Here is a 288358-nt window from a genome sequence, read left to right as displayed (position 1 = left end):
CCCTTTCCAAGAAGTAGTCAGGTCCCTTCACTTCCTTCCTGGTGTCATGAACGAATGGCTCCTTACTTCAATCTGCAGGCTTTACCTTCATACCAGCTGAGCACGATGCCCTTTACATGTTGTGGGATCTCCGTCTGAAATTAAATTCATGCTTTGGGGGTGCATGTCTGAGTTATTGCAACCCCTTCTCTGGTAAACTGAGCCCTGGTTACACTTTGGGCTCAGTCTCTCTGCGTGCCAGTTTTTGAAAGTAGGAATTTCCTCTCTTCCCTGTTCCAGGAATCAGGCCCTGAGCAGATTGCTGTCTTTCAACTGCTCTGCTCTAAGCTTTGGCAAATAACCCTGGGCTGAGGAGCACAGACTGAGGAGTCACCTTGAGACTGTAAATGTGTTCGAGGGGATGCTGCTTAATTAGGGCACTGTTTTGATCTTGCCTGCACCTTTTTTTAGCCACCACTCATGATCTAATGTTAATCATTTAGATAAGGATAGTCTGCAACACAGACTCACTAAGGTTATATGATATGCAGCTAAGTAATACATATTAAAGCTCAAACTTTGTGCTAAGGAGCTAATGATGAAGTTATCTACGTCAGGGACACCTTGACCTGCTAACCTGAACAGAGACAGCTTCCCTTTTACTGTGGGCAGATGCAGAGGGCTGTGCATATGTGACAGTGACTAATAGTATTAAAGCAGTGTTTTGCCCAGAGATCTCTGTTTTCCCTTCATCTCCCCCAGCACAATCGTGGTCATTATCCACTGCTCTATTAGTCAAATGCCTTCTGGATATCAAATTCAAAATATACAGAATGTATGTAAAACATCAGTGTCCTGACAAAATGTAGCAGAGACTGACCTCTTTAATCTCTTCTATACAGAGAAATCAACATGTTTGAAAATCAAAGGTAAGAAGGAAGTGGTGCCTATCACAACCACTGAAGGCCTTTTGTCATGAGAACTATTGTCTTCCCTTCTTTACCCATGATAATTTCATGTTCACTGCTCTCCCACTTTCATCCTTCACTGGCATAATTTTCTTTGAAACCAGTTGATCTTGCTGTTACCCTGTTTTCTTTTTTTTTCCTTTAAAAAAATATTTTATTTTATTTTATTTTATTTTATTTTTTTTATTTTTATTTTTATTTGTCTTATACACACAGTCTTCTAGTACAGGGAAACTTACTTCTCCTTTATGTTCAGGAGACAATCCTTGAATAAGAAAGGATTAAAAAGCTTGACCTTCCATTTCTCTAGCTCCCAGGATTTTAATCTGTTTATATTCATGGTGTCTCCAGCACAACACATCTGCTATGGATTCGTAGACTTTGCTCATCTCGGTCTTTGCTTTGTAATCTGTATTTTGAGAAGTAGCATTTTGCCACTATCAAGAAACTATGCTTAAGTAGGGAAATATTACTTATTTTGAACTTCAACAGTATGAGATACTCATCACTAAACCATTTAGGAGCAAATTAGTTTACCTTAAGTCTTAGAAAAAAAGAAAGACATTCTTCATATTTTTTTGAAGTAGCGCATTCTGCAATTCAGTTAACTGCACCAAAATAGCAGAGTAATAACATTAAATTACACTGGGATACCCTAAACACCCAGCACATTTGTTTAATCAAAAGTAAATGTTGTATCTACAGAAAATTTTTAACAATGTGTTATGGCTACAGCACGTCTTATAATATGTTATTAAACACAATAAAGAAAGTAATATAAAAACATCTGTTCTGTGGAACAATGGTATTTTAATGCAAATATCTTTCTATATTACCAGGCTGCTACAGAAAATTTAAAAAAACTATACTAAATATGACTGAATTATCTCGTGTTTTATCTCCTTATTTTCAAATTTGGCTTGGGCATCTTTCAGTTTTCAACTACTGACTGCTCAGCATGGTATTTAAGTTACCCAAAGACATATTATATAATTTATTTATATAATTGGTTCCAGCAATATGCTGAGTGTTGTTTGAAGCCCAGTGATAAAAACAGCTCTCGCCGCAAATTATTTACAGTCTAGAGAGAGAAGCATGGTCCACTTCCCTCACAGTTTAAATGCTCAGGACACAAACATCCTTTTAAAATGTTAAGGATGGCAATAGTTTCCAGAAATTTCCCTCAATAGCAGCAAGCTGACTGTGCACCTTTTGCTCAAAGTCTCTGTTGTGGTTGGCAGTGTTACATGGGGTTACCTTGCACTCTGGCACCTTCAGGCACCCTCAGCCTGTTGCTGATGGGCTCCAGATCTGGACAAAAGTGATTTTGGTTGTGATTCACCTTGTCCCCAGTTCTCACACTTTGGAGTATTTGCTGGAGTTTGCCAGCTCAGGAACAAGACAAGGGACTTCCACTGCTCCTTACACCAATGAGGAAAAACCTGTGTAAATCATAAAGGGAAGGCATGCTTCCTGCCTCAGAAAAGGAGTCTCCTGTTAAGCACTGTGAATCATATTAAATGCAGTAACATGATGGTTGTTAATTAAACCATCATATAAAAAGGGCTTGCTTTTGCAATTTACTTGCATCAGGCATTTCTAAAATATATGCTGTCCCACCCAGATTTTTCATGAGCTGCCATCTCAGGACATGTCTCTATTCCCAGCTGTGCAGGGGAGATAGCATTTGTCATGCAGAGAATCAGGAGCAGATGAGACTGAGCTGATTCCTGCAAGGCAGTTTAAACAGGTTACAGCACCTCACACTGCACCATGAGCAAGCCTAACCACAAGCAGAGCTTTGCACAAAGCAGAGCTTCAGGATTGCTACTGCTTTATTTTTACATGAATCAAGTATCAGCCTGCACTCACCAACTCTCTCTCTCTCTCCAAACTATGTTTAATTTATTGAATCATTTCATTTATCGCAATCACCAGGGCGCTTTAAAGCTTGAAATGTATTATGTCACTAAGAAATGCATTCTCAGAGTGGGTGAACTGTCCTGCCATTACTGTCATTACTATGATCATTAAATAGAAGCTGTTCAGAGTTTTAATTGTTCCCCCAATCATTGCATCATATCTTGTTTGTGTTACAGCAAAATGTTTTACAGGCTGGTCACAGTTCCAAAAAGTGACAGAAACTAATCACTTGCTGTCTCATTATGGTCTGGGGATGCTGACTCTAAGGAAAACAAACCCCAAATCATCTCTCCATCAGCACACGTGGCTGCTGAGCTGTACAGCTCCGATTCCCCATATGCTGGTAGGAGAGGTGGGCTTGGCACCCCTGGCATTCCTCAGAAAAGACATGCATATAACAGCCATACACAAAAGATAAACAAACACACAATCCCAGCATTGGCTGTTGTCCTCTGCCCACCAGGGAGTAGAGGTGCAACAGATAGAGGAGCCAGGGAGAGGGCTGGTTTTCTTGAGGACACTGCCCAAGAGCTGAAGATGAGACCATATTGTTTTCAGATGGTAGCTTTCCGGGGAGAGTCGGCATGGGTTTTATCTGGCCAACTGCCTCAAAATGAGTCGCTCTAAATCAGTCCCCTGGAATCCAGGCAATGTAAACCTTTCCTGTCCCCAGCACATGCCAGCATTCACAGCTGCTGAGATGTGGGCATAGTCCTGCATCCCAAAAATAAATCATGACCATAGCCGATATACCCAGCCCTGCGCCCAAGGCTGCAACTGTCTTAGAGGCCAGCTGTGCAAAATGCGAGGCACTTGGGCGATTAGGAAGTGCTGGCTATAGAAGGGAACACCACAAAACGCTTTTCATAACTTGTGAGAAACCAGGGAGACAATAGACACAAAGCTAAGACAGGGCAAGGGGCTGAGGTGAACAGAATGAACAGGTTTTGGAGGGCAGAAAGCACTGATGCACCGAGCTATCTCCAAGCCATTGCCTGTGTCTTCTCTGGGTGGCTTTGATGGGACTATGGTGAAGTACACCATCCAGAGGCTCTGACCCATGGGGTCAGGTGGACTGAGAATTTTTGTGTGGTAATCTTTTAGTTCTTGTGAGAGCCAAGAGAAGAATAGGAAAGTGGCAACATGCTGAAGCCAGGCAAAATGCCAGATAATGTAAAATGCCCACTGGAGGGTCCCATCACCTCTAATATGTGGGCTTTGATTGCTGAGTCACTGGATCTTTGGAAAAACTAAGAGCTGATAAATAGTGATTTCAAACTGACACCACTCAAACTAAGAACTGCTTTGTAACTTGAATATTTCAACTGCAGGAAAAAGCAATCATGCCCAAGGCTCAGTATTCACCCCTTTCTGTCCTTTGATCCCAAGAGATGAGATGATTTCCAGACTCCCATTTTATACTTGTAAGGGCTGAGTCTGCTCAGCACCTTGCAGAGGCAGATCCTGGAGCTATTTATGAGGAGCATTTGCATGTGGTGATGATTTTAACCATTAGCTGAAAGAACACTGCAGTCTGCCGAAGTCCCAAATGCATCAGCTAAAAGTGGTAGTAAAAGGAGATTATTTGCTGCTATTGACTGTGTTTAAATACTCAGTTCTCCAACAGAAAAGAATTCTGAAAAAAATAAAGCTTATAAAAAATGTTATCTCCTACAAGAATAGCCTAGACACCTTTTGTGAAAGACAAATGGTTTAATTATAAACCAATGCTGCTCAGAGTACATTCTTCTGTCATCGCTACTGTGATTTTTGGAGCTGCAGTTTGTGGTTATTCTTTTTAATTTTCATTTTGGGTGGAAGACAGCTCTGTTTTGAGAGGAAACAGGAAAGAAATGAGGCCAGGATATTTAAGAGAAGACATCACTGCAACTTCCCCCTTTCTATCAGTCATGACATAATTAAGTAATAGCTCCACTACACTCAGCTTTCACCTTTCAGAGCTGGGAGAGTCACACAGACAAGACCACAGGAAACTCTATCTCCCTATAAAGTAAAGAAAATGACAGGACAGGCTTTAAAATGCTGACACAGGCAGTAACTTGCTGCTCATAAAAAAATAAAAAAAAAAGACATGGTCAAAATATATTGGATAGAGAACATCGAAGGGGTGATTGGTGAGGTTATGAACTACCTGAAATCTAAAGGCTGTGTCTGATGATGTGCCCCCTCTCACATGTGTCCTTTCGTCTGACTTTTCACAGGCCCATTATTGAACCACGTAAAGTATGTAGTTGGTTTTTGCCCCCCACACCTAGCCTGTATAATAGGCAATCAGTAAAAACTTTCTGAGAAGATAACCCAAAACTTCTACGAGAAGATAAACTTCTGAGAATATAAACCAAAATTGCATTTTCAAATGTCATAAGAACAATTAAGCATAACTGAAGACTCTGAGAGAATTTCTTCTCACTGCATGCATTTGATCCCATAGTCAGTTTAAAGCATGACTTCTAACTGCAGAAGTAAAGTTTAAAATATTTTCAAATGAGAAGCCACACATCCTAGTATTCTATGTACCAAAGGGCTGTGTCACTTAAGATGTGATGTGCAGAGTTACTTACATATTTGGAAATCAAATTTAGATCAGGAAAAATGGAGCCATTCAACGTAACAGCAGCAGGTGCTGAGACCTTCTCCACTGATGCTGCCATCCTCAAAAATTCCTTAAAATAACAAGAAAATTACCCTGAGAAGGGAAATTTTGGCAGAGCCATTGCCATTTTACTATCCCCTGATAAAGGGACTGTTTGGTGCTCAGCCATGTTGCCTGTATTAGTGTGACTAGGTCAGTCTCCACATCCCTAGTTTGTCTATTTCTTCAGGCCCCATTTTGGATAGAGCCAGGTAAACTTGCTGAAGTCTGGCTACTCATTTGGTTTTTCATTGGAATGTTAAGAGTCTTGGACTTATCACAACCATCATCCTAACAGGAACATAGGGACCAATTTGGTGAAAGAAAGGCTGACCACAAAAAAAGGTTGTCTTCTTGCACCCCTGGGTTTGCTTGGGGGTCACACAGCTTCTCCGGGCTCCTGCTGACCTTATAAACTGGGCTTGTAATGAGGTTTCTCCGTGAGGGACTTATTCACTGAAACACCTTAGTACCTGAGGGAAACAAGTCAGGCTGTACAGCTCTGTCTGACATGGAGACAGAAGAAAGAGGGTCCCATCATACGTGCATGACACACTGTCTGGGCTGAAACACACAGCAGGAAGCTGTGCTGTGAGTCTTATGTTCGCATGTGACATGGAATTATATCACCATAAACTGTGATGGCTTTGTTTTTATAGTTTTTAGTTTTATAGTTCTGACTTGTATTCAGGACAACAAGTCATTGGGTTTCTCTGCATTTGTATATCATAGATGTTCAGCTCCAAAATCTCCAAAGGTTATTAATTTTCTCTTAGACCATCTGCAAAATCCTAGAACAAATGCAAAAGCCTTTGGGTTAAAACCTAAAATGAAAGCTCATATTCTGCAAGAGGCAGAACAAAGAAGACCCTGATCATGGGGTTGAATTTCTAGCACAGATGCTCATTTTGGCTTCATTTCAGGAGGCTTTGAGTACACCATGCAATTAGACAAACTCTTACCCAACATATCCCAGCACCAGAGCTCTACTGAGTTGTGTCAGATGCAGATGATGCTCTGACCCTGCAGTGCAGCAGCCTCCTTCATAGTGAACAAAACTGCACACAACTTTTTTGTTCCTCCCAATGTAGTTTAGCAAAGTTAAAGTTTGAAGTGGTCAAGAGTAAATAACACTATTTCATTTTTGCTTGAGATGTGGTAGCCGCTCTTTGCTTATTTGCTAAGCAGCTGAAGTCCTAAAGGAGAGTTTCTGAGACATGAAAGATGGGAGCTGATCACAGCAAACTGGATTGGCAGGCAGCTTGGGAGATCTTTTCTTTTCCTAAACTGGGATGGCACTGGAGAATAGGAGAATACAGTAGACATCCTATTTCCTTTAGCAATAATCTCCTTCCTACGTAGGGGCAAAACTATTCAGCCCTTCGGCATTCTTAGTTTATCCAGTCGGGAAACATATTATTGCCTCATAAAATGGGACACCTGTCTTATTTTCCGTTAAATATTAACAGCAGCACCATAGAAATGAACTGCAATAGTGTTTTTATAGTAATGTTCTGGGTAAACTTATTAAGGTGTACTGTGGATGTCAACAAACAGAAAGAAAGTAGGAAAACATAAAATATACGAAAAATTGTAGACTGATGTGATTTAGACACCACAGCATCCTTTTGGCACAGGTAACAGCACTGAATGCTTCTCCATCCTTCAGTACTGCGCTATAGAAGTGATAATGCTTATCTCTTCTGAAGTATCTTTGTCATCAGTAGATGGCAAAGCCTTTGCCTAGGACTGCAAAGGGCCTTTGCAGGTGCTTCTGTAGCAGAGGAAGCCCAGGTAAGACCTTCTGGACCATTTGCATGAGCTGCAAGACAAGCACTGCAGAAATAGGGCTGTGGCACCCTGACGCTGCTCGCTGGCACCCTCTCTTATCCACTTAGCAGTGCTTGCTATATAAGGGACAGCCTGCCACGGCTATCAGAGACTTATATCCCACAAAATCTCCTTAGCTCTGCTGCCTGCCTCCTGACCTTTGTGGGCAGAGTACACCAAACCAGGGCTCTGAGAACCTTGCTCAAAAAAGTCACGTACTGCACTCTTCCCTGCTTCAGCCCAGGCAGGAAGCGGCAGTACAGAAATGCCACACCGAAGGCTATTCCTGCTGCTTTCCAAGCCTTACTTTCCCGTTCCTGTTCCCTGTGGACAAGTCTCCTGAAGCCTCCGGGTTGTGCTGGGAGTCTCCAGGCTTTCTCAGGGGCTTTCCAGTTGGTCCTGGGTTTAGCTGAGCTGGGAAATCTGCAAGAATAGCTTTTGTCCTGCCGCTGCTCTATTCCTGTTTCCCAGCCTTGCTGAAACAAAAGCGGCACAGGGAACATTTTCGGTGTTGCAGATGAATAAGATTTTCCTGGAACAAATAAAAAGGTCAAATTTGATTCCCATCACAACTCCTGCGCATTTCTAGCTCATGGGCCCTCTCTGAGACTCAGCCACTTTATGTTCTAAAGCCAACCATTGCCTTTTCACCCAGCTTTAGTTATTTGTACCGCAATTTATTTAAAACACTCAACCAAATAAATGGTTTATCCTACTTTTGTGGACTCAAATCAGTAAATAATGCTGTAGACATGAAAGACAGAAAACCAATGAAGACTCAGTTTTGATGTTTCTTCATGTTTTTCAAAATTCCCAAAAGCAAAGTTTTCAAATTAAACCATCCTTAATGTGCTCTCTTCTCACCGGTGGTATCCAAATGGTATGGCCTGGAACACAGTAAAGATTGAGGTAGGAAACTGAGACTTTAACTGAAATTTGTAAGGTCATAAGCCAGAAAAAAAATTGCAAATTAGCCTAATAATTTGCAATAGAATCTTACATTCATACATTCTTTCTTCATTATTTCTAAAAAAAAACCAAAAAACCCAACCAAAAAAACCCCCCAAAAATAAAGAAAGAAAAGCTGCTACTTTTATAAATAATTCAGAAATGTCTTTATTTGATATAAGTTCTATTTGTCATGTGAATTACTCTCTCATAAATTCAGTCTTTCATCATACTATGCATCTACTATAGAGGCCTTGAGTGGACAAAGGAAAATTGTGGTGGGTAAGTTCTGAAAAGACAAAAGCTGCCTGCAGCAAGTTTTCCATACATTCTAACAATCTTTAAAGGGAAGGAATATGAGAAAGAATATGTGCCTTTCCAGTCTCTAATTTTTGCCTTGATAGAGTTGATACCTGTGTATAGTGCCAGACTAAGAAGCTTGTGGGAACAGAAGGAAAAGAGGGACTTCCACTGTTGGAAAAACAAGTTTTGTAGAGATTTAGAGGGGGAAGTTAACAAGACTTGGTGTTTGAAGCTGACCAGGGGCTTGTTTGACTCAGTTCCAGGACTGACTCTCAGGGACTTTTATGATTACAGGGACCTGATAAACACTGTTTTGGACTATCCCAGGAGCCCGTTGAACGATGAGAAGATTTACAGATGTATGTGTGAATAAACAACATTTCAGCTGCTTGTAGGGCATCAGCTTTTGTTATTTGAGCTGTTTGTAGTGTCACAGTATTTGTTCCTTTACAATATTTATCCAGTCTGAAATCACTGGAAGTGGTTAGTTTACTGGCTTTTGTTTCCTTATTTTTTTTTTCCTAATTGCTGTTCAACGTTTTCCTGTTAAACATTTTCAGCCATCTAGTCCAAGTGCTACAATTATGCAGTATAGCACAGTATGATAAAGCCAGTAAATAACCAGAGCAAACAACTTGGAAAATAACTAGAGGCAGACACACCACTTACCCAAACCAGGCAGCAATTTTTTTCAACAAATGATATCTACAGGCAAAAGTAGGAAAGATTTCATGACTGGTGAGCAGTCCAGAGAAAAGACAGAATGTCACAGAAATTTATGCAATGCTGGCTTCAATGATCTTCAATGATACTTTTCCTCCAATATATGTTATTTATACACTATTTATTGAATTTGGCCTTAAAGTAGAACAAGAACCCATCAAGTACATCCTTTACCTTATAGAATTTATATTCTGGTACTAAAAAGTAATATTAATGAATCCAACAGTGTTTTAGACCATAAAGTTCAATTCTGAATTGATGAGGAGCATGTATCAATGTTATTTTATGCTTGAATAGACAAATTTTCTTTCCACACAAGACCAGTGTTACATTTAATGCCACAAAGAACACACACACTCGTCAAAAATTAACTTTAATTTCTGTAAAAGCTGTTACTTGGAAAATTATTTATACAGAGGTAGGAAGACAAAAAGGGAGACTATGGAGCTGAGTTCTGTGTAACGGCTCTGAGACAGAAAAATGTAAACAAATAAAAAAATAGAAGCAATAATACAGTTCAGTTGTGTCTAATGGCAGATAATGTTGGTGATAAGTACTGTAATATGTTCTGCCTTCTTATCTGGAAAGACCACAAATAATGACTAACTACTGATAAAAATAACAATTCCCTTTGCAGACTCGCTTTTTCCCCACAACTCTATGTGGACTCTGTGAACAAGAGCCCTGTGATGATGATGACTTCTGAGTAACTTATGTGTTGTCTTGGAATAAATTTTTAATTTATGACTGTGTTGATTACCCCAGCTGAAGGGGGAAAAGCTTGAAGCTCCCAAACCCCCACCTCTTCTGCTTTTTCATCCTCCGATGTTTTATTTTCCCAGCAGTCCAGCTGTACTCTCCTCATACTGTGTGTATTGTTGGGATTATCTTCAGCCATGTGAACTATAAACATGGCTCACTGCAGCCCAGCTAATAGAGTGGCAAAGGGCCAAGAAGGAAAATCATCCTCTTCATCTGAGAGGCATCTGGAAAATAGACCCAGAAAGGGTCTTTTCCTCAGCCTGCTGGAAGCTCTCTGACACCACAAGGACAAAGAAAAGCCCACAAAATAACAGAGCAGTTGTTTCTAGCTGGTGGAATACTCCCAGGTAATCATCATGACCACAGGGATTTTGGTTCTGGTTAGATTTTTTTTTTAAACTTATGAGGGAAAGACTTGTCCCCATTTCCCACCAGAGGTAGGGATGTTGTCCAACATTTTCAGAGATGAAAAAGCAGAACTCAAGGCATTCACTTTCCAATCACTATGAATTTGGGGAACACAATTCATCTGTGTCTCAGGGCCATCACATGTAAACATGGAAAGTAAACCTGCACACTGATTTGTAATGTGTCCTTGTAGTTATAATGTCTGGTGTCGTGCTTACTGCTGCAGAGAAACATTTTATTTTACTGAAGTCTACCTGGAATAAGGATAACAACAGTAAAGGTTTGAAATCACTTAACATGCCTGGTGGAAAATTAATTCTCTTTAAAATTATTGTGTAGTAGGGGACAAAGTGGAAATTAAGAACATAGCTCTCTGTATCCATGTCTGTGGTGATACTGATATAACAAGGCGTACCAGGGCTAGTCCCTAATTAAAAAAGAATAGTTGTCTGATTAATGGGCAGCACCAGATGGCATCAAAGGAGTTGCCTTTTTTAGCTTTACTTAGCCATTCTTCAAAAATGCTTATTTCAGGCTGTGATGAAATTTTCTTCCATAGGGTAGCACCTAAAAATTTATGTTCTCTCTGCAAATTTCTCAAATGCCTGGGAAGCAGCATTCAGAATAGAGCAGCTTATCAACCTTATGGGGAGCTGCTGTTAATGCTCAAGCCATATTTTCACTTCCTTACACCAAATGCACTTTCCAGTTTGGGGAAGGAGAAAGGACCTAATCTCCAGCCCTGGCTACTGATGCAGCCATGCTGATGCTGGAGTCAGCAGAGCATGCATGGAAGTCCTATCTCCAGCAACCCTCAGCACGTATTTAAACTTTAGATTAAAGGTCAAACTTTGCTTCTGCCTTTTTCTTGACTTGGAAAGCCAATGTCCTCAGGCAGGTAAGCTATTTTGTAGTATGTCATCGGTTAGTGGAAAGCAGCTGTACTGCTTAGCATAATTAACAAGGAGGTCAGACAGTAATGCTTTGTATACAGTAGTGTTATAAGCAGCAGTAAGGCAAGTAATTACCCATAAAACCAGTATCTTGTAAAAAGAGGAGGGAAAATCCCCCTCCCCTGAAAAAAACCCAGGAGCACAGTACTTCCTTTTAGTTATCACTAAAAACATTCCCCCTTCAGGTTCTTCAAGGCCAGAAAATCATTTACCAAAAATATTCGGGAAGTAATCTGCAGCAATAGTCAATACTGTTTATTGAAAATTTGCAACTGACTTTTGCAAATATACATGAAAAATATGTAAAAGGAAGGCAGCTGCACACTATGCTGTATTTACTACCCCTCCTGATGAATCCAAAGGTAAAGATATTACAAGCTGATATTCCCAATAGTTTCCTGTAAGTTCCATTGCAGACAACTTTTGTTCAGGTCTTTGGCTGCAAAATAATGTATTTCTACGGGCAGGTGGAAAAAAAGCCACTTGTATATGCTCATCCATGATAAAATATTTCCTTCCCAAGCAAGCCTCAAGCAGGAGGCACATTTTCAGAAATACTGAACAGGCTGAGTCATTCATCAGGAAACAGAGAGTGCTGGAGAAAATGGCAAGGTGAATGGCATCCTACTTTAAGCTAAGATTTTACTGTTTAGAATAGAATAGAGCAGACTATTTGGAAAGGATCTACAGCACCCATCCTGTCCAGTTGCCTGACCAGTTCAGGGCAGACCAAGTTAAAGCTCTTTGTTAAGGGCACTGTCCAAATGATTCTAAACACTGACGGGCTTTGGGCATCGACCACCTCTCTAGGAAGCTTGTCTCAGTGTTTGATCATGCTCTCAGTAAAGAAATGTTTCCTGATGTCCACACTGAACATTCCCTGGTGCAGTTTTGTGCTGTTGTCTCATTAGGATTTGATCTTTTTTGATAGAAATGCAGACTGGCTTCTGAAGAACCCAAAGGTGGTAAAATTGAGGATTTGTGAGCAGCAATCTGATTCATCCCACTGAAGAGACAAGATTCAGGTCCCATGAAAGGCCTCTGGCTCTGCCCTGAGTGTCTTCTCTTTTTACAACTTTTTTACCAAATATGATAACACGAAGTGTTTCCTACATGTTCCTTTACTTAAGAAAGCTCTTTCAGTCTTTGCTATAAACATGAAATCTGGAGACTGTGCTGCCAGACTTTCTCAGGCTGACTAGTAACCTGCTTGTGCACAAAGGTATTCAGCAAAGGATGCCAGGATCACAACATATATTAGGTATACAGCATGCATTCAAACCTTCAGTATGGGGCATTGCTCTGTGCCAACACTGTGAACCAATGCCAGACAGCATCTTACTCCATTTGCAAGTATCATTAATTTTGGTGAGGATGTCCCTAGTGCAATATGGATCAGTGCAGCTCATCAGAAAAGATCTGGTCCTGTATAAAAATTTTAGGGCCCTCTATGAGAAGGCATATTAATATATTAATTCCTCTGCAATCTGCTATTTTATACATTTTGTTTGAGCTTATCAGGTGGTACTGTTTGAACATGTACCATGCTGTCTAAAAGTAAGGAATCTAGTCCAGTCTAGTCTGTTGGGGACGTCACCCATGCTCGCTGACTATGGAGGCAATTTAGGCAATCATTTTGAATTAGACACCTAATGTTTGGATGGCCAGAACTGGTGTGTGTGTGTGTGTGTGTGTGTGTGTGTGTATATATATATGTATATGTGTTTGTGTGTGTGTGTGTGTGTGTGTGTGTGTAATATATATGGTGTTTTATGTACATATATGTTCAATATTATATATGTATTACCAAATTTGTATTACATAAATCTTATATACATATTTCTCTGTAGCATATTTCTGCAAATACAATATACCTGGCAAAACTTATAACAGAAATTAAATGGTGTTCCACAATTTTTTCCTGATTCTTCTTTTAAGCTGCAGAAAGTTTTCTGGCAACTATAATTAAAAAAAATAAATAAAATTAAGGTTAACTAGTGCCCACTGGCTTTACAAAGGGCTGCAGAGAGGTTAAGCATATGTTTTCCAGGCAGGGTGGTCACTGTCTCCCACTCTCCAGTGTGGGGAAGGTGACATTTTGTCTTTAACATCTGTTACACAGAATTCTGCTCACCATGGCTGGGACATCAGCTCAAAAGGAAAGAGTGTCTGGAAGTAAACACTCTTGTCGTGATGTGCTCTGTGATTATTTTACCTCAGAAGCACTTTCACATCATGGTTATTTTGGCACGTCAGTGACTGCCTTGGGGGCTGTAGAATCAAGCTGGAGCTTGGGTTGTAGGGTATTTTTGCTATTGAAGCCTGGAATATTGGGCAAAATCCTCAGGCACGTTTTTCTGAGCTGAAGAGACATGTTAATATTTCAGCCTAAGACACAAAGTTAATAATATCCTAATGGCTGGCTCTTGGACTCCCTCCTAGCAGAGACAAATGCTACCCACACATTCCTGTGCCCGATACACAGACAGTCATAACTTGGTGATTAGCGTGCTTCCAAGGTCTGCTGAGATTAATCACAGAAAAACACTGCATTGCTTTATATAGACTAATAACTTGAAGCAAGTTAGGAATGCAAAAAAAGCTGTAGGAAGGGATGTTTCTAATGAAAAGCTCTCTGTCAAAGATAACAGCGAGGAGCACGAGTGACGGATAGCACCAGCAAAGTATGCAGCATAGGAGAACCAGGGAGGAATCTGAAGCCCAAACAGTCAAAGATATAAAGGCAGTTTATAAATTCTCAGCTGATTCTGCCATCTCTGAGATGTGACTAATATGGAGACAATGACAATATGTGGATGTCTCAGGGAGAAATAAAATGGTGCTGGGAAGGGAACCAGTAATTTCTAAACTGAAAAACAGTAGTGTGTGTTTTGGGTTTTTGTTTTTTGTTTTTTTTTTTTAATTAAGCATCATTATCATAGGGACACTGTGGATTTTAAGAAGTTAATACTCTCCTGGGAATGGTAAAAATTGGTGTTATATGTGAGCAGCATCCCTACAAAAAACACAATTGCCACATAAGAGAAAAGGAAAAATCGGGGCATTCATTTTTCCCTTGCAGGATATCTGAATTCATTAAAAGGATAGTTAACTGTCCTTAAGTGTAGAATAAAACAGGGTTGCATTTTGGCCTGTCTGCAATAATGTAAGGGTAACAAAAAAAGGGAAATAAAAGTGTTAATTTTATACAGAGGTTGCATATTTTGCATGCATCTCTACTGACTCGTGGTGTTTTCTATTAGGTTTTCCCTTCTCAGAAACAAGGACATATAAAATATTGCCTGTGGATTTATTCTGGTTGCTGCTTCTTTGATTGTAAAGCTGAAATAATGTACCCTCCAAACCCACTAATATTTCTATTGTGACCAGACTTGTCCAGAGTTTTACAATCCTAATTAGTTTCACAGTTGTCTTGTTGTTTTCCTGTACTCCCCCTCTGTCTGCTCATCACCATCTGCTGTTGTCCACGGTAAGATCTTAAAGGAAGTACCATCTCTTTGTTCTGCCTCTATACAGCACTTCATAGAAATAGCTCATTATGGGAATCCAGGGCTGAAATTCCTAAACACCATGGCAATAAATGTAGTGGACAGAAAGAATAATGAGTCTCAGAAACAGTAGAGAAATGCCCAACTCCTGGCTTTTGGGTAGTATCTCCTGCTTTTTGACTCTGTCTTTTGTTCCTGTGCCATTTCTGCTCAGCCCATTACAGGAATTGCTAGAAGGAGTTAGATGAGCACACAGAGCTTGGTCACAATGCAGCCATCATTTGGGAAAAAAGGGCAATGATGGATGTGGGAAAGGGAAAAGTGAACATCAGAACAAATCCTCTTTCAAACTCACACAAGGGCAAATGGGGATACATCACCTTTGTCAGTACCTGGACTTCTGACTGTCTGCTTGAGGTTTTTTGTTTTGTTTTTATAGTTAGAAACATTTAAATGAAGACACATTAAGAGCCAGTCTGTCCCAATAGGGAATAGATGTGGATACGGTCAGTGACAGCGTATCAAAATGCAGCATTAGCTCTAAGGATCAGCTCTCCTCATTCTTCAGCAGCTCTTTCTCTGTCCAAGAGCAGTCAGTAGCTGGGCATAATACTCAGTGGATGCTTCCTACTTACTGCACTTCTATTTCTCACAAGATCTTTATGTTTGTTATTCATATGTAGTAAGAACGTGAGATCTGTTTCATTCAGTAACTGAAAGAACTGATGACATAGGAGCAACAAAACACAAATATAATTTCATCTGGTAAGTTATGGGTTCTGAGAACTGGGACTTCTGCAACTGAGCTCTATTATAAATTCTTGGGGTTTAGGGGTCAGGGGGTTGCTTAGATTTGTGATGGAGGATATGGAAAATCTGAAAGAAATGGATACTTTTCACTATTCTTAATAGAAAAGGCTAAACATTGCGAGACAGGTTAGTTCAAAGGCCTTGCTTGGATTGAATGTGAAATGTGATCAAATTGCCTTCAAAATCTGAGGTTTGTGGCTATTAGAAATACAGCAGTTTGGGAGGCAGAGTATCGAACCTCAGTGAATGGGGTTTGGCACTTGAACAAGTCAACATAAAATGATGAAACTAAATATTCAGGAGGACTGGTCTTTTGGAATTCCTGAAGAGACATTAATTTTCATAGCTGTTCATCTTACATTGTGGTCTGTGGTATTCAGTTGCTCATAAAAATCTTCTAAGTAAAATTTCATTTTCAAATAAGGCTGAACTTGTTATTTGTGAACGTTTATTAATACTTCATCAATTGTTACAAAGTTCATCAAGTCGGTATGTTACTTATTTACCCCAGTTCATGCCCAGTTTCAGCATTCTCTCATAAATTGCTTATACCACACAGCACATTCATTCACAGGACCATCGTGTCAAGCCTGTAACATTCTTTTAACCCTACAAAAATTAATAAATGCATCATTAGTATAAAATATAACCATGCTGGATATTTATTTTGTAATGTTTAAGATATCAACTTTTTAAATGAATGTCCAAATCTGTGCTATTGTTCTAAAATTATATGACCAATTACATAAGCCACAGCCCTGTTCTAAAGAAGTGGATATCTCTGCAACACATGTGGTCTGTCTCAGCATAGGAAATTGCTGGGTGATGAGCAAATGCTAAGGTCATACTATTTAGTTGTTTAAGGTGACTTTAAAAGACTGAAATGACTATTTAAAAGATGACAGTGTTCCCAGGGAAGCCCCTAGCAGGGGTAACACAGCAACCCATTGTGCAGGGCAGCAATTAGGAGTGCCAGTGCTGACTGGAATCCTGGGATTCATTGTTCTTCCCGATTTTCAGGTCATTCCACCCAATGGGCAGATGCTGGGGAAGTCATAATAGAGATTACTAGTTTGGTTATGCCACCTCAACAGAGGACCATTGGTTTGTGTGGGATTTTCACTTGTCTGGACTCTGCCAGAGGAAATAACTGCTTTTGAGTGGAAAAGCTAACTACAATGGACACAAGTATTTGGTGTTGTGTTTGGGGAGATAATTGCCAGTGTGCCTCTGGCACCTTTGGGGAGCCATCCGGGCTCACATTCCTTTCCCTCCTAACACCCTGTGATCACTGGGGTAAAGACCATCATTACCTGTTCCCTGCACAAGTGTTCCCAGGATGTACCAGCAGTTACACCTAAAGCCTGTGGACACTTGAAAAACTTCAACGCAGCAGTAAATGGCCCAGAAAATGCTTGCAAGCAGTTTGGTAAGCCAGCTTCAGGCACATTCCTGGGAGCTGAACGCCTTCTGCAGCCCCCTGTCTGTGCTGGCCATTCTCAAAGGTCAGCATGGGGCTCTCAGCAGGGCATGAGAAAGGAGGAATTGGAAGTGAAAGGCCTCCAAGTTCTGCCACGGAGAGACTGGCTGGTAAAACTGATCATTCTCATGAAGAAGTGCCCCAGTGCAAGAGAGGTCAGCGTATCCTATTGAAACACTCCTCAGGGAGCAAGTTTTGTTGAGCAGTATCAGCATGGTCAGATCATCTTCCTCCACCTGGGATGTTTCTCTCTTCCCCTTCCTTCTGTCTTGGACCAGACCAAATGGAGGCACCTGTGTGTTCTCCTTTCCTTCCCTTGTCTCATTTTTTCTCCCTATTTCAGCTGCCATAAGGTTTTCCTGGCAGCAGCACAATGACCATTGCTGATGGGGTCGGTGCTTGGTGCATTTATGCTGGGGAGCACACTGAGGGCTGCCTTAGTGTGGTGCTTCTGTCTGGAAAACATCTTCTTTCTTCCAGTCCATTAACAGGTCTCAGAGGTCTCTTTCTTTAGTGTTGATGCAGCCTTGATGGCTTCAGGCTCCTCACTGGGTAAGGCAGCCTGGATAGCAGTGTCTGCCCCCACTGCCGAGGGGAGCTCCTGTAGATGATGGGAATGAAGCAGGCACATGGCATGGAAGCAGCGTTCAGGAGCTTAGTGACCTGAACCAAACCCAGGAGTAGTGGCACACAGCTAACCTGACTGGGTCCCCAGTGTGGAGAAGGCACATGAGAGTCCTTAAAGGGATGAACAAGCTGAGGAGCACTGATAAGGAGATTCCTGTGACTCTGTCTTGGGCAATACAAAGACTGCAGCTGAAAGACTGGGGATTTACAATAGAAAAAGGGCACCAGAAAGTTGGAAAAGGTCAAAAAGGGGCAGAAAAAAAGGCTGGGAATTTACTGGCATTTACTTGCCATATAGTAAATGACATAAGGATGCTGATCTAACTATTCAACAGTGAATGTGAGTAATTTTTGGCACAATTTACTGAAGAATATGGTGAAATTTAAATCACCTGAAGCCTTTAAATCAAACTAGCTATCAAAAATACAAGACCTGAAAAAAGACTTGAAACCACTAAACAATAAAATTATTACCCTCTGTTTTGGGTAATCCAAAGATATTCATAACTGGCATCTCAGAACCTAAACATGCTCTACATCTTCATTATGAACAACATATCATTCTGAGCTAAACTAGTACCTGCGAGTTGAGCAAATTCCTTATGCTTGTAAGAAAACATCTCTAATTTCAAGCCAAAACTCTTTTTTTGTGCCCATGTTTTTTTTCACTTGCAATACAATAGGTCATGAGGAGGCAGGAAAATTTGTGATCATGATCTTATATGGGTGTATAACTGTGCAGTGGTAAAGTATTTACTTGTAGCAGATGGAATGAATATGGGAGAACATCTAATGTGGTAATTGACGCTAAAACCTAAGGCATTAATTAAATGTGTGTTCTACTTAAGAAGTCAAATAAATGATGAGCAACAATTAAAAATGATGTCTTTATAATTATTCCAATTCCTATTTATGAAAGTGGAGTGTGACTGCATATTAAAATATGATTGAAGGTTTGATGACTCCCTATTCTTTCACAGTTAAAACGTTTGCAATTATTTCTCCCTCAGATTAGAGCAATGCATAGTGATGTAAAGTCAAACAGCGTAGGCTTGATTCTCTAGTCACTTAACACAGGTTTTATATTGGCATATGGTGACTCCCTTAAGCAGAGCACTCCTCAGTTAGGGTGATTTGAATGGACAATTAAGCTCAGCATGCTAAATACTGCAAATTCAATATGAACATCTGGGGATGCATTTAAGGATCAATGATTCATTTTTTAAAATAATATTTGGTTAGGTTTGGGAAGTCTGCTGCAGCTGTAAGCATGGAGATTTCTCCTTCCAGATGAAGCAGTGGGAAAAATCCCTTTCCTTCACAGGGCAAAAGATTAGCCTATTCATAGAAGTCAGGGTCCTTTCCCTCAATCTGTGTGTGTCTAATGTATCTCTTTGAAAACACTTAATTAGTATAGCAGATTCAAACTTTGCTAAAGGCTGCATACCACTGTCTTTGGATTACATTTACTAGAAGTCATAATTGGTTGCAGTACCAAGAGATGTTCTGAATGCAATTCTCCTACACTTCCACAATGACCCTCTAAGATTACACACAGTGGAAAATTCCCTTCTCTCACCAAGTTTTGAAACTCTTCACAATTGTAGCCAGATTTTTTTTTCTTCCCTATTATGTAACCATTAGTAGCCCTCATTTTCATTTATTCTTAAGAAGTTGTACTGCAAATATTTTTATTCAGGAACAGAAGTTTGATTTCATGTTACACCCAATAATTACAATGTAGAAAAGATGAGTCTTTCCTTTATCTGAATTTTATTTATTTCTACTGTGCATATTATTTTGCCTTTCTTTCACCCTCTGTAATTGTTGTGGAAATGCTGTGGAACCAGCGGTTCATATCTTTGAGAAGGCAGTAAGCTCAAGGCTACCTGGCAATGCTGTTGATTATTTTTACTGCAGTTCTGAAAAGAAAGAAAACAAAACGTGTGTGTATGTGTATACATATCTACAGGTTTGTTTACACACACACTAAAGATAAATATTCATTGACGCTTTAAACCCAATGCCAAGCTTGAGAAGCTGGATTTTGTACTGGAGTCTTTCCTAGCACCCAAGGCAAAGGAATGTACCCTTGGCTGCAGAGCAGCAGCATCCTTGCAGCCTTTGCACTTGCTTTTCACCGGGGTGGAGAGGATAGTGGCCAAAAGCCTGTTTCATGTGTCTGCTTTTCTTCCTCTGGTACTATTGCCAAGCCTCTCTTTTCAGTCTCCATGGCTCGCTTCTCCTATTTATATTTGCTCAACATTTTGCAATAAAAATGCTACCATCTCCCACCTTGAGCCTCTTCCCATTCTGGTAGGCACCCCTGTCTGCTCCCAAGTACTGCTACAAAGCACCCTCCCTGACTGCTCCAAGTCTTTCACCCTGCACTGCTCTCCTTACTCTTTCCAGCTGCTATACAAACATTTCTACATTTTCATTTTGAGTTTCTGTCTGGAAAACATCTTCTTTCTTGCAGTCCATTAGCAGGTCTCAGACATCTCTTGTGCTGATTCCTCCAGTCACCTGGTGCATTGCAATACATTAGCTTTCCTGTTTACCTTGTTCAATTAGCTTTTATTCTGCTCTGATTTGGATTTTAGCCACCCATAATTTCTGAGTATTTAGAATTAGATATATTTTGTAAGCCATTTGAAAAACAAGGATATCAAGCTTCCAGATGGCATAAAATACTGGTTTCTGAATTTAGTACTTCTCAAGATAGAACCTGTTAAAATCATGCCTGACTGGAAAGGTGGAAAAAAAGCAAGAGGGCAGTCCAAATATTATGCTTCTGGGTTTTGTTTTTCCTGTTTTGTTTTCCTTCCAAGAAGGCCTGTTACAGGTGAAAATTATATGGAAATGGGCAGAGAAGGGCAGGGCCATCAGTTCCAGTATGCATAGGATGCATCTAAAAGGTGGCCAAGATGTGCATGAAAAACTAAGCAGAGGCTCCGAGACTTCTTGCTCCTCTTCATGTTAAACAAGATGAAACAAGATGGTGGAAGTGCTGACACTGTAATTAGCCACACTAGTTTTATTCATGCCATAATATAAATTCACCATTATAATCCTATTAGAGATAAACAGCTGTATAATTTAGGATTTTTTTAAGTTCAACATATGTTAATGCAGTGAATTATGCCTTAGTCACAAAATAAGGTGATTTTTAAGATCGGCTCTCCACAGCCCATTCAACCCTTAAAAAAACCTTTACTTTTTACTAATGCCACTACATTTTGATCTTTCTTTGCTTCTAGATTCTTTCTTACTTTATAAAGCTACTGCTCATCACCTTATCTCCCCTGCAAAGCTCCCCAGACCTTTAATCTGTTTAATCCATGTGTCATGGACTTTCTCCTTTCCTAATAGGTAGAATGCAAATATTCTCACTGGCAATCTTCCTTTCTCTGGGAATATTAGTTCACCATTGCAGCTTTCTCCTGGTGTGAAGGCTTTCCAAGTACTGCTCCCTAAAACCTCTTTGCCCCAAAGCAGGAGCCTTGGTATTGTGCCTGGATTTCCTTCAGCAGAACACAACTAATGAAACTATATGTGAAAGAAAAATCCTATCTGGAAGTTCCTACCTAGGGAGGGGAAAAGTATTTGTATCACATATGGCCAACATCCAGAGAAAGTCAGGGCATGCTAAGTATCAAAGAGAGTAAAACTGCAGGATTTTGGACACCACAGAGAGCAAACACCAGAAGTCCATCCCTTGGCTGACCACAATGCGACTGTGCGTGGACAAGAGAAAGCCACTGACTGGCAATCCCGTTGAGCAGATGTCCTACAAGAGAAAGTCTTTTATCTTGTCACCTGCTGCGTCAAAATCTCCTCTGACAGCCCAGCACTGAATAACCACAGGAAGAATCTCAATTACATTAATGCCCATGCTTCCTTCACAGTTATGCCTGCCCAGGAACTGTGATATACCAGGCTACATGTCAGTCACTTCCCAAAAGCCCCATAATATTGTGCATGAGCCATCCAACCCCAGGAGCACGTGCTGCATCACAGCTGGCAAAACAAGGTGTACACACAGCAGTCTTTTATTCAGTGATCCTATTTTACAATGTTGACAGAGGAATCTCTCCATGTTCATTTGCCAGTCTGCTGTCAGTATTGTGGTATTTATATTACAGATGTATTTACATAATATTTATGTATTGGTACTGCTTTCACTAACCAGCTTTCCCACCGGCAGTTGGCTGTGAGATTTAAATGATACTGTTGTGCTCTTTGGGGCAACAGGTACATATGGTTTTGGTGGATGTAAAGGCCAGGTAGTAAGGTAGGCATGTGGTAGTTATGCCTGTTTATATATGCAGACATTCTAGGCTAAGGGAATCTTAAGAAGTTTAAAAATGCATAAAGCCTGATGGGAAGTCAGAGGATCGCTGACATTGAGTAGAGAATTATCCCTTCCAAAAGTTAGACGTGCTGACAAATTACTGCTCTAAACTAATAGCAGTGTGGAAGACCTCTCTGCTAACACTATCAGATAAATACATCTACAATCTCTGCTTCCCACATTTGACACCTCTTAAGGGCTTGCCTACACAATGAAGTTGTTCTTACATGGATTTTAAAAAATGTCATTTGGTTTATAAGTGATTTAGTTTAACCTAGTTTAAATAGATTCTTTTGAAAAACATGTGTTCATATAAAACATTGGATGTATGCAAGAATAAAAGATCTGCAGAAACAAACACCATTCAGGTTTTGACTTGGATAGAAATTGGATTTTTGTACGATTTCCGATCTTGGACTCAGATGAAGGTCTGTGCTTTGTTTTGGGTTTTTTTAAATAAATAAAAATGTAACTAGGCATTCTAAGTTAATGTTAAATTTAAAAATTAGATATATATGTGTATATATATAGATGGGGTTTTATACACTCATATCTATGGATATATTTTACTTCTGTTGACACAGCTAATGCTTTTATTAGATGTCTTTATCTGCTTAGAGACACTTTCACTGAATAAAATGAAGTGCTATCTGAGACACTCATGTAATCCTAGTATTTCTAGACTGAAGTGCTTTCCTCTGTGAGATACAGAATGTTTAACAATTCCTTATCATTGATATGGTTGTAACTGATGTGAAAAACCCTTTCTCTGTTGTCCATCCAATGTTCTAACACCAAAGTTAAATAAGAATTGGCACAAGTGGGATTTCTCCTGTTCTGTGATGTAGAAAGAATAGCCAGTCATGGTTTGTATAAATTACTACACAGTCACAGTTATATACAATACAGTTTCCTAATGAGGCCAATTCCCTAGGCAACAGCCCAAATCTGTAAATGTCTAAGCACAGAAATACAGCCAGCAGGATGTCTAATTCAGTTGAACTCAATGGAGATGATTTGGTACTCATAATCACCTCACCTCCATGAGCTATGTGCCTGTTTTAAGCAACATATTGAGAAAGAAAAAACTGTTCAAATACTCCTTGTTAAGGGAAGTTTTCTAAAACCTCCTCATTTGCCCTGGATATTTTGCTGCCCATGTTTTGAAATATTGTTTCTTTCCTGAAATTCAAAATCATCTTCAAGAAAAGCAACTAAGAAATTAAACTGAAGAAGCCCTAAGTATGCTTAAAACAATGCCTTGTGGTTTGAGTAACCAAAGTCTGCTTTTGACCATTTTATGTTCCTGAAATAAAAAGAAGATTCAGTCTTTCAGCTCACGTGTCACAAGCTGATTTACTTTTCCTTTGGCTTATCTCTCCATTATTCCACCTTTTCTCTCCCACATCTCTATTCATCTGTGTGCGAAGCAGTGTGAAAATACTCACAAGTCTGACACACACCATCCGTTGGACCTGATAACTGCCAGGGTAGATCAGTACTGCATTATAGTGAAACCTCTGTGAAACAGGCCCAGGAGAGAAGGAAAATAGACTTTGAAGCTATTCCTGTACCACTGCCTCCCAGCCATGATGAGTGCTGCTCAGCCCGTCCCTGTCCAGGAACTGGTGCCATAGCAGCATTGCAAGGGCAATAAAAGGAGCAATCAATTTTTACTCCTCCTAAAGGACAATGCAAAGCATACATGCCTCAAACCCGAGCTTTAAAGTAGGCAGTGTGAAGGTTTTACTAGGTCATAAATGTGTGATTCATTACAACCTGTCTTACGTGATAGGACAGAGCTCACGGATGTGTTGGTTGCACTTTCATTCCCAGTGAACCTGCAGCACCATGTAACATTAAACTGCTAGACACAAAAATGAAAAGAAGCTAGAGGAACGTACGGGTACATTGCTCCCTATCTGTCAGAAAACTGCCTAGGGAAATGAGGTCAGCTATCTACTCAGAAATCATGCTTGAACACGAGGGAGCCTAGGTTTGTTTCTCTAAATTGCAGGGGATTTGGCCTTCCTTACCGCACAAGCGAAGGAAAATTCCTTATGCAACTCCATCAGTGTAGGGTCAGCAGCTTTAAAAAGCGCAAGGATACATGAAGCATAGGGACTTGCTATTTGTGCTAAATAATAAAGTTTCTTTTAAGTGTATGCAGGGTTTAGTTGTGTACTGGTAAATGAAAGACTAAAATACTAACCTGTTTGGTTTTGCCTGAACTATCCTTCTATTGCCTCTCATTTAGCTTTGACTATCCTACTGCCAAGACCATGGTCCTGTGGAGACACATTATCTGATACAAATGTGTGTTTTCAGGAATAAAAAGAAATTACTCTTCTTTAATTGTATAAAGGGACTGGTAAGGATTTCCTCTCATAGCACGATCTTGAATCTCAAATGGTGAACATTTTCTTTGCTGCTCAAGTAGATTTGAACTGCCACTTAGTAGGGGAGGAAATTCTCCTAGATCTGACTAGTGTCTCTGCTGTACTGTCAGTTTGCACATGAACTCCTTTTAGCTAATCATGAGCAAGGGATAAAAATAAATAGCTATCGAAAGAAAGCCTCTACAATTATGTCTCTTCGGAACCAGAATATCCTGGACCTGCTCTTTCCTATGCAACATGTGAAAAAAAAACCCTGTAATTTGCTCCCCTTTCTAACTCCTCTAAAGGTAGAAAGGAACAAAATCTGTTCTTTTATATAAAATTTAATAGAGGAGGTTAGGGAGGGTTCTCCATCAGATACAAATGGAAGAGGCTTTTAAGGGAAAGCCCTTCCACCTTAAAGGCCTCTAGTAGGAAGATCCTAAAAATTGCAACAGAATCTAGATGACTAACTACTGAGGTTGTTTGAGGACTTAGGCACAACACAAATATGTAAAGACTGCAAGGTCTAAGAACTAATCATCATACAAGGAAGAAACAGTTTTTGTTTTCGCTGTTTAGCTTTTATGGGTCGCCTGCCACTGAACTGTGAACAAGTCTGGGAAAGCCGGGACTTTTCCATCTCTCATATTTAAAGTCATGGTGTCCAACTCTGGATTTGGGTGGAGAATGAAGCCTTTCATTGTGGGGCAACCCACTGATGGCTGGAAGACATTAGAGTTGTTGACATCTGTAAAGTATTTCAGAAATTATGAGGATATATAGTGATGAGCAACACAGAGGCCACATCAGACCAGAGCTTCATGGTCACCCAGGAGTTGCGTAATTGAGGAAGAAATGTGGATTCTTTCCAGAAGATGTCAAATCAAGTCCATCTGTACCGAGGCAGGACTGAAAAATGTGCATTGTATTCAAGCAGCAATTCAAGCAAAAGCTCAGTCAGAATTTCCCTTTTACAGCTCTGTCTGATGTGTAGCTCTGCCTTTACTCTGATAGGCTCCTTTACACTTCTGTAGCACATATTTCTCCTTGTTATCTTTAACAAGGACAGATTTAAATCCACATATTAAATTCCGCTTTCCTTCTGCTAATTCTTTTACTGTTGCATTTGCATTCCTCCCTCATTTTTCTTTGCTGCTTTTCCTAGGGAGGTGGGAGAGCTAATTAATTAATACCTTATTATTGGGAGGTAGGAACACGTAGCTGAAAAGCAAGCCCCTTACAAGTGCTTAGCTGTGGTGTTGTAGGGACTGGGTGGGAAATGCCTCCTCATCAGAAGTCTGGGACTGCATAGGTTTTGGGCAATGATGGTTTCATCCTGGTGTCCTGCTGTTTCATCCACTATAGGAATTCCCCACTGGATGACTGGTTCCTCACAGTTGAACACAGAGTGATTCTCTCTTGTGGGTTTTCAGGAGCCTGTGATGTTTTCAAGCCTAAGGGAATGCTTTTTGCATGCTGAGCTGCTACCCTTTATATTGTATTTTGATTATGTCTCACTACTTTCCTACCCCTGCCCCTTCCACCAAAGTGGTGATTGCAAAGCTGCCATTGTAGCTTGCCTGGTGGCTTGCATCCATGTGAATCAGGTGTAAACTCAAAGTTAGCAGGGCTGCAATAAATTTAACTATGCCTGATGAACCCATTGATTAGCCTGGATAACCAAGACAAAGGAAAGCAGTGAAGGAGACTGAAAGAGCTTACAGGAACCAGTGTTGGAAAGGTGTCAATTGGGATGTCAGGTTTTGATTGTAGAGCTAATTATGATTTCTGTGTTACTACAGCAAATAGTTTCCACCTCTCCCACCATCAGTCTTTTATTTTTGTTAGAGGTTTTTCTTTGCCATGGATCCACTTTCTCACATGAAAGACATCAACTAGAAATTAAATTCCCTTTTCTCTTCAATGAGAAGAGATGGAAATGTGACCAGCTACAACTCATTCATTTCTGGGGAAAAGGGGATTGCAATCAGATTTTCCTCTCTTTCTAAATTTTTTTTCTTTTACACACTGTCATGCAGGACTTGCACAAACCAAGAGAACTGACTAGCTAAAGAGTAAAGACATGAAAACTTAAAATATCAAGAGAATTGTCAAACATATTGAGTAAATGGGGAGGAGCAGAAATTTTCTTCTAATCTCTTTCAGCTATTGTAAACACATCTCACTTGCAGCAGCACATCTTATCAACAGATGTTGGTTGTTCTTGTCTTTAATTGCCGCTGTCACTTTAGCTTCTAGTAGTTCCTGCTGCTACAACTCTGTTGTACAAAAGGACACTTCTCCTCCAACCTCTTTTTGCTCTGCTATCCCTCCCTGTCTCTGGGTGGATGTGTGTGGGTTGGATGTGGGTGCACTTTCTTTGCAGCTTCACTTTCCTGTTGCCATGCTTGTAGTGCAGTGTTGGTGTGTGGAGGTTGGTGGTGTAATCCCTCCATCCCCAGTGTGTACCACTGACTCAAGGGACAAAAACTGCTGTCTCCCACCTGGTCTCAATCCTGGGAGGCTGCAGGAAAACTGTGTGGCGGGTGCTGGTTAAAGAAAGCTCTTCACGTGCTCAGACAGGATACCCTTTTTATCCTGCATAAAAAGTGGCAAAGTATTCTTCTACACATAATCCTCTCAATTCCTATCTATTTGCTGCTGTTCTTTTCCTACCCCCACCACTGCTTTTCTTTCTCCCATGGGACTGGCAGAATCTCAGAGGAAATAAGTAAAGCTTTCCTAATATAGAAGCTCATCTTCTCTGACAACACTTCTCATTCTGTTAATGGAGTCCTGGAAATGTTTCAGTTCTCTCCCTACACTAATACTTTATTCTTTTCCTCTGATAGCTGTCCAAGCACCAGTGTCATCAGTTTCCCTAGCTTTATTAGCTCATTTTGCAAAGGAATGCTCAGGCAGTCTAACAAAATAATAACAAAAAATTGGCTGGAGAGTTTTATGGCTATGTACTCTCTTTAAAAAAAATAAATAGGCATCTGGAGACATCTTTCTGAGATCATTTCTTTACAGGGGTTTTACACTTCACAAATATATGTGCTCTACATAAAAATATCAATGGAAGATAACACAGGTTGCTTAGTAGATTTACATATGTTCTGTCCCCCTTCCTCTCTTACCCTGATATATCTCTGGCCTAGGGTTCTTCCTCCAATCTCTCCACCTATGATATCTGTGCTCAATATTTGCAAATCCACTCGTAAAATTTTATATAACAAAAGCACGAAGTGCCTGCAAATCCTCTGCGTAGAAGGGAGTGCTTTTTCTGTGCCTCCCTCCCCCACAGTTACACTAGTTCTGGGGAGAAGCAAGGGAAGCGCAGAGCAGCAGACATGGAAACACTCTTATTTCTCAATGAGAGTAGGGTTTTCCACCAGGGACAAGGTGTGGCTTAGTACCAGGGCAGGTGGATTTGCTGTGCCCAATGCTGGTTTTGCAAGCTGCAGCAGGGGGGGGGGGAGCTCAGGTACCCTCTTGTCCCCTCAAAGTCCCAACTTGAAGATGGGGGGTGAGGGGGCCAGGGTGAGCAAAGAGCTTTGCTTCCTCAAAATAGAAACTGTGGGGAGCAAGGATGTGCTAAGCACGAATGTGTGTCAGGGTGGGAAGCTGGTGGGGAGTCAGTGGGAGGAGGAAGAGTTCTTCAGAGTGGTGGCATCTGAGGAGACTATGGCTGAATGCAGAAGTATGGGCAGCCCAGAGAGGAGAAATGCCTGCAGTAGCCCTGGGAGAGAACCATTTGTACAGAGAGTATGAAGCAGGCTCAGTAAGCACGTGCTTAAAATACTCCACCTGCATTTTGGAGACATTCATTTGCACCAACTACCTTCCTTGTGCTTCACCTAGCTGTCCAGGGTGTGCTTTCTTGCCTACCCTTTTCCAGACACAACACGTGCAGAAATAAGAAGTGCCTGAGATAAGCACCGCACAAGACATGGACAACTGCTGGCAGGTAGTGCCCTCTCTAAATGGCTTCTCCCAAATGCACAGGAGGGGGGATAGGAGAGAGAGGAGTTGCCTGGCATGGGCTTCCATTTCACACAACCTGTCCTGGGGAAGACTAATGGGTGCCCCACTCAGAGAGTGCCCCAGACCAACACATACGCAGGTTGCAATATCAGGTCTGTCTGGTACCCTTTCCATTTGTGACCCATGAGGATGCCAGCAGGGCAGCTGTCCACCCAAAACTAAAAGTGAGGGCAAGAAGAAGAAACTGGATGCCTGCTAGAACAACCTGGTTGCATGAAGTGTAGTTTGGGAAATGAAGTGGTCTTGATAAAGGCTGGCTATGCTGGCATCAGAATTTGGAGTGTGGATTTGGTGATAGCTATGTGCACAAAGTGTAGAGACAGGAAAAACCTGAGCCAAAAAAGTGTGTTCTCCAGCAGGAACACAGAATTAAGGTGCTACTTTTATGCTGCATTTTTATTAGTGGTATCTCAAAAATATCACTTTCAGCATGCCTTTTTCACTTCTCCCACAGAAGCATGAAAATTAACATCAGCTAACAAAATTTTCTATTGCTCTGGAGGAAATGTTGTTGAGCAAAGTTTATATATTACTTTTCTCATTTGCTTTTTCTTTCTTTCTTTTTTTTTTTTTTTTGCTTTATCAAAGTCCAATCATAATGAAAAGCCTGATAATTTTGCTTTTAAAAAAATATGCATTATTTAATTCTTTTTCTCCCTCCCAGAATTTAGGACACACACAGACACACTTCAACAAGCAAAACACAAGACCCTTCATGCAGAGTCATTTCCCATTGAATTTCACACTGGCCATGATATGCCAGCTCAGATAGAATATACAAGTGAAAGCCACATGGTCTGGCACAGAGCTCTCAGGCACAGGCAGCAAGTTTGCCCCCTGGATGGCTGGAGAACATCTACACCAATTGGATTCTGCCATGTGCAAGAGCATAGCTGTGCTGCTGATGGGGGTGAGGTGAGGTGAGGTGAGGTCACGTTTGGGGCTTGCAATTCATCATTCCTTACCCATCCTTCATTCCAAGGGGAAGGTGTTTGAGCTCATGTCTCCTTTTGGCTGCTGCTGTGCCACCTGGAGTGGTCAGAAAGGGCCTTTTCCTACCATCTTTCACCTTATCTCCCCCTGTCAGCACAACTCCTTCCAAACCAAGTGGGCTAAGGGGATATCACTACTGCACATCCAAGAACTCACACTTCACAGTGCGTAGGAGGAGAAATCATAGTCAAGTCCTAAGCTTCTTCAGCCCTTTTTCTGCATACCAAAATCCCAGGGCATCACACCTACCTGTCTTTACCTACTCCATGGCTGCACAGCAGTGACAACTAGGTTTTTTCCCTCAGGCTGAAGTGTTACCACTTACAGGTAGCTTATGCAATCCTGTACGTGAGTTAACTCTACCCAAAACAGGAACCTTAGCGGGGTGAAGGTCAATTCCTGTGAAAATATCCTATGCTGCTGCTTGGACTATCGTTCAAATTACTCAAGGTCAGGTTTTATTTAATCATGCTTTCTTCCATGATTTCTTCCCTCCAATATTAAAATTAAAAAAAGAAATTAGGTAACTAAGCATATGTAGCTTGTTTTCTTGGATTGTTTCTCAGCTTTTTTCCTAAATTGTCACTGCCCCTTTGGACTTCAGAAGTGGGATAGCTGCCAGGTTTCCACAGAGATGCAAACAAATTCTATGCAATAAAATATCATCTCTACATAATTTAAGCCCCAAATGTACATGGTGACAGTTTTATGTTTGAGTAATATGAAAATCCGAGATATTGGATGTGAGTATAATTTAAGATCGAGAGCTGCAAATATTTCTGTGCCCTGGAATCCAGTTAAAATGCACCATTGCACATGCCGTGTTTCAGTGGTGAAGTATTACTTGCCTCTGATTGCTGCAGGGTAAGAACTTTATTTTCCTAACCCATGATTTAGTGCTTTCCACCCCCTGTAAAGTGTAACTAACAATGCCCTCTATGTGAGCTCTGGTAGCTGAGGAGACAAGGGGGAGATGGCTGCAGCAGCAAAAGCAAATGGGGGGAAAAAGAAGGGCAAAAAAAAGGAACATCAGCAATGGGTTAAAAAATATTCACAACATGCCTTCTTAAGGAACTGAAAGCTGAATATTGGGCCAAAACCCCAATTAGATGGTGGCAGTGGAACTCCACTGGTTTTGAAGGAGCTGAGCCAGTCTGAGCCAGTCTGAATCAGCTGAGAAGCTGGTCTGCAGTTTCGCATTGAGTGCCCAAAGTGGTTGGAGCAGGGGAGGTTTGAAACTGTACTCCTCACGTAGCACAGAGGGGCCTGCAGGAATAATGTTTGCTTTGGCATGGAGGTGGGTTACTGCAGACCCAGCAGGTCCTGCAGTGAAAGGCTCCTTTCTGCTCTGAGTGATGGTAACTTCCATAAAGACAGCAAATTCATCCAGAGAGATGCCTTAACCCACATTCGTCTTTAATTCATAAGTCCTTGTGCAGTGCAGACCTCGAGGTGAATCTGTGTGGATGCTCTTGCTCTTGTTTTCATCCCTGGATGTCTTCTGTTTCTCTGCATGGCACAGATCTCATGGTGTTTTCCCTGGATACATATTCCAGACTCCCTCTTTAGGTACAGCAACCGTCAGTCTGTCAGGACCTGATAAACTCTGATGCTTTTGAAATGCGTCTTTCTACAGCTCTGGGTCTCAGTTAGAGAAAAGGAGCTGCTGCATTTCCTCCATCTTCCCTTTGCCATATAGAAAGCCCCTAAGAGGAATTGCTTGCTAACATTTTCCCATTTCTGGCATGATTTCTGAAATTTGCTCTCTTCTTCCTTCCTATCCTCTTTTTTCCTAGGATGCTTGCTCTGGCTCTGTATCGTTAGAAAGATTATCTTCTCACAGCATGTGAAATTAAGAAGTAGCTGTGAGGACAAAGTGGAGATAGATAAGAGGTTCCTCTCATCATAAGCAACCTGGTGCAAAATGTTTCAAGCAGTCCAGGAAAGCCTGAATGAGGCAGGGATGCAACAGAGCTTTCACCCCATGAAGACCACCTTCTTTCCAAAAGATGAGGAACAAAGCAGAAGACAGGTGGACAGGGAATAGTGCCTGATTTCTTTTATGATATAGTAATCAGAGGATATCAAAAAAGAACAGCAGGCAACAGGTTTAAAATAGACAGAGATATGAAATTATGCAACTTATAATAAGTAGTCCTTCAGTTCAATCACAGGATTTTGTGAAGACTTAAAAATTTAATGGGTACAAAACCTGATTGGCAAATACATTATATTTAAAGAAGATAACTCTCATGCAGGGAATCCCTGAGGCACAAAACATGAAGAAGAGAGAACTACTGAAGGAAACACCACTTTGTGTTTGATCTGCTGCTACACTCTCCCACGAGCATCCATGTATTTGCCATCCTGCCAGGAAGGGCACCAGGCTGGTGGCCTTGGTCTGACCCAGTTCCACAACTGCCATGTTCTCAGGCCCAGCTGGTCAGGTGTTGAGTGCCACCAGACCTGCAGCAGTGCTCTCTTGGAGAACTTTGAAAATAATGGGCTAGTTCAACTTTCTATCAGGACTAAATACTACCAAGGAACTGTTAATTTCAGATACTCTGTCAAGGAATTCTGAGAGCATTTTCCTTCCATGTAGAGGAAGATAAATGCCCATGATAGATACTGACTGCACTTATCTATAAAAATTCATCTATCTGATGCATATCTAATCCTCGTTTCTACCTGAGTCAATGGTAAGATGGATATCCCACCAGTCCCAGAGAGATATGTCAGTCATTCTTTCCTCACATACTCTGGACTCACAATATGCTCATATTCTTTACCCAACTGCAGCCATGGAAAATCAACTCAGGTGAGAAAAAGAAGGAATTTTTGAAAACCAGTACTGAATGTGTTTTGTGTGGCAAAATTCCAGAGGCAGCCTTTTCCCCTTACCAATTCAGAAGGGTGGTGTTGGTATGGACAAAGGACAGAGACCTGCTGTGTTCAGGAATGGATGCCAACCCCTGAATGACAGCACTGTTTACTCCCGATGCCACATTATCTTCCAACATTATTACAACAGACACCTGAAATCCTGACCCAGAACATGTGTCTGTTGTCTTGTGGGGTCATCTGCAATACCATGGGTTTGTTGCAAGCTGGTAAATGGTAGTCCTATATCAGCCTCTATATTTGGTGGTGTGCTCTATGTGGCAAGATGCTGGACTCTCAGACAGAAATGCTTTATCACAAAAGGAGGTGCTTTATTAGGATAAGCTGTTATGTCACAGGATACCACACTGCAATACTGACATTTTGCTGTTGAGGTTCCTCAGGATCTTAGGCATGTAATATTTACCATTTGAAAGCCATGTTAGTAACGTCCATTTTTCCACGGCTGGAAAAATCTCCACAGTTCTGCCTTCCAAGTATCTAGGATTTATTTTTAAGAAATGCTGAGCAGATTCTGCAGCTTACTAATCACAGTTTCTTCTAAATTATAGAATCTGTGTCACAATGTCAAGTCTTCTTGTCAGGAATTATTGGAAACATCTCCCTGCTATCTATCTGGAATAAACGTCTTATGTTCTGAGTGCCCTGATGTCAGCTAATGAGTATATTAATATTGAGCATGGGAATTTACTAATTCCCTGCTGAATGACGACTTATGGCCTGAGAGCATTTAGCAGTGGAACAGATCAATCATCACAGCAAACTGATTATAAGCATTTCTAGGAAAATATAGCAGCATATGCAAATTCTACATTCTGTCACCCTTCCTCACATGAAACCTTACCTCAGCAAACACTTTCCAGAGCTACTCCAGGAGCAGGGGTTCCTCAGTGAAACAGCAGTAGTGTATTTACAAAAAGGGGACTGATGGTGTGTTTCTTCTGCTCCCTAAATTCTCTTGCTTCAGCTGCCTGAACTGGATACATAACACAAAACAGGAGACATATCAGTCCTGGTTCAAAATTGTGTGATAAATGAAGATGTTGCTTTAGGATTTCTGGGGGACCTGCCTGAGAGTTCCTGCAGCAAATGAGGGCAAGGAAAGAAAACTATTTTCTTTCAATGGATTATATGTGATTGATTTAAGTGGGATGTTCAGAGATTCAGAGTACTTACAAATTCACATGATTTCATGAAGAAACACCAGGCTTCTAAGAAAAATATACGCCTGAATTAATGTGCTTAATTAGTGAGTCTCAGTTCAGTGTTGAGGTCTGTTTAGCTTAACTACGTATTTCCTCCTCTCATCCTTCTTTTTTTTTTTCTGTTTATTACTGTTTGTCACACATCCTTTCAAGATGGTGATGCCAGGTTCTAGGACTTTACACACCTTGATGTCAACATCTATACAGCTGGCTAACCCGGTATGGTGGCCATTGCTCCATCAGATCTGATATTAAACCTGCAGAAATAATCTGACCAGACCAATCTTGCTACATATTTAATTTCTCCACTATAAATTATATACCTAGCTGTCACAGTAATTTCCAGACACTTCGTAACTACAATTAGCCCTGTTAGCTTTGATGTGGTATATAAAAGAATTGGGGCCTACCTCTGAGAATGAAGTACTTAAGAAAAGAGATGAAGGTGTTTTGGGGATAAACTCTCAAATATCAGGAAGATGTCCTGATGTACAGTTTGTTATGCAAAATAAATTACCCCATTCTGGGATTTCAGTAATTCTTCTGATCTTGCTAAGTGTGATGTGTGAGACTGCCACTTGCTTAAATTCTTCTGTAACAAATTCAGTATTTGGTTGGTTGTTTTTATTTTCATTCGAGTTTTCATCGTCTGTACCTTTTGGAAAAAGAAGAGCAGGAATGTAGTTTCAGCATGAGGATTCTTAGATTGGGTGACTAGACGGGTCTAAAGGTGAAAAGGCTTTGAATACTTACCTTCTTTTTGAGTAAAATCTATGCAATCTCTTCTAGTTTGGCCAATTACAGATCTAACCTCCTTTCAACTTACATTAACAGGAGTTTTATCTGCTACTTCAGTTGCAGAACCCTCTACTGCAGTAAAAATCAGTGTAACCAAGTTCATATCAGAGTTCTCATTTCAAGCTGATTTTAAAATCTTTTATTTTTAATAGTATCTCCAACATCATGATGTGATATACCGAAGAGCTGACTCCCTGCAGGTAACAAGAGTTTCAAGGAATTTTTTTTCGAAGGGAGAAATGAGACATGACTTGAAGAGTAACTGTCAAAAAAAATTAGAATTTAACACTGGGATGAAGGTAGATTTAATTAAGAGACATGAGGGAAGATGAAGGAGTGAGAAAAGGGAGAGGACATCTGTGTATATTGTGAAATAAAAAAACATGTTTATAGGCCAACACTGCTGTGAGAGATGGAGGATAATGAAGAAGTCAGCATTACCTTAATCGTCCTGGTCTTTTTTTAAATAAATCATCATTTCATATGGCAAGTCTCACTTTCTTCATACTCATTTCCATCATACAGATTTAAGTAACAAATTGTTTGGCTTCTCAGAAAGAAATGTGCCAAAATGCATGCTAAATCCATAAGTAAAACTATGAGACACCAGTCTTCTGCTTACTTCAATCTCAATATCCTTTATTTTTTAAATTTTAACCTTGCTGTAGTTGCCTGCATGGTATTGGTTTCTGGAAGAGCCTGAAGTTGTGACATCACAAGATGTCCTAAGCTAAATTTTGTTTTCCTCAGGTGTGTTTTATTTCTCTCAGAATTGCAGCCATCTAAAGGTAATATTGCCAAAATTTTTAAAAGACAAGCAGAAAGCATGTATACTAGCTTAACATCTTTTAGCTATCTTACCCTTTGAGCTTTTCTCTCCACCTGAGTTTTCATCCTTTGTCTTTTTCATTTCTTTCAGAATCTGTGAAAACCCAAAGATGGACAGCAGAAAAGTGCCTGTGGTAGTTCTGTGGCATCTGTTCCCTTTGATCGCCTCGTGGCTGGTCAAGCATCACAACTACTCACAGTGCACCACACATCTGTTCTTCTCACGCTTCCTGTCCCGCTGTACTGTTCTTCCCAATGGCAAACTGCCTTTTCTTCCATGAACCACCTCCTCCACCTTTTCATCTCATTCTGGCTCCATTCCTTTCTTTCTGATGTAGTTTTGCGGCTTGACAAGGCGCATGCTATTTCCCCTAGAAACACAAATTGATGGGTATGGTCTACCACGTGTTTACATTGACTTTAGAGATTTTTTGGATGTAATCCTCTCCCTGAAAAATATGGACTGTAAAGCAATATGTTATTTCTTCCTTGTTGGTTCTAGAGTGTTCCATGTAATACTGCAAACTCAGTCCTCGCCTTGCACACAGCGTTCAGAAAGTTGCTGAATGTTGCTTCTGTGCTGTACATTTATTGACTGAAACATTTGAGTTGTTGCTTTTCACACTGGTAATTTTAGAGCGCAGATGCCTAGCATGTTTACTCACATACCAAGGCTCACATTTAATGAGCAAAATGTCAAGTATATTGTTATCCACCATAAAAACTGTGAAAAATATCCTTGCCATCTGCAGCGTGCCTTCTGCTTCAGCCTGAAAGACTTTTACAAGCAACTACATGAAATTAGCATTAAAGTCAATATTTATAAATGGAACCACCTCTAAAGGGCCGGATCCTCTCCTCTCCTCTCCCACACCCCCTGTTCCTCTGGGATCTACTGAGCTGGGGAGGCAGGGTGCAGGAAGGGAGCCGAGTTGCGCCTGGCTCCTGGTTGCAGTCAGCCAGAATAAATCTCCCTGCACTGAGGAAGAAGCAGAAAGAGAAGAGTGGTTTTAAATGGCATTGACAGCATCCAAGGGCCAGATCCTGTGCTGGTGTCAGCTGGTGTAACGTCACTGTCCTTGCTGAAGTGACGCAGTGAGCATAAATCAGTGCAGTTCAGGTGACAGACACAGCACCATGTTTGATCTGTGCTACCTGAGAATGGAGTCCATAATAACACTCATGGAATAGATGGTGAATAGCAAAGCTGAAACTGGGATTTGATAGGCTGCCATCAAAAAAGATAGCCTCTTCCAAGAAAATGTTTTCTATTTCTCCACCAAATGTGGACAAAAATTGGCCATTTGTTCTGGCTTCTTATGGTGCTGAGGACAATGAGGATCTTGTCTGTTGCTAAAGTCTCTAGCTTGTACTGCAAGAATAATAAAATGAACAATTACTAATAATGGATAACTGCTCCTGGGCCTTCTCCAGGCAGTTTATATTAACTTTTAATTTTGCTCTTGAAAAATCTCCAATCCAACCATGATTAGTGTGTTGCAGAACTGAGACCTAAGCACAAAATGCTGCTGTCCACTGCTGTTATCCCAAAATCCATAAGCAGCTGAAATTCAGATAATCCATAAGAAGATGAACAAAAGCCAGAACATGCTCCCTCAGAAGGATGATCAAGATAACTATTGCCATTTGTTCCAGCTGTTCTGCCAAGTCACCCACATACCATCGGCTCCACCAAGCTCATATGAACCACAACCTAGCACAGACATCATGAAAAGTGGTCACTCCCACAACTGGAGGCGAACGACACAGAGAAAGGTAGCATCATCGCGTAATCCACACCACCTTGCCTTTTTCCTTATACACATGTTCAACAAGAGGATCAGGAAGAAAATTGCTGTGGTGATTAGCAAGCCCAGTATAAATATTTATCCAGAAAATTCCAGATCAAATATATTTTAAAATTTTTATTTATGGTTGTTTAGATGTAAACATATTTTCTTAATTGGACTTTAAGAAGGGCCCTTACATGTTCCCGTAGAGCATGGAACTAATATAATCATTGCTTGGGCAATTAGGCCACTCACTAAGCCACAAATCTTATCTTTCACACTGGTGAGTCATAAATAAGGACTGAGTCACAAATAGACCAGACAGACAAATGGTGTCAGGAAGGAAATAAGATTGCCTGTGAATATATTTAGGCTGGAAATTAGAATATGGCTGCACACTACCTGAGGAATGCAATTCTGATATAGTTTTCTACTTAGGAGGAACTGAGCTGAGAGAAGTTACTTAAATTACTTTATCATTTAGCTTCATAAGCTCATGAAAGGGATTGTACGCCAAGTAGGGGAATTTCTAAATACTGAATTTGATGATAGAAGTCCTCAAGTATTCATCTTTGCCTGCCATGACTACCTGCAATTAGAGGGTTAGTGGCCTGCTTACCCAAGCTATCCCAGCCAGTCCTGTTGTTATCAGTAGTCCTTAGGACTCACACACAGCAGGGGCAGATTGGACAGACACAGCTATGGCAGTGTCACCATACAGTCAGGGCTCTGTGCAGTGCAGACTCCAGTGTTCACACTGTCAGCATGAAGCTGTGATGCTGTGGCTGCTGCAAAACCCTCCTGTTAGAGTGAGAACACCCTGACTTCCTAAAATTATATTCAAGGGCAAGTTTAATTACAGGGTATTCTGTGATGGGGTGCACCTAGTAAAATGAAGATCAACTAATATCTCTGTAGGCTAATGAAATGTTTTTCAATATTTGACCAGTGCAATGACTTTCTGTCATGCAACCAGAGTTCCTGGGAACTGTTGTAATACAAATAGTGGGATTTATGATGCTGTCTTACCTTTACTGGCTTCTCCTCCAGCTCAAGGTGAAAGAGAGACTGGGATTTTTGCTACTCATGGAAGACAATTTACTTGCTTCCTTTGTGTGAGTAACACTGAATATGCTGATGCAGCAAATAAAATAGGCTGGAAGGATGTCTGTATGTGAATGCTATCTGCTAAATGGAGAGTCCCATGTCTGTCCCAACACGGATTTAACTGTGCCTTTCAGTTCCACATCAGTTCTGTTCTGCACCAGCAGACTTGTCCTTAAATGTGATCCTTGCCCTGCTGTGACACACTATGGCTCAAAAATATTGTTCTTTTTAATCACTCTCAAGACCATGGATATATGGGATCATAACGTATTGGCCACATCAGTTCTTTTTACCATTTACATCTAGGGCACAGTCTTCTTCCTTTCTGCATCCCCTTTGGTCTCTGTCCTATCATATGATACAGGCACTGGTGTTTCCCAGAGATATTCATGCTCAGTTAGGCAGCAGGAATTCATATAACATGATGTTCAAATTATATAGCCATGAAGGATTCTCATGTGATCCTGGGCACCTGCATTTTGCTGTAATGAGGGCCATGTTCCCCAGTGCACCCGAATGAAAGGACCCTTCCACTGCAGAGACAAGGGCTATATGACCACAAGGTTTGGTTCTGGTATTTTACAGAATCACAGAACCAATTAAGTTGCAAAAGACCTTTGAGATCATTGAGTCCAACCTATGACCTAACACCACCTTGTCAACTAGACCATGGCACTGAGTGCCACATCCAGTCTTTCCTTAAATACATCCAGGAACAGTGACTCCACCACCCTCTCTGGGCATTTCCTTCCAATGTCTAATCACCCTTTCTGTGAAGAAATTCCTCTTAATGTTCAACTCAAACCTTTCTTGCTTTCTGAAAATTTACCATCTGGCAGTGTTTCACTGTCCTGGAGAAATACAAGAAAATTCCTTGCTCTTTCTTAAATTTGGTCTGTCCACTCATAACAGTAGAAAGGTGTCCTACCTCATTACCTCAATATAAGGGAAGATAAGTAGACAAAAAATACAACGACATCAACATATCTCACTTCAGTTTCCTAGAAACAAAGAACAATTAAAATAATAGTGTGTAAGCAATCAAAAGAAAAAGTGACTTTTAACTATAGAGCATGTGCTGCAGAGTTTAGAGATGAAGAAATCAAGTCTAGCTACGACTTGCACTTTGACCTCACCAGGACCAGAACTGGATCCAACTTTATAATGCAGTCTGCTTTCTTGAAAAGAAGCCTGGCAGGGTAGGAGTGTCAGCACTGAAATACACACAGAGTAATATATTAATTAAATTAAATAAAGCAAAACACCTTTTTATGAAAGTAGTTTGCTCTTTGCAAAACTAATTTTCTGAACCGCTAGTAGAAAAATGGAATTTGACTCTTCGGAAACTTGTATTTTTTGTCTCCTCTCTAGTTTGCCACTGCTTCAGCTTTCTTTCCTTTGCTAACTTGCATGGAGAAGATCATCATAAAGTATTTCTGTTATGAAATGAAAGAGTCCACTTTTGAAAATCCATGAGAAATCACCTTTCTGTAAGCATGAAATAAAATCCTTATGAGGAGAATGCCCACTTCAAATCATGCCAAAGTTTCACATCTACCTGAGTGCTACTGTGAAATTTGCAAACCATGCCACGTGTTCGACATAACATGCACCTGAAGATAATCTTTGGCTGATACATGTTTTTCTAGCTCCACTTCTATAGAGAGGTTAGACTCAATAAATATCTGCTGTTGGGGATATGCACTGTAATTTACAGTAAATTTGTTTGCTGTATGCCCAATGTTGTTCATGCTTGAGGGTTTTGTTTTTGACCTCACTGTGTATTAGAATAAGGTCTGAGAAGTATGCAAGCTTTCTCCCACCTTCAAATTAACTTCTTTTTACTGTCCCCCAACATTTGGGCTGAAATTTTTCATGTTTCAATATCATGGCTGTATTGGTTACTGTATGAGTGTAAGAAGCTGGAAAATCTTCCTGCTTCTTCCATTTAAAAAATGTCTCTTTCATTACCCAGGTTTTCTCAACCCTGACTAGGGAAACATACTGATGCCTATTTATGGAGAGTTTCACCATCTCAGCAGGTTCCCTGGATCCAGCTGTGCTGCAGGGTATAATGCCTAGCAGGTATTTGCATTCAGAAGTTCAGTTCCACTTCAAACAAGTGCTTAACTTGTCCAAGAGGTGCCTTTTGTGGGCAAGCTGTTTCAGGAGTAGCTGGATACTCCCCTTGGGCTCACAGGGAGAGCCTACAAAGCACAGCCAAGGGCTGAGCCACTCTGGGTTCTGGTCCTGCTATGTACTTTCCTGTGGGGTTTGGGAAAGTCTCTTTTTGCCAATGGCTTTGTCTCTATCTCTGATTAATATCCCTTAATTTCATGTGCTTGATGATTGGGTGCCACACTTGTGGCAGAGTGCTGGGATTTTAGAGAAGCTGTTTTTTCTTCAGATGGAGAATGAGATCTCTTGGAAAACTGTGGGCATGGGAATGCTGTAAACCTGACATCCATCAGTTTCTTCATGTGCTAAAGCAGAGAAATCCTACTCACTTTGCTACTAGGGCACTATAAAATTACATTCCTTGCTGTTTGTAAAAGGCATCAGGTTTCTTAGATCAATACTGCTAACGAAGTACAAAGTAATAGTACTTCTCAAGGAGGAAGAGGATTGCCTTTTGAGCTGCCATCTGCTCCTGGCCTGACTCCAATTGCTTTCTAGTGAGTAATATGAAGGCAATTTTTTAGAATCAATTTTGTATCACATTTTCACAATGTGACATATGTAGCTCTAGGTCTTAAAGAGGGAGGAACAATCAACCAGTAGTCTGCCTCCCACTGTAGAAGCAAATGATCTAAATTAGAGCAGAGTAATTAGACAGATTCATTGATTTGCTGTAAATCTCCTAGCTCTATCGTCACGCCATTGTGGCTCACACAATGAAGTTTGTTTGGTTGTTTCTTAATATGGCATTTTCTACATTATCTCATCCCTGAGGCATGGCTGAAATAAAGGTCTGTTCAAATGCTTCCCAAACAATAACTAGGATAAGAGAATCACCAGACCTTTGGGGGGAGGAGGCAGAATGTACAAAGCAATCAATGTAAAACCAGAAATGTCTAAGATCTGCCGTCTTAGAACAAGAGCTGTGTGGAACAGAACACATGCCCTTGAGGTTGGCACATGATCACAGAGGAGCCATATACCTGCTTTAAGGGGGCATCACTGGAGCCCCAGCCCTGCTGAGGCCTTTTAGCCATGCAGCAGCCTGTCTAAATCTTCACAGAGCAGTTAGTGCATGTTAAAAAGGCTCTTGGTCAAGGAGAAAGAACTGATCTTACCTCGTAGGTGTAACTGTTCTGAAAGTCTTTCCTGCAAAGATATTCTCTGTTCATTTTCACCAAACTTTTTGAGGTCTAATCAGCATATGGAATTAGACAGATGTGCACTTTTACAAGACTAAATTTAGAAAGATAGAATAAACCATAGCTAAATCTTAGACTATCAGTGACAAGCCTGCCTGTCCCAGACTTCCAACTAGAGGTGGTGACAGCTTCCTGAGAAGCACCAGTGGATTTCCTTTCAGCTGCTCTAGTAGCTACTGCGAGGCTCCCTGAGACTTTGCACTGCCTGTACAACTGCAGGGCTGCTGAAGATGAATGTCTGAGCTACTGTGTTGTAGCACATCTTTGTTTTCCTATTTCATGTCTGCTAAAGCATCAGAGGAAAACAATCATGGGCAATTTGACCTTAGTAACTTTAATTACAGTTTTTGATAGCGAAATGAAAAACCCTCAAAAATTTTCTTCTCAAGAAAGTTACAAATTGCACTAGGAATATATGCAGATTATTTGCATACATCTAACAATCATGGAAGAGATGTTTTTCTATAAAGAACAGCCATCACAGTTTTGAGAGGAGAGGAATCATGGAACCATCAAGGTTGGGATTACCTTCAAGAGAACTTCATTTTGTCAGGATAGCAACCACAGGACAGCCATTTCTGTTTGAATGATTGCTCACTTATCAAAGGATGTATATCACTTTTTTGTATGTAATACAATTTGTCCTCTAAGTTTTTCTCTATAATAAAGATACCCTAAATGCCTACTTCTGGCTGGACAGTATGAAGTGCAAGTCCCATCAGGATTTGCATAGGAGGCCTTTGCTTGACAGATGTATTCTCAGATTCAGCCTTGTACAGGCAGTGGGAAAAATTGACAGATCTGGCCATTTTCCTTACAATTAGGTAAGATGACCCATACTGGGTAGAAAAGCATAGTTAAAGAACTCTTCTTTTCTTGAAGTGAGATTCTCTTTCAAAGAAATCAACTCTTTCCCCAGGTTGGATAATATTCTGTCATGACATTCTTTCAGACTGTGCTATTAAAAAAAAATCCCTTAAATCATTAACTAAGAGCAGAAAGAGTTAAAACAGTAACAGACAAAACAGTACATAGTAAACCTTCCTTACATGGGAGAGTGAAAGTCAGCTCTCTCCTGTCCTAGCATGGTGTGCTGACTGCTAAGCTTCAGGGTCTCATGATCTCTCCTTGGCTAACAAAATATTTTTTCCAAACAAAAGGAAATAATTTAAACCAGAGAAGGACTTCTTACTCCTTTAGTATAGTTGAACAAATAGACAGGACTTGTAGAAAATATACTTTTAAATCACTGCAGGCACAACTTCTATTTAAACACAAGTTCTCAATGTTCTGTTTAAGCAGCCAACCCACTGCTTGCTATGGATGTAGCAAGGGAATCTCCTCGTGACAGCCAATTTCTGAGAAAGTTTTGGCTTAATTAGCTAAGAAGAGTTTGTGAGAAATTAAAACATTATGACAAGGGATTAATTTAGATGATAATGCAGTGTACATTGGTTTAGTTTGGCAATTTTTTTTTGGTAATTCTTGCACCAGGAAAGTAAAATATAACTTCCTTTACAAATGGTAGTTTAAATTCAAAAAGTCTAGTTCCAACTTGAACTGGCTATTAGACATATGCATTTTGCTTATTTAAAGTCACAGGATGGGAATGCTCTCAACACTCCACATCACCTGCTGTGGAGAATGGCTTGAGACATGAACTGGCTGCTACAGAGTGGTGGTGCCTGTGGCACATGGGGACAACCTGCCTGAGACACACCTTAGCTCTGCATCCACACCCTGCAAGCCAACCAAAGGCACACTGACTCCTTGCAAGGCTGTGCTGTGCAGAGGTGCACTTCAGCTCAGATGGTGCTGGGGTCTGCACACAGCTTAGCACACTGACTGAGGGAAGGTCTGGTTTGGGTGCAATACAGCTGGATCGCTGTGCCTCTTTTCTCAGCTTGGTAAAACCTACCTTCATGTAATCTATTTTTGTTTACACCATTTAAATATTTCTGGTTTGCAGATGGCACTAGCCTGACGATCCTGCTTCAGCTGTTGTGAAAATATGCTCTGAAAGCTACAGCCTGCAGGCAAGTTATGGCATTGAAGATTTTCTCTTTGTCTTTATTATTATTTTAATTGCCCCTCCCTCAGGAACCAAGAAAATACTTGAGACAAAGTCAGTCACACTAAGCTCCCTAAGAGTTTTGCCACTGACTGCAGTGTAGCTGGATTTCATTCTGAGTCACAATTCTTGTTGCCTTCGCTCTTATCTGTGGCAGAGCTGTGAATGAGCACTACATTTTTAATAAATCCTGATTTCTCATGTCATAAATGAGAATATAAAGTATAGTTCTTACTGAATCTCCTCCTATTGCAGTATAATTTTGAATTTTTCTTCTAGCGTTATTTGGCATCCTAGTTGAAAATTTGTTATTCATCAGGAAAGCAGCTGACTTTGATTTGGGGAAAGTAAACACTTTTGAGGTGTCATTTCACTTAACACCTTTGATGTCCAAAAGTACCCATTTTCTTCATCACTTCATTGGAACTGAGAATACAGTAACTTATAATTCTTAGTGTTGAATCAGTCTATGTGTTAATTGTAGAGCTAGCGGTGGGAACAGATGTGTTTTTGTAGAAGGGTGGGCTGAATGTATTCATCTTTCTAATGTAGTTTCTGTTTAAATGATCAGTATCACTTAAAATTCCCCTCTCCTCTACACCACCTTGTGTAACTGCTCTATTTTGTACAGTCCAGGAAGAGCACATCTCTCTCACTGGAGCTTAGGACTCCATCTCAAATTACAAAATGTCCCTGACTATTCAGCCTTTTGACAAAGCTGTAAATAGCGATATAACTTACCTAGCAACAAAAAGTAGATCTCCACAATGTGGTCTATGAACAGAGTGAGTTGATTCAGTTATGGTCAGGCCATAGCTTTTCTTTTTCTGTCGCTAGTGTTCTAGAGATAGACTACAGAAAAGTCTTTTCTATACTGAACTGATATTAAGAAAACCTCTTCATAACAACAGGGCAGAAGATGAAGTCTCAAAACTTCTAAAACTAATGTACTTAATGAAGTTCTTGTCGAATCAGGTAAAAACCAGAACTGAGTGAATATTTGGTAGAAAACATGTAAAGTTTTGAAATTCTCAGTCTTTTCGGTCTTCTGGTGAACACTGAAATTCAGTTTGTATCCTTTAGCTCATACAGCTATATTTAGTGAGTGTTTTTACAAACTTGTTTAGTTTTTTCCTTAGTGCTTTCATTTCTCCTTTCAGCTTACAATCTCCACCATACATTAAGTGACAAAATAAATACAATGGAAAAGAAGGATGTAGGCAGAAAAGAAGGAGAATGTTTCCCCCCCACACACCCGTACCTTCTTGATGTTAAAAAGGCTTGTTTTTTTCTGGATAGCTTTTAAAAATATTTTAAGCATTTGTTTCATATATAGTAAAAGCAACAGACATAATTTTGTGTTGGTTTTGTTCCAGATTAAGCTTTATTAAAATTCTACTGTGTTAGAAGACTTCCTGTCTTATTTAAGGTGAAAAGCTTTGTCCATGACAAAAGAAAGTTATTATCATTTCAAAGGTTGGTCAGCACTTTTGCCCATATACCTACTAGGCAATAATGACCATGTTGACCCTTTTTTGATCACTGAATTCTTTTATCAGTGCATTCTACTAGTTAAAGATCATGCTTAATGCTGACTTTCATATAATGCTTTCATGAATGTTCCTTTGAGAGTGAAAGCAATGGCCAGATTCTGATCTCTCCTCTTCAGATCTTCCGCTATTGGATTTTCATTTCCTAAATCAATGTAATAGAAAAGAAAATTATGCCTGTTCTCAGTATATATATGAAATACAATAATGTTTCTAAAGAAAACTTCGTATCTACTAGACAGTTTTCATTAGTCTATTTAATAAAACTTTAAAATGACCTTTTTCTCTCTTGGAACGAACAGAATTGTAGAGCTTAGTGTCCTTTGGCTAAGTTCCAAAATGAAAAGTCACCCTGCAGATTTCAAGTCTTTGTGGAAAGCAAACCAAGTTCACAGTACTTGAACTCCAACAGCCATTTATTATTATGTGTTGAGTTTTAAATATAGGGCTAAATAGACACAGAATGCCTATATTCTGCTTATATTTTGGACCTGGTTTTGAACCTTTAACACATGAGAAACTTACATTATTGCAAATTTCCTGAGGAGAACAAATGGCAAAAAGAGCATTTTCCAGGCTTTATGGATATCTTGAGGAAGTGTATTGGAGAACAAACTGATATCCTAATCCCAGTTGTACCCCAGGCTCTGAGCTTGGAAGCTGTGGGGCAGCAAGACCCTCTTCAGCTAGGAGGGGACTGACTGCATGTCCTGTTCTCTTCTCCCCCAGTGGCCTGGATTCCCTCAACCACAGCCAGGGAGTCTCATTAGTTCTTCCATCTTCTTCTTCCATCAGAGGTCAGGAGGAATTTGTCTTCTCTAACCCAAACCTTAACCACTGCAAAGAACAAGAAAACAGGGAGCTGGGACAAACTTCTCCTGGGCACAAAGTCCTGAAGGCACCAAGGCTTTTGCACTAATATTTGCTTTTACTTTTTAGACTGTCCTTGAGCAGGAATAATGTTTACATAGTCAGAGTACATTATTGCCAATACTATTTCTTGTGTGCTTTTTCTTGCAGAAAATGACAATCTTCTTTTCTTAAAGAAAATATCAGCATTTCAGGCTGTTATTTTCATGATACAGCATCATGTGGGGTGTTGCCAGAGATTTGTTAGTTAAGACAAAAGATAAGTGTGTCCTTCACTGCCACTGAAAAGATGCATTGCTACTTCTCCACTTAACCATTTTAGCGGTGCTATTTTGGATAAACAATCTTATGACAGTACAGTTTTGTCTTGAATGATACAGCTGTAGTCTAGGAAACTAAATGTATCTTTCCTAGTGTTTTTATTTGTCAGATGAATATTTTCAATACTCAAGTGTATCTATTTTTTTAACCCACCACAAAATGAAAAATATTATACTAATAGGACTTGAGCAGTCGCCTATTTTTGTATGTATTAGGAAGAAATTTAAGTACAGACACATGCTTAATAATAATTCAATTGAACATTTTATCATTGTCAAAGGCATCTTTAGAGGAATCCATCAACTCTTCTGATTTCCATACAAGTCAATTTGCTGTCTTCAAAATGTAACATTAATGGCACTCAGTGTACACACTGTAATCCTTTAAAATAATGTACATGGCAAACGGATATGTTCTCATGCATTAATAATTTAAAAGTTAATTTTAGTTACTTACTCAATATGATTAACTGATGGATCAGCAGTCTTATATATGAGAAACAGTGAGCACACTCAAAGGAAGAGCATGCTGGAAGGCAGCCAGGTGGCTGTCTGCGTGATGCTTCACAAATACCTGAGCTTTATCATACCTTCAGTTTCCCTTCAGTGTTGGATGCAGAGCATCATGGTCATAAAGGTGGTCTCTGGTTTTGAGACGAAGCATGCAAAGTGCCTTAGAGGTTGTGAGGTAGCAGGAAGTAGTCTTCTTTTGGGGAAGAAGGGGATGTTTTGGAAGGTGGGAATCCCTGCAATGCAATCCTGCTGGTGGCTGGCTGGCTCTGCAGCACCAGACCAGTTATATAACTTCTCTCCTTTCACTTCTCGCTTTTTGAGGACACACTGCAACACAGGGCTGTAAATTGATATTCTGGGGTGGAAATACTACAGATGACAAAGTATAACTGTTGCATTGCGCAGCTAAGGAATGTGCCGGGGGCAAACAGCATTAAACAGTGTGTAGAAGAGGCATGTGTTGAAGTCCTTGGCCGTGCCCGCAGCAGCAGGTTCTGCGAAAGCAGCGAGAACCGGACACGTACTGCACAAACCCTGGTGAAATCATACAGGTACATGTACAGCTGCAAAAAAGATGGAGATTCTCTCTTCACAGGGAGACACAGGGAGCAGGCAAGTGGCAACAGGTACAAGTGGCATGAGGAGAGGTTGGTTTTGATTCACTGTAAAAAAAGAAATTTTTTACAGTTAGAACAGTCACCCACTGGAAAATCTTCCCCATGGATGGGGTGGAGTCCCCACAACTGGAGGGTTTCAAGATGGCATCAAACAGGGTGACAGTCTCATCCCTTTACCATGAAAAGTTGAACCAGGTGATCTTTCGAGTTCCCTTCCAGTCTGGGCTGGATCTACATGTGCAGAAAGTATCTCACGTAAGCATGTGGGGCTGTGATGCCAGCCATGCTAGTCCTGCCACCTGGGATCTAGCAGGGAGCAGATACCTCCTTACCATTGGAGTAATCTCAGCCAGGAACCTGATACCACCTGCATTCACCTTTTCACTAAATAGCACCCTGGACAGGAGACAGCTTCTCCTTCGGTGAGGCACCAGCACTGTGAGGCTGGACCCACAAAACGCAAGGTGTCAGGGTGAATGATGGCTCACAGGAATTCAGGACAGCCCAGAGGTGGGAAGAGATGGCTCAACGGGGTCTGAGAAGTGACAGCCCACAGAGCAAGCTCCCTATGGACTGTGTTAGGATAGGGTAGGACAGGACAGCACAGGACAGGACAGGACAGCGCAGGACAGCACAGGAGAGCAGCAGAGGTGCTGACAGACTGAAGGGCAATCTCAGCACTGCATGAAGTGCAGATGGCCGAGGGAAGCTCGGTGCCGAGGAGAGGCCAGGCGCTGGTGGCATGAGTAGGGGTAGCAGGCAGAGTGACACGTGTCTCCAAGAGGCTGAGGTGACATACACAAGGAAACTGGAGTGATTATTTGAGGACTTGAACAGGGAGAGCAAGTGGTGAGAATAGAGCAAGACCAAAGCAGGGCTGGAAACACGGGGAGCGGAGGGGCGGGCTGATAAGAAAACTATTCCTTTAAACACAGTAAAGAAGAGCCACGGAGGAAGAAAGAGCAAGAGCAAAGAAGGTATCAAGTTACATTTCAAAATATATTCAGCTCGAGTGCTCAGCCACAATACTCCTATTAGTGCACATGCATCTGTCTTAGGAGGAAAAGCCCAGAGATTTCTCCCACTTCTCCTTGGGCTCAATTTCCTTCTATAGGGCTGACCACTTTCTTATGAGAGGTGTTTTTGCTTCTAGTGAAGTGAATACTTCTCTCCTCACAGAGTGTGGCGGCTCTTGCTGGAAGTCTATACGCTTTAAAACAGTAGCTCGGAGGGAAGCGTGCAGCTTCGCTTCCCTCAAAAGAGCTTTTCCACAGTCCGAGTTATTTGCAAGCTACCTGCAAATAGGATGGCTCGGAGCTACCGTGATGAAATGCCAGAGGTCCCAGTGCCCAGAAGTTCGCATCAGCAGTCTGTAGGAGTGCTCGTGGCAGCCTGGGGATGGATCCCGGGAGCGCAGGGCGCTTCGCAGCACGAAGGAGCTCTGAACAGCCCGCCGTACCGCTGGCACACGCCGGGAGCCTGCTCCGCGCTGTCTGGAGCGCAGGAAGGGGAGCTGGGGCACTTTCCCTGCCCAGTTTTGCGGGCAAAAATGTGAAAACAGGACAGATAAGGTTAAAGAAAAAGTCCAAGCACAAATGCCTCGCGTGTGCAGACGCTCTGTTAGTTTTGTTTTAAAGAAAAAACCAGCCCTTCCCAAGAAAAGCACGCACCGGTGCTACCTGCGGGTGAGCTTTTGTTAGAGGGCAGGAGACCCAGCACGGCCCCGCTCGTACCGGGACGCGGGAGGGCAGTCGGGGCGCCGCCGCCACACGGCCCGCGGCCGCCGGGACTCCCGGCCGCCCCCTGCCCTCGGCGGGGCGCGGGCCGGGGCTGCGGCTGCGTGCGGCGGGGGCGGGAGCGGGGCGGAGCGGGGCGGAGCCCGCCGGGAGTCAGCTGGGCGCGAGGGGAGAGCGCGGCGGCGGCGGGCGCCGTTAGCACCGGAGCCGGCGGCGGCAGCGCGGACAGACAGGCAGAAGTTTTCTCCGCAGATCCCTCCCGCAGCCCGGGGACGCCTTGCGGAGGCGCGAACGTCCTCGTTCGCGTTGGGTGTGTTTTGCCTTTTTTTTGCCTTTATTTTTCTTTTTCTTTTTTTTTTTTTTGACTTGTTTAATTGCTTTCTTTTCTAAAAATTCGTTCGATTTTTAATTTTTTTTTTTCAATTTTAATTTTTTCTTTTGTTATTGTTGGTTTTGAGGCGCGTGGCTCCGAGAGCTCGCTCTCCCCCGCCCGCGCCCCACTCCACGCCGCCGCCCGGAGGATCCCCCTCCCCGCCCGCGCTCCCGTCCCCGCCAGCGCCGCGCACGACCCTTCCCCCGACCCCCCGCGCCCGCCCCAAACTTGGCGGGTGCGCGGCGCCCGGCGGGGACGGTGCCGGCCGGCCGCCCGCCCAGCAGGTAAGGGGCCGGGGGGCGGCGCGGGGCGCGCAGGGGGGCGGCGGCCGCTGCCCCCGGGGAGCCGCGGCGGGGGGAGGCCGGGCCGGGGTGGGTGAGGGCTCGCCGGCTCCTCGGTGGCGGAGGCCGGTGGGAGGAGGAGGAGGAGAGCAAACTTCCTTTTCCTGGGACCGCCGGCGAGCCCCCCCCCCAGTGCCCGCGGGGAGCGCCCCCCGCGCACCGCCCGGCGCGGAGCCCCCGGGGTCGGACGGGGGGCGGCCGCGGGGCTCGGGGGATCGGCCCTTTCCCCCGGCTCGGGGCTTCCTTGCCGCGTTTTGTTCGCTCGCCTGCTGCGCGCCTCGCCCCGGCGGTGCCGGGAGCCGGGCTTTCCCGTCGCCCCGCGCCGGAGGAGAGCGAAGACCTGCCCCGCCAACTGCCGGTGGTGCCGCTGCCGCCGAAACTCCCCGGTATTCCCCCCGCTCCGCGCAGGGCTTGCGGGAGAGCTGGCGGATGGGCAGTTCACAGAAATGCCACCCCGGAGTGCTGCCACCTTCCTGCTCATCCGCGGCGGGGATGTGCGGCGGCAGGCGGGCGGCCGTGTGCCCGCGGGAGAGCGGCCCTGCCGAGCCCCGCCGTGCCGAGAGCCCGTGCAGAGCCCGGGAGAGCTTCCCGAGGGGCAGTGCGGGGCTCCTCCTGCCCCAGCTCCCCGCCGCGGAGAGCCGCGCACGCATGGCTCTCATTGTATAACTGTGGCACGGCGAGCCGCGGCTGAAACTGTGGCATCTTTATAAGAACAGTTTGCAGTTAATTGGTTTGGCAGATGAACTCCTGCACAATCCTCTTGCCCGCTTCTGTTGCTTAAGTGCCAGCGCCCCCTCCCACCCCTTTCCCCCTTTTCCCCGCTTTCCTTTGAAGCGTCGCATAACTCTGTACTGCCAGCAGGATGGAAAGTGCTGATTCAGCAGCCAGGAGCCCCACTCCATCTGAAGTGGTGGTCTGCCTGAAATGTTCCCATTTGTTGAAATGGGAACATGTGTTGCTGGTATGTCAAAGAGGCATTGATCAGGTTTTCTAAAACAGACCCAAAGAATATGGTTTGCGTTTCCCTTCACTAAGGCAGAATGAATTTGGGTTCAGGGCAAAGCAGGAAGGGTCAGGATAGGAGAGATGTGGGCATCTGCCACCTTCAGTTACGCTTCTAAGGGGCAGTTGAAATTGTTTTGCCTCATAAAGGTGCTTACGTGTTTTAATGGAGATACTGTGGGATGTGTAGCAAGGATGCATTAACGCTCCAGCTCCATGTATTCCTGCATTTTGAGGCTAGTAGTTGTACTTAGAGCTCTCAGAAAGGTATGGAGAAGGGCAACAAGGCTAATCCTAGGATTAAAAGGAGTGAGTTATGAGGACAGGTTAAAAAAAACAAATGCATGGAGATTAGAAAATGTGCTTGGAAAAGGGGAAATGTGCTTGAAACTTTAAATGAGAGCTCTGGCTGTGCATCATGATCGTTTTGGGGCTGAGGCACAGTGCAGGAGGTAAGAAGGATGCTCTTCCCTTGCCGTTAGTCTTCCTGCAGGGCTTAACCGCCCAGTGCAGCATAAGGAGAGCTGTTCCAGAGCCGTATTCCTCTGCCTACCTTTGTACAGGTGTACATTAACATCAAGGCTGTTGGGGGTTTATTTCTCCAACACCAGACTCTTTGTAAAATTCAGCAGAGTGTAGAGTAAAACAGCAGAGCCTGAAGAGTACTCTTTGGTAGCCTTACTGTGAACAGTAAACTGACAGAGCAGCAGACCCTGACGCTTGCTCCAGTGATCATTTTACCCTGTTACAGTCTGATTTATTTGCTTCACTTGGACTTCTTCACTTGGTTATTTGTTCTTAAAGTAGGTCTTGTTTGCCCTGGCTACATATTAAAGAACTTGTGGTACTTCTATGGTTTTCCTTGGTTTTGTTAGTCAAACTATCCCTTCTCCTAGCACTGTGTGAGTTGGCTTTCATCCTCACATGCAGCCACACCTGGATTTCAGTAGCATATTCCTGTGTTTTTTACTGCATAGTCCAAAAGCACTGCCTAAATGCAAAATGGATCTCTGCATCTCAGTGCTGCTGAAGTGTAGAGTGTGCACTCTGTGACTAAAACAAGTGTTTGCAGCCCTCTGTCTTGCAAGTGCTTAAATGACTCCAGCAAGAATTGTCACGAAGGTTTTTCAGAAGCCTTTGGTCATGTTCTCATCTGTGCTTAGGATGTAAATGGGCAAGAAGTATCTGGATCTTTCTGGCAAAGATATCCTTCCAATGCAGGGAGTTCCCAGCTGGCAGAGGAGAAGCATAGCTGGGTCATGCACTGCTTCTGCCAGCAGCACCAGAGTGTTGTGCTGGGAATTTGTTTTCTGACAGCCCCAAACTAGCAGATGTCCCTCTAGACTACAAGGCACTGTCAGCTTCCCTGGGCCCATATAGTGGTGGCAGCAGGCAAGGTGAGGGGTTCCCACGTAGTGTCACTGTGGGTGGGGTCCTGCTGTCTCTCCCTTTGGCTGTGCCTCTTTACGTGTGGTTATGGAGGTGACAGTGCTAAATGCGGACAGGTTTCTAGGTATAACTTTCACTTAGACCAGCTCAGCTCTGCCTTGGGAAGCATGTGTGTGTGTTTGTGTGGAATGCACTCAGGTGCTTCTTTAGACCACTGAAATGTGGGGTGGGGGAATAGATGGAGGGGTACCTTTTGATGTCCAGTGGTACGCATGCTAGGATGCACAATTAAAAATTTCACTGGTTGCAGCAAACACTGTGGTGCAACCTCTTGCTATTTTCTGCTGGCCTTTTTATTCTAAACCTCTGAGTGAACTTTATTAATGGGGTCAAGGGAAAAGCTTTTCTTCACTTTAAGCCAACATTTCTGTCCAAACTAAAGCTAAGGAAGCCTGCTTTTCTTCAGATTTATCTCAGCTATGGGAGTATTGATGCCAGTTCACAGTGCAGTGTTTCTTAAGTGTGCCCACCTGGCCCAGTGTTTTCACAAACAAGGAAGATAACTCTTGAGACCTCTGCCTCTGTCAGGCTTGCATGCAGCTTGCCAACTGGCTTGGCTGCAGTGTGATTGCATAAGCCTCCTTCTGTAGGAAAGCAGGCTAAGAAGTTAGGATTGTTTTTCTTGGAAACTGGACCTGCTCCTGGCCATGTCCAAAATATACCAGTTGCAACTCTTCACCCAGGGAAATCTAGGAATGGAGATCCTTTACCAAAAAGTTGAAAACCCACAATCTTTTTTAGGAATTACAAGGAATGAGGTTGCCAAGGAATCCCTTTATTAGCATTGAGCTTTATTTACAGGTTTGCTATCCTTGCACTGCCTGCTGGTCAGGAGAGCACGTTGCAGTCTAAACTTGGATGTTGCAAAGTAGTCTTGATTCCCATCACTTCTCCCAAACCAGTGGTTGTTGTGAAACATATTATGATGAAGTAGACAGATGTCACCTCGCTGACTTCTCTTTCTTTATATGTATTGAACTGTGCACTTCTGAACTAGTCCCGTGCCAGGTCTTTCCTATTCTCATGCCATCTGTTGAATTGGACAGCAGTTCTCCCTTTAGCTCAATATGGCTCCTCTGTCACATTGTCAATGTGGAGACCACTATCCTAGAAAGCCAGATTCCACTGTGAGTGCAGCATTAAAGAAGACTGTTGATCAGTATGAGGCATCCTCTCTACAAATAGTCTCTTAATGTCTTCAGTGATGAAACAACCAGAATAGCCTGGCTTTATAAATTTGGTTAGATATATTCGACCTTCCCATTCCTTATATGCTTTATTCCCCTGGATACCATCTCTTCAGCATGTACCTGATACAGAGAGACAGACAGACACTACATTTTTCGTACAGGTACATTCATTTGAAAATGGTGGTGTTCATGGTTTCCAGCAGCTTTTGGACTTCAAGTGTACATAGGAGCACTGAATATTGGCGGATTCATGATGTGACTCACCATCAGGGCCAAGGTATCCTGAAACTCTTTTTACTAAAGAGATGTTCACATTTACACAAGTGTGCATCCATTGACTGAAAATTTCCTTTCCTCTTTGCCTTCCTTCATAAATTGTAGATGGATCAGTTCATGCAGGGCAGATGGACGTGGCTATCAGGACTGAAGGCATTGCAAGTTCATCCCCTGCTTTAGAGTAGTGCCCTTGTGATCAGTTCTGTCTTTCCTGGTCTCTGTAACAGAAAAGACCAGAGATTTCTGTTTAATGGTGAGGAGTCACTCACAAAATAGGAGATTTTGAACATTGGGTGAGTCGCTTTCCTTTAGAAGGTGGCAGCAGCATAATGGCTGCTGCTTGGGTTTTTACAGGCAAACAACCTGTGGTGGCATTGGCCAGAGACTCAGGTGTGGATTGAACAGAAATATAGTCAGGATAATAACGGGGGTGAGTTCTTCAAAGCCCAACACCAATGCTCATTTACAAGTCAAGAGAGCTTTTAATGAAACCTGCTAATTGCATCCCAATTAGTTAACCCATGGGGAATGCAGATTACCACTCCCGAATGGCTACAGCAAAAGCTGTCGTGAAGATCAGTTGTTTTAAAGCAGATGATCTTTTTAGCAGAGCTGGAGACCTTCTCCAGTATCATGGATAATGTAACATGTAACTAACGCTGTAAATAAGTGTGAGGGACCTCCTTCTCCCTCAATCCTTTCAGAAACCTTGGTAAGTTATTATATCCCTGGGTATCAAATAATAACTTCGGAGAGAGTAAAACTGTAGAGGAAAATGTGTAGTTCTCTGACGTATGATATGAAGTGAAATTACAGGTTATATCAAGCTTGTAGATTGCCAAACTAGATCTGGCATAATCTAGGCTCATGGCATGAAAATCTATTTCACTGATACTGAGAGAGGTGAATTGTGTCTCTTTTGGAGCTCTTTTCAGCTTTTAAGACTGCTGTCTTTGAGATTATGCTGTTTTAGGTATGATGGGATAAGGCTTATTTGCTAGAATAGTTTGACCTCTTCTTGGAGAAAGGATCAGCAGTGAGAAATTCCCCCTTTACCACATGATGATGGAACAGACTCTGTTGATTTTTCCCTTAAGTGAGATTTGGGGAGAGGGTGGGGGGGTTGCAAGTCTTAATTAGTCTGTGCAATGTATTTCTGAAAAGAGCTTTGGGAGGATGATGATAGTCATGGTCATTGGATGCAGAGGTGATGAGTGCCCTAGACAAACTTAGTGGGAGCACCATGACCATCTCTGCATTCTCTCCTTGTGGGCAGATGCTGCAGAATATTTGAGAGAGAAACGCAGTGTCCTATTTCTGTTGTATTCTTTTGTTGGACCAGGAGAAGACTGCAAGAGGTTTTCCCATCATCTTACCCTCCTGCTGTTGAGCTGTCATGCTTAGGCCAACAGCAACAAGTTGAGCAGCTATGCTGATCTTAATGCCCAACAATTGCATCAATGGTTCAATATTAACCATTGGACAGCTTTGTTGCTCTAGCTGTAACATTCAAACAATGTATTTCTTAGGGAGTCTGTTTCAGCTTTTTTGGAGGCCAAACCCAAGGACCATGGGGACGTTCCAAAAAAGACAGTTTTGCACAGACAGGGCATGATGAATGAGGTAATTATAAACACATGTTTGGTTAAACCACTAGCAAACCAACCTCTCATTCTTACCAGCCTCCATCAATGCCAGCTTCTACTAGCTCACAACAGGACAAAAATAGGAAATGACTTTCCTGGCAGACAAACCATAGAGGAAATACCATGCCATCCTGTTGGAATAAACCTATAGCCCAGTGGGAAGGAGCTCTCCTGCTGAGCAGCAGTGGTGATTTCTACATTTGTTCACACAGTAAACATCAGAGCGCAGTCCTTGCACTCCCTTCACGCTCTTGCTGCAGAATTTGTGTCAGCAGAGAAATCTGAGAAACTGAGTGTCCGCATTCAAGCTGAGCCTGTGGTTGCTGAAGACAGCTAAGTAAGGGTGGATAATACTCCATGAGGCCAGTATCATTCTTCCATTATGCATCCCTGGTGAGAAAATCAATAAGCAGGGAGAATCTGTAAGTCTGTAGACTCCTTTCATGGTGGAGATTAGCACTTGATGAACACTTAGAAACTTCTTTCAGTGCCCAGCATCTAAATTCTGCCTTTTTGATGACTTGATTGAGTGGCTGCAGCTCTGTCCACACTCATGTTGTTGATTTGTAGAATAGACTAAGTTTTCAGAAGTTACTTTTATACTTTGCTTACATTTTTTTCGAGGTCATCTTCAGGTGTTAATTTAAATTTTGAAACTGTGAGGAAGGGAATCCATAAAATGTCACACGGATATCTTTCACTTCTGATGTTGCTGTTAGTGAATAATCTGTCGTTCTGTGATTCTGATTTGACACTTCAATGTATTTTTGGTCAGGGAGTTGCAACTGGGCTCTGTGTCTGTGCATGCTACATATATTTGTAGATGTCAAAACTAACTGGCAGCAAGGATTTGAATCCTTTACTAGAGAAAAAACTGCTAGAAAAATTTTCCCAGATACTGATTTTGATGGAGGATGGTAGGACAAGATAGTTGCATATTAGAAAGGATTAGAGCAGAAGTTTTCAAAGCTGAAACAAAAATGGGGAGGTGATTTTTTTTTTTTTTTCCTTCCCTACTTTCTTCTTTCCTTCTTTTCTGTCATGTTCCTCTTTGCCAAACTACTAGGTATGGATTCATATAGGAGAATGTTCTCCTTAAATGGGAATTGAGAGAGGGGGTGAGAAGGACTGGGGGAAGGTAAAATCTGTAGGTTGGTCTTGCTTAGTGTACTGTTAAAGCTCTGAGCATCCTTGGAAAGGAATGAGGAGCTTTTATTATATCAAAGCACAAGTGTGGAATTAAACTTCAAGGAGTTGGAAAAGCTAAAAATTCAGAAGGCTTTGGCACAAGACAAAAATATCACAAGCTTTCTTAAAAGGCCTGCTTTCCCTTCTGGCTCAAATGTATTAAAGTCCATTTAGGAGAATGTTAAGGGAGAAATATGTATTTCAAGGCCATCAGTTCTTGCTGAATTAATGTCTTGTGGGCGATCATTCTTCATTCTAATAGCTGCTTGTGCTGACATCACCCGAGATGTCAGGGGATTATGTCAGAATTCAAGCCTTGATATTGTGCAGAACAATGGCTCAAGTGCTTTCTCAGTGGGTCAAGTTGCTTTTGTTTATCCTGTCCATCTCTAACTGTGATGTTCCAGTTACTGTACACTGTCACAGCAAGAGATGTAGTAAACAGTTTCCAAGAGAAACATATCTGTGCACTGTTATTGTGAGGACAAAGTACTTGCCTCTGCATCTTATGCTAGAGGCAGATTTGCCATCATCTAGATGCAGAATGCGTGTATTTTTAACACTCAATGAAAAAGCTCACCAGCTGTAACATTGTAATCTTTTGTTTTGTTCTGTTATTTGTTGTATTGTTTTGTTTGTCATTCTAGGAATTCTGAAGTCCCAAAAGTTGAGGCCAAAAGTGGGTGGGTTTGGTGGTAGAGAACTTTTTTCCCCTCGTCTGTTGGTTGGTTTGTTGTTTTTTGGTTTGCTTTTTTCCCTCCCTGGCTGTTGGGCACCTAGCTTTAGTTTTTAAATAATGATTATAATGAAGGCCCTTGTGGTTTAACCTGTCAGGCATCTAAACACCACACAGTTGTTCACTCACTTTCCCCCACATCAGTGGGATGGGGAAGAGAATTGGAAAGAAGGCAAAACTCGTGGGTTGAGATAAAGACAATGTAGTAGAACAGAAAAGGAAGTTAAAGTAATAACAACTAAAAAAGAATGTACAAACAAGTGATGAACAGTGTAATTGCTCACCACCTGCTGATTGATGCCCACCGAGTCCCCAAGCAGCAGGCCACTGCCCTCCAGCCAAATCTGCCCACTTGTTTTGTTCTGCATGATGCCATATTATGTGGAATATTTGGCCAATGTGGGTCAGCTGTCCTGGCTGTATCCCTTCCCAGCCTGTTGTTCACCCCAAACCTCCTCACTGGTGAGGTGAGAAAGCGAAGAGCTGTTGACTTGGTGTGAACTTTACTCAACTGCAACTACAACATTAGTGTGTTATCAATATTTTCATCCTGAATCTGAAACACAGCGCTGTACCAGCTTCTAGAAAGAAAATAACCCTACCCCAGCTGAAACCAGGCTAGCCCTGTGAGGGGAAAGCAATCAAAATAGCCCTTTATGATGCTTTGGAAATTACTGAAATGGAATGTCACAGTCTATAAATTATTTTCATGAACTGATTCTTTTGATATACTTTACCGGTAGGCTATTATGACGTTACATGTAGTTATCACATTTAGCTATTTAAAGGTTTTCGAAGAGGCATTTGGTTTATTTTCCAAAAGGCTTCGGAAGAATTGAGCAGCAAGACTATGAGATGAGCTATAGGAGTGGAAAGCAAATGCTGCTTGAGTTGCTGACATCTCTAATGTGTACTCAGACTTATTTCACATTTGGCATGCATTTTGTGTTCTAGAGCTGATGCTAACGAAGGTCAGGAAAAATCTCTGTGGAGTTCCTTGCTACCAAAGGTGGATTACACTGGTAACACCTGGGAAGTTGGAGGAGCATTGCAAAAGCTATTGCAGCTGATGCAGTTTAGGTGTGTGCTAATGCTTGTAACACCTAATTGAGGTGTTGGATAACTTTCCTCCCCAGTGTCCTTCGCAAAACAGTATTGATACAGCCTTCAGTAGGAGAATGGCATTGCAAGATGTCTTGCTAGTCTTAGCCATAACTCATTTTGGTAAATGTATGATTTGTCTTGGTTTACTTGCAAATGGTTCAACTCTTCTTCCCAGGAGCAGGCAAAGTTCTCACAGGTGTTTGGAGAATGGATGATTTTGAAAATTTCAGTGAAAGAGTCCTGTGCTCTAACAGCCTGACTTTGTTTTGCTTGTATGCATCTCTGAGAACTTCTTGGGTCCTTCATGTCCAACAGTCTAGCTCTTCCGAAGCAAGATTTGTTCCACAGGGGCCTCATTTAAAATTCATGTGAGCTAAGGTGGCACATACCTGTAGGTGATGTGAAGTTGCCTCTCAGGTCAGTTTGACAGTGCTTGGTAGGGTTTCAGGGAGACAGCACATGTGGAGCCGTGAGAGAGGCAAGTCACTTTTACCTCTTTGAGTGTTGAAATACGAATTTTTTTTGTATGTGTGTGAAAGATCTACAATATGAAGAGGTGAAGAAACTTTTCCCCTGGAAGAGAAGCATTTCTCAAGGGATGTGGGCAATGTTAAGAGCTCACTGCAACCAAAACATGATGATGTTTTTGTTGGAATGTTTGGGTGTCTTACCTTGGGCACTTTGGTGGTTCACTATGTGTGTGCATGGCTGACTCTAACTGGGTAGGAAAGCTATGCTGGGTACTTGTGTTTTCTGGGATTGGTTTTCTTCTGGGTTAAAGGGTAGGATCAGTTCTTGGAAGCATGTGGTGAGGCAGCTGAGGTGAGGTGCTCTTCCAGGGAAGGGAAGAGAAATGAGAAAAAGAAGAATAGGTCCCATCTCTTTTCAATGGCAGCAAACTTCTGGGCCAGCTTGGCAACCCAACAATTTTTTTTTTTTTCATCATGAATTTTAGCAAATCTTATGGAGCTACACAAGCAAGCAAGCTAAAGACTAGACCTGGCTTTGTAGAGGGTCTCCAGAGCCTGCCTGTATTTGCAAGGTTCACCTGTTGAAGGGAGTTTTCTTGCAATGTGTGGGAGTTAACCTTGTGTTCAATCTCTTTGCTGCCCTGGAATGTGGATCAAAGCAATGTTGTCTTTATTAATGGTTTTTTTTTTTATTTTAATTTTACTTCTTTTTTAATAAAATGGACCTGTGTTGCTGGGTTGTTTTCTTAAAATGAGTATGAAATGGGTCAGTGCTAGGTGGGGTTTTTTGTTGAGCAACTCAGCCGTAACAAAAATGTTACTATTGCTCTTGTACATTTAAAGAAGATAAAAATAGCACCTTCACAGTTTCAGAAGATTATGTAAGGTATGTGTAGCTGTATCTTATTATATGATCGTCATAAAACAGAGCAACTGAGGAAGTAGCTGGTAATAAATCCATCATTATTCATATTATGAAAAATAGCGAGCATAATAGCTGTTCAAACACCACAGATTTGGTTGACTTGCTCTGAAATGCAGTGGTGAAACATACTTGTTTCAGACCAGTTACCAGCTGAAATGTTTTTATTCCTGGAATGTCTCATCTGTTCTCAGTCTCGGAATCCCAGAACTGCCTGTGAGTTTCAGCCGTTCTGCTCTGAACAAGAAGGGTTTTTGTAGCCAAAGTCAAATAAAAGCATTTGAGGTGACTGCTCTGGTGTCTGCTAGGAAATGATCTTGATGGCTGTGGGGCAGATCTTGCTCATGAACTCCAGTGACTCTTGGGGGGCTGCCTTAGAGCTGCAGTTTTTCAGCTGTGCTAAGGCTGGTCTGCTTTAGCCTGAAAAAAAACCCAACCAACCAAGAACCCTGCAGACTGAAAACCAAAATAAGTTCTTCAGTAATTTTGGTTTTTATTCTTTTCTGTGGTAAATGTGGAATGATTTTGGGGGCAAGGTGACATGTCATGGGTTTAATTCATTTTACCAAACAGAGTTTGGGAAGACCTGGAGTTTGGCATCTTGGGTTCAGGATTGCACAGCAGTGACTGGGGTTTTTCTTCAGAAACATTTCTGAATAGTTTTTCCCATAATTTTAGCACAAAAATGATTCAGTTTTGACTAGCTCAGTCTTTCTGGCTGGATACTAACTTCATTATATGTGCACTCTTGGATGGATGGAGGAAGAGATCTTTTCTCAGCCTTTATTACAGGACTTGCCCCCATCTAGAACCAGTTTCTGTCTTTTGCAAGGTCATTTGGAGAGTGACAAAATGTGTATCAAATGTTCTCCCCATACCCTGTGTGTTACTTTGAGCACTCTCTATCAGCTGCTGAATGAAGTTCAGGTTTTATAACAAATGCTACTCATGTAGTACTTCAGTTGCTTTGCCTAGCTGTGTTAGGTTTTGGGGCTGTTGAGGTGAAGGAAGTGATGAATGAGCAGCAGTTTTATGGGCACACTAATGTGGTTGCATACAAATAGCAAGTTTCTTCCTCATCTCAGAGTATCTGGCCAACTTGTAGTCTTGCCTTCAGCCATGTCATATATGTACTGACTTTGGCAGTGGTTCAGAGAAGATTCATCCAGCCAGAGAACCATTCATGGGACGAGTACTTTTTGAAATTAATTATTTTATTTATTTTTCTAAAAAGTGTGTGGGAACTGAAGCCTTCTTCCTGTGCGCAGCTGCGGCTTGTCTAAAGTCAATGTTTGACTACAGATCAAGCAGTGTGGCCAGAGTGAATTTTTGCCTAAACTTGTGTTAGAGCCATAAATTGTTGCATTGTGTGGGCAATGATGCTTTCATCCAGTACCTGGTCTTAGTCACCTCTTCCTGCCAATATCCTCTAATTCTGCAGTTATAACTCTGTGAAACCAAGCAAGGAAGTTTGTGCTTTGTGTGAGGAGCTTGTGAACTCTTTAAATCCTGGCTTACTGTCTGGAAAGCCTGGAGGTTCCCAAAGTGGAATGTATAAGTGTACACTAGATATATTACTCTATTATACAGCCCCTTTATGGTGTCTGAGAGAGCTGTATCTCCTCTGCAGTTCAATGCATGCTGAATCCAGCACTTCTTTGGTATCCCTGGGACCCTTGGGATGAAGCCTTTCAGCAGTGTGGTGTATGCAGGGCTGGTTTGTGTTGCAATTCTGAGTGGGGCTGGGGGGGGGCTGCTGGGCTTGGAAGCTTGTCAGGGCTGTGGCTGTGTGTGGAGCTGCAGGTTAAATCTTCCCATAGTCTTCTAGGATCCTTTTAAAAGTAGTGCTGTAACGGGGGTAACTCAGGATACCTGACACCTTACCCATGTCAAATAAGGTCCCTAGAAAACCGAGGGACTGAAAGGTTTTATTAAAAGTGATTTTCACCCGATGCTGTTTCTGAAATCCAATTGCAGTTTAAAATTAACCAAATATTCTAGGTAGCTTAAATGAATTTTAATGACTACCATTTTTATTAGAAGACTTTATTTACAACTTTGTTGCTTTAAGTGCAGCCTGGATTGCAAATGTGTTATTTTATCAATGGAGTTGATTTTGTAACGTGGCAGTAATCTTCCTAGAGATTTGCGTGGTCAATGAAGAAGTAACAGGATTTGTATAAACCAAAGCAGAGCAATCTGAAGTAGCTGTATCCTAAAACTGACCTAACCTATAAAGCTTTGAATTCTCATGTCATCTTCCACTGGGAAACACTGCAAAGTCTCCTGCCCTTTTGCATCCTGTAAGAAAGAAGTGAGCCATCCCACTATTATGGAGGAAAAACGGAATACAGACCTAAATAAAGATCTAAAATTTATCTAAGAATGTAAATGAAGGTCAACTAAAAATGGTTGGATTTTGTTTCATGGTGATACATACCGAAAAAGAAATATTAGAAACCATTTTGGTCTGGTTTTGAGCATTTGATTAGCAGTTTCTGAGTGATCTCTCTGCTCATATGTGTGTTTTGCAGTATTGGGAGGGGAGAGGGAAAGCTGCTTTGAAGGAGAGAGTTTAGGAGCCATGCTGAGAACCTAGGGGAGAAGGCACAAAGAAGGGTAGTATTGATACAGCTCAACTTTTTCATCCACTTGATCTTTTGGAGTTTTTTTCCTTCTTGGAAAGAAAGGAGGGCACCCACTTCTCAGCAATGTGAGAGGAGAAGGAATCAAATTGAATACCATAGTCATGTGTGTATTTCTAGTGTGATGTAGAGAAAAGGCAAAGTAGGCTGCACCCTCACCTCTGGTGAAAATGAGGTGATGGATGGGGGAATGTCTTGACTCAGCATGGCTAAATCGTGGCTCCAAAAATGTTTACTGATATGATTACCTTTTTGGAGTGATGCTAATCTTTTCCTGGAGCTGCTGTGAGGCATCTGTATGAGAAAAGCCTGCAGTTTTTGGTGGTTGTGTTTTGCCTGTGTGATGGTTGTATCACTCTGTGTTTGCTCCCACGTCCTAGCTCGTGGAAGTTAAATTCTCTCAGAGATGATGGCTTCTCCAAAGGTGGAGGAAGTGTTAGGAAAAAAATGGGGAGAGAAGGAGTATTTATACCACAGTGCATAGTAAACATCTCACTTGTGATACAGGTAGCTAAGTCGTGTCTAAAACTTGCCCTGACTTCCATGCTGGGCTATACCACAAGTGTTACTTTTGAGTGGATGTTTATGTGCCATGTCCTGTGGCCTGGTGGCCATTTGGACAGCCAGGGATTCCAGGGATAACCACATGGTGAGGCACCTAAGTGAAAATGCTTCTGCTGAATGCAAACAGTGGCAGAGTTCAACTCCATGAAATGGCAATATGTTCTCACCTTTCTCGACTTCAAGTGTCTACACCTATTGATTTTGTTTTTTAAAACCATTTTATTTTCACTTCTTCAATTTTCCAGCCCTGTCACTCTTTAGGAGTGACTAGTGCTCTGCCTTTGTGGAGTATCAGCCTCATGCTCCAAGATCCAGTATCTGCAGTTGTAAATATGCAAAGTGGAGAGCAGAGGGTCATTCCTGATAGGGAGGGATGGGCACTGCCAGTAATCCTGTAAATCCACAGCGGGTCCCTCCCATGCACAGAAACCTGATCTTAGCTCCTACATCTTTCTGTGCTGTGATATTTACATATAATTCCTAGTTCTTAAAACAAGAGGGAGTTGGATCTAGTCAGATTTGAGGAAAACTGCATGAGCTAGCCTTATGAATATTTATCTCTGCATCAGCATCTTACTCAGGGATACTCAAGAAAAGATGACAAATTACTGTCTTTTTGACGTGCACAATATAAAGCAAATGCAATTTCAAAGCCTCCCTTAAGCCTCTGTGGCATTCTTAAATATCTTCCAGTTGCATGGTTAAAGGGTGAAATAAGGCTTGTACCCAAGAGTGCTGGATTTGGGAGATTTGTGAAATGCCTATCCCCAGCTACTTCCATTGATGCAAGTGATGGAGGTCAAACTGTGGTGTGTGAGGAGGGGGCTGGATGGAGAAAATTGGCTGAATAAGATGACAGTGCTTGCAGTTATGTCTAATCAGAGTTCATTTCCTGTAGATATTCCCAGAGGTTTTGCATAGTGAGAACAAATGCAGATGCAGTTTGGAATACATTGGTGCTCACAGTCCATGAGCTAAAAAAAAACTGAAGGGATTGAGGTTTTGTGGGTTACCCCTGCCCCCCCAAACTTCCAGAGATGCTTGCTGCTGAGTAAGTGCTAGTGCCAAGCTGCAGAATGATAGGATTGCACCTTGCAGTACTGACTCCAGTTAGTTGTGCTGGGGTATCCATGTATGGATTACTATCTTCCACCCTATTCTGGAATAAGAAATTTCTCTATTCCTTGTATCCTTCAAAAACCTGACAGGCAGTGAAACCAGAAAATTTTGATCTACAGCTTGTAATTTGAGACTGAGCATTAAAAATGCTCAAGACATTACAGTCAAAGTAGTGTTTCTGCTATTTATCCTCCAGAATGAGACTAGAGAGCAAAATTAATAGGGCTGAGGGTATTGTCCACGTCTCTCTGTTGTCAGGTTCTGGTTTGTTTGTAGCATTAGGGTATAGCTGGATCCATGTATCAACAGAGGCAAGTGCCTGTGTTAGACTTCTTAAAAAGTTATTTTAACACCTAAGGTTTTGAATTTTTTTTTTTTTTTTTTTAGGACATTTCAGCCCTGACGTTTAAAGTCGGTATGCAGCTTGTTGGTATTCTCATTTTGGGTACAGTGCTTTGAAGAAAGGGAGAAGACAATGCATCTGTTAAGCTTATTTTTCTTGTAGCACAGTGCTAGATCTGGGGAGGGGGCTTTGCACAGGTCAGCTAGTCACTGAAAAGCTGGAGTCTAGTTGTGTTTCTGACAGCAACTTGGTGGCACTGGTTGGGGAAAAACTGCTTATTCTTCACATAGTCTTGGCTGTTGACTCACTGTTTCTTTTTCCCCTTTAGCAATTTTGACTTGGTGCTTCTCTTTTATCTTTTCCCTATGCCCTCACTCCACCCAGTACAGTAAAGTTTTCCTAAATCTTTGCTTTTTAAACCTTTCTGTTTTTTCTGAAAGTTGTGGGCATGGAGAACATATTATTCCCTCTTTCTTTGCAATAGGCTTTCATAGATTTGAAAGATTTCATCATGACCCTTACTTTTGCTTCTTTTGGCTGAGCTCCAGTTAATTCTGTTTTTTCTTTTTTCTTCCCAGATGTCATGTTTTTCTAATTCTGTGATGTTCCTATTGCTTTTGCTTGGATTCTTTCCAGTTGATCTTTTCTGAAATTTGCTGAAGATTGGGTACAGCTTCGTGCTGGAAGCTTTATCAGCCACAAGTAGAACAGAGCTGTTGCTTCATGATTCTCACATATGTTCCTCTGTACATTTCTCTATGGTATTTGCCTCTTTCTCAACAAAGAATTTTCCAGTTTCTAAAACTTGCTTTGAATTAAGTCTTCCAGCAAGCTGACAGCTTTAAGTTAGCAACTTCCCCAAGTTGAATGAGTGTCATTTTCTCCTTCATTATCTAGACTGTTAGTGTTAGAATAGTGTGGGACCAGGGCAGATCTCTGCAGAGGTTATTCAGAATGTCAGGCTATTTTATGAGTATTTCAATTTTTTTTGACATTCCAATCAGATGTAAGTCAGTGCAGTTGGTCAGTCAATTTCAAATCTACCATAAGATGACTGTTTGCATTGATAGCAGTATGACAAAGTTTTCTTTACTTTTTGGAAAAAAAATGCAGTTTGATTCTTTTTGACATGGTTTTGCTAATGTCAAGATGCAGATTCAGTGTCTACTGCTTCTGTGTTCCTAAAATACATTATTCTGATATAGTAGAATGTTGAGTTGGTTTGACTTGGCTTATACATGAACAACCAGTTTTTGTTGAGTTCAATCTTTTATTTTCTTCTTGATGCTAGCAGATGGGTTTAATGGCAAATGTGTGAATTGAGGAACAAGTATAATTCTTAAAGTTTTTCTTTCTACTCCTTTTCTCTCCCACTTCCATAGGAAATCACTGTTTGCCATTCTCCAGCCTCTACTACCTTGTCAATCCACTATGAACTTTATAAAATAACTGCCAATGATTCGAAGCTTTAAAAAAATCTCTTTTTTTTTTTTTTAGTTTCTGTTTTGGGCTTGTTACCAGTAGCTTTTTTGAGAAAGTGATGAGTTGACTGACCTTTCCCTTAATCATTATTTTATTGCTGTGGAATTACAGAATGAGTTTTTGATGTCTCTTGTTTCACTTTCACTTATTTTGGTATTGCAATAATTGTCTGCAGGCTATTGCTCTTTTAGTGGAGTGCAGATGGATGGACTTTGCTTGACCTAGTGAGGCAGACAGACTAACTGTGGCTTTTTGTCATGTATGGGCAGCAGCAAAACTTAAATATCTTGGGTCTGAGGATTAGCTAAAAACTGGAAATAAGAGAGAACAAACACTCAGTGGCAGAAGGCTCTCTTCAAATACAAAGCAAGTTCTTTCATCCAGAATCGATGTACTGAAAAGGGAAAATACCAGAAGGCTGAATTTTTGCCTCAGCTTTTTTGTCAGACTTGGGTTTGAGAACAACATTTAGTTGGTGCCCCTGATCAGCTCGACCATAATTCAGCAGCCATGAAAGGTTTCGTATATGTTGCTTTTGCTATTGTCTGAGATCAGAATAATTAAAAATAAAGTACTGAAATATACTGCTCAACCCAAAATGACTAGATAATGACATGATAAACTAGAGGCTTAGTCTTGTGTCACCACCAGATCTAGAAGCATGTTGGATAAGGGGATGTTGACAGAGTGGAGAGAGTGAACAATGCTAATGCTGTTCACAAAATAAGAACCCTTCTGAAAAGGAACGTACAGTTTCAAGAACAGATGGTCTAGTGGTAATAGAGACTAACAAATTTTTGTTGGCTGGCAGCCGTCTTTCAGGTTAGGATTTTGTCTTTGAAGCTCTTTCATAGAGTTGACTTCCTTGCTGCAAAGTACTTGGTAAAAGGACAGAGTAAATTCCTCCTGGGAACTTGTTCTTCCTGGTCTAAGAAAAACGAGATTACAGTGGAAGCACTAGGTAAGGGACAGTCAGCTCACAGTGACAGGTAGGCTTTGTTGGAGCAGTCTGTGGGTATTTTGGATTTTGTTCTGCTCCCTGCACTCCAGAATTAGCATGCTGCAGGACGGTTGTCACCCCTGTGATGGAAGGTGGGAAGACTGACTTGGAAACATGCACAAGTCTTGCTTTGATCATCTCATTTCTTCTGCAGAAGAAGCATATTGTTTGTGAGACAGAGCTTACATAATCCTCCTTCTGTGGTGTGTGTAAACATATATAACACAAGCCTTTTGTTTCTTGACTAGTTTAAATTTTAATCCATAGCGTGCAGTGTGGAAGGGGACACAAGAGGGGTGAGTTAAAGTGTATTTTGGATGTATCCTCTCCTCCAGTGCCCCAGAACTCGTGTGGACTCAAAACAAGCAAAATGGAGATGAAATAATCCCATTCTTATCTTTTATCTGTGCCCTAAAAACAAACTGACTGTCTCTAACTAATCAGTGGTATTGCAACCCTCAGTCTTTCCTTGCCGGGCTGATTCTCTTGTTGCACAGTAGCTGGGAGAGAGGCTTTAAATGCAGAATTAGCATATGAGCCTGGGCCGTTTTTGGCTGCCTGTTAGTGTTTCACGTCTTTAAAGTCGCCCACTAAAGACAAGGCAGGAGAACAAACGTCGGCCTGGGTATGTGGCATGTGTGTTCTTGTTTAATATCGGAATTTCTGGTATGGCCAGGGATGCATGCCAGCTTTGGCAGCACAGGGCACAGTTCAGATACTTAAGTACTGTACTAAAAATAACAGGACTATTTTAGACTGGGACCCAATTAGGGAGAGAATAACTTGTTGCTCTGCAATCAGTAATCTGAAGTAGCAGGCAGGCTGCAATGCACACGTAAACTCGCCTGTTTTGCTTGCGGAGTTGCCAGTTTTGACACTGCTTCCTCACTGTTTTCCTTAGATGCTTTTCCAGAGGTTTGAAAAAACAACCACCAGAAATACCCCTCCTCTTACGGCAGGCTTTATGTGCTTTAGTTCACATTTTGATATTGCAGTGTTTAATAGCATTACAGCTCCTAATCCTCCAGTGCTGGCTTGGGAAATTCCTAGAAGGCAGGGAGTGGGAGGTGAGGAGCGGTGCTCTCCCTGACAGTGAGTGAGCTCTGCTCTGCCCCACAGCAGGGCGGCGAGGGTGGATCGGGGCACTCAAGGAGCAGAGGGGCTCTTTGAAGACAGGTGGTTTTTCCCTGGTTTGCCTCCTGGGGATGGAGGAGAAGGGAGTATGGCTCCTGAAATTTGCTGCTGCTTGCTTTTCTATGTCAAGAAGTACAGCGAAAATAACTTGAACATTTAACCTCCTGAAACAAAGCGTTACTTTACACTTCAGTAGTTTCTCTCTGATAGTTTTATTTTTGATGATGCTGCTGGCTGCCACCTTGTATTAGATTGCTTGGATTTCAGTGAAGCAAGTTAGAGGAATCTGAATTTCTCAGGGCACAGTATGTGGGGGGTGATGGTGAATGGGCAATGGATGCTTCAGCATCCAGATCCTCTGGTCTTGGAGGGCTTTCAAGTGGTTGGCTGCATCTGATCACAGTTTTCTGCCGCTGATCAGAGTGGGGTTGTGGATGAGGGAATGCTTTCTGGAGCCTTACGCAAATGCTGCGTTGGATAGACTTGAGCTGATGCTCGAGATGAAAGCGAAATGCACCTAAAATTTCTATTTTTGTAGACGTCTTTCTAGCATGCTATTTTGAGAACATGAAAAAGCCGGAATCTTTTTGGTGTTGTGACTCTCATGCTGTTTTGAAAGTAGCTCTTCATTTTTTTTTTTTTCAAAATAAAAAGCTGATAAGAGGTGTTCAAGGTTTTGTTCAGCTGTGGTCTCTTAGCAGCTTTCAGTACGCTGTTTGCCTTATGTTGTGATTTTGGGGAGGCTTAATCAGGTTTCCCTAATCATGCAGGATGCTTCATGTTCTTTAAAACCTTACATTTCAATTTGCTCTTGTCCTGGCCTGAAAAGCAAAGGATATAATAGATGTCCATTATGAAAACAGCACCTTTTGTATTCAGTGCTAAAATGTATCACATCGTGGATGTATAATACTCCCAGGGAAATAGTGCGAGAGGCACCTTGGCCAAGTGGATCACGTTGTATGTTGTGGAGAGCCAGCATTTAGGCATGTGCTTGTCAACTTGTGGGCTACATGTATTCTACCTTCTGCACACTGCAGCAGCCTGCAGGACTTGCTGTTAAAAGTAAATGTTACATGGAGGATGCCTAGCAACTGTAGTTTTTAGGTCTGTGCCAAATTGTTAAAGGTGCAAATCTGTTAGATTGGTGCAGTGTTTTCTGGAGGATGCAATGTGGCAGTGCTGAGGTGGTGCTTTGGCACCGTGGTGATGTGGCTGTTCCTCCAGCTCTCCTTCACCATCCCCATTAGGTTAATGATTAGTGCCCACAATTCTCAGCCAGGAATATTAATTAAAAAAGAAAAAAATGTTGACTTGAATTGCAGTTGCTTAGGTAGAAAGCCTGCAAGGAGTTTCTAGATCCATCTGCTTCACAGTGAGCAGTGCTGCAGTTATCTGGAGTGTGCACATCTATTGCTATCATCACTATCTCTTATGAGCTTTCTCCAGCACTTGCCTAAATTTTTATTATTGTTTTAACGCATTCATAAGTCCAGTCAACCCATGGAAAAGATTTTCATATTTTCTATTGATTTCAGGTTTTCTGAATTTTTCTTTTGAGAGGGAATGCTTATTCTCTGGGCAGTTTTACCATGTCCTCTCTAACTGACTCAATGTCTGCCTTCTTTTCCCTCAGCTATCTCTTTTCTGTGCCAAATGATCCAGGACTTCTAGTTTCTGCTTTAGGAATTCCTCTTCTCTGTACTCTTTCTAATTCTGTTTTACCCTTTCAATGTCATAACAGCCCACAGTTTTAGAGAAGTGGGTGTGCCCTGGGTTTAATGACTTGTCATGATTCTGCTTTGCTTGTAGCAGTTCCTTGATTCTTAATACTGTATTTCTTTTTGAGGCACTGTCTTTTTTTTTTTTTTTTTTTCTCCCCTCCCTCTTTCCTCCAAGATGATACTTCAAGACTCTAGACTCAGTGGTGCACACAGGCAGGGTTGTTCTTCTAGCACATTGGCTTGAGTTTGTGGAGGTTAAATCAGAGTTGCCCTTTTGGCTACCCATTTGCCTGTGATTATGAGATTGTTCTGCATGAAGCTCCAGCTCTGACTGGACACATCCTACTGCTGGCAAACTCAGTGTCACCTCCCTGCTCATCACATTTCATAGACCTTTAGGATATGTTGAAAGGAGTGACCACCATGGTCTTTCTGATGACTCCTTGTATGGGTAAAAAGCTCCATGTTTTCCTACCTTTAACTGTTATCCTTTGGCTGGATGTTAAGGGGGGAACCACTCCTGCAAGCTACAGCAGCTTGGGTCCTTTTAAGAGCTCCTGGGGATAATGTCCACATGTCTCGTTCATACAGCATTATAAACTTTGGGTAGATTTGAGTCATAACTTCTGTAAAAGCTGTACTGACTTGCTCATGCCATCTCATTGATTATTCATGTGTGTTATCTAGTTTTAGCTAGTTCTTTCAGAAAAGTCACTTCCTAATTTTTAAGTTCCCTAGATTTACCTTTAACACGTTTCTAGAAGTTCATGTAACTTAGCATCTTTCACGCTATGTCCAGATTCCTTTAGATACGACAGGGTATGTACAGCAATTAAAAGCTTGGTAGTTTGATATTTTCCTTTAGAAATCTTGACTGAATTCTTTCTATTGTGCAATTTATAACAATCTTTTCATGCTGCTCCTAAAATGTGTGAGCAGTTATATGGTATACATAATGCCTGGTTGGCTCATTTGTTTTGACTTTTTTAGTGAACAAACATAATATCTCTTCAGGAACTAAAACCAAAACAGTCCTTACCCTTTCTTTCTGTCAAGAATCCTTAAAGATGTTTGCAGTTAAGGTGAGTTTTGGTGTGAGAGGTGGGGGAAAGACTTGATTTCCTGTATTTTACAGCAGAGCTGGTATCTGATGCCATTCTAGTCTGCTCTTTGGGTTAAGTCTTGTGCCCCAAGTTCACTCTGGGCATTTGTTTGAAGGTAACCATAAACATGAAATTAATCTTCACTATCCTGACTTCTGGGGCTCCCGCCTTAGGTTATAGGGCATGCCTGTTACAGCATCAGTACATCCCGTGTTTCATTTCTGAACTTGTGTCCCTCCTCTGCGTTGCCTGGTCTCAAATGACTGGGACACCAAGTTAACATCTTCGAGTACACTTGGCAGAACAAAGTCAGAGGAATGTACTTCTAGGTTAGAAAACTTCAGTCTCCAAGTTCTGCAGCAAAAAAAGATGGATATGAAATTTCCACACCTCAGTAAGAAGTCAGGCAGGCCCCCTTCTAGCAAAGGAAAAAGACTTGGGAAGCCCTCAGGTAACTTTTGCAATGTTTCTAGCACATAATTAAATGCTGCTTTCTTGTCCAGTCTGAGAACTTGTTTATGAAACCTAATATTGCCCTGTGAAACTCAACACTTTGCTTCTTAATACTACAGCTTCAGTGATGCTCAATGAGGTGGATAGGGTGCTTTGTATATCAGCTGTTTCAGGCGTCATGAAGGCTAAATACAGCACTTCCTTAGCTGGCACTTGGAAGTTTCACCCATTCCTTGGGAGGGGGAAGAAATGTCAGTGTCAAGGCTCAACCCTGTAGCAGATGCATCCTTCAGAAAAATAGATGAAACAGCTGAGTCATTCGTTCATTCTTTTTCTTCCACGCTGCCGGCCAATCCCAATACCCTTGTATTTCACACAGGAGGGAGAAGGCAGACAATACTGTCTTTTATTATTCATACCCTGCAGCTCACTATCTTCTTCACAAAATATGGGTGGCGTCTGTCTGTCTCCACTTCATGGGAAAGATTAACAACAATTAAGGTCAGCAATTAAGGTTGTGAAAACCTTTGAATAACTGCAACATCTGTTCTTATACTAGAATAAATAAAATAAAGCTGGAGCTGTAATTGCCAACAGAGTACTTGCTCATATCTGTTTTGTAATTGTGGGCTTGTGAAATTCGTGTTGTTAACTGGTCCCTTTCTGGCCAGCAACACTGGCCAGCAGTTGGTGTGAACTTGCACAGTTTAGCCAAGAGCCACACGCTGAAATTGAGGGTGCAGGATGAGCAGTGGGAATTGTAAAGTGTAAAGTGTGGGGCACTGTGGCGGTGGGGATCAGGTGCTTCCTGAGATGGCTGTGGGATGTCGTCAGCCCCTCACCCTTGACAGAGCAGCCGATCCCCTGAACTCCCCAGTCCATTTCAACATCAACTAAAACTTTCCTAAACTGCTCTTGACTCTGACTGGTTTTACTTTGAGACAGAACAGGGTTGTTGAAGGGCAGGTTACCATTTCTCAGCTGACTGTTGTTTTTTTCCATAAGCTTGAATTTGATGGCAAGAGGGCACCTGAGTGTCCTGAGATGGACATTTCTAGAATTAGTTATTTCCAGTGCTACCTCAATGCCTTACTTGTATCAGGAAAAAAAAATTACAAATTTAAGAAAGAGAATGTCCTGAACTTCAGTTAAGACTGTTCACTCAGGTAAGGCTGTTTTGGTATAAAAGAATGTTCCTTGAATGGAACATGGAATGTCTGATGAGTGGAACAGAACATCCCATTTGGAAGGTACCTACAATGATCATTCAGTCCAACTGTCTGACCACTTCAGGGCTGACCAAAGGTCAAAGCATGTTGGTTAAGGGTGTTGTCCAAGTGCCTCTTAAATACTGACAGGCTTGGGACACTGACCAGCTCTGTAGGAAGCCAGTTCCAGTGCTTGACTACCCTCTTGGTAAAGGAAGTGTTTGTGTATCTAGTTTGAACCTCCCCTGACTCAGCTGTGAGCCATTCCCACACATCCTGTCACTGGATATCAGGGAGAGGGTTTCTGGTAATGAATGACACATTTACCTAATTTCGTCTGAATTTACCGGGTGATTTCTTAAGTTGTCTCTGGAGCAAATGGTCAGCAGTGTTATACTTTCCATCCAGAGAATGAAAACTTCAGTGCTGCTCAAGTGCCAGGAGCTGGAGCTTAGTCCCTCTTGGCACATGTCGCCTCCACAGAAGGAACTGTTTGTGTTCTGACTTGGTGCAAAAGTAGAGATATTCTGTGCTTTCTAGTTGTCTTTTTTGGTGTGTTTAAAAGTGGATCTCATTAGGCATTTAAACCTTGAAAGGTTTAACCTGCCTAAGACAGAGATATGTATTAAGACTTGGGGATCTATCATCAAAGTCTGGTAGAAAACCAACCACGTCTTTCTGTCCCTTAGACTATGGGAGCAATTCAGATGCTTGTTTTCTGGTGTGCTCAATATTTCTCCCTCCTCATGCACTGGTAGTGATTTTTTCTAATCCTGCATTTCTTTAGTTGAGCTGCAAGATATTTTCTGACAGAGTGCTGCTACTTACTGTCATGGGAAGAATGATACCTGTGTCATTCCTGCTCCTTCTAGTGTCACTGATACTGACAGGAGTGCTGCATTAGGCAATGCATTGTTGCATTTCTGCAGGAGCAGAGTATGAGGGTGTGCCTGTAGCTTGAGAGACAGCACTAGGCAGTTCTGCTGCTGGGAGCTTCTCTGGAACAGTGGCTATCATTGCCTGCCACAGAGAGAAGAGCACTTCTCTATGGAGCAGCCTTCTCAAACCTGACTCTTTAAAGGCATCCAGTTTCAATGAACTTCTTCTTCTGACTTGTGTTTCAGAGAGAAACTTTTTGGTGTTGTATAATGAGGAGGTTGTCAGTTAAATGGGAGAGTCCTCATGAATATTTTGCTGCTCATTTTAGGCTGTTGACTTACGTGAGTTATTGGACTGGAAAAGATGTGTGGGCAAAGACGTTGAAGGAAATAAATGTGATAGTTTCCAAGCCACAGTGTAATAGTCTAAGACCAATAATGCCATCAAGAGAGGATATCAGGCACTGGTGGCAAATTCTGTGGTACTGCTGTCCATTTGAAGGAGATGGGGAATATTACAAGCTAGTGATTGCTGACATCTGTAAGCATCAGAGCATTAGGTGAAGGGAATATTCTCCCTGTTCCAATGACAGAAAGTAGCTTGAAAGCCTGTGGGAGGTATTTGTGTAAAACAGGCAGTTGTGTGAAGCCATCTCTTCATGCAGAGCTGGGTTTTAATAAAATAGAACCACTAATTAGCAAGGCTGAAATGAAAATCAAGACTTTTCTGATGCATCTGTCAGATTGATTGTATTAGTGATGAGTGAATGCTTTTATAGATCAAAATACAAAGTATTTTTAATTGTTAAAAACATTTTTAATTGTTATTTCATCAATTAACAGCAGCAATTAGAAATTCAAATTTCTGATATTCACAGAGGCTTTTGCAAGAGAGCTCATCTGCTCCTTTGATAAATGTTTTGTTTTATTACACTGCAGTGTATTTTGAGAGGGGGAGAACTTGGTGGAAGAGCAAAGTGTGAACAAAATCTCTGCCTCAAACAGCAAAAGAAATTCAGGGAAGAGAACTGAGATTTTTTATTTTTTATTTCTCATGAGATTGACTGAGTTCTGCCATGTCATCTTGCATTCTCTGCTGCTGTTAAAGAATCTTTTCATCTGTTTATAGAGTTCATATGCACATGCAAGCATAGCTGTGTAATATACGTATATAATGTATGTGTTATACACACTGAATGAAATTGAACCGTAAAAGTTGCTGGGAGGAGCGAAAGCTTTGTCAGGGTTGAGTTCTGCAGTACAGAGACCAAAAGTCTGGGGATAGTGCATGACTGGTCTGGCATAATTGTCAGTCTTGTCCAGAGGTTCTGAGAGTTTGAAGTTTAGGTGCTGTACCCTGGGGAGTGTTTCCTTTGGCTGGTTTTGTGTCTCCAGATCATGGATGGCTATCTCTGAACCAGTTTTCTAAATTCCTGTTGTTGTCAATGGAAAGAACGAGGTGCTCCAGTGGTGTGCTTCATTGAATTGTGTAGGTTGTAAGTGGCTTCTTGAGCTCATCTCACCCAAGCCCCAGCTCCTCTGACATCCAGATAGCTGCTGTGGAATGAGATGGACTGCACATAAGGACAGCCTGTTTCTCCTCCCTGACTGATGTGGCAGTGCAGGTGTACATTTCTCCTGTACACGTAGCACCACCACCACCTAGGCTATGTGACTGTCTCCATGTCCTGTGATAGTGTTGCGGTCAGCCTGGATGTTGATTTGCTTCTGTGGGCAATGTACTCCAGGCCTATAAAATGATGCTGGGTGTGGGAATACTTACGTGCTGCCTTCTCACTCCTTCCCACTGCTGCCAGTACCAGTTGGACAGCCTTGGAGGTGTGAGAATGCAGATGGGACCTGTGTGAGGTTCCAGGCTTTAGCATACAGTGGTGTTGTGGGTTAAAGTACATTGGTACGCAGGGAAGGCACTTTGGCTACATCTGGAACCTACGTCCTTGGAGAACAAATGTTCCCCTTCGGCAGCTCCACAGTCTGAAGGTTAACTAGGGATGTTCCTTGTTTGACGTGTCTCTAGTTAACCTTCAGTGCTGGGGATATTCAACATTTCATACGTCTGTGAAACAGCCTCATAAGGCCTGAAACAACAGATTTCCTGTATGGAACCCTGAAAATACAGGGAAGTAGCTCTTAATGTAGGTGGCTTGGCAAAATATTCTAGTCAAGTTATTTGGCCTGCTACCCAGCCTTCGATATGTAATCTTTCGGTACTGCCAAAATACCATTCTAATTAAGTTGACATAGTCTAGAAGCCTGGGTGGTATTACTTCAGTTTTCTCCCTTGTGCTTTCCAACACTGTGTTTTGAAAGGGTTGGTGGAAGCTGTGACACTTGCAACCTCACCATAGTCTTCATTAAACTGGGATATTGGTCACCTTGTGACCTTCAGAATCAAAGGAAGGAATATTCTCTTTCTTCCTCTCTGCAGGTACAAGTTAATAGCAATAAATAAGCGTTCACTAATGCACATGAAACATGTGATCAGTTGGCCAGATTTCAGCTTTTCGTTGAACATTAGCCCTTCTACAAAATATTAACCTATTCTGTAGGTTTATTTTCTGTTTTGTTTACACTTACTTAAAAAAGCTATGCCCTGTTTGTCCCAGGGTGGTATTATATTTGCAAGTAGGTCAGCATACTCGCTTTTGAGATGTCAGCTTGAAACTGTTTTTCAAGGGCTAAAAAACATACGAGGGTAAGAAAGACTTTTGCATTGCCGATATCCTTTATTTATTTATTTACTTATTCATGGAAATTCTTAGCCTGCATTCAAGAATAGCGCACCAGTAACATTTTCGTTGTGTTCTGAAAGTCGGCACTGATTGCCTGCTGCTAGCCGTAAGCCACCCGTGGATTTGAAGCTTGTGTGTTGCATAATGCCAGCAAATGCATTTGAGATTACAAAATGGTCCCTTTGCTCTAAGAAGAGATTGCTGTGATTTGTTAGTGAGGCAGCGTTCAAGTACACATGGGGTATCTGTGACATCGGTATCTGAAAACCACAAGCAGTGTTTTTGCAGTTGAGCATGCTCTGGCACTGCTGGTGCTTCTTTGCATGGGAGTGAATGAGTGCGATCTCCAAACTGGGTACAGTTTTTTATGTTCCAGTCAATCAAGGATGTATATGTTCCTTTAATTGCTCTGTGTTACCCCTTGTGCTTCGTGCACTCCTTTATCACAGCCCTCCTGTGTAGATGGGATTTTCTGTTCATCTCAAGAGCAGCACAGTATTTGTTGGAGTTGCCTCCTTGCGCTCTTTGCAACCAGAAGCACAGTTGGTCATTGCCTGCTTGCCTGGGGTTGATGTAGTCCAGGGCTCTCCTGGCTGTGTTATCACTTACAAGCCATTCTGTGGTAACCCTTACCCTGCTGTGCATGAGAGGTAAAACGGGTTTGCTTGTTTATTTTCACTACTTGCTACTGTTACTATGGTGTCTTTGTCAGAATTGTTTCAATAGTTGAATTCTTTGAATAAAGCATGTTTGGGAATAGTTGCAACAAAAATATTTGGTGGGTGAATTAATGTACTGTTGATGCTGGGAAATACATCTCTGCTCACAGAAGGTGATTTTTTTTTTTTTCAGATGCTAAGCAGAAAGTCTTTCTTTTGGGTGTTCTAACCATACAAACAAGGTATACTGAGAGTAAGCAGCTCACTTAAGTGTACCTCTTGTGGTATCTCAAAAAGATACCATCTTAGTGAGCAGCTTACAGTTTGAATTGAAATGTCTAAACTTGCCTTCTAGCTTCAGCCATTTATATGGGATGAGACAATGTAAATAAACCAGTGATTATTCGTGCACATAAATCATAGATAACTGTAAAAGACTCTGTCAATTGATTTTCTTCAAAAACATGAACCTTGATGTCTAAATAAAAGCTTCTGATAATCCTAGTTAATAACTCTGCCAAAAAAATTTTGTACCAAGAGAACAGCAAGTGATACATGTACACCTACTGTGTTAACTATCAGTATTAAACCCTTTAAACTTTTCATTAAAGTAAAAACCTTAATATCTGATGTAATTGGTCCATGAAAACAAAGTTTTAAATCTAGGAAAAGTATTTTAGCCCACCTGAAAACCCTAGAGAGCAGAAGAGACCCTAAGGAGGGATGTGAACAGCATTGATAGATATCTGACTGTAGCTTTCTGTGCACAAGTGTGAGTGTTGGTTTTGAAGTTAGCCTTGTGGTCAGCCCTCTGTAGCCAGTATGGTGTAACAAAAACTAGCAAGTTCATTGAGAGGCTATGGAGCCCCCTGCATAAAGATCCAAGTAAAGTAAAGTAGGCTGTGAATAATTGTAATGATTGATAAACAGATCATTTGGAAAATTGTGCTTAAAATGCTTGCAAAACTGATCAGTAGGTCATGTGATAGGAGATTGCCTTTTGTTCTTTGTTTCTCTTATTTTTTATATATCTGTCTTTTGCATCAGCCAGGAGGGGAAGAAAGGCTTCTGCATGCTTTGGATGATTCTCTTCCAAAATGAAGGAGTCTTGTAGAAAAATAAGGGAACAGAAGCTGGGAACAGGGCATCTTGCTGCAGACTGCTACTCTATGCATTTAAAAGTCTCTCTGACAAACCTTTGTATATATATTTCTACTATTTTCTCTCCTAACTTTTGTGAGAAGGCTGTAGAAGTAACAGCTGAAGAGTGCATGCTACCATCTTGTCACCTTAGTAAAGGCAGTTGATTCTGATAGATATTTCCAGTGGATGTTTATGGATAGCCATATAGATTAGGCTGTGGTTTGAAGCAGAATCTGTAATGATCTGACTTTCTTAAAAAAAAAAAAAGCACTGTACAGAGGCTGATGAACTTGCTCTAATTGTTTAGAAAAATGCCATGTGTGTAATTTAGTCTCTGGGTTGGGGGATCTAGAGCCCTCAGCTTTCAAATCCCACTGCTGAGCAGGGAGAAGGACCGTTCAGACCAGTTGCAGGTTGGAAGCATAAAGGCTCGTTAGTGTGTTGAATGCAAAAAGCAATGTTTTGGTTAAGTATGCAACAGAAACAGACTTCAATTGAGTTGGTACCGCAAGTAAGTGCCTTTGAGAAAAACTTTATATTTTATTTGGAGATGTATCCAAATGTTTAACGTCTGTGAGATGCCTGGAAAGCAGTAATTCTCACGGATGTGCAGTAGGAAAGGTTTGCCAGCTCCTAATGGCAGTAAACAAAGAAAATGAAAGTTCACAGGTTGCCTTGGCCAGTGTAATAGTTTGCTGCTGCTGGACAGGGGTGATCTTGTTCCCTTCCCCTCTTGCTCATGGTCTCCTGCCGTTCACATTGTGCCAGCTGAGCTGCCTGTCAGATCTAAGTTCATTGCATTTGCTTCCTTAGCAGAGCACTAACCCAGCAAAACAAATGCATTAATTAACACAAGCTGAACTCATTAAGGACCATACATGACACAAAAGGGGGAGAAGGAGGGAGTGCCACAAAGCTGCTGGGAGGAAGTGGAGGAAGAAAGCAGAGCAAGGGCTGATGAAGAGAGTGGGATGTCTGTCCTGTTCTTGGCAGTAACAAGTTATTAAATCATCTTGACTGTTGTGTAACTTCACTCTAAATCTTCAGGTTGGATAATAAAAGCTTAAAATAACACAAGGAAATAATTATTTAGATGGCTTCCCAAAATTATAAAAATTTGGATTCTGTTTTATGAGAAATGTGACTAGATTGGGGTGGGGAGGGGAGGCAAGACAGTGACAACAGAGAGAACAGAGAGTATTTTTTCAGCTCTCTGGAGGCAAAGGTTGTAGTGAGGAACTCTATAGACAAACTTAAGATTCTGCTAGTTATGACGTTGTCAGATGGAGTTCACCTTGGGCTGCCTCACTGTGCATGTCATGTTCCCAGTCATGTATCCAAGGTCCTCCCCTACCTCTGCATATGGCTTGCTGATGGGTTTGTCTGCTCTATACAACACAGATTTTATTTCAGTTTCTGTCTAATTAACATTTCATGTAGACTTGGGTACAAGTCTCCGGTTGCCAAAGTTCCTGCTTCAAAGATACAGATCTATTAGGAGAGAGAAGATGATTTTCAGTGATCAAGGAAGACAGTGAAACTGCAGAGTTTTGTAAATATTTCCAAAGTTCATTATAGGTTTGCGGTTTGTTTTTTGGTTTTTTGATTTTGTTTGGGAGTTTTTGGTTTGGATTTTGTTGGTTGGTTGGTTGGTTTTTTGTTGGTGGTGTTGGGTTAAATACTGGGTTTTTTCCCAGGACTTTGGTGTCAGTGAAGCTATTCTGTCAGGACGTGAACATGAATTCACAGGCTATGAGTCTTGAGCCTGTTCAAAATTTTAGGCAGATTCAGGAAACCAAAAAATGCTGAACTGCGTATATTTTATTTAATTTTATTTGGCAAGGCTGGAAGTGGGATGGCATCAGCTCTTCTGTGCTTCTTCTGAAGTATGTATCTGTTTTGGCTTTCAAAAGCCTGAATTGCCGTTGCCAAGATTCTTCACTTTCTGGCAAAAGTACAATGGCAAATGGCTTCCTTTACAAGGTGTAATATTTAGACTAACAGCTTTGCAATTAAGAATGGCAAAAGAGAATTATATTCCCTTTTTTTATAAGACCAGATTTTTTAGTATGGTTTCGTGGGAGTGTTTGGACGTAACTGAAGTGCTTTTGATTGATGATTTATATTTTGAACAGTGCTTTTCATTTTAGTGAGCAACACTCACTTGAGATTTTAGCTAGAACAATGCTTTGTTTTCAAAGATGTTCAAAGTATTCCTCTAGTTAGGCAGTTGCTCTCTATCGTAGACTTGCAAATGCCTTTTGGGTACGTATGTGTAACAAAATGGGTGTGAAGATACCAACTTGTGCAAGGGAAATGAGGAGAAGCTGGGAGGGCTGCAGGTATTCTTAAATATTACCTGCTGCTAATCTCAGTAGGCCATCAGGGTGTAGACGATCATGTCATTAAGTCTTCTGTGGCTGGACAGTAATTCTGTTCTGGAGTGTTTGGGGAGGTGTTTTGGAGGGAAAAAAAAAACTTGTTTGAAGGGAAACTGGCCAAATATTTTTTGGCATGGCCAGACTGGAGACTTTGGGTGTGAGAAGGGATGTTAAGAGCTGGGGAGAGAAGCAAGCATGTGTTTGAACTGAGTAAATTGAGAAAGTGGTCGGTGAAACATTTGAGGTGATGAATCCAGTCTTGCTGACCAAGTGATCCCTTGGGGAGGGTGAAGGGCATTCTCAGTGTTGCAAACTGACTCTCTCCACCTGAAGCTATCACCAAAAGAGGGGAAGATGCTTCATAAATCCTTATGTGTACTGATTGGTGAAGCTATGATGAAATCGGATGGCAAACTTGGATGCTGACACAAGGGCGTTTTAGTCTCCTGGGTCCAGCAAGCTAAGGAATCTGATGGCACTTTCTTTTCAACCCTCATAGTCATTCAGGCTTTGTTTTTGTGAGAAGTTGTGTGGGTCTTGCCTGCAAAAGCACATCTGGGTCCCGCAGTTTCAGTGCAGCTGGGGACATTGCTAGCTGTCATGTCTTTCAACTACAGAAAAATCACTGGCAGGCCTCATGCTGCTTGTATCCAACTTTATTTCCATTGTAACTATGGCAATAGGAGTAGACTGGTAAGGAAGTGTCAGGGTCTGGGTACTCATGCCTGTGTTGCAGAGGATTGCTCCCTGTATCCATATAACTGCTTCATCTTGTAAACTTGTTTCAGTAATAGAGATACATCGATAGATATCTATGTCCGTGTCTGCAGAAGAAAACCGAACACTTTCCTAGATGATGTGAAGTAATGGGGAGTCTGGAGCTAGGACAACAACCAGTTGAAGTCTTGGAGATTGCTCCTGTGTGAACCAAAAAGAGAGGGTCTTTTTCGCGCTGGGTCTTCAAGATGTTAAATTTTAAGTCCAGTAGACTTAACTCAGACAGTCCTGAAGCTAACTTAAGGGAGAATATTGTATTGATTCAGTTTTAAGACTGAATTTCTTAGGAAAATCCAGGTTTGGTCTGCTAGACTTCATTCTGTATTGTGGGGAGAAATGGAATAGTGGTACTTAGTGTATGAGAGAATAAAAGATGCATAAAGGAGAAGGAAAGATTTTTAACTTGTATGTAAAACCTGAGATTTTAGATAAGGTCTTCAGGTCAAAATTAAGTCTATGTTGAAGCTTTTTCCCCCTTCCCTCTTTCATGATAGTTCAGTTATAGAATGCAGAACATTATAGAAGAATAATGATGAAATACTTAAAAGGGTGTAGCATTCAACAAATTTGTTAAGTTACTTTTCGTAAAAGAGCATAAATCCAGTTCTCAAGAGCTCTGGAGCTTGTCTTGCAACTCTGCCAGGTTAAAATCCCTTTTTTTTCCCTCCTCCTCCTCCTGTTCCTAACTAATCTGCAAGCAATTGCTTTTGAAAAATTATTTTTCTCTTGAATTTAAAGACTTTGACAGATGGCACATGTGGAACCTGGAAAACTTCCTGAATTGGCAGAGTGACCATACCCCTGCCATTTTCCTACCACAGTATCTGTAGGTGCGTAGGCTGTGTCTGCGTCCAGAGTGCTGGGCGAGATACCATTTCCTCTGCTGGGAATGTGCAGGGAACAAGCGATAAATCAGAAAAACATACCTGGTGATGGGCTTAATTTGCAGTTAATAGACAACTTAATCTGCTGGTTGGCTGAGTAATTTGATTGTGAATTAAACAACCCGTTCAAAACAGCGACAATCTCCAGGGTGTATACCTGCAGTGCTTTCCATGCAAGAATAATACCAATCTTCTAGATGGTGTAAGTTCATTTAACACTTTTGAGAGATTGAGACATCAAAGCTATGCCTCACAACAGTCCCTTCTTTATTCTAGAGAATGTCATACCAAAAATTAGACTCATGACCTTTGAAACTTGGTTTATCGCGACTGTCCTTCTTTCAGGGCCTCTGTCCAAGGCAGAGATCTGGAGCCAATAAAAGCACATGAAATTGCTGGGTTCTGAATGTGCACAGGCCGTCTCGCTCGATGTTGCATGACAGTTGTTCTCACCACTGAATGTCCTGAATTTTGTAACAGTGATCGACTGCATAGCTTGTTTTCTATTTACAATCCTTTGGAATTTCCCTCCCCCATCTAAGGCATTTTAGAAAAAGGGCAGTAACTTGGCACTTTAATACCTCTTTGCGATTTGTGCTGTGCAAATTGTGTGCAAAGAACATGCATTTCAGTATGCAGCTATAGTCTCAGAAGAGATTAAAGACAACACGGCACAGGAAAAATTGGTTTGTTTTTTCTTTTTAAGTCCTCATGTTTATCTGCTGAACACGTGAATTGGTGCAGAGTTCTGTTCCTATGAAATTTATTACTTGTTGATTTGGTACAAAGGACCTTAGGTCTTAAAGGTGAGCAAAGGCTTTTTGTATTTCTAGGGTAGGACTAGTTTGATAAACTGTTTTTAGACAAAAGAGATGAGATCTTAAATCAGTGTTAATGTGGGATTGACTAGGAATGATATCATCTAGATATTATTGCTTTCCTCTGTTTCTGCAGTGTTAACAAATGAATACTCAAGAATGTAGCAGCAAAGCAAATGGTTCTTGATAAATTATGTAGCCTTGACTCCAGCTATTGTTTGAGGTAATTTATGATCTTCCATTGGTGTAATGGGGCTGTGGCATAAACTGCAGCATGCCCTAGAGTAGACAAATTGGTCTGGTATTGTTTAGGAACATATTTAATGTATCTTGCCATAAGTGAATTGGAGTCTTTTGCTGTAGACCACTAGTTTATATGTTTAAAGACTAGCAATAATGCAAGTTGAGAAACGTGCCTACAGAGTTAAATGTTTGATGTGGCCTTCCCACCACCTTGAATCCTGTAAGGTTTTGGGTTTAATTTTTTTTTTCCATAGTATTTACTTACCTAGAATAAACAACTTGATTTCTGCGTATTTAGTTAAATAGATTTTCAGGTTTGCTGTTGCCAAAAGCAGTTTCCTCCAGAGGTAATTGGCTGTATGAATTGACCATGGAAAACTGTAGAAGCCCAGTTACTACTTACTGGAAAGAAGTTCCCAGGAGTTTGCCAGCCTTACTGATAGAGGAGGAGGTTACCATACCTCAGCAGAACTTATCCTGGAACTATGTAAAATAAAGCTTCCTTGATGAGTGCATGGTTTGTGGACCATAGGCTGCGAGTCCTCTGGGAACAGTTTTTTCAAGATGTTTTTTACCCTTGGCCCTGACTTAACTGTCCCATAAATCTTGCTGGCAGCTTTGGTGACAGTTCATGCTTACCAGAGAGCAGTGGGTAGCCTGTTTAAAACTCGGGCTTTTGTTTTGAATGTGTAATTGATAATTAACAGTCAACAAGACAGGAGCTTGCTTATGGTAGAAGTAAAAGTTCTGGCTGTGTTCAGTCACCCTTTTTTCATCTACTTGGAGGTGGCATTGCCTGTCTTACACTGAAGGGATGTCTCCACCACTGGTTGGAAGAAATGCTGGACCAGCAATCAGTGCTTTATATATTTATTCATTTACTTTGGTTTATTTTTTTGTTTCCTTTGTTACAAGGCAGCAGTTATAATAACTTTCTTGACATTGTCTTGCGTTCTTATTTTTAGTTCTTTAGCCATATGTACCTCTAAATGTCTGCAGATTTCTTTTCAAGCTCTGATCACAAAGTGATGCTTTAAAGAAACACGATTCACCTTGCAAAGTTGCTGCTAATAATCACTCAGAAGAGCAAGTGCAAGACTTGAATGAATTTGTGTGTGACACTCTGTTTGATACATTGTGGGAGAATAAAACCACAAGAGAAAAGGCAGGCAGGAAAGGGTAAAGGTTAGAAGTTGTGTAACCAGGCATTGAAAGCTAATGCTGCATAATGATCTTGGTGATCTTATGGGTCTTTTCCAACTTAAATGATTCTGTGATAAGTGACTGTCATCTTAATCTTAATTAACTCAGATTTCAGTGTTTTCTTTCCACAACTGAAAACAACCTCAGCTGGTGAGAGCCAGTTTTCAAATGGCTAGGGTTTTACTGTGAAGAGAAGCTTTCATTTTTGCCTGAACACTGGAAATAAATGAGGAACCACACGGCCTGAGAATAGTTATGTTGTCTTATAAATGAAATATCAAACTGAACTTGTTTTCTAGGCTACAGGCAGCGAATGTGCACATTTTCTACTTCAAGTTGATGCAAATCCTCATCACCTCATCTTGATCTTCTTGGTCTTCCTCCTCCAACTGTTTTCAATAATAAGTTGATGAAATGTCTTCAGTATGGTTTCTGACAGTTTGTTTGTACTCTGCAGGTCCTGGGAAGCAGTAGATGTAATTTGAAGAAAATTTGAAGGAACAAATGGCTTTAGCTGGCTGCCCAGACTCCTTTTTGCATCTTCCTTATCGGATAGTAAGTTGTGAAACTACATGTTCCTGTCAGTTTGTAGCATCATATTGCTGTATGCTGGTGATTGATTGTGCATTCAGACTTTTCATCAAACTGCTAATAGCTGTCTGGCAATTCTCTGGGTTTTGCTAACATTTGGAAACAGAGCCTCTGTTACCATCCTGTATTCTAGATGTGCTGCTAAAAAAAATTGGGTCATTAATATATACAGATTAAGATTTGGTATTTGTCTTTAAAATAGCCATTTCCTATTTGGGAGAAGGCACTTGTTTCCAAAGAAAAGGTGACAAGCTATAATACCAGTGAAATGCCTTGCACCAAAATATATCAGTGCTTGCTGAATGCTATATTTGTTGGAACAAAGGCTGAGATTTTTACACTTGGTTAGATCCTATGCTTTTTGAGTCATTGTGCTGTATCTAAGCAGCCAATATGGCATATTACAAAGAGTATATTTTAAAAAACCCTCAGCTAAATTCAAAGGTACTTGGCAAAAATGCATGTAAAAGTTCTTTTTTCTCAGGGCAGTTTTAGTTGGCATAATGCTTGCTTTGTATTTTTTATGAAACTTCAAATTGCTAGTTTGGATATGATCTTTTCTTTGCACTTTTTATCTTCTATTTTCATAATATGATTACCACCCTGAGGATACAGTTATGATTTTGGACCTTGCAGATACACAAATAATTAAACAGTGTCATGTGACATTAAAACCTTTTCCCTTTGTCCCAAGAGAAACATTGCTAGTAGTGATTACTACAGTCATGCTACTCATTTGGAAGAAAAGCAAAAAACCAAACAAAAATAACAGCAAATTTTCCAAAACATCTCTTTAGGATTTTTACATGTTTTGTAATATGTCAACTTACAATTTTTTTCCCCCTAACAGGAAACCTCAAATTAGTTAAAAGTCTAATGTTAGTATGCGCTGAGTTGTCAGCTGAATGTACCTGAATGCTTTTCCCGATAACAGGAAAAACATAGCAGTTCTTTTATAGCTTCTTTTGCAGCTATAAAAATAGACTGGACTTTGAGAAATTGGATGTCCTGAAAATCTGTTACTATACTTGGATCTATGATTTTAAAAGAATATGTGAATAGATGTGCCTGGACTTCATAATTTTGATGCACTGTGAAATTATGCTTCCAATTCATTTAGAGCATCATCTGAGTCATGATGCAAAGCTGAGGGGAAGGAGAGCTATGTAAGAGAATCCTGACATTCTAGGCAGTCATTTTTGAGCTGCAAGTTCTTTAACTGAGTGTCAATCTTTCCTGTGAAAATAGTGACTTTCGCAGTTCATAGGAAGTAAGAGTGTGAATTTTCAGTGGTACTTCCCTTGCTCTGACCAACCTTGGAGATAATCTGCTTTAGTCTGGGGCAGTCAGCCGACTGGAAGTGTCAGAGCAACATGGGGTGACTTAAGATGGTGGGAAAGTGACTCAGTTATTTTTGGTCAAAGCTTACTGTGTATTAACTATCCTAAGTGCTTATAACCAGTTTGAAGACTAGCTGTGGAAGCCCATTCACAACTACTGTGCCTTCTGTCAGAACTGAAGTTTGCATTAAAAAAACCCTGAACATCTGTTTTTCCACCCCTACTAAATCTGACTTAGGAGCTTTCATCAACTTGTCTTTCAGATTTGGCTGCAGTGAAAGCATTTTGTTGGTAAAGGGCTGAAAGAAGGTTAAACTAAATATGCTCTAGATTAGAGTGTAAAGAAGTATTCTATTTTTTCAGCACATTTTCTTACTTAATGTGAATGAAAGGCTATGAAGGACGCTGCTCCAGAGATCCCAGGGATGGGACCTTAATGCTATAAATTCAGTAGTAGAATAAATTGACACATTGGAGTTTGGTATTATATTCAAGGCAAGAAGAATGAGAAGCTGGAGTAGTGAGTATGCACTACAGAATATCCTGTAGGATGTCTTGCTGCCAATCCACCTTTTCTCCATTTTTTATGTTTTTGGAGAGATGGGCAAGGTATAGATCTCTCACTTTCTTGCTGGGCTCTTTGTTTGCAAGGTTTGCTGCTTTCAGAAGCTTTCAGGTCTTGTTTAAGAGCCTTTTTCTTTTTCTTTTAACTTTCTCAGGAGTTAGCACATGAACCAGTCACACTGAGTGCATTCTCCTAGAAACAATCTCTAGCTCTGTTAAAAAAAAAAAAATCAATACTATCTTTCAGTGGCTTTCAGGAGTCCTTTCCAAATTCTTGAACTCTTCAATAAAAATCCGGCAGTGAGAATTGGCAGTGTTTGTCTTCTGTTCCTGGAAATTCAGAACATAGTCCCAGAATTTCTCAGAAAAAATGGGATGATTTACTGTGTTTCCGTTCTTTTGCAATCTGTAGTCACAACAGTTTTTATATGCAGTGACTTGAACTCCTGGGGAATATTTAGTTCTTTAACCCTTTGCATTTATTGTACAAGTGTCAGTGACATAAATAACAAAAAGACAGGGTTTTTCCCTCAGTTTATGAAGCTAAAACTTTGAGCATGAGGGAATGTTCTGTTCATCTTCCACTTTCTGCCTTCTGTTTGTTTTCTCATGACCAAGATGCAGGTATGACTTCAGTAATAATTAATATAGTTTGGTTTTAGTGAGCTGAATTCTTATATGAGAAAGGACTTGTAACTTAGTATAAAATGGACTTCAAGCACTTGGCCATAAAGTAGAGAGAAAATGGAAATTGCTTTCTCTCATGTGTACAGAGCTGTGGATTTCAGGATTGCTAATAATCCTCTTGATCAGATAAGAGTGCAGAATATTGCACATCATACTTGAGAAGCTTTGTGCACTTCAAGAGTAGGAATTAAGTACCTAAGAGAATTAATCAGAGGCTAGCTACTGTAATGAAAGCCTCTTTCAATGATGTCAGGTTTGTGGATGTGAAGGTGATGTGCTGCCAATACTACATTTACAATAGTGACATTCCTCTGCCTTTAGCTGGAGCACCAGTTAGGCAGAGGTTCCCCAGGTTTTAGTATGGCAGCTTTGATCCTTATTTTCAATTAAATGATATAGTAAGTTATATATGACTTTGGAGATCATCTGATCCAAGTCCATAGCATATTGAGGTTATACTTGTTTTCCTAGAGTGCTTCATCTTGGTGAGTGTGGTTTTTTAGGAAATTCGTCTTTTTTTTTTTTTTTTTTTCTAGGGGTGACTTGCTTAGGTTGGGCAGTTTGAGAAGAGAGGGTTTCTGTCTTAGTGAAAGGGGAGAAAAAGACCATTTTGTTTTGATTAAATCTCTAATTTAATTAGAGAATTACCTTGATGGATGCAATAATCCTCACCCTTGTGACATCCCATGCCTTCTTGTATGACTCAATCTTATCTCTGCCACTTTGGAATTGAAAAATTTGAAACACTATTATTTAGTGTCAATATAGGTATACATGCTGCTGTCCGTGTTTGTGTGCACAAAATGTCTTTTGTCCTGAAAAAACCTGCATGAAAAACATTCAAGTGCAGAATTTGTCTCCAAGTGGGCTTGGAAAGGGCTGTTGAAACCCATGTTTTGGCCCTCATTGTCTGCCTGACACTGTTTGAAAATCTTCATTAGCCTGGCTGTTAACAATTTTTTATTGATTCTTTGGAGATGTTTCTTGCCAGCTGTGGTAAGAAAGATGGCAGGCCAAAATGGTTCTGGTCACTCCCCTCCTCAGCTGGGCATGGGGGAGAAAATATAATAAAAGGCTTATGGGATGAGATAAAAGCAGGGAGAAATCACTCACTGGGTACCATGAGAGGCAAAACACACTCGATTGGGGAAATTAATTTAATTTACTACCAATCAAATCAGAGTTGGATAATGAGAAATAAAGCTAAATCTTAAAAGCAACTTCCCTCCACCCTGTCCTTCCCAGGTTCAACTTCACTCCGGATTTGTTCTCCCTCCTCCCCTGCAGTGATGCAGGGGGATGGGGAATGGGGATTGCAGTCAGTTCATCACACGTTGTCTCTGACAATCCTTCCTCCTCAGGGAGAGGGCTCCTCACACTCTTCCCTTTCTCCAGCACGGGGCCCTTCCCAGGGGGACAGATCTCCATGAACTTCTCCAGTGTGGGTCCTTCCCACGTGAGCATAGCTCCTTTCCATGGGGGTGCAGTGCTTTGGGAACAGGCTGCTGTGCGTTGCTAGGGTCACAAGGCAGAAACAGGGCAGGAAAACCTGCTCCAGTGTGAGCTCTTCTCTCTGTGGCTGCACGGGCCCTGCCAGGAGCCTGCTCCAGCATGGGCTTCCCGCAGTCTCACAGCCTCCTTTGTGCATCCACCTGCTCTGGCACAGGGCCCTGGATGGGCTGCAGGTGGATCTCTGCTCCCCTGTGGATCTCCAGGGGCTGCAGGGGCACAGCAGCCTCACCATGGGCTGCACCAGGGGCTGCAGGGGAATCTCAGCTCCGGTGCCTGGAGCACCTCCTGCCCCTCCTCCTTCACTGACCCTGCCTTCTGCAGACCTGTTTTTCTCACATATTCCCACTCTTCTCTCCATCTGCTGTTTGTCGTTGTGGTTGAGGAATGGTACTCCCCGATTTGGTTCTCCCACCTAGCCCTCTCCAAGAGACTCTCCAAACCACACTATCTGCTGGATCATCCCTGGATTGTCCCCTCCCAGCACCACTCCTTTTGGTGGCCAGAGAGGAGAACTGGAGGCACAAAAGGCAAAGATAAGAACAGCTTAAGATAAGAACAATTTACTGGAAACAGCCATGAGATAAGGAAAGGAGCAATAACAGCCACAATATTGACAATAAAAGTATTTCTTAGAGAGTGATTTCAATTGCAGAATGCTCACTGAATGTGACCAGTGCCAGATGTGCTTATCAGGAAGGAATCTCTTCTCCTCAGAATCCCCCTTTTTCTACCTCTGGCACTGAAGTGAGGTGGTATAGAACAACCTGCCTAGCCTAGCCATGCCGCTGTCCAGCTAATTCAAAAATTAACCATCTTGCTCAGAACCAGGGCACAATTAAAAAGGGGGGTTTTCTCTTACAGAAGCCACCCCTGTCCTCTCCTCCCAATACCAAAGCCCTTCTCACACAAACCCAATACATGATTTTCAAGATTCAAAATAAACGGTGGCTTAATTTACTTCTATTAGGCTTACATGTACAAGGATTCTGATTGCATAAAATTAGTCCCAGAATTTGGGGTTTTCATGCTAAGAGGACAATACAGAAGGATGAGAGTGCATGAGCAGGCTTTCAAAGTGCTTGGGCATAACTGAGTGAAAAAACACCAGATGCATTATTGCATTGCATCATTCTTCTACATATTGCATAAAGAAAAGCTGAAATGTTGCTACTGCCAATGCAGAAAATCATCAGATTTGTGAAATATGGTGTCAGTCAACAGATCTCTTATTGACGATACTCTTGTTTTAACAGTTTACATGTATGTGGCATAGAGGGTTGATGGACTGGAGCAGACATAAAGTACAAAGCAGCACGAACATTAGTGAATGTTTTTACAAGACATGTTGCCTCCAATATGAAGTTATGAAATCTGTCTCCCTGAGTGCAGGCTGCAAATGTTTTTTACTGATAGAGTTGATGCTGCTTGTTAGTTTTCATTGAAGACCAACTGAAGCTAGATTTCTAGCCTTTATTTTTCTTGGAAAGAAAACTCTTCAAAAAATTGTCCCCAAACCAGTTGTTTTCATTAACATTGAAATGAAAGTGTGGTGCTTACCTCTTAAAGAAGCCATTAGAAGTGTACTTGCCACCACTGTGGTGTATCATCAGAGTATTTTATATGAAGCAAAATAACATTAAAGAAATTTGTATCTTGCACTGTGCTTGTATACAATTGATTATGGTTTCCTGTCTTACAAGAAATACTCGCCAATTTTTTTTTTTTTTGCTGTACCAGTTTACCTTTCTACATTTCCAATTCAAAGTGTGCACCTTACTGTTTGCACTTCTGCTTTTGCATGCTAATTTACAGAAGTTGTTTGGCAAAACATGAAGTCATTTTTTGAAGGTGAATGCAGGTGAGAAATTTCAAGTGGCTCAGTCCAGATTTGTCAATTATATGAACTTTTTCAATCCATTGAAAAAAGAAGATGCAAAGCACTCTACTGGTCAATCATACCATTTGCTACTTGCATTAGTACTAACACTGGTCAGGAAACAGCATAGATGTTGCAAATCAAGTGAGGAAATTAAGTTTAGTTTTGCACCTTCCTGTTAATGATTTCATTCTTAAAAACTAGACTGAACCTGTCATTAAATGCAAGCAGTCTCTTGATTTAGCACTAGTTTTCATACATGTTTAAGCCTACAGTTTGCTACTTTTATACTTGAGAGGAAATTGAGGGGGGATCTTAGGAATATATATATATATAAATATCCAGAACATTGCAGAGAGAGTGGAGCCAGGCTCTTTTCCCTGCTGACAAGTGGCAGTGGACACAATCTGAAACACAGGAGTTTCCCTTCAAGTGTTGGACAACACTCTCTTACTGTGAGGGTGACTGAGCACTGGGAGAGGTTGCCCAGGAGCGGTGGTGAATCTCCATCCTTGGAGATAGCCCAAAGCCATCCAGGCATGGTCTCAGGCACCTCGCTGTCAGTGGCCCTGCCTGAGCAGGGAATTGGACAAGGTGGCATCCAGAGGTCTCTTCCAGCCCCAGTGATTTAGTGATACTGTGAAAATCAAAAGCAGTAGGTTTCTTGAGGTTCTGACTTTGAGATGACACTTTGAGACTGAAAAAATACTCATGTTGATAAGAACAGACTAGTTTCTGGTGTTCTCTCACAAAACTTCATGAGAACATTCTGAAGCAATGGTGACAATCAGTTTAGCAGACTACAGCACCAAACAAAATCCCGTGTATTTTTTTATGGGCTGGATCTTTTCCAAATGAGTAAATATTTAACAAGCTGTTTACCAACTGGTTATTTTGGAGAATTAGCAGTTTGAGTCTTCTTGTGTTAGTAACAGCTCTAATTTAACAGAAGAGAGTTGATATACCAGTCCTAAGACAGCTTCACACTTCAAATGCCTGCATAAATATAAGAGGATACAAACCTGAAATACAAAGGAATGAAAGCTTTTTTTTTTTTTTAATTGCCTTTGTCATAGCCAACTGGAATTACGTTAGTGATAGTTTGGGTGGAAGGGGTGCTTTTAAGGAACCTTCCTCCTACAGCTGTTTTGTGCTCTACATATGAGTAAATAGTAACCAGTGGTGAAGTTTATTTTGTTTTTTTAAGAGGGAGATAATATTGTTGTGTATTTGGAGCTGTCACTTTTCAAGAAAGCACTGTGGTTTGGATAATTCTTAGTGTTGTTGTCCATGCCAGTTGGCTCAGAGAGGTCTTTTCTATCCTTGGAAAAGACCAATGATATAATGTTGCCTTATATTTAAGTATTTCCAAGAAATATATCTAGATACAGACCTTGTGTAAAGTTGTGCCCAGGACATTCTCTTGCCTTACATAGTCTAAAGAGAATCTGTTTGATCAAAGAAAGGACAATATTTCATAAGCACTTACTTATGTGATTTTTTTTTTTTAAGTTAAAAAGGAGGGAGGAAAAAACTCCTCCAAATTACCACCCCAGATCTTGTGATTCTACATGAAGATGTTTGTGTGATCAACTCTTGAAAGAATTTTCCTGTTTCTAAAAAGAAATTGTGGGTGCAGTTTCCAAACTTTATTGTTTATGTGATGCCTCATGGCAGAAATCTTTCTGTTTCTACACTTGCAGACTTTCTTTTCTAAATGCAGCAGTTGAGTCCTGAGCTGAAGCTGCTGATTCAAAGAAGAATGGAGAGCCTGAACTCACCATTGCCTTGGTGTGGTGAAGGTGCCATTTACTTTGTAAAGCTAGGGATAAATACATCTGGTCCACCTAGCACTAGCTATGACTGAAAACAGTCTTTACCTGCTCCTTTTGCATCCCCTAAGAATTTTTCTTTCAGTTCCTAATACAATGTAATCTGAAATAGTCTTTAAAAAAAGTTATACTAAGGTTCCCACAAAACCCTGCTGCTTTTTGAGGTGTATCTTTCATTCCTAGTGTTACAGGTACGTTCCTCTTGGAGAGGTGGGATGGAAAGTGCTACATAGAGCAAGGACTCATTCTTGTATGGTTGACTTTGCTTTTCCAGGATGGAATTTTACTAAATTGATCAGCTTTCAGGAATCTTTCATGAATAAAGGGCCAGATTATTGGTATTAATGGCCTTTTATGCTAGATAGTATTGATATTTTAATCCGAGGCATTAAGATACAGTGTTTTTATTTCTGGTTTTGAAAGAACAGTGAGCAATCAAAGGTAGAACACAAATGCCCAGCAAAGCTCTCAGGCTGCACTGCTATTTTAAGATAGTTTTGGCCTGCATACTGGTACCACCAGTGTGCATATTTGAAATTCTAGCCTCTACAATGAAAAGACAAGCCCTCGGAAACAGCCAGTGGTTTTGGAGCATGCTGGTCCTTTGCAAGCTGAATGTTAAACAATGACTTAAGACTCTACTACACACTGTCTGTAGCTCTTGATGTCTTACACACTGGCTTCATTTTTTGACATAATTTTGGCAAGTGGGGGAACCTGGCAATCCTTCATGCTAGAGGCCTTAGCTCTAATAAAGTGCTTTAGTTATTAGCGCAAGTAAATAGTTGTCCATTTGTGCTTCATTAATGCATATTAGTCATACAGTAAATACTGTCATGCTGGCAAGTTCCCCAGAATAGTGAATACTTCTGCACAGTTCAGGAGGGGGCTTCTGACAAAGTGGTGTTGGCACCTTTCTTGGAGAAGTTCTTGAAGCTATTAGTGTAGGAGAGTGGCAGGCTGTTATTTCAGCTCATATGAGTTTTGTAGAATTGATACTTCACTGGAGGCAAAGAGGTATTTTTGATGAATTTTATGCTGTTGCAATAGGTTCTTCTCAAGTTTGCGGTTGACTTTTCTACAGCCTTCAGCTATATTGAGGCAGGTTGCTTTGGCTGTGGGGAGTAAGAATGAGGTGCCTGCTCTCCTAATGAAAATTGATGTTCCAAAAATCCCATGATTGCCCAATATTGTAAAATTTTGACTATATATTTAAAAAAAACTAGTATGTGCAGCTAGATGAAGAAATCAGAAGGCAGCACGAAGATCCATGATCTAAGTGTTTTGGTTTCTTGAGAGATAAGACCCTTAGTCTTGCAAACTAAAATTGCAACCTGAAATGTCAAGTATGACTTGTTCTTTGAAACAGCCAGCATAGATTTACCAGTTGCTTTTTTTTGTCCTTTGACGTCCTGGCAGTGGCTCCCAGGAGGAATTGTTCCATACTCTTGCCAACTTATCAGGGCTGACCAGGTTCTGGTTCTTCATATTGTCATCCTCACCTGTTCTGAAGAGGCATGTGCTTTCTGCCTCTGCACTCACCAGGATCATCCTCTGATCAGTGACTTACTCTTCTGAAGATAAGAGGGAATAGCCTTCCAGTGGTAATTGGCTAGCTTCCTTAGCACCTTCTAACACATCCTATCTGCTCCTAGTTAACTTGTTTGATCCATAACTTTCCTTTGCTAGGCAGTTCTAGACTAATGGTTCAGTCCTCCAGATGCTGACACTGTGCTCAAAGAGGTGGGAGACATGAGGATGAACTTTACTAGAAAAAAATGAGGCAAAAAAATCACTGGTCTTTTTTGTCCTTAGCTGCTGGATTCTGTGCACAACTGAGAGCTAACTAGACTAATATTAGCCGTCCTTTAGTCCTTCCTTGCCTATATAACAATTCCTTGTATTTTCTTGGCATCCTTTGCTTGTTCCAGCTCTCTTGCATGTGCACAATCTCCATATTCTTTCTATGTCACCTCTTCCTGCTTCAGCCTTCTTTGCTCAGCCATTTGAGCTGAGGCGAGAGTTGCCTGTCCATTCAGCTGGCTTTCTGCCATTCCCCTGTGACTTTCTGCATGTCACAATGGACCATTTTTGAGGTTTAAGGAGGCTGCAAGATCAGATTGTTGCCCTGGGTACCTTGGTTCTTCAGAGAAGTCTGCCGTGGGAACCCTGCCCGCAGATCCTTGAACAGGCCAAAAATCTGCTTTCCCACAGCCCAGGACTGTAATTCTGCTGGTAGTCTTGCTCTCTTTGCTTACTCATTACTGTCATCTCTGCATCATCTCCACTGCCATCAACCTCTTCCTCCCCAGCTGGTTCTTCTTTGTCCACTAGTTGGCTTTGCCAGCTTGTTGGTCAAGCAGGAAAATGGTTCCCCAGTTGGCTCACTGAAGGTGATGTGAAGTTATCTTCAACCCACTCCAGAAACATTAGTAGTGTCCAGTGCTGGCTGCAGCTGGAATGGCACTGTTTGCTTGTGAGTGGGTCAGAAATGTGATTTAGCTGATTTGTGTCCTGTTTTTCCCTATCCCATTCACCTGGCTGCAAAAATGGATTCATTTGGTTTGAGCAAGACAGATATTCTGAACATCATTCTTCTTAAAGATGGTGGGTGCCTCTTTTGGGAGGAAGTATTGAGGTGGAAAATGAAAGACTTGGCAGTGTGGCAGAAGCAAAGGAGAGCCTAGGGGTGCTAGCCAGTAGTTCAGGTGTTTCCTGTCCCAGCACTGTCCTTTGTGGCTTCCCAGCTAGGCTGTTGGTACTCAGTCTCCTGTCATGGCACTATCCTGCCTTCTCTGATGTTTACTCTCTCACAAGGCTACATCCAAGTGCCTGTCTCCTGTGCTGCCTTCTCTGAGACCTACTACCAGCCATATCTCTGCAGGACTGTCCTTGGGGCGCTGTAGGGAAACTCCCCCTTGCTGAGTGATTTATGAGCTTCCACCCTCAGATCTGACTCATGCTGCTATCCTTTGGTCATGACTGCCTCTGGCTCCAAGGCATTTGGTGGGGAGGCACTAGGAGAGTCCTGGCCAGATATTCCCCTTTCCTCTTCAATGTGGGCCTGTTGTAGAAGAGATGCTATCCGTGTGCCTGGAGAGCAAGGATTCAGTTCAGGTTGGGCAGCAAGGGCTGGCAAAACCCTTCAAATGCATGAGCTCTTCTCTGGATTGTGAAGAGTTCATGCCTAGCCTGGCAAGGCTAACATCTCCCTTTCCTGCCTGTGGGTTTTCTATCTCTTCCATCTCTCTGGCAGAGCCCTGACTTCCTGGATTTCCTTGAGTGGTTATGTTCAGGCTGATGGAGAGTAGTGCCTGGGGGAGCTTGGGAGATGTTCTGTCTCTCATGGAAGGAGATCACGGGCTCTTTCTGGAAGATGTCTTGGCAATGATGATGTCAGGAGACAGTTACCTGTGTTTGTGGCTAGTCCACTTCCATGGGCTTTCTTTCCTAATCACCCTCTGTGGGCTCTGGGTCTCCTGCCACCTGGTTGAGTGAAGGCCTTTTATCCTGAATAATCCTGTGTGCTTCTACGCTGTTCCCCCTCTGCCTATCCTTCTTCTTAAAGCTCTTTCTTGGGCTCGTTCATCTTGGCCACACCACCATGACCTCTTGTCATGAGCTCTTGCAAAGATTTCTGCAGAAGGTAACTCCAGGATCATATGTAACATACATACATAAATAACCCATTTAATAAAGTAACTTAACGTGTTTACTCATCCACACATGCGCACTCAAGTTAGGTGATTTTTTTTTTTTCCTTTTCAAATTCAGGACAGACTCAAGGAATTTTTCAACCCAAATATATATGCCAGTATTCAAGGTAGTCACCTTAAGTGTTTTGTAGCTGGAAGCATTTGTAGAGGCTGTTTTCTAAGGTGAATATGAATTAAGGGCCTGTTTCTCTACTTCTGACTATGTAGAAGTTATAAGGCAGTGTGTTGCAAATTTGATGGAAAAAATCCCTTCCTATGTGTTTGCTGGTGAAATTTTTGCATGAGATACATTCTTCTTTTGCCATGATGTGAGCAAAAGGGCTAACTGAAGTGTGCTAAAGATGTTCTGAAAAAGGCATCTCTTGCAATCTTGTTTTTTCTGGAGTCCTTTATGTCCTCAGAATTATGACAAGCTGTTGGCTGTTAAACATGAACTGCCTGTATAGTTAAGTCACAAACCATAACAGGATGAGAGCAAGTTGGAAAAATAGTTTTTTGACAGTGTGTCTTTTAGAGTATGACTTGCCCTGAAGATTAAAATAAACCTAAACCCACAAGACCAGAAACTTCTCATCCATCAGCTGTCCCAGAAGCATCTTTTGAAACAGGGATATTGACACAATAACATGTGTTGTTATGATGTAAGATTGCACACATGATGTCAGTATTATGGTGTGCTAATGAGCTTCTAGTTAATCTGTCACAGTTAATTTTCTTCTTTTAGCTAAATAAGTAGCCTTCTGTTTGTCTGTACCCAGAAGGTGGCCCATTCCTCTCACCCACAGCTTGCTTCTGAAGCCTAGTTCAAAGCTTTTCCTCTTCTCCTCATCCTGCAATTCCCTTTTTTTTTTATCTCTGACTTGACTTTAATCTCAGCAGGAATCTTTTCCACTACCTTTATTTCATAGACCTGCATTTTTAGGTTAGAAAGAATAGCTCAGAACTAGAGGAAGCAGTACAATAAATACTGGTTGTGCAGTACAAGGTACCACCCTGAATTAATCGCCATTCAGCTGAAGAGTGGTAGCTCATCACGTGCAAGCTGCCAGCCCCTTGAACTGAAAGGAAAACAAGTTACTTCCCCTCCCTAGTCTTCAGCAGTGGTTTCACAAAAAAGAAAAGCCACTTCAATACCAACTGAAGAGTATCCCATTGCATCCCATCTTCTCCTGGAGCAAACTGTAGAAATCCATTTGCAGAAATGTTCTTCTGGTTGATAGCTGTAGTGTTTCAGTGTTCCTAAAGCCAGCATGATCAAACATTGCACACCTGGATTTATTACAGCTGTGGAGTTTCTTGAACTTTTCTTCTGGCTGACCAGCTTTGAAGTCTCTGTTCAAATCTCTCCTTGTTTGGAGACCCTTTACCTGGGCAGGTTTTGTTTTGAGGTGGTTTGCTTGCTTTGTTTCGTCTGCTGCCTTGGCAATGTTTGGCACACCAGACCTTCCTCTAGTAGCATACTGGTAGTTAAGAAACCCTTTTGATCTAGACTTTAATGTAGCCTCAGAGGCTTTGTGTGGAGTTAAAGCAGCTGCTGCTAACAATGTTGAAGCACCTCAGTGTATGTTGTGATGTGCTGTGGATAACTTCCTTGGATGTGTCCAGTAGGCGTTAAAAGAAGTGGGGAGGAGCTGTATAAAATAACTGGTCACTTGACATACATACACTGTGAACAACTTTAAAACAGAGCAAAGCAAAAAGAAAACCTTCCAAACATGAAGAGGTGATTGACATTCTTGCTTTTAGTGTGCCAGCTTCTGCAAAAACTGAAGATTTATGCTTTGTATTGTGTTTTCCTGTGATAGTGTGCAATTTTACACATAATTTGTTACTATTTAAATGCAAATTGCTGAACTTTTGTAAATTTTCTTCCTTCAGAGAATGTTAAGTCAATAAAGATTTTCTGATAAAGTCATCATCTTAATGGACCAGGATAACTGGTAGAGCTACTTGCAATGAACTCCCTTTCCTCAGAGAGAGGAAAACATGGCAGCTGCTACCTTGAGATGGATAGATACAAATATATATTCTTATTAATACTGCAACAAGTGTAACAATTAATCATATTTCATATGGTACCTAAATTTTTGAAAATTAGACAGAGATAGGTAAACTATGCAGAATGCTAAGAGAAATTGTCAGGCTACCTTTGAGGTGCTTGGATTTTACTATAGTCAAACCTGGTTACCTCTTTTTCTAAGGACAATGAAGGTGAAGAAAACCTGAATAATTTAGGTTTGAAGAGACCTTTAAGATCATTGAGTCGAACCTTTAACTGATCACCACCATGTCAACTAGACCATGGCATTAAGTGCCATATTCAGTCATTTCTCAAACACTGTTCCAGCTGTTCCAGCAGTTATGAGTTGACAATTTCTATGTAGGTATTTCTGTAATGCAGACTACAGCATCATTTGTATTTGTAATTTTGTCCAACCATTGTATGCTAACACGTGGGGGTAGCAACTTTATGGAGTCTAATAGAGCATTACTGTGAAAACTTTTTTTTTTTTACAGGAAAGCTGTTTTGAACATCACTGTGAAAGGTGCAGTTATGTATGTGACTTTCTTAAAGCTGCACAGGTTAAATGAGATTCATACCTGATTAAGGAAAGAAATGCAGACATTTAGGCATCTTGTTCTGTTGGTAATGATGTGGCATTTGGTTTATTTTTTTTTCTGATTCTGAAGGCTTACGAAGTAACCCATTACTGCAATGTAAGCAGTACAAAAGAACTTTTTTTTTTTTAAAGTACCATATATTACAGACTGTTTCTTTTGCTCCAGCATTTTTTTGCATGAATTACATTACTGATTTGCTCTGAGTGTAACCCTGATATTTGGTTAGGGGAGAGCCCAGCAGTCTGTTCCAATACAAAATCTCATTCTAGGTTATTAATCATTAATAAATATTGTGCGTTAAACAGGTGTCTGTGATTTCTGTCAGGTTTAAGCAGGATATAGAGTGGTCAACTGAAGTGTATAAATATTTACTCCATATCTAAGATTCAGAAATGTCTTTTTTTGGGTAAGGCTTGCTGTTTGGAGCTGTGTAAAGAGTTAGTTCTGTATCTAATTGAGAGCAAGTCAGCTGAACTACAAACGCCCTTGTCTGAACTGTGCAATGTGTTCTGGGGCAGATGGCACCATGTAACAGGCAATACAGAATGGTTCTTTATCTGAGCAGAACACTCTGTGGTCCAGGTAATTAGGATCACAGGTTTGATCAGACGGGAAAGGCAGTTCTAGACCTAGTTAACTATGTACCTAGTGCCAAGGATCACTATTGGGAAGGAGGGGAGGGATACCAAGCACACCCTAAATGTCAGCAATTGAGCAAATTGGCTAGAAAATAGAGTGATGAGGTCCATGTTGCTAATAGTTGAAACAAGGAAGGATGGCAAAGCAGTCTTGTATGAGTTTGTTCAACATGGCACTTAAAATTGGTCAGATTTTCAGTTTGAAGACTTGAAGAGCAATTTCGTTAGCAGGTGAGAGTTACTTTGCACGCTTATGTCAGGTAAATGGACAGTTTAATGGTCTGTGTGGGCACAGTGGTTCCTGCCCCACAGGAGGTTTATAATTTTTTCGCTTCTGTTGAGGGTTGTGAAGAGCCATCTTCACTTGTTGGCCTATTCAGATTCTCAGTTTGAACATCACAAAGACTGAAGGAGGGCAGCACTATTGCCTGTAAGAGAGCAGACCCACATTCAGATGGTATAAATTCCTTTGTTTCATGCTGCTTCCATTACTTAGAGTTTCATCTGTCTTGATGTCTAGGGCTTCCTAGCTGTAAGCTTACATACACTTAAATGCAATGTAGGTTTTCTGGCTGTGGTTGCCACTTCCCAAAACATAGACATTTGAATATTGATATATTAATAATTAAAATACTAATATAATTCCTGAAGAGAATGCATTTGTATGGAAATAGTGGTTCCTTCAACCCAGGTGGTGTCTTCCCTTCTCTCCTCCCTTCCCTGGCCTGAGACACACAAATATGTTGCTGCTGTGCCAGACCCAGAGTCCACCAGCTCATCCTTCCAAGCACTGAGCCTTCCAAGGTTAATTCAGGGCATCATTAGCCTGTTCTGGGACACACTGTCCAAGGCATTTTGCGGAACATCTCCTGTCCACGTGGTAGAGGGATGCTGTCAAAACCTGACTCCCAAAGCCAGCATTCTTGGAAGCAGCTGGCCAGCAGTGCTGCCATAACCAAAGTGTAGTAGATTTGATGCCAAGTAGAACAGATGAGCTACCTTGTATTTCACAGGTCTGAGCATGGGGAGGCCAGTGTGTTGGAAAGGATCAAATGTCCTGTACCTTCTGTCTCACAGCTTCCCCCAAAAGGATATATGGAGATTTTTTTTTTAAATACAATCTAAAAGGAAATAATTTTGAAGATGCTTTCTCAGATTGGACAGGTGTGTTAGCAAGTGTGTGACATGCTGAAATTTTCCATTGCACCAGGGTACAAATATTCATTCCCATTATGTTTCTTTTTGTCTTTCTGATGAAGAAGGAATATAGTCTGACCACGCACTTCAGAAACTTGGACAAAACATGAAAAGTGACCCTGGTAAAGATTTTTGAGTAGGCTAAAGGCTTTATGAACACCACATTGTTGCGGGTTGCATTACTCCCTTAGATTGTGTGAGCACCATCCATTATAGTAGTTAACACGTATGAACTTGTGCTTTTGGCTCAATTTAAGTAGTGTAGTCTGTTAAGTGTCAGTTCTTCGGTACAAGATCTTACTGAAAAGCCTCTTTAAAAAGAAGAGTAATATGACATACTGCTTTAGTTTATACTTTCTCGTGGTGGCAAAACTCAATTTCTAAATTTAATTCGAATTGATAAGTACAGTTCTCCCTCACAAAACCCAGATTTTTTCGGGGATTTTATTGGTTGAGTCAGTATTGACCAAAACCAAAGAGCTTAGAAGATGCAGCAAAGGATGTAGCTTTGAACATGTAGCTTTGTCAGTAGCAGTCCCTTGCCAGTGAGAGTGACTTGCTTTGGAGGTAAGGCTGACTTACATTTAAGTACAAGCTAAAGATACATTATCAGGTTCTGTGGGCACCAGCAAAAGAAACAAAATCTCCATGTAAGCATGCGATTTTTCTATTGTGAGGAATTTCCTAGTATAAACTTAATTTATTCAGTGGTGTTTTGTTAGAAATGAAAAGAAACCTAGTTTGTGAAAAAAAAAAAAAAGTAGTAAAAAGATTGTTTATCAGTAAGTAAATGCTTTATTTTTGTAAGTACTTCATCAGTGAAGACTCCTCTAAGGAGTTACTGCTTTCACTGAGAACTTTGTGCAATTGTTTCTTTTCTGTATTTCAATACTTTATTTTAGCTGTAAACTATGTAAACTGTCTCTAACAGCCGCAGTGGTTTTAGTCTCATTAAAAATAGAACAAAGCTTTTAGCATTTCTAAGCCTGTCAGTTGGATTCCTTCCTTGCTAGCTGATTAAAAGACAGCAACCATGATGTATTGAATGTTCTTCTACCATAGTAAATGGCAGCCTGGTCCAAAGAGTGCACACTGTGGAATATACTATCCAATTTCTCTGTGGAGAGTACAGGGAGACAGCTCAATTTTTGCAGAAGTGGTTAGTTCCTACTAAAGAGGACTGCATGTAGTGAGAGAGTTCTTGCCACATTTTGGGTTCAGGAGTGCTGAAAACCCTGTTAATGCCAGTTTTGCAAAGATCAGCCTGGAGAAGCTGAATCTGTAATGCTAGCTTGTATGCATGCTGCAAAATTACATTGCTGGAGCTGTCAGCTAACATGGTATGCTCACTCCTGCCTTACTGGGGAAAAGCCTTTTAGGGGTAAACTGCTGCCAGATACTGTTGGAGGTTGCTAGTTGTGGTCCAGCTCTTGCCAGACTACATTAATTAATTATTTAATTAATTTCCTGCATGCCAAAGAGACACTTGGAGTGGGGGCAGGGTTGACAGCAAGAAGCTGGCTGGTAGGTGACAGTGGATTTTGGTTTGCCCTGACAGCAGTTGCAATGCAGGTAGTGATAAGTCACACAACTAGACTCCTAAAAATAAATCTGAAGCACCTTCAGAAAAATAACTTTCTGGCTCAGCTATAGCAGTGGCTTCTGTAACTGTGTCGGGCCATAACTTTTAGGAAGAAGCACTGCACTGAATCGGGGCATGCACACTATGGGGTTTCAGTGCTGACAACAGGGTCCAACCCCCCAATTTTTTTCAGACATGAAGGATTTCTGATCGGTGGATTTCTAAAGCCCAGGGGGGGTCGGGAGAGAAGTTCCTCCAAGGTCAGACTGACAAGCCTTTCTGCCTTCCCCTGTATCATGGGATGTAATATAATTCCTGTGATTCATTTAACAAATTCTCTGCCACTGCAGAGACATGGACCACGGACGCAGGTCTGTCTTCTCTGTCAGCCTCATTTTCCTTCTCTCTTTGCTCGTTCCTGGTCTGTTGTAGCTGTCGTGTGTGTTGCGTGGTGGGCTGGTAAGTCTGCTGAGGGTTGTAGGAATGTGTGGATCACAATAGGTCTGTGTGCCCTGCCAGGTTATCGCATGTTTTCGGTGATTTGTGGCACTGAGGATCGGAGGTGCTGTGGTGTGTCAGGAGGAATGTGCTGCTGCCTTTGCTACTCCTGTAATCCCGAGCTGGCTTGTTTGTTTTTGGTCTCTAGGGTTATTACTCCCAGTCTTGACAGCCAGTACTGTAAAATCAGGATTCCTGCAGTTAGTGGCTTTGCTACTTCAGGAGAGAGAGCCCAACTTTTGACAAAGCTAAGTGGCTTTATTTTAAGCCCATGTTTGTACAAGCTCTCTTAGCAATGGGAATGCTAAAATTCTAGGTTCACAGTTACTCTGTTGACTTACTGAGCCTTTCACTTGGCTCTTACCTAGTCAAATGACTATAGTTAAGAGGCAGGAAACCAGGTTACAGGTCTTTAATTATGTAACATGTGGGTTGTCTGAGAATGCGCTTTAAAGTTTTTTTTTGCCTAGTGTGCAAAGCCTGTGTTTTCTTTATTTGTATGACATGTTAAGCACTCTGGCAGAAAACAGTAAAACATACATGCTGTGTTTGAGTAAACTTGAAATCATTTGCAAAGTAGTGACTTTGGACAAACCCAAGAGCCTTGCACTACTCTCAGGACTCTTACTTGGGACACATTTCCTCAAACTCCAGAGAAGCTTGCTGAAAAACATTGTACCAAACAGCTGTCTGGCAGGGGATTGTGCTGCTGTATTTTTAAGTGAGGGTCACATGAATTACTAATTGATTTGAACTGTGGAGTTTGGATTAGAACTTGAGCATTGGTCTGGATCTATCAGTTGGATTTATTCTTGTAGTAGCCTGTGTGTTTGCCTTCACAGGGCTAAGAGTAAAATTGAGCGAGCAGAAACTCTGGATGGCTGTGGAATACCAGTGAGCTATAGAAAAGTTTACTTAGATGAATAGCTGGCTACTGGGCACTTAGCATAATTGAGCCTATTATCCTCCTTGCACATTTGATGCTTCAAGTAAACCAAAGCTGCAAAATCATGGTATAAAGAATCAGCGTGGCTTAAAAAGCAGTGCAGGAAGTTACTTTACATAAATGCAAACAGTCTTTTGTTTGGAAAGTGAGGAATCTTATGAAGCAGTCCTCAGAAGAAATGCTGTCTAATCTGTTCATTGCCTAAGGAAACTCCAGGGGCATGTTAAGAATGACGGTACTGGGTCAGATAAAGAAATGTTTGTCTATCTCTGTGTCCTTTGTCTAAGAGCAACAAGTTGTAGATACAAAGAGAGAGTGTAATTTCTCTAAATATCCCCTTTCTGCTCCTGAAGCCTGGAGCTGTGTCCAGTTTTTCACAGTCCTTGGTGTTCACCTCTTCAGTGAATTTTTATAATTGCTTTTTTTTCTGGGAACCACTTACACTTGAGTACTCTGCAATAGCTTCCTTGGTCTGTGCTAACATAAGGTACTTCAAAGCTGTGGTGGTTCAAATAATGACTTCACTAATCTTCTCTTTACGCTCAGCTAGTTTTAAGACCTGTACCTTGGTGTGATGAAGGAGCACCTCCAGGTTGGCAGGGAGCTCCTGTTTGCCAGGAGTGCCCTCTGCAAACTGAGGCATATCTGCCTTGATAGTCTCCTAAATTGCGGTGAGACCCGTCAGCACGTCTGACTTTGTTTTCTGTTGTGCTGGACGGTGTACAAACATCAGAAGTATGTCATGATCTTAATTTGTTGCTGTGGGGCTGCTGGCATGAGTATGCGTGACTCTTGCTCAATTGAACCTTTTGTTCAGGGGCATGGCAGTGTGGGTTTGCAGACAGCTACAGTAAATCCAAAACCAGGGACTGTCGTCTTGGTGGTCTGGACATCCTCAGTCTGGCCATGCTCCCAGGAGCTTCCGAGAAGCTGTGCTGCCACTTGTAGCCTTTCTTCATCTCGTAAACTTCCAGCGACTGCTGAAATTAGAAGAGGCTGAAGCCTTCAGTAACAGGGGATTTCCAGGCCTCTCCAGAAAGCTACTCTGTGTCTGATAATGCTAGACCCCTTTCTTTGCAAAGAATGAGGGAGAAGGGAAGTATAAATGATACTGCATTATTTGTACTTTCAAATCTGCCTTCTCCCTTCTCTAAGCCCTATTTATGTGTAAGATTACCCTGAATGACTGACTGGATAACCTTTGCTGAAAAAACTAGGATGTGAGAAGCAGCAGTAGAGTAGTAGCAACACACTGGTCTGTCTAATAATGCTGTCTCATACTGATAAATACTCTCCTGAGCTAAACTGCAGGTGGGAACAGTGGCACTTGGAGCCAAGGAGGTGATTAAAGAGCATGTGTGCAGACAGCAGAGCTGCTGTAGTATATGTCTGGCTGATTCTCTGATTAAAAGATGTGATTTAATGTTTTCTTAGATAACTGAAATGCTTATCACGCTAGCACAAACAGCAGCAAACATTGTATGTCATAGTTGAAGGAGTGCAAGTTGAAAGGCTTGGTTATAGATTGAAAAATAAATCTAGATTGTCCTGGTTACTGATACGTAGAGATAACACTGTCTATGAGTGGACTTTGGCTCTTAAGGCGATGCAAGCACGTCGCATTTTGTGTCGTGCTACATAGGTTTGCAAAAGGACACTGTAATCTGACCTGTAATGATGGTGTGTTTGGCTTTATGAAATGCTAATGCTTTAAAGGACCCTGCTTCGGGTCCTTCTAGCACTCTTGCTAGTCACTGGATTAAATCATCCTTGGTTGCAGATGCTGACTGACAGAGAAAACAGCACATGCAAACGAGTCAGCGAGGGCTAATGCTCAGCTAGCTTCTAAAAATACTACAATAGCTGGATGGTACAGTAAGTTAAGTAACGTGCTTTAATTTCATATTGAGAGCATTTATTGGAAGAGGAGGGAGAGCTGGGGATTAAAGCATGAAGCAAACAAATGACTTTACTTGGAGGCTACTTTCAGCTGCAGCAGGGGGATGGTGACAGACCAAAGCAGGTGCCCACCTTGCTGAGGGCCACGGCCTCAGCCCCGAGCTGGGGCCCAACAGCAAGGCTGCTGGCACGGAGCAATTATATAACTTTATTTCCTGCCCCCCTCCCCTTTATTCTTTCACCCTTGTTCCAGTGTGTGATCTGCAGTGCAGCTGGCCGAGCGCCAGCGTTTGTGTGCGCACAACGGACACAAACAGATTCCGGAGGGTCGTGTGAAACTACCCTGGCGCTTTAAACCTCACCGCCCTTACCTTTTCCCCTCCACTGCCTGCATTGCTCCAACAGGTGTGGCTTTGTTTATGCACGGCCTGTCGCTTTGCTTTAGCACCTGGGTTTTGCTGGCCCGCAGTGTCCGGAGGAAACCTTTGCCTCCCTGCTTTGCTCAAGCTGCAGGAGAACTCTCTGGATCTTGTGGGGAGGCATTTGCACCGAGCCAAACAGGCAGGGGCATCAGCTTTATAAGGGCAGCATCAGCAGTCATTAGTCACTATAATCTCTGCTTCTGAAAGCTTTGATCTGCCTTACCATGGCTTTGGCCTTACTTTGTGAGTAAGGCCTGTGGTTCTCAGCATCTTCTGGTACAGATGTAAGGTGATTCCAGAGAGGGTGTATCCTATTCCTGTAATTTTTTTGGCAATTGCTAGTTAAAAAAAAAAGAAAAGTCTGGTTTAATTGAAGAGTTATGGGCCTGGAGCCAGGTGAAAGCCTGAAATAAGGTCTCTTAGTTAAGTGTGTGTTACTGCTGTGGGAAACCCAAATGTAAAATGATGCATCTCGGCCCCATTTCACCTTTGTTCACCTTTGATTCATGAATCTTGCCTTCCAGAAGGGACTTTTATATGTTGGGGTAACTGAAAACACATTTAGGTGTGTGACAGTTGGCTTATAACTAGTTTTCTTGTTCCAGCTTTTATTTCTCTTGGGATGCCCTATTGCTCTTCCCAGGCAAGAAGGCAGTATGTCACTGCATCCATGCCTTAGACATTGGGACTTCTTCCTGGGAAGTGGAGCTAATGCTGTTCAACTGCATCTGTGGTCTTTTAGTTACCCCATAAAAATTGGTCTTGTTGAATTGCATGGAGGGAGACACACAAAGAAGAGCTCTGTGCTAGGCAGGGATGTTCTGCTGAGTTCTTCATGCCTGCAATGCTTACCTCTTAGCCTTTGTACTGAGAGCAGTCAGCTTCAGCTTTGACTGAAACTTTTCCTAGATAAGCATCTCCTTCCCACTGTTGCCCTTGGCACCTTGGAAAAATTACAGCTGAACTTTCTGGGGAGCAGACTCATAATTTTGTATGTCCTTTCTGCAGTTGCTTTCTTGTACTGTTAGCCCTAAATTTTTTGCCTGAAATATAAAATGGAGATGATGTGGGCCAGACCAGTGATGTCTATGTGGTGTTCTAGAGAAAATGAGATAAATTCAATGAGAATGACTATTGCTCCAGAAGCATTAGTAATGTTAGAATGCAATGCCCTGTGGTTGCAAGGGACTTGATGAAAACAGGAGCTCGTGAGTTGCTTGTTCCTAGTAAGTGTTAGCTCCAGTGAAAGAGCTAACAAACACTGCTGTGTTTCAAGAAAGTAAGGACAAAGACAGTTGTGCTGACACAAGGTCTGATGTGGTTTGGGGGTTTTTTGATTCCTGAGAAGCAATAACAAAAGCTCAAGCAAGAGATGTGGTGTGTGAAACAACAACCGGTGTTGTGAAAATCAGTGCAAAGAATGTAAAGAGCTGTAAGGGGAGATAGCCAATATGGAGGCAGTAGTCTGAGTGGTCCCAGTTGTATCTGGCATAGATAGATGAATGCCATTTGTATCTTATCATACTGTGTTTACTCATATAAACCTTCCTTAGTCATACCACTGTTGTCAGTTTCTGTCTTATAAATGCCTGTGGGCTCCTGAACTGATCCCTGATGGTGATGACACTTGAGAGCAGTGCTTGAGTACTTGAATCAAAGCTCAAGCATTTGCTGAGACAGTCTCTCTGATGAAGAGGTAATTTATTTCCTATACTGTAGAGCTATACCTATATACAGTTCTGGTCCCTAAACACTACCTATAGTCTGTAAATGCTGGACTGAGGGCTCACGGTTGCGTGTAGTTGTATTGCTGCTCACTGTGTGCATGTTATTGCTCTGCCTTAATTACAATGTCATTTGCTGTGAAGGTGGTTCCTATGTTTTGACATAAAAGCAGGTCATGCCATTGTGTATTTATCCCACACTTTGGGCACAGTGGGATCATGTATATAGTCACGTATATCACTGCAGCAGTTTATGCTTGGTAATGTATCAATGCAGTCAACTTTATGCACTTTCCATACCCACCCTTAGCTGGTATATGCAAAGATATGCCAGTTTTGTATGTATCTACTCTAAATCTTCTTCTCATACTTCTAAAATGTGACTTATCTTGCTTTTCCTATTTTCCTGTTTATAATTCAATTTTCCTGCTTTCTCCTAGTTGTCTTCTTTGGCACGATCTGTGAGAAACTGTGGTATTTTAGACTTAGCCAAATTCAGTTTGTGTTAAAACTTCATGAAACTTGATCTTGTGAGAGTTCCAGTATGAAAAAAACAACAGGTTGGCATCCAGAGCCATGGATGTTTATCTAAACTGAACTTCTGATTTCTCTTGAGGTTTAGTAGTTCACTACTGAATCTGTTTCAGTCCAGTTAATTAGTTACAAAGCCCTAAGCTACAGACTTGGAATTAAAGAAAACAAAGCCCCAAGCCTCCTCATAATTTGATGCAAGAAGAAACTTTTGTTAAACTAGGAAGTGCATTTACATCACTGTTTCTCAGTTTGAAACGCAAACTGGTGTGCAGATGAGCCAACAGGCACAGTCATTGATTCTGGATCCCTGCCACACGTATTAATGTGACAGCCTAGTGTCCTCCTGTGATCTGCTCCCCCACCTTCTCTGACATTGGTTTCTCCTTTCAGAGGCATGGCAGGGTTTTTTTGTTTTGTACTGGTGGTTTGACTCTGTGTAATGTAGTTTGCAGGGAGTACAGAATGCCTGGTTTTGATAAGATATTCTGCTCTTCCATTTTTAGGACAATGTAGATCAGACTTCAGCTCATGGTCGGCGGGATCTGGTGGAACCGGGTTTCCAAGAACCATCTAACCGTATCTCCCTGAACCACCAAGGTAAGGAAGAGTGCATGGGAATGCAGGCATGGTTTTGCCTCCATGTTGCCAGTTCTCCTTCTTATTGGGGGAAAAAAAGAAATGTTGTGGATGGTTGGAGAAGGAAAGCTGAAGAAATCTGTTTCTGTCACACCTGTCCTTTTCCCAGTGAGTGAAGATGATGAAGAACTTGTATGCATCTCAACCCTTGTAGCCCAAGATGGGATTACTAGCCTGGGTGGCAGGGATTTTCTCCTGTTTCAGGTAGTGGGGAGGAGGGAAGTATTGACATTGAATTCAGTATTTGTAATATTAAGGTTGCATTTAAAAAAAAATCTTTGACTGCTATAAGAAGGGTTCTGGCTTAATGTCTGCAGTAGGAGAAGGAAAAAAAAAAAAAAGCATGTTTGCTTACTTTCCATGACAGAAATCAGCTCATTTGGGAAACGATAGCCCTAAACTGGAGTGGTTGTTATGCTGGTGTAATAGTTAAGCTTCTGCTATTCAACAGGACCATTCATAAAAAGCTAAAACAAATCTTAAAACTCTGTCTTCTCTGAGTTCTGTCTGTTCAGAGACCTAAAAGACAACAGTTACTATTCTTACAGAGACTGTTCAGCTCAGCTTTATTTTGTTAGGTTTGAAATTATTGATAATAGTGTTCTCTTAAGCAGTGAACCCTCTTACCCTCAGGGTTTCTGATGGTTTAATTTGAAACTAAGTCCTTGAAGGTCATCTTCAAATGTGGTTTCATCAGTGCAACAACTAATAGTAATGCAGGCAGAACAAGACTATTGAAACAAAAAAGATTACAAGCACATTAAACTTAAAATATTTGCCAAACATGACATGCTTAACTTGTCCTTTAGAAATCCAGCTTTTTTAATTTTTCCAGGGCAACAAGACTCGAGTTTCATGACTTGTAGATTATCAAGACAATTAAAGTTTCACAAACAAGTCCCAGAGTGTAATGAGGATTGTATTTTAACTTGTTCTCCTTTCCATGCTTCAAGTTTTCTGGTGTTTTTAAGGCTTTGCTTTCAATTGAAAAGAGAAGGCAACAGGTTGAAATGTAATCCAGTCTAAAACTTGCAGTAGCAGAGGAAGTGTGTTGTGGCATGTTTGCATGCATAGAACACAGTTTATAAATTCAGTATTTCAATTGTTTTGGAATTAATAATGTTTGTTATGTTATTTTCACCTATCTCAGGATGTGTAAATAGAGGAACAGATCTATACACGTGACTTCTGAAGCTATTTGTAAATATCCCCCTTTATCAAGGGATATTTTAGGAGAGGAGGAACACACCCTGTGTGGTCTGAGTTCATGTGTTACGGTGCATGTGGCTGCTGCTTTTGAAGTCTGAACATTTATAGATGAAATAGGTAATACTGTGTTTTGATGGCAAAATACCAGCTTTGCAGCCTGACGTTTTCCCACTTCCTTTTCAGATCCTTCTTTCCCTCTATCAGTATTGTTGTACTGCAAAGGATCCATACAGTGTCACCTGATATGTGGCTCTCTCTCAGCCACTTCTAGACAAATATCTGTATGAGGTGGTCCAAATTAATTTAGGAAACAGCTGTCTTTAAAGAAAATAGTTTGCATAGGGGGTTTGCATAGGCAATTCAATGCCTGGTTCTCAAGCAGGACTCAGTTAATGTTTTTCCCCAATACTTTTTGAAGTAAAAATCACTTATGCATCCACAATTTGTTTAGGATTTTTCTTCTATGTCACCTGAATGACAGCAATCTAATCCAGTATTTCTAAAATCTTTCTCATTTTGTTGCTCAAGTAAATACATAGTATTAATCTTGACACTGTTATGTTAGTGATATGGATTAAGAACTGAAACCTAAATGCAAAAAGGTGGCCTTTAATGCTGAGCTGGGCTGTAGGATTTCTGTCTTTTTGCAGTGTTGGCGGGAAGCAAGGTACCTTACAGGCTTGTTACCTTCTGCTTTGGTACCCCCTTGGAAATGGAAGTGGCCATAAGCCTGATGTTACATCATGTCTTGAGTTTGTTTGTTCTGTCCAAGTAGGAGTATCTGCACTCTTTTCATAGCATATGAAATAAATGTTCGTGTCCAAGAACTTGAAAGTACAAGTATTTTTAGAGCTGGCATATATTCTAGAATTCCAGATTAACGAGTAGTACATAGAAACATACAACACAAAGAGCTTCAGCTCAGGGAGTTGTGCCACGGTCTGAACTAGCTCCCATACAGTCATATTAGTCACGTAATAAATAGGAAGATTAGATTATTAACATGAAACGGATTTTTACATTCTGTGGCCACTGTTTGCTTTTCTTACTGTCACACTAAACTTTGTTATCCATTACTTTCTACTGAAGCCTTGCTGGCACTGACACTGGTTTAAAACTTAAAGGAGTAAACCTGTATCCAAAAGCAACTTGCAGAACCACTGCAAATTAATCTGTTAGGTGGTATGCCTTGATTGCGTTGATAATAAAGATATTTGCAACAAACTATGGCAAGTTTTGCTTCCAGTTATATGCAACATTACTTGCTGACTTAAGCATGTACCTATTAGGAGACATAAAGCTTTCTGTGATTGGCATGAGCAGAAATTGTGGACAGATTAGAATTGGCTAAAATAATTCCTGTGTTAGGTGTTCTCTGCCTTTTTCTCTTTAGCGTATTGTGTGTTAAACGCTGCAGCTGAACTTTGAGCAGCCGTAGTTGTTACGTTGTTTTATGTGTGCACTTGCAATTCACACCTGACCACATTGCTCAGTGAGCGCAGCAGGTTTGCCAGTTTCTGTTGAACATTAACTTGTGGTCCTTTGCTTTTCACTGGGAGAGCTTTTGGTACAAGCACCTGCAATTCTGAACCACGACTGCTTTCCACAGCCTATAAAAATGGTGATTAGCTTCTTCCCAGGCATCTGAATCCCTTTAACACAATCTGGAAAAAGAGCATTCAAGTGGAGACTGAGATAGCTGTGCCAACTGTCCTGGCGTGAATAAGCCCTTTCTTGTGAAGGGTATTTCAAGTACCTGTTTCCTGCTGAATCACTGTTTTTACACAAGCAGATGCTTTATAACTCTTCAGCTTCTTCTCTCAAAAGAGTATCTTGTAAAGATTGGGGAGCAGACAATACTTCTGCAAAGTGAGGAAGCTTTAGAATAGGAAGGCTTCATGTGAAACTGATGTGCAAAATTGAGTGCAGATGGAATAGTATTTTTTCCTAGAAACACTTTAATAACTGCTTAGATGTGGACATGCTAATAAACTTGCTTACTTTAACAGTAAGTATTTTTGTATCTTAAGCCATTATTTAGTACTCGCTTTTCAATGATTCTGCTAATTGGGCAAGTTTTGTAGAGGTTCTAAATGCAAAGAGTGTGAACTGTGATGTCTTTCTTATATTCCCCATAAGCTACTTCAAAAATTAAATGTAATAGGAAAGAACAACCTGTCTTGCTGAACAATACTAGTATCCACTAATGTAAAGGAACAGATATGCTTCAGATACCTATTAAAAGTTATAAGAAGTTAAGAACAGCCAGCCAGGATTTGGCATTTAATAACCAGCAAGTCTAAGTATTAGTGGAACAGTCCTTCCAGAAGCTGTAGTAAAATCTGTAGGCTTGGAGAAGAAAAATCTGTCTAAACTGTGTGGCCTTTTCTGAAAAGGTAGGAGGTGAAGAAACAAGGAAAATGGTTATTTACCATCTTAAAAAACACCAAGAGAAAGAGGAAGTGAGAGCATGCTCAGGAGGGGACAGTTACTGTTATTTGTCAAAGTTTTCCCTTCTCACTTTGCAGAACACTCAGCAGTCACAAATGTTTAAAATTTTGCAATGACAAGTTTTCTGCAGTGTGTAGCCTACAGTATTTGTATTCTGTCCAGTAGAGCAGCAGAGAGAGGCAGAGCTGGGAACCATAGTAGTGATTTTAATTCCAGCCCTTGCATTCACACAAGGATGCCATTTAGAGGCCTTCCATAGAGTTGATAGGTGCCAGCATTCGTTCTCCCTTGTCCCTTCCCAAAGGATTCTGCTGGTTCTTCTCTCTCCCCCAAGTATCCTAGCAGTGCAGCCTCTTTTCCTCTTGGCTGCTGTGTGATGCTGGCAAATTTAACCTTGAATGTGTCTCAGTAGCAACCACAAAGCTATCACATAGATTTCCCTGTGCTACTGTGGAAGAGCTTTGCTATATGAATTATGATGGCAAAATACACTATGCTACAGAAAACTGTAAGTCCAACTGAATTTGTTGACTCTTGGACTTCAGGGGGTTTAAGCTGCCTGCCATGCCACTGCTGTTTCTCTTCTTGCTCCGTACTTCTGGGATTTTCTTTGTTGATGCATGTTTTGGAGCTCATTTTTTCTGTTTGTTTTTCTAGCAAGCAGCAAATACTGCCAACTCCCGTCCCAGATGTGAAGTTTATGGGCAATACTTTTTATTGGTACTTGACATGTACTTTTTGGGATTGCGTAGCTACTTGTTATTCAGAATTTTAAAGCCAGGCATAAATAAGGTACATTCTGTCACCTTGCCTTTTAGTAGAAGTATTAGACATGTGGTTCTGGCACTTTCTGTATGTTTGTACTTGTGGGATGATTGTCAGTTTCTGTACAGATGTTTTGCTATAGGTCTGTGATGAAAGATTTATCTTCCTTTTATTAGTGCATTCACATGAAGTCTTCCTTTCCTGAGGCACTCTCAGCGCTTGTTGGACTTGATGCTTTTTGTCACTGCAGTTTGCAGGCAGAGCTGAGCTGAGCCTTATGGTATCTCTGGCTGTACACCCACATGGCTCCAGCAGCAGAAAGGAAATGGTGATCAGAGTTGTTTTAGCCAACAGCTGTCCTTTGTCAGCAGCCTTTGGTCTTTCTTGGTTGGTCATGGTAGGAAGCCTTGCCGTAGTGAGACGATGAGTATGCTTTGGTTGTAGATGGGTTTGGCATTAGATTCCCTGCCTGTATGTACAGACCACATGGCTCCCAGGGAAACTGGAGGGATCCAGGGCATCTGCCAACTTTCATTGTAATGCAGCCAACTCTTGAGGTGGATGCTGTCCTGTACCTCGCTGGCTACTCACTAATATATTAAGTTTTATAGAGACAGTAAATGTCAGCATGGTGGAAGCTACCCCTCTAGCACACTGCCTGGGTCGAAAAAATATAAGCCCATGTAAATGCAGGCAGACTTTTGAATGAGCATGGGTATAGGTGAAATATTACGATGCCTAAGATGTAGGCATTGTAACAGAGAAACAGTACTGTGTAGCACTGTTTTTCTCTACCACTGTTGTTATAACTTGCTTTTAATGTATTTTCTTTTGTATTTGCCTCAGGATAGGCATGGGAGGTTGAGGCATTGTTGTTATTCATTCTGTAGTTAAGGAGGAGTGTGTTTAGTAACAGTCAGTGCTGCTTCCGAAATGCTTCAGTTGTGGGATCTGACTGGGATGAGTTGGTTATCTGGTGTATCAGAACTAACTCATGTTTTTTGCAGAATCCAGCTGGTACTGAATTGAAAGTGTAGAATGAAAAACAAACATTGTTTGTATTTCAGAGACAATACTGCCAGACATTCATGAATTCTTGTGCTTTGTGTAAATGTTGTTGTCATTGTCCAGCCTTAGGAAAAAAACACCATTAGTGCCAAAATGATTTACACTGACTAATCTTACGCAGAGAGCGGAGGCCCTGCTTCCTGCCTAGCTCATTACAGTACCTTTGTCTTCTTTTGGAGAATGCTTCCATTTATGTTTGGTGATGAATCTTGTTAGCACAGCTACTAGGAGGGCACCCGTAATAGCTGTGTAGAAGTTTAACTTCCCTCATTAGATTAGTTTCCAAACCCTTGGGCTGACAGAACTCTGAAAAAAAAAATGAAAAGACAGAGTAGATTGGTGTTTAGTACAGATTGTTTCAGAGATTTGCAGCGAGCTACAGAAGACAGATGTACTGAACTCATTGAGTTTAGCTGGAAGACTCTGTACATAATATAATGAAGATTGAGTGAAATCAGTGAAATGAGAAGAAACAGACCAAAAATTATTTAAACTGTTGTATGTTCAAAGAAAAGCATTTGTAGGTAACTGATGGATTTTCTTTCATTTTTATTGCATTTTTAAATTTTATTTCTTATTTTATTTTTCATGTATCAACTTTTTTGTGTCAGCTTTGCAAATCATCGCTTTTGGACAAATTTAAAATTAATTGTGTTCCTCTGAAGCCACCTGATAGGAATAAAAAAGCACTGTAATATCTCATGGTTGACAAGCATGGTATTTTAAGCCTGTTTATAATCTCTCAGGATTCAGTGTATCAATCTGTCAAATTTCTCTGGCAAGGTAGGATTCAGTGCAGGGAAGGAATCCACTGTCTTGTTTGTATAAGATTTGCCTTGCAGCCTTTCTTCATTGGAGCTTTTACAAGTTGAAATGTAGAAAAAATTAAGAATTTTAAGTAAGCCTAAACCAAGAAGTCCTACAATATTAAAAATTAATTTTCCCTGTTTATGTGACTGTCAGAGTAAATTTTAAGTCTGGGTTTTTTCCATGGCCTTTGGAAGAATGGTAGAGTTATTACCAGGTTTGCAATGATCTTCTTGCTGTGCTGGAGGGGAGATGGTTGCTGGGGCAGAGCAGTTGCATTGGGAGAGCAAGTGGAGCTGGACTGGGAAATTGGGTTCTGTGCTCAGGATAGTCCATAACACAGCATACTCATCCCTCGGGGACTGAAGCTGTATGGTTGTTTGACATTTGAAACAGTAGTTTGGGATTTTTTATACCGCAGATAATGTTCCTCCACCTTCTCTTTCAAGATCTGTATCTGCAGTTACCATGGCACAGAGGGGAATGGATTCACAAAGTGTGAATTCAGTGTAGTTAGAAACTCCTTTCTTGTTATTAATTCTTGTCTAAGGCTTTGGGAGGGGAAGGTGAGATTCTCTTGCTTCTTTACAGACCCATCTCAGAGGGCATTTTCCTCCCTCACCCCTTATGTGTTACCTCCTTGAAAACAAGTTAGCTTAGTACTAGCATAAGCCTACAGCGATGACTCTTTAAGAAACTCATCACAAATCAAACAGGGAGAGGCACTGCAGAATCAATTGCAAAATCAAATATCCTTTTAAATTCACTTTTGTCTTTAATATTAAAGTATGTGCATTTCCTGCTACCACTGAAGCAGAGCAAATCTATCTGCTCTTTTTGCATCCTTTAGCTGGATAATGCAAGAGGCAGCATGGGATGCCCTCTCTCTTTGTTTGTGGGTATGCACTCGGGGACATCTCATGGTAATTTCCTCCCAAATGTGATAGATTTCCCTACTTTTAAAATAATTTTATATACTTATTTATACTGTCCAACAGGTATTGGGACAATTCTGGTCTCAGGTCTTTCCTCTACCTCCTAGGCAGCTTATTTCTTCCTTTTTAGTTAATGGTCCAAAATTGAGCTTAGTGATCTGAAATAACCTCTTCTAATTTAATCAATGGCAAGTTAACTGTAAAATCTTGGGATGAGCTCATATGTTCTCTGGCATACCTGTATTGCTTTTACGTTTTCTTTTTTAATCTGAATAAATTTCTACTGTGAACATGTGAGAGCAAAAGGATGGAAATTAATAGTATAAACAAGTCTCTTTTGATAGCTTCTGGATGACATTTTGAACATGGCTGAGTTGAATTCTTGCCTTTGCCAGTACACCCTCTTCCTTCATGTTTGTGGGTTTTGCATATTCCCTGTTAGGAGGAATGTTTTAAGTGTATTTAGCTTTATGTAAGAAGCTTTTGAACCTTTCAGTGAAGGTGTTATAGCCAAATGTCAAAACATGGCTGTGAGCACTTAAAATAGTCTCAGTACTAATGAGCTTTCCAGCTAAGAAAGTTGATTTATTATGTAGCCTGACTTTTAATCACGCCATAACAATGGCAGTTATTCAGTAAAAACAGTGTCTCTGCAACATCAGAATATTAACTTTGAATTCCGACACCTTAACCAAAATCAAATTCTAAGTTTCAAAGGCAATTTGACATGTGAAGGGAAAGGGTATATTTAGAGATGGAAACAATCCGTACTCACTGCAGCTATACTGTCTGTTATATATTTCAAAAATAATCTTTTAAGAAGTATCTCTAATTTTTGAGATAAAAGTACAATGTCACTATGCAAGGTCAGCTTTAATGGAGAGAGAACTGACTTTCAGTATCTGATTACATGGAAAGCTCTAGGGCTTTAATCTGGTTTCACGACTGTGTGTTCAAGTCTGAAATAAATCTATTCTGCTTATTCGGACGTTTAAGAGTATCATCTGTCAGAAGCTGATTGCCATTTATCTGCAGCACATGGAATGTTTGAAATCACTGTGACTGTTGAGGGGAGGCTATTTTATTTTTTAAATCTCTCTACTTTGGTAAAAGCTGCCAGATTTCTCAAGTGCGCAGTGTTAACTGTGTCTCTGTGCTTTCTGAAGGCTATGGGGGAAAATGGACCCCATTTGCTATGACACTGACTTCCAAGAGTGTGGCAGCAGTGGTGTGGTGAAGCAGAGGCAGATGTAATGTCAGAAGCTGCTCCTGAATTGAGATTGGCTAGACTTTGTCTTTGCAAGAAACCTTTTGACAGCCTGGGTTTACCTGTACATTTAACAATTTTGGAATCAGATTGGATTTTTTTCTTTTCAAAATGAAATCCTTTTAATGAGATAAAGTCCTGATTTACTCCCATCCCCATTTAAAGCACAGTGAACTGATTTTTGTTCTGTCTCTGGCTTCCCATGCACCTTTGATGTCTCTTGTGATGCAGGTAATTTTTAATAGCTGACACAGTGCAGCCCTCTTGTCCGCAAACAATTCTGAGAGATGTGTATCCAAGTTCTGGATTTTTGTTTTCCCCTGACCTTCAAAGTTGTATTTTTGGTCTCTGTCAAAGTAGTGAGAGGGTGGAGAACAGGCAGTATAGCTCTTAGTTTCCTTCCATTGTTTGTCCTAATAAGTGTCCTAACCTTTGGTTTCTGTCTCTTCTTTCCAGTGCTTCAGGTGAAGAAAAGTATGAGTTAATTTACCTATTTATCATCTTCATATTTTAAGCAGAGCTTTATCATCATAGAAATGAATACAGAAATGCACTTTGCTTCTCTTTTAAAAATAAAATTATTAAGCAAAATAATAACCAAGCCATGTCTAGCTCTGTAACATTTCCAGGGGTAAGAAATATAACAAGGGTGAGGTAAGACTTGTTTGCAATAGTGAAATGAGGCATATTTCTGATACCACAGTTGCTGGCAAAGGCTTCTGTTGCTTTAGGATTCCTTATGATTCAACCACTTTGTGCTCCTCCTTTTCACTTTTTAGTTGGTCTTAATTAGAGGAAGAATTATAAAAGCTAAACAAAAGTTGGCCTTGTGCAAAAAAATTGAATGGATTTTAGAAGTTGGCTGACAGTACTACAGCAAATTTAGGTTAAGCAGTCTGAACAAGTATAGAATTGGTTTAAGGGTTTAGTATCCTTTTCTGCATATTAAAACAATTTTCAGGGGCTTAAATAGTAGAAAAATGGGATTGTCACATAATGACATAACACATTGTACAGCTGAGAGGAAAATGCCCAGTTCAAGTTATAGTTTAAACATGGTCTTTCTTAGAAATGTCTTTTCTAATCTGTGTATAAAATAAAGACTGGTTCTGCCAGATGACTGGGAAGTTGAGGACTGCAGATTTTAGGATTTTTCCAGCATGGGAACGTATTTCTTTTAGTTGAGACAAACAAATTACACTGGAATGCACTCATGGTCTGTATCAGCAAGTATACCTTAACTTAGTTATGTCAAAAAGAACATACACTGTGGTATAACCAAAGAAAAAAAAGTCACTAAAAATATTTGGCTAATAAATTTCCATGGGTTTGGGTGAATGTGAAAGTAGGCTTTCTTAGTGGCAGAGTTGTCTTTATTTAAGTATCAACATGAGTGACTATGTTTAAAAAGTGATTAAAGATTCATGAATGACGTCAGACTTCAGATAGCAAGAAGAGTGTAAAATGGCACAGGCTTTGATTACAGGAACTTTCTGGTTCTTTCTGTAAGCCCTGCATCTCTGCAGAGCATCCTGTCTGTATTTACAGGCAGTCCTTACTGAAAGAATGGGGTTGATCATGGGCTGGCTGGCAACTTTATAGGTAGGAGGGTCCTTGTGGGGGGGATGGTAATTTTTCACTCCCTTTGGAAGCTGCATGGAGTAACAAATGTCCAAAGCCTGCGCTGTGGCGTTGCACGGAGTCTCAGGCACAGATGGGAATGAGGGGTTGCAAATTGTAGCAGGTGATGATGGCAGCAGCGGACGTGGCTCCCGTGTGTGGTAGCTAACCATCTATAACTCAGGCATCCATAAACTGTTCAGAATAACTGGACTGCAGAAATCATGGCAGGATGATGATGCCAAATGTATGTTTCTTTACATGAGCATGCAGAAGCAACCATGGGCTCTCCACTCCACAACCCACAAGCCCCTCTGAGTGGAAGCTGGGGAACACTCACTGGGGTTGGCCACTGTACCAGTGTGGAGCAGGGCAAAGAGTTAGAAGCACTCGTTCAACAAATCAGCTTCTACATGGCATGAAACAAATCACTGTAGATGTCTACCTACATTTTCCCCATCATCAAAATGAGGATATTGCTATTGCAGAACTTCTGTCGATATGTGGTTGAGATCTGCTTAGCAGGGTGTGTGCACTTTTGGAGCTGAAGTCTCACTTCAGCTTTTTTCACGATATTGAGAGCCTGTTCTGAAGAGATGAAGTCAAGACTGAAATGTGAGATTGTGCCCTAATACATTGGGTAAACCATAGGATATTACTTTGATATGAAGGGTAGCCTTCCTGTAAATTGACTTGTTTGCATGCAGCCTGTGACATGGAAGTGATGAGAGATAATGCAGCTTCTAAGTACTATAAATGTGGATTGATTGATGGTGCATAATTCTTGACTCACAGTAGGGAGGAGGTCAGTGAATTAAGCTGAAGGGTACTTGAAGCTTTGTGCATGTGGGGGTTGAAATTAAAGTTGGGAACAGCAACCAGACTTGCCAGTTGACATTGGAACATTTACTGAAAAAAAAATAGCATTAAATGTGGGATAAAGAGATAAGTTAAAAACACTTGAGGCATAAAGCACAGTGAAAAGCCATGGAGTTTCTTTAAGATGGTTTTAGTATGTAGCTGAAATGAAACTATTGAAAGAGATCTAATTTGTTTTCATTACTGTAGGAGCCAAGATGTCTACTAATACAGTATTTATGTTTGTGGTAATATCTTTCTACCATTGTGTATCTCTATAAACTTTCTGTTTAAGAAAATGACCAAACAGAGCAAAACAAAAAAACCTCTCAACCCTTCCTCTGTATGGCAGTAGTGCCGAGCTTTTGGGGCCAGGATACATGTCTCCTGCTGTGTTATGCTGGTGAAATACAAAACAGAGAGATCTCTTTCTGAAGAGCAAGTTCAGAGATGAATCTGGCAGATTGTTGGCTCCAAGGCAAACTGAGACTATCAGAGAAATTTGCTGAAGGCATGGCTGGGGTGAATGCCTCCTTTCTTACAGTGAGGTTGTTTGAGCAAGACTTGGTGATCTCCGTGCTGATGACTTTGCCCTGAAAAGAGATGTTCTCAGACCATTTGCATTCCCCAGGGTCTGGTATCTCCCAGGGGTTTGGTGGTACAGCTGTGCTGGCACATCTCCTAATGTACTTGTAATAGCAAAAAACCACTTTCTCTGAAGGAAGTTTATTCGTGTTTGACAAGTGAAATGAAATGCAGCAATAAAAGCATTCTGAGACGCTTATAGTGGGCTAGAAATACAGATATTTAACAGGAAAAACAGTAGAAATGTGGAGTCATTTCTATTGAACTGGGTGTTTGCTTTTCCTTGTATTTCAGGCAAATGTGCAGACCTATACAAAATGCATTTTATTAAAAGCATGTGAGAAGACAGAGTCTTCTAGTGCATCCTCAGTTTTGAGGGGCCAACTAACAGACTTGCAAATGAGGATAGAATTGGGGGATGTTGTTGACAGAGTGGACGCTAGAGAGGTTAATAGGGTAGAAAAGAACATAAGTAGCTCCCAATGAAATGTTACCCAACTGTGGTGAAAGAGGAAGACAGTAAGAATTTGAAATCCATTCAAGTATAAAAGAAGGTGTTGCTCTTCAGCAAGATAACTCTTAATATTAGTTCACTGCGAGTTGAAAGGAAGCCCATGTGGAGTGTCCACTTCGTAGGACTGTTGGAGATGGAGGAAATTTTGAAGTGGTTTCTAGTGCTTTATGTGGTGCAGAAGCTCTTAGTGCAGGTATTTCATGTTCTGAGACCATATGTTGGTGTTTTAGTCATTTTATGGTTAGCGTTAAGTATGTTTAGGTGCATGAACACATCAGAAAAGAGAAAGAACCTTTGGTTTTTTTTTACTACTAAAGATTAAAAATACTTTTAGGTAACTATATTCTGACGTTACACTGCAGCTGCCTTGGCGCGTGCTTTAAGTTGCAAATTTGTCAAAAAAGGAAACAAAGTCTGTGTTTGTTTGTTTGTTTGTTTTTCTAGTCAGATGATCCTCAGGTTCATCTAAGAAAAGATTGAGGAACATCAGTGAAAATATGTTGTCATACCAAAGAAAATGCTTTTGAATTTTTTAAAGGGGAATAAAATAGCAAAAGATAATATTGTAGTCTTGCATTATTTATGGTGCCTGTAGCTTTGAAAACTTGTGATGTCAAGACTGTCCCAAAATGAACTGGAATAGTACATTTCTGTAACTCTGATTTCTTACTTTGTCTGTAAAGCAGATATAGCAAGCTTGGGACTTGTTTTAAGCTCACATAATAAAAGGAGGGGGGAAAACCCCTCAAAATTCATAGCTTAAAAAAATAAGCAAAATCTGTAGAAAAACAACTCTGTTGTAATTTGATTTCAGTTCTGCACTAAAATCTCTTACCACAGTGCAGCATTGTAACAATAACCTTCAGTCATCACTGTCTTTCAACTTACCTGACTGTGATAAGCAGCACAGCATTTATTTCTGCCTTTATGTAAACATTGTGCCGCAAGTGGTTCATGACAGCACTTCAGCAAGCTGTGTCATGTGAGGATACTTGAGAAATGCATCAAAGGAGCTGACATTCTTGCATTGAGGTTGAAAAAGGTTGCAGCACTGTTCTTAAAGCCAAGAAGCTTCAAGGGGAATATCAATCTGAATTTGTTACATTTTCTAAGTCCCTTCGTGCCTATTAAAAAGGACAAAATTCTGTCAAGCTAGTTGTATTTTCAGCTAAAAAAAAAGCCAGAGTTAAATGGGGCAAACCAGCTAAACAAAAAAACTCTTTCAAAATATAGCATGAGATGTAGCTAAATTTGGAGTTCTTAACAGCAAGCAGCTGCTTAAGTAATTAAAGTATATAAGGTGCTACTGACCAAAGCAATTAGTATGTAATTTCATTAATGGTGTTAGGATTGCAGTAACAATATTTAAGTCTTTCTGTCCAAATCAAGATTGCAGGCAATTTGTGCCATGTCCAAGATGAGGTTAGGAGCAGTGTGATGTTAGGGTGTTACAGCACCACTGCCTGAGTGCATTTGTAACTGCGCAAGTGTCTTGTGCTGCCTGTGCCTTGTTAACCCTCCTAATTAACATACCTTGCTCAAGAATTTGCATGTGCACGCACTTCTGAATTTTTATAAGCTAGGATGGTAATAAGTTTATATATAAAACAAGGCTTCGTGGGGGCTGCTAATTTTTTTGTTTATCTTTGCAATTAATTTGTGAGCTTGCTGCTGTTCAAGAGCAAAAGGGACTTACTGTTTTTGTGTATGTTTCTGTGGTTTGTCCTTAAGTGGTTGAAAAATCTTGGAGAGCTCAGCCACAGTAGAGTGTTCCAAGTCCCTCTGAAATCTGAAGTACTGCAGATGATGGGTTTTTTAGTTGCAAGGTCTGCAACTCAAAGATAAGTGGGTGATAAGCCCAGTGACTACAGTTAGGTAGCTTCTAGGCTTCAGAATAACCATAAATAATCTCCAGAAGATGACAACAACTTTTAGAGCCTAGGCAGAAAAAATACACATCAGAGGGAGAGTGTGGAATATGCTAAAGCCCAAATACAGGTCAGCTCCGAGGCTAGGGTAGCATCATCGATGAGTCATTCAGTCGGGGAGCCGAAGCTGGGAAAGCTTGCTGCTGGGACACCCGTGGATATTAGTCCCATGGTGGCTAACCTGGAGGTGCTGACTTTGTTAAAAAGCCACTGAGAGAAGTCCTTCAGAGCCTTCGGGCTTTGCAGCAACACTTCTGGCCTACCTTGAGCTCTGTCCTGTTGACGCATTGCCTCTTTCTAGGTCTAAGGCTTTCTAGGTCTGTAAATACGTGGGCGTGCTTCTGGCGGAGCAAACCAGTCTTCTCTGCTTTTCTGGGCTGTATTTCAGATGTGAAACAGAGCGAGGTGAGCAGGTTGTCTCACCTCTTGAGAACACTGACCCTGTGTCCACAGGTTTTTGGGGCGTCTCTCCTCAGAGGAGTGGTGGGGGTGAGTTAAAGCAGTGCAGGACATCGGTGCCCTGCAAGCTCGTTTGAGTGTGCTGGGGACATCCTTGTCACGTAGGGTGAAGGAAGTGGAGACAGCCTCATGAGAAGCGATGGTCTGTTAACGGAGTGCCCTTGAGGGAAAATATCTTGCGTCCTGCTTCCAGCCTTGTTCTGTGGGCGTGCAAGGAGGTGAGTCTAAGCAGGGGATTGGGCCCCGTGAACACGGACTAGATGGAGAAGAGCAGCAGGCTGGTTTCTCAAAATCATGGGGTACACCCTGTGTACCTGAACTGGGAATGCACACAACTTGTGAAATCAGGCACGTGGATCTCAGAAAGAAAACGGGCATAATGGACAAGTTTGTTTTGACTCTCCCCAAACTGTGATGAGTCTTCTGCATAGCACTCCTGCAGCTTTCACCTCTGGGTGAGCCTCATCTTGACTGATTTTCAACAGTGCAGCTTACCTGTGGAATTTAAATCACGAAGGACCGTGCTTTGCCTAGCTGAAAAAAGGTAACTCGTTTCGGTGAGTTCAAAAGAAACATGAGCACATTTCTGGTTTTCTTGGGCCTAAATGAATTTAGGCTGATGTTACTGGTTTTCAGTGAAGATTTGAAAGGTAAATGTAGATTACTTGTTCTTTTGTATTGTTGCTGGTCTTGGGGTTGGTGGTGGGGGTGTATTCCTTGGTTGGCATTAGGTTTCTTTGGTTGTTATTTTATTTTAAAAAAAACCAAACCAAACAGATTGATTAACTAGAGTTCTTGGAATCAGTATAGTCATGGCAGAGGGAGGCGTCACCAAGCTTTTATAAATGACTGTTTTCCTCCTGAGCGGAGTGGGGTACAGACACCTTCAGCGGTGGCTCCACACCGCCATTTGGGATGCGACTGCAGCAATATGCTTTGCCATCTGGGGATCCGTGTGGCAGGACTGTGGCGTTCCCTTCTCACGCAGTGGAGGTTCATGCTTCCTTACGGCAGTAATTCCTCACAAATTATCCTCCCTTTGCTGACAGGGCCAGGGGAGATCTCTTTATTCTGCACCCCAAAGGACCATGTGATTTTTCAGAAGCAACCGCTCGGCTTGCCTGAAAGGAGAGCCTAAAATAGACACCCGATTTGGGGACAGCATGTCTGTGTGCATATGCAGCGTGCCCCAAAACGCTGCTCCTTTAGTGGGGCAGAGAAATGTAGTGAAAGCTTATATCGAGGTGCTGGCTAGGCAGCACCTAAGACGACATCTGGATGGCAGCTGCCTTTGTCTGTGAAGTGAAGCTAAGGTAGACAAGCTTGCTCATCATTATTTGTCAGGTACCGGCTTTAAAAGTCAAGTCAGAGGCAATTTCTAATGTTCTGCAAGTAAATTTATTTTAATCCCCAACAGGCTCTTAAAAGAGGCTTTTTTTATATACAGTGTTGCAATTCCAAATAACTCTCCCCCAGTTTATCTCTTGTAGATAACTTACCAAAATGACAATTTGTAGTTAATACTAAAATATTAAAGCAACTGATAAAAAGAAACCAAAATTACCCTGGTGTTTAAGCATTTTACTTTTTCACATGGCTTTGGTTCTGTTAAGTTTGACAAGAAGTACCTTAAATGTGAAATATTCCTGTTGCCTGCTTTGTAAGTCCATCGGTCACAGCTAGGTAACTATTACATGCTGAAAACGCAATATTTAATTATCTTGGAGGAATAGCTGATTCATTAATTGCTGTGTGCAACTTTTGGAACCTATATTACATCCTCAAACATGCTTTCTAAGCCAGCAGCAAACCTGTTCACAGCAAATTTTAAAACTCGTGGTTTAACCTTAGTAGGAGTAAAGGTTAGCTCGGGTATCAGGTGACGAGAGACACGCCTAATTTAATAATAATAATAAAAACAACAATAATAATAATAATAGTGCTTCAGCACCAGCTCTGCAGATCCATCACTTCCTGAAGAAAAATGCTAATGAACTTTCTGGGTTAATCCAACCACTTTTTACTTGAAAGCTTTGTTGAAGTTGTAGAGGAGTGGCTTTGAAATGAAACCCCCGATGCACTGGGGTTTGCTGGCTGCCAGGCGGGGAGCTCCCCAAGCAGTGGGTGACGCTCTCTCGGAGCAGCCGCCGGCACTGCTGCTGGAGCAGGCAGGATGTTACAGGCTTTGGCTGGAGCTATGGCTGCATGTTAGGAGGTTATGCACGATGTTTCCCGCAGCAGGGATAAAGCTGGGGCTTTCTTGGCAGGATGGGAGGGACTAATCCGTGCAGTGGTACTTATATTGATTTGTAAGGATTGTTCAACTGGGATTACTCATCTGGGTATTATGGTGTTTAATCAGGGAGGAAGAACACAGGTTCCCTAAAGAAAAGCAAGGGATGCTTTGACTGTGTTTAAGTTTGCCTTTAATAGTTTTAGATTTGCAAGACACGTGTAGCTCTTCTCATCTGTATGAATTTTTAACTTCCTTTTGAACTGTGACTTGTGCAGTAATGTTATTTGTTTATATTTGATTTGCACTCTTACGTTTTTTCTTCTTTTTCTCTGGGCAATAAGAATAAAATATCCAAGTAAAATTTTAGAGAAGCACTATGAGTAGAAATCTGCATATGGGAAATTGTAAAATAAATTGGGAAAAATAATAACTTTTAGTCATGTAAACATAAGAAAAATACTTAATTATTAAGTATTTAAAAGCTTTTTATTCTGTTTCTTTAACATAGGAGTAGGTTATCTTAGTAAAAGTGCAGCTAAACCTGACCTTTGCTGTGTCAAATTGCAGCTCTCACAGATACAGGATATCTTTTTAAAGCCATTCTCTCATAAATATGACTGTCTATTATAATATGCAGTCAAGCATTTACCATGTGGTCAGCAGACAGTGTTTCAGTTCATCTCTTCATTGGCACCCAACGTTGTGCTTCCTGAGCTCTGACTTGTAAGTTCCTTAATGGCTCAGTATGTTAGCATGTGTTTGCCTGTTGTCTGAAAAGCTTCAGTGGATTTTCTGTTTGTTTTGTGTGGGCTGCACAGGCCAGGAGCCCTTCTGCTGCCCAGGTGCTCCCCGGCCCATGTCCTCTTGAAGGATAAGTGACAGTCTTTCTATGATCATCATTTTGGGACAGAGCTTGCTTTCTCTGTTTTGCTAACCTCACCAGGCAGGTAAGACTTGAATGGAGAATCCCTGGGTCAGTTGATCTGTCTCATGTTCACTCTCCTTTTCTTTTTTGTCCTGAGTTAAGGGTGAGCCACAATAAGGCTCTAGGTTCATGACTACTCCTCACAGAGTTATGACTTTAGCTTTCCTTCTGTCCATATCTCCTGTAAGGCCAGGAAAATCCATGTGGCCTGCACACCCTGTGATGTGTTGTGTCCTTCACCAATGCTCTGCCCCTTGAATTGAGGTTTTTTGAGGATTAGTCTACTCTGACCCCAGGTTTTGCCTCTGAAAGAATATGCCATTGTGCCTTCTATGGTGTTGCTTCTGTCTCGGTAACTGAGGCTAGTTTGGGTTCTCCTTGTCTTGATAGACCAAAACAAACAAATGCTTTCTTTTTAAAGGTCTTTATCGGTTGTTTTCTTAAATTAATGAACTAAAAGCAGGTGACATGAGAAAATGGTACAGCAAAACTGCTGAACCTCGTGTTCATGGAAGGAAACTGCAGATGTTACCAGCTGAGAATTAATCTTTTGACTGGATTTTGTAATCTGCTCAAGAGTTATGGTTTCCCAGAGGTCTACTTAAACTGGTATTCTGCTTGAAGGTATGTTTTTACTCAGTATTTACTATGCAGCAGTGGTTGTGCAGGCATTGGCCTGCAAAGCGGGTTTTGAAAGGCCACCAGCTGATTGCTGTCATCAGCAATAGGTGGACGAGGGTGTGCTCACCCAACAGGAGCTGAGCAGTCCCACTGTGCAGTCACACAGGATCAGCTGATGTCCTGCTTGAGTTCAAACTTAGACTTGATGCTTTTTTTACAAAGGAACGTTTTCTTTCTTCTTTTTTTTTTCTTTTTCCTTTTTCCCCCCAAAGCTGAAAATTTACTACGAGAAAGTGGGTATCAGGAATTCTGTTTTCTGAATGGTCTGTGTGAGTCTGGAAAAGGGACTGACCGTGACTTACATATTTTAATCCTATCTCTTATAGTTGGAACATCTGTAATCACAATTCCAGATGATTTAGATGTTTTCCTTGGATTTCAAGCTCCTCTCTCGTACTGATGCCATTAGTGCTTCAACACTTGTGCGTGCCTTAGAGTCTAGCAGGAGTTCAGCAGTGGTGGTGGTGATACTCACCTACAGCAGTTGTCTGTCCTGGTGAATCCATCCACTCCACAAACGGACCAGCCTGACTCTATGGTCCTTGGGTTAGAAATGGGAGCATGTATGGTGGGAGATGCTTCTGAATGTTGTGCCTGAATAATTGCAGCATCATCAAAGGGCAAAACCATCAAAGTCTCCATCAGAGATATGCATTGCCTTATTTTGTCCCTGGAATTAAGTGAATAAACCCTTCTTGTCCACCCTCCCTCCCCACAGATGTCTAGTTTTCATCATCTTTGCTCTTTAGGATGTCAAGCATTAGGTGTGTGAACTGGATGAGAGCTGAATTTTTCATTTTTTAACCTTCCATCTTTTTCTATCAGAATTCTTAAAACTCATTTTATGCACTAATCCAGGGGACCATCTTCATTCCTTCCTGCTGTAGGGCACCTGTAGCCAGTTGCTCCTGTTGCTCATTGAAGCTTTGTTTTTTTATGAGCATCTTTCATATGTGGCTTATTCCTATAGTTGTTACCTAGCAACATTAATTTTGTTCAATTTAGTTTGTGTTCTATTTCAAGAAACCTATCAGGTGTGTTTTAAGAACATATCTGGAGTTCATAACCATGAACCTTTAGAAAAGAGGTGTGAAATAATAAAGTGAGTTCTCTCCAGCACCTATAATTAATGTACACAGACTAGGTGTTGGCCATCACAGCCTTACTGGCAGAAATGGGAATGGATGCATGTGGCATTTAAAAATTACCTGGAGAATACTGGAGCAGTTACAAGTTCGCTGTTGGTTTCTCTGTGTGGTGTTTCAGTGCACTTAAAGAGCACAGATGCCTATCTCAATTTCATGCTCTTTTACCGACCAGCATCTCTGTTTCTTGCCCTCCTCTCCACAGCATGGTCCATTTAGCATTTTGCAAGCTGCACATGCACTGATGTGACATTTTCTAGGCCAGCAACCGTAGGTACAATACAAAATAGAGGATTTCACTTAAGCTGAAGCACTTTAGAATGTAATAAAGGAAAGGAGTCTTCAGTGCAGAGGCCCATAAGGAGACTTACAGGATACATAAAGTTTTAGGGTTCAGGCTTGTAATTTTTAATTCAGACTGTGACCACTATGGAGATTGTGCTGCCCCTAGGACACGAAGTTGTTCTTATGTCTTCTGCTTTCACTTGAAATGAACAAAAAAAACCCTCTAATCTCTTAATGTTCAGCAGAAGAGGCAGTTGATATTTTTATAATTATGTCTGACAGCCTTCTCTGATCTGGAGAACATTGTGAAAGCACAGGGTTTGCAAATGTTTTTTTATATTGTCTTTTGTTTCTTGTGAAGAACTTCCCATCCATATGGAGCTTTCAAGAAATTAGGAGGGGAGAGATTGCATAGAGTTGGAGCTGGTATTGAGAACAGAGGGTGTAATTCAGCTGTAGCATCACTGTAGAGGACACTGTGAAGTTTTTAAAAAATTTTAAGAGATCTGCTTATTATCATCCACCTTCTGTTGCGTGTGTCTCTCAGAGGTGTAGAAGCTGCCAAGTACTAAATACATGCATCTGTAGGGGGCTGTGGATACTGATTGTACAACAATTGCAGATTAACTGGTGCTTGAGGCAACAGTGGAAGCTAAAACCAGAGTATGGAGCAATATGAGACATTTGTGTAAACACAGAAAATGTAGTTACATGCTCAGAGGGAGAAAGTAATAGAGGAGTTTGAGTGTTACCTAAAATGCATTTCTTTTTGTATCATTACAATTGTGTGGTCAGTAATAGTATACTTTCAAAAAGTTCTAGTGATTGACATTTCTGAAAAGTCTTTTCAAAAGGCCATTTGGGCATGGTACTGGGGGGACATCCTGCAGTGCTCTTGTGCAAGGGATCCCCTTAATACAAGGGGTTGTTTTATAAAAGGAGTTTGTATACACATCTCACTGTGGTAATCCTTACCTGCATTTTTGATCATAAAACATGAGATTTCCACAATACCAAAACCCTTGCAAAACATGCTTTCATCAGTATGAATCAGAATAACATCCATGCGGTTTTGGAGGATTTGAAATGGGATGTTGAGGTAGATACCACAAGTATTTTGTGCCTTTTTTTCCCCTTTCAAATTCAGGTTAAGTTCTTCTATTCATTTTACTGCTAATGTGTTTTCTCTGTATCACTTATGATTTGCATGGTGTTCCACAGCATCATCAGTGGAGGATGGTAGGGTATATGCAACTGTGTGTTCCTTTTCTTTCACTTTTTCCATCTGTCTCCTTGAGGGTTAATTTACATGTGCAGGAGGGGCTTCTGACCACTTGGATACCATCCTCTTCTCAGCCCACTTCAGCAAAATCTTGTATTAGTTATACCTTAGCTTTTTTGTTTTGTCCAGATGGGTCTTGAATGTGCTGCTCTGAAACTCATTTTGGGGAACTGATTGCTGGTGCTGGGTTGTCAAATAGGAATAGGAGATCAATCAACAGCTGCCTTACTGTATCAAACACTTGTTTGTATATGTGCTGTTAGGCTTCATATGGTATCAGGCTTAATTCCATGGCGACAGAATAGTGCTATAGTCTTTTTATAAATCTTCTACTGAATTCCTGGTAGCTCTTGCATCAGTTATCTCTGGGAACTGATATGAGGAATAATGCTGGATGATTAGATTAAAAATGAGCAAACAAGAAGGAAAGGATTTCTTTTTTAAAGTAAAAGGTTTTACAAGGCTCTTAAATCACAACTAATTTAGGTACTGTGATGTTTTTCAGTGTTCCCTTTGAACTGCGAACCAAATGTAAAAGGGAAGGGTATTTGCTGAACTGTCATTTAGAAACATGAAGTGCATCCTGATCTGTAGTCCAGAGCTGAGATTCTTTCTGTGTTCATCTTTCTTTCAGTAAATAGAATTTCTGCAATGCAATGAGCCCCTTGACTACCGTGAAAATACCTGCTTTCTTCAGGAGGCTGGCACAGCTGAAGCTGAGCAGGGATCATTTCAGCTTTATGTCGCTTCAGAATAAGTGGGATCCTGCTTAGTCTTGTTAGCTGAGCTTAACATGTCAAGGCCAACAACTACCAAAATAAGTAAATAAATGAGGATCTAGGGGATAGAGAAGGACTAGAAGCAGAAAGGCAAGTGGGACATGGTTAAGTACAGATTAATGTTTGCTCAGGCCTAATTTAGGGGTTATCATCTCTCCTGTGTTATGCTCGAAAACATTAAAAATGTATTCAAGCTGCTTCTTTTAGTGGAGCATGATAGCTTAGCTCATTAGCTTAGCAGAGTTTTTGTAACAAAGTTTTCCTCTTTCCTTGAATTGAACTTTTAAATATTTTCTTGTAATTGAAATAATGATTTACTTTACCAAAAATATTACTTGCAACATCCAGTGGAGCTGGTTTCTGAACGAAGCCAAAGTTTAACAAGTTGTGGGCAGAGAAACGAAGTTCAGACAGCTGTCAGTGTGTGCACTTTGGTTCTAGTTTGGGAAAGAATATTGCTCACAGAAGAGTCTACAAAACTGCCAGTACCCTGTCCACCACCAGAAGTATGTCAGAGCTAATTTTTGCAAGTGTTCTCCTTTAAAAATGATAGTCAAAAGCTAAGGGCTGTTTGCATGTTTGTGCATGGAAGTGATAAGTAACCTCTGTGCTGTTCAGTTGAAGTGAAAAAATAGACCTTGAATATCCACTCTCATACTCCTTGATCTTATGGCAGAATTCCATACAGATTAAGGAAAATACCTTTTGGTATCCCTGGAAGTGCATGTATGCAAGGTTGTTGAGGAGCTGGAGGCTCCTCAGCTGCCTGCAACTCTGCCTGCTAGATTCTTTCAGGTCAGTCACAAAATTTGTGTGTGCTTACTTAGATGACCAGTATGGTGTCATGCTGGCTCAAAGTTCCACAGTTTGGAAATTTTGCTGTTAACTAGCAAGCCTTCTCAAAGTCAGTTTTGTCAACTTTTTTTTTTTTTTCCCTGCATAGGATTGTCTTGATGGAGGCTGGATCTCATTGGTTGGTACAGAAAGATACTTTGAAGGGTGGCACTATATATGAAATACCCTTCTGAGCAGTGTACCTGCAGACGGTTGAAGTAGTTAGAATCCTGTGGAGGGCTCATTTGATTTTTATTTAGTTAAGCTCTGTGGGGAGCCATCACAGTAACATACTGGATTACTTGGCAGGCTGAGACATCTGCTGGCACTTCTGAGGTGTAGGCTACAGCAGTGAGGTTTCCTATTGCATCATGCTGAAATATCTCCAAAACATAATGGTATTTAGTAGTAAATGCCATTGTATAGAGATGAAACTGTGTGAAATTCAAGATTGCAGGCTTTGTCTTCTAAAAGCTTAAGGATCTTAAGGATCTTTTGCTCCTGCAAAAGTTTTATAGCAGGACTGAGAGCTATTATTAACAGTGCTGCAACCGCAGAGAAAAGGAGCTGACAGAGGAGTGAAACCAGATTCTGGACTTCAGTGCAACATATTATTAGGAGAACTCTATATGCACTTTGTCAGTGCCTGTCCTGTTAGAAATTGAATTTAGGTGTGTAATTGATATACTTAAAAGCCTGCTAATGGTAATTCAATGCTTTAAACTATGTACTTGGTTTTCTTAGTGTTTTGCATGAAGTGCCTCATTTTATGCATATTACGCTACATAGGGCACCTTTGCAACTATTTGATTATTCAGGGATAGCTTGAGATGACTTAATCATTCCTCCCATGTTACAATCACCTGAAAACTTAATGGTTTTGCATGCTAATAGCTTTGTCTAAATTGCTAATAAATTAGCACCCTCAGGGACCAAGCCATATGGACTTCCGCTGAATATATGTCTTGACTTTCTTCCCTTTCTGCTTTTCACCATGCTAAACAATTGCTGTTAGTTGCTGTAATTTACTCCCTGACTCTGTGGCCAGGGTCTGTCTTTTATGTCTCCTACATCCAGCCCCGTAAGCTTTTACTTGACAGCCATCTGACACCCTACAGCTCTGTCTTCTGGTACTTTAGATGAATGATAAAATTTAAAAGCCTTGTAATTCGGCCTCTCCCTCTTTATACTCCTACTCCTGTGGTTCCCTTGTGATGGCTGAAGAAGTGTTTTCGATATGTCCTCTCCAAATAGGATAAGAATCTGGAGGATGGAATGAAATTTAAATTGCAGCTCTGTCTCAAGATCGCTAAAAATAGCAGGAAAATTATTGTAGACTTTGTCCAAGCAAAGCAAAGCTTAGACTGTTGAAAATGCATGAACTAGCTGACACACAGACAAGATGGTGTAGCCTAGGGAAGGTGAGTCTCAGTAGAAGTGTAGTAGTTGTTAAATACAGAAACTGAGGGAAATTACCATAAAGACATCAAAGAAAGAAACCTGTTTGTGGGGTGAAGTGGGATTTTTTTCTTTCATTTTCTTCTGGCACCTGTTCAAACCTAGAAATCCTCCTGAGTACATTTTAAGTGAAGGCTAAATGGCTGTTACTTTGTAGTGAAGCATCTAGTTACTCTCAGCGAGAACCATGGTATTTCAGGTCTCTAGACAGAGCTCAGGTGTAGGGGCATGACCAGCACCTGTTCAGTTCTGAGCAGATCTTTTGTTCACCCAACACCAAGAGTTGAGGTCACCAGCATCCCAATACAATTGCCATGTAAATACCATGATTAGATCTCATTATGGTTATCAAGGCGTGTTCTTGGAGGGCAGAAATGGAGTGATGCTGTTTTAGATTATATCCTCAAGACATGTGATTTTTTGTACAAAATCATTTATGGTATCAAAAAGAAAATAGTGCAGTTGGCTGTAAGTTGGATAACTGCTTCTGATGGATCATTTACCTAGAAAACATGAAAGATAAAGGCAAAAGAATGGATATTGGAAACTACAGTGTGTTTAAGCTGCATAGCACAGTGTGTTTGCCAGCTCCATTGTTTGTCTCCACTTTCCATCCCTGTCATGAAGACTTTTGTGAGATAGAAAGTTTGCAGGCAGCAGTGGTATATTTTGGCAGGCCAGTTGATACAGCTGGAAAATAAAGTCACATTTTTGGCTGCACAAAGCTCTGTTTGGCAAGAAGTAGCTGTTCAGGCAGTGGCTGTGCTGTAACCAGAAGCAGATATCGATGTGTGTGTTCGTCAGCCCACTGAACTCCTGATAGGGAGTGATGTAACTTGTGGCTAGGGAGTAATTACAGTGCTCTGCAAGAGGAGTTCAGAGAGTGGTTAGTGCAAAGGGCTCGCAGAGTTCTCTTGTCTTGCAGAGTAATTATGATCGTTAAGGAGGAATGATTGAGCTCAAGTTACTTATTTACAGTGAGGTAAGGTGGCATATATAGAAAGGTTGGTGCCCTTCTAGGGACCGATGTTCCTCCAGCCAGCCACACCACATCCTTGGTTGATTTACTTTGTATTCTTTGAGGCAGAGGTCTGTCTATCATACTGCAAGAGCAAGGGTACAGATCTTTCTATATGAAAGTCCTTGAAGTGCCCTTCAAAATACTATAACACAAAAATACGGTAGGATTTTTAACAAGATATAATGTTCACTTGTATAATGATGTCTTCCAGCACTGCAGCACTGTCTTATGGTTTTTTTCTTCTAAATTATATGGTCTTGCAAAGTGTTTATTACAGTGTTAGACAATCTGAACTTGATACGTTGCCAAGCCGAACTGAGATATTTGTAGGTGATATGCTTTGGAAATGTATGCCAGTTTATCAGCAAGTGATGTGGTGCTTCACATTGCATTGTCATTATTAAAAATCCCACCAAAATGTAGTTCAATACACACTCACACACACACATATATAGTAAATACTGTAATATTTTAGTCTGTGTCACTAGCTTTTCACCAAGGAAGACAAAACAAATGTCCATTGCTGGCTCTTACTAGTTGTGGTTTTCTGCTCTAAAATAAATAAATAAATAATTTCTGCAGCAATAATTTGTGCTGTAAAAATATAGTTAAATAATTACACGATAATTTTACTGGAAGTTAGTCTTTGCCCTTGCCACGTTCCCTTTGCCTGGGACTTCCAGATGTGTTACACTGCCTTTATTTTGTCTTTCAGATGACGACGTGGACCTGGAAGCTTTGGTAAATGACATGAATTCCTCATTTGAAAGTTTATACTCCACATGCAGCATGCAGTCGGAAACCACTCCGCTCCTTCAGAATGGGCAGCTGAGCCGCAGCCAGCTGCCCTCCTCGGGATCCAGCACCCTGCAGCCCATGTCCCCACGGCAGAGGGTGCAGCGCTCCCAGCCAGTGCGCATCATGGCTGTCAGGTAGGAACGAGGCACTCACCTCCTTTTGCATAGGTTGTCATGGACTGGCTTCAAAGGAACTGCATGTTAAAATAGGAGATGCACTTTGGTAAGGAACTTTGTAGTGTTAGACTCGACTCTCGCATAGAAAAATGTACTAAGGAGGTGAAGGACATAATATTTCCACATATTATCACCCTTCTTTTAGTCAAGGTGTGATGTATCTGTAGTAGCAAATTTGTAGAAGTATCATTGGTATTTGGTATCATTTATACCAATTGGCAGGCACTATATCCGTATTTGGATTTTTTTCCAAACTATTAAAACCAGTGCTGTCAGGCCTGGTGTCTACTGACAGTGTATAGGTTTTATTAAACGTAAGAGATCATGTACACAGATGAGGGTGTACTCAGCTACTTTTGATACACAGAATGTGCCTTTCTCTTTGTGGAAAGTTCTTGAATGGTTTAAGACCAACAAACAAAAAAGGAGCACGTCTTTGTTATTTATCTGTTCTTCCCAGAGCACTTTCAACTCACTTGAGTGCATTGTGTAAGTCATTACCAAAAAAAAAAAAAGAAATGTTAAAGTTGTCCCCTGGTTGTAAGGCTGAGGAAATTCAGGCTTCAAGCGGAAAACTCTTGATGGTGTTAAGAGACTCTATAGGTGATGTAGAGGTTCTTAAAATCTTCTTTTTAGGCAGCAGGATGAAACGAGCTCCTGTCAGCATGAGTAGGTAAATTAAATTCTTTCCTGCTAGTTAACAGTGTCTTCTCTAAAAGAAATGAAGAGTAATAATATAAGAAAAATCCCAGATGTTGAAGGGGTTGCTTCTAATTATTTACACTGATGTGCTATGTATAGGAATGGTATTCTTAAGACAGGCAGCTTTTCTATTTGAATGGGTAGTATGCAGTGCAATCAAGTCAGCTGATGATGCTTTCAGTTCTACAGGTCATAGTTAACCTCAAACAGGGCTGTACGAGGAAATGCACTCTCTGGAGTACTGTAACTGTTGATGTTTTGTAAATATCTCAATCAAAACACTTAAATGATTTATGGTATTTAAAAACTTAGCAACTCTGATTTTGAGAACACTCTGCCTTTCTGAAATCTGTGCTTCCATGCACACAAGAACATCCTGTGTTTATCATCAAAGAAGATAATGATGAAACTTCTGTTCGGGGTTATCTGGACCTATCTTGTTTGCCACCAGAACAGAGTGATTGACTGTGGTCTCTTAGGAGCACAGGTTTATGTGTGTATCAGTTAGGAAGTAAATGAAGCACTGGCAGCAGCACAGGCACAGCAGAGCACAGCACAGAGAATTCCCATCATAAGGAAACCACACCTTTCTAATTGTATTGAGTCTGTGGTTCCACTTCTTACAATGGAGGTCAATCAAAAACTTGCAGTGCAATGCACTATTGTATAGATATGATGTGTCTGCTGGTCTGAAGAAATCTTATAGTGTCCTCTTACCCTGTGCTGTAGAGAGCTGCACACATGGGGAGCACAAAAAAAAATGAAGCAGGTCAAGTAGTGGTTGGTATAGTTCATTTTTACTGCTGAAACCTCATATTTATTGCAATCTCCCCCGATATGTAAGACTCATTCATGGAACACCAAGGCAAGTAAATTGCAGGACAAATTCTGTGGAGCAGACTTCACAGCAGTTAAATTTTGTCATCCCCCAGGTTCTGGTACAGGCAAAGACAGGGAGTGTACCCAGAACTGGATATACTGCTGGGCATATCCCAGGCAGCTCTGTTAAGGAGGCACTGCTTGCTGAAGGCATGCAGAAAAATGAGGGCAAATTGAGTTTTTAATGATTTGCTTTTCAAATCCAGGAGTTAGTTGATTTGGAAACTTTCACGATTGCCACTAGATGGTGTCTTCTGCCTAGGCATTGAAGGGCAGCCTGCTGCAGTCACCTAGTGCCTCTTTGGTAGTGATGCCCTTGCAGCAGGGAAACCAAAAGCCATCTGTGTGATCATAAATAGGTCTTACAGCTTCTCTGGTAGGCTTTAGTTTTTCTCTTGTTGGCGTGGGCAGTGCAGGTGTATTATAAACTGGAACTTGAAACTCCATTGGTCCTATGTAGACTCATGAAGTGTATTTCAGTAGATGCAAACCTGTCTGAACAGTAACTGAACAACTGGCATAAGGTGGGAGGGTGTAATTCCAGCTTATTGCTGAAGGCGAGTCTTAGCATTTTCATTTCTCCAGGAAATGCCAAGTTGCTTGGAGATAGAATCTGGTATTGTAATGAGGTGACAATGTTGGTTTAAGTCTCAGCTTAGAGACCTTTGCAGTGGGGTACACATTTGTTTTCAAATCCACTTGGAATTTGGCTCTGAGTGACTGCCGTTGTGTTCTCCTCTTTCACATTGGTCTGGAAGAGCTTTACTGACTTTCTGGCACACAGAGCTTAAGCTTGTAAGCTAGTGCTTACAACAGAGTACAGATAGGTATTTCTCTTTATTTTATTTGCACAGTTACCTCAATTACTCACCCAAGTAATCAAATTATACGCAACAAAATAAGCATAGATGCCTGACTGGTCATTTTTCACGTGCAATTACCTACCTTGTGCTAGTAGCTGCTGAAACTGTATAGTAGCTGCCTAGAAAAGGAGTGGGTTTGATTTCTTTAGTGTCATTATCACAAATGCTGCGGCAGGAGATCCAGGTCTAGGGATGCCAGTTTTCTCCTCTTAATGCATAGTGCTTTTGTGTTTATAGGCGTCTTCAAGAAGAGGAGCAGCAATTCAGAACATCGTCTTTGCCGGCCATCCCAAATCCCTTCCCAGAACTTTGTAGCCCCGCGAGCTCTCCAGTGCTGGCCCCTGGATCTTTACCTCAGAGTCAACCTGCTAGTAAGCATGTGAGTATGGGATGAAGCTTTGGGTCATCCATTCGCGTGCAAACCAGCAGTGGACTGCTTCATTGAAAGGCAAAAAGAAAGCTTCCAGATAAGTAAAAACACCTGTAAACTTTGTCTGTGAGTAGGGCAGCACTGGCCGAGAGAGTATCTTCAAATAGGCTTCAGACCTTGTTTGAAAGGTTTGTAGGAAAGAAGCGTAAAAATGAAGTAAGCCTCTTTCAGATAAATGCATGTTGTGAATGAAGCAGTAATGCTTAATATCCTTTAGACTTTACTATTCAACATAAAGACTTACTAATTCAGAAGTCAAGTTAATTAGCTTAGAGTTGGATGAGGATTTGTGCCTGTTATACTGCATATTCTAGGTGCCACAAGGATGCTGAACAGCTGAATTCTTTAAAGACATGATGGTGCTTTATTTGCTGTTTTTCATGAAGCTGTTCAAAAAGCAGAGGTCTTCTTACAGCTTGTAACTAGACACAGTTCTTTGTAATGGGATTTAAGGGGAGGGTTGTCCCATGGAGAGCTGGTGGAGTCATTTTCTGGGTTCTTGGCAGCAAAGATAGCACAGACTGGGTTCTCATGTGGTCCAGAGCAGTAACCTTGGCGACACTGCAGTTTTTCTTCTCTCTAGTCCTGCTCCACTCTATAAGAAACAATCATCTTGTTTTGTATCATTTCTCAAGCACACTTGAAGACTAAACTGGGCTGAAAAACCTTTATTTTGTAAACTGCTTGGGAATGAAAAGATTGGTTGCTCTGACTGTTGGCTTACAACAATTCTGTGCTTGACTACCCCAAAATATTGAGAAGCTCTTTGTCACTGTTCAGTTAGTTTGTAATTGGCTCCTGCATCCTCTCTGAGAGATAAAGGGCTCGGATAGGCAGTCCAGCTGCAAGAAGTAGACCCCAGTGTGTTGCCCTTGCATGTTCTGTGTTGAGTTACAGCGCCATAAACAGCTGCCTGCTTTCCTGAAAGACACAGGGCATCTCCACTGCTTTAACTGTGTTTCTTGCACATACATGACAGACGGGTAGCTAAATAATGCCCTGGGAAAAAATCGAGCCATCCCATTGGGTATTCAGCACAGCGCTCTGTCAGACACCCAGGTACTGGCTAAGCAGAGAGGCTGTTTTGCCAAGGCAGTTGTTGATCTGACTCTGGGGAGGCAAAACCAGGGGTAATTCTGCCTCCTAGCACTTGCCAGCAGGACAGCAGCATAGCTGTTTTTCTGAAACAAACTTTAGTTTCTGATGAACCTGTGTTTACCTCTCCAAATATTCCCTGGGTTCAGGGTTTCTTTGCCTTTCAGCTCTATGTTTTACTAAAATTAACCAAGCCACCCTAAACTTGGCTCTGTAAAGCCTTAAGGAACCCTAAATGATCTGTGAGTCAGTTTTTGATTGAATTTAGAAACTAGTGATTTAATAGCAGATAAATATGAAAATAACCGATCTTTTAATGTATGTAAAAAGATGGCTATAAAGGCAAAATAGAGGACCTTTTCCTAAATTTTACCTTATAATTTTTTTTAAATTATTCTCCCTTACTTTAAAACAAAAACTTTTGACAAATGTTTTAAAAGCATAAAATGAAACAGTTTATATTGTACAGATATGCTTGCTGCTGAATTTTTTAGTCAAAGACAATCCATTATAGTGGTAAAACCATTTAGGGTACAAGCTGAGGAGGTAAAGTATGTTGGGCAATAGTGGTTTCTTTTGAAGATGCAAATACTCTGTTCATTTCAGCATATCAACTCGTTGGAGGCAGTTGAGAAACAGTGGCTCAGGGTGAGAGAAGGATAGGACAGCGTTCTTCTCCTCTCTAACAAAGTATTTTCTTCTCTTTAATGAAGGGATAGAGGAACAGAACTGAAAAAAACCTAGTTTTAAAGTATTGATAGGAATAAAAGTAAAAGAGAGCAAGTTTGGTTTCTTCACAAAGGAAGAAAACTACCTGAATTTTAAACATGGAGTGCCATTGGATAACAAAATAATCTCTCTGTTCAGCCTCCTTGTAATTTGTGTTTAACTCGGTTTTAGTTCCCTTACATGGAGTCTGCTAAACATCATGAGTAAAAAAAAAAAATGGTAACTTAAGGAATTTTGTACATCTTTCCAACTTCAACCCATTAAAAAAATGTAGAGCTTGGGAATTTGAGTAAATTATTTTAGGACATGCTCTGGCTGAGGTAAATGTCCATCGGTATTGATACCAACCACTGATTAACAAAACAAGCGATGAGTTTAGCTAAAGGACTGCCATAGCACGTTTTAATGCCTGGCAGTTAAGGAAAATAAGCTGTGCTTTAAGAAAAATACAAATACAACGCTAAATGCTAACCAAGGTAAAACATCAAGATGCTCAATTTCAGGTTGTCTGCTTGCAAATTATAAACAGAGATTAAAATTGGAAATGGGAATGAGCTATTCTGATTATATGGGATATATGAGGTGTTAGTGAATTCCTTTGGTGCTTCTCGAGCATTTACAGGTAAATAAGCAAATAGCAATGACAGCCAGCAGCGCTGTAGCTCTGGTCACCCAGGGCATCATAGCAATGCATGGTGTGGAGGAAGTGTTGCCTTTGGTCAGCTCATATCTAGGGCACTTCAGAGGGACTCAGGTTAATGTAGAATTTGGGGATTTCAGAAAGAAGTGAATATTTTGTTTGTTGACTGTGTGAAACCATAGAGGGTCACTGGGAAGCTGGAATGCCTGATGACTTCATAAGAAAGGAAGTGTTGTTAGTATTGTTCTTCCCAGTGTTACTTTTTAATAATTGTAAAATACAGCTCTGCAGTGATAAAACCTACTAGTGGTTATGCAAGAGGAATTTGAAGAGCCGGTCTTGTTAAATGTAGAAGAGTCTTATATTGATTGCCAAGCCTTGGGCATAAAGAAATGCCAGCTCTATTCAAGTTTTAGTAAAACTTTTCCCAGGATACTGTTCCCTATAAGAAGGAGATGCATATGTGAATGAAAGAGTGAGTAAAGGACATTTCAGGTCATTAAGCTTGAATTATATTTTCAGCTGAAAAAATGGATATAATCTTTTCTCAAATGCAAAATTTTATTCGATAGCTGGAGCCTGAGATACAAATTTCTTGTTGCTTCTAAGTCTCTTCCTTATTTTTTCGTGTGGTTGCCACTGCTTTTTTTGACAAGTGGTTCACAGCATTGTTTTATACGCTGCTCTGCATTTGTTTCCTACTCTTGGCTCAGCAAAGAAAGGTAAAAACAGTAAAACAGTGAAAAACAATTGTAATAAACCTTTCTCTTTTGTGGTAGGTTGTTTTTTCTGTTTTCCCATGGTGATGAAGCATTTTCTTTATTGTACTCCAAAGAGTGCAATAATTTCATATTTTAAAAATATTTTTACGAGATCTGTTGGGTAATGGTACTAATTTCACCAGAGCAGGAAGCAATATGCCACCTCTAACTCTTCTGCCAGTCAGGCACTGAAGACTGCTTTTAAAGCTGATGGCTGCAGCAGTGTACTGCAGCTGCTCCCCAGAAGACAGAGAACAGTGGGAAATAACAGGTCTTCAGAAATAGCACAAAACTAAAAACAGGCAAATGGGATAGTCATTTAATAGGAGAGGCAATCTGGGAGGTAAAATTGGAGTGTTAGGCTTGTTGGAATCCTTTCAGATTTGTTTGTTAGGGTTTTTTTAGACTTTGGATAATCTTCTCTGCTTTAGTAAAAGAACTTAATCTTGTAGATAATTTTTTTGAGCACATGTAGGTTGAGAAACTGGCACATAATTCAGTAGTAAAAGAAGAGAAACAACTGTGAACCTTTAGGTTACATTTCAAAGGCTATCCTGCACTGAACAATGTCTACAGTGGTATCATCTGTGCTAATGTGGTTGTGTGACCAAACAAATCGAGTCATAGACATAAAGAAATTATTTGTAATTAAAGAGATATGTTCTCCTTTGGAGTTGAGCACTGTGATCCTTTATTACAGGTCTGCAGATAGAAATGTCCCACTTTGAGCTAAGTTTTACAGTGAAAAATGTTGCATGTTGAACTGTTGATGGTGAACAGCACATGGGTCTGTAAAAATTGGCATGGCTGAAGTTTTGGTAATGCAGCCAGCCAGCTGTTGAGCATCTGGATGAAAAGTACCAACTACTTGTGCTGTTGAGTCAGTAGCTACTTTAGCTGCTGGCGTGATGGGATGAGTGAGCCAGTGCAGATGTCTTTGTGCTTGGAGAAACCATGACCCTTCAAGTGGTAGCTGACAAAGCTCTTAAGTCCTTGAGTTGAGAGCAGCATTGCCTGTGAGCTTGGACAGGAGGCTGACAGGAGAAGAGCTCCCTGATCACTGCATGCCCAAGCATTCCCCTCTTCATCATGTGCCTGATTGTCCTCTAAGTATCACCCATGTGCCCCTCACCACAGAGCCCAAAATTTCAGCAGACCTCTGAGAGCTCTCTCACTTCCCTTGCTTAGGAAGGCCAAGAAGAGGCAGGAGCAGGAAGGACGTGGTCTGGGTGACACCTGGGGCATTGCAAGACCATTTGATATTTTTCTGTCTCCCTTTCCCCCCACATCTTTGTGTGTAAGGTTCATGCACTCCTACAAACCCCATGTCTGAGGGGGGACGCTGTTTGCAGGCCAGGAGAAGGGACAGCTGAAAGTTTTTAAAACATTGTTTATTTAACAGGATAAATATGTTTGTCTAAGAAAAATGGAAACCAGAAAATTACACCAAACTAAGACCAAACATTTGTCCAAAAGATTGCTAAAAACATCAGACAGCTAAGTTACTGCCAATTGAAGTCCATCTTTGTGTTGCTGGTATAAACTAAGAACTAGTTGGTAACTTAGGTTATAATTTCTGGTTGTGTACAAATATTTTGGAAAAAGCATGCAATAATTACATGTAGGTCACTGCAATGCCACAGGATATTAGGCTTAAGTATCTTGTGTGAGTCAATGAAGCTTTCAACTGTAAAAATAGGGCAAATTTCTCACATCCCCCCTCTATACAGCCCAGGCAAACTTCCAAAAAGCAGTTTGATGTACCCAAATTATTTACTCTTTTCTAGCAAATTAAATTCACAAATGGGTATGAATTGATGTCATTCTTTTTTCCAGATTTAGTTACCCTTCAAGGGAACTTGTGTAAACAGACTTCTTAGTTTTTATTGTTCTAATTACACGTTATGATGCACATTTTTTTATTTTACTTCCCATAAAACTTTTATAGTGGCTCTTTTGAAGATGAGGATGTTGATTTTCTAAAGAGAAGCTGTATAAAAATACGAAGTTCTCTATAATGCAAGCATTATGTACTAAGTTAGATTTTGCAGGTATGACAGCAAATTTTGTACTTGATCCTTCAGTGGAACAATCTTTATAAACAAGACATTTTGAAAATAAATACTGACATCAGGGTGAGTCAACAGGACATTGCTTCCCCTAAACAGGCCAGATCTATAGCTGGATATAATCTGGTCAATTCCTTAGGTCCAAGTCCAGGTACTCCCTTTGGCCCACCTCTAAAACATGGGTTTTCATGAGTATCTGCCATGACACATCATTTTGTTTCTCTCAAATATTTCTTAGAAGCAAGGCTCTTAAGCTAAGTAAATAAATCATACATAAATTGCTCTGCAGCATGTTTAACTCAGATGCTTTTTTCAAGGCACTTGCAATTGTGTTTGGAAAAAATAGGGAAAGAACAGGCCTCTGCTGCAGGGCTGTGATGTAACTGCATGAAAGCAGGCCTTTGGGTGCCCCTCAGAGAAATAACACTTTCCTGAACTAAACGAACTGAATTTGATGGGCAGTGTAGGAATGATGTTGCATTACTTGTCATCTTATCTCCTCTCTCATGAAAACGTGTTGTCCTGTTTCTCCTGAAGAAATCAGGGTGGGGAGTGAGTTCACGTCATTCTGAAAGTCTCGCTTACTCGTTACTGAAGAAGAGAGTGATGAATATCTGAGGACTAGCAAGTCTTCTCAACTAAGCTGAACACCTGCTGTTAGTGCTGGTCACCCTGCAAGTGGAGCCCTGCAAGTGGCCTGCCAGGGACAGGGATCAACACAGAGGCAAAGCTGCTGCTTCTCCTTCCTCATGCCTCTTACAGCAAGAAGCTTTGTGGTAGAAAGAAATGAGTCTCTTTGTTCTTGCTTTTGGAAAGTGCCAGAACAGTAGTTAACAGTCCCAACATGACTTACTGGAAATATTAAGAGCATCTCACGCTCAAACCCAAGATGATGTTATTTGTTGGGATTTTTTTGTTTGTAATGACAGGAACCTGGCCCAGCTCCCAGGAGCGTTTTGGCTCCCTACCTGGAAGTGATGCTCCGGCCATGGGAGCGTGCTGGGAGCAGGGCTGTGTGGTCAGGGCCAGCGGGGGAATGCACTGTCCATCCGAAGGTGGTCTGGCACACAGGGCAGGATGGAACCAGCCTGACCCAAGCCTGCCTTGCTCCACGTGTGCTGCTACCCCCACTGGGTCTCCAGCCACACAGTAACGCTTACAGTTGTTTTAAGAAGCTGTTGCACACTAGTCGTACTGGGCAGTCTGTAGTACTTGCTGCAGGAACTGCATTAGTGTGTTCACACTACGTTTTTGTGTGTGCATCTTAGTTACGTGTGCCCTTGCACATTTTGTTGCACCATATTACTCTTGCTATATTTCATTAACGACAGAGTAAGAATATAACTTAGCTGTTCTGTGCTTTGATCAGGAATTGACAGAACTGAGGAGCTATCAGGCTGAGAATGCAGTGAAAAATGGGAAATCGTAACATGAGAGGAATTCTAATTCTCTCTGTGCCTAGTGAGGCAGGCAGGAATGGGTTTGGGTGTAAACATAAGTGCAGTGGGGAATTACAAAAAAAATCCCAGAGCTATATTGAGTGACTGTAATTATACCATAAATGAATGATTGAGGCGAATCAGAGATGTCATAACTTTATGGTGATAGCCTTTAAAGAGTCATTCAACAAAGTAGGAATAGCTATACTGAGTGTGTGTGGCATCCGTGCTGTCCGGGCTCAAGGTGTGAGTTCAGGTCAACTTCAGACACTTTGAATAGTAGTCTTTTTGGACCTCTGCTACCCAGTGGGGCAGGTGAAAGAAAGCACCAATGCATAATTTAGAGCCTCTGCTGTGTATCCTATGTGACCTTGTGGCACCAGCTTGCTGCCAGCAGCTGGTGGGTGAGCTGACCACAAGGCCCTTCCCGAGGTGAGCTGTGGCAGCCCTTGCAGAGCTGTGCTGGCACCTGCAGCTGAGCTGTCGGTGATCCCTGGTGGATGCTGTGGACGTATGGAGTGCAGGACTGGGAAGATGCCCAAGTTTTTGCTGTCTTGCTGACATCTACTTCCAGGGATGGAAGGCAAAGCCAGTGTTTAGTTTGTTCCTTTCCAACCCATTAGCACAGTCACTTAAGTATGGGGAGTGATGCTGTTCATTCATGGCAGGTAAAAGGCTTCTTTGGACTTGTTTTAATTTCGTGGACAGTGACCTGTGCCCACAGTTAAAGTGGAAATCTGTTTAAAATGTCCATCTTCACTTAGGTGGTGTCTGTGTGTGGATGCATGGGGAAGAAGGAACTTGGAATTAGTTCATTGTTTTGGTAATGAGATGTTCTTGCATTGTGCCAGAGCTTGCAGATGCAGTTTTGTTCCATTTCCTAAACAGAGGGAAATGTTAGTTGGAATTTAATAGCATTTTTGTAATAGAAGAATACCGCCAAGTTAATTAAATCATTGTGGGATGAGTTTCAATTCTCTGTGCTCTTGATTTATAGTCTCCTATTGCTATCAAATTCTTATTATATTATTTTTCTTCCTAATAGGAGTGCAGAATTACTGTACTAAAAAGTGATTTTGTTTAATTAATGTAAGTACCTTCAATCTTTGCTTTAGCCTGGCTATAATCTGAACATCATTTACAAAATTTACATAAAAGCAAGTTTAATCTGGACTTGCTAAAGGGCAAGCCATCATTGGTTCATAGAAGCTACGTCTCATGTTTCTCCATTGGCATCAGGATTGCCTGTTCTCTCCAGTGGTAGACCCTGCTGCTGCCAGGGTCACTGGAGCTGCTTGCTCCTGCTGCATTTCAGGAAGCAACATAATTGGAAATACTTTTGTGCTTCATGCCTGGAGTGTTTGGTTTTTCTAGTGTTGCTGAGGGAGAAATGAATAGCACTCAGAAACAAAATGGATTGACAATCAGCTGGAAGTTGGGATCCAAGATCCCATGTTGAGCATGGCATATTTCTGGGGAATGTGAATAAAGCAACTCTGTCACAGCAGACTTACTTCCAGTAAACAAAACACTGTTCTGTAAGGTTTTTTTTTTATGGGGAAGGGGATGAAAGTTGGAGAGACCTTTGAAAGCTGCTTCTGTGTCTAACCAAACAGGTGCCACTTAAAAGCACCCAGATCTTTTCAGCCAACCTTTTCATATGCCTGTATTTCTTGTCTGGCCAGAGTGAGGAACTGCTTTGTTTTTTGGGGTTATTTAGAGGTGGGCTGTGAGGACATGGCTTCACCCTGCACACACACAAAGTTTCGGTGTGCACCATCCATCCAAACCTTTCATAGGAATGTTATCCCCCCACCCCATGCCTCACACCTGCCAAATGTCCTGCGCTGTTGCAGGGGGCATTGGGCTCACTGAGTTGTGCTCAGGAGCTGCAGAGGAAGCAGCTCTGAGTGCTGGGACTGATGTCTGTGCCCAAGAGCCTCACCTTGCTTGTGTTTCTCCTCTCGCCTTTTACATTCACCTTTAAAAATCATATTTCCCTACCATCCTTGCCAGAGTAGGTAATGAGAATAGAAAAAAGCCACATAAGGAACAGGCATTGCTTTAAAAAAATCTGCTGGGGAAAAAAAAAAAAAAGAGGTGCAAAACATTATGGAAAAGAGTGTTCTAAGCTAAATAACAGTGTGCCCATAGTAAAACACCTGGATTTAATTGTACAGACAAATTGCCCTTAGGCTTCTGTGAGTCATTTTTGAGCATGTGCTTTCCTGCAAACTTTAAGAGCATCTAATTATTCTCAAGTAACTTGCTTGTCACATTGTTGCTGGTAACACTTGTTTTCCCTCTTGCTTTGTGAAATCCACTGAAAGAAAGACAACCACAGTGTTTATAGAGCTTATAAAACAGCTTTGCAGATGTTTTCAGCAATTCCCATTCATCAAGTACTTGGTTCTGTCGAACAGGCTATAGATGGGATCTTTGGTAAGCATCAGGTATCAGGTACACAGTTCTAGCATTGAAAAATACCTGTTGTGCTTCAGTTTATGAATGCTTTTTACTAAGTTGTCACAAACTTCAGAGTAGTGTTATGTTTAAACATTTGAAGTGTATATATACACACACACATATATATATGATTGTGTGTAGGAGAAAATCAAAAGATGGCTTGCAGTACTGTCACACACCTTGTAATGGATTTATGGCACAGCTTGGAAAGAAACAGACATTAAATATGTAAAGATCACTCCCCTCTTCATGAGGCAAAGAAAAGAAAGCTAATGTTACAGAAATGACAATATCTAGTCATGCAGGTAAAACCTTGTATTTTATATTCTCAGTGTGTTTTTCTGTGTTATATTCTGGTTTGTTCTATGTATTTTTTTTCCTTGGTGACCTTTGAACCTTTTTCTTTAACAAACCTGCTTGTCAAAGCTTTGTAAAGCTCATCCAAGTGAGGCTGAGCCTTGCCTCTTGTGTTACAGCCCTGTCAAATAAGCATCCTCTAAAAGGCAGGCTCAAACAATGTTTTGCTGCAAAATGTTCTTGCTATGCTTGAAGCTAATGTCATTCCATTTCTAGCATCTAAGAGGTCCTAAATATACTCAAGAACCTCTTTTATTGTCTGCATGAGTGGTGCCAAGACTGCGCTTTACTCCTGAATGTGGATCCAGTCAATGTTTCAGGGGAAAGTTTTGGTTTATGCTTTTTGTTTTACTTCGAGCATACTTACCGGCCATGATTTGCATCTTTTGCTGTTGGTCTTTTTTTTGGTGTTGGGTTGTTGGGTTTTTTTTTTGCTTGCACAGATGGAAAAGGTAGTCTAAATCCTGGGTCTTCCATCTTCTGCACAGAGAGGCTGTCATTCCAAAGGAAGTGCTTGTCAGCTGAGGGACATGAATGCACCACACTCAGTTGCAAGGGTAAAGATTGTCTATTTCTAACCATTTGTATAATGTAACACATTTTCTAGTATTTTCTAGGATATTAATAAGAAGGGGAAAATCAGGAGGCTGCCAGCTATATTTGTGCAAATGTACCTTCAGTGTAATTTCCCTTTGCTCTCAGTGAACATCCAGTTCTGCGTTACACTGCATGCAAGTTGCAAATGAGCATGTGCTTACAGCCTAATTAAGCATAGCTTAGAGCAGTACTTAATTGCAACACTTCAAGTAATACAGAGGAACTCCAAGCCAATCTGGCTGACAAGAAATTAACTTTGTGCTCTGCCCAAGGTTGCACGAGCTGCTGTGTCTCTAAAGTTTCATTGTGTCTTGCCCTCTGTGGCCGTGGAATAGCACTCGGGCGATCTTCAGAGGTCATTTTCTGTCCAAGAGAAACCTTTTAGGATTTAAGTAAAAGCAGGAAATTCTGCAAGAAGTGAGATAGAGCATGATGGAGTCTTTCAGTGTGTAAAGAAGTTTCCTGTGCAGCAGATGCTGGCTGTGGGTTTCTGCAGCAGTTAATCCATCGATGTCTGAATGGCTCTGAGGTGAAAGACTGTTATGATGATGTGTAATCATTAAAATTAAAGAGTTGAATGAACTTCATAGAAAGCTTTCTATATGTTACTTCTATCCCCTTAATAAATAAATAATCTAGTAGTTCTAAAGATGGCGAAATAAATTTTACGGCACTGTAAAGATGCTCACATCACTTTCTCCACTTAGTGTCTTTCCCAAGCCTTCTCCAACGTGCAGCTGTAAAAGCTGTGGTGTTTAACTTGTCTATCAAAATGCTCAAAGATGATGTGCATGCAAAAGGCTTGTTTTATCCCTGTGCCAGAGGCTTAGAAGTGCTAATAGCCCTACATTCAAATACTAGCCATTAAGAAAGGGGAGACCTTAATAAAATTCCAGCAAAAATAATATAAAAAATGTGTATGGTGTCAGACATGATTCACAATGACTGCATTCTTTGAGTTTGCAGCAGTCTCTGCTTTCTGCATAATTGAATTAATCTCTACTACAGCTGTGTCTTTTTGGAACGTATTAGGTGCGACTTAGTGGCAATATCTGGGTATGAGGACTGATGGATTGTAGGGGAATTAGTTATTACCCTAATTTCTTTACTTTAAAATATGTACATGTAGGGAAATAGTAATTTTTTCTCTTAAATTATGCAACTATATTTACAAAAATTGCAAAGCAGTAAGGTCTCACTGAGTTCAAGAAATGTATCAGAAATATTTGAAGAGAAGGTATTTAAAGTGTGAGTTGATGACAGCTCAGATTGCTTTGCTTAGACTTGCAAGAACTCTGCAGAACTCTGACCCTGATACGGAAGGACTTCCTCCATTATTTTTTGTACAAACCCAGTTCTGTTGGTGCAAAACTTTTGCAAGGCCAGTTTTCCTTCAGTGACTTAACAGATCTTTGGAATGGTTCTTGAAGAGTATTTCTTTATGCTGGGCAATTCTGCTTGTTCACTACAATCATAACAAAGTATTTTTGAAGGATGTGTTTGACTTTGCATAACATGGTTGCAAATCAGGTTTGTATGCTGTAGCTGAACTGCCAGGATCTGGAGTTAAATACCTGTATTGATTATTTATTGTATATTGAATTATAAAGGGTGATCATTAATGTAAGACAAACTTGGAGGTCTTTACCTACAACAGACAAGTAGTAAGAATGGCCAAGCTTTTCATATTACTTGCTGTGCAGTGGCATTTTTTTGGCTGACAGAAAGTGGAATGTAGACTAATGAACATATCCAGCATAGTTGTTTTGCCCACCTATAGGAACCCTTTTTTGAATCTCAGCTTGGAAGAAGTGGAGATTAAAATCTTTAACTTCAAAGGATGATGCTGGGATTCCTTGGTGAAGTTAATCTTCACCTTCTTGTGTCTGACTTTATATAATAATGAATGGTCGAGTCAGCACTTGGCTCGAACTCAGTGCATAAGTCACATAAAAGCTCTGTCAGAGAGTTGGATTTAATCACCCTTAGGCTGTCAGATCCCTGCTGTCAGATTCCTGCTGTCAGATGCAGACATGGTAGTCCCAGCCTTTTACTGTCCTTCTGTTCACAGACTTCTTCAGGTAGGTCCTGTTGAAAACAACAGCAACTGCTATTTTGGGAAGGTGTTGCATTCTGTATTTTGCTTGATGAGCTTTATGCCTGACCAAGGGACCTCTGTGTGTGCTCTGTTCACCTCTTATTTGGGTTGCATGTTTCCAGTTAATGGGGAGATAGGGAAGCACCTTTTAAGTGCATTCATGCTGTCTTAAGGGAGCAAAGCTATAAAGGATGGCAAATTGCACTAAGTGCCTCTTCCTCTTTCCACTGACTACAGTGGGAACCTGAATGTCTGGTGAAGATGAGATGTGCTTTAACTGAGGTGGCTAGTGACAGCTGAAATGACTGCCACCTCTGTGTGGTTTGGGTGGAATGCAAGCCAGGCAGTGATCTGTGATGATGAAGATCTTTTCCTTCCCCTGAGTTACCAAGCTTTTGATCCCAAACTGGGCCTTGTTTCTTAAGTGGGAAATTTTTGTTGACCTTGTGCCTGAATGGCCAATGTCCTTCTCACTTACTTCTGGAAAAACAGCAGAGGTTGTTTATCTGGAGAGATGCTGGCAGCTCCAGGGCTGATTTTTTTCCTATCATTTGTTAAGGACTTGTGAAAAAATGATCAGTTGCTATCACAGTCTTGTGCAAATTCAAGTCAGTGCTCTTCCACGTCTATTTAGTAGTTTCACTTCAGTGTGCAGTGTTCAGACATTTGAGGTAGCCTTTTCAACAGGGGAATATAGATAAGCTTTAGGGAGGGAATACAGATTTTCATGGACAGATAGTTTTAGCCATCGGTATGTGATGCACAATAGTGATGCCAGTTTTTGAGAAAAAAATTTATTTAGTAACAAATGAGAATCTGAGTGGGAGGAATATCTTCTTCAAGAGCCAGTAAGCCCATAGGGGAGAGCCATAACAGAAGCTTCTAAGGTAGAGGGTTATGGAACTGGACTGCCACTTCAGAAAGTAACTTGCCTCTGATTTGCTTTCTGATTTTATACTGGGGAAAGCTACTCTTAGCTCTTGTTTTATGTAGAAAACCAAATGTGAGAAGGAAGGAGGATTAATTTCCCCTAATCATCTTTGCAATGGACAATCATTAAGATCTCTTTCTGATGTTTTAGCTAACTAAAAAAGCTAAATTTGTCATCTCAAGGTAGTTTCCATGTTGAACCCCAGAATGAGGTTGCCTGGTAATATGTCTAATCCAGTCTGTACATGTGGAAAATTATGGTCTCTGCAGAGAAGATTAAGACATTTGGTTTAATGAGGCACTGACCATGGAAGGGAAGTGTGTTATATCACACTAGAAGAGGATAGACTTTTTCACTTATTCTTTAAACAGGGTTTTAATGGTATAGCTGAAGGAAATTCATGCACTAGCTATTTTGTTATGCTTTGAAAAGTGAAATTCATAGGATGTATAGGTTGGCAAAGCCTCAGTTGATGTGAGCCAAGCAAACTTGGGTTCTTTTCTGTACAGCTGGGTTCACTGAAAGAATAACCTGCAGAACTCTGGAAATAAATCCACACTTTGGGTCTGATTGGTGTCTGTTAAGTTGAAAAGTGTGAAAGCAACAGTTCAACCAAAAATAGTTTCAGTACTGAGTATTTTTTGTTAATACTCTGCAATAGCCAAAAATTTTTACTTTTGCCATGTGTAATCTTGTGCAGGAAGATGGGAGAGTTGTGGAAGAAGCAAGTGTTGTGACACTCTTCTGCACTGTACAAAAGGCAAGTTAGATTTCTCTCCAGTAAGAAACATTATGCTCAGCCACCATCCAAAGCCACCAACCTTCTGAGGCTTGAAAAGGCAATAAAGCTTTTCTTATGTGTAGAATTGTCTCTCTGTGAATAAATTGAGAGATTTGTTAGTGAGATTTGCTGAAGTCAGCAGACTCGGGTTGACACAGTTAGAAATTAAGTAATAATTAATAGCTAATATTAATCAATATTGCCAGCTATTAATACCATAGGTTTTTAAAGGACTCTTCAAAATCAATTAGTTTTCCCGTGTACAGCTATGCATTTAACCTATGAAATTCTACATGGCAATTGAATGGAAGAATTAGATATTGAAATTTGAAATGTTTAGAATGATATTTAAATGTATGTTACTAGTTTACATACATATAAGATTGCAATAAGCATAGACACTAAAGGAAGCAGATATTAGTATTGAGATTCATATCAAACCCAAGCTACTGTTTGGGGCAGGAAGGGAAGGGAAAAACACTGTTTACATTCAAATAGGTTTGATTCAAGTTTTGTCTAAAAGGGACTATTAAATTACTGTGTTGCCCAGGATCCTAAGATCCTGACATGTTTATATGTCTTCTGCTATATGTTGATCTAAATTGTACTTTTGCCCTTTAAGCCTGGCTTTCTTAAATTTGTACTTAGGTAGCTGGGTCTGTGAGCCAAGTGCACAACATCTTAAAAAATGTTTTATTTTGAAAGGGAATGGAATTATACACTCATGGAAATAGAAACTACAGAATAAGAAAGATGTCCAAAGGTTGATCTACCTTCTGTAAGTCAATCTGGGGGGAAAAATGAGCTTGGGAAAAGGCAAAATAAACCTGACACCAATGCCTTTATACTCTCTTTCATTTTCTCTGTGGTTCAGTTCAAGAATGTTTCAATGACCTAGATTTTTCTCAGCATAATCCTAAAGAAGATCCATGATATAAATACAGAACCATCAAAATCATTTGAGAAAGAAAATTATAATTCATGCCAGGACAGAGATAGTTACTGTTATCTTTGCACAGTGGATTTCTTTTGCCTCTTGACAATAATTTAGGGAGGGAGGGGAGAAAGGGGCAGAAGGAAGCATGCTTGTAGATAATGACTCTTATTGGTTATCTATGGCACATAAAAATAAAGAGTCAGCTCCCTTGTCATTGCCTTTCTGAGTCTTGGAAATGGTTGTTTTCTCTATGATCAGCTACAGTAGAAAAGCCACTGTTAAAAGATTTCCCACTTAATATCATGCAGGATTGGTTTCTAGGGAGTGTCTAGTCTTAAAAGATTCACCCAATATTTGGTCTTTTCCTCTGGGGATCTTTTTCAGACCCATTTGCCTACACTAAACAAAGAAACCAGGCATGTGAGCTATTTGAATATAATTGTCTTTCTAATACGAGTAATTATTTTAAATGTTTAATGGGATCCTCATGAAAATTGTTGCATAAACTTTTCAATTAGAGAGAAGGCTCTTTGATTGCATTGGCATAAGGTATTTAATTGGGTGGACAGCACAGAATAAATACGTTTGGAAATTATCTCAGATTACCTGCTTTTCGGGGGTGCCTATAGGGAGGAGAAAGCTTTGCTTCCAATCAACTTCAAAGATAAGATAGCTTAATTGGAAGCTGACTGTGCCTTGACAGCTTCAGAGCAGCAGTGACTTCCATGTAAAATAATCTGAAGCAGATGCTGTATGAAGAAGTAGCATTTTCTTCCATACAGGCTTTGGCATCAGATCTCTAGCATTATATTATCTAGTTCTATATGAGGAAGCATTTTTTTGTCGTGACGTTGATTTCAGCACAGCACTTCATATTTATACCTACACAGTTAAGTTCATCAGCCTTTGACAAATAGACCATAACACTAACTTAAAGGGAACTTTAAACCTCTTTGGCTTGGCTTGGGAAAATACTAATGAACAATCCTACGACAAGACCCATTTAGGGTTCCTCAACTATGATCAAACTAGATCTTTCTTACTCTTTTAGTTAATGTCGTGGTTATGTAAGTTTTTGCAATCCGTATAAGAGATTAGAGGCTAGAGAAATGGGCTGCAAGAAACCTCATGAAGTTCAACAAGGGCAAGTGTAAAGTCCTGCACCTTTGGAGGAACAATCTCAGGCACCAGTACTTGCTGGGAATCACTCAGCTGGAAAACAGCTTGGCAGAAAAAGACCTGGGGGTCCTGGTGGACTCCAAGTTGAATGTAAGCCAGCAATTTGCCCTTGCTGCCAAGAAGGCTGATGATATCCTGGTCTGACCTAGGCAAAGCATTGCCAGTGGGTTATGGGAGGTTTATTCAGCACTGGTGAGGCCACATGTGGAGCACTGGGTGCAGCTCTGGGCTCCCCAGCACACAACAGACATGGACATGCTGGGGAGCATCCAACAAAGGCCTAGAGAGATGATTAAGGGACCAAGCATCTGTGCTGTGAGGAAAGGCAGAGAGCTGGGGCTGTTCAGCCTGGAGAAAAGAAAGCTTGGGAGCATCTTACGAATGTGTATAATTACCTTGAAGGAGAGTGCAAAGAAGACAGACCCAGGCTCTTTCCAGTAGTGCCCAGTGGTAGGACCAGAGGTAACAGGCACAGATGGAAATGCAGGATGTTCCCTCTGAGTATAGGGCAACACTGTTAAGTGAGGGTGACCGACTGCTCCCATTCACAGCCCGGAGAGGTTGTGAATCTCTGTCCTTGGAGATACTCCAAGGCATCTGGACGTTGTCCTGGGAAAAGGACTCTAGGTGATTCTGCTTGAGTTACAAGGGTGGATCAGATGACCTCCAGAGATCCCTTCCATGCCTTAACTGTGTGAGCCTTTGATTGTTCTTGAACTTCTATAATGAAAAAAACAAACAAACCAAAAAACGGTTAAAGGTGTGTTGATCTTGAAATATATCATCTCTGGTTTATGCCTTTAATATTAAAGTTTGGAATTGTGAGGGTAAAGCTCTCTGTTAAATCATTTATAGCTACTGAGTTTCTAAGAATAATGTTTTTGCTTGCCTGGCATGTGCCAGCATTATCAACATAAGCCACTTGAACATCCTTAAAGAATTCTATTAAAATTTACTTTAGGGGAGGGATTTCTGTGTTCAGTGTTAGAATCTTATTTGACTATGAACAGTACTGAAATTAAGGAATGGCAATCAAAGTACACCTAAATATCTGTTCTATGTCATATATGAGTAAAAATAGAGGAGCCAGTCATCTGATTTATAAATGATGAGAACCTGGACCAGAGCACTTAGAAAATGATCTGTTCTCATGGGAAATCCTCAGCCGTGGAGGCACTAAAAATAACATCACTCAAATGCTTATTCAACTAGTCATAAGGGATAGAATTAAAGATTACCAGTTGGCAAAAAAGATGATGGAAAACATTTAAGGCCTGTGAAAAGAGTTTTATATCATTCAGTGCAGCTTTGCACTGAAATCTGTTTGATAAACGGCAGTGGAATACTGAGAATAATGTACATGCAAAGGAGAAAGACTTGTGTAGTGTGATGGGAAGGACTGGGTGGGGAGGATGTAGTGATGTCAAGGTGAGAGGAGCTGCTCTGGAATAGGTGTTGGTACGAGGCAGCACTCACATCTCTGCGCTGTGACCTGCAGCAGGACGGGCAGAGAGCTGACATGGTAATCTTCGGGAGCTTCAAGGCTGAAGAGAGGAGCTGCAAGCGAGGAAGGATGGAGCAGCGTGTGATACTTCAAATCAGGCTGCTGAGAGCAGGGGAGGGCATGAGAGAAGAGAGGAGAGGCTATTACTGTTCATCTGCTATGTGGCCACAGGTCCTTTAAAGCAACTTGTGTGTATGCCTGCTGAATGTCTTACTCATTGTAGCTTTAGCAAAGTAACCTTCTTTTTAAAAGTTGGCATAAATGCTGCAGACTTCAATCCGTGTAACACAATCTGTAGTGAGCTAACTACATCACTTTTGAGCCACTGCTACTCCAGGAATTAATGCCTGGAAACCTCAGTGCATGTAGATGATAGGGGAGAGCTGGAGGACATTGTTGTGAGTAGGATTGTATAGAGGACCATTTAGTTGCCTTTGTTTCTCAGCTTTTGGTAAAAACTGGTTGATTCCTTTCAGTTCATAATAGGCTGAATACTAAGCTGTTTCTATAATGTCATGGATTGCTTGTTCGGCATCGTTTTAATTAGTGACATTTTATTTAGTCCAAATTAAATATGCCAGATGTAGCTGATTTAGTGGCTAACAATGATGAGTGAGGGGAGGGAGAGCTAACATATAGCCGTCTGTTCTCAGGGAAGTTTTTTTTTATTTTTTTTATTTTTTATTTCTAGTTTCACAGGAGAAGTTGGAGTGGTAACCATGGCAGCAGGGAATTCGTCCCTGTAAGCTAAGCAAAGGGTTGGGTTGTGTGGGGTTTTTTGTGTTTGTTTTTTTTTTGTTTGGGGTGCCCCTGCTCAGAGGAGAGGGTGTGCAATGTGGTCTCGAGGAAGCCCTGGAGAGGCAACTTGGAAATAGATAAGTTGGAGACTCTTGCTGTGGACTTAAACTTGAGAGTTGGTCTTACTCTAGTATGCACGGATGGATGGGTGCAGCAGTGAAGCAGAGCAGTGAGAGATGTGAAAAATTCCTTGGTACCTTGGATCTCTGCATGAGGTGTTTAGGGGTGGGGTAGTTAGACATTGCATGGTAATAAATCCCCTGTATTGTTGTTTTTGGATTTATGCCAATATTTTTCTCACTTTTTTCCACTGAAAATGAGTAATTCTTAGCAGGTTGGAAGAGGGTGAGATTTGCACGGGGCTAGCTGCAATCAAGGGAGAATATCCAGCTTAATCATGATGTCATAACCCTAGATCTTACATCAGCCCCGGAAACTTTTGCTGTATCACACCATTGTTTTCCTCTGATACTTTAATCTACCAAAAATTAAACAGCAGAGCAGTTTCATGGATCAGTTTTCTTCCCATTAAAGAAATCGCTGAAAATGAGAATTATACATGCCTTGGGGAGAGGATAACATAAGCCCTCTTCTACCATTGACATAACTTTTCCCGGGTAAAGATCTGCAGGGGGTTAATTCTGGCCACACAATCAATGCTTACACAGTTGCGCAGAAATAGCACCACCCCCTCTGCCCAATGTGAGCAGCTCTGTTAAAAGCATTTATTATGTGCATCTGACAAACTGACCCATAAAACATCCTGAACGTTGCAGGCAGCAACAATTAGCTGATACTCGCTGCTTGGAATCGCCAGCTTCCAGAGCCGGTAGCTTGGGAGACGGGAAGTTAAGCAATATTGCTGAATACTGTACGGCGCGGAGGCAGCTGACGGCCGGGCATTAGGGATGCTCTGCCATGCTGCTGTAGTTAAGCCTGTCACCCTTTCCTTATAAAGCACCCTGCTGCTACTGTCAGAACAGCATGAACTCAGCCCGACTGGAAAAAATGATTGTGGGTTGCGCCTGATGCTGTCGGAGTGCGGGAAATTTGTATTTCCAAGGCGTGCTTGAGCTTTTGGGATTTTCAGCACATGGAAGCCGTTGTGCTGTAAATTTCATTGGGTGTTTATACTTTAAATGGTCATCATTCCTTGAGTGCCTGTAGGTTGCAGCCAGTTTTCATTAGGAGTCTTTCCCCATGTTTTGCTCTTTCTTTCCAGTATTTTCCATTCTCTTTTTCACTGAGCTAAGTTGTTCTCAGCTTCATATTTTTACACTGAGGTTGGTTGTAGCCCTTGTATTTTGTCTCCATGTGACATACCATACTTGATTCTTCTCTGATCAAGCTACTCATATTGAATTCATAGAGGCTTTTCTTGAAAAGTTTCTTTTGTTTTGCTTTCCAGCTTCCCCCTCTCTCCTGGCATCTTTGGTGTAACTTCCTGGTCTGGGATGTCGTTGCTTCATCAGGATGTGTGTGTGCCTGTAAGGAATAAAGGAACTCTTGTAAAGATAGATAATTGATTTTTTTTCCCCTTTTTTAATCTAGTGCACCATGGTATCCGTCTCTGAAAACCCTTTTCATGCCACTGTAGTCAATTCTGTCAGGTCTAGGAGCTGGGACTTCAGCTAAGAACTTGTTTTCATTAATTTTTTTAATTCGTTTTAGCCTTCAGGGATGCAGAGAAAACCTTAGGAACTCTGCACTTGCAAGCACTGTGGAACATATTCACAAGTCCTTAAATCCTTGGCTTTTTTGCTCCTTGTGTTTACTTTTTTGGGAGGTTGGAGGAACACACAGGAGTGGGAAGAGGGTCTATCTTTGTCTTCCCTTATATTGCATTCTATGTTTGTAATTTCTGTCCAGCCCTACATCTTAGGATTACTTAGATTCCTTTGCTACCAGACTAGGTAGATTGGAATGCATTTCTTTAAGACAAATTTCGTAACTACTCATTCTTAAAATAACGTGTTTGTTTTGTTGTGTCTGGACATTCCAAATATGGCTTATTTGGCATGGTCCCCTATTGTTGGGCTGCTGGTTTTGTTCTGTTTCTGTTACTACATCAAACACAATCAAAATCCCAAGGTCCCATTTTATTACATAAGAGACAGTCCCTGCCCCAACGGTTTTCCCATGCATTAAAAATGCATATATTTTCAAATACTGATCCTCAGTTTCCAAAGACATCTTTGAAAGCAGTATCTGGTCCCTTTCCTACTAATATGTGGCCGGGACTGGTATATGCAAATAGTGGCTTGAGCCAGGGCTACGTGTGTATGCAGCCCTTGAAGGTGTTCCTGTTGTCTGCTCTGCAACCTCTCTGCTCCTCTCTCCTCAGAAAAGCAAGCAAAGGAGGGGGGATTTTGTGGACTACCTATGCAGAAGTTCTACTTGGATAGTCGTAAATCAAAGTGAGAAGCCAATTACACGTTGCAGAAACCTGTGCTGAAATGACTTTTTGGCTCACAGGGTGGCCTGGGCCCTACATGACAAGGGCCTCAGCTGCAGTTGTCACAGGGTCCTACTGGGAGAGGATACATCCAAGTCTTGGGGACCTGTACCATTTTCCTAAATCCCAAAGGAGCTTGCTCCCTGGAGCCTTGTTGCACCCTCTGCCAAGCTTCAAATTAATGTGGTTCTTGTGGTTGGAAGTCTGTGCAGCAAGGAAGATGTGGTAATAATTCCTTTTCTACAGAGTAATTTATAATGGCAGAGCAATTTAAAATACACAGTAACTAGCTTGGTTACTTAAGGATTTAATAAAGAAATTATTATGGTTTTTCTTTGTATTACCCTTTCTAGGGTTGTTACTGATTCAAATTGTGTTTGCAAGAACTTTTGTACTAAACCTTTCTCTTGGAGCAAATTCAGACAATAAATAATGCATTCTGTAAGCACAGCTGAGGAGAATTACAAGCTATCTAGGGATAAATTGCACAATAAAATATATGAAAGATAAAGGTTAATGCCAGCAACATCATTTAATGCCTTTCATTACATAATCAAAGGAGCGTAGCAGTGTCTGTAACTGTCTTTTTTAATGTATGTAACAGATCTTGAAACCAGATAGGATTTTTGCATAAAAAGCAATTGCTGTTAGGAGGAGCTGTGTGGAGAGAAGGGAGTACATTTACAGACTTACAGTCAAAACTAACAGAAAATGCTGGAACAGTCTGGACCCCCAGCTCCAGGACTGAGTGAGCTGGCTGTTGCTGCACTCCCTTCCTGCTGATGTGGACTGTCAAAGCCTATACAGACTGCTTCTCAAGCTTTCTCTCTTCCAGCATTCTGCAGATACCCTGAAGCTTCAGCTAAATTCATAAAGGCTTATTGTTACTCTTAGAAGGATTGAAAATTAGTCTTTCTCCTTTCTTTTACCTAAAAATGAGAGGCAAATGAGGAATTGAGTGGGAAGATGAGAAAATGTCAAACAGGTCAAATGATCTATCTGAATATCTGAACATTAAACCAAAGTGGGAAAGAGTTGAAACAGCTTTTGGGAATACTGTCACAAAATTGATGTGTTGTCTGTATGTAGGTATGTATCACTTAAAACTGCATTCTGCTATTTATTTTTAAAATATGGAAATTACAGGATAGCAGCTTACAGTTTCCAAACCTTCAGCCTCTAAGTATGTGCCACACTTTGGAATAAATCTTTTGTTCATGCAGGCAGTGGTTATGTCTTGCAAATGTGCTCTGCACAGTCTTTCCTTTGGAGTATATTGCACAGTTGTATGTAAATAGCTGAGATTTTTGAAGATGATTCGATGCAGTTGCTATACAATAATAAACCTATATAGAGAGCAATACTTTTAGATTTAAGAAATGCTTTAAGTTTTGAGAAGACAGAAGCAGATAATTCAGTGCCTGCATAACAAATAACCATTTTCACACGCAGTTTTGAATTAGAGGATCAAAAGCTTTGGCTTGTTACTACAATATTTCTGTTTTAAACTTTATTAATACCCCAAATGTGCTCATTGTATATGTTCCTTTAAATGTGCTTTGTGTACATGCAATATAACACACTTTGCTTTTTTCTTTAAGCTCAAATGTCAACAATTGCTATGTGTAATTGTTCTGGTATTGACTGGAGTAGAGTTAATTTTCTTCTTAGTAGCTAGTATGGGGCTATGCTTTGGATTTGTGATGAAAGCAGTGTTGATAATTCCAGGGACATTTTAGTCACTGCTAAGCAGTTCTGACACAGAGGCAGGGTCTTTTCTGGTCCTCATCCCTCTGCTCCAGCAAGGAGGGGAGGGAAGACAGTCGGGACAGCTGACCCCAAGTAATCCAAGGGAAATCCTACACCATTTGGTGTCATGCTCGGCATAGGAAGCTGGGGGAAGAAGGACAGAGGCAAGGGGGGGAACGTTTGAAGTTTGAAGTGATGATGTTTGTCTTCCCACGTTACCTTTATGCATGATGGGCTTTCCTGGCTGTACAACTGCCTGCCCATGGAAAGTAGGGAATGAATTTCATGTTTTGCTTTGCTCACGCGCATAGCTTTTGCTTTCCGATTAAACTTTGTCTCAACCCATGAGTTTTCTAACTGTAAGCCCTCCAATTCTCCCCCATCCCCCTGGGGGCAGTAAGCAAGCAGCTGTGTGGGGCTGAGCTGCTGGCTGGGGTTAAACCATTACGTGAATAGTGCAGAGAGACATTTGCTTGATTAATTCTGGCCACCACACCTTACGGCATCCAGCTTAAGCCCAGAGTCAGGAGTCTTTGTCATGTGCTTTAAATGTAAAGTTGCTCCATTTCTCTCCCTTACTTTCATAAGGAATGTAACACTCCAAAATTGCTGGGTGCATGTGTGGTTGGGTGTTCATACATGATGGGTTCAGAAGAGCTAACCTTCCAAATACAGATGCTGACTTGAACCCAGTGCTAATCTTGTCCTGCCCTTCTCTGCCCTCACCACTCCAATTCCCAAAACTTCTCTTGCTGGTACAACCCCCATGGAGGTTTGGACTTTAGTATTGGTTTTGATGAACATAAGATGATTTTGTGATTCCCCTTCAAGTCAGGTTATTCCTCTGACCTTTGGAAATGGGTTTAAATTTTAATAGCCCAGTGAAGGGGGACAGAATGAGGGTTTTGAAACATGGCCAACTAAAGTGGGGGTTTGTGGGGTTTTTTTTGAGGTTGCTGTTCTGAATATGAAAGTCAAAGACTAAGATCTTGATCATATAACAGTTGTTCTCCTTTGTTGTTCATAGGCTTTTAAATGTGTACCTAAATATAGTATATGCCAGAGGAGAGAGTTAATGTTGCTATGAGAACCTTAACCTCAGCATTTCCAAGGGTTTTATGTGTATATGTAGGGAGGAAAAAAGCAATGATCAAATAACTCACAGATTTTTTTCTTTTATACGGAAGCACTATCTGATGCCTTGTGTATAAGTGATCTTATCCATGATGTATTGTTGTTACCACTGCTTTTTGTCTGAAGGGCTTTTTTCCTGCATGAGCAGTGCAACAGAGAAGGCAAAAAGAGCCATAGGGTTGACCTATATATTTATTTCATTGCCGTAGTTGAAATTCCCATGTCTTATAAAGCTGCCCTAATGCTGCTGGGCAAGTAAAGAGGGACCTGGCTGGTGCTCCAGCATGTAGATGTGATTGACCAAGTTGCTTGCCTGTCAGGTGTGCACAGAGCATGCTTAGAGGCCTTTCGTTATCAAAGGTTTGTAACTTTAGGAAGCACAACCTTCCTTTATTTGTTGCTTTTTCAACTACGGAAATTACAGTTCAAGGGTAGCCTGCAGGCAGAGCTTGAGTCTTCAGCAGCTTTGAGTTGACCGATCCTAATTGAAAGCTTCCCCATTCCTCCAGTGACTCTGACTCTGCTCTTGTGAGCTGGTAAGCTTTGATTATAGAAAGCTTTCAGAAAAAAAGATCTCATCAAAACAGGGTTCCAGTGAAAACAGCAAGTAGCTGCCTGGTACATAGGTGCCTTCTGCAATAAATAGCTGCTTCTGCTTGCACAAGGTACATGCATACATTTCAGTTCCATTTTCCTTCTATTTACCTCACTGATTTTATGATTCTCACGTCTGAACAGATTTGATGAATGAAATCAGGGGATGGAAGTCAAAACTTGCTGGACTGATTTTCAGTTTGTGCAGCTCTTAGTAATGACTATTCCGTGTATTTTAATGGCTTTCTGTGAAGTTTCTGATCTTCATCTCTTATAAACGGAAACTCTCAAAGAATTGGTGTATTGAAACCTTTTATCTATCTGATTTCAGTCATAGTGCCATCTGGTAACTGGTGCTCTCTTCTAATGTTTGGAGTCATAATGCAGAATAACAAAGGTTTGTTTGCACTGATATAGATTATACTGTTTAATTTCAGATTGTAGAATGCAAATGTAGATCTGTTTGCCACTGAAGATTTTCAGCATAACATCACTTAAAAAAGGTGATTTTTTTGTGATCATTGAGTATAGTCACAGGTTTTGTTTCGAAGAAAAAGGAAAGAAGTAGCACAAATAGGAAAGTGGAGAAGCAATAATGTGACCATCACATGACTGTTTTGGTTTTCTGGTCATTGTTGATTTTTTTTTCCTCCACATTCCTCAAATATTTGCATTTCTTGATACACACAAAATACTGCAGTGAGGTTGAGGAACTGTGGCTGGAAGATGAAACAGCCATGAAGATACTCAAGATATGCGACCCATTATATGAAACCACTGAAGTGATGAATATTAATGTTCTTTTAAATTTTTAATTTTTAAAGTCTTTTTGTCTTTTGAAAAAAGAAGAAAAAAAAAAGAGAAGAGAAGAAAAGAAAAGCTTGGGGGAAGACTTCTTCCCAGAACAATGGTGCAGTCTGTTATCTGCTCCTTTGCACTGTAAAGCACTGAATGTTCAGCCAATATAGTGCTCTGGTTGGCTTAGCATTCTTAACCTTAATTTTGAATAGAAGGTGCCTTGTGCTGCTGACGTAATTTGGGCCTTTTGTAAATCACTGTTGCAGACAGTCTGCTGTTGCATTTCACTGCATTTCTCGGAGGGGATGCAGGGCAAAAGTGTCAGACTAACTTTCTGAACCTCTCATCAGGCTAAGTGTTTTCATTATTGGAGTATTTTATTCAATAAATCCTGCTTCATTTTCCTTTGTAGATAATAATCCCCAAATCAGTTTTGGAAGTGAAACATTGTTTCTGCTGGAAGAAGTTTGAATAGGGAATCCTCAACATCTTAAACTGAGAGGTACTTCCTTAAAAAGAAAAAATGAAAAGGAAATGTGAGAGTTAGATTTGACCAATTGACTTCAAATTTAGCCCCCTCTGTGATACAGGAATGCTGTTGTCTGTGTCTCTAGTCACAGAAACTGTCAGAAAGTTGGAGGTGAAGTTTTGTCATCAAGCTGGTTTCGTATCTGTGGTTATACATCATGACTGCCGCATTGTGTGGGGGCATAAAATCCCCTTACCTTCCATGTAAGCCTCTTAGGGGCTGTTGCACTCTTGCCTCTGCAGAGGCACGGGGTTTCATCTCACTTCTGCCTCTCTCCTGTCTCCTGGGGCAGGGTTCAGCTCAGGCCATTACGTCCCCTCCTGATGCAGTGTTTTATATCTGTGATGTCAGTGGCGATACATGGCCTTGCGCTGTCCTTGATGGCAAACGCAGCACTATTAATAGTCAGTGAAGTTAACTTGCTCATTGCTGCATTCACACTGCCCACCCACTGCACTCCAGTCCCTGGGCTTTAAAATTTTAACCCACTGTTGAAACCCCAAGGGCTGACAGGTCCCACAAATGAACATATCCATGTTTGTGACCCAACTCCCATAGTGGCTGTGGTGTTGGGATAGCAGGTGCTGCCTACAGGGCCTGGCTCTCCAGAGGAGGGAACATGGCATTACAGTAGTTGCACACCACAGTGTAGTGTTGGGTACCCAGTAGTTTGAGATGCTGTGGTACTTCAGGGGTGCTGGCATCGGCACCAGCTCAGACTCTGGGCAAGGAGGGGGAGGGTGGGACACATACCCATGAGCCCTTTACTTCATACCGAGAGAGCACAGCATGAATGAGCAGGAAAGACAGCTGCAGCCTTCTTCCAGTGGCCACGCAGCGTTAAGGCTTTCCATGCTTGGGAGCAGGGAAGAGTGTGGTGGCCTTACAGCTCTCTTTTCCACCTGCAAGGGCTGGAGAGGTACCCTCGGCAGAGCAGCTTTGCCTCTTTTCTGGGACTTGGCACTGACAATGATCAGGTGCAGGCTGTCCTGTATCACTGCCTTGTTCCCAGCAGGAAAGGACAAGAGGGGGGTTTGTCCTCCAGGTGTTGCAAAAGTGGCGATTGCTGTGGCGTATTCCCGATTCGGGCTCCCCTGTGAAAGCTGAGGCAGAGAGTGCAGGGCTGTGCTTCTCGTGACTAATGAATGAATGATGTCACCAGGTTGGTTCCCGAGGCAGGAAATCCATCCAAAATAGTTTAGTTTCAATACAGAAAGTGCGGTTACGTGCACAGAGTAAGCTGAAAGTAAAAAGGCATTCTTTCATCACCAACTTTTCGGTCGTGTCAGTCCTTTCCAATCTATGGCTATACCATAAAAAGTAGAAGAAAAAAAAAATCAAGCGGGTGCTAGTCCCTCCCATTCCCCACTAAAACAAACAAAATAGCTACTTTCTGTCTTGTTGCATACTGGCTTTTCGGTGTGCTTGCCCTCCGTGGGAAGGAACACGAGAGCTGCGCTCCCCACTCGCCCCTGCGGTGCGATGCCTGCGGCGTGTTTCGGGCAACCATCCATCCATCCACTCGTGTCCCCCTGTCCCACGGGCGCTGCCGAGTGGCCGAGCGGGCCCGCACCGCTGCGACTGTGATGCGGGGCTCTGCTGCGACACGGGGCTAGTGACACAACACAGACTTGCCCGCAGGACAGAAAACGGGGGCACCCCCACGCCCAACAAATTCCTGCGTGTGCGAGGATGCCTCTGGCTTGGCCAAGCGCTGGCAGGAGCGCAGCCGTAACGTTGCACAGCATGCATGCCTTCCCCAGAGCAACCGGGATTCCCCCTCCTCTCCTCTCTTCTCTCCAGAGCCCACTTCTGAAAGAGCTGGCTCATCCCTGCTGTCAGATGAAGCCGTTTCCTGAACGCGCGGGTTTGAGTCACTTGGGCTGGATGAGGCTTTAACTCCTCCCTCTCTGGGCTCGAATTTGTGCGTAGCCGGGGCACCGGGGAGCGGGGGGAAGGTGGGGGCAGCGCCCGCCGTGCTCGCTCGCCGCCGGGGCCGGGGCCCGGAGCGGAGCCGCAGCCGGAGCGGAGCCGGAGCCGGGCGCGGGTCGGGCCGGGCGGGAGCGGCGGCGGAGAAGTTCAAGTGGCCAAGTTGCAGCGATGACATCAGCGCGGCAGGCCGGGCTGCGGGCGGGCTCGGCAGCGGCGCCGGGGCAGCAGCACACGCGTGCCGCGCTCCCACACCCCGCCCCGCCGCCGCCACGGGGGGCTCAAGCGCCCTAAGGTCGTCATAAAATAAACCACATTTCCTTTGTAATTCCTTTTTTTTTTGGGGGGGGTGGGGGAGGCGGGAATAATTTGGAAGTCTGATAGTGTGTGGGAAATGATTACATCAGTCGGAGGGAGGGCTAGGATTGGTCTGCACAGTGTGGTTTGATTCACTACCGCAAAGATTGCGTGTAACCCTTTGAGTGGAGCTCTGGCAGAGTTGTTTCCCTCCCCAGAAACAGTCCCCATAGCAGGGGCTACGTGACAGGTAGGGTACGGCCGCCCCTGACGCCGCCGGCACCCCGGGCGCCCAGCCGCAGGCTGCACAGGCTCGGCGGAGGCACAGAACTAACTCTCAAGAGGCAATCCCCATTTAAAATGCCATCTTGTTCTTCCGACTGCTGCCTTTTACGTGCCGTTGAGGTAAGATTTTCCGTATCGAATTACCCTCCAGGTTTTTGTTAGGCTCTCCTTCTCTTGCTAGGATGCGGAGAGTTTTAAACGCGGAGTTGATTTAAATCTGGGACCTGCATGTTCGCCCGGAGAAATAATTTTGCAGCAAGTGCCTCTCGCTTGAGCAGAACAATGCAAAGAGGAAAGCATCTGTATAATTCGGGAGGTGGGGAGAAGGTTCCTGACTTGTTCCCTCATCCCCATTGATATTTAGGATGTGCAGCATATGCACATTTGGTTTCGAACTACTTTCGAGCCAGGATCAAAAGAGAAGTCAGGGCAGGGAGAGAAATGTGTGGACTGTGCTAGGTAATTGATTTGCCGGCAAACTGCAAGTGGGACTTCCCCACACGAAACAATCAAAAGTTCGTGGGGAACAAGAGAGCCATTTTTAATCTTCGGGGTCTTGGCCTGCTCCTCTGTGAATGTTCAGAGGCCTCCGATGGGATCGCAATGAAAACTGTGTGTGTTTGACTGGATGTGATTTCTCTCGCCCACTGTTGCCAAAGTACTCTCTCGACATTGTTTCACGTTTGCTTACCTTACACAGCTTTATACAGAACCTGCTCTCTCACTTTTCCTGTGTACGTGGTCATATTAACCCTGCTGAATCTTTGTTTAGCACAGGGAGGTGTTGGGGAGGGGGGAGGGGAAATAGGTCTAGGGGGCATCGAGAGAAAGTGTTATAAAGTGAATCATCCATTTCATTTGTCCTGGCTGCCGAGGTGCTTGGAACCCTCACACCGAGAGGATGATGCTTTTCTACAGTAGCTGTGTGGTTTGCCTATGTTCAGAGCTGTTGATCTGTAAGTGTACCCTTTATGTTGCAGGATGTAAAAGTCTTTAGTGAAGATGGAACAAGCAAAGTGGTCGAGATTCTAGCAGACATGACAGCCAGGGACCTCTGTCAGCTGCTCGTTTACAAAAGTCATTGTGTGGATGATAACAGCTGGACTCTAGTGGAGCATCACCCTCACCTAGGATTAGGTAGGGAATGGTCAAAGGGGTGGCATGGTTACCTGGGAACATAAAATATGTGTAATTCATATAAATGTGCTTTCAGACGGAACATTTTCTTTTCCACTGCTTTTATTTGTACAATTAGCTGAAGTCGCATACATGCTTTCTGTGTATTACAATTTGATGTGTTAAGCGTTTAAGCCATTTAAAGTCCTTCCCTTATTTCCCATCCTCTGTATTTTTAATTATATAAAAAAAAGAATTGTCTAATCTTCACGCTAGCGCTCTGTTGCTACCTTGCTGTGTCTGAAGCTATTGCAAATAAACAGCTTAGGCAAATTAAGCTTGATCCTTAGAGTACGGTCCTGTGAAACAGCTCAGCTCATCACCAGCTGGGAGACCTGGGTGAACAGACTCAGCCTTACATACCTACAGTAATGCTTATGAAAGCTAGACATGCTGAGGTGGGGGAGGGGGTTGGCTAAACTTGACTTCAGGCAGGGAAAAAAATGGTGGCACCACCCGCAAATCCATTGGCAATTTCTGGACCAGCGGTGGTATCTGCTCTCCAGGCAGCAGCTCTTCCACCTGATTGGAATTAAGGTGTCATGGTTACAGTTTCAAGAAGGCAGCAAGAGGAAGAACAGTGGGGAATTAAATAACACCGTGAATTGGTTTAATTACAGTACCTGAAAGGATCTCATGTTATTCAGTCTTGCTTTTCCTGTTATTTTGTGGCACTGATTAGTTGCAGGGTTCTGCTGCGCAGCTTGCAACAGCATATCGCTCAGATAATGCTATCTATAATTCTCTGTAGCATACAATAATGCTTTAGAAAGTGTAGCATTTGGAGTATTAGTCGATATACTTCAAGGGGAATGTTTTTTCTAGAAAACAGAGGAAGACAAATCATAAGCTGCAATCGCCAGCACTGGAATTGTGAATGCTATCTGTAGCTAACAGAGGGGGTTTATGTCTAAAAATGTAATTCAGAACCCTTACGAATAAAAAAGGAGATGATTTGCAGGAAATGTGATGCCCTAAACCAATACTGTTAAACACTAATAAATTCACTGCTCTGCAGACTAACACTTAAAAAAACCCCAAACACATAGGATGTCCTGATTATTTAGTGGTTTTATTATCTCTCCTAATGTGGAAATGCATGAAAAAATTAAGATGAAACATTCATTGGTCTATGTCCCTGATATACTTTCAGTTCTGAGGACACAGGATGAGGTGAAGAATTAAGGTATAAATTACAGAATCTTTATCTCTGTAGCTTAATATCCGACATACGCTACTAAAAACCTTTACAAATTTTCAGTTTTATCAATGCTCATTAAACTACCAGGCTCTCTTTTTCTATATTCTCTTTCCCATCATTGCTGATTACCAAGGTATTGTGTAAACAGAAGCCTTCTCCTTTGTAACCAACATCCTTCTCCTGCCAGATTCATTCAGTGATGCCACAATTCAGTGTTTGTGACATCACAATAGCTTCCATGGTGACTAATTGTGCTGTCAAACTCTGGTGTGTGACATCTCTGAATGAATCGGGCAGGAGGCTGATTAGGAAATCAAAAGCTTCTGTTTACACACAAATAACTTGGTAATTAACAATGATGGGAAAAGAGCAAGATACTTATCGGGTTGCATTTATATACATGGGGACCTGCCTGCCTTGGACCTCTGTTTCACACTGAGGCACAAAGCGGGCCCCCAGAGAAGCAGGGTGTGCAGGTTGGGACTTCAGCAGCTACCTAACTTTATTCCATGAGGACTGCTCCAGGGCTTTCCCCTGTAGGCCACACAGTAGATCTGTGTGAGAAGTAATGCAGCTTTTGGGGGGTGTAAAGCCAACAGACAAAGGAAAAATATTTAAAGAATCAAAAAAATGTAATTATACAGATTTTACATAGTTTAAAGGATGAGGAAAGAACAGAGAATAAATGAGTTCATTTAACAGGAGACAACATCACACAGTTTCTTGAATTTGGGGCTTAAAGTATACACTATGACATACTCAATAAACTAAATACCAACTTCCATGCTTCCAGCAGTTTTGCTTGCAGTTTGAATTTTTTATTATTTGGCTGCTTATTTCTAGTTTCTCTGTAGTTTAAATGCTTTCTTTTATTTTGGAGACTGTCAGATCAAGGTAGTAATCTGTCTGCAGACTGGGTGAAGTTATCATCAGGTGTCTGATGTTGCATATTTGTTCCTCTAGATAGAAGATTGCTAGTGTAAGTATGAAACAATGGTGAATAAATACTGAGTGTGAAAAGAAATATGGTTTAAGAGCAGTCAGAATCCTGTGTTTCCAGAAAACATTATTTCTTACACAATACATCCTTGCTGACTTGATGCTGTAGGTGGTAGTCTTGAAGCCCACCAAAAGAGAGGAGTTCTTTCATTTAGTTCACCATCTTTTTTTTTTCCTCCCCTCATTTTGCCCAATAGTACTTTCCAAAAAAGCTCCGTTTGCAGAAACCAGTTCCTCATTTTTACTATTGGGCAGACTGAGGACATGATCAAATTTTTGAAGCCAGCTGCATATTTATCATTGCATTGGTCTGCTAGGTCCTACTTTGTAAGGAAGCCTCACCTGACCATTTACTTTGCACACATAGCCAAGTCTATTCCAAGCAACATGCGTGCTCGCACATAACTTTTAATAGCTATTGGACTGCACAGAATATTTGTGTTCTCACTGGAGGCAGTGGTGTGACAATTTGCCATCAGACTTTTTTGATTTGACATTTGAAAGTGGTTCCTGCTGCACTGTACCACTAATATCTAAAGCATGTTGTGGTCAAGATTAAAGGAGTCTATGAAACTTGAATTGGTCCCATTATTTCATTTGCTACTATAAGTACACCTAACGTGTTCATAAAATGTGGTATTCTCCCTATATTCTCCATACTTAACTGTCATCAGTTTAAGATGGGGACAGAGATCTCTGTATTGGACATTAGAAGAAAAAATAATGGTGAAGACATTCCATTCGCATGATAGTATGTGTCTGGACACTGAAAGAATCCCTACCTACAAACTTCATTTTTCCAGCTCCAGAATTGACTGCACATCTTACTAAATACATTTGAAGCAGGAAAGAACATAGCAGGGCTCTGAAATACATGAAGGTTAGAAGAAAGCATTGCTGCAGTATTGTACATAGATTTTCTTGTTTACCTGCATTGATTTCCCTTAATATGAATGAATGAAATGGGGAACAGTTAAACATAGCGCATGCTAAGATGGAAAACCAGGGTGGGCTATTTCATACAGGGATCCACCTGTCATTTGTAGTGATTCTCTAGTTGGGAATTTTGGGTCATGCCTGTGAGTTGTTCATGATGGAATTCAACTCCTTTTCCCACCTTGTATCACTGCGGTAGTTCTGTAGAAGTTCTGATAATAATATGGAGCAACTTGGGTGGGGTGGGGGGAAACTGTTCCAGGAAGTGTTGTAGAGGAGAGTTAGCAGGGCCTATCAGGTAAACTGAAAGGACACTTTTCTGGTCACTTCAACAGCAATGCCACTTGAAGACAGACTGACTCATTGAACTGAGCTCAACAGGCTGAGCTGACATCTGTGCTTCTAGTTTTCTAGCAGGAAGCTCAAAGCAGGGCTGAGGCTGAGTTGCTAGCGTGTCAAGTTCATCCCGTTTGTACCAACCAAGTGCAAATTACCAAGGGCTTCCCAAGTGTACAACTTCTATGAAGTAATAGCAAACTGACCAGGACTAGCTTCCTTTTTTTACGTGCACGTGCTATGAAATGCTGCACCTTTCCTCCAAGATGGCTTTGACCATCAAAATGAAAATATAAATATTAAATCAGTGGGAGTATCACCACAGAATCTCAAAAGGGTCTTGATTTAATAACAGAATACATCTAGGTCAGTTGTCTAAAGCATAGAAGAAACTTAGATTTCTTAGGCTCTGGGTATATTTGCACAAAGCAAACACTGACATACAAAACCAACTGACAAATGTTTATCTATATTTCATTTCCTCAGAACAGAATAAACAGTTTGTCCCTGATGAGCAATTTTCAGTGTGTTAGGAATGCAAAGACCACAACTTTGAGTGGTGGCAGAAGCAGACAATAACAGGACATGTAGTCTTTCAGGGTAGTCTCTCAGGGTTCATACTGTGATGAAGCTTCATGCTAATGTAATTACATGTTTTTTGGAGGAAGTATAATTTAAAAAATATGCCCTTCACCCTCACAGGCCCACAGTCCCCATTACAATGTGGAGGAGATTTGACTTCACCGGTTGCTTAAAACCAAGCAACAGATCAGCAATACCTGAAACTTTATCTGCAAAGCCCCTAGATAATGTGTAGGTTTAGGTGATGAGTGCTGAAGTGGTGCAAAATGTCCTTTAGTAACAGCCACCAACAGCACTATTGTTGTGCACAGTAGTCAAAGAACTATCCCTTAAAAGTGGTGTTGTGCCTGATGCCCTCAGAAGCAGCTCTTTTTTTTGACAGCAGCCCACTATGGAAGTTATTCAACGTTAACCCCTTTGAAAACACAATCCACAGCAAGGCTGGACATCACAAATGCACAGTGAACGCTGAAGTCATCAATGAGCTGGTGATGACTGACAACCTAAGGGCAGGTGAAAAAGATGATGGGATCATTCAGTCATAGGTTAAATTTTCAATCAAAGAACATACATTAATCTGCTGAGCTCAGTCATTCAAGTGATATTCAAGAGGTTGTTCTTTCTTAGATGCCAATGACTGCTTGCTTTCTATGCTAAAACAGCCCAGGAGGGCTTGGGTGGCACCCTTGTATTTCTTACTGTAGGAATACAAGGATTGCAGAAACACGAAGTGGGGAAGGGACCCTCCAAACTTCCTTGATCAGCAGATCACAGGCTTTTTGTTTAAAGCTTTGAAAAAACTATGTTTTGTTTGACCTCGTTTTTATATATTGTATTATATAAGGCACGAAAGTACTGACTAGTTAAAACTTTTGGAAAATAGCTAAATACTTTCTCAGAAAGTTCTGAAGACTTGTCAAGATAATAAGTTCATTAAGTAGTGCACACTTAGCCAGTTGCCTTCTTTCGAGTTACTACTTTCAGTGAATTGGGTTTGTTAAGCTATCTGTTCATGCTTTGCTTTGCCATTCTTTTGACCAGAGAAGTGGTGGTTATGGGGAGTTACCTTGTAACCAAATCTAGAGCAGAAAATTGCCCTGTCATGTGTACAAAACATTTGTCTCTGTCAGTATTCCTGTAAAGTAGATCCTGTGACCTCTTTCATAATAAACCCCATTGTCTAGCATCTACAATAAAGGCCTGAAGTTCACCTTGAAATGAACTGGTTTTATAGAGTGTGATCAAATACAGCACTGTATTTCTGTGGTAGTTCAAGACCTAATAGTGGCCTTTCTGTAACTTTTTTCCCCCTTAAACATGTCCACCTTGCCAGTTCCACAGCACACAAGCGATGCCAAAAGAAAAGAGGTTTGCCTGTACTATTGTAGCTACTGCACACAAAAAAATCTATTCCTTTCTCAAAAGTCTGTGCTTAGGAAGCCCTGACATAGGAATTGAATTCCTTGAAGAATACTACCATACGATGTTAAACTTTGTAATATATTATGAAGTAAAGTATTGCCTCATGGCAGCATGGTTTGAAAGCTAGAATGTGTTTTGCCAGTTTCTTAAAAGGTAATGGAATTACACTGGGATGTTTTACTTCTGTTCTTAGTTGGTCTCGTTACTTCTGCTGGTTGGCTGTGTGTTAACATCATTTTCTTTTTCCACAGAGAGGTGCTTGGAAGATCATGAGCTCATAGTTCAAGTTGAGTCGACAATGGGAAGTGAAAGTAAATTTTTGTTCAGGAAGAATTACGCAAAATACGAATTTTTCAAAAATCCCATGGTGAGTCTCATTACTTAGTTGTTTACACCACAGAGGGGTGGATTGCAATAACATTGCTGGGCACTGTTATGTCTTAAACATCTATTATAAAAAAAATAGGCAACCAACTAACAAAATTATTTCCAAAGAAATTTTAACCAATGTTTAAATTCCTTGTACTGTCCTCCCAGCCTAAAAATCTCAAGTGTTTTCAAGTTACCAAATATACTTGTTTCAAAATGTGTGTTGTTAATGTTGGAGAGTGACCAAGACAGGGAAATCTTCATTGGTTTAAGAAAAACCGAAGTGCAATTTACTCATTATCTTCAAAGTTACTTGATTTGAAGCGAATTGATCACACAACACGCAGTATCCAAACCTTTTAATTTCTGACAGTAATAATTAACAAAACACCAAAACCCATCTGGGTAACCCCTTAAGCATTTACCTCATATGAGGAATTTCCAGTTTATTGTTACATATATTGAACATTGTTTCATCTGTGGCTGTGCTTTACTAGTGTGCTCTGCCTTCTTTACTGATCATAGTAGCTTGCCCTCTCTATGTCCTCATATATATCCATGCTTGAAAAGTACTGTATGCCATAGCTATACCTATTCCTGGATTTGTGAGATCCTTTGAATGCTGTCATTTTAAGTTGGTTACTGTGTAACTGCTTATCTGGGGGTGATTTTTCACATTTTATCTAAACAATTATGTTGGAGCAGAATTTTGCTATAAACCAATGTCAACTTGTGCAACCCATCAGCATAGCTGAGGAAGGGTAATACAGAGGTGATTAGGTAAAAACATATTTTGGGTCAGTCAGGCATTTGTGGTGTGAGAAGAAAAAAAGATACATGAGGTCACATTTAAACTCATTGCTGAAGGAACTGCAGGTGATAAATTCAGTCCTTTCCTCCAAGATGCAAGTGCACAGTTGTTGCATCCTTGCACATGTGCTTGCTTGTACATTTGTCATCTGCCGGTGCTTGATTCAGTCTGTGCCTTGACTTACTCTGTGAAACGTTTCTGTACATGGAGTATTCCTAGCTTTTCACTTCTGTTGATCTCACCATCTGATAACCTATGAACATCTGAGCGTTGTACAGAAGTTTTGGTATCATAGGAGCTAGCACATTGGTTTCATGTGGTATATTTTAATTAATAACAGAGCATGGGAGTGAAACCTGGAATGCTTGGCATTCAGTCCCAGGCTCCTGCAATCACAGAATAAATCATTCTTTTGGTGTAAGAATGCGAAGGCTCCCTATCCGTTGCATTAGCTATTGCCATATGGCACTGTTTCTACTCAAGAGAGGCTGGTAAATGTTAGCTTTCATAACTCATTGTGCAACTTACCTGGCAGAAGGGTGATTCCTCTTCAGCCCTTCTCTTTATGTCCTAGAGACTGAAATTTATATTGCCTGAAGACTGACAAATGTTCTAAACTCGGAATGTTTTTGTTGTGATTCATTTTGTTATAATCAGTCATTGTTTTATTTCAGGCATTTCTGTATGTCTCCATGCTTCAAATAATGTTTAAAAACTTCTAGAATGATTTCATGTCATCTCTGTGTATAGTAAATTCAGTGTACCAAATTATCCAAGAATTTTAAAACACAGCAGATAAAAGGGGAACTGGAGGAAAAATCTGAAGTGAAGTCATTGATGCAATAAGCAAGGAGTCACTGCATACTCAACTTGCAGGACCATTCATCCTTTCCTTCCTTTCCTTCCCAGGAAAGTAGAGGCTGTTAGAGATCCCCAAAAGCCCTCAGTAGAAGAGGAAGTGATGAGAAAATGCACTTACGAAATACTGCATATCAGATATTTTAAAAACCCACAATCTGTCTGCATGGGCATCTGGTGAGCAGAAGGAAGGGAAGAACTGCACTTGAAAAGCCCTAGTATTCCTTTCTGTGTCAGGGGATCTCCAAATTGATTTCATAGTGATAGTTCCAAAGAATTAATGACTGGAAGAAAATGTCACTAGTTCTCTGTAAGAGTGTTCAAATATAATGTGACTTCCAATGTCTTCTTTTTGTGTCTAGAATTTCTTTCCAGAACAAATGGTTGCCTGGTGCCAGCAAACGAATGGCAGTATCCCACAGTCACAGCTTTTGCAGGTACTGTAAATTATCGGTATGGATAAAGAAAGTTTTGGAGCTGGTGGAGAAGGGTTGAGAGAAAGAAAGGAAGGGAATTCAAAGGTCTGGAAGATAGTTGGTCTGAGAAAGACCAGTGTAGTGATTTAGCACATGGGGCTAATGTTGAAAATATCTGACAAAGATCTTACCCAGTGGCATTGAGGTGTAAATTGTAAACACTAAGTATTCATAGCTATGGTCATACATATTTGTTCCATTAATACTCAACTTGCTCTGTGGGTATCTGGTTTGGCCACCTAACGTTACTCCTAAACAGTCTTGGCAAATATATTTCTAGAAAAACAAATATGCCTTTTATAAAAAGCAGAACAGAAGTACTTTTCTATACTCCACATCATAGCACAGGAGAAAGTGTAAAAATGCAAGTGGATATTAGAAGATGAGTTTGAGATGATGAGAGGTTTTGCTTTTGCATTTTGTGTCCTATATTTGTGCCTGGCAAGAATTAACAGTAAGGACCAACTTCCCCATGGTTCAGCCAACTAGCTGCTCATTTGTATAGAAAAATAATGCCCTAAGAAGTTAGTGCAAGTAGAAATTTGTATACAGTATTTGCAAAGTAATCCCATTTAAACCTCCCCAGGTCAAATTACAGGAGTGTGTTCTTTATGCATATGCATTGGTAGAGTTGTGCAATCTGCGTGGTGGTGGCATGTGTGCTGCATTTACGTTGAAGTTTTGGCGTCACTGTAGAGTTTCTTGCTTGCTCATAAAGGAACCGTGGTGTTGGCACAGTTGGTTGGCCTTCAAGGATGGTCTGAAGGGTGGGCTACCTCTCTGATCAGTCACTGACTCACTTAAATCTCTCAATTTTAGCACTCCAATCTAAGCCCCACAGTCTAAATCCTTTACATTTCATTTGTTTTCTCAAACTGTGGACACTCAGCTCTGGAGGCAAATTAAAACACAGTTTATTAAAAGAGTACTGTACTAAGAATATAAGACCATGATGCCTGGAAGACAGTGCCATGAATAACGGGCAAGTTGTAAAGAAGAAGCACAAATATGTGAAGAATATATACATACAAATAACTGATTTTGGTTTGATTTCTGTCATTTTGCATGGTTTGCAAATATGCACTGACTCTCTGTTTAAAGTTGACAAGTTTCCACTGACTTTTGAACCAGTGCATTCATTTTGTCCCATAACCATATCAAAGTCCATTAAATTCTGGTTCCACCTTCACTGAGAGAAGAATTTAAAACATTAGCATCTACTTTCAGCTTGGAAAAAAGAAAAAAAAAATCAAGCCAATTTCTGGAATTACAAATGAAAGTCATGTGCAATGAGGTTGTAATCAGGAACCAAAACTGGCGTGGACTGGCATTGCCACAGACTGGTAGGAGGAGAGGTCTTCACACCTTGGACCCTTTTTCCTGTAGTTTTAAGTGGAGAATTTAGGTTCCTTGTTAATACAAGTAGCAGGACTCCCCAAAAGGGCAAGATGTTCTTGAAGATGAAAAAATTTTGAGTGTAACTTAAATAGTAGTAGCAAATGGAAAACCTTACAACCCCGTGAGGTATGAGAGTTTGCTTCGGGGAAGGCTTGGAAAGTCCTGGAGAAGCATAAGGCGTGGAGGTTAGCAACACAAGAGGGTGGGGGAAGGATGGTGACTATATTCTCTCTAGTTCATTGTTCAACCATTAAAAATACTATCTTTGTTAAAGTATTTCTATTAAATGCTGCTTTTCTTTTAAAAAACACACAATCATTTTTCAGAATTACAGTGGCAGTTGTAATTTTTTGAAGGTAAACCTCCTGCAGCCTACTAGTCACTAAGCATGTTGTATCTGAGGCCACCTTAAACACTGAGAAATTCTGCTTTCTTTACGGCTTTAACTACACACATAACAGGGAAAAATATTAAATATCATCTCATGATATCATATACTGCATTAAGAGCTAGTATTTTTAGTCATGACAATAGCATTAAAATCAGTGGGATCTGTTTTCCCTAGTCTCAACCTGGCTCAGACATGCAAAAAAGCTTGCCATCTTAGTTTACTTTTGTTTTAGCTGACTGGACAGGAAGAATCTATTCTTCTTTTGGTCTTTCCGTTTCACAGCTGAGAAGTGAATTCATAGTACAAATACCAGGAAAATTGATTGTTCTGTCCCATTCTGTTAGATGAGATGAGGAGGAGGACTGGGAAAAAAAATATGGGTTTAATGGAAGTAAGAATTCTGACATATGGAACTGTTTTTGGTTGTGTTTCCTGTGGACATTGTCCACCAAATAATATAAAAACACAACTTTGAAGAATTGCAGAGACATCTAGGCCAATGGGGTTTATGCATTTTTTTCATACTTGTTGCATATATTAATTTGGCATTTAACTTACTGATCAAGTCCTCTGTCATTTAAAAATCTGTCCTGTTGTAGTAAGGGAGCAATCCATCAGTTCTCCTACCATAATTAATGCCTCTTTCCTGTGATATATCACAAATCAAATTATTCTGTATTTCTGGTCCCTCTACTTATGACAGGAACTTAAATGCTTCCAAATCGTGAAGTCTGGTATAATTGCTGGCAGTTACTTGACTGCTCTACATTTCATTTTCAGTTAAATACTGTGTTGTCTGTTATACCTCTTGTCTTGGGACAACTTGAAATCCTGAAATAGGCTCTTCCCTTTCAAAAACTTCAGAATAAAGATGGAGATTTTGGCCAATGTTTCCAAGTTAGACAATTTGCCTGAACTGCTGTGACAAGGTATTATTTTAAGCATTATTAAGCTTACTTTCTCTCCCTCAGGCCAAGTGCAAGACAAATAGGGATACGGAGAAGCAATAGCTTTTTTGGGATTTAAGTCTTGATGCAGAGAATAGGAAGGTGTCAGTGGCAGGAGGAGGTGGCCAGGTAGACGCAATGGGAAGAGCAGGAATATCCATTTTGGCCATAAATCAGATCAAATATCTAGGTCAGTTTAAGCCTAGTGTGAAACTGTGCTTCAAGTCAGCAAAGTGATTTGCCATGTTCTTGTGTGTTCTGCAAATACAGTGACAATTTTTTTAATCATCCATAGGATACAATGTTTATCTACATTTTCCTCTCCAACAGAACTTTTTAAACTCCAGTAGCTGCCCTGAAATCCAAGGTTTCTTGCATGTGAAAGAGCTGGGTAGGAAATCATGGAAGAAACTGTTTATGTGTTTGAGGAGATCAGGACTTTATTGTTCTACAAAAGGAACTTCAAAGGTAAGATTAAAAAAGAAGCTGCACAGTACTAGCATGTGAAAGCATTTTCTGCTTTTACAGTGAGTATTTTTTGCTGTTTTTTAAAAATGTCCACAGTGTTCCCTTTTTTCACTCTACAGAAAAGGATAAGTAAGGCATGATCAAATGACAGTCAAGCCCTGGGCTCCTGATGCATGAACACAGCCATAGAGTTTCATTATAAAATAAAATAAAAACAAACCAGCCAGGCAACATCATTGTGGCCACTAAAGTTGTGCTAACCTTCAGATTTCTCTAGAGCAATGTAATAGGCCAGGCCATTTTTAATGTGATGAGTTTGCCTAAGTATTTTGTGAGGTTCCTGTACCAAGCACCTTGTGCTGGTAGGCTGATATCTAAGGGGTGTGTGCCGTCCACTCGAGGCTGCCTGGGAGAGGAGCAGTGTTCATGCACTGCCCTCTGTTGGAGGCTGGGCTGGAGAGACTGCAGAGCTTGCGCAACATCTTCCAAAACCTTTCACTTACCTGTGCTAAAACACGTTGTTTCCCCAGGAGCCACGACATTTGCAGTTGTTGGCTGACCTAGAAGACAGCAATATCTTCTCGTTGATAGCAGGCAAGAAGCTGTACAATGCCCCTGCAGAGTATGGATTTTGTATAAAGGTAAATCTTCTTACTGAGTTCTTCTGAAGTTCCAGACGGTGTCGGTAGCTCAGAGTCACCCCAACCCCCAGCTAAACGGGATTTGTATGTAAAACTCTTGCAAGCCTTTTCTGTCACGAGGACTTGATCTTTAACATCTTTCATTTGGCAGGCATGTCCTGTGAATCTTGTCATCATTTTATGTGACACTTTTAACACTTTATCTGGTGCTCCTTTGGTTTGGGAAATTTTTGTGCAAGAGCAGCTCGGTGCTGAAGCATGGTGTGCTTGTGGGGTGGCCTTGGTTCACCTCACAGATGAAAGCTTTTTCCGAGTTCTCTAATCAAATAGAAAAATTTCTGTGGACAGCAAGCACCAAAACTATATAGCAGCAAAGGATTAAGCTCTGATGGAGTGTAGCTTTACCATTACTGTGGGCCAGAGGTTTGCCTTTATTTAAAGAGGAAGACCGTGTTGGAAAAATGAATATAAGAATTACCAGTTGCCTTTGAAGATTTTTAAAACCATTGTGCTGGAAGATTTATTTGGAAAGTATTTCAAAGCTTTGAAATGTAATTTTCTGAAAAGAAAATAAGGCTGGGAGCTGGTTTTATGACAGCAGTGAAGTAGTTTCCTTCCTAGCAGCTGTTCCAGAGCTAGGTAACAAGTGTTTGCATTAAAGACATTGGCTGCAGGACGGATCCTGAACTGATGGAAGCAAACTTTCAGTTACCCTCAGTTATGGAAATTTACATCCTCCATCTCAAAATGGGGGTTTATAAAACTTCTCACAGATTTGGAAAAAAACCCTCCAACTACCAAAACGAACAAAACTAAGTGCCTGGGTCTGATTTTAACATGGCCGGAGCGCCTTGTTCCTATAACCTAAGACTGCAGGTTACTTCAAATCATAGAATTATAGAATATCCTGGGTTGGAAGAGGCCTGCAAGGATCATCGAGCCAAACTTCTCAAAGTCAGGAGGCACCATCATTTATCTTGTTGGACCCAGCTGAGAAAGTGATTTCTTTCAAAGCATGCTCAGCCTCTCCTGAGCTTTAATTCAGTGTGGTGGGAGCTTTTTCTGGCTAGTTCTTTATACTAATGCTGCCTTTACCCTGCAGTAAGCTTATAGTGTTGTTGGTTTTCTAATGAATGTAGCTGACTTCTCTCTAATACTTTAAAGCCCAACAGAGTGAGAAATGAAACTAAGGAACTGCGGTTGTTGTGCGCTGAAGATGAGCAAAGCAGGACGTGCTGGATGACTGCCTTTCGACTCCTCAAGGTATCTAATCTCTTCTACTTGTGCAAAGCTGCGCAAGTAGAGTTAAGTGGCAATTGTTACTTTTTCATGAGAACTTACCTATGTGTTCTTAAATATCATCTGCTCCAAAACAATATGAATAAGAGCAAAATGCCGAGCAGTTCTGGCCCACCTAAGAATTTAAGCACAGGACTGAAATCTATTCCTTCCACATATGAATCGAGTATAATTTTAGTTTTGGATCCAAATTTCAGACATGTGAAATAATTAAAAAGCCTGCTTAACGAGGTATTCTCAAGTTATCATACAGCTAAAGAAAATGTTGTGATAATGGTAAGTGGCTCTGTTAACCAGAACAGAGTGCCTTTTGCAATTTTTTTATTTTTCATTTTTCCAAAGAATTTCTATTAGAAGAAGTAACAAAAATAAGTAACGTTATGCCTGGGTGAAAGTTACTCATATCTGAGAGAAAACAATAAAATTTCTTGAAAATATGATAGGAGGCTTCACTGCTTTTTGAAACAAAATCACGCTGGAGGGAACTGAGGAGAAAGCTGACTATTTTGTGCCCTTTGAAGCAGAGAGCTTCCTGATCTTCATAGGAAAATGTGCATAAATTCTGGTTTGGTTCTAAGTCTTTTTCTCAGTTTGCTGCCTTGAAAACTGCTGTGTTCTTCTGTGGACCATACTAAGGAAAAAATGAGTTTGCTTTTGACACACTGAAAGATGATTAAAGGTGTACAGTCAGTGAAAATTAGGGCTGTGTCCAAAGGCTGTGTCCATAACCCTCCTTTTTATTCACTGTCTCATTTAGCTTTCCATAGTTCTATATCACCCTTTTCAGAAATTGTGTAAACCATTTCAGTTAGAACATTCAGTAAGCAATGTTGCTATACTTCAGCACTGTGCCTCTAGAGAAGGCACTGAGTAGGTGTTTTCCTACCATCCTAGATACTAGTGTTGCTAAAATTTATCATGTTCAACCAAGAGCATGACTGGAATTCAATCACCTTATTTTTATAAGGATGAGAAAAATACCAAGTGATATTTCCTGGTGAAGTTTATTGAAAGAGCTAGTAAATTAGAAAGATTCTTATTTTTTATCATTATGAAAACTGAGTTTGAATATCTTGTGCAGATTTTTTTTAAGTTCTAGAGGGTAAAAAGAAGGGAATTAATACGTGTCTGACCTCGACTGAAAGCTTGCATTCTACAAGGAAAATATTGTGGTAGCTGAGAGTGGCAGAAATTACCTGTGCATATCACTCAAGCTTGTATTATTTTAAATAAAACTTCTTGTGCATATTTACTGTTTGATTGTCACCTGATAATCACTGTTACTCAATGGAAATAGATTTGGGACAGCTTCTGGTCAGGCAAACAATAAAGTGGTGGCACCTTACTCCAGTGTAAGTGGTATTATGAAATCACTAGTTTTTTTCCTAGGTTATATATTTGAATAATAATGTCCTTGCATTTCTGTTGGCAGTATGGAATGCTACTGTATCAGAATTATAGAATTCCCCAGCAGCGAAAAGCCATGCTTCCACACTTTTCCACTCCAGTAGTAAGTAATGAACTTTACCTCACTGATGTATGATATTGGAAAAGATAAATTTGCTTTTGCATTTTAAAAGTGGAAAATTTTACGCTAAGAAATGTAAATTCAGCATTGTGCAGCAAGTCAATGTAAAGTTCATGTTTTGCATGAATGCAGTTTCTGTGGTTGGCTCTCCATTATCTTAGGCTTACATGATCCACATGATTGAAAAATCTTGGCTACATCATGCTCTTTGAGATGTACAGTACAGAGACATCTGGCTGTCTCTGCAGAAGACAGCTTAGGTCTGGCAAAACTAACACGTAAATTTCCTAAAATATGTTGGGCCAAGAGCTGACTGTTAACTACCTAAAAGGGAAGATCCTATATTTGGATCCCAACTGGCCCTGAAAATGAATGGAATATAGTAATAGGGCAAGTGGGCAACTTGAGCAAACAGATTTTATTCTGAGCCTTTGAATCGTCTCCCTCCCCTATGGTTGAAAAAGAAAAACCATGTATTTTTGTGTCTGTGAATCTTTCGAAAGGAGAAAAAAAATGAGATGTATTTTCTGTGCTGTTGAAGGAGGACTTTGGACAGTCTTCTGAAACCAAAACAGTTTGAAATGAAACTCTCAAGCTGGTTTTTTCTTTCCCTGTTTTTTGAAACAAGTGAAAATTCCTTTTCAGAGAAGTGTATCTGAAAACTCACTAGTAGCAATGGATTTTTCGGGGCAAATAGGAAGAGTTATTGAAAATCCTGCTGAAGCACAGAGTGCTGCCTTGGAAGAAGGACATGCTTGGAGGGTAGCTATCTTCTCTTCTTTTCTATTTTTGCAATCAGTAAGTGTCTGTTGAGAGCCAAAACACAGAGTGTGCTATGATATTAGTGCAGTGCTGGTCACAGTATAGCTTAGCTCCGACCTGAAGCAATCACACTGCAAGCATGCAGATCTGAAAGTCAATATCCATCTTTAGCAAAACTGTCACATTCACAACAACCTTCTACCACTGCTTCTCTGTCCCCCTAGTGTCCAGAGGAAAGTTGAGGGGGAAAGCAGACCCACCAGAACTTTACTGCCAGTTTGCAAAACCAGTCTCTGAGGAGGAATATGTCAAATTAAATGCTTCCCCACATGGAAGAGGCTGGGGCTCTGACTAATGGCTTGCTCCCAGTAAGTTTAATTGCAGAATATACAAGAGGCAGGACCTCTTGCAATGAAAACTGATGTAACTTGTTTATAGTGTCTTGTGGACAGACAGCTGCAGTACAAGTTTTCCCACATGCTCGTCTTTTAGGGAAAAGGAGTCATTACTGAAGCATTAGCTGGTGCTTTATGTACGGGAGGGAAATACTGCTTGATTTACTGAGTGCCTGGTGTTTTGCCTGAGCAGAAACATATCAGACTTTTCTTTTTTTCTGTCTTTTTTTTCTTTTTTTTTGTTTTTTTAAGATACTGAGCTTTCATCATTAACATCTGGCTTGTGTTTTAAGCCAACTGAAATGAGCTGCTGCTTGTAGATTAGCCCCCTTCAAAGTTGCATTTCTTTTTCTCATCCTTGCATTAAATCTGCCCAGCCCCCAGTTCCCTGTAAATTAAATCTGTATTGCATGTGCACTAATTCTCATCTCCTAAGGCGTTAGTGTGGATTTAACGGTAATTCATTTTCTCTGTAGAAACGTAGCACAAGAATGAACATCTTGGGTAGCCAAAGTCCTCTCCATCCTTCCACACTGAGTACAGGTAAATTCTGATGGTTTGTGAGCATACTATCAGAGGTCTCTCTCTGGGTAAAGAAAAGGTACATTTCATATAGACACAGAGTGCATCCATATAGTACAAATGCCTTGATGTCAAATACAAACTTTATGTTTATCAGTAGCTTCTGTGTCATTATCATGCTTACCCACAGGGACACAGTAGAAGGAACTTGTTTTCCTTTGGTGGCCCACTCAACCTTTTCTTTAGGACTAGTCTTTTGAAACTCAGATTTTGTAAAAATAGACACTCCATAAATGTTTCCTTTTTAAAAAGTGTAGCAGGTAATTTGCTGGTTTGGACAAGAAAAGTCAATGAGTGATCTTTTAAGAGTAGAAATGAGAGTTTTCAAAATGCAATTCATTCCATAATAACTGAAAAATGTAAAGTATGCAAGTCCTGAGCATCTCTTTGAGATTGTAAGTTTATTAAAACAACAGGAAATTTCATATTAATATCCTAGACTTCTTGGAGGAAACACAGCTATTCTCTCTTGCTATTCTGTTAACAGAATTTTAAAATACCACTTGAAAAACAAAGAAATAAAGATAAAAATTGGGGGTAACTTGACTCTTGAAAGCACCAACTAAAGTGCTTTTCTTTGTTTGAGAGTCAGAGAGACTCATTTCTCACTTGTTAGCTTACACATTGTGTTTTAAGAATTGTTAGTCCCAACATTTTCAAGAAGCTATGAGAAGGCAGTATTATAAGAGACTTCTCTTGCTTACCTAATCGTGTATCTGCAAATCAGAAAATACATGGAGATAATGCCTCTCTACTTTGTATATTAAGTAGATGCATTTTTTGATATTGATTCTTTTTTTATATAGGTTGATGTGAGATACTTTATATTCTATAAGAGAACTACACCCACTTTTAAAATGTTTAAATAATTAGTATGTGGAAAAAATGGTTGCATGTGTAACTGTTTTTAACCATCCTCTCCCTCTTTTTCCTCTCTCCTCCAGTTATTCACAGGACACAGCACTGGTTTCACGGCAGAATCTCTAGAGAAGAATCTCACAGGATTATTAAGCAACAAGGGCTTGTAGATGGGTAGGTATTCTTGTTGCTCAGTATTTATTATCTGACAGTATGCTTTATAGACAAGAGCACAACTTCTGCTGTAATGGTTTACAGGTTTCTGAGCACTTCTGAGTAACCTGATTGCTGAGTAGTACCATTATAAGCTGCCTGGATTCCAAAAAGTCAGAGTGTCTGTTTGTAGGAGTGGATCCTAACTTCTAAATTGAAAAGTCAAATCTTAGGAATACACTTTAAAGTCTTTTTTTTTTTTTCCCAACAGAGGCAGTCAAGTTTTAGACAATGTTAGAATTTGAAAATAGTTAATTCTTGTAAATTGCATTGAGGATATATTTTTCAGACAAAGCTGTACCTAACCATTTGCTCACAAATTTTTAATCAGTCATTCATGCTCTTTTGCATGAATTAGAGCAGCTGATGTTGCTTGCTCTCTATTTCTGTTCTAGAGCAAAGAAATGGAAGTGCCTGTTCCAGCACTCTTTAATATGTCTGTAGTTGAGATTTAAGTATCTTCCGAGCATCTCTGTTTTCCTTATTTATATGGAGTTATGGTTATTGAAGAGAATTTGCTTGAGCTCCATTCAGCATTGATTATTTGTAGGATGGTAAAGGCATGGTTGCCTTTGGGTCACTACCCTCATTGCTCTCAGGGTTAAGGTAGAAACATCCATGTTGGCTTTGCAGGAGACAGTGAAGTTCAAACCTTTCTTCAGCATTTTCAGATTCAGAAGCAACACTAATCTTTCTGAAGACTAAAATACATTAGGAAGTAGAAATGGTAGTGCATGTATATATTCATCAAGCAGTGTTTGCTTATTTTTGGGGGGTCTTGTGTAGGCTAAGGCTACTGGGTTTTAGATTAGCAGGTCCAACAGAGAAGAGAAACTGAGAAGGCAAAGGAGCACTTCTGACTTTTTGGGTTTCTGGTCTTCTCACACTACATACCCTCATAATCTTGGGCTCACTTTGACTTGTTGCCTTAGGAATCTGGTGGCCCATCCTTCTTGAGGTTTTCATGAATGTGTTCATGTGTTTGAGGCTGTGTTAAATTTGCGCCTAATCAGCTCACTCACTGTGGAAGGTGAAGATTGGTTAGTTAGGCCATAGTAAGGTCCGTCAGCAGTGACAAAAGAACTATGTTACCCATGTGCTCTGAGATCTAAGGATCATGATTTTCAGGGTGGAAAACTCTTGCTTATGTTTTCCTGCTCTGTGTGTTCTTGAACAAAAGAAGGTTCATGGAAGAGGTTCAACAATGTATAGAAGCAACTGATGCTGCTATATTTGACTGTCTCTGGAAGCTCTTGTTGAGGATGCATCTATGTAGTCATTGTTTGTGTGGAAGCTGGTTGCTTGCCAGAGGTTGAGTAAACAGTTGCAGCATCAGTTGTGCAGAACTTGGCTTTGTGCCACCAGCTTATGATACATCTGAAACAGCTAGATGAAAAATAATTGAGAGATACCTGCATGAAATGCAGTAACCACAGGGTAGGTAAGGTCTTTCTCCCTGGCACAGGTCCTAATTTATAAAGGCTTTTCTCTTTTCCACACATCTGGTCTTCCTAGGATTATAAAGGGAGGTTCAAATACCATGCAGGGTTTCTGAGGGTGGCAAGACATGCCTGTCCCTGCCTACTGAACTGACCCTGGTTATGATGGTGCATTTTTGTGGTACTGACATTTCTCAATCAGTTCTGAGGAGCTGGAGTAAATTCTTTTGGGTTTTTAAGACTACAAGCAGTTCTTGCAACTGTGCCTTGGAAAAGTGTGTTCCTGGCTTAGTGGTCAGCAATCAAGAGGCCTGTCCCAGTCCTGTGCTTAACCATCTCACAAATCCACCAGTGATTAGTGCTATAAGCTTTGTGCCAAAGGTATATTCTTGTTTCCTGTGGCATGGAGAAGATCTGCTTCCTTAGTTCATAAATGTCAAGGGGAGGAAACATGGGGGTTTTTAACTAGCTTTTATTCTCCTCTTCCCAGTATGGATGTTAAATTTGGGGTAGGACTTCAGTTTTGTGGGTCAACTTAGAAGTGACAGCTACATAGTGTATGATGTGGGTAGGTGTAGACCTAAGGTATATTTTTTTCCAATGATGCTGAGGGAAAAATACCATGACTATTCTATAGGAAAAATCAGTGTGTGTTTCCCCCATCTTGATAATACGGGAGCTACTTAACTGGTAAGTAATTTTAAGAAAGTATTGAGCTGTTTCTGTGCAACTGCAGCCATTTAAATTACACATAATTTTGCTGACACTGGATTTCTGTGAACTGATACAAGATACCACAGAGTGGGAACAGATTCCCATATATTATTTTCCCATCTACAGAAATTCAGATTTTTTTCCAGAATTAAATGATAACATCTTCTTCGTGAGAGTACATATCATTAATTGGTGGGGTTTTTTTTTTTTGTTGTTTTTTTGTTTGTTTTTTGTGGGTTTTTTGCAAAGCTGAGTTAGAGGGAACCTTAAAAAAAAGCCTCATAGGTACATTCTTAGGGGAAGAACTACCGTCATGTATCTTACACTTCTTGTTTCTTCATCTGTTAATGTTGCATAGCCATGGTACAATAAGAAAGCAAATTGCCAGTTACAAAATTGCCTGTTAATGCAACTAAAGAGTTTGGCAGTGGCACAAAATTACTTAGTAGTTCTGATTATTAGAGAAGAAAGAGATGGTGGTATTCAATTTGTTCTTAAAAATGTTCTCTCCTAGATTATTTCTTCTCCGGGACAGCCAAAGCAATCCAAAGGCATTTGTACTTACGTTATGCCATCATCAAAAAATAAAGCATTTTCAAATCTTGCCGGTAAGTAGATTATTTTTGTTACTGATAACAAAACCTGAAATTTTAAACCATGAAGCTTTTGCCAACATCCGAGGAGACCTCTTATTAGTTACTGCTGTAACTAACAAGAATGTTTCCGTTAGCAAGTATATTAGCAAATATTTAGAATTGCCAAATGTCTGATTAAAATTATTGATTAACATTTGATTAACAAATGTTTAATTAACAGCTGGAAAACTGGTGTAAGTCACTACATTGTACAAGTCTGTGTAATGCACCGAATTTGTTCTCTGTGACTGACGGCAACAACAGCAGCTGTTGTCTCATCACTTAGGCAAACATAGAATAACTTAGAGAAACTTTGAAAAATTTTATTCTGGAGGTTATCCAGAATTAAATGTCGAGCTTCAAATAATGTTACATTGAGATGCTGGGAAACAATTTGATTTTAATCTCGATAAAAAAAGCACCAACAATTTAAGATTATGTAGACCTTTTTATTGTTCCAAACCCTCTTCCCTTGTTTAGCCAGCCAGTTTTACAAACAGCTAACAAATACTTTTGGGGTATTTTTGTTTTATCTAATGAATGCCAGTGCTGTCAATACAACATTCAATTTCTCTGCCCACGAGCTTTCACTCTTATAAACAAAATGTTACAAGTTGGGTTAATGTATGTTCTTTCTAGTGCTGCGCATGGTTTCACAACTGTGAGCACTGGGTTGTTTGGGCAGCCAAGTGCCATCCAAGTGCCCATCATTTATTAATGTCACACATTGGTGGTACTCTCTACGTTTTGCCACGCTTGTATCTCTTCATGCGCAGCCTAACTTGAAAAGGATGTTTTGTTTTCCTAGTGTGAAGATGATGGACAGATATTTTTCAGTCTGGATGATGGGAACACCAAATTCAGTGATCTAATCCAGCTTGTTGAATTCTATCAACTAAACAAAGGAGTCTTGCCCTGCAAACTCAAACACCACTGCATCCGAGTGGCCTTATGACCTCAAATCTGACTCTCACTGAAGACTGGATTTGATAGAAGAGTAATTGTAAGAGAACGCTGACACTGGGGAATTGGCAGATTTGTAAGTTGGTTAAAAAAAAAATATTATGCACCTTGGGACTCTGAAAGGGATGGATTCGACAGGTGCCAACAGACCAAGATTGCTGGTTTGTCTAACACCTAAGAGTGATTGCTGCTGAGTGTCCCAGCATCCCAAAAATGGGGGGAGGGTCTGTAAAGCAATGAGTAAATTTGAAACAAAACTGGAAACTATCTTGGCTGGGCCACTTAACAGGAACAAGTGTGAAGAGAAATCTTTGAAAAGAACTCTTGCCCTGGAATAATCTTGACAATTAAGACTAGTGTGTTTACTTTTTGTATTGATCACTTTTTTTGCACTCCTACTTTGTTTCGGATATTGTATGCAGCCTATATTAGGAGCTGATGTGGCTTTTAAAATTCATGCAGGAGTTGGGTATTAATCTGCACCCTAAAATGTATGGAATGCTTCAGCCTAAAAGGATCTAGAAGAAAATCAAGACGTGTGTATGTGTGTATGTGTGTATGTGTGTGTGTGTGTGTGTGTGTGTGTGCGCGCGCGCTCACGTCTCAATACTTCTCTGGAGACCTGAGGTTCAATGTCTGCAGATGTCTTTGAAGAAGCAATGAGGATACAATTCTAAAAGAACATACCACCAATATACATACTCTTAAAACTGTTGACTTGTAGCATTATGGCTGTAGTATGTTGATGGCATATTAGTGGCATCCAGTCATGCAGAGACTGTATTAGATTCTATGCACAAATTTTTATTATTGGAGTGGTGGTTTGTTTTTTACAGCCTTTTGACTGTTTTCCTGAGGAAACTTACTGTTACTAAATGGAGTAGGACTGAATGACTACACTTGTATTTGAAACCACCATTTTTGTGAGAAGATTCTTCTGCAGGTAGTCTTAGTATGACAAAACTAAAAAAAAAAAATTTAAAAAACAGTGTTTTTAGCTTTATAGCTCCTTGAATTTTCAGACTGTTTCAAAGAGCTCTTTCGATATAGTAAAGCTACAGCGACACAAAGGTCTCCTGGGGATAGGGCATAAGAAGAACTGTACCCCTTCTGCTTTTTGTAGGGCCATGAAAGTTTACATGGTGAGAAGGAACATGCTGGGAATAGAAACATATTTGATTGTGAAGTAGCTGCTGGCAATATCATCCATCGAGGTAACTGGTGATCCCTGTGTCATGTGTGCTACTGCACGCCAGTACCTGTGGCAGACAAGCATGTATCTTGCTCTGGTGCTGGTTTGTCATCAGAACTACTTTATTGTTAAAGTTTAAATGAATTATTTAATGTTTACACAATAACTCTTTCTGATGATAAATCAGTATTAAAGTCAGACAAGTCCCTCCTTGATCCTGCAATTGCAACCAACCATTCCTTCACCAACTGTTTGAACTGAAGTAACTTCCCAGTGCTTGGTGCCATTAGCCACAGTGACAAGTATTCCACCCTGGGAACTTGCAGAGTGTAGTGCAGAACAGAGCATTCGTAAAATGGTAAACGATTTACACAGGCTAGTTAATCCTTAATATTTGCCACTGGGTTTGAAATCCTAGCCATCTGAAAGGGTAAAGAAGGAAAACCAATCCTACACTTTTAGGTCTTCATGTAGTGTTAAGAATAGCTTAAGACAAACCATAACCTGCCTGAGTCGTCCATATCAGCTTAAACTATGTCAATGGTATAGAAACACTGTATTTTAGTTTACAGAACACATTTAGTATTTTTTTTTCCATTTAATGTCTAGATACTAAAAATGAAGAAACTTGATTTTGTTTTTAGTAGAAGCCTTTTTTGTTTTGTTTTGTTTTGTTTTGCTTTTTTTTAATTGTACATAGTGAAATGAGTGTTCCTGCTTTCTAGACAATGTATTTTAAAACCTTGAAATTAAGCTAACTTAAGTCTGACTTCACTTTGCATGCTTCTATTTGGCCCCTATTAGGAGAAAAAAGATACTTGTATTGACTACATTACCAGTTTAATAAGACCATTTATGCTGTAGTTTTAAGTTTTTCTGTTTACATAGCTTAGTGACAACCATGCATTTTTCCCAGTAGGCGGATAGTATTTGCAGTGTTTCATATTTATAAAAAAAACAAAAACCTTGCATCTTATTTAAATTGAGAATAAAAGTTTGACTATGAACCATGATTTTTGTATGTAGATGGTTGACTTAGTATTTTGTACTCTTCCCAGCTAAAGTGAGCTGTTTTGAGAAAGTGACCACCTTCAAAGTGGCAACAATCTTACTTAAGCAGATCACTGCTTTGTCTTCTTTCTGCTGGAAAACAGTCAATACCACCTTAGTTTTCCAACAGATTCAGCTGGCTGCCAGCTCAGAATACCAAGGACTGAAGGACATTTGACTCTTATTTTTGTATTTAAATGACATGAATGTAAAGGGGATGCTCAGGGTTGTTTTGGAGCCTGTTGAATTTTTATCTTTTTGCCTGTGATTTTATTTTCTAAATAAATACTTCATGTAGCAATCTTGAATATGTTGAGAAGGAAAATGCCAAACCATTTTGGTAATGAGGTTACTAGTTAAGTTATGTTACGATAGGTGTTAAAGTACAAAAAACTTTTTATTTGTTAATTAATCTTGAAGAAACACGTGCCTCAGTTTAGATGTTTTGTCTTATCTTTTCTGCACTAAATACCTGACAGTTTGACCAATCAATGCACCTTTCCAGTGGCAAGACTTGCTTATCGTAAATTATATTGTCACAATGCAAGATTTAGTGACTGTAAAATGGAATAAAGTTTAAAGTTTCAGGGAATGCAAAAGGTATTAACTTAAGAGACAAAACCTTTATTCAATATGCTTTGCTTCATACTGTAAATAGCTTTTTGGCTTGTGAACCTAATTGTAATCTTTCAGGTATTTTTGTACAAATAAGGGACTGATATTCTGTTTCTTGTAATTAGAAATAAACGTTAATACAATGCTATTCATTTTATATTGGAATGAATGTCATCTTTTGGATATATCAGTACACTGTGTATCTCTTGCCTTAATTCAGGTTAATTGGGTGGTTTATGTTTAACAGCTTTTAAGAAGTATGAAAACACAATCCCCAAGATATCTTTATTCTGGCTGTTCTGTCTTAATATTCCTATTAAGACAGACTGCATTTTATTTAGAAAAAAACTTGTTCACCCCTTTTGCTTGAGGAAAATTAGTGGGGATATTCTGTTATGATATTTACAGTATTCGTTTGAGAAGGCTGCTAGAATCATATCAAGACAACATACCACGACTATCTCTTGGGTCATAAAGTTATAACTCACTGAAAATGCACACTCTGCATAAAACACTTTATTGGCCTGATAGCTGCTGGACCAGAAAACTTTTCAACAGTACTTCCAGGAAGCAAATATTTACCCCTGTAATCATTGTAATCAACTGGCCTATCAGTATTTGGCTGGCAAAGCACCATCAGCACAAAATACATTTTTACTTAAAAAATCCAGGGGGATGGAGGGGTGGGATGCAGGGATTGGTGATTCTTCAGGCCGATAGAAAACCAGGAGGTTGGGAATATTGCACTTTAATTTTTTTTGGACACAATCCTTTCCTGTTTCTGCCTTGCTAATCCATAGAAGCCATCAAATGCATTCCACTTCAAAACTCTGCTACACCCTGGCTTCTGCATGCTACATCTTCATGTGAGTTTGTATTGCACCACAGCATGATTTAATTAATATGTTAGCATGATGGAATTCATTCATCAGCACATAGAGGCAGAGTACTTCCTTTGGATTTTTATATTCCTCAAGTTTTTTTTCTATCTGGACATGCATATTAAAATTAAAGTGCTTAGAATTCATTATCCTGCATGCAATAACTTACTTTTTTCATTAAGTTAACAAAGGGGACTTCTTGCCTGCAAAATGTGTGAAGATGCCTATTTCCTGCTTGGCTAGAGGAGGCAATGCTAACTTTGAAACTGACTCCCCCTATAGTCATTAAAAGTCAAGGACAGTAGTTCTACACAAACCTGTAAAAAAAAAAGCCAAATAAAAAAAATCAACACCAAAACCCCACTCGACTTTATTGTATATATTACACTTGAAACAGACAGGATGGCATTAAAAAAAGCAACACGGTATGAAGATCTCAGTAAGTCTGCCCAGTGGCAGGGTAGTGCTGTTTGCATGTTTGTCCAAGCTGCCCACCCCTGTGGCAGATGCAAAATGATACCTGTGAAATCTGGCCCTTGGCATTAGCAGGGAGTGCTATCAAAATACCACCAGTACAAACCAGTCTGGGCCAGAAGTGGGTCTGTGGTACAGACTTGATTACTTGCCTGATAAGTTTGTGCTTCTTTTACATTAGTTGCAGAACAACATACATGATCAGACATCTGATGCCACATAAAGCATTCTAGGATGAAGTTCACCTGGCAAAACAGCTTAAATGCATTTGGACCTCTAAGTAAATTCCTATCAGAGTTGTGTTTTACAGCATGTGGTTGCAGCACTTTCATCCTGATAGAAAGAACCTTTAAATTAGGATTACTTTAACACTAAATTGTTGCTTCAGCCTATACCTGCAAAACTAGAAGAGAAAAACATCACCAGATGTTTCTTTCTTTGAACTTTCTCTTCAAGTTGAACTTTAGATGACTTTTGGTCTTTGTTATTGCTTATTTAGTAATGCTTTAATCTGGTTTGTCAATGTCCAGTCTGTAGATTGCTTTGTGTCTTGGACATTGTTTGTATGACATCTTGGAAACTTCAGCAACAATGTCAGCAGATGGAGAAAAGAGATATCTTCCTTTGAAATATCCATGTTGCCTAAATTTGGGTTGCTTCTGTATCCTAAGTCTTACGTCTTCCTTCAACTTGAAGCACAATTTAATTAGTATTTGAAAACCCAACATAATCACAACTATGTCCAAGAGCTATACGATTTTCATTAGATAATGTAATTAGTCACATCTGACACTTGAAAATGAATTAGTTCGTGTAACACTCACATTGCAAACCCTTAGCCCAAAGACAGTTCTGCTCAAATTGCTCATCATTTTGTGCAGGTACTAGCAGATGTTTTTGCAAGAAACATAAGTTCGCACAAGACTCTAAGCTGTGATTAACAGGGTTTTACAACACTTGTTCATTGCCCAGGTTTGTATGCTTTGCTATAATCAAGTGTTTTTCCTCCAGTGGTTGCAAGATTCTGGTGCTACAACTGGGCAGCCTGGGTTTATGGACCTTGATGCTCAGCTCAGCTGTGCTCAGAGGTACAACTCTAGAGCTCAGGAGCGTTAGACTGGGAGGGAAATGGAAGGGAGAGGAGAATTACTCTTGGGCAGTATTGTCCAAGGGATGGTTTGGGTGTGACTAGGAATACAGTGAAGACAGTGCTGTGATGCCCTGAGTGCTGCTCACCGCTCCTTAAGAGTCAGTTTCCCCTCCATTTCCCTCAAACTTGTGAAGACACTTCTACATAAAGACTTGCATTTTATTTGCCTTTTGAAACACGTTCTCCAGAGGTGTGAGGACTGGCATTCTGTGTTGTCAAGGAGAGAAACTGCAGTGGAATTTGTGTTCTCTACAACCTTCCCATTCTCCAAAACAGCATGTCTAACTGCCAGTAGAAGAAAAGGAAGGTGAAAGTATGGTAGTATGGTTCTATCAAGAGCAGTGATGGTTAAAGCAAATGGCTAAGCTCAGTCTGCAAAGTGTACAATATCATTCCTCCACAAAGAATCCTAGATACATCCTATTTTAAAATAATTTCATCATTTAGACCTTTTCGGTATTCAATTTCCTCCATAATACCTCTCTTTGCTGCTTAATTTTTGCATGATAATAATGTGACTCTTACCAGCTCCTAGTTTTCAGGTTTCTGTAACACTCTCAGAATCAAAAACAAATACAGAAAATAGGCAAGCTGAGAGGAGTAGAGCTTCCTGAAAAACAACTCCAGAACACATCTAGTCATGGAAGAATGTAAGTTGATAATTATAGAATTGGTGGATAGAAGACTTATTGTGGGGGTTTTTCACTAGACAGTAAGGTTTGTGAAAACAGCTAGCTAAACAAGGTGACAGTCATGGAAAGCTCAGAAGGGTTGCCTCAAAATACTTACAGTCAATTGCTGTAACAAGCATTTGACCTGCTCTAGATAACAGTGTGCTTCAGAGAAGAGCATGTACCTGGGAATGAATTGCATCCTCTTTCCTTAAAAGTATAGGAGAGCAGGAACTATGAGAGCAGAAAGGGAGACTTAGGATGCAGCAGAAATGGAAGAGCAAACATGAGGGTCAGAGGAACAATCAAATATAATAAAACAGTTCAGTGAGGTAAGTAGAATAGATTTACAGATAAACATAGGCAGATGAGCAGGATACAAACCACTTAATCATGAGATTTTCTGATACATAAGTCACCTGAAGTGTGCAGGGGACCAGTTCAGGAAAACCAGAAATATTTCTTCATAAACTGCTTATATAATCTCTTGTATTGTCCACCACAAAATGTAGCACGTGGCAAAAGTTCACATGGGTTCACAAAGGGCTTCTCTATCATCGTGATAGAGAAAACTCAGCTGATGGATGAGAACTACAAAAATACCATCTTTTTCTCTGAAAAGTCCATTGGTCACATGTCACCAAGTGCCAGGAGGAGTCTTCAGGGGAAGAATCATTTATTGACAGCACATGTATAAGTGCATCTTCCCTACATGTCCACTACTAAGTCTTAGACAAGGGCTAGAGACACTTTTTATCTGATCCAGTAATGTGCCCACATGAGGGCTGACTCATACAGAAACAACTGAAGATAGCACTTCAGAGCAGTGGAAGGATCAAGAAAACCTGCTCTACAGTCAGCTGGAGTCTCCCTTTGACTGAATTAAGGCTGCCCTTAGAGAAACAGCCATGTAAGTATTGAATATGCTTTCTACCACCCCACCCCAGGAAGCGATGCCTCCAGGGTCTGCAACAGCTGTTCTGTCCTTGTGTGCCTTCCCCCTCTCCAGCCTGCCACTGGGAGGGTTTGCTGCGGGTGTGGGGCTTGCTAGAGCAAATCCAAGTCTGTCAGGACTCTGAAGTTCAAAAGTAGTTTCTGGCTTCATTCAGCCCCAAAATAAATGATAATCATGGGTCATAAATGCCAGGGACAGAAATGAGCTTACGTGTCCTCTAAACTGAGAATAGGTGCTACTCCCTCTCAGGTCAGAAATGGGTATCCTAAAAGTTGCGTATAAATGGGTATCTCTGGACATTTTTGTTCAGCATTGCACAAGGATGTGTTGTGAACGGTTCTCCTGGTAAAACATGGCTTTTCCTCTCGCCATTGACATCTGAGCAAGAGAAAGGGGTGTGCACCTGCTACAGGTGGGTGATTTTTCTCAGTGAAAGCTATGGTGCAGCCGGAGGGACAGCGCTGTGCTGGGGCAGGCAGGCCAGGTGTGGAGGGCATGTGGGGAGTTGAAACTCTTCCCAGCCACCCACTGCTGCTCAGGCAGGGAGAGAATGGGAAGAGAAAATCACAGAATTTTTAGGTTGGAAGGGATCACTGGAGATCATCCAGTCCAACTCCCCTGCCACGGCACGGTCACCTAGATTAGGTTACACAGGAATGTGTCTGGTCAGATTTTGAACAGCTCCAGGCAGGGAAACCCCACAACCTCCCTGGGCAGCCTTTTCCAGTGCTCTGCCAGCCTCAGTGTAAAGAAGTTCTTCCTCATGTTGAGGTGGAACTTCTTGTGTTTTAGTTCATGGCCACTGCTCCTCATTCCATCTCTGAGCACCACTGAAAAGTCTGGCACCATCCTCAAGACACCTGCCTTTGAGACATTTACACGCACCGACGAGGTCAAACGCTGGTGCCCAGCCCGGTTCCATCCAGCCCTGCAGCATCCAGCAGCAGGCGGCCCAGGGTGGCTGGGCTCTGTCCGCCCCAGGGAGGGGCTCGCCCGGCTGGCCCCAGGCTGCTGCTGCCCTGTGAGGGGCCGGGAGGGACTGAGCACCGCCACTAACAGGAGCTGGTGGTGGTGGAACTCCATTCTGCTGATTTCCAGTCTCCCTTTCTGACAAGTCGAAATCTGCAGTGAGTCCCATCAGCGCGGGCCAGCTGCCATACAGCCCGGGCTGTGCCCGGTTCCACAGCGGGAACAGGCCGCGTTTGCCAGGCCGGCGGGCCGCGGGCACGGCGGGCTCCTGTCCCCTGTCCCCTGTCCCCTGTCCCCTGTCCCCTGTCCCCTGTCCCCTGTCCCGGGCCGGCAGAGGGCGCGGCGCACTGCCCTGCCCTACACATAGGAGTGCCGGGTTTCCCCTGCACGGGGGTTCCTTTGTTTTATGCGGCACCCCGCGCCTTGTCTCCTGTGGAGCTGCTGCAAAACAGCTCTAAGCGCAGGCAGACTGGCCCGGCGGGGAAGCTGCTGCACATGGCAGCGGTGGCGCACGGCTGGCAGCGGCGCCCGCCCCGTCCTGCCGAGCAGAGCATGTCCCGGGTTGTGGCCGGGAGGGTTTTGCCACTCCCGGCAGTGCCCTGGAGCACCGGCAGGCGGGAACCGCCGGGCAGCCGCTGCCTTGGGAGCTTGGCTCGAGGGTTTCCCAAATTCTCCCATTCGCTTCCTCGTGTGACCCTCGGTGGTTGGACATCCCCGTCGGCATAACGCCGGCACAGGCAGATCTGCCGGGGCTGCTGGCTCGCTCCATCCCACGTCTCTTGGATTTTTCACTCAAGGCTCTTCGATGGAGTGAGAAATCCCACGTCCCTCCCATCCCAATGGCTGTGAATTGCGGCTGAATGAGCCCACAGGTTTTCTGGTTTCCCCGTGTTGAGAAAGAGCGCTGATAAAGCTGACACAGGCCACGGCTGGTTAATGGTTAACGAAGGAGTGCAGGGCGAGCACAGCACCAGTGAAGACCATAGAGTCGCTGGAAAAGCCTTAGACATTTCTTGAGATTAAAATTCCTTCGCCACTTCTGGTGACCTCTTCTTCACAGGGTGACTGTGAGCTACAGGGAACTGTAGGGAACTAAAGAAAATACCTGTTTACAAGATACCTGGAAAAGGAGGGAAATCCCCAGACAGGTAAGGATAAATTCGGTAATGTTTGAAAGTGAAGTTGCCTCTGCACTTTCACGAAATAATCTGATCCAACAAATCCACATAAGTTGTTATATATTAAACTAGTCAGCGTTTAGATGTGCAGCATAGTATGCTAAATGTAAATACTTTAATTTATGTATGCTTGAGCCAGTTTTGGTGAAATAGTCAAGAGTTCATGAAGTATTTTGAAATCAAAATCTTGCAATTCACAACATTTTTAAGAGAACCTGTTCTTAACTACTTCTAAAAATTGGCTTGAGGACACTGCTGCTAAAAGGACACAGTCTGGAGGGATGGCAGTACCTCCAATGATGTTATGTATACTGGGCAATCTTGAAGCTGGATCCCAGCTGACAAGGTAATTTTATTAATCTTTTCAAATTTGGTCAGAAAAAAAGGTTCTTATTTGTTTGAAAATTTTGTGCTCCTAGCCCTGTAGTTTGGTTTTGTTGTAAAAGTGTCACATGAATCTTTTCCTCTTGTAGAAATCCTGTTTATGGCACAGGGATTGGAGTGATCCTCGTATGTTGACACTCAGTTTTATGTGGGGCTAAATATGAAACAGCATAAATTATTTCAGTGCTGCTGGGGTTCAAAGAGCAAGAAGATGCTGAAATGGAAAAGTAAAGGTGAAATAAAATGACAATCATCATTGGAGTTACAGAAATTTACTGCTTATGTCAATGGTAAATAAAAAGGAAAAAAAAGATACTCCAGTGAAAGTTCAGTGAAAAACAGGTTTGCAGTATAACTGTGGTACATGCTGAAAGGTTTCCTTGGGTGAGCTACACTTCAAGGAAGAGCATCGTGGAATTTTGACATTCAAAGTGTACATCCCCCACAATCAACACAAAGTGGGGAAACTGGAATTTCTTGCTAAAATTGGTAAAGGTTTTTTAAAGTTGTAAGAGAGTTTCTTTGACTGGTCAGTTGATCCACATCCATGTGAAATTTCTGTGTTGCTTTAGTGTATGTTTCTTACTCTGTTCCTGCCATTATGCATTGAGAACTGTTCACCTCATTCTTCTGAGGCACAAGAAATAGTATATTTTTTCAATCATAGATAATGTATTGTGTAATCAGAAAAGTATATGGCCAACACTATTTCATCATTGGTAAGTGAAAAAAAAATAAATTAGTCCAACCGATGCAACAAACTCAATTTACTTCCAGCACATCCTAACCACAATCCTGTTATTCATCTCCACCAAGTCTGTTGCCTCTGCGTGTCCTCAATGCTCCAGTGTTCCTTTGATGAGTGTCTCCCCATTTAGCCAGTGTTTGTGCTGATTACATTTTTTTCTCCTAGCAATGATATTTTTCCTGTAGAAAATGTTTGGAATTAAACAACTGTTTTGTTGTACGTTTCTCACCTTCTTTCTTGATCTTGTGTGGATTGTGTCTCTATCTATTCAAAACCAAATGAATAAACAGGAGAAGAAATATTATGGTAAATAGTCATTACTTCAAAAGTAAATTGGGATTTTAGTATTAGGCTTTTTTTCAGAGAACTGGTAAGAGCACTGTATGCTTAAAAGGTTGCTCTTACAGTTTACTATTACATAATACTGTATCATTCCCCCTACCTCCCGCAACCCCCGCCTTGTTTTGGAAAGGAACATTCAGTTTGAAAATTCCGGGAAAATTTACTAAGATTTGTGAGTGTTAATAGCAATCAGTTTTATCTTTCCTGGTTTTATGTTTTCTGAAGAATGGTATGGTTTACATGGAGCCAAATGCAGTTTAATGTTACTGTTCTTGTATTATGTCAGACATATTACTTTATTCCTGAACTTATTTTTTACAGTTCCAAAGGCAGATGGAGAGATTCTGTCTCTGAGAAGTTGATGACTGATGCAAGGATTAATGGCAGCACGTTTGTTTTTTTCATTGAGTCTCCCTCAGTGAAGTGCCATGCTGTGAATCTCAGTGTAGGAATATGGGAAGGAACTTGAAGGCAAGGATGTGACTCCAGTACTGTGTCACCTATCAAACAGCCTCTGTAGAGGATGTATCTCCCCATCTGTTAGGTACAGCCTATCTTTGCAAGACTGGATATGAACCAGGGAGTTTAGTATGGTTTTGAAGTGTTTTGAACAAAGATAAGGTGGAAAGGTTTCAGTCACTGAAAGGAGTATAAGGAGAGAGGACATGAGACCCATCTGATCTTAACGTTGGAGGCAATTGAATAGCAGCAGCACCTGTGCATTCCAGTAGAAGCTGGAATATGTATAACCCTAAGTCAGGGTTATTATTAGCATTTCAGAGTTTCAAGCCAATCGTGCCAAACTTGGGTTTGTGACATTCCTTATGCTTCAGATTTTTTTTTTTTTTTTTTAATATACCAAGTACCAGTTGCTTTCTGATTGCTAGGGCAACGTCAAGCACTGGTGTCAGCAATACTGTCATAGAATTTGGAGTTCACTTTACAGAAAGAAAGGGAATAAGCTCTTCCTGCTTGGTGGACAGGATATTAGTAACAGACTAAAACTGGTGGAAAAAGAGGTCCTGGAAAAATATGCATTGGAGTGTATCAGTTAGGAAGGCCATAAATTCAGCATCAGAGTAATGCTACTGCTAAGTCAGTTATAACACCTTCCTTTGTTTTGGCCTCATTTGCACTCAGTTATGCTGTTGACAAACTGTTTCATTTAAGTGAATAAACCTCCCAGTTTTTAGATTTTCTTTTCTCTGACACATGACAGTGCAGGTACAGTTATAGTGACATAAGAAGAGGGAATTATCATTACTGTGACTACTTAGTCATGCAAAAAAGAGAGATGGCAAATTGCAGATATACTACATATGGTGCTTTCTGCTTTTAAAAACAATCTGAGCTCAGAAAGGTAGGAAGGATCCAGCTAATTGTAGAACCAGCTCTATGAATTTCAAGGCAAATACACATTTCCATACACATGGGACAAGCTGAAGACTGCTGAAATGCCAGCATGCTGGGAGAACGGCTGGCAGACACCTTTTCATCTGGGACAATACCCTAAAGGAAATGGCCTTTCAGTGTGGCAGATATTGTCCCTTTTTGTGCTGCTCCTTTAAAGGGAGGGAGAGAGAATGAATGCAAAGGATTTCAGAGGAGGTGTCATTTCTTTAACGGCATCCTGTGGGTGCATTATCTTGCAGAGACCTTTGTCTCTCATTCTGATTAGCACATGTCTTTGTGCAGTTTTAAAATGCTTGGACAGTTTTCCCTGAAGAAATACATGTGCCTTCCAGCAGTTTTAAATAGCTCTTAATATGTTTGATATCCGTACACATCTTCAAACCCATCAGAATCTTGCTGAGTTCTTGACTGTAGTTCTTCCTGTAGTAATTATATTTTCTGCAGTTTTAACCACACATGATGTGAAAAAGTGTTTCCTTCTGTCTCTTTTTAATGTGCTATCTTTAATTTCCCAGAGTAGTCCCTCTTGGGCTTTTAGAATTTGAAAAACAGAAAGAAGTTCTTTGTCTTCTCCCCGTACTCTTTTGTTCACTTATCCTTTCCTTGGTTTCCCTCATGTTCTTCTGTTTTCAAAGCTAACCAGGCCCACTCATTTGAATCTTCCCTAGAGGACAGCATAAGTACCTTTGAAGAGAAATCTTCTCTTTCACTCCAGGAAGGCACTGAAGTCTTTTTGAAAGTGAAAATCTGAGACAACATTGAATATTCCAGAAATGTTCCAGCAATTGATCAAAAGTCACTAGAATATTTTTCCTATAATTCTCCAACTTGTTCTGAGTGGATCCAAACTTCTTGCTATTCTTGATCATGCTACTTACTAAAAAGAGGTTTTCATCCAACAGTGCCACTAAGATTGCTTAGACTAAGTTTGATCCTTAAGACTTCTTAACCCTCACTGTATCCTGTGTTACTTCAGATTGTTTGTATTGAGCTTCCTGCAATTCTGTACTGACTATTGAAGATGTGACATTCCTAGCTCTCCTCCCCAGTTCCTATGGCTGCATCTTTAATAAGAAAAAACAAGAGAGAGGAGGGGAATGATGGGATGGTGGAATGATGCCCTTTCACAGCAAGTTTTTGCATCTCACAAATATAAAAACCCCCAGGTATTGTAGCTTTCATATATTTTAGGCAGCTGAAGTAGAGGACTCTGGGGCCTCCTTGGCAGGAACTGTAGCTGAGACACAAAAAGAACGGACCAGGAGGAATAGTTGCTGTAGTGATGGGTAGTGACAGGTCTGAGATGGGACATGATGAGTAAGCCTGTACTCTAATAAAAGATAAACTAATATCTAAGGGAATTTGTGGGAGAGAAAGAGGAGTATTGTGTATCTCTCTCTGAGGGAGCTGGGCCTGTTCAGTCTCAACAAGAGACAACTGAGAGGGGATCTCATTAATGTGTATAACTACCTGAAGGGAAGGTGTCAGGAGGATGGAGCCAGACTCTCCTCAGTGGTGCCAAGCAACAGGACAAGAAGAAAGGGCAAAAACTGATGTACGGAAAGTTCCACCTCAATATGAGGAAGAACTTCTTTACAGTGGAGATGGAACAGACTGCTCTGGAACAGACTGCCCAGAGAGGCTGTGGAGTCTCCCTCACTGGAGATACTCAGAAACCATCTGGATGCAATTCTGTGCCATTTGCTCTGCAATGATTCTGCTTGAGCAGGGAGGTGGGACCAGATGACCCACTATGGTCCCTTCCAACCTGACCTATTCTGTGTTTCTGTGGTTTTTTGCCCATGGTTATTGACATATACTGAAGGTGTTCCATAAGATGATAATATTTTCTGCCCAAGTATAAAAGACCAGCTAATTTTACAGATTTTGCTTTGCAAGTGGAAACACCGAGGGAACAAAAGAATTGATTTTTGGAAAGAAATAAATTATGTCTAGAGAATATATTTTTGAAACATCTCTCATGAAAATTAGAAACTAGGAAGGTGTTACAGACATCTTCATATTAAATAGTAAAATGTTAATAATTAAAAGGTTAATAAATTAGTGATGATCTTAATCTATGAGGAAAATCCCTTCATATCAATAAATTTCCAAAATAATGTGTAAATAAAATTTAATGTCAAAATGTAGAATCGGAGAAAATACTTGATTGTGAGAGCTTGAAAACCTCTGCATGACTGCTTAACACTATTACTGTTAAGGACCAATGTCAAACTGGTGTATGAAGTCAAACTTCGTAACAAACGTAGATACAGAACTATAATTGCCCAGAAATAGAAGTTCTGAGACCAAATACATTTTTTTATATTCCTTCACCTTAATTAACCAATTAAACTGATTAACTCAAACTAACCTCTTAAGTAATAGAAAGCTTTGTGAACATTATGATTTTAATTATGAAGCTTTGTAAACAATAACAGCATAAACCTAGCTTTGAGGAATGTGCAGTCAAACAGAAAGCATTTTGCACCCCACCTAGAGTGCCAGTACAGGCATCTTCAGGCAGTCACCAGCCTGCAGCAAGGCCCTGGCCTGAGCTAGCAGGAAAAACCAGCAACCTCTGACTGCATGCACACTACTCATACTGCCATGGTTTTCCATTTTTAATGTTTTTTTAGCATTTTAATCTTCTTATGGCATAATCTTCTGTTTCTTCACTATTCTTTTCCCTCCGAGGAAATTTATATTTAATGTTGGCATCTGTCCCTAGAAGCCTTCTTTTTATCATCATATTAGAATTTATTTAATTATTCCTTCTTCGTTGAGGCTAATGATATACAGCCTTTCCTTAGGTGGGTATGGAAGTACGTGCTTATATATGTTAAGCTCCTCTTACAAGATCTTTTCACTCTCAGAAGTCCTTTATTTGCTGGTAGCTAACATGACAGGTGCCTCATGCGCTCTCTCACCTCTTTTCTGTTGCCTCACACATGCCAGGATTTTTTTCTTGGCACTGTTCGTGGAGATGATGACTTGTCTCCTCGTGTGCCTGCCCTGCCAGCTTTTAAACAGCCCCTTATCGTGCCATTTTCTTTGGGTACCTGGAGACCAGGTACAAAGGTGTTCATTCCTGAGCAAGTATTGCAGGACCACATCCTGAGACCTGCCACACCTGCCAGGATAGGGACCTATTGTTGTGTGAGGCTGCTGAAAATTACATTTGTTATAATGAAAAATTTAAATTCAAAAAGCAAAACCCAGAGCCTTGCAAATGTGTTTTGCGCTAATGAAAGATAAGGCACAAAAAATAGAATGCATTATTATGATTGTGTGTAAGTGTGAGGATTCTCTGTAGCTGCATCAGCAGCTCAGCTAGCTATAAGGCTGATCTCAAGAATATCTGCCCACGGCACACAACTGTTGTGTGAATTCATGCCCCGGGTTGTTCTTACGCCTACCTCTACCTCCTCCTTTTCAAGGTTATTGATACATATTTCTATTGTACATCCTAATGAGTATGTTCCTGCTTTTGGGTGATTTCCATTCTAGCACTATCCAAAAATCTGAGATACAAACATATTTTTTGTCTGTTTAGTTTTCCTTCTTCTTAAAAAAAAAAAAATACTTTTTTACCATTGCAGTAATTTGTTGCCATGTTGACTGCTGTTCTATTCAGCCCAGTAATTACTTAATTGCGTACTAGTCCTTAAATGACTTTTAGATTGAGTGGTGAGCTACTCATTTGCTGCTACTGTGGCTTTCTCATGTTTCTTTTCAAGGTTAAAAAGAAAATACGACAAAAAATGTCAGTCTTCTTTGCTACAGCTTTTGCTTTATTCTGAAAGTTCCTTTGCACGATGCTTTTCTATTTTTTCAAGAGCAGATTTCTTATGATTTGAATATATATTTCTCAAAAATACATTGTGGCCTTTTAGAGCAACAATTTTTGATGCACTGCGTCTTTATGAATAGTTACTTTAAAAGCACATAAATTGGGCCAAAATTTCAAAGCTGGCAGAAGGAGTAAGATATTAAAGGTGGTATAGGGAAGACAGTGTTATTAACTTTACAAAATAAAAAATGTTATTACAGATCAGTAAGTACTGTGTGTTAATGCCTTCTTTGTCACCTGTTCTTATTTATCCTGCTGTTGATAATGGCTGTTAAAAAAACCCCACTTTTTGGTTACCATTTTATTTAGAAAATCATCCCAAATTTGAATGTTTTATTGGTTTTGACATTTAGAATTACTTTGATGTTCTGCAGGCTCTGGTGGACCTATAGGTCTGTTTGTGCTGTTTTAGTAGAGAAGGCATATTGACAGATCTTTAATTTATCTTGCTTGTTCCAAGCATCAAATTCCATCACAAGAACGAGGCTATTGAGGCTATTTGTTGAAAATTGCTTTTAAGTATTTATTTTCAGTGTACATATGTTTGGTACATAAATTGAAAAAAAAGGTTGTGTGAAGAAAGGTGTTTGCTATTCTGAAGCTTTGAATGTTATTGCATCATGTTGTCACAAGATAATTACCATACAAAGATTATCACATCTAATACAACTGACCTTGCCACCAGGTTCTGATTTCTCATCTTTTTGCAGTTTCTACTGCTCAGCACAACTCCATGTTAGAAGTGAATCCAGTACTTGTTTTCAGGAGAGAATTAGTGAGGTTTTTTTGAAAAAATACAGCTCCTACAGACAACTGGTAGTTACTTTAGCAACAGAAGCCTCTGACAAGTAGTGGAGATGTTTTGAAATTGCTAAGATGATTAATCAAAATTTATTGTATCCAAAGCAGGCTAAAACTTTTTTTTTTTTCCTCAAGAAAAGCACCTGTAAAAGGAAACTGGAAGGAAAACAGAACTAGCATAGACATAGAAGCACTATTCATTTATTTGAAAAATAGCAGGAAGGTTATCTTTTCAACCAAACCGGAAATGTTATGAATGTGAATGGCTTATTCTATAGGTATTTAACATAAACATAACCTATAAAATCTATAGGTATTTTAAGACAAACATAAAGAGAAATATGGAATAGGTAGTGCTAGATGATGGAGCGTAATTGAGCTGTGAGTACAGGAGGTTGTGTCCCCTGCTGTAATTTGTACATCATTCCCTTCTTCACTTGCACAATGCCTCTACACTCCCATTTTGATACCAGGCACAATATTCAGCCCAATTTTTATGGGGAAAAATTTATTTTAGATGCCTGATGAGGATGTGAGCAGCTTCACTGTAAGAAAACCCACAGCTCCACCTATCTCTATTTCAAATTCAACAGGAGGAACACTGGTAAATGTTTTGAGTCTTAACACAGGTTCTGAATCCCTTATTCCCCAATCTTCTTCCACATGCTAGTTGAGAATGCTTCTGGTCACCTTGTCTTCACAGTTTTACAGCTTGTCGTCCTGGGTAGCAGCAGTAGCAGACAGCAGAGCTGAAAGCTGCAGAGCTGAAGAGAACTGTATTGTCTTGAGCATCCAGAAATACTGCCAGGCTCTTTTGTGACAGCTTGCTATTCTAGGATTGGTAGGAACCAACTTTTCTTTGTAAGTATCCATGGAATATAACACTATTTTTCATGGGCTTTTCTTCAGTGAATATGAAGTAAGGAGATAATGTAATTCATCCTTTGTTTAACAACACTTTATTTCCTTTATCTTAGCAGTGTTGCAGGATTGGAATGTGGTTGATATGCTTTGTACTCACAGCTGAAGAATCTTGAGTTAAGCTTATTTTTTTTTTAATATAGTAGATTAATTTCCTCAGTTATTCTTCTTGAAGACTACAGTCACATAAAATGTGACCTGGATTTTATGAGTTTATTATTGTATAAGATAAAGTACATAAGTTATAATTTTGATGAAAGATTAGTGTGATTTTACATGCTGAGCATGCATTTTAAGAAAGAAAATTAGCAACCAGTGTAAAATATTAACTGCTTTTAAATTGTTCACAAGTCAGAGAAAGTTGATACATAGCAGTTTTCTCACTTTTCACTTCAATGGGCAGCAGTCATAGGTATAGACTGGTCCGTTGTTAAGAGAGAGAAACTGAAAATATCCCCTAGAATTCAGCAGAAGCTATGTTAAGTAAGGTAAGTTATCTTGCATTGTGGTATTTTGCAATGTGTGTAACATAAAATGTGGTAGTGATTGTACTTCCCTAAGCATGTTCACACAATTCTGTGTTCTCTGAGCACTGAAAAAGAGTGAAAAATTACATTTCTTAACCACTTCCTGCTGACAAAAGTTAGCCTGGTGGTAGAGATGTCTCTTAAGGCTATACAGATCAAGATCACTCAAAAGACAGTGTGTTTTTTTTAAGAGTTGGTAGGAAGGAAGAAAACAGAAATCTCTTAAGTTTCCAAAACTTTCCTAGTCTGTCTTTCAGAGGACTATGCAGAATATCAAACTGCTGTAAAAACAGTTTTCTTCTAGACTGGCACCATCTGACCTCAGCACAGAGAGGTTCAAAATTTGTGCCTCTGACCAGAAACAAACACTGCCAGAGTTCTGACAGAGGGTGCTGCCACTTTAAACCTGGCCTAGATTTAGGCTGTTTAGATTCCAAATCCAACTGGAGCCAAACGTGGTAGCACAGAAAAATAAGCTGGAAGAGAACAACTCTTTCTAGCAAAATATTTTATGGAAAATTCCTCTCAGAACTTACCCAGAATTTCACAGCATATGGCAAAAACTTGCATCTGTACTTGAAAGCAAGAGCTTGAACCAAGGCCTCTGAGAACAAATGTGATGAATACATTGCACTGTCCTTCTTATTTAACTGCCTGTCTCTGCCAGTAAATCCTGGCTAAATGAGAGCCTGTCTCTCCTAATGATAATGTGGAAGCTGTGATTATCTGAGGTGTGGAAGTGAACAAGATCATAAGGAGAACAGATGGCAAGCAGTTCTGAGTGGGGAGATGGCTGGCTGCACTGTGCTGAAGCTACCTGCAGCAGCTTAAGCTGTTATCTTTCCTGGCTCAGTTTTTCCTCCTAGCTGGAGATGATTGCCTTTCTTATGGAGTTGGCAGGATGGAGCTTGTGAACACTTGGTGGCTCTGTCACCTAATGTCACAGGGATAGGCAGATTCTTTTAGAGATCCTAGGCAGAATGAGAATTTGCCACAGGGCTTTAGGTACAATCAGACCTTTATTACTACAATTAAACACTTAATTTTCAGCAGACTTTATTGTTTTCTGCATTTTTTTGGATTCAGTGTAGTTTATTGTTGCACAAAGTTTTTTTGAATTTTACTTTCAGTTAAACAACATTTCTAGAAATGAGTGTATTTTTCTTGCTACCTAGAGTCTTTAACTACCTACACTTTTAGTTACTTTGACCCTCTGCAGATTGTGTCAAATTCTTAGTAATCAGTGCATCATACAATAATTGTAGTCTGGATTCTGACTTTACCCAGGAGAACACGATTCTCTCAGTCTTCAGAGGAAGAAGACAGCAGTGGCTGTGTCCCAGACCACCAGGGGATCATGGATTTTGCTGTCCAACATCAGGACTTCCAGCTCTTTGATTTTATAGGCAGTATCTCATGGACTGTTAGTTTTCTGTGTTCCCTAACAGGTGTCACCACATCGTGGGAGTAGTCCTGCATGGGCAAATAGTTTTTCACAATGCTGACAGAGGATCTGGGTTTTCTGTAATGGGAGTCATCACATCTTGGTGACATCTAGAGTGTTGAAAGAAGTGACATGTGACCAGCAGACTTACATGTTATGACTGTCTTAGGAGATGGCATTGGTTATGCTTACCAATTGCTTATATTACCAGGAGTCAGGAGCAGAGTCACATGGCTCCAATGGAAAACCTCATCTTAGTATAAATGCATCTTTCTGCACTCAAACAGGTGAGCTGTATGCAGATACCACTCCCAGCTCTGAGGCAAAGGCAATAACCCAGAGCAGAAGGGAGCAAACATTACCTTACTCATTGCTTCATTGTGAATGTGTGTCCATGACCACTGTGCATGTGGAAGATCCAGTTCCTGCTCGGTTCTCCAGAGCTGTCATTTTGTGATATGTGTGTAGTGGGTCGACCCTGGCTGAATGCCAGCACCCACCAGAGCCTCTCTGTCACTCACTCCCCTCCGCAGTTGGACAGATGAGAGAAAATATAACCAAGGGTTCCTGGGTGGAGATAAGGACTGGGAGACATCACTCATCAAATATCAGGGCAAAAGCACTCAAAGTGGGGATATTAATTGAATTCATTACTAACAAAATCAGAACAGGATAATGAGAAGTAAAATAAATCTAAAACACCTTCACCCCACACCTTCCTCCCTTCCAAGCTCTACCTCCTCCTTCCCCACTGGTGATGGGAGACAGGGAATGGGGCCTATGGTCAGTTCATCACAGATTGTTTCTCCCACTGCTCGGGGAGAAGAGTCCTTGCCGTGCTCCAGCATGGGGTCCCTTGCACAGGAGACAGTCCTTCATGAACCTCTCCAATGTGCTCTACTCTGCCTAAGGTCTCCTGAAGCTTTGCATTGGTTTTTTCTGGGAAGGTGCATGTGTTAGCACAGACTGAAGGGGAGCCAAATACACCTTTGCAGCAAAGGTGACCGGGAGGAAGGGTAAGATCCTTTGCCATAGTACTTGCTGTAATCTCAGGCAACTGGGCACCAGCATGCTCTTTACGAAGAGACTTTAGTGGTGTTCTCATCCTTTCAAGAATTACTCAAGTCTTACAGTGGTGGCAAATGGTCTTCTAAGCTTATTGCAAGTAGAGCATGGTAGTGCATGGCCCTTGTGACAAGGCATTAGTAACAGTCAGTGGCAAAATACCTTCTCAACCAAGAATAGTGTGTTCTTCGATATCTTTGTAAACAGTGATCCAAACAAATCACTTGCTCAAGAACAAGCATTACATTATGTTCCCTCTGTATCTCAAGCCATCTTTATTCCTCATGCTTCACCTGGATCTGTCTTTTCATCCCCACAGTGGGTTATTCCATTCATAAACTAATTGCTCTAACTTCTTTTTCTAACATGAGGTCTTCACAGCACATTTAAGGCCTCACAGCAGTTCATGTATCAGCCACAGTTTCTGTGAAGCTCACAGTAGTCAATGCTTGAGAACACTCTCTCTGTGAGCATTACATGGCTGGATGAGTGCCCTGGCAGTGCCTACGCCCTTAGGTAAGCACATCTCAGCTCACAGCAGAAGCTCTTCCTATCTCTGTATTGGAGGAGTCTGCCTACTGTGATTGCAGCCTGCTCTCACTGTCTCTGTGACTCTTCACAGCCTGTCAGTTTTTCTGTTGACACTTTTTCAATTCATCACAACCTCTCTTTTCTGTAGGCTTGCTTCCATGAGAGTAATATGCTCAGGCTGCCTCAAACCAGCAAATGGTACATTAACTCATCTGAAACTGTGTGTTTGAGTCTGTGTCCATGTTCAATTCGTTAGCAGTTCCTTTTTCTCCTTCTTTGGTTTACCTTCACATGTTCACACAGCCAGCAATAGGAACTGAACAGGGAAAACAATTCACACATAAAATACTTACGAAAAGAGAAGATAGTTACTTTCCCAGTTTGTCAGCTCTGTCTGAGATTCATCTCCCGGCTAATCTGTTGCAAAGTCTACTTATGTTCTGCAGGAGACTTAGTTTTTATCCTCATACGTTGCAAGTAATCCATGTATTTAGTATCTGAAGGCTTTATTTAATTCTTACTTTCTTCTAAAGGAAACATACCCTCTTGTTTTAACTAGAAAATTGTTAGTTGCAGATTTTAGCTAAACTGTTCTGTTCTTTCTTGTCTCATCTTTATGCTTGTGCAGATATGGACCTTGTTTATGGAACATGCAAGGACTTTTTATTCCAGTACGTCTGGTTCTCATTTTTTGTCTTTCTTTTGCCTTCTTGTAGATAATTTTCTGTCACTAGTATTTTTATATTAAACAAAGAATATACTGGGGGGAAAAAGAAAGACAAAGATGGGGTTCTACTACTGTTCTCTTTTTGAAGAAGCAATAGCAAAGAAAACTGGAAAAAATGTCTTCAGCCCCCAAATAGCATCTTCAAACTACAGACACAGAGTAAACCAAATACAACAAACCCACGTTTTTTCTTATGCATAGGCATCAGTGACTGTTCCTTTGACACCAAATGTGGAAAAGAGTCACAAACGTTGTGCTAGATTCCTAATTAATTGTTTCAAATTATTTTCTCAATACCTGAGATACTGAGTATATCTGAGTCAATTTAAAGCCCTTCACGTTACAGCTCAGAACAGGTCTGCTCAAACAATGTTTAGGCTTGGGCTCAGCACAAACATAACATAAAATTTAGTACCTAGGGCCACACCACAAGGTCAGCGTGCAGTGACAGAAGAGTTTCAGGCTGTTCAGGTGAGGGAAAGCAAAGCTGGGGAGTAGAGCCATGTAATCATAACTGGAATAAAAACCTGGGGAAACTGCCTTTTGTTTCTAAGCTGCATCGCACAATGGTGGAAGAGGTGAAAGCTGCTAGAAAGTGGGTACAAACTGTTTAATCCCCTCTGCTTTGATCCGTGTCTTTGCACACAGACTGGCAATGGGACTGCAGTGACTGATAACACATTGTCTGCTTCATTTTCTGGTGCTGTGCTGGAGCCTCCTGTTCAAACACAGCCCCTCTCCCACCTTGTTTGCAAACCAAAGAGTTCAGTAATGGCAATAAATCAGTGCCATTACTGCTTGGGCACAGCATCATTTATATATCATCATCAGGGTGACCTCCATGTGCAAAAACATACCGAAGCTTGTCTCTTGTTAGCTGTGATTAGTAGGTCTGTTGGTTGCTTACCAACAAGCCCTAGCCTTCAAACCTTCTGGGATCATCTGTTATTTCTCACACACTGGTGTCTTAAATTTTGGAACAGTTTGGCACTAAAGGGGGATCTCTATTCATTGTGTTTCAGCAGTAAAAGAAGTTCTCTATGAAAGAGAGAGCAGTCTGAAGGCTCTGGAACAAATTCATAGGGCTGAATCAGGTCTGACTTAGCCAGCATCTATGATAGAAAATTTAGTGACCTGCCTTTTGTCCCCCACAGAAAGCTTCTGTTAAACAAAGATTTGTGTATTGCCAACAGTGTTGATCATGAGAATTATGAAACTTGTATGAGCAAGAAGAATTACTAGAATTGTAGGGTAGACATGGAACATGCTTTTTTAGAAGGGCATTTCATTCCCTTTTCCCAGCTTGCCTGTTGGACTTTCACACTTTGTTTCCTTTTTCTTCCTGAGAAATTTAAAAAAGAAATATTTTAATGGAAAATGTGACTGTTGCCTGTTCACAGCAAGCTTTACGGGTACAGCAGAGAAATAAAAACACATCAGGTGACTCTGAGGTTGTATTTCAACACTGATTAAACCAGCATTTTAATACTCCAATCTTAATTTTAGTTTCCATTTTTGATTTTCTTTGAAAGTTGTTTACCTTTTGCAAGCCACTTGGATGAAACATTGAAGGAAATTTCAGTTACCTTTAAGTTTACTAGAGACAACTTCAATTTTTGCACCTCTTATACCCTCACAAAAAATTTTGAATTTTCAGCCTATTCTGTCAAATTCAGAAAAAAAAATAGAAAAAGTCTCCTAAATACTTCTTTTCCTGTGGGGTCCCAGTATGTCCAGGCTGTAACCCTGTGCACTCAGGAATTGGTTTGCAATGGAAAACATCTGAGAGCCTGTGGCAGCTGACTTTGGGATTTCTTGATGCTTTTCAAGATTGTGGACTAATCATTACAGCAACCAACCAGGGCACTGGAAATGCAAGTCAGATCATAGAATAACATCTGGCACAACAAGTGCAATGACATCAGCAAGCTCACCTGGGGAGTTCAGGTCCTGTTTTTTTTTTAATAGACTCTTCCAGAATTGTAGCAGAGTTGTCATTGGTCTTCTAATACTAGAAGAGCAAACACAGCCATGACAGTTTAAAAAAGCTGTGACTTTTTCCTCCTTCACAAACAGGTTGACTCTTAATACTGCAGTGGACTGGAGCCTGCTCTGAGAGCAATGACTCTGCCAAATGTGCCACACTACCTGGTGACAGTGATAGCTGTCTAGGACTATGAAATGCTGATAGTATTTATTTTTTAGATTAACTTGAATGAACTAAAAAGGACAGGAAGTCACCTGGATTCATCTAGGAAAGAGAATTCCACATAAAACTTTTAGAATAGGAAAATGAATCTTTAACACTTAGTATTGCTATTAAGTGTACATCTGATGAGATAGAGAAGCTGGAAAAAGTTACATAAAGCTTATCTGGGGATGTTAATACCACAGCTATATACCTGCTCAGAGCTTTCAGTCCCTTGAGTAGCATTTCAACCATATCTGTGTTGCTTTCCTGGCAATCATATTTCACAGAAGTGGATCAAAGCACTTGCTTTTACAGCAGCAGCCTCAGCAGAAATGTCCCGGAGTGTGCAGCGCAGACGGGGAGCATGTGATCAGACACTCTCTGCTAAAGAACTTGTGTAAGGAGCTCATGGAAGAAAACACATGGCACTGCGCAGTTAATGTAGGCAATGTCTGTTTCTTGGTCAGATCCAGCTGCCTTTTGGGGAGCTTTCTTTGTAAAGTATATTTTGGAGGAGCTGTGGGAGGAGGGGGAGATGCTGCTGCTGCTGCACGTTCATTGCAAAGCCCGTGGCTGTGATAGGCTGAAGGGACATGGATACTCTGCCTATATATGCTGGCAACTGCATCCTCTCTGCTTTATAGCTGTCACTGAGGAGCAAAGAAAGACAGTGAGAAGGGCAGGGGAGAAGGAAAAACCTTATCAACTCGCTGTAAGTAACATTTTTTGTCCTTAAGGCTTTATGGTTATTAAATTCAAGTAGGTACATTTAGATTAATGCAACAATTGGTTATGGAGAGTGGGAGTTAATATGCAGCCAGCTCGTGTTATCTTAGTTGTAATAATACTAAAAAGAAGCATTTATTTTTAATCTATCTTATTTTTAATCTATTTTATTTTTAATCTAATCTAAGTTTGCACAATGTAGTATGCACCTCATTTTGTGTTTGTTTTTCACATCTGATGTCAGCTGTAACTGTTTATATACATTTATGCAGAATCTCATGCATACAAAAGTTTGTATCTTGTCTTTCCAAGCACAGCAGTGCTTGCAATAACCACACAGAACTTGAGAAATTCTCTGCCAAATATTCTGAATAATAAAATTTCAAGATAAATTAAATGCATGACTTTTTAGGGTGAAGTTTCCTCAGAAATAACCCTTTCCCATCACTGTAGTTAAGACCTCAGCAGGGAAAATTACAGAGTTGCAGACTGTGCCACTGACAGTAAATGAATACAGCCAGCAACTTCTGGAAAATGTAATTCTTTAATTAAAGTGTAGGGACTGTAACATATACTCCTAATTCTTTACTTGTGCAAAAGCAGAAGTACAGAGTAGATCCAGTTCCTTTTTATTCATGCTGAAATAAAGTTCATCCTACGGTCCTTTTTCTGTCAATATCCTATTGCCAGAAGGGGAAGTTCAGCTTAACAGTGGCAACAGCTGCAAAAACCTTCAGTTGGGTTCAGTAGCAGGAAGTTCTTATGGCTTCAGTGGTGTCACTGAAGTACCATGAGCCCTTAAATTACATTTTGTTCTGCAAAAATCAGTTGGAAGAATAGAAAATGCACTTGACTCATTTATTGCAAAGATACACAATTATTACCTTTTTTGAGCAAATACAGCTGTCAGTTTTAGGTGCTATTAATGTGTCTATGCATTCTTCCTGTCTGTATTTAATAATAGGATCTGCTAAAATGTTTTTTTTTTTTTGTTAGCTGTTTATTTTACTTCGATGAACTGGAGAACAGTCAGACAGAAAATTATAATGCATCAAATATCCTCTCTCGTCATATGTCCTGCTTTTCCTCTTTTTCCTCCTTTTTTTTCTTTTTCATAACTAATTTCCAGGTAGTATTTATATATATTTTACATTTATATTTAGTAAATATCAAAAAAACCCCACCCCGATTCTAAAATTATGGACAATACTTTTTAACAGAAATAATGAAGAAGCTGAATTTTATCAACATAATATTATGCAATATTACACCTATAGATAGTTTTAATAATTACTTGTGTGTAAATTAATTTGTATGGTTCCATTTCAGATAAAGTAGAAAACTGTTTTCATATGAACATATGCAATCTACAGACTAGCAGCAATTTTCAGTAGCTTCACTAAAATAAAATGTGGCCATATTCTAATTTCAGTGCACTGAGGTAGAAGGAACACTTTAAAAAAAAGCAACAAAGGATATATGAACTTTAGGTTGTGAAATGTACTTGTCCTCTGACGAATTACAGCAAAATCAAAGACGAAGGAGTTTTTATATGAATAAATAAAAAGGATACACTGGTACAATTTGAGGTTTAACATGATTTTTCTTGGTTTTATCTGTATCTTAAAGGAGAACTCAACCATATCCAGTAAAGTAGGATTTGATCTGAAGTATGCACTGATGATTCTTGCTGGGAGCAAAAATGCTCAGGCAGAATATGTGCTTGGTAACATTTTATTTTTTCAGAGTGAGGCTGTCAATGAATTTGCATACAGACTGCTCACAGTGGCTTAGAGGTTTATAATTAGGCAGGGCACCTCCTGAGAAACTGTGCTCTCCTCACTTGGGGTTCAGCTGGCAGATACTGAATATGCTGAAACTCATCCTGGGAGATGTGGGATCTCTGAAAGCATGGAGCCTTTCTCACTGTTTGGGGGCCTTCAAGAAGATAGACCACTGTTAAATACTTCAGAGGGAGGCTTAGTTTCTCTGAAATTTCCATTTAGTTTTGGAAACTTGGCTTACATTATTTTGCAGTTTAAGTTCCTTCGAGTTAAGTGGATATTTTGGGTGCATACAGACTGTAACACTCATCCCTTCAGAAAATATGGATTCTCTCAAAAAATCCATTTAAACCCTAAGGCCTGAGTTGTCTGAAGTATTTTTCTTCTTAGAAAATCTCTATATTTTTTAAATACAGTGGCGTAGAGGGAAGGTCTCTCCATGCATTGTGTTGTTGCATTGTACATGAGTTTTATGTGCATGGAAGAGGTAGAGATACTCTGTACTAGTAGAGAGGTGAGGTAATTTGCATTTTGAGCATTACAATTGTCTGCTGGAGATGGCTTCCATAGCAAGTAGTACTTTCAAGCAGATGAAGTGAGATCTGTATAGTGAACAGTTCAGGAAGAGAATAAAAATAGGTATGAAAGTGTAAGTGGGTCTTGTCACTCACAGAAGAACAGATATAAAATAGGAGGTGGAAAGGATGACCACTGTGTTCCTGCAAGGACTCTGCCTTTACAGTTCCCCCGTGAGATACATATATTACAGTAGGTGAGGAATTTTCAGGGAAGAATTTTTAGGAAGGAAGATGAATGAATAGAAAATGGTAGATTTTTAATTTCTCAGTATTGTTTTTGGAGGAAAGATAATTAAATACTTTGCTTCAGATTGAAGCAGATTCGCATATTTCACTGGATCAAACTGAATTGTCAGAATATTAGAGGTTAAGTAAATACTAGTTCTTACCAATGTATAACATTGCAACCACTGTAGCACATTTGGGATAGAAAGCTCAACCTTCTAAATGCTTAATCTTCCTGGTTCAGCTATTTCTTCCATGCAAAACAGTGGGTTTCCCCTGTAATTTAATTCTTTACCTGAATTTTGCTATTGCAACAGTGGTCTATGACAGAAGCAGTGCAGCCAAAACAATGCTAGGATAAGCCAGTGGACCTCCCATTCTTGGAAAGAAGTAAAGTTAGCCAGTGACAAACAAGATGTCAATGATTATATAACGTGTATTTTTTTCAAATTGAGTTCCATAGAAATAGGCTGAAACTATAGAATGTGTGTCTGATATTTAGATAAAAATTATATTTAATTATCCTTATCCTGATACCCAAGAAGAACTTTGTCCAAACTTTTAATAATAAAAATGACCATAAATTATATTATCATGATGTGTAGCAACAAGATGATGTAAATGTTATTTGTACAGATGTACCTGAAATACAGATTTCAGGTAAAAAAAAAATTAGGTGGGGAAAAATGTTGACAAGCTATAAAACATACCATCTATGTTCTGGTAATATGATAAAGTAAATTCATTTTTGTATGTGTGTTTGTGAGCTGTTTTGACCACACAATGTGGTTTCACTTATGCTATTTGATTTGTATTTTAGGAAAAGACCAAGTGATCCACATAAGTTTTTATGTTAAGTGGTGCCTTATATTTGATTACTATGAAATAAAGCTAGAGAGTAGTATAGTGATGCTCTTACACAGTGAGTGGTGCTCTGACCTGTCTTGATGCTGTACTTAGGATTCACTGGAACCACAGATGTGGAACGAGATACTCAGCTGAACTGATCCATGCATAAAGGTCTGTAGGAATAACTGTAGCGCAGTGGTGAGCAACAGTAGTGCTGGAAACACCAATCCTCATGTTCTGAGTCAATTCAGTCTTAGGCATCTCCTACTATTTTGTCAGTTATGTGTTAAATTCTTTTTTTCACAGCTTTCTTCTCTGAAACCAGAGGAAAAAATAACGGATTACCTCATGCAAGTTCTTTAGAGCGTACTATAGCAATGAACCCATGAATGAGTAGCATAAAAGAAATAATAATAGCATAAGTTAAGGGTTAAGTTAGAGATATATTGAAAAAGAAGTGCAACAGTACAATATTTAGATTTCTTCTGGCAAAAATATCAAAACCAAAGAACAGAGCCTTGGGGTGTAATTAGATTGCTGCCACAGAGATGCATATTCAGTGCTGCAGTTCATGCTGATCTCTTTAGAAAGTTTATTAAAATTTTGAACAGTGAACAAAATACGTGTTAAATGAAAATACATGTAAGATTTAGGGGGTATGTAAGATATGGAATCATCCTGATTTTAGAGGAGTAGAAACAAAACTGCTTGCTTAAACACAGCTTTTCAAAAGAGTGGTGATGCACAATGCTGCCCACTGGAAACTCTTAAGGATTGTAATGACCACTGATAATCTATTTTTAGCAACTTAGTTGCAAGATATGAGAAAGGTCCTAATATCCCTTTATAAAAGGCATAGACAGCCAAATAAATACTTACATGATGATTAAAGAGAATAATGTAACTCTAATAAAATAGCAACAGGAACAGCCATTCTCTGGGGAGTCTAGAAGTCCCTACTGTGCAGATCCTTGCTGTCCCAAGTGTTTTGTGACCTACAGCAGCACCCTGCCTTCTTAAATAGCAGCATCAGCTGCTCCACACAAATCTCAGATCCTCTCTGTAGTAGCAGAGATTTCTCTAGGACAGTGCTTATTAATGTCTTTCTTTTGTGATGTTACAGTACTAATTCAAATGTAATAAGGTTCTCTTTTCTCAAAATTTATTGGTTAAAAATTCTTTCCGCAAATACTTGATATCTGAAACATTGTCTCCTAATTATCAATATTCACATTGTGCTTATATAATTATTTCCTTACAAAGTGAAGATCTAAAGGTGTGTGAGCTAAGCATAGTAATTCTTGATACCAACACTGAGTATCCTTTTTTCACTTGCCAATCTTCTTACTAGATCCCGAGGAATAGTATCCCTCAATCTGAGTGTATAAGACTGGGACACTCTTTAGGTACTCAGTGAATATAAAGTTTCAACAATGTATTCACTGAGTATTTAAAATGCACAGCTACATAGAGTAAAAAAGTTGGGTGGGCCAGGGTGGCCGGAGCAGCACCCTAATCTCATGAATTTATGTTTGCAGAGCACTTTTTAGGTGAACCCCAGCTCATCTCAGCTGAGCCATGTATCACCTTAGGTGTGCTCAAACAATCTGCCTATCTCAAAGAACAGCTGGAGCTCCAGCACAACATCTTGGAAATAAGGACAGCCGCAGACAGAGCTTCCTCACGTTCTCCTGCAAAATGCAGTACAGATCAACTCAAAGTGAATTCTGTTTGAAACCTCACTAAGAAACAAAGTTTTGTAGATGACACAGCACGTGGATTTACAGCAAAGAGTAAAAAAACTTAATCTTGAGGAAAGACAGGAGTCAAGAAGCAGATAAAATGACAGGGCAGCTCAGTGGATCACTGTGATAACTGTGATTATTATAGCTTCTTATTACAGGTTATAATAGAGACACACAGCAGGCTATTTTCTTAGACCTCTTCTTTATAAGGCAGGAGGGATTTGATTGTGTGCCACTTAATAGTGCCACATCCTTGTGTCAACCAGCAGCCATAGGGAATAAATCTCTATTTTTTGAGTCTTCATCAGTGAGCTTCTACTGTTCTTCTGTGCTAAACTTACTGTTGGTATTAAGCTAATCTATATCATGACCATATGTGTCTTCCTATAAGTCATCTGAATAACAGGTTTAAAACTAGTAAAATTTTCTTTCAAACGTTTTTTTCCTTTTTTTTTTTTAAAGTGTTTTTCTGAGAATAAACCCTAAACGCTGATACCATGGATGCTGCAGAATTCCGCAAGAGAGGGAAGGAGATGGTGGACTATGTTGCAGATTACCTGGAGAAGATAGAAAAAAGACAGGTCTTCCCAGATGTGGAACCAGGATACCTAAGGCCCCTCATCGCAGACTGTGCACCCCAGGATCCTGAGAGCTTTGAGGATGTCTTTAAAGACATTGAGAAGATCATTATGCCAGGGGTAAGAAAAATGGAACTTTAGTGCAGTGTTCAATATTACATTTAGGTTCTCAAAGACCTTAAAGAAAGTGTGGGTTGAAGGCTGAGCAACTAGACTTTACCAACATAAGTAACCACACTGATTAACTTTTAGAAGGCAGGAGTCAGCTTAACATGTTAAATATGACATAACTAATGTTTTCTGTTCTTCCTAGAAATAATTAAATCATTGTTTTGCTTCATTCATGGCTTACTTTTGGATAATTTCCTTTCCTTCCCTGAACTGGTTAAGGCAAAACCTTGTAACTTTCAATTTCATGTAATATTTTTACTACTTTCATAGCACAGTAAATATTTTACAAAATAGTACTTTTATTAGTCTGCTGTGCCCAAAGTGTTCCTCCAAGCTGATCTTTAAATGTTAAAATTCTCTTAGGAGACTTCTTTTTATTACACAGTTGGCTAGAAAGGATTCTCCACAGTATTTGTTCTGTTGACTTACTCTCCTAAATGTCAACTTCTTCTTGTACCTTATAAGGCAGATATCCACTGCCGAAATGTTAGTCCTTGAGCAGATCAGTATTGGGCGGACAATGCAGAACAAAGCATCCGGCATTTTTCAGGGCTGAATCTCTCTTGTTTTTCCACTCATGGTACACCTTTTTTATTTTAAATATATACTTGTCTCCTAAGTCCTCTAAGTAGCTTGAAGAGGACTGATTTATTAGTAAATGTTGATGAGGAGTCTCTCTTTTGGGTCTCCACAATAAACACTTTGGGTTCCCTCTCGAGATGCAGCTAGGTGATATGAGTGTGATGGGAGTGGAGATCACAATCTGCAAATGGTTTTAGTCAGTGTACTATAATACCAATTCCTTTTCATTGACCAATGTAAATATTTGATATTCAATATGACTTTATCTTCTTTTCTTTGGAGCCAACCCTGCTGTCCTTTAACAGGCAAAAGCTCCACTGAAGTCAATTGAAATCTCTGCACTCTTTTCAAAGGTCTGTGGAGGAAGTCTTAAATCCAAGAGATTTAAATCAATGCAGATTAGATAAGAGAATTATGTCCAACACATGCAAATAGTTTAATTGTTGCTCATAGATATAATTGCCTTTTTTTTTCATTGGAGGAAGATAGCAATGTCTGTGAAGTAGAACACAAAACACTTTAAACACTTGAGAACTTTCAATAAAATAATAACGGATTAAAAAATAAGAGATGAATCATTTGAGAATAGAAAGTGAGACGTTGAATTCCAATTATGTCATCAACATGTCATGTTCCCTCTTAACTAAATTGACTTTTTCTTGATTTTTACGTGCCCTGCAAACAAATTCACTTTTACAAAGTGATAAATTCTGAAGAAAAAACGTTCTATCCTAAATTTTTCCACTGGTGTGAAATGTTAGTGTTAGTGACACAAAGAGCACAATACAAATCCCAGGTCTTATAGTAAGTCTGATTCTACCTGTGTTGTTTATACTCAATTCTGGAAACTCACAAGAGCACAGAATCACAAGGTCACAGTATAGTAGAGATTAGATGGTATCTCTGGAGATTGTTTAGTCCATCCCCACTGCTCAAAGCTGAGGCAGCTAGAGCAGGTTGTTCAGAGCTATTTCCAGCTGGTCACTGAATATCTTCAAGGATGAGATATCTGCTGTCCTGTTCCAAAGTTGGATTACCCTCCCAGTAAAATAATCTTTTTCTTCTGTTGAAGTGGAATTTTCTGTATTTCAGTTTGTGCACATTTCTTGTTGTCTAAGCACCGGATACTTCTGAGAAGAATCTGGATTCATTTTCTTTACACCCTCCCACGAGGTGTTTATACACATTAGCAAGGTACCCCCGGAGCTTCCTGCAGGCTGAGCAACCCCAGCTCTTTCAGCTACTTGTCATACGACAGATGCAGCAATTAATCATCTCCATGGCCTTACAATGGAATCACTCCAGTATGGCCATGTCTTTGTTCCTTGTACTGGAGAACCCAGAACTGAAGGTGGCATTCCAGGTGTGGCCTTTCCAGTGCTGCACAGAAGGGAAGGATCACCTTTCTGACCTGCTGGCAAGAGTTTTGTTACCATGGCCCAGGATGCTCTTGGGTCACAGTGTTTGTTGCCAGAGCACATTGCTGGGTCATGTTCAGCTTGGCCACCAGGACTCCCAGGTCCATTTCTTCAGAGCTACTTTCCAGCCAGTTGATCCCTGGCCTATACTGGGGCAGGGGTTATTCCACACCAGGTACAGGGTTTTGCAATGCTTTGGTGAACGTGGGATTCCTCTTGGCCCATTTCTGCAGGCAGTTAAGGTCCATTTGAAATGCAGCATGACCATACAGTGTATCAAACATTCCTCCCAGTTTTATGTCACCTGCAACACTGGTGCACTCTATTCCATTATCCAGGTATTTAATGAAGATCTTAAATAGTACTGGCCTTTCCCCTTCATTCTCCATCTGACCTAGCCTTGAACATTTCCAGAGATGGAGCACCTACAACCTCCCTGGACAATTGTTCCAGTGCCTCGCCACCCTTGCAGCAAAGAAATTTTTCTAATATATAATGTAAACATGCTCTCAGTTTAAAATTATTCCCTCTTGTCCTATCACTACATGCCCTTGAAAAAAGCACTCATGTGCTTCTTCTGATCAGGTGGTCTGTAGCAGACGTGCACCCTCAATGTTGCCCATCTTCACCAGTCTTCATTCACAAGTTTTGACTGGCTCGTTGTCTATTCTTAGGCAGAGGCCAGTGCGTTCCTGCTGGTCTCTTAAATAAAGGACCACTTGTCTGCCCTGCCTTCCTGAAGAGCCCATCCTCACCTGCTGCAGCACTTCAGTCATGCGAGCAATCCCACAGGATCTCTCTGATCCCAGTGAGGTCACAGTCCTGTACCTGCACACAGCCTTCTGTTTCCTCCTGTTTGTTCCCCATGTGTTGTGCCACAGCTTATAGGTGTTTCAGACCCATTTGTCTTGATTTCCCAGAAAAGATGTGAGAGGTCCTCTGTCCTGTCCTTGCCCTTATGCTGCCCTCTCAGCACTTCCTTATTTATGTGGATACACTGGGGATTGGTTTGCTTTAGCCTTAGCTACTTTTTGAGTTCTCTCATGTCCACATTACCTTTCATCCTCTGTTTGCCAACTTGGTCTATCTTCCTCCCTTGATTGTGGGTTCTCATTTCCTTCCCTTATTGTTCCTAGTTTAAAGCTCTCCTAGCCAGGTTATCCAGCCAGCCTGCAAAGATATTTTTGCCCTAATTGTTCAAGTTATATTTTCCCTTAATCTTCTTCCCATGTTTTTCCTGACGTGAATAACATCGAAAAGTACATCTAGTGTTTTTCAGCTATAGTGTTTTCCCACTGTTTCACATAGGAGTGTCTTGTCTTCATTTTATAAATGAAGAACTTCAGAAAGGGGTTCTTCAGAAAGAATAAGTAATATGCCATAAAGCCTTGTTTTGTCTGGAAGCTATTAGTGGCCCATAAGTGATTCTTGTTTCATTCATGTTGACACCTTTACTGTGTTAATTGTATTCAGGTTATTTGCTGCTTATTGTATGACTAAAAATGTGAAAATGGTGTTCCTTCAGAAGGGCAAGGACCAATTAGTTGTGTGAAGCAATAATAATGCATTATTAATTGCTATCTTTACTCTGTAGGAGAAAAGCATTCATGATTGGTGAAACTTCTTTATGGGGACTTACTGTGAAATCTAAGGTGTACCTTCAAAGGGCAATCCACCAAATAATAATGACAATAATGGTGCTAAATTCATGATACTAACACAGAGACAGAGGGAATAACTGCAGAACTCTGATGTCCACAGCAGCCAGAAAACACAGACAGGATCTGCATGTAAAAATATCAGTGGGAGTTGCCTTTCTCTCTCAGATTTGTTTTGTTCTCCTCCTTTGTAGAACCAAAAATGATAAAACGTAGTTGCAACTGCAAATAGCGGTACTAAAAATGCTAATTTTTGTTACATTGGATCCATTAATCTATGAACTTTCAGCTGAAGTACCTATCCTTAGTGAGTGGTAAAAGTAGACTGTTGCCTAGACTAAGGAAAGCAGAGAATGACTTGGAAATAAAACGTCTCTGAGAAGTACTAGAGTGGTAATTAGAGTGAACCCAAGACACTTGTGTATGATTATTTATCAGCAGAAGGCTAAAAAAACAGGCATCAATTACGTCAGGCTCTTTGCAATATCTGACTAAGTGTGTCTGTTCCAACATGATGAAAAAAAAGAATTTTACAGCTGCTTCAAGGGAAAGGAGAAGGGGAAGCAGGAGAAAGAAGCGCAGCTGCACTTGCCCCAGGGCTTGTAGCTTTTTTAGCTTTGTATGAGTGGTGCAACTGGAATCTGCTGTGTTTCATCAAACAAATGGCTCCCAGCAAGCACTCAGTTTAACTTGATTAACCCAAGATGAATGTCACGAGTCTTACAGATCACAGAGGATTAGAGCTGGGGAGATGAGCAGTGGCAGCTCTGGCTCGTTATGGACGTCAGTGAAAGTCTGTGCATGTGGATCCTATTGGGGATCACTGCTTCTTGAATATTTTATTGTTTTCCTGTGAAGAACCACATCCCATCCATTTTTTTTTTCTCATTTGTGATGGAAGGTATTTTCACAAGTGCTCTAAAACTTTTTACAACAAAGAAAGGTATCCCAACCAAATATGAGATACAGTTGAAAATGTTCACAGTGGCTTGTCTTTGGATAGCTGATTTGATAGCTTTGAACCTACTCACCAGTAAAAATGCAGTCTTGAATATACCAGGTGCAGGGCTAGTTCAGACAGGAAAATTGTAATGGATAGGAGCTCTTTCCATGTGAAAGAGTTGGGGGCATCTGAAATTGGTATACTGCAGCAACAAAAGTGCTATCTGATTAACTCTGTCAAGAGTTAAAACAGTTTCCCCTTAGCATTGACCGTGTCCCTTAAAGAAGAGCTGCTTGTTGGTGGAGTTGGAGGAGGGTTAGAAGAGGAAAGAAAAGGATTATTTGCAGCATGCACAACAGTGTGGTACAGCAATCCCTGAGTTAGCTCCAGAACCAGAAACCTTATCATAGACTGGAAGGGAGGGAGGAGTGTAAAAGGTAAAATTAATCAGAGATGGGAATGTGAAACAAAACAGCCCAGAAACTCAGCCAAGAGAGAATGTATATTCTTACTATCCTCCAGTTGTAACAGAAGAATTCCAGTATTAAAATGAAAAAGAAGAGGAAACAAAATGGTGTAAGAAAAGGCCAGCCTTCAATAACTCTGGATTTCCAGCCATGAAAAAATATTACATAGATTCTGCTGAATTCTCGCTTAGAGCTCTAGAAGCACTTCTTCAAAAATTTGCCTTTTATCTTGAATGTGAAAGCTGGTTTTGCCAAACGTATCGCATATCACATTATTTCCACTGAACACTGCAGTGTGGATGTACATCTCCTCCTTTTGAATTTTATTAGATTGGAGTTGTGGAGCACTATCAAGTATTTCACAGATCCTTAAAATTGTTTGGATGTTACATACGATAATTAAAAATATTGCTTTGGCAAGACGATTGACTACCATTTACGCAGTTACTATGTTGTTCTCCCATATTAGTACGTATAACGTGGAATTGTATATAAATCACAACTTGTTACAGGGAGATGAGCATTTAATTTTTTAATTTTTAGAAGGTATTGTATACTGGGATGGGCTGTTTCATTTTGTGGGGAGGAGCTGTTTGGTCAGATTCAGTGCCTAAGTATTAACAAGTAACGTGAGAGTGTGGGCAAGAGAGTTCTGTGGACCTCTGCTGCTCTGAAGACACTCTTCCTATGTCAGTTGCATGACAGAGATGGAAAAACAAAATACCAGAGAGTGCCTGATGGTAGAGGCTCCAGAACACTGTCCTTGCACAGAAACTCAGGCTGCCATGGCCACGACAATTCTAGTCTTCTAGGAGGACAAATAGAAAACTCTGGTTTTGGAGCTGTTAGGGGGTTGGGGTGAGAACTAATTTATTTTTAACCTGAGCAAAAGATAGATAAAAAATAATGAAAAAAAACAAGGCAAGTTTTTTCTAAATATGGAATTCTGTGTTACAGCCACATAGTCCAGACCTGTTGGCTTGTCACAACATCTAACCTTCTCTGATTTTGTGACAATTTGTTTCTGCTTCATGTATTAATTAAAACTATTTTTTTTTAATACAGGTGACTCACTGGCACAGTCCATACTTTTTTGCCTACTTCCCTGCAGCCTCTTCCTTCCCAGCTCTTCTTGCAGATATGTTGTGTGGTGGAATAGGATGTGTGGGCTTCTCTTGGGTGAGTTTTCTCTGGTGAACTGCTATGTGGTAATTATGCTTCACTTTGCCAAGATTTTAAGCATTTCAGTAGCATTCTGCAATGAAATTATTGATTAAGAGCAGTGAAGTCACAGGAGTATTTTTGTAGGTAAATTTCCTTGATTAGTTAAGGATTTTCACATAGACCCCCTGAAACATTTCAGGGATAAAATGCTATTTCCTCTTACATGGTTTGCTCTTGAAAAATCACCAACATTTAGTATTAGTGGTAGCACTGGTAATCCAATGAGTATTGGATTACCAATACTCATTGTCTAGAACCCAGTGTTGTTATTTCTCTTTTCATCTGGATGAATGGAAAATTGTCTTAAAACCCCTACATTCATATGAGGTAGACTCTTCTCAAAAGAGGCTGGTATTAATTGTTGAAAAAATATGCAAGATGCAAATCCTAGCTTTGATATTTGATATTCATATAAGGCCTATTTTGACGTTTTTTAAGTCAATGTGAGCAACTGCATGCACAAACCTGTCTTCAGGTCCCTAACTTGGCTGGTGACATTAGTCATCTAGTCTCTTTAGTCAAAAGAAAGAGAGAGAGAGAGAAAGAATTATTCTTGCTCTGGTAGATCTGATTTCTCTTCATGGTCTAGTGAGATTATTCCCTCTGCTCTGTTTTTCAATACAGGCTGCAAGTCCAGCTTGCACAGAGCTGGAGACTGTCATGCTGGATTGGCTAGGGAAGATGGTTAATTTGCCTGAAGAATTTTTAGCTGGGAAGGATGGCCAAGGTGGAGGAGTCATTCAGGTAAGAGGGAACATGAAAAAAGAATTTGGGTTGAGTTTGTGAACTTCATGATTTTGCAAAATCTTTATACTAGAAGGAAATACTTCTTTTTCTGCTGCCACATGGGTTCCTTTCAAATTTTCAGAAAGGCTGATTCTCTGTGAGAATGTCTATAGGTGGGCAGGATCATTCATGAAAGTAATGCTTTCGTTTTTAGAGCAGCTGATTTCTAAAACACTTCTCTGGGACGAATTGCTTGTAGTTCAACTTAAAATTTAGGCTTCAAATTCAAATCAGAATCATGTAGGATGGACACTTTAATTTGTTTTTCAGTGAATTGAGCTCATACTTGACAATATGCAGCAACATTTCATAGCTGAGGTTAGAAGTCTACCTTTTGCATGTGTAATTGTTTACTTCAGTCAGTTTCTGGAAGAGCCTTCCTTTTTTTTTAAGGGAAAGAAGTGTCAAAGATCAAGCAGTGAATAAGAACATAGGAGATAAACTTTGATAAATAGAAATAGCAGAATGTAGTAAAAAGTCTATAAATTTTTGTCAAAGAGGTTGAAATTATTTTAAGCTTTTCTTATACAACAAAAGGAAATATCAGAATATTATAATAAGATGACGAGCTGCTTAAAATTTGAACCTAAGCAGTTCTATCTGTAGATAATACAGGTTTGAGACCACACTGCATATCCCAACTAGAACAAAACCCCAAACTTTGACATTGACTGCTTAATTAAACTTAAAATGTCCGAACAGATAACCTGAACAATAATAAATATATCACCAGTGGGCAATCTTGCATGCATAATAAAGCTATATTGTTTGGCAGCCATGGCTTCACTAGCACATGGTCATTCTGCAAATGCAACTCTGGTCACAGCTGTTAATCTATCTAAAATAGATCTCTACTATGAAGAAGATTGAAATTTAAATAATTGTTCTGTGCTTCTTTCATAATCTCTGGAGTCTGGTCACTGGCAGCCAGGGCACAATCCATTTTATCCTAAGACAGGCTTCTAATATACATTTGAATTGGATACTACAACTGGGGGCTTCTTTCTTTGATCTCAGCTGCAAATGCTTACAGAATATTACAATGAATTCGTCCCAACACCTTCCCTGGCAAGAATGAATTTAACCCAACTGCTGTCATTGTCCTAGATGGAGCTGTACCTACACCAGTGTATTTCCAGTATAGTTCTTTACTTATCTGCTTGCTCAGTGTCTTTGTCACTACAATTGCTAGGGAGGGGGTTATATTCAAGAAATCAAGCTTCCCTCATGCATCTTGGCAGCATCTATTTTGTACCAGTGAAAGCAAGCAATTATGCCTGATTGTTATCAGCAGGAAATATTGCCCCTCCATGCTGACAGTGCTGGATTGCCCATAATTTTCATCAGAAACCAGTCAGTTTCAGAATCGAAAGTGGGCTCTGTGTTCCTGCTTATGATGCAGTCATTTGGGCTGCAGGTCTTCTTGTCTTCCTCTTGAAACAATAATGATCCAAGCAAGAGAGCGTGAGGCAAAGACAATATGAGTGCGTGAAAATGCCAGTCATTCTGTTGGTAAATGCCAAGTAATTATTGTGCTATTGGGTAAAACTGAGCCTGTGAAAATTGCCTCTTAATTACATTTGAAAGTCTATGTCAATATGAAGCACTTTGTTGTTGTGTGTAGGATGACACTTCAAAATGGCAAAAGATGAAAGAAAATTTCAGTTCAGAGCTCTGGTGGACATGAACATCAGCTATTGCTGATGTTTCTTCCGCCTCTTGAGCCTGCTTGCCATGGCAACCTTTGTTTGCCTGTGGTAAAAGCAAAGGTATCATCAGCCTTCACCTAATGCAGAATACAGCATTCAAGAGGAGAAAAAACGGCTTTCAAAAATAAGTGAGAAATCAACTTTCTTCCTGAAGTTTGTATCTGCTGTTCATTCTAGATAAATTGCTGGAAAGTGTACCTGCTTTGAATTTTGAAGAGTTTTTTTTGCTCTGCAAAGAAAAAGTATTTTAGGGGTGAGACAAAAATATCTTTGGCCTGGCAGAGAACGCTGCTGATTTATCTTACTTGTCAGTTAGCCAAGTAGTTCAAGAACCAAGGCGTTTTTTTTCCTCAGAAATGTTTAGCACAAGACTTTGGTGCCAAGTGTATAGAAGAGCGTTGCAAACCAGGCTCTGCAAGCAGTGTAAAAAGCTTCAGTGTGAAAAAGGTGACTCAGTAGAAAAAAGTGATTTGTGGAAGCTGAGGCAAGAGGATAAAGCCTGTGTCTATCATGAGACATCCAAAAGCATTTCCAGGTTGCTGGATTCAGCAACCCTTAGTGTTCAGCAACCCTTCAGTGCCCTTAGGCTCTGTCCCAGCTGTATATCAGGAGGCAAAATTCAACTGGGCAACAGGCCCTTTTCAACCTTTTTTCTGTAAAAGGAAATTTATACAAGAGCTGTTGTATACATTGACTACACACCAGCGTGGATGAAGAGCCAGGATATCTTGTGGCAGTCCTCAGAAAGCTGAGGCTATTGTTCAGCCTAAGTCATTTGCCCACTCAGCCAGGCTATCACCAGAATAGTGCTTTTTCAAAAATTCTTTTTGTTGTCACAGAATATCCAAGACACATTTTAAACTGATGTTTTGTAATTCAGAGTGCAATTTCGAAATAGTGTGTGACTGGTGTGACTGTTCCTGTTATCTTTGTTGGTGATGAAGAAAACATACATCACTAATACTGCACTGAAGTGCATTTACCTATATTGGATTATAGCAATTTTGGTTTTTCAGTGTTTTTTTCTCTTTTAGCCATGTTATTTTACTTGCCCAAGGTAATTTTAATATGAAGGAAATTATATAATTAGGCATGGTGCTTGACAGAAGTGAGAGTTGACATTCAGGTCCTGATGGAACTTACATGTGTAGAAATCCAGTGTAACAGAAATCAACAGTTACTCTGCCATTGTTATGGGTAAACAGCAGATTGGTGTCTGGTTTGAGAGCATTTTCACATACATTTAAGTCTGTGAGTCCAGCTTTTGAACACTGATTGCAAGGCTGTTGCCTAAACTGAACAAGCATAAAGATTAAAGAGAACAGGCAGAGGCATCAGGAAGGAGGAGACCAAGATCAAACAGAGATTCCTCTCTTGCTGTCAGACACATTTTTAAAACATGAGATTGCACAGTTTCTTATCTGCAGTTTCTGTTAACAACTTCGCAGATTCATGCAGAATGAATGTCGCTTTTCTTCTTCTGCAATATTTTCATTTTGAAGCTTCCCTCAATTTGTCCCACAGGGAAGTGCAAGTGAGGCCACCCTGATTGCACTTCTTGCTGCAAGAACAAGGACTATCAGACAGGTGCAGTCAGAAAACCCTGAGCTGACAGAAGCAGAGATCATGGGCAGGCTGGTGGCTTATGCTTCTGATCAGGTGAGTACCTCTCATTAACATGAAAACACAGTGCCTATACTTAATAATTTCAGCCACTTGAATAGGCAGGTGAATTTAGTACAAACTCTTTGAATTGGTGAGTACTTGATTTTGTTTGTCTAAATCTTACTGTACATCCTAACTGTGTTCCACAGGGGTCTGTATTGGGATCAGTGTTTAATATCTTCATTAATGACATAGACAAAGGGATTGAGTGCATCCTCACCAAATTTGGACATGATACCAAGCTGAGTGGTGCAGTTGACACACCTGAGGATGGGATGCCATCCAGAGGGACCTGGATGAACTCGAATATTTGTCCCATGTGAATCTCATAAAGTTTAATAAGACCAAGTGCAAGGTACTTCCCCTGAGTCAGGGCAACCCCTGGTATCAGCAAAGGCTGGAGGACGAACAGATCCAGAGCAGCCCTGCTGAGGAGGACTTAGGGGTGCTGATGGATGAGAGGCTGGACATGAGCTGGCAAAGTGTGTTTGCAGCCCAGAAAGTCAAATGTGTCCTGGGCTGCATCCAAAGCAGTGTGGCCAGCAGGGTGAGGGAGGGGATTCTGTCCCTCTACTCTGCTCTGGTGTGACTCCACCTGCAGTGCTGCATCAGCTCTGGGGTCCTCAGCACAGGGAGGACATGGAACTGTTGGAGTGAGTCCAGAGGAAGGACACCATAATTATCAGATTAATGGAGCACCTCTCCTATGAGGAAAGGCTGAGAGAATTGGGATTGTTCAGCCTGGAGAAGAAAAGACTTTGGGGTGACATAATTGCAACCTAAAGCAGCCTACAAGAAAGACATGGAGGGACTTTCTAAAAGAGCACGTAGTGACAGAACAAGGGGGAATGATTTTAAACTGCAAGTAGGTTGATTATATTAAAAAAAAATTCTTTACAGTGAGAGTGGCAAGGTACTGGAACAGGCTGCCCACAGAAGTGGTGGATGTCCCACCCCTGGAGGCATTCAAGGCCAGGATGGATGGGACTCTGAGTAACTTGGTCTAGTTGAATGTGTCCCTGCCCACGACAATGGGATTTGCCCTAGGTGATCTGTAAGGTCCCTTCCAACGCAGACCATTCTTTAATTTTACGACAGGTGAACTGGAATTTCATGGGTGCTACCATAATATAAAGGATAAATATCCAGATGTCAGCATTAAATATCTTTATAAAGAGCTTTTTAGAAGTAAATAAAGACAATTAAATAAGGTGTTAATTTCAGTTATGGTTGGTAAGTCTAGGCCATCTTCTGTTGCATCCAGTCTTCTGTGCACGCAGTATTGTCTTCCTACAAGCACATGTGCAAACAAACACACATACATCCTCCCACTATAAGCATGCATGTACACAGAAAAACCTAATGCATGAGTATAAAGCAAATTGGTCACAGTGCTTGAAGAAGCTGAAACAGTTTTTTTGTAAACCTTTAAGATATCCATCTTGCAATCCAACTAAGAAGTCTTATAAAGAAACAGAAAATGTAATTCTTGATTTCTGACTGTGAGTGGTATTTATTAGACTGAGTTACACTAAATTCTCAGCAGGCCATGACCATGAGAGGCTTTTACTGTTAAAGAAAACAAATTCTGCTCTAGTGAGTTCTGCTGCTGCTACCTTTCTGACACAGTAATCCTGCTGGAGGGCCGTGCAATGTTGTTTCTCTTAATATCTGTGACATTTTCTTACCTACATGTAAATGGGAAAAAAACCCCTTTCTTAGTACTTAATGTTTATTTTAAAATAATATCTGATATGCAGAGTCAAATGGCCATGTTTCAGCCTTACTTTGGTTTACTAATAAGTGTATGTTAGAAAGCACTGTAGAAGAACTTAACACAGTAGTAACACTACAGTTGCTCTTTTCTGGTGGGAAGAGGGACACCACTTGCATGGTGAGAAGATTCAGGACTGTTTTCAAGAGGCACAAAGGATATTTGTCCTTTTTCTTTTTTTGCCTGGGACCCTAAGGTCAGTATTGCATAGACCACCAGTCCCAGAGCTCTGACTGACCCAGTGATGCACAAAACCTTTCACTTGTTTTGATGTTTTTGTCCCATATAAGAGGCTGACCTGAAATGAGGACTGACAGGCTTTCCTGCCTACTGAAGGTCGGAGGATCTTATGTTTACAGAAGGATTTGCCTTAAGATACTGCTGACCTTTCCAAGCAGATTGTTGCCGAGCTCACCGCTCCTTCTGCGTTAAGAACAGACCTGTGTGACTCATAGGCAATAATCCACAAAAGAAAGTTAAATGTAAGCTGTTCTGTGGGAGGAAAAACCAATCACTGATAGAGCCCAACAATGCAAGAATGCATCTGGAAGAGAATCTTGCTACAATTTTTGAGTCTGATGAAGCAATTTAGGGGTTCTGACTGGCTAACAACCTCAGTGTATTGTTATAGTGTGCTTATTTGTAATTCTAGTATAAATGAGTTCTAAAATCCATTTTTCCATTGCACACCTGAATAAAGTATGGTATTGCTATGCCACACACCTTGTTTTCCACTTAAAAAGTTGTATTTCTAGGCTTCCATATTTTCTCAAGTTGGTGCCTAATTAGTTACCAAAGCACTTTAACAAGAGGCACTGCTGAGATAAAAATTAATGATTCATCTGTCTTTAACATATCATTGCAGGGATATGTGAAGTAGAAAGGCAAAAACTCAATCTAGTCTAGTTCAACAAAATTCTGGATTGTTATTTTTGTGATTATATGCTAAATTATAGTAGAAATAATAAGCAGTCTTGTAGACACTGGCAAGAATCAACAAGGAGATTGTGAATGAGAATAGTCATGATGTGAAAAGGTGAGGAATTTTCCTCTTTCAAATTAATGATAATTAATGAAACTGTAGAAGGTAGAAAGTAAAATAGCTTTTCTGTTTGTTTGTTTTAATAATTTGCTTTAAAGGAGAGTATTTTGTGGCTAAATATATCTTTCATTGTCAATGGAGTGTGTTTGTATTATGTATATATATGTATGTGTCCATCTACCTATATGAAAGGTGGAGAAATATGTATCTGTTGCATATCATCAACAGGATCTTAAGTATGGCTTTACTTGAAAGGACTTAATTTTTTTCTTTGTAAATTCAAATTAACTTCTTACAATTCAGTAAAAGGTGTTGGTCTTAAAATTTGCCCATTTCCTTGTAGGCTCATTCATCCGTGGAAAGGGCTGCACTAATTGGTGCTGTGAAGATTAAAAACGTTCCTTCAGATGACACATTTCGTGTTTGTGGTTCAGCCCTGAAGAAAGTTCTGGATGAAGACAAAGCTGCTGGTCTTATACCATTCTTTGTGAGTACTGGATTTTAACTAATCAGTGAATTTAATGCTCCTGCTAAGATGCTTTTGACATGAATAGATGATCTCATCCCTAACAGAGCCACTCATGGGCAGCTGAGCTAAAATACTAAGATAGGTTCCATGAATGTTCTTCACATGCCTTTTGTGCAGGAGGAGAAACTAATTGGAGCAGCTGGTTGCACTTGTCAGCAAAATGATGTTTGGGATCAATTTTGTAGTTGCATGTAATCCTGTGGTGTTATAATCTCCTAACACCCTGAATTCCGGACTGTTTACCTTTACTTCTCAGGTTCCAACTTACACATAAAACAAGTTTAAAGGCAATACATTAAATGATGCTATCTCAAGCTTAAGTCTCTTCAAGAAACAGTAGTTTCCCCTTGATACACTTTAGCAAAGAAATTAACCTCCATAATACACCCCAAATATCATCAAGATCAGACATTGTCAGTCAGGTACTTGTGAATATGTAACTAATCTCTAACAAGTGAGCTATAGGGAATGAAGCTGTGGAAACTTTAGGTGTCACCATTTCTTGTTATCTCTCCATTTTCTTTTCCAGAGATTCCTGCTTCCACAGCCAGACAGCAAAGGCAAATATAGTTATGTCTCAGTAGTTTAAGATCATAATCCCCCAATTTTTGACATGGAGCAGTGTTAGATTAGATAAAACTCTAAAGTTTGATTCTACCATGATAAGTACCTGATCAAAAAGAACATTTGCTTATTTATCAGAGCTACTCCTCCTGCCACTTCAGAACACCCTGTTATTACTTCAAGTTAAAAACAAGATTTTGCCATTTGGTTTTTTCCCATGAAGTAAGTAGCTTCTGTTGTGGTTTTGTATATCACCAATAAATGCCTATTTCCAAGCACTATTTCTACAAAACTTGATACAGACCACAGGCTGTATAGATCTATTAAGGGGTATAATATATTACAAAGAATATGTTTTTACTGGCCTCCACAAAAGAAAAACTGAAGGAAAAATCCCCACACAACTAATTTAGAAACTGAGAACTTCAGAAATGGGATTTTTTTAAGAGATTCAAAAATAAGTTACTTTTTTCCACAGAAACATCATGTGTGACAATGGTTGTTTCTTTTCTTTAGTGTTGTAACATTTTGAAAAGGGATAATGTGATTTAAATTTCTATTAACTGTTTTCAGAAGAATTAACAGATTAAGCTTGCCTATAGTCATGGATAAGTGCCAAATGGGACAAAGAAGCTTAAATTTCACCAAGCTCTTTTCAAAATATAATCTTTTTACTCTTCCTATTAACCTTTAGATATTTTTATGTAGTATGAGAGTGAGAAATGGTTTTCATATATGCAGAATGCTGCTGATTTGTAAGCTGCCTAGAACTAGTGAGTCCTTAGAATGACCAAGCACATCCTGTCAATTGCTTTATATTATAACAAGACTCTGACTGAGAAATAAAGTGTCTCTAAAGATTCCAAAAAGAATTCTTTTTCTGTGGGATGCACCTATTGAGGTGAAGAACATGCTACAAGGCATGTTTTATTTCTCTGTGTTATGATCCCAGCTCATAATACCATACACAGAATCCTGTTTGTATATCTCACTGTTAATTTAAAATAATTACAAGTACAGCATGATATCACATCTTTATGTAGTAACTATAAAGTTAATGTGTTTTTTCCTCTGCTTTTGTCCATCAGCAAAAAAAAATGCAACTTGTCCCTCATAAATATTCAAGCCTTATTAATTTTTCTGCATAGCAAGAGGAAATAAAAAATTCTAATTTATGTATTTAGTGACACCTTTACAAAGGGTGATTTAACTGCTGTTTTTCTTCATCTGTTTGTTTAGCTGGGCAAAACAGGCTCTCGAAGACAGCAGAGGCTCTGCCCGAGTTAATGTAGCCTGTATCGAGTCTTACATTTATTTGTATACATAAAACATGCCAGCTTAGGTTAAACTAGATCTCATTATCAGTGTGGTTGGCCTCTTAACTCAAAAGGTGTGCTAATTCTCTGTCATGCTGAGCAGCAGTCCAAGCACTGTATTAGTGCTCCCTTTTCTGGCTTGCAGATTTCAAAAGCCTTTCCATTTCTTTTGTTCTTGAGTAATTTGGTGCTGTTGTATTTTGTTCTGGCGACAAAGATATGCACATTGCCAAGGAAACACCTTACGCCACTTGATTCCTTGTCTCCCTGTATTCACTGATCCTTCACTAAGGGGAGTGATTCAACATCAAAGCAACAAGTTTGACGGAAGAAATTCTGCCTGAAGAGACTTGTGACAGCGGAGACATCATTCCTAATGAAGATGTCTTGTTTACATCCAAGCTATTACAGTCTCCCTTAGCAGCAAAAAAAAAAGTTTTCTAAGGGATTAAAAAGAAAATACAAGTAAATTGCAATGCCTTACAGGCATGTTTCTCCTCTTCTACTTAATGAATAAATGAAGAATCGTACTGAACTTGATAGCAGTGCTTTCCCTGCAGAGGTGAGTGAAGAATCAGGGTCAGGTTTACTTGATGTGAAACAGCTTCTGTCATTACAGCAATCTGTTAATTATAGGTTTGCTTTTCATGTACATAGGATTTTTCAGTCAGCCTTTTTTGGGGAGAGGCATTGTCTTGAAAAGGAATCTTTGCATTCCTACCCACCATCGATGTCTTGTAGCACTAGTAACGTGTATCATATGTATCATTTTGTTCAGTGAAGGCTGTTGCCACTAGGCTACCCAGATCTCTACTTTTGTTTTCTTTTTTTATTTTTAAGTTCAGACTTAATTTCTCTCTCTCAAAACATTTTTACAGAGAAACTGAAACAGAGATATTTTCATATGGTAAAGCAAGCAGACTGTGCAAACAAAGCACTTAACCATGTCAGCTATTGAGGTACTACAGTTGGCACAATTTACTAAGGAGTCATTTCGCAGCATGGATGACGTGCAGCCCTTCATCTGGCCCCGAGTTAAGGGGGAGCTTTAAAGCACATGCTGAAGTCATGTCTGTTTCATCAATTGTAAACACACAAGTGGTTAAGCACACATGTAAATGCCTCTCTCAGCTGGGCTCTATGCTCCCAGCTTGAGACAGGCCTCTGTGTTGGCTGAAAGTTGGAGGAGATGCTCAAAAGTGAAGACCACTAAGTCAGCACTTCTAAATTCAGCTAGAGTTCCCACTGCACTCAAGCCTAGTTCACCTAAATGTGTGTAAGTGGCCTGTAAGCTTTGTGCTCTTTCATAAATCAGCACTGATAGATTGCAGCTGGCATATACAAGGTACAATATAATTCAGTGACATCAACCAGTATAAAGCTGCTACAACGCAAGTGCCTGCTGCCCAGCATGAAACCTTTCTGATTCTAGGTGAGATGACTCTTCTGAATGATGATCCACAGGATATTAAGAAGCAGGCTGTTTGTATCCAGACTTACTCGGGAAACAATAAATCAGAATCAGACTGACAGAGGAGCCATCTTTTCAGCAGAAGTTAACACTTACATCCTGACCATAGGTTTCCATTTGGAAGAAGCATTCTTGAGACATGTACAGATGTCTAGGGTGATGTTTCTTAACCCACAGTTTGTGAATGATTGCTGTTCTGTAAAGTACTGAATGGTGGTTAAAGAACTGTTGCAGTTTCTTCAGGCCACAGACATTCTCATGAGTGCAAGCTGACAGGAACTGAATAGGAGAAAATAAAAACAATAAGTGAACATTGAAAGTTCTGCCTCATTTTAGTTATTTGCAAATGAAAAGCTTTTTGGTGGAACCATGCAAAATGTGACCACATCTTTTTCAAAAGCTGTAGGAGATCTTCTGGTTGAAAAGATTGAGAGTAATTACACTCAGGAATCATAAAGATTCATGCATGTTTCCTGACACAGCTCTCCGTTTCAGGAAAGTGATACTTGAGATGACTGAGGCAAGCATTTTAGCTGCTTTGTATTCACAACCAAGAGCTGAGTCAAATTTGAAGTGCACAATCGGAAAAGGAAAAGGCCTGCAGGCTATACTGAGCCATCAGTCCCATTTCTATGATGCAGCCTGTCCCCTGCCCTTTGCACAAATGTGATTTTTCTGGTGTTACACAAGCTACAAATTGAGTTAGATTCATTCTGTAGTACTGAGGCAGGGTAATGAGAGTCTTGACAAGAGCAGACGCTGCCACTCTAAGTGGTTTCTGAGAATTAAAGCAAGTAGCTTTGAGGCTTAGACACCTGCAGAGAGGAAAACAAAATTATTTTAGAAATTGAGGTATACTTCACAGACTAAGCTATTATTTAAACAGCTAAGCATATGTTTTAACTCATATAATCTCTCACTAGAAAAACATACTCCTTATACTAATTAGGAAGAGGATACCTTAACTGCAGTACAACATTAATAACAGTAATGTGTAACTTTCTGTTGTGAAATTTTTAAAATCATTATTTTAATTGCTGGACTAACCAAGGCAGTTTCACTCTAATCTTGTCAGAAAATTCATACCATATTACCATAAAATATATGTGAGTTGCGTAAAAGTTATATCTATATATATCTATATATATATAGATATAGATTGAGATAGAGTTATCTATCTCTATCTGTATCTATATATATCTATAGATAGAGTTATATCTATAGTGCACTCTTTTTATTTATTTCCCAATCCAATGGTTTAACCCCTATTCTTTATGCATATAGAAAATCTGGCATTCATCATGCCATCCTCCATTTCTTGTGATTGAATGTGTAAATCTGTAGTTCAGCCAAAGATGAAATGCAGGTTTCTCCTGGGAACATGCTAGGTAGACCACAATGTGATAAATATATTTTCACTCCATACATACATACCTTCTTAGAAAAATAGGGACCAAATTTATTCCTATTTAAAAGATATTCTGTGATCTTTGCAAAGCAGCCTCTCTCAGAGGGTGATTAGTCTTCCAGAGAAGTTGAAAACGTACCTCAAGGCACTTTGATTTTTCTGTTCTCCTCATACGTCTCAGGAATATAGGAGGACCCAGTATTGGTAAAGACTATCTTGGGAGAAAAATACGTTAGGTCACAATTTTACTAACTGTATACATACAATGTGCTTCTCATTTTCAGAACTGTATTTGTTTCAAACTCAAGTTCTTAGTAGCTTAATACAGAAAAACACTCAATTGTCCATTTATTATTTTACTAATGACTTTTTTCAAGTTTTGCTGTGACAGAATGTTTGTTTCTTGAAAGGTCTAGTGGATGGACAAGTATCATTTAGGTTTTCCTTTCTTTTCATATTGGTCTCATCATGAATTTGCTAAAGGACATGGGCACACATACACACAGAAAAATGTGGCTACTTCCAGGTATATAGGGAAAAACTGTAGGAGCAAAATATGTTGCATTGACAGTGTACTTGGCAGAAAGGGTGACCAGAAATACTAAAATTAAAAAAAGCAAAATTCTGGATTTGGCATTTTTATAATCATCCCCTAGTTGTACTATAGTTTATGTGTGACCTTGGATATATTATCTAATTCTTCTGTACTTCAGTACTGTGACTAAAACACAGCATACTTTATTTGTCTCTTTAAACTGTAAAGTGTCTTTTATTATGTAAAAATCAAGTACAAGTACAAAATCAGACCCAGCCTTGTTAGTGCTTTCAGAAAAAAGACAGGGTGTTTAAAACATAAGTGTAGCAATAAAAAATAAAATAATGTCAGTTTATAAGCACTTGGTAGTTGGGTTTGGGTTTTTTTTTTTGCTAAGATTCTACATGCATACTCCCAGTAAATTACAACAGCTCATTTTCACCTAGTTATACTCTTTTTCTGCTGTGAAATTTCAGCATTTATGTTGCCTCTGCATTTGGCCCACTGGTCACACAGAAGGACACCTTAAATTATACATTAAAAGAATGAAGGAAGAACTGTTCCAGTATTTTAGGATGAATTCGGGAGAAGAAATTTCTCTTGGAAAAAGTCTTGCAAGCCAAATAGTGAACATATGCTACCAGTGAACAGGTTCCAGGCTGCACATCCCTTGAGCATAAATCAGCTACAAATCTCTGTTGCAGAGCTGTGGCTCTGATCAAGACAGCAACATTTGTTGATCTGTTCTGTCAACAATAATTCCAGCACCTTTGTCGACAATAATTCCAGCACATTTGAGTTGCTCAAGTTCAGAACTTGCTTATGTACCATGAACTGCAAATAATTTTGATGGCACTCACATATGTTAAGGTAGTAAAGGGCTACACAATAATCATGTGGAACATATATAAAATATATAAAATATAGCATTAACACAATACTGTGACTATATTACAGTACTTATCAGTCAATTTTAAATTAACATTTGTTTTTATGCATCTGCTTCAGTGGACTCATATGGAAGCTTTGAAAAACACCTACCCACAGTCTGAAAAGTTCCACTAAGGATAAGTAATGACTAACATGACTAACATCAATTGTTTTTACCTATATCATCTATTCTTTTTACCATCTATTGTTGCCTTTGCAGACAGTTTTTTCTCATTTGGTAATTTTCTATACTGTAACACTCTTTTTTTTTTTTTTGGCTCTGCAGTTCTGTGCAACACTTGGAACCACCTCTTGCTGCTCCTTTGACAAACTGTTAGAACTGGGTCCCATTTGTAAGTCTTTGCTGCTTCTTTCTAAAATTGTAGATACCAGTTTAAGCCATTCTCCGTCATTTCCAGGACATTATGCAGTGTCAGCGTCCAAATTCAATAAATCTACTTAAAGATGAGACCTTCAGTTATAGTTTTATTTCTAATACTGTGTCAAGCAGCAAATGCGCATTCTCAAACTGTTAAAAGAGTTAGAGGACATTGCCTCGAGGATTTCTTTTCTGTGGGAGCATATTTTGGAACATTGTCATTTAAGAATTACAGTAAAGTGCCTCAGTTTGTAACATTTTTCTTTAAGCCCTTCTACCTGCAAGTACATCTAGAGCAATGCTGAATATCAGGGAAAAGTTGAACTCTTAATTCTGCTCTGCACCAAATGATTTGTTTCTGTCTGGTTCTAAGAATTACAAAAAGTAGGATACCAAAAATCCACATGTATTCTTAATCCTTACTCTCCCCTCCCCAATTTCCTTCCTCTTTCAAGAAACTAGGACAAATTCCAGGGTAATTAATACAGTGATCAAGTAATGAACTCTTCATGAGTATTTCAGTGTATGGTTTGTTGTGTCAAGCTTTGATCTGCAGCAGGGCTTGGTCAAAAGCATGTGTTTGCTGGCTGATGAAAATGCTACCAAAGTGCACCATATCTCTTCAAGTGTACATTTAAAACAGGAAATCCATAGCTGTAAACAATTGGAAACAGCTTGATAGAAACATGGCTTGATGTCCTGTTAATTTTTTCATGTGGGGCTTAAAACTTTGGGGCTTGTGTGGTGGTCACATGCTCTGTGAGGTTTCCTGCCTTCAACAGAAGCCCCAGAGACTCAGTTTCTCCCAATCCTTCTTTTTAAACAGGTTCCTAGTAGTCTGCTTAGCAGCTACAGATTATTTTGTCTAGACCTGACCTAATAAAACAGTGACACCAATGCTTTTAGGCACAGCAAGTAATCATGTGTTTCCCCTCAATGATTCCCTGCTTGTGCAGCAGAGCCCATCAGAAGGATGGCATACCAGTGATGTCAGAAGTCTCATGCTAGCTTTTCTGCTTAATATTCTCCTTCATATACATGAGCTGTAGTCCTATGATATAAAGGCAGTGTCTCAAACCAAGTATATTTATAAAACAGATAATCAGTTAAACTTTCAACATGTTTTCAAATAAATCTAAGTTGTGGATATTGCGCATAATATTTTATTAGCTTTTCCCAGACATTCCTGCAAAAGGAAAATTTAGTTCACAAGAAGGCAAATTTCAGCATGAACCTCGTGCCCAACTGCAGATCTCAATGGATATTCTCTGTATGTGGAAATAACAATCAGGATTACTTGGTGACATGTGTAAAGATGTTATGTGGGCTTCAGCCATCAACTCATAGACCAGAATTGTTACTGAGTGCATTAATACAGTGATCTCTAGTATAGTGTGAATACTGAATCACAGAGTATATGTGAGCTGCTCATATGCCGAAATACTTCTGCAGAAACCATTCAGTGACTAATCATAAGAAGCACTTTCTTAGCATTTCAGTGCTTGCTTTTGCATGTGTCTCCATCCTTCAAATAAATAGCTTGCTGCACATAGTTCAAAAGCATGTGCCTGCACATTTATCAATATGTAAAAAATACTATTTAGAAACATGTTTGTGATTCATGATTTAGAAGTGAGGAGCACAGCTAATATTCTAGCTCCTCCTGTTAAAGTAGTTTTATTAGGATAGAAATGATAGCTAAATCTCTAGATACATTTTAAGAGTGTGTTTTGGAATGGTTCTTAAATCAAAACCAAAAAATAATTTACGTTGCTTAATATTAGTAAGATAAACCTAAAGATGATGATCCTTGTGGGTCCTTTCCAACACAGGATATTCTATGATTCTGTGGCTCTATAACTTTGGTCCAGTGGAAGTGGGAGGAAAAATAATACATTATATATACATTTTTATGCATTAATGAAAACCCAGATGGTGGAAACATTTAATCTCTTAATTTAATTTTAAATTGGGAAAATAATAACATCAAAGAAAAATCTCTCAGGCATTTGGTTTCATGCAAATTAATAAGGCTTTTTAATCTGCTGTTTAATTTATTTCCCCTTCAATTATTTTTTTAGGTAATAAGGAAAATATCTGGATGCATATTGATGCAGCCTATGCCGGAAGCGCATTCATCTGCCCTGAATTCAGGCATCTTTTAGATGGAGTCGAGGTGAATGAGTGTTTTTTCTCTAGCAGCCTGCTGAAACCTTGCTCTTTCATAGAATTTGTATTTCTTATGCACCCAAGATTAATGGCTCTTCCAGAATCTCTGAGTAAGCTGCACCTCAGTTTGTACTACAAATCACCTCAGTTTGTACATTCTATTGCGTTACATAATTTTTAAATTTTTACTCGTTTATACTGGGAGTGTGCAAGTATCCCTTCAGAAACAAGTAGTACTGAATCAACAAATAGAAAGGAGGGACTTTTTTCCCAAATATTGCAGAAGACATATTTGTGACATCCTAATTCTGAATTACACCAAAAAAAAAAAGGGAAAAAAAAGAAAATAATTTAGACAAATTAAGGAGCTCGTTATGTCTGGTTTTTTTCTTACATCCTGAAAGTCATATATAATAGAGCCAGTAGCTGTATCTCAAACAGACAGGGTTTAATAACCAAGAGACCTAAATGAAATATTCCCCAAACAGCACTGCTGTTTCTTTTCCCCCGCCTTGCTGAGCTGCTTGGCATTCAGTTGCTTAGATAAGAATACTTCAATTTCCTGCTGCTCCCCTCAGACAGTCAGATAAGTCCTTGTCTTCCACGTCAGTGCAGAAAATATTACTGTTTGGTAAAGCCAGAAGTTTAAACACTACACTGATAGGCAGTGACTAATGAAGAAGAGGAGGGAAAACCCCCTTACAAATAAAGCATTTCTTTCTGTCTCTTTTTATCAGCAAATGAAGCTTGTTGTAATTTCCTGTGGGGGAATATTTTTTAGATTATTGTTATTGGTTCCTGAAGGAAATGAAACACCATCCCTTGTCTGGGCCAGCATTTGTCATAAGAGTAAATATTTAACAACCATGAATAGATTTCCTACTTTACATAGTACAGGGTGATAGCTAGATAGATGTATAGATAGATAGAGAGAGAGACAGACAGATAATCTTCTCTTATTAGAGCAATTGTTAATTGTTTACAGGTGACAGGGAAGATTATGAGAAGCAAATGGGAACAGAAAAATGCTATATGGAACAGTCAGACCTTGGTGCTGTCAGGTCCCCATCCCCCAGGTTTTTTTAAGGCTGGTGGCTTCTGCCTTTGTTAAAACAGAAAACATGGATGAATCCTTTCCCACAAGATTTCCATCTTACCTACCTTGTTTTCTTCTGATGCGCCACCTAAACACATGTCAAGTAAACCAGGTCTGGCACATGATGTGTATAAACATGTATTGCGAATGCTTACTCTTTGGTGGTTTTTCTTTTGATTTAGATGAAAAAGTAATTTCTACTGAAAGAAAATACCCTGTCAGTAAAAAAAAAAAAAAAAAAAAAAAGGTAATTTTATGTGGGAATAAGATGTGCAGATTCTGAATTAAATACATAACTATATATGCATATTTTGTGCATATGTTTAATATTCCTGGAAGTAGAAAGCTTAGGGAATTGTTATTGGAAAATGTGATGTGAACCCCAGTGATTGTTTCTGAATATGCAGATTTATGTATTTATTTTTGTTCACAATGAGATATATACTTTTCCAAAATACACATATCTAGAAAGCATAATTGTAAACAAATGCTCAAAAGGTTGATAATACCACTACCCTAACTGTATACCTCACATGAATCCCACTCCCAAAATAAATGAAGATTTAACTCCAACAGTTACTAAATAAAGTGATAGTAATATGAACATTATAAGGACCGAATTCAGGAATTGATTCATAGTTACATAGACAATTTGACTAGGTTATATCATTAGCACATGGATCCTTTTCTCTTTCATAATTCTGTTTTCATTTATTCATTTTCAGTTTGCAGATTCATTTAACTTTAATCCTCACAAATGGCTCCTAGTGAATTTTGACTGCTCTGCTATGTGGTAAGTATTACAGTAAAGGGAAACATTTCAAAAGACAAAAATGGAGTTATAGTAGTCTTCTTTTGTAGAAACAGACATTTATTTACAGTTCTCTGTTGAAATGAGGAGAACTGGATAGCTTTAACCCTTATTAATTATTTGCAGAGTTCAAACTTTCATTTAATCCAAGTTTCAAAAACATGAAATTTAGAAATATGCCTGAGCTCTGAATTATGTTCCAGAAAGAGAGAGAAGGCCCAAAAACTCTGCAGTTTTATACTTATTCCATTTTGGGACTGTTTAAAACACACATAAAAAACCTCTTATTTTAAGGATATCAAGTGCAATGAACAGCATGCTAAACAGGACTTTTTTCCCTTCCTTTTCCATAAAATTTCTTTTGGTTTGAGCTTTGATTCTTTTAAAAGCCTTTCTAAAAATGTTTAAGATTTGGCTGATGAAAAGCAGCTGATTGCAAAAAGGAGTATTTATGTAATTTTGTACTGACTTTCAATTTTCCCAGATGACAGCAGAGACAACATTTTGATATAAAAAGATGCCCAAATAGAAACTCATAGAAATACTTCCAAACAAAACAAAGTATCATGGCAGTAATAATAGCATGGGTTTGTTAAAAACATTCCATAATAGATGATCCTGTTTTGTCCCAAACTAGATGCTTGCCAGCATGCCAGCTAATGATATTTACTAGCAAAACAGCTATTCAGCAAATGCAGACTATTTATCAAAATAAATGAAAACATTAATTTCAGTTATAATAGAAAAAAATCTGAAAAAATTATAAAAAGAAGACTCCAAAACGTCATCCAGAAACTGGTCACCTTATTTAAAAGAAGAATAAATGTAAGATAATGATCACTTCATTGCTTTTGGTTAACCTTCCTCTCTTTTAATTTCCCCAGCAAAGTTGACTTTTCAGGTAATATATTAGGGTTTTTACTTTAATGTCAGCTGATGTAGGCATTTCAAATCTTCCAAGCCATTCTGGCTTTTTTCTTTTCTTTAGGGTAGGTGGCTTACATTGTGAGCCTAAATCATCAGTAGTGTCAGCACTCCAGTTTATAAGTACCTCTTAGCATGCTGTGTCTCTGTGTAAGGAAGTAGGAAGATGATGAAACAAACTCCTTTGCTAGTTCTCCCATCTTTTCTCATCACTTAAAGATATTGTTAAAAAAGCCACTTGCAAATAAGACAATACACTATCATTCTCTTTAATGTTTGCAGAATAATTAGGAACCACAGTCTAGTCCCTAATAGTTTAGTTTCTCATTAATTCTGCTTTCTCTGAAAACCCTGTGGAACTATGTTAAAGGCATTTTACCTGGCTTTCCACTACAAGGTATATACTGTCACATTGTGAGTTCCCATGTGTGATTTTAGGTTATTCCTAGTAAAGTTTAGACTTTAGACTAAGGAAAGTATTTTTCTGCATTTTGTTTCTTGTTGGGCTTGGGTTTTTTTTGGGGGGGTGTGTCTGTGGGTTTTTTGTTTGTTTTGGGTTTTTTTTGTTTTTTTGTTTTTTAGGTAAGCCATTGCATAAAAGGATTGTTTTTATAGGTAGGAAGATTCCAATACAAGGACTCTCAAGAAACTTTGCAACATGTTTCCTTACTCAAAGTGAAAGTTTCACAGCTATAGTCATTCAGGCTTCAGTTAAGAAGGCGTTTATGTATATGGGTTATTCCTTTAGTGCAGAAGAAATGTACACTTAAACTCTTTGACTTGAAGCCAAGTCGATTGTCCAGCCAAGTCTAAGACCCATGTTCAAAATATACCTCTCTTACCTACCGACTGTAACACTGCCTGAACAGGTGAAATGTAATAACAAAGGATGAAGGATAGTAAGAAAAAGTAACTGTGAAGGATACAAGGAGCATGCCTTGCTCATGGACATCTAAAACCTCTAAAGCATCATACCTGATTTTGCTCTGAATGTTGGAGGGTGGAGGTTGGAGCCCTGCTTTTGTCCAAGGTGTCTCAAGCTCAGTGTTAATCCACTGTAGGTCTGTGGTGTGGAGCCACATATCTACCCCTGTTTCAGTCCCTCTACTACCACACAGCCTATTACGTATCTTGTAATTCCACCAGCCACAACATCCCCCTGTGCACACTTTGTGCAGATATCAGCTTTTCCTCCAGGAGTATCTGGGCCTCCATTGCAAGCTGCCACCTGTACTGATGCCTCCTTCCTTACCAGTTCCATCTGAGTGGCAGCATCAGACTTCTCAGGGGCTGCCTCAATAGACACACTGGGTTTGGCTCCAAGCTAGGTGCCCACCATTATGGCAGAGACCTCGAGCACTCAGCACTCTGGTGTGGACCTCCTGAGCACTTAGGATTTTCTTGAGGTGTGGAGCTGCTTGCAGAATGCAGCAGCACCCTTCCCATGTGCCCTGCCTACAGAAAATTCCATATCATTTCTGTGTCTTCTAAGCTAGATGTTCCTGCAGAATAGTTATCTGTTCCATTGTTCAGTATAGCATCTTACAGGAGAAGAAATTAAGCTCTCACAAAACAACTAAGGACATTGCTTGTAACTTGGATTAGCTGCATACAGAATGAGCTACTGAAAAACTAATGTATCGATGTAATCAAACATTTCAAATAGATTACAGTAGAACAACTCAGAATTTGTTAAAAATATTTATCCTAATTCAACCAGTTAATGTTTTATTCCTTTTGTCCACAGTACATTTCTGGCACGTAATTAGGTTATTGTTTTTATTGAGAGCAATCTGAAAATCTGTTGCTATTTTCCATGTGTGTAAGTTTACTTATTTTCAGCTATTTTTTCCATACCTGCAGGCAAATACTTAGCTGTTGACCTTGGTACTTCCCTGACCATTAGTGAGAGGAAGGCTTTTTGTTTGTTTGAATAAGATGTTCTATGACCACATCTAGATGGGAGTGAGAGAGGGAGCATGTACTGGTGTCTGCATTTATACATACACAGTAAAATATTGGAAATCAGATTTTTACTTAGAAACTTACAATTCTACATGAAACCATTAAAACACAGAAAAAAGGTTTGGACTTTTGTCATTTAGACTATCCCTGTGTTGATCTAATTTTTGCTTATTTTGTAATATATTTATAGGCCTAATATAATGATGTAGCAGTTTTTCCCTTTTTGATTTATGGTTTCTTCTTCTTCTGCCTCTATAAACCCCAACATTTGTGGAGGTGAGTCAGTCTTACACAGCATGAAGCATGAACCAGAAAGATCTTGTTATTAACCACTGGCAAAACATACCTTATTCTCTCTAAAAGGGACACACTGGCTTTTGAACCTCAGTCCAGTCACACCACCCCTAGCTGGCAATAGTAAGTTATGCTTCTCAGTGTAACGTTGTGCTGTAGAATGTCTGTCAGGAACTGTGTATTGGATCCAGCTAAGGGCAGGGTGGTACAAGAGGGGAGCCTGAGTCAGAGCTGGGTGGTTTGTCCCTTCCAGTGGCTGCTGCTGCTGCTTCCATGGCAGCATGGAGAGATGGTGGCCAGCACCCCCAAAGCCTCAGCACGGCTCTGCGCGGTGTTTAGGAAGCAACAGCTCTTCCCACGCAGCTTTGTACTGCAGTAATTTCAAGACAACTTCTGTTGACTGCAAACATTAACATTGCTTCAGCTAGTCTCACATTCTGGTGTGAGTGTCTATCACCATAAAAAGATCCTCTATGTCTGTTTCTTGTCTGTTTTTAAATATGTAGTCGTGCAGTCATGCTGCCCGTTCCTGCTGAGCCTTACACTTAACTACTTGTAAGTACAGTACTGATATGGCTGTGAAAAAGCACTGAAAATGGCACAGGCTGTGCTCAGGAAATATGCCAGTTTAAACACATTCAATTTGACTTCACTTCTTGTGGAAATTTAATCCCTTAAGTCTTTATTCTTAAATTTCTCAATTTGTTTTCTTTCTTTTTTTATACAGGGTGAAAAAAAGATCAGATTTAATAGGTGCCTTTAAATTAGAACCTCTCTACCTGCAGCATCACCATCAGGAGTCTGGTAATTTTATAATTAAATGAGATTATTATTGTTTTGTTTGCACTCTGATATTTAATGGAAAAAAAGAGCTTAAGATGAAAATGGCAAAACTACCCAAATGGTTTAGGAGGCTGTTTCCATTTTCTGAGCACCCACGGGAGCTAAGCTCATTAAAGTGCAAATACACATCTAGTGAGATTTTAATTAGTTAAAAGCAATAGAAGGAAAGTAATTTTATAAAGCATTATATTACTACTTTTGTATTGGGATTTCCCCAGTATTGGGATTTCCCCAGTTTCAGACTTACCACTGATTGACTGCAGGAGTGTTGAGAAAATTCTTATGATCTTTTGGCTGTCAGATAAACGTATTATTGGGTGTTGTGTAACATGTCCCTTAAGCTGCCTTCCCCAACACATCTTTCTCCAGAATGGTTTCAGGATCTGGTTTGGTTTTAGAGTTTCTAATGTCTGTGACTTTTTTTTCTTAGCTGTTCATGCAAGCTCTGATTCAAATTTTTCAAAAACCCATGTGAGGAGCAAACACTTCCTGAAACTACAGAGTAGGGGTGACCTGTGTTTGCTGTCTGTGCTCTGTTTTAGTGATAGCTTTCTGGGACATTATGCTATAGCCTTCATGCTCCTCCACTGGCTGTGGAGAAAGGCAGTGTGAACAGACTATCTGTCTTGTACAAAATACTCATGAAAGCTCTTCATAAAATACTCACAAAGAACTTACAAGTCTCAGGCTCTGTAGAAAAAAGCTCCTCAATGGATTAGTGCTGGTTCTTGCACATACTAGCAACTGCAGGTATGTGTTTTCCCGCCTAAAGCCCATTTTTACACATTTGGTTATTAAATGAATAATTGTGAAGAAGGTCACAGCAGTGCAGTGTCAACACGTGGTGGTGGAAGTTACCTCATAACTTTCTGAAGAGGGTGAATCATCTGTAGAAGGTCTTACCATATCCTGGACCTCATAATTTTCTTGGAATTGCCAGTGCTGGTCTGTGTTCAGAAGTGTATCCTGTTATGGCTATGAACTCATTGACATTTAAATTAATACCATCCAGAATTCCACTATTCAGTAAAAAACCCTAGGAGAAATGGATTCATATGCCTTAATCCTGAACTGGCATAAACCTTGCATTTTATTCCTTTCCTCCATTTCCAAGCAAAGCAAATATAGTACAATGCAGGAACATGCAGTAATTCTGGAGCTGAGGTTCACCCTCTAAAGCCTCAAATTGCTAAGAAAAAAATAGACACTTTTTTTGCCTTTTTTAATGAAAAATACAAGTTACAGCAAATTCAATTAAGGCACTAGCTTTTACTTAATCTACATTAAAAATACTTTTCAAGAGAAAAAATCCAACCTTAACTAAAGTGAAAATATGTTCTTGGGACAACTGATAGTGCTGATACAGGAACTTTAGGTCTTACATTTAACCCATGTTAAATGACACCTGAAGAAAATCAAACCTTTCCTAAAAACAGGTGGTTTCAGTAAGACCACCTAGTTGACTTAAAACTTTATCCCCCCAGTTGGATAAAAAGTTTTTTAGCCTTCATCTTGCCTTCTGAAGGGTGATAGCACGTTATGTCATCTAACATAATGATTTCAAACAGATCAGCAGATTACTATCAGTCTAGAAATTTTTTTCTATGCTCCATTCCCATTTGATATCAATCTTTGAAAGAGCTGGACAACAGTTTTGAAATGCAAATACCTCTAGTTAAACTTCCAACCCACACTTACGCCTTCAATAAATATAGTCATATTTGCCACAAATTTGCTACACAAAGGTGCTACAGTACCCATTGGTCCCTGTGTAATTTATAGGATGTCAGCACTCCTGGAAATATGACTTGTCCAACGGAGGGTCTTACATTCTCAGTATTCTCAGGTCTGAGATTTGCTATGCTGGTTTACTAAGTAAATGAAGTGGTATTTCTGAATTCACTCATCTCTCACTCAAGAATTTAAATGAGTGGAAAAATATTGCTATCTGTGAGCAATTACTCCTAATAACCATATGGCAATTATGTGTGTCCCCAAGGGGAGAGTCTTTATTTTGTCATTAATTATAATTTTATGTGATTTGCATCGTCACACCAGGAAGATTATACTAGCTTGCCTGGCAACCCAGGATATAGGTCAAATCCTCATGGCAGTGTTAGAAGAATGCAGCTTTATACTCTATTGTGAAAACCACATACACTCCCACAATGCAATTCCTCCTGGTTAAATACAGATGTAAGACTAAGGCTTGTAATCAAGGAATCAAGGACTAATCATTGATTACATTCTGCTTCACAGCTTGTGAAAGGCGTTGTTGTGGATCATTAGACATAGCCCCTTACAGGAGCGTAGGATTATTTATCTGTCACCAGTTGCTTTACTTTCTTTGCTACCAGTCTTGCAGCTATCAAACAGAAATGGCTGCTACAATGCAGAAGAATATGTATGTTATCAATTCACCTCATTACCAAGAGGAGACAACCACATTCATTTCCTGAAGTCCAGGAACAGTTTAATGATTGTTGGTTGTTTTGTGGATTTGGATTTTTTTACCATCTGGAAACCAACATAGTAACAGGTTAAAGAACCCAATGGCCTTCTGTTATAGGGAAAGAAGGACCATTTTTTCCCCCCCTATATTTTGGCTGTATAAATGAGAGAACATTGGCAAGAGAGCTTGTAACACAGGAAAAAGTATTTTTTCCCCTAGAAAACATAAAGGAAAATTATATAAATGGCATAGACTGGTCAAATTCAGAAGCTACAGTTCAACCTTCCAGTTGACAATTCCAGGAATACTTAGCATTTTCCCAGGGAATCCGAGTACATACTCTCCTATGAAGCTTATACTCCAGTGTGGAGTAATAAACCAGAATAAGGAAGCTAAGCAGATGCTTCCTAAAGAAGTGCTTTAAATTTTATGTCAGTTTAATTCCTGTCACTGACTTACAGCAAGTAACTATGTTCAAGTTTCCTTTACTGTGAAATCAGTTTAATTCCTTGATTCAAAGAAAAGGTAGATGAATCCTGACACTGTGTGGCTTTTATAAAGGACAACTACTAATATCCTCTACTTGCCTCCCTGGACTGCTCTGTACCTTAGTCAATCTGTGTTTGTAATGGGCTTTCACCCCATCAAAAGAAAAGCCATAAAAAATTGCAGAATACTATTCTCCAAGCAGGAACAGGTCAAATTCTGAGTCAATTTTTCTAGTCACTTATTAGACATCCTGAAGAATTAGCAATAAATATAGATATGAGTATAAAAGGTATTTAGAAGAGGATTATTTTAAAGAGTGTTACCGGTTCACTAGGGTAAAGGTGATGACATTCCACAGCAGAGAATGAGTTATGAAGTGAGCCTAGGGATTCTGCAAACTGTTTAAACCAAAATTAATAATAGTTGTTTTTATCTACTGCTTGTTTTCTCTACAGGAAGTAAATAAACATAATATTTGGTCTGTGATCTCTGTAGTATCTGCAGTAAAACAAAGGAAAAAATTATTTGTTCTGTAAACTGTTTAATTTGTAAGTGGCATATGCTGACTAGCTGAGGAATGAAGGTTATTACAAGCACTGTCATTTAACATGCTGCCAAGTACCCAGCTAGATATTTAGTGGTCCTGTTGATGCTGCTGCTGCTGAAGTTTGTAGCAGATGTAAAGGATAGCTAAGATACAGATTTTTTAATAACATTAGAATGACTGAAGACTTTGGCTGTTGTGATGATGATGCAACATGAACATTTTTCTTTAATTTCAGGTCTGGTAACGGATTATCGGGTAAGTACAGTACCAATGCAATGATTAATACTATTACTTGTATATACTGGTATTTTTAGGACTTTTGTTTTCCATTACTATCATAAACATCCAAACTTTATGTTTCTTTCCAAGAAGAATGCATCTTGCTAAATTTTGAACATTCCCCAAACAGAAATTTGGTTTTTTGTTAAAAAAAAAAAAAAAATGTTTCAAGGCAGAAATTGTCTTGCATGAGCAATATCTTTAGGTTTAGGCAGTAGAAAGAAATTTCCTAAAGTTGTGGGTTTGGTTTTTTTTCTTTAACATAGTGAATAACACAATTTAAAAAAAATTAAAAGCATCTCTATTTTAATCTTTTACCATGGAAACACTGTTGTTTTGAAATGGAAAATGTGTCTGTTATTGTAAATGCTAGCCCCACAACTTTAAACAAGCCAATGTACATGAGTTTCTAAGATACTTGTTTTTCTAAAGGCTTTGAGGAGAATTCAGAATGCACAAGGAAAATTCAATTTGCCTCGTGACACTTCCATTCTGACACCAGCCTTTACGAATTTTGAGTATTAAATGGTATTAATAAACAGGGCATTTAACCGGGAGTAGATATTTCTACTATTATTTGACTCCTAACAACTGCCTGTAGGATGTGGCAATGTGGTTCCCTTCAAAACCGTGGCAGAACGTAATTTCTGCCGTGTCACTGCAATGGTGACTTCTGACAGGCTCTTCTCTCTGCTTGCAGCACTGGCAAATCCCCCTGGGCAGGAGGTTCCGCTCGCTGAAGCTCTGGTTCGTGCTGAGGATGTATGGAGTCAAGGGGCTGCAGGAGCACATCCGTAAGGTGACTGGGAATTGCCTTCTTGGGTACCCCGTGGTGGGATGGTTAAAGGACAATGAGCTGGCTAGCTATCTACTTTCACTGACTTCTGCACACATCAGAAAGCACAGGAGTTTTAGGCAGCTCAGTTCAGCAGGGGTGCTGCTGTTTGCCCCATGTAAGGTCACAGTTTCATATCATGGCAGGGTCAAAGCTGTCATCCATTTTGTGCTCATCTTTAGGGAAGGAAAATCAAGGAATTTGGAATTTCTACAGAATGGTACAATAGTTCCCTCTCAGATTAAGCCAGAGCACATCCATGGTTTTATTGTGGAAACATATGTATTCATTACTTCTTCATTTTATTAATGTCCATGCATTGATAGCATGTTTAGATTATGATCAAGGGATACAGTGACTTATTTGGCAAGTCTGCCTCTGCTGTTTTTCCTGTTTAAAATGCTTTAAAAAAAAAAAAAAGGTGTACAATTTACAGTTTGTTAATATTGTTGTAAGTACTAAGTTTATTCTTGATGTTAAAAGGAGGGTTTTTAATAACTAAAAAACACATGTGGCGCCAGTCTAAATTATATATATACTTCCTCTGTAGCAGTAAAATCAAATTCAAACATACCTTTCATGTTTATGAAGTTCAGGAAAACCTCTAGTGAGGAGAGATCCATGACTTGGCTCTAAATATTTACAAAAATATCCATTAGCTAAGGGCCTAGCCTAGCATACCAAATTCTCTGCAGACACACATTCCTTTCAATTGTGGTACTAAACAGAAGGATTCCTAAGACAGGCTTTTTCCACTCTTGTAAAATAACTGTAGAAGGAAGTATCTTTTGATTTGGAAAGCGTATGGGATGGAGGGTACTGTTGCTGATTCTTATTTTAATCACACTATAATTTTCAACTCTACAAATATAAAAATTAGATTTTTATCCTTAATGAGCCTTTAAGAAATAAATTTTGGCAGCTGTGGCAATGCTGGTGTTCTTGTATCAATCATCCTTGTATCAATCTGATATATATCCTTCTGATAAAAAATTGATATGAGGTTTGTTATCCCTTTTTTAGTATTACCATTACCATTCCTAGTAAGAATCTCTATCGAATTAGATTTCTTGAGACTGCGATTATTTCAGTACGATCCTTTTTTTAAGTAGGGCTGAATCTCTCACTGGGAAAATAGAGGGTTGGAAGACTCATGTCAATTCCATGGCCTTTTGTCAGGCTGTTTTCCACAGGTTGGTATTTACATTCAACAAATTCCCTCTTTCCCTGTCTCTCAGATATTTCCCTGACTATCCAGCCAAAAGCTGCTTGTCTTTATAAAATCATAGCTGAGGGCCAAGCTTTGATATTTTCTGTGACAATACAGTTCAGGAAGGCTACATAAATGAATCTATTCTTAAAGATACTGACTCCAAAGTAAAACCCTAATATATTTCCTCATTTGTAAAGGTAATTCAGACAGCTAAGATTTCCAAGGGCTTGTTGAACTGAGTGTATTTGGTTTATATTTCATTAAGGACTAAATTGTTCTTCAGTATAGATATAAAAATAAGTTATGAAAGGGCAAGAGGGATAATTATGTGAAGAATTTGTCCCATTGTATACATCTTCAAACTAGAGCCATTAAATTTATTTCTCCCCTTACCTCTTGCCCACTCCCAGTCAATGCTGCTTCAGTGGGTTCCAAAGCATTTAAAAAAAAAAAAAAGTAATTTCTATCTCCAGAAAGCCTCTGTTAAACTCAAATTTTAAGAAATAATTGCATTTCATTTGCTCCCTGTCTAGCAGAATTTAAGATATCACTTGTGAGTTTACAGCTATGATGGTAAAATTATATCACTAGCTGCAAAATAAAAATTAAAAATGTGTTTCAGATCTTCTACTTTTTCCTCTCTTCTCAGGAATTATCATGAGCTCCAGGCAGATTGTGATGACTTTTCTTTAGGCAGAGTAGTAATGAAGTATGTAAACCAGCCTGACGCTGGTTTAAATTTTCAAACCTACAGACAAGTTTCCAAATGAAAAGTAATTTGGACTTTTTGCAGCCTTAAGGTCTACATCAAAATGACTGGATAACCACTGCAATTTGGCATTTGCTTGAGGATGGCATTTAGGAACTAAAATATTCCTGGGACATGAAAATATGTGACTTGGATTTAGATCCAGTAACTTTTTGTTTGTTTTCCAAACATGCCAGTTCTGCACTCTTTCCACACACAGCATGTCATATTAACCTATTGCAAAGTATAGGTTTTAGAGCAGTGGTAAAGGGGAGGATAGTCATCTTTGAAGGATGTGGGGAGAGAAAAATACAAATTTTGGAGGTAAGTCCCAAAGCCACAGAGGAGATGTACAAAGAGGGCAAAACCAACAACAGCAACAGCCTTCCAGACTGATGTCAACCACTCAGAGTCTGCATAAATGTGAAACCCAAATGGCCCATTTATAAATGGCCAATTTGTGAATGCTTTGACCATCTATTTATTATTCCTTTGTTGGTTTAAGTCCTCTCAAAGAGCCCAGAAGTAATCTGAGAAATTTAGGAGTTAGTGTGTTTTTGTATGCAATCCCTATGAACGTTCTGACTCAGCTGAATACTCCTTAGGACCAGAAGTAATCAGTGTACTGAGGATAATGAATTCCATTAAAAATTAACAGTAGAGTCCAAGAAACTGGAACTGCAGAGAACAGCATTGATAGAGACAGCATTTAAACTGGAGAGTGGCACTGTCCAAGTGGCTGCTAAGAACACTCTTTTGACAGTTTTCCTTCAGTGTAGTGGGATGCAGGCTAAGGCAGGCAAAGAGGTGAAATCTATAGGAGAAAAGGTATGAAGTGATCAAGACTAGGCCAGTATGCTTATCTGCATATATACAGTAGTGCACTCAGATGCTTCAGAGAAGTTACTTGCAATCAAAAACTACTTTAGTTCTTGAAGGCTTTGCCCAAAAATTAAAATTCAGCTTAAACACTTCAATGCAGAACCGTTTATATGTATATGTATATTTATATTCACATTCATATTTATATTTTCACATATATACATAGAAAAATTGAGATTTTTTAAACAGGTACCTCTTAAGTGCCTGGCAAGTTTACTGTTCCTATTTTTGATGATGTAAGACATTTCCCTTAATCCAGAATAACCAAATTAATTAGATCCCATGTTTCCTTTCTCACTGCAGAAGGGCAATGGTTATTTACCTGAGATAATACTAGCACATAAAAATTTCTTAGAAGCCTCTTTTTTTCAATCAGCTAAATTTCACTGCAAGGACTGGGCCTGTTATTCTGTTCACATATAGCAAGATATTTGAGGACACTAACACAATCCATGTAATTCCCCTTTGAGAACCCGCATGATGAAGGGATTGCCCAAATGGTCTTTTTAGAAACAGTATAAGAGTTGGTTTGTGTATGTCCCCATTTTCCTTAAGCCATATAACATCTCTAGATAAAATAATTTTGAAAAGTTAAATAATATTTGAATGCCAACTTTAAGTTAATGACGCTAGGAACACAGCTTGACACAGATGTCAAAATCAAAAGCACTTGGAGAGTTAAGATATCCATAGGCCAGGCTTTGTATGTACACATTCAGCAGAAAACTGAAAACAGCCTGTCAGGTTTTTTACTTCTCCTTCTGTCCTATCCTTAGTTCTAGTGCCTGCAGTTCTCCAAATGGGATTTTATTCTCACACTGTACCTGCCTGTCTTGAAAAACCAAAGCACTAAAGGCACATGTGTCCTCCTGAGATACTGCCATGCTCACATCCAGAGCATGAGTACAGCTTTTGGACTTACAGAGGCACGTGTGATACCTAAATGCCCTGCAGTTTTACAGAGCTTATACTTCCAGGCTTAATAATATTTAACTTCACTGTTGCAGCAATCTTTGTAGGAGCAATTCAGGATAATAGCTTATGGTTCAAAGGTGCAGGGTAACTATATTTAAGCAAAGCTATACACGTGAAACTCCAGTTAAATCACCACCTTCTCTCCTTCCAGTTCTGTAAAACCTAAAACTCTTGGTGCCCCCCAGTGTCTTTAACAATTATTGCTGTTTTTTAAGACTTGCTATGGATAAAGGCATTTGCATCCAGATATGGATGCAAAATACTTCTAGAATTTTGGTTTCCAACTTACTAAAATTTTTCTATTCTCCCTTGCTTTTATTTCTTTCAAATTAATTTGAAAAATCATTTAGTGCAAAAAGTGGACATAAATACCTGCCATAAAATGCACAGCTTGGGTCCAGAGTTTTCTTGTACAAACTTCTTGCAGTAAGCCAAATTTTAAATGTTTGTTTTATTCAGTTCTTACCCAGATAAATTTTGATGAAATTCAGCTGGTGATTACATTCAGCTGGACAGCTGTGAAATTCTTATCTCATTGAACATGGTTTGTTTTATGGCTCTGACTTCCAAGACATGGTACATGCAGTATGGAATTTTGCAGAGCTGTGTAAAAGACGTGTTTGGTTAAAGCCATAGAACATGAAGATAGGAGGAGACAGTAAAAAACCATTACAACACCTTTGCCTGTTTCACATATGTTTTTCAAGCACTAATTGTGCATACAATTATCTGTATGTATGCAGATACTTCTAGCTGGATTTCACAGCTGTAAATTCATGTTCTTCATATTAGAAGAAAAACATTCAAATGCCTTGGAAGGGATTGAGCATTTTATTGGTCTCATTCCTGACTCAAAGAACGTTCAGGCTAAATTTAAAGGGAGATGATAAATGGATGTAACAAACAGCAGAGTGGAAGTGGTAACAACAGGAAGACTGGTTGGTTGCATGGGGTACCAGTAATCCCAGTATGAAGGTTTTGAAGCAATGTTTTGATTCAATCTAAACTATGTTTTTCTATTTTAAGAAATAAAAAACACCAGAAAGCTATGATTAAGATTGCAAAATGTGTTGGCTTTTTTTTCTTTTTTTTTCCCTTTTCTGTAATTTCTGTTTTGCCTTGTTCTTGTCCTTTTGGAAGAAGTTCCTGTGAGATGAAATATTCCATATTTAACCTTGACCCAAAGTGATATGTTTCATTTTTAATAGCTGTCCCTGTAATTAGAAAAAGTGCAAAAGCATGGGCTTCGTTGTTTATATTTGTAAAATTATTTGCACTCCTAAATATATAAAAGGTGAATAACCTTTAAGCATGATTTTTAGATATTTCAGATAATTTTTGGTGTAGACTGGCTACTGCATGAAGACAAACTATAATTAAAATAGCTGGTTGCTGTTGTTGTCTTTTTTGGTTGGTTGGTTGTTCTTTTTGGGTTTTTTTTAGGATAGTGAACACTAAGCTAATGATATAGCCTGTAGGAAGGGGACTGAATAAGGTATTGCTGGTACGTGATGAGGACATGGGTAGGTTTTTTCAAAGAGCTTTTAAATTCATTTTCTATTTGGAAGGAAGCAAAGCAAAACATGGTATGAGTATGCAAGTATCACTGACTGATGTTAAGACTTCACAGCTGTTTTCTAGTATGTCTGTCTGTATTTTTCCTATTTATTTGAATCTTGGTTTCATCTGCTTCAATATAATTGCTCTGACTTGATACCCAGGGTCATTCTTTTTTGCCTCAGTAACTTCTCAACAGGTTTGCTGAGATTTGTTTTCCATTTCCTTGATTATACTGCCATCAACTTTCTTTTCAACTGAACCTGAGCACTCAGGTCAGAATAGTGAGCAAGTTTTCCTCCTCTTCACAGATTTCTCATATTAAGTGAACTATTCTAAACAGTGTTTCTTTCCAGCTTAATTTGCACTGAAATTGTGACAATTCTTTCCCTGTATATCTGCATTTCCCCCTTTCCCTCTAATGATTTCTGGACTCTTTAACCATTTCCAGCCAAAAACTGACAGTAGTGTAAAACCTAAAGGACAATTATTAAAATTATTTGTTCTTATTGTGGTATCATATAGAATGGTGCTGAATTGCCTCATTAAGTAGTCCAGTACTGCCTAAGACAGACTGAGATACTGATACAGCAATGGCTCTGGAAGTCATAAACGGGATGGAAGTTAACACAAACAGATGGCAATACGTGAATATGTTCACACATCAGCAGGAGGAACAGAGCAAGGGAATGGAAAGTACTTTAGCACACCTTTTCTCTTGGTGAATCAAATGTATACAACATGGATATTTCTCTTCTCAGCATGTCAGGCTGTCGCATCAATTTGAACACTTAGTCCTTCAGGATGAAAGGTTTGAGGTCTGTGCTGAGGTTGTCCTGGGACTGGTCTGTTTCCGGCTGAAGGTAAGGCAGCTAAGATCTATTTCTTCTCTGATGTTTTATAGCAACACCATGACCTTCAACTGAATACAGTCTTTGTAGTTAATATACTTGATTATTTTTTAAGGAAAGTAAAGGGAATTTGTTTAGAACAAACCAGATGAAAGAAAAAAGATTGAGACAGTTTTGTTAAAACTTAATCAAAAGCTTAAGAGAAATTAAAGCATATTAGGGTATGGAAATATATAATCAAGGCAAACAAACGTTGTAACTAGTCATACAAAATTACTTACATTCTGTGTGTGATAAGCTTTGATAAAGATGATTGTTCTAATATATTTCCCTAGACTTCTGTATATGATAAGTGTATATTACCTGTTTCTTGTCTAATTAATTTCTTATGTGTCTATATTTAATATTCAATATTATTAAAAATTACTATCATAGATGAAAATTAGAGCATTAAAAGCTTTTTTTATTGTTTTGTGTAAACACTTTTTTTCATCTATAAAACTCTATGGTCAAACTGGGAAAATTGAAGGAAGATATGTTTAAGAACAGATTACAGGGGAGGCCAGCTTCTCAACTGCCCTTGGTCCTGGTCTGCTTTTTATTGCTGAATATGATCCTTTTGCCCGGCTTGGCCTTTTATTCTCCAAAATCTCTCAAAGTGCAAGTTCGTTAATGTAGAGACCTTGTCCAACAGAAACTAGAAAATTCATTCTGCACTTGGAGCATAAACACTGCAGTACTTGGGAGAGCTCATTTGTTTTAATCAGACATTGAAAGGGGATCAGTGTCATTCCAGGTAATGAACTCATTTGTTAGAGTAGCTTGCAGCTAAAACCTCTGTAAAGGACTGGAATGTGACACTGAATCTGACCACCAAGCAGCAATAAGAGTAACAGCACTAGGGTTTTCTAGTTAACATGATACCTAAATGAGCTTTTAGCTTTTCTGAAGGCTTCCAAGCCCATCTTTTCTCCTTCTGGGTAGTGTGGTTTTAGTACTTTTAACAAATTTTTTCCCCAGTCATTCATTTGCCCCAGTTACCTGAGTTTGATGCAACTGGCTGAAGAAGGTAACAAGTAAATAATAAAGTAATGGTGAATATATCTGGGACAGGAAAATGGTTTTGTTTGAATTTATATTGTTTAAAATAAAATTTAAAAGGACCCTGTGCCTAGGAGATCAGACATTACAGAATGCAGAGTTTTTTCAGTAAATAGAAGCACAAATAGAATCTCTTTCCTAACAAGAACTTTAAAAGATTTTGAGGGATAGATTCTGTGGCTTTTATTGCTCAATAAGAAAATGTTGGTTGCAGTCTGCTCTCTCACATGGAACAAGCAAACACTAGTTTTGCAGATCCAGAGACAGCTGTTAGTGCTCTAAATTCACTTTAAAGGAACAGTTCTGGTGAAATAGAGCACAGCAACACAGGAATTGTCACTTTTGATCAGACCAGTAACTCATCTACATCTGCTCTCCTGTCCCTCATGATCCAGAGGAAGGAATCACATCTACAGGGAAAGACAATTTTACAATAGGAGATAAATATTGGACCTTTAGCTAAGAAACCTTTGGACAATTTGTAGAATAAAGGCCTGATTCTACTGAAAACCAGGTTGAAAGAGCAGTGTTTTCATTTCTTGCCTACGTTATCCAAAGAGGAATAAAAAATAGCAAGCTTTCAAACTAAGAGGTTTTTATAGCTATTTTTACATCTTTATTTGATTTTTATATCACTCCTTCAAAAATCTTTCTGTGGTTTTTATAATTCATATTAAGATACATCTTAGAAGCAGGATATTTGTAACTTTTCTGTAGTTACAGTAGGACTAAGGGTCAGGGGACTTGAACTGTATAATGCTGCATAGCTGTAAAAGTATGAAATATTTTTTCTCCCTTCCTTTGTTCTTGGGAAGCCCTTTTTAATTTTTTTGCTTAGCTCTAACTTTTAATTTTTTGCCTTTCACATTGTTGAGCAAATGGACTAATTACCTATGACTTTCATATTATAATTATTTCATCAAATATGTCATGCCAAAGGGTTAGTTTTAGGCCTCCTTGTCATGACTGCAGATGAATACAAGTCAAGCTAGTAATTTCTCCAAGGGGGTGAGAATGCTGTCTTTTTGAAGCTCACAGACTCAATCAAAGCTGGCTTCTCAAAGCTCTGGGAGAGGATTAGTCACTACTAACTTCAATTTGACATGACACCCAAGTGTCACAGCAGCCCTAAGGTGGAGCTGTGAGAGTAGAACAGAAGAAAGATATATGAATCTTTCTCCTTTCTCCCCTCACCCCTGCCAACTTAACATCATATAACCGCTTGTATTGCCTGAAAGTCAGTGCTGTGCATTTGACATTAAAGGCAAGGATTGTCATTTTAATAATACATTACCTTTGATAAGAAAGCAGGACATCATTGTCACCAGTGACTGTCCTGTAGTACGTAGGGACTTGCAAAACACCAAATTTGTTCCATTCTCTTAGTTAGGAGTATTTCAGTTGCACAAATATCTCCTAAAAGAATCAGGCTAAGCCATGAATTTCACAACATCGCAAAAATTCCTAACAACTTGTGATAAGTCAGAACAAGGTTTTGACTTGGGTTCAACTGTAACTCTTATTATGATCCAAAAGCATTAGAATGACATATTTATCCTTATTGAAAATGGGAAACTATGTGCCTTATGCTTTGGTTTTATATGGAAAAGGCTAAGCAGGCAAGTCACAACTGCCCAGATTTGAGAGAAGGTGTTTTCTGATCAGGTTGTTTTCAAGAAGATGCTGCCACAGTAACACAACTGCTGCTGAACAGATGGGTTTATCCATTTCTGACATTTTCTGCAGTCAGTGCTCAGTAAGGGGACACTGCAGTAAAAGTGCACATGCTCCCAGAATCTCTTGCAATTCTGTTACCACCAGTGTAATACAGAGAGTAAAGGTTGAGCAATAGCTAAGACACTTCCTCTGATGGATTCTGTGGTGGACAATTCCTACAGAACTTGAGGCAAATACTTTTTTAGGGTTTCCACTGATAATACGAAACTTACTTATGCCAGGGATACATTACCTTAAAAATTTCTTAATTAAGGGCAAGATATTATATTCAAAAGAATCTCTCACAGCAGCCATGCTTTAGTGAAGACTGGAAGGTTTGTTTTAGGAGAGGTAGTGTAGTTCACAGTAAAATTTCCTCCCATGTTTGTTTGATTAGAGCCAAGAAGAGTGTAATGGATACAATAATGAATGCTTTTAACATAGCTCACAACCTTAGGTGACAAAAAGGCAGTCAGCTATCACTAATGCTCCAGTGTGAACCTAAACTTAAGGTAATCAATAAATCTCTTTGTGGCTCAAAAGTTCTCTCTTACATTGTAATCCTTTTGTGATCCTTTGATGGCAAAGCACAGAGAGATGAGAAAATGGCTGCTTGTTACTGGTGCTACTTGGGCTTGGCTGCTTGGTGGGGTTTACATTTTCCAGACTTGTTTCTGAAATTTACTGCCATATACATATACAATGATTTCAGGGCTCAAATGAACTAAATGAGGCACTTCTTAAAAGCATAAATGATGCCAAGAAGATCCATCTGGTCCCGTGCCACCTGCGAGAGAAGTTTGTGCTACGTTTTGCTATTTGTTCCCGCACAGTGGAATCCACCCACGTCAAGTTTGCCTGGCAGCACATCTCACAGCTGGCAACTGATCTTCTGAAAACATGGGAACAAAACAGCCACCAGCAGTAACAGCAGTGAAGTGTAAGTGGAGATGAGGTAATTAACTGGCTTGCTCTGTGTTGCCAAGTTTTATTTTAGGGGCAGGTAGGAAAGTCAAACTATGAAGGAAAAAATACAAAACCTGTTGTGATATAGCCCAGCGGCAGTAGCAAAAGCCTTGCCAGCCAGTTGTGTTGTAACCTTTGTCATTTGTTCTCTGTATTGTAGTTTCATCTTGCCTGTTTCCAGGATGCACATAGCCAAGGAGACTCGAGCTGTCATTTCTTACCAGTCTGTAGTCAAGAGCATTTGTTCAACCAAGCAATGGAAAAGGAAGGGTTGGTGCTCCCTCTGTTGTCCCCATTCACTTCTAGCACACCTACTCCTTTATTCACAGATGAAACTGAGAGGTGTTAAAACCAATTAATTTAACATTACTATGATGGCAGAAAGAATCCAAATTGGGGAAGTTCAGTAGCCTGTTTGGGCTCTAAATATGTTAATTCTGAAAAGGCACACACAAAGTAGTTGCCAGGGTTTGGGGCACTATCATGTCACGACACACTTGCTGCAGTAATTCTGTAAATGAACAAAGGACAAAGGACTTCAAGACTTCCTTCACTGCATAGCCAGACCAAAGGGAATGAGGACTAACTAATCAGTAATTGTCCTTCTGGCAGGTTCTCTACTTTTCCCTAAAGGGTTTGCTTTTAAAACAGCCATTTTGTCAAAAACCAGCAAATAGGTTATGCTGGCTATTGGTTTCCAGATTGATCATTCACAATGGGGCCCCTGAAAAGCTCCTCCTGAAGAGTTTCAACAAAAGCCATGTGCTACCTGGTATTCTGTATTTTTAATCAAGTTATTAAAAGCAGTGATTACTTGAAAATAGTTTGTAAGGTATGTTCTGTGAAAATGAGTTGTGCTTTGTTTTTATGGCTACCATTTTAAAAATTATTTCATTGTGTAATAAATCTTTGACAAAAGTGCTAAGAAATGCGACATCCAAAATGTTACTCTTAGTTTCTCAAATCAGCTAACAAATGAGTAAAAAAGTAGAAAGTAAGAGAAGTAACATCCAAAATCTTCTGTGGTGCCCCCATAAGTGGTTTTCCCCCATTAACAGCGATGAATGGAATATGAAAATTATTGAAAACTTCTTTCAGACAAAATCAAACCATATGTACTTGACACAAACCATTGATATGTCATCCTGTCGAAGGCAGGCACAAGAAAGAGCAAAAATGAAAGTTAGAGGTGAAATGAAAGAACAATATCAAGAAGTACTTCTACCATTTTTAAAACATAAGTTCCAGACAGTTATTTCTGTGTAAATATGAACCACATAAATAGCTGCTCCAAGAAACATAATATGTAGGATTAATTTCTACATTTCAATCTTCCTTTAGTTGCTCATACCAACTTCTAAAGCCTCTTGAGCAACTTGCACAATTATTCAGCTTTCTTCCTTCATCCCTTTCAAGTACACCTCCTACGGTTGGAAAGTTGCAAGTAGACCAGGGAACATGGATCAGGACAGTTAATTTGGCACATGGTCTACTCCTACCTCTGTCTTTCCAGAAGACCTTAACAAATTTGAACATGGACCAGGTAGATTTTTCTGGTGATCCCTAATCTCTCACTTCTGGCATGCAAACTAGGAAGGATTACTATTTCCTTAAGAAATTAATTTCCCACTTAACAGATGAAAAAATGGATGACAAATTAATTTGGCAAAAACCAGTAATATTTGAGCAGAAGGCTGAGCCATTCCACAAGATACTAGTGTCAGCTACCGTGTCCCAAATCTTGATAGCATCATTCTCTTTAGCAGAACCAATATGAAATTTAGCTTTTCTGTAGCAGCACAATGCAATAGATTGGTAGACTGAGGAGAGTTGAAAATACTAACAGTTGTTCCCTTTTTCTGTTATTATTATTTTTTTAAACAGCATTATTCAGGTGTCATGTCCTGTATAACAGTGTTCATCCATAATATATATCTTCCACACTGATACAATTTTACAATTTTACAGTATGAAAACTCTAGAATCCTGGGGCCAGAGAAGAATTACACCTTCTCTGTGAGACAGGACCAGTATTTTGTATGTGAAATATATAACCAGTTCTGTCCAGGGGAACAAAAAAAAACCCAACAGATTTGGATCAAAGCTATCACAGAGTAAATCCTAGATAATTCCACTGAAATGAAATGGAGTTGTTTTGGGCTTAGGTGGCTATAACTGAAATTAAGAATCCAACTAATAAGTATTGGAACAGAAAGGCATAGGAAAGGCACCACTAAACTGAACATAAGAAGATTCTTGTGGAAATCTGCTCCATGGAAACCTGAGCAGAGATGAATGATGCACACCTGTGTGAGCCTCAACCTGCTGTAAAAGTGGGATGCAGGCAAGATGCACATCCAAACCCAGGAGAAGTGAAATGTGCCCAACAGCCCAGAATTAGACATAGATCCCTTTAGACATTTGTGGGAAAATATTGCCAAAACTGACATTTAAGTAAACATTTTTCAGTATCTGGATATGAGTTTTAGAAGTGGCTCTTGTCCAGATACCAAAACTCCTGTTGGCAAAGAATTTAGGACAAAGGCTAATTTAACATAAAGATGGAGTAAAAGTTATTTTTTGTTTTGCTTTTAAAAAAAGTGATATAAGTAGATTATTTTACTAATAAACAGCAGTGATGAGACCATGGATTTACATTTCCCCATGTCTAGCCTGATACCAAAACCTGAAGTTCACAGTTCTAGTTTTTCTGAAAATTTGGAATTATTTGAATACATAACTAGTGAAGGCCTTCATAGTATTCGGTCTGTCACACCCTCTTTACCCCATGTGATAATTCCTTCTTAGACTAATCATATTAGGTCACCTGAAAAGGAAATCTGGGCTATGTAATCAACTCAAGAACAAGCACTGAAAAGAATATTTTGAAAGAAACACATAACTGCTGTTTCTGTTCTGTAGCTTTGCAACATATCTGTAAGTGAGAAATATTTATGTATTTATTAATAGTTAATGTTAACCTGGATTTATTGTGCCTTGTGTGCAAAAGGTAATACTGTCTGTGCTGAAGAATACTGTTTGATATTAAAAATAATTACAAAATTACAGAATTGTACTTTAGTAGAATATCCACATCTCAAGGGAGAGAGCGGCTATTAGAGAAGGAGGGAAAAAAACTGACTTTTCAGTAACCACAATTTATTTTTTTTAGACTACCAGAGTGCTAGTAGAGTACTTACATTCTTAATGACAGATTATAAATATATTTTATTACTGGTGGTGAAATATTGAAAAGATATATATTTGTGAAAGTATTAGTAATATATTATACTCCAAACTGCATTATAATTATTATGTTTGTAATTAATTCTTGCCTTTACATACAAGATTCTGCTCATGGCTGTTGTTTTGTTGTTGTTGAAGGTTGATGAGTAGTATTCACATTGAAGTTGCCTTACAACAGCAGTGTAAACCTTGAGACATATAAACTTGAATTGCTCAAAGACAGAAGCAAACGAGAAATAAAACAGAGAATCCTGAAGACCAGGGTGGTTGGTGGGGGCAAATTAAATAACCATCAATGGATAATATCTACATAGCATATGTAGAGTTTATATGACCTAAATGGAAAAATAATCAGAGGTTTAATGCTCTAATTGTAATTTGTGGGCTGTCGACTCCCTTTAAAATCTGTATCCAAAATCAACTGAACAGACATATAGCTTTTAATTGGTAATATTAATAAATGGAAACAACACTAAGACTACTGTCTTTTTGTATTTAACTAAGCTTTTCCCATCTTATTCATGCCAGATGCACTGTAAGTGGTCCAACTTCCCCACTCATTTCAAGTCAGTGCCCTGATTTTCTCCACTGAGGACTTTTTTCAATGCATCCTTCAAACAAGTTACTTTGCAAATGGGAGTTTGCAAACTTCCCTGCAGGAAATTTCCTCCTCAGCAGCCTGAGTCTGAAAAAGACCTGGCCATAGCCAGGGCTAATACTGACCCTTCTGCCAAGTTCTGCACAGTCATGCTGCTGGATCTGGCACTGGAGCCAGCTGCCCAGCTTTGGCTTTGGTTTGCAGCTCCAGTGCCATCAGGTAGGAAAGGGAAAGGGCCCATAACGTTAGCCCTACCTGGCTGCAGCATGTTTTCCCAAGGCTCCTTTGCTCCCTGTCCCTGTGCAACCCCAGGGAAATCAGGCAACCATCCCCACTGATGGCAGCAGTATCACGAACTATATAAATGTTAGCCCAGTTGGGTCTGAAATGATAGCTTGCCTACCAGCACAGACAGTTTAATATGCTGCCTGCACTAATGGTATAACAAGCCTGATGTATAACAAAAACCTGACAGTAACTGCAGGAAAGGTTTCTCGTGGGAAATTAAATGTTCACCCACACAGAAGCATCTCTGTTAATACCAGAAGTGTAACTGCAGCTTAAAGTGCTAATTTGCATCTAGGTTGGTGTGTGTAATTGAACGTGGGTTGGTGTGCTCCAGCTGGGGACTCCACCACCAAATTCAGTACATGGGATACATCCACATGGACCACCATCTTTTGCCCTGTAAAACATCGTGTCATTCATCTTGTCCTTGTCACTTGTCCCAGCAAGTGCCACAGGGGCAGAGATTAAAGAGGTGGCTGTGAGGTCAAGTGCTTGTGTGCCTAAGGGCCAGGTGCCCATCACTGGCTGCGAAGTCACCACCGGGGAGCCAGGGCTTAGTGTTCGTGCCCATGTTTTGTGGCAGGTGCCTCCTGTGGAGCCTGTCCTGCACAGAGGGCTGCAGCCCAGGACACAGCCCGGGACGCCGCTGACCTGGCTGCCTCTGAGCTGAGCACAGGGCTCAGAGCCCTTCTAACTAAAAGGGAAGGGACAGCAGGGAGCAGGGGAATACTGATGCGAGGTGGCCACCCTGCCATTTTGGGCAGCCAAACTCGACTTCGACACAGGCAGAGCCACAGCAATTCTGCTCCTTCAGTCACCCAACTGAAGGTAAAGGCCCCATCTGCCTCACAGAAACTGCGCATCGCCGCGTTTCTATGCTTAACTGCTCCTGAAAATGGCCTGGATAAGCACCGAACATGACAGAACCTGTTACTTTCTGCAGCCCCTCCCTTCTCGGCTGCTCTGACCTTCAGCTGAGGAACCAAGCCTTTATCGGAAAGGTTTATCTCCCAAGTGTGTGAGCAGGACTGGGAAGGCGCCAGACACCAGGGCGCGCCTGCCAGGCTGAGGGGCGAGCGCACGGGGCCGCCGGCGGGGGGTGCGGCGGGGAACGCAAGAGGGACCCGGGAGCGGGACGAACGGGAGGACACGCGGAGGGAAAGCGGGAGGCACCTGAAGGGAAGGCGCGGCGGAGCCACCCGCTCCCCGCTGCCCGCTGCCCGCTGCCCGCTGCCCGCTCCCCGCTGCCCGCTCCCCGCTCCCCGCTCCCCGCTCCCCGCTCCCCGCTCCCCGCTCCCCGCTCCCCGCTCCCCGCTCCCCGCTCCCCTCACGGCAGAGCCAGCCGCTCCCCTCAGGGCGGAACGCCCGCGCGCGGCGGTTGGGGCGGGGCCGGCCCCGCCTCCCAAGGCACGGACCCCACGCCCATTGGACGGCGGGCGGCAGGGCGGGCGCTCCCTATTGGCTGCGTCTGAGGCGCGCGCAGACCTTCCCAGCCCAGCGGGTGACGTCACGCAGCGAACCCGCCCCTTTCCCACCCGGCCCGCACTCCCGATCTCTGATTGGCTGCGCTGCGCAGAGCCCTGTTATCCGATTGGCGGGCGGGGCGGGGCGGGGCGGGGCCGGGGGCAGAGCGGGCGCGCGCGGTTCGCAGAGGCGGCGGCGGCGGTGGGTGCGCGGGTGACGCGGGGCGGCAGCGGCCGGGAGCGGGAGGAGCGGCGGGAGGAGCTGCGGAACCGCTCGGGACTCTGGTCTGCGCTCCCCGGTGCCGTGAGGGGGGAACGCCCGCCGCCGGGCCGGCCGGGGCTCCTAGGCTGAGGCGGCGAGAGCCCAGCCGTGCCCGGGCAGCTTCCCGCCGGGATCGCTGGCCTGAGGGCAGTGCATGGGTGGGTGTGCCTGTTCTTGTGGCTCCCTGGCCCGCGGGCACGTGTGCTCCTGTGCGAAGGCAGCGGCAGCAGCTCGGCGCTTTTGGGACAGCTGCTGCCCGCTCTGCGCTGAGGCGAGCGCGGCCCTGAGTGCCCGAGATTCACTGCTGTCTGTGCTCGGGTAAAGCCCGGGCGTCAGGCGGGCACACGGAGCGGGATCGCCTCGTCTGGGATGGCTTTGGCTGAGCCTGTGTGCATGTGGCTCTCTTGGGGAGAAGTAGTGAGGCTGTGAGGACAATTGATAGGGATTAGAATAGGGGGAAAGAATATGATGCTAAAAGATACTTAAGATAAATATAAATAACTAAAAGGTGGGTGTAAAGAGGATGGAGCCAGGCTCTTCTCGCGGTGCTAGCAATAGGACAAGAAGCAGTGGGGAGAAACTGAGGCATAGGAAGTTCCACCTTGATATGTGGAAGAACTTCATTCCTGTGTGAGTGACCACACACTGGAAAGGTTGCCCAGAGAGGTTGTCGAGCAATCCTGTGCCATGTGCTCTGGGATGACTTTGCTTGACCAGGGAGGTTGGACTAGATGACCCACTGTGGTCTCTTCGAATCTGACCCATTCTGTGGTTCTGTGAATAATCAAACTGAAATTTCAAACTGGTTACAGCTGTTCACTTGTTATGACCTTCCCTCTGTGCTGTGAAGGTGATCACTGAATCCTTAAGGAAGTGGTGTTGAACTTGAGTTTCTATATTCTGCATGATGGGAGTATTTCATGGGAGCAAATACCTGCTGTTAAACTTTTTCTGAACTTACTCTTTTATGTCACTTAAGGTATTTTTGGTTCAACAGTTACAAAAAAGTTATGTGCACAGTGACAGCTGTTTGGTAGTTGTTTAGAGAAAAGAAATAAAATCTCCTTTCATCTCCTTTCATTTCCTGTTCACCTGTCAATCAGCTATGGATGGATTATGATTTTTGTTTGTATCAGATTCTCTAGGTGGAAGTTGGACTTCTCACACTGCAAAAGTTGGCAGTAATTTTTCAAAGACAAAGTCTTGTGGTTTTGTTTTGTTTTGTTCGTTTTAATTGGATTTCCTTGTAGAGGCGCCAGATCTGCAGATGAAATGTATTTTGACTTTTCTAAACAGCTCTACAAAATGGGCTGTCGTTAAAAAAAGTATTTAAACCTCATTATTTATCATGTGTGTCACCATACAATCATGTGAGGAATAATCACATTGTGCTCTCTGTTGTCTAATGCTGATGCCAGATTTTTGCAAATAATTAGAGAGGATACCCCCACATACCCTGGATTCCTCCAGTTCTGTCTCCCCAGCCTTGTATGAACATTGCACCTGTACCTTCATCTGCACTTCTATTCAGCTTGTGGCTAATCCAGAAGGTTGGAGCTTGACTGATGCTCTGTTGGAAAGGGTGTAGAATATATGGACAGGATACTTTGCAGAGAAAGAAAAGACATCATGAACGTGAGCAAATAATTTCAAGTCAAACAAAATACTCCTCTTGAGCCAAATGTCATCTTTCCTGTTTCTTAAAAAAAAAAAAGCCAAAAAACTAAAGGAGTTTAATTTGTGCTTTCTGAAGCTGAGAAACAAGCATTGCTTTAAACACACACAGAGCTTTGCTTCTCCAAAGTGTAAAATGGAGACATTTTAGCGCCTTATAAATGGAGTTAATAGTTTTGAACATTTGCTAGTAATCTGTTAATATTTTCCTACTCTGAAAGATTGCTGCATTAAGGATTATTCATTCCATTTTTATCTCTTCTTGGAGACTCCGCATATAATTTTATTTATTAGCTTAATTGTTTCATTTTTATTGCAATCACTGTAATAAATGAAATCATTTTGACAGCAGTGTATCCTCTGTCCTCCACTGCACTGTGCTGTATTCTGTCAAATAAGACTGAAAGCACTGGTGATTTCATTTAACAAGGCCAGTTTTTGCTTGGCCATCTGTTACCATTCTTTGCAGTCTACTTTCCTCCCCAGGAGACCTCTGGTTAGAAGTAAACTCTCTTTTTCCTTTTCCCCCCACCTTTTTCTTCTTTTCTTTTTTTGAACACGGGAGGGAAAAGAACCTCAGTCTAAATGCCCTTGCACCACCAAGCTGGTTGCCTTTTCAAAACAGTGAAGTGTCCAGGCCAGCTAAGTAGCTTGCAAGACCTCCTGCTCTGTTTGTCTCAGTTAAAATAATGTAGGTTTTCCCATGTAAGTACTTAGGGAAGGGGGGAAGCAGGTGGTGTGAAAGGGCATTTTGTAACTGCAGCTATTTTCTGTCTGTTCCAGTGTCAGTGATGGAGGCCCCCACCCCCAGCACGGTGCACCTGAGTGACTGGCAGAAAAGTTACTTTGCTGTCACCTCTGGCACCTGCACACCCAGGCAGAAGGCAGATGAATACCGTGCCAAGATCCTGCGTATTCAGTATGCATGGGCAAACTCTGAGATCTCCCAGGTCTGTGCTGCCAACCTGTTTAAGAAGTACGCTGAGAAATACTCTGCGATTATTGACTCTGGCAACGCAGAGACTGGCTTGAATAACTATGCAGAAAACATTTTGACTTTGGCAAAATGCCAGCAAAGTGACAGTGACAAGTGGCACTCTGCCTTGACAACAGATAATGTGTTTGAATTAAAGTGTGTGCAAGAGAGGATGCAGGCTGGCAAAATTTTCCAGAGCTCTCAGATGGCACTGACAGATGCCCCTGTACGAGCTGATAAAGGGGTCAGTGCCTCTGCTGCCCCAGCTCTTCCTAAACTCGATGTCTTTGGCAGTACTGGAGAGACTGAGCTCAGTGCTGGCTCAGCAAACTGTGCAAGTCAGGGGCCAGATCGCCTTGGGCATCCCTCATCTTCCAAGTTCCTTCAGAGCAGTGTGCCTCTTGTGACCAAAACTTCAGGCACACTTCCTGCTGCTTCAGCCTCCTTAAGCAAACAGGTTCATCCAGGTTTCCAGGCAACTCCGCTGTTTGGAAGTAAAGAAGCTGCAAATAGTAGTTCTCTGAAGATGTCTGGTAACTGTTGTGATGGACAAAATTTGTCTCTTTTCAACCAGTCAGCTGCCTGGTCTGCAAATTCTGGGAAAAGAAAAGCATTCTATGGTCTGACTGATGAAAGCAGCACAGTTATTCGTAGCCTTGCTCCATGCCAGGCTTCCATTTCTACAGAAACCAGTAGTTTTTCAGGACAAAGAAACAGAATCGAAGAGAGCAGTGCTCCTGGGTTTAAAACTGCAAAGGAACAGCTGTGGGTGGATCAACAAAAGAAATCTCAAAACCAGCGTGCACCAATCTCGTCGTATGGAGGTGTTAAAAAATCCCTGGGTGCAGGCAGGTCTCGGGGTCCATTTGGCAAGTTTGTGCCTCCAGTTCCAAAGCAAGACGGAAGTGAAAATGGAGGAGCACAGTATAAACCTCAGGCAGGAGGCCCAACAGATCCATTGCTCCCTGTAGATGAACGTCTGAAAAACATAGAACCAAAGATGGTTGAACTCATCATGCACGAGATCATGGACCACGGGCCCCCAGTCAGCTGGGATGACATTGCTGGAGTTGAGTTTGCCAAAGCTACTATAAAAGAAATAGTGGTGTGGCCCATGCTGAGGCCAGACATCTTCACCGGCTTGCGTGGTCCTCCCAAAGGAATCCTCCTCTTTGGCCCCCCTGGGACTGGCAAGACTCTCATAGGCAAGTGCATCGCATGCCAGTCTGGAGCAACTTTTTTTAGCATCAGTGCCTCCTCTCTGACTTCCAAGTGGGTGGGAGAGGGGGAGAAGATGGTCCGTGCACTGTTTGCCGTGGCACGGTGTCAGCAGCCAGCAGTGATTTTCATCGATGAGATCGATTCCCTGTTGTCCCAGCGTGGAGAGGGGGAGCACGAGTCGTCCAGGAGAATAAAAACTGAATTTCTGGTGCAGCTAGATGGGGCAACAACCTCCTCTGAGGATCGTATCCTAGTGGTTGGAGCAACAAATCGACCCCAGGAAATTGATGAAGCTGCCCGAAGGAGACTGGTGAAGAGATTGTACATCCCTCTGCCAGAAGCCTCTGCCAGGAAGCAGATTGTTACCAGGCTGATGGCAAAGGAGCACTGCTCTCTCAGTGAAGAGGAAATCGACCTCATAGTCCAGAAATCCACTGGGTTTTCTGGGGCAGACATGACCCAGCTGTGTCGGGAAGCTTCTCTGGGCCCTATCCGCAGCCTGCAGTCCATGGACATTGCAACCATCACTCCGGAGCAGGTTCGGCCCATCTCCTTCCTGGACTTCGAGAGTGCCCTGAGGGCAGTGCGGCCCAGCGTGTCCCCCAAGGACCTGGAGCTCTATGAAACCTGGAACCACACATTTGGCTGTGGTAAATGAGCTGCATCCCAGCTGTTTCACAGGGACAGTTTGGGACTTCAGCACTCCCACGTATTAAACTTGTAGTAATTTAGTGCATCTGCACTTCTTTGTTTCTGTCTTGGAGTTAAGCCTCCTTATGTTGTGCAGGCAGATGTCCAGGCTCTGGCTTGAGGCTTTGCCAGTTGAAAAGACCACCAGGAACTTCTAGTTGCGATACAAGAAATTGCTGAGCATCAGTGGCAGTGAGAAGGTGACAGAGTTTACAGATTTCTGTGAAAGGCAGATAAATTTCACCAACGTTTAAGGAGAAGGTGATCAAACCTCACATATAATTGAAAGGAATACTGTGGGGAATCTTGCAAGGTCCACCATGCTGTATCAGTAAGGGATTGAAGTAATAGAAATAGCAGTTTTGGCTAGAGATATGGCAAAACTGGGACTGATTGGGAAGAGAAGTTAGAGGTGCTTTAGGAGGAGACAGCAGCAGAGGGAAGAAGGGGCAGAGGTGGATGTGGACTGGTATGGAGAAATGGAAGGGGGGGAAAAAGAGGAAGGTCTCTTGAGCATTGCTCTTGTCTGACAGCCTGGTGACTCATCACTGCAGTCTATCCCAGCTTCTCATTAAAAACTTTTTTCTGATGATTTTCTGCTTGACCTTGTTTACTGTGCTGCATCAGCACGTGTGTGTGTGTTGTATTGGGAGGTCTGGACACCTGCAGCTGGAGAGGAAGCCATGGGTGCTAGGGGGCTGTAGGATCTGGGGCCAGTTAGGGGTAGCCATCGTGGGCAACCAGGTGCTGTAGGGATGCCTGTGTGTGTGCAAAATTCACTAGCAAAATTCACTGGCGAACTCCAGGCTGGACAAGCTGTCAAGGAGGAGGAAAACCAGCATCTGGAAAGAGCCCTGGGTAAGCCAGTGGCAGGGTAAGGGGGCTTAGGGTCTGGGCATGAGTATCTGATGAGCTTAAATCCCGTGGTAGTGTCTGAAGGCTCCGTGAGTGAGGTGTCCTTGTGAAGCTGGAGAGTGTGTGGGTTCTGTTGCACACTGGTGACCTTGGGTCCTGTGAGGCTGAGGGACAAGGTGGGGCTGTGAGTGGCTTTTGTGGGAGTGCATTTGCTGTGTGTGTGTGCTGGTAAAGACACTGCTCCCTCTCTGCTTGTCTGCGTGTGTGGTTTGGTATCCACTGTTTTGGGTAAGAGGCTGAGCCTCGCTCCTGGCTGGACCCCAAGCAGAACCAGCAGCATCCATCAGATGAAGATGGAAGATGCCTTACTCCGAGAGTGCTGGGCTCTGGTGGTCAGGAAGGACAAATCCTGTGTCCCAACACCACCTGGGTTCTGCTGCTTCTTCAAGGACCTCATGCAACAATGGTAAAATTCCTGGCTAGCTTTTGTTTGGCATTCTTACCTATGGTATGAAAAACTGCACAGCCTTTGAGTCACATAACCTGTCCTTGCCCACTGGGTGAACACAGCTGGCCCTGAAGGGAAAATAAACTGAAATATTTCCTTTGGATTCCTTTGTTAGTGTGGCAGAGCTGGCTGCTGGGGTGTCTGTGCCTCTTTTTCAGTTTATCTAAAGCATTTGTTCTCATACTGGGGAAAATGCAGAGCTTAAAAGTGACTCTTCCTCAGATTTCTCTAAAACTGAATGCTGTTTAGCTAGCATTTTTTAAAGCCATTTGGGAACTACAGGGGCCTATTAGACTATAGTGAGCCTTGAATTCAGAATAATTTGAAAGGTTTAGAATTTCTTAGAGCTTATCCTGATTTAAATATAAGTCAGTATTATTCATAGCTCATGTTTTTAGTAAAGTCTTGTATGTATTAGAAATTTTTGCAGAGATGTGAAAATTCAAGCGTGGGAATTTATCTTTGAAATAGTGAAAGTAGAATAATTAGATTATTTTGTAAGAATAAATGTGTGATGGTGTCCAAACCGATTGATTTTTGTGCCACTTGGGTAAAGATTATGAGATTAAGTCTGCTCTTACAAGCTCAGTATTGGAGAGCTATAAACATGTAGGTACTAGATAAGATTTTTGCTCTCTCCAAACATTTCTTTAAAATCATTGCTCAGGCAAGTGAATGAAACACCAGAGAATTTTAATTGGTAAAACCTAAGGGTTGCTCAAGGATTAATAAATGCCTTATATATGATTAAATAATTGCCTTAATTATGATGAGAATTACTCCAGTGTGCCATGTGAGCACTCTGTGGTCATCTGTGTATCTGAATATTCTCATTTTCATAGAAATTCTCTACCAGGAGGGACCAGTGAGTAGAAGAATGTAGCTCCTCCTGAGGTGACAAGGACTGGGACAAAAATTCTGTGCCTCTCTATTTGTCTCCTGCAAAGTGGAACTTGGGAAAGAGATAAAAGGTAGAACCACAGAACCAGACAAGGCTGTTCTTCCTCCCGCTTTTTAGGTTATTAATTACATTAATTACAGGACATGCCTTTTTTTTTTCTTTAGGAAACACATAGAAATAGTGAAAAGGAACATTTGATAAAGTTTATTCTGTTTTAGCAATGATGCAGGTGGTACAACCATCTCTTCAGATGTGCAACATTCCTTGGGCTTTGCTGCAGAGCTCAGAGCCAGCAGGACTTGCAGTGTCAGCCCAAGATGAGTTTCATAACCCTCTGTGACAGTGCCACCACACAGCCATTCGACTGCCAGGAACATAATTTCACAAAATACAGAAAATTGCACAGAAATAGGGCATGATTGTAATTTAAGGGAAATGGTGCAGATAAATCCACTTTAATGGATCTGTTTAGTGTATGCAGAAACCTATGTACTTCATTATTTATTCTTTTTGCCTGGCTGATCTTTGGAAGAAGAAATGCAGGACTCTCCTGGTTTTGTGGTTCAGCAACGTTTAGTGCACAATCTCTTAGTTTCTTTTAAAGGTAAATAATTGCAGTCCTGGAAAAGTGAGGTCTTATTAATAAACGAGGCAATTCAGACTTGGTGCATCTTGAATTTGAGTTAGCAAAATTGTCTCAGAGTAGTATGAAGTCCCCAGGGGGATTTTCATTTACAGAAAACTGTGCCAACATAAGCAGGGCAAAAAGCTGATGAGGCAGAAATGATCATCACCTGCTAATGGCGAGTGGATGAAAACCAGACTGGCCTCTTCAGAGCATCACTAAGATTGTCCTTTTGAAATAAGGCAATTTCCTTCTAACAGAATTTCAGAATGGCTCACAAGCCAACGTGATACTGGAAAACAACCCACCACCAAACAAACCAGTGTGGGATTTCCCCTGGGCTGCAGTGCAGGTATCTGCTCAACGTGGATCTGCTGGAACCAGCTGTGTCCAGCCCCAAGGAGGCCACCCCTGCAGCCCTCCCCTACTGAAACCTTCATACCTGCACCCAGTACAGAACAATTTGGGCTTCATGAAGACATGGGCACAACATTCCCAAAGTCTCCATTTCTTAGCCTTGCTTTTTAATATTTTATTGTCATTACCATCTGTAGAAAATCCATCATGTAAGATGCTGTAGCTATAAGCAGCTGTAGTACTAATAGGTCTCTAGTACTTCTCTTTGTCCCATTAGGTCAGCAACCTGATATAATCTTGGGTCATAGCTGGGAAACCAAAATAGCATTATCACAGAGTTATGGGTCTGGAAAGGACTCTAAGAAATCCTCAAATTCCCACTTCATGTAGGGTGAATTAATTTTTGTGGTTCCTGATGCACGTTTTGCCTGGTTTGTTCTTTAAAAATGTTCTGTACTTATAAAAACCTTGGTCTTTTTTTGGACTTTATTGAATATTCATTCCCATATCAGTGATGTGATCACACTCAGGACTTGGTTTATTCAGTATATGCTGCTATGCAAGCACAGATGGTAAATGTTAGCCATTAATAGAGTGGCTTTCTTGCCTAAATTCTTTTTTAGCAATATTGAAGGTGAGTAAAATTCTTTCCCAAAGCCTCATCTCTGTTAATGTGATTCAAATGTTCTGTGCCTTATCCTGTGCATACTGGTTAGGTCACAGACACAGGGAAAGGTTTAATCATCCCCTTTGTAGCAGGTACCTGAAACAGTTGAGATCTGTTGTCATTTGCCATTACAATACTACCTGTACCAAACAAATATCACTCTTCCACTCCTTTTGATAATATCCTGTTGATTAGACTTCTAATTCTTTCTGTGTGCTCATGTCTCTTAGGTATCCCAAACAGGACAGTGCTTGTGAGTGATAAGGGGTGAAACTGGAGCAGAGTAGCACTGACCATGGGTGCAGGGTGGCAGGTACATGAACTTTTCAGTGTACTGTTCATTTTCAGCAGAGTTGTTCTGATGTTGCTGTGTTTTCTCATCTTTCCCAGGCTGGTTTCAACAGCAAAGTTATGCAGCAGAGCCTCCCTCTTCCATCACTGATAGTCACCAATCAATCCATCAAGAAACTGATGGATTTACTGCAGGAAAGATCCAAGTGCAATCTCTGATATGCCTTGTTGTTTGGCTCTTACTGCACTTTGATTATGGCTTTGCAGCTAACTGGGCAGAAGCGTTGCAACAATTTAGTAATTTCTATCTTCAAAAAATATCACACAAGTAAAGATGCAGAGCAGCTGTCCTGTGTCCATATTCCCATATTGCCAGGGCACATAACCTGCTCTGGAGGAATATTAAGCTGTTTTCTTGTGGCAAAGATGGAGCAGTAAGCAAAAGGCAATATTGTTCACTTCCAGAAGCTGAGGGTCCTTCAAGTGAATGAGAGCTGCAGGGATGCTGTAAAGATACCAGATCTGCTTTCTGGCTGGCAGAGAGATGATGCAGTGCTTTCTCACTGTAGGTCACTGGGGAAAAGGGGAGCAACTGGCCTTTCTTCACCCGGGCATGACTGGAATCGCTAGCTGGGCAGGGAAGGGGGGAACAGAAAAGGGGAACCTTCAGCTGTCCAAGCTCAGGCAGAACAAGGCAGCTGTGGATGTGATTTGGCTGTAGCACTACAACCATGAGTTCATCACCGTGGGTGTGGCTGAGGTTATCTCTCAGATTCCCAAACAGCACCTTAGCCTAAGAGAACCTCTGTGTTTGAGCTGGGTTGGTTTGTAGTGTTCTGTTGTTCCTCCTGTGACTGCAGCGTGTGCAGCATAATCAAACACAGCCAGGCTCTTCTGAGGCTTTGCACCAAAGCCACATGAGAAGAGCTCAGGCTTTCCCTAACCTGTGCTGATAAAAAATTCCAGTTTCAGATTAGTTTGCCTGGTTTTGGAACTGGCATACTGCAATCTGAAATTCTCTCTAGGCTTTGTAAAGTGGGAAAAACTTGAGCACATAGAATTAAATGATGGCCAGTCTGCTTATGCTTTGCTTTGAAGGACTGGAACAATTGTGTGTTCACAGAGGAAAAAAATATACTGACTTTTTTTCTTTTCAGAAGTAGATCACAAAAATCTGGGCAGTGGCTTTTGAAAATTCCTACCCAGTTCTTCCAGGTTTTGAGTTGGGTACTATGGGTTAAAATAAGAGATTAAATTGCCTAGACTTCTGCTTTTAACGTTAGAGTGTTCTCTTTGATTTTTGATTACTGGTATTAGTAAAACTGTCTCTTTATAACTTTTTGCCTACAGCCAAAGGAGTGTGTCTCCCGGTCAGTTGGGACAGTTCCACCTAAACCTGCTGTGCAGAATCATTTTGCTTAATAAATGTCACCAGTCCCAAATACTCCTCAGTGTTTTAAGACCTACAAGTCTGTTTTCTCCTTTTCCAAATGAGTAGTTTTATTTTGTGACACTTGCAACTAGTGACTGCTTCTCCTTGCTGGTCGGATGTAACCAGTGAGATTTCTTATGAGAGTTGTTATGAAATAACTCGTGCTCACATACTTAATTCAATTTTCTGAAGAAGGAGAACTTTGGCCTTCATTATTATTTGACCTGTGGATTTTTTTTTCCAAGTATGAATAGAAAAAGAAAGAAGAAGAGGAGTAAATATTGGCATAAGGAGTTTGAATGCTCTTGACATACTGTATTTTTTGCACACCAATTATTTGCGCAACAGAATGGATGTAGATCTGGTGTAGTGAAGGATGTAGCCATATACATAGCATTATAGATACTCCTGATTTTTCTAAAGTGATAGAGAATTTTTTTCCAGAGAGGGCTTGAACTCTGGAAGTTTGTGCCTGCAGGCTATTTTGGTGCCAGCTTCCCTTAATGCAAAAGACAGAAAATTCAAAAAGAATCAACATAGAAAATGGAAAAGTGCTCTGGAGAGTTTGATTATGTATTAAGGCTCAAATTATGGTATCCTTTCAAGTTATTTTGTCATTGATGATATATTTTTCAATACCTGTCAATGGCTTAAAATTATATAAAATCATACATTTATCAGTGATGGCACAAAACAAAAAAAGAAAACTCCACTTTCCAGAAGGTCAGGGAACCTCTGGGCTGGCATAGTTACAACTGGAGAGAAAGAAGAAGCTTGTAGTGACAATTTTGTGATCAGTTCATTATTTTCTGAATGTGCCTTGTGATATTTTTTTTTAGTGATTTTAATGCTAAATTTAAAAGGCTCCACCCTGCTTAATGCAGTGCCTTACTGTCATATGACAGTGAGTCTGAGCGCTGACTGAAAAAAATGTGATAATTAAAACATTGTGATATCAGAAGTCATTCCAAAACCACAAGTTTTGCATCAAAGAAACAGAAGATCAAATTTTCACAAACTTTTGCTGTCATCTGCTGAAAATACACATTAACACTTTGTCTGTGAATGTCTCAGAAGGGACAAAGCTGAGCATGCTGGGGACTGCTCCATTGTGGTTTCATTCATGAAAACCATTTTTCATGTGCTTTTGGAAATAGTTGTGGTACTGCAACACCCCAGATAGTCATGGTAGTACAGCTTGCTCCTCTAGTCACCCCAGAGTAGGGGGCATTCATGCCAGGGAATGTTACCTTTTGTCTGTAGAACATGATCCCCATAAAAACAATCCATCTTTTAAGAGTGTTTATTGCCTTTAGAGCAGTGGGAAAGTGGTGCCACCTAATTTATATCACTACAGAGGAATGTAGTTGTTGTCTGTGGGTGAACCTCAATATCCTGGACACATATGCCTGCAGATGCAGGTGGCAATGACACTGCTGCTCCTCATCCTCCACAGGCTGGGAATGTCTCACCCAGCATGGTCAGCCCCAGAAATTGTGTGATGGGATATGGGAGCTAGATGAGCTCAAACCCTTTAGCAGTGCCTGCATTTAGGACAGGCTTAGCAAGCATGAAAGATGCTCAGTCTATCTTATATAAGGCTTAGAAGTTTATGGAGAAATAGTTGTCCACACGAATCGTCTCTATTTCCAGTAGCAGCAGTCTTTGCCAGGGAGAGGAGCACCACTTCAGTGTTGAGTTGATTTTTTTTTGCAGCCTGCCACCAGATGGAGTTCTTTTCCCAAAGAAGTCCATACAATTTCTTAAGGAAAGCCCAAGGGTAGTCAGTTATGTTTCCTTGTTTCGTCACTTAAAAGCATCCAGTGTTAATGTCTTGTTACTGGAATTTTATGAATTATTCTATTTATTGTTTTTTGTTGGGTTAACTTCAATTTTTAAGATTTTTTTTTGAGGGAGCTGCAAAAACCAGGCTGACATTTCTAAAACTTCCTATTTAACAAAGGTAGGATTCTAAAAGATTAATTTTACTTTGTGTCTCAGCTCAACTGGGGCTGGAAAAACAGGTGAAAATTCTGGCACAGTGCACCCTTGATCTTGGTGACTTTAAAAACAGTAAATGAGCAGATAGGAGCAGTCTCCCAGGCTGAAGATCCTGAAAATGCATTGACACACAACAGGTAACAGGAACTGAGTCCAATTAACCCAACAGTCTCAATTCATCTGAGTTCTGGTTGATAGTGAATGGTATTTGTTGCTCCCTTAGGATTGCCTCAGAGGTAGAAATCATGGTACAGCAGGGCCAAGCAGTTGCACCCAGCAGTGCAGAGCCTTCTCCTGATGCCTCCAACAGAATTCCTTGTGCTGGGTAAGGAGTTAACTTTCCGGGTGATCCCTCTGCCAGTGTTCGACTGAGCTGTCTGGGCAGCCTGCCCAGTGGTGTGGAGCTTTTGTGGCTGAAGAAACCATCTGACTGATTTCTCTGGAGAAATAATTCTCTGGAGCTGCTGAACACTTCAGCCCCTGAGCACTGTGCTTTAAGGGAAAATCGCTGATGCCATCCACGATCACTGATCAAGTGTATTAAAACCCCATATCTATTTAGATATAGGTGGCTAATATTGCTCTATCTTCCCGAGTCCTACAGTTTCTCACTTCCCTGCTTTGTGGGTCAGATGCTCTGAAGCCAATTTACATCAATTCCTGGCACTGTTTTTAAAGGAAGCAAGGGGGAACAGCGTGAAGTCTCACTTTCTGCCAACAACAGGAAGCGCACGCTCTTTGTCAGGCAGCTTGTTTCAGCCATCCCTTTTGTTGAACTAACAAATTTCTGCACTACACATTTGGTCTTCCACACAGCAAATCCTTGGAAAGGCAACGTCACGGAGTGGCAGCATGGCTGGTCGGGGGAAAGCCCAAGGCTGCTGCAATTCCCTTTTTCGAAGGGAGTGTTTCTTTAAAGAGCAATCGCCTGAGGGAAGGGAAAGGAAATGGTGATAACATCTCTTGTTCTGTCCCCTGGCTCTGAAGGTGCTGCTGCTGAAGCCTTGCAGAGGGTGGTGGCTGCAGGAGGCTCCTGGTGGCCTCAGGGACAGTGCCATGGGACACAGCTGTCCTGCCCAGTGAGACTAGGGGAAGAGGTGCACTCTTGGGTCCTGCACTTAATTCTTGTGCCTAAAGCAGGCCAAGGTACTCTGTGGGGTCCAGAAATTTGTTGTGTAATTTTCTAGGTGATCACAGATCAATCCAAAATCCCTAATATTTTTTTTTTTTTTTAATTTCTCCTGATACATAGTTAAAACTGAAACTGATATTAGGCTACCATAAAAAATATAAATCCCTTCTCTGTAATATCCATCTTTGGCGTAGCTCTTTCCAGGCCACACTGTGTGCTGACTGCACATGAAAATTGTACTCTTTTTTTTTCCTTATCATTGCTGCAAAACTTTTTAGACAGCTCACTGCAAAACCTGGTATTTCTTACACCTACCTACATTTCTCCCACTGTTTTCCTGGTGCAGAGGCAGGCTTGGTCCAAAGAAGCCAAGAAGTGCAATTTTCTGAAGAAATTATTTTTTGAATTTTAACACCCCCCAGATTTTTTTTTTTAATACTGTGTAAGTTTCTTTTCCCCTGTCTGCTGCCACCAAACCTCTTTGTGTTTGTTTCTTCCAGGTTTTTCCTTTCTAACCCCGTGCCAGCCAACCTCATCAGGGTGTGCTGTGAGGACATGGGGTGTCTCGAGGTGCTGAGGTGGGACCAGAGGTACATGGTGGACATCCAGCCCCCAGGATGTCCCCAAGGAAGCTCTGTGCTGGTCAGGGCCAGGGCTGGGTGCTGCCTGCTTCCCTCCTGTGCTGTCCCATGTCCTTGCTGCAGTGTGGATGCTCCAGGAGCTGATGGGCTCCGGGGGGAAAAGCTCCAAGGATGACCCCAGAAAGATGACTGAGAAAGATAGGCTGTGCAACTTCCCCTGTTTGTCAGGGTGTGAAGCAGCAGAGGGACTTGGCCTCTGTCCCTGATGCCTTTTGGAGAGGCTCTGCTGGGAGGTGCTGAGTGGCTCCAGCCTCCCTCTTCCCACTGCCCTGGAGGCTTTAACTTGCTTAACATTAATGTGATCGTGAAGTGGTAAGGTCCTGGTACAATATTCATGATGTAAAATTATGGAAGTAGCAAGAGACTTTGTAGCGAAAGTACACAGCAGAGTGAGATGTGGAAATGATGGGGTTTGAGTCGATATTTCTCTGATTGCAAAGGAAATTAGGCAAGCAGTTTACACAGGAGAAGCAGAACCAAAAGGAAAGCTCTTTGCTTTCCCCCTCAGCACATACTGTTTTTCCAGAGAAGCTGTGGTGATCCTGCAAAGTTTGACAAGGAGGGTGTAACAAGTTCTTCCCTATTTTCTGGAAATCCCGCCCTCTTTCCACAGCTTATCTGGAGTTTCTATTTTGTACGTTGATATTTGTGCTAAGTTTGAGCTAGCCTCCTCTTTTCTGTTGCAAATGAGCCTCTAACCAAAGCCATCATAGGTTGGGGTTTTTTGAAACGTAATATTTTCACATGGCTATTGTGCTGGTTTTTTTGTTTGTTTGATTTGGTTGGGCTCTTTTTTTTTTTTGGGGTGGGGGGAGTGTTGGTTGTTTTTTGGGGTTGGTTGTTTTCAGAGTTTTTTTGAGTTTTTTCCCTGACATAGTTGGGAGGGCAAATAGGGTAATTTCGTGTTGTGTTTTTGAAGGTTTAGCAAATCATCCCAACTTGTTAAATCGGTTGGTGACCAAAAAAGAGATATTTGAGCAGAACATTATGTATCCACAGAAAAACTGAGGGAAGGCCCACAGGGCTGCACACCAGACAGAGAGCTCCTGTCCCAGTATTGTTTTCCTTTTTTATCTGTGCATCATTTAAGGACATTTGCAAGGCAAAAGCTGTTTAATTTCAACAACTAATTGTGGAACAGATTATGTATCTTGGTATGCTTGGTCAAAATATTCTGTAAACTTAGCCAAGTTAAGATTTTTTTCATTAACAAAGAAGTGGAAGGAAAACTGGCAGCTCCTGGTTTAAAAAAATCATTGAATATTTTGAATTAGACACACTTGTAGTATATACACATATAGTACATGTGCACAAACATGCACACACACATATTTTGGTGTAATCTAAAGCCTGACTTCGTGATCCTGTGGCATTTTTTCAGTCCTTAGGTGTTAGTTCAAGGGTCTGCAAATGAGGACCCCTGAGCTTCCTGTCCACCAAAGACAAAGCCTAATCTGTGGCTGGAGAATAAACAAGTGTTAGAAGACCTGGTTTCTAATCCTAATTTTGTAAAAAACCTATTGCATAAGCTTGCATGAGGAATTCAGGGTGGGTTTTTTGTGCTTCAATTTCCCTTTCAGGGAAGGGAAGGATGTAATTGTTTCACAGTAGTGCTGCCATTTCTGCTTGTCAGAAAATGTATCTTGAATTTTGGAAACTATAGAATAAATTTAAAGATGACAGGAAGAAATTATATCACATTTTGATTCGAAGTAATTTCCACTTGTAATCTTACACAGACCCACACACATCTCCGAGTCAACAGGGCTACACACCTGCTGTATTTTAAACAAAAATGGATATTCTCCAGAACTCCATTCTCCAGAAAATGCAATGGTAAGAGAAGAGAACATTTTTAAAAAATTAATGACAACATGAATGGATTTGTTGAGAAGGACTTAGACTACACAATTCTCTGCTTTGTCAGGTACTGAAGACAAAAAGGAAGTGTGAACATATAGTGGGAACACCTGCATGGCTGCCTGGATTTGGTAGGGGTGGGGGGAAGGGAGTCATCACTGAGATCCAAATAGAAGAATAGTTTTAGTTCAGAAATTTATTTCAGGTTTAAGGATAATCAAGAGATGAGGACAACTCTCCCATAGTATAATAGGCACTATAATAGGCATGCCACTATTAAGAAAGGTAGAATATTTTTTATTTCCCTGAAATGTACTGGGTTTGGCTTTTCTTAATTCTGTGGTAATAACCCTTATGGTAGAGAGTAATTTCTTCACTGCTGAACTTGATGTGTTAATTTTTCCACCCAATCTTCTCCCACCCCTCATTTCCCTTCTGGTCTGCCGATCACTTCTGGTACATTTGCTCCTACCTTCAATGACCAATGGCTAAGCTATCAAAAAGTAGTTAATGAAACTCAGGCAGATGCCTGTAGTCTCCTTCTCCCGGCCTAGGCTTTGAAATTCTGATGAAAATGCCTAACTTGAGATGACTTATTCTATTAACACACACATTTTATTGTTTTCCTAAAACCACTGGAGCTTTTCCTCCTGGGTATTTTCACTCTTTCTGCTGCTCAGGGTCTCACCTTTGTTTTAAAGGTCAGTAGAGAGTGATGTAGCTGTGACTCGAGGAGAAGTGGCTGCTGGATGGGCATGACCTGCAGGGTGTGTTTGGTGCTGGGTGTTCCTCAGCAGCCTTATTTTTTCAGCTTTACCCTGGTTCCTGCAGAAGAAATTATCTTGTCAGGTGCTATCATAATATCATAATGTAATTACAATATACTTTATAGGACTGGTTTGTGTCTCAGCCTCGTTTACAAGGAGAAGGCGAGGCAGATGTTTCCAAAGCAGAAGTAGCCATTCTAATTTGTAGCAATACTTAATGAGTCCAAAAACCCCCTACGTGCTTGTGAGTGTTCTGCACAATTCCCATGTGCATTTGCTAGACTATGCAAATAAAACAGTATCTATATTATTGGCCAGGAGCAAAGTGACTGGAAGCAATGCAAAAATAAAGAGTTTGTGAATGTTTCAGAGCTGGACTTGGGGAGGTAAATTGCTTAATGTGCCATGCTAAAAAAAACGAAATTCATGTAACAGGGCTTTGGTTTCTGCCCCCAAATATGTTTTTAGCAACTATTTAGACCCTCTTCTTTTTCTTCCACACAATGAAGAGCAAGTCTGTATTCTCTCCTGGCTACACTCGGGAATCTCTGTAAGATGATAGAGGTACATTTTTGTACACTGCAGCTATCAGTGAAACAAACCTGGAGTGTTTGAATCCAGATTCAAACAACCCGTAATGTTAAGAGCTCTGTGGATCTCTCTTTTGACATATTGTAGTTTATTTAATCCTTGTCAATGCAACAGGGACACAGTAAAGTAAAAACTGTAGTCAAATTGACATTACTATCTCCTTTGAAACAGCATGGGGAAGAATGGAAAAAGAGAAAGCCCTCTTTCACTTGTAGTACACAGCCTATCTATATTTTAAGCTGCCCCCTCAATACTCACGTTATTTTCCCAGGTTTTTTGCTAAAGTGCATGCAGGGCTGGCAGGTGCCAAGGCTCTGACAGGTTGGTGAGACTTTGTAGCCAGTGGATCTTATCCCTGCTCTGCCAGGCAGATGATCTCTCCCCAGGAAGGGATGCCAGGCTCTTCTGGGGCCCTTGGCTCTGTTCTTAGTGGCAAGGAGCTTACAGGGGACATTAGCCCAGGCTCACGCCATTCCTGTATCCAGACTCTATGAGTTTTGGTGCATGCAAGTAGACATCAGCTCAAGCTCTGTTTTGCTGCTTGTTCAAAAGTCTGTGGGCTTTAAATTGAAAAATTAGAGCATGATGAAATTGGTCACTAAAATGTCAACTGCCTCAGCAGAGGTCAGGGTTTTAGCCCAGAATCTTCAGTGGAGACCTGAGGAGACTCCCACCACAGGTTTCCCTAGAGGAGAGCTGAGAGCAACCCCAGGCAAACAGTCAGGTCACTTTTTTAAAATTTAATCTGGTTGAACCTTGAGTGGGAAACAAGAAGTGAAAACTGTCAACTGTGCCCAGATCCATTCAGATCACTTCTAGGGACAGTTTTGATACCAAATTATCCTTGTTATGCAAAGTTCCTCACCAGCCGGCTGGTTCCCAGTTATGCATGGGGAGAAGCAGTGGCCACATCTGCTTCCCGTTTTGCCGTTTCGGAGACGAGCCATCTGTTTGGCCTCATCCCGAACAGCCTGCTCGGGGCTGATTAACTTCCTCACCCCCACCAGCCCCAGGCTCACTGTCTGCTGCAAGGTGTAGATTTTTTTTCTACATTTTTTTTTCTTTCTTCTTCTCTAACTGCTCACAAACCAGAACCTTCACTTCTCTCCCGAGGGACAGGAAGGCGTTGGTTTGTGTGATTTGCAGCCTCCACCAGCAGCAGGAACAGCAGCAGCTGCCCTCTGTCATTCACATGTGCCATACGTGTGGTCAGGACAGATAAAGCTGGGAATTGTTCTGTATCCTGGGATGGCTTTAAAGCAGTGAGACCTTTCTCTAGATGAAAGGGAAAAAAAGAAAATTGCAATGTCAAATGCAGCAGAAATCTCTCTGCAGTTAAGAGGGATCTGTTAATTTGGCAAGAGCAGGGTTTCAGTCACGCTCGTGCAGCTTGTTCTGTTTAAATGTTTTTAGCTCCTGCCGCCTGAAGCCTGGCTTTGGATTTCTTACTTCCATCTATCCCATTTTCAGTGAAACTTTGCAAATTTTTGTCCTTCCTGTTTTCTGCATGCTCATGTTCTGACCATTAGAGCAGGATTTCAGAAACGCTGCATGTCTGCCACTGCCAGTGACTTCAATTCAGCAGCTCTGAAAAGTCAAAGTCTGTGTGGCCAAAATAAAGAAACATTAAAAATTAAAATTTAAAAGTTGAGAAAATGGGTGTTCTGTTAAGATTAAGACTTCTGTTGCCTTCCACAGGCCAGGTCTGAGGAATTTTTGTCTCCTACAATGCATTTTGATCAGAATTTGTTCTCATGTGCCATTTTCCTTCCAGACAAGAAGCTTCCTGTGTTTCACGCTGGTGAACACAGCCTGGCTGGGCCATGACAGGGAAGGATGCCCTGGAGATCTGACCCACAAGACAGGCATGAACAGTTTGTTCAGAAATCAAATATTTTGATTTTCTAATTGCCACATTTTCAGTTTTCAGGTTGTCAGTGTTGCCGCTGAAACATGAAGCTTTCAGTGAAAGCTTCTCCTTTATTTCTGACAATCTCACAAGCTGACAAAAGCAGTGCAACATCCTTAGTGCAGTGTCAAAGTCAGGGGCACTTCTGACTTCTTTCCCCCAAGCAAGATGTTGAGTGATTCTCTCTCTCACACACATACACCTCCAGAAAACCATGAAATTGTTGCATTATCAGATCCACATGCTCCAGGTCTGGCTCTGAGCTCTCATTTTGGTGTCTATAAAATAATCATGTGTCTTTTGGTGTATTTCTTGAATTCAAAAGCATTGTTTGTTGAGCACATGTTAATGCTGTTTTGCCATTTTGATGCTTATGTATAGACTGGGGAGCCTGTGTGGGTACTTGAGGCTGAAAATACCCCTGATAGCTGTAAAAACCTGGTAAGTTTTGTCTGAATAACAATTTGTATCTTGGCACCTGCCACAGTTTCTGATGTAATTTAATCAAGCTATTGGAGTAGGATAAAATATAAATATGATGATTTGAAGGAAGTCTTTAAAATGTAGTAGATAAGATACGCAGAATAGTTTTTAGGAACACAAACTTGCATTTAGATCAGTGGATGTCTCTACTTTAGCTCAAGGATTCAATAACACTGATTGAGAATATTACGTTTG

At 40.6% G+C, this 288358-nt stretch overlaps 3 protein-coding genes and 1 long non-coding RNA gene across 14 annotated transcripts; 3 read left to right on the top strand and 1 right to left on the bottom strand.

Moving 5' to 3' along the window:
* The first annotated feature begins 49488 nt into the window (after positions 1-49488).
* GRB10 (growth factor receptor bound protein 10) lies at positions 49489-191888 on the top strand. 7 transcript variants are annotated; one of them, XM_085052213.1, is made up of 18 exons: positions 49489-49647; positions 49796-49994; positions 85006-85103; positions 109232-109325; positions 135192-135408; positions 138132-138273; positions 167456-167612; positions 173379-173494; positions 175528-175602; positions 178708-178845; positions 179376-179486; positions 180651-180749; positions 182218-182295; positions 182959-183111; positions 183947-184013; positions 184997-185084; positions 187791-187884; positions 188720-191888. In XM_085052213.1, exons 3-18 carry the CDS (start codon positions 85053-85055, stop codon positions 188864-188866), a joined length of 1827 nt encoding a protein of 608 aa, XP_084908339.1. In that variant the 5' UTR covers positions 49489-49647; positions 49796-49994; positions 85006-85052; the 3' UTR covers positions 188867-191888. The 7 variants fall into 7 exon arrangements, 6 of the variants coding, with proteins under 6 accessions (XP_084908339.1, XP_084908341.1, XP_084908344.1 ...); XM_085052215.1 differs by lacking the exon at positions 49796-49994; XM_085052218.1 differs by lacking the exon at positions 49489-49647 and having other exon boundaries at positions 49678-49994; positions 182959-183075.
* LOC146441695 (uncharacterized) lies at positions 169682-171248 on the bottom strand. The gene is made up of 3 exons (XR_014850016.1): positions 170969-171248; positions 170634-170716; positions 169682-169811 (listed from the first exon to the last, which is right to left on the bottom strand). It is a non-coding gene; the product is annotated as an uncharacterized LOC146441695 (long non-coding RNA).
* Positions 191889-197452: 5564 nt separating the features above from the next.
* On the top strand, positions 197453-266447 carry DDC (dopa decarboxylase). 2 transcript variants are annotated; one of them, XM_085052211.1, is made up of 15 exons: positions 197453-197979; positions 219326-219561; positions 225746-225859; positions 226529-226648; positions 229924-230058; positions 233224-233367; positions 239920-239986; positions 242094-242188; positions 244003-244070; positions 247999-248075; positions 251838-251857; positions 252582-252680; positions 258853-258954; positions 262472-262714; positions 262886-266447. In XM_085052211.1, the coding sequence occupies exons 2-14, from the start codon at positions 219361-219363 to the stop codon at positions 262685-262687; spliced, it is 1458 nt and encodes a 485-aa protein (XP_084908337.1). In that variant the 5' UTR covers positions 197453-197979; positions 219326-219360; the 3' UTR covers positions 262688-262714; positions 262886-266447. The 2 variants fall into 2 exon arrangements, with proteins under 2 accessions (XP_084908337.1, XP_084908336.1); XM_085052210.1 differs by having other exon boundaries at positions 197454-197979; positions 262472-266447.
* A 2816-nt stretch (positions 266448-269263) lies between these two features.
* Positions 269264-273735, top strand: FIGNL1 (fidgetin like 1). 4 transcript variants are annotated; one of them, XM_085052209.1, is made up of 3 exons: positions 269264-270961; positions 271040-272991; positions 273241-273735. In XM_085052209.1, the coding sequence occupies exons 2-3, from the start codon at positions 271048-271050 to the stop codon at positions 273262-273264; spliced, it is 1968 nt and encodes a 655-aa protein (XP_084908335.1). In that variant the 5' UTR covers positions 269264-270961; positions 271040-271047; the 3' UTR covers positions 273265-273735. The 4 variants fall into 4 exon arrangements, with proteins under 4 accessions (XP_084908335.1, XP_084908334.1, XP_084908333.1 ...); XM_085052208.1 differs by having other exon boundaries at positions 273223-273735; XM_085052207.1 differs by having other exon boundaries at positions 269265-270947; positions 271040-273735.
* The last annotated feature ends 14623 nt before the right edge of the window (positions 273736-288358 follow it).

The sequence above is a fragment of the Lichenostomus cassidix genome, chromosome 2, assembly GCF_008360975.1.
Source record: "Lichenostomus cassidix isolate B80296 chromosome 2, HeHo_3.0, whole genome shotgun sequence".
NCBI classification, from domain to species: Eukaryota; Metazoa; Chordata; class Aves; order Passeriformes; family Meliphagidae; genus Lichenostomus; species Lichenostomus cassidix.
Note: the sequence above shows the minus strand (reverse complement) of the source record. Positions and strands in the feature narration are given on the sequence as shown.

What these genes read in the sequence shown, in the direction of transcription:
- GRB10 (XM_085052212.1), top strand. Translation starts at nt 103,002, where the DNA reads ATGGGATGTAATATAATTCCTGTGATTCATTTAACAAATTCTCTGCCA. An exon ending in GACATGGACCACGGACGCAG is followed by an intron (nt 103,077 to 109,231) that starts GTCTGTCTTCTC and finishes TTCCATTTTTAG; the next exon opens with GACAATGTAGATCAGACTTC. An exon ending in GTGCGCATCATGGCTGTCAG is followed by an intron (nt 135,409 to 138,131) that starts GTAGGAACGAGG and finishes TTGTGTTTATAG; the next exon opens with GCGTCTTCAAGAAGAGGAGC.
- FIGNL1 (XM_085052207.1), top strand. Translation starts at nt 271,048, where the DNA reads ATGGAGGCCCCCACCCCCAGCACGGTGCACCTGAGTGACTGGCAGAAA.
- DDC (XM_085052211.1), top strand. Translation starts at nt 219,361, where the DNA reads ATGGATGCTGCAGAATTCCGCAAGAGAGGGAAGGAGATGGTGGACTAT. An exon ending in AGAAGATCATTATGCCAGGG is followed by an intron (nt 219,562 to 225,745) that starts GTAAGAAAAATG and finishes TTTTTAATACAG; the next exon opens with GTGACTCACTGGCACAGTCC. An exon ending in TGGCTTATGCTTCTGATCAG is followed by an intron (nt 230,059 to 233,223) that starts GTGAGTACCTCT and finishes ATTTCCTTGTAG; the next exon opens with GCTCATTCATCCGTGGAAAG.